The sequence below is a fragment of the Leptosomus discolor genome, chromosome 9, assembly GCF_034619465.1.
Source record: "Leptosomus discolor isolate bLepDis1 chromosome 9, bLepDis1.hap2, whole genome shotgun sequence".
In the NCBI taxonomy this organism is placed as follows: Eukaryota; Metazoa; Chordata; class Aves; order Leptosomiformes; family Leptosomidae; genus Leptosomus; species Leptosomus discolor.
Genome location: NC_141399.1, coordinates 22016368 through 22274997, shown reverse-complemented (window position 1 = coordinate 22274997; position 258630 = coordinate 22016368). Strand labels below are relative to the sequence as shown.

Here is a 258630-nt window from a genome sequence, read left to right as displayed (position 1 = left end):
ACGCTGAGGGCTAGCTTGTAAAGGTTTGGAAGGTGCTGCTTTGGTGTGTGTGTGCACATGCACAAGCATATTCTCATCCACTGGTTTCTCTCAGTCATCAGAATGTGATCATTAAAGTGGGACCTGTACACATTGAAGCAAGAGACTAACTTTAGGTGTCTTGTTCTGTTTGAAAATTCAAAATCCTAACAAAAAACAAGCATCATTGTGACTTTCTTCCCAGAAGTACTCTAGTTCTTAGCTAACAACAGACGACTCCTGGATGACTGAGTGTAAATACCTGCCAGCCTCGTCAATCAGTTTGCATCCAAACTTTGTGTTTAATTTCTAAATTTGTAGCTCCATTCTTCAACGCTGACAAAACTCAACTCCTCATTAAGCAGGCTGATACAAACATAGCCAAGACTGTCTTCCCACCACAGAATTGTAGCTAGTTTCCAGTTTACTTCTACAGACAACAGTATGAACAGAGAAAATTAAATGTATAAGTCTATAAAATTATAAAATTATTGGGTTTTAAAATTACAGCAGCTAAACTAAGTGAAATAGGGGAAACACTTCAGTCATTCAAGACAGAATGCCTACAGAGATACTCCGAGAAACATATAAAATACTGTTTACTAAGATGCTCTAGTAAAAAAATAAGCATTTAAAAATCTAACACAATAAAATTGTAATTAGTCAAGCATTTCTGAATTAAAAGGCTGTTATAAAGGAGATGGAGACAGATGGAACAAAACCATTCTCCAACATTTGCTAAAGGAAAGGATACACAAATCCTACTCACTCCATGCTCTCTAGACTTGTCCTATCCTTGCTTGGTGAACTAAAAACTGCCTCAGTTCCAGCATACTTTTACAGCTGTTTCATGCCTAAAACAGAAGAAACATCGATAGGATTTAACTGACACTTCCATTTAAACAATCATTTTACCTTGCTTTCTCAGAGTTCATGGATTATATGTAGAAAAAACCCTGCAGTTTTATAATACATCCGTTTTTGCCCTTCATTCACAGCTCAATCAACCTTGTGCCTGCACATCTTGTGCATGAAGAGGCCATTTCCACAAAAGAGCAGAATATTTTGTTAAAAGTTTTGCCTGATTTTTTCTCATTATTTAATTGCTACTGACATGTTAAACAGGCTAACTTACTGGATTTGAACTAAAGTCTTCACAGGTTTCTCCAGTCACACAACTGAACTTGTGGAAGAAACACATTAAAATCTGCTCCAATTTGCTTCATTAGTACGAAAGCATGTGTGGGTCCTGTGACAATGGTTCCATATGTATGAAAGAGAATTGAAGAGATAATGAAATAAAACATGCTGGGTAGAAACACGCAGACTGACAGAATGGTACTAGGCCAGTCACAGGGGTTTAGTAGCAGTTAATGAAATAAAAAAAAAAGCCTCAATGTTGCAGCAGAGTCTTACTGTAATTAAGCTGCGCATTATGAAAGCAAATCCCTGCAAAACAGTAGCTTGTCCCAAGACAGATTTAACTTAAGATGTTGATGAATGAACGTATTTGAAAGCAGAACATTTCTGAAATGTTGCAGAACTGTGCTGGACACTGCTATTTGTGTGAATACATCATGAGATTTGCTACTGTGTCTGCTCTACATCTTACTTGCTCCCATTTGCTGGTCTTGATTGCCTGTTATGTGTTAGCATTAGGAAAGCAAAATATCTGGGAAAATTATTAGTTCTGAAATCCCTTTAATTGTAGCCTGCAGATACTAGCATAATAAAAGTCATCAAATAGACTATTGGTATAACCAGTTACAGTAACCTTGTCAAAACCACAGATAAGCTACTTTTAAAAAAATATATATTTTATAAGAAAATTAGTTTTCATAATTTCAATGACCAGAAGATTCCAGAAGATAAATTTTCAAGCAAAAAATAGAAACAAAAGAAGTTCAACTTAAATACAAAGAATGAATTTTACATAGAAAATCTAATCAAGAGAGGAAAAAAGGCACTTCCTAGTTTCCCTAGGAAACTCACTATTACACTTGGTCCAAATCTTCCAGCTTCTGTTCTCAACCTACCAGTCCTGCTGAAAACCTTGTTCTGGCAATATATTCCATTAGCAAATCTCAGTCTGAAGGCAGACTGTAAAGTTCTACAAGGTTCCAGTGCTGTTTATCTTTTGATGCTGCAGAAATGTGTCTTCAGATAAGATTTGGGATTGCAATCCCTGCCAGCTGTTACAGACAGCAGAACAAAAAAATGTATTATTAGAAATCACATTAATAAGAAAGACAGCAGGATTTCATGGACACGTGAAGTTGATTTAGGCTGAAGAGATTCAGTTCAAAGGAAAATTCTAATATTTCATAAATGAAGCGTGAAGTACTCAGTGGAGTATTTTAACATACCAACAACAGTTACTTGGCCCTGAATAACAAGCTGATAGGTGATGTGAATGCGATGCCTCTGGTTGCACTGCAGTATGAGTCACTAGATGAGATAAAGGAACGGAAGAGAACCCCAGCAATACTGCTAAAAGCTGTAATGTACTTAAAGGATGCCTACTCCAGTGATGCAGCGAGAATGATACTTTCCTCCTCAGCTGAATTTTCAGTGAACTGAATCTTCAGCCATGTAGTCAGTGCCTAGTCTGTTTTCTTTCTGAAAAGCCAAAGGAGCTACATCATAAAATTACTATAAAAGCTATATTCCATGCCTTTGTCTGTCATTTTCAGACACATTTATGAAATTCCACATCAGCTTTTCTACAGGAAAACCATTAGAAGACACTGGGCTTGTACAGACATATCTAAATAATGCATAGGCATAATTATAAAACAATTAAATAGGTGAAAGTCTTAAATTGCATTGCACAGCAGGTAAAAGTGCACATTGTGGAAAGAAGTACCACAATAAATGCAACTGTCAGACTGTCTTAAACCTTACACCTTAATTGTAAGCTGTGGGTATTGCATACATCTTGGGCAAATGCAATCTCAAGATGGGTGAGGAGCGGAAAGCAGTCAGAAGACAACAGGACTGTTCCTTGCCCCAGTGTTTCAAGCTCTGTGTGAGGGTGTGTGTATAACAGAAGGTTTCACAGAGAGAGGGCTCTTCACTTCCTAACTCTGCGCAGCACCAAAACTGATGGGTAGTTTCCCACACCTTGGGCATGCAGTCAGGGAGGGCTGAGAGAAGCTGGAACAGAGTGGAGGGTAAACAAAAACCCTTGCTGATGGAGGGATAGCAAAGGCGGCACCATAACGCCACATGGCCCGTGTTTTTTCAGTAACTGTATTTGAAGGCATGGTGATGGTGCTATTTGTTCACCAGGTTGTCCCATCTTTATGACAGACGGTTATGAGATTGCATACCAAGTTACGGCTACTCCAAATACTGAAGGGTTTTTCAAGGTGTGGGTGCCTGAGTCAGTGAGACTCGTGACTTTATCCTTAACGTGAAAACTTCTGTAAAGATTTTGCTAAGTCAGTCATTCCTCTCCATATCTTCTACGACACGTCCAAAATAATTAAATGGCCATATTATTTCTGTTGAATGTATCTTATGCTGCAAGACAAGTCACTGAAAGAAATAAGGCAGAGACCCCAACTAAGGCTAGATCTCGTAAATTAACATTCACTTTTGGTACGTAACCTTTGTTAAAATAGTTCATGGAAATAGTTTTCAAAGAAATGGATGTTTTTAATGTCATTAAATACTTTGTGGTTCACTTTATATTTTCATTTGATCTTTCAAAGATCATTGTTTTAATTATTTTAAGGTCCTGTATTCTTCCATGCCAAGTTAATTCTAGCCTTTCGGAGATTTTTATTCTGATTTTTCTTGTCATAATCTTGTCCCAGTGCAAATAAGCATTGAAACATTAAAGACCAACTTTTTAATATCTATCCTGTTTATTTGTGTCCCATCTCTATTTTCAATATTTTATGGCTGCAGAAATGATCCTCTCAATCAAAAAAAATAAAAAAGTGCTGACAATTTTACTTGCATATATAATGGAAGCAGTCCATACTCAAGGCTTAAATGCAGCTACATCCTACAGGTATTTCACTCGAGTCACTTAGCTGAGGATGGTTTAAAACAATTTATTTTAAGCTTTAGTAATATAAATTAAAAGTTTTGTAATGACCACTGAGTAAACCTGCACACTGCCTGTAGTCACGTCCTTCTTTCCCTGCCATCAAGAGAAACAAAATTACGTATCTCTAAAAATTTTACAATTTTTTTTCAACTCTGCCATTATAAGAGGAAACTGTAAAGAATGCAAAACTGAATTAAGCCAATCAGGCAACAACTTCACTTTAGACACAAGAAACCATTCAGGCTGACATTGAGTTCTTATCTTCTTACAGTCAGCTTTTTTTTTTTTTTTATATTTAAGCTTTGATTCAAAATGAGCTTCAGTACTAATGCTTGTCTAAGAGCATCCTTCAACTCAGGCTAGCCAGAAAGGGGTAAAAAAAATAAAATTAAATCAAAAATCGCCACCCACGAAAGATCTCCAGTCCCTAATATAACTTGTACAACCTCCACCTTTTTCATAACCCTGGGATGTCCAGAGAATCACAGAACAGTTTCGGTTGGAAGAGACCTTCAAGATCATTGAGTTCAACCTTTGTCCTAGCTCTATCAACACCACTAAACCGTGTACCTAAGTATAACACCTACACATCATCAGCTATCCATCAAAGCATAAAACATTTGTGACCTCAGCAGTCAGTCTTCCCACCCCCCCCATCAATTTACACCCAAAAGGGATTAATTCTCTCTTTTCAGAACTTCTTAGAACTCTCCTTAGAGAAATTCTAGTCTAATTGCATTATTATTTCACTCCCTTTTTAAAGCTCACCTATTAGAACTCTAATGTGACTGCTTCATTAAACAAACTGATTTTAACACAGGTGGTCTAAAGCAGGTATAAAATATTTATCCAGGACTTAAGCAATGAAGGAAGGCTTTGCTCCGCTGAAGATCTGTAAAGTTAGAATTAAAACAGTTTGGAAAGTTTTGTCAATAAGACATTTCCTGATTCCATCAGCTGACATTACTGCCAGGGGAGAAAAACCCAGGGGAGTTACTGACACTCAGATTGTTCAATATTATGAAATACAAAAGTAAGACTTAGTAATACGGACATATGTAAGGGAAAAAAAAAAAAAGACATTTGAACACGTTTAAGTGTTCTGAAAAACATGTAGGTTTCCTTCAGTTTCAAACAAAATCCCCCCAAAAACCCAACCAAACAAGCAAAACCCCTCCCCAAACCACTCAAACCCAAAAAATCCACAATTCTCCCTTACGAGATTCTGCCGATAAAATATATAGTATACCAGAAATACTGCCTGGGAAATATATAGTGATGGACAGACTCTATTTCTGTAAAAGAATTATCTGAACTGCATTCTGTATTCAGGCCAGAAGGTAGTGAGGCAAATACAGTGTCAGCAGGTGCGTTATCAGTGGAATGCCTTACGCTATTCCTCATGTTGTAAAAATAAATACACAAGACAGGTTTGAACAATGGAAACGCAGACAGACTATTCTTGCCAGAGTACCAAACACAAACCACAAAATGCTGTCTTCAAGGCAAAAACATTCTGGATTGATTCCATTGGGGCTTTTCTCCCATTTTAAGTGAAGGAAAACTTGATGTAAGTTTATCTCAGGAAAACAGAAACAGCCACTTATTGCTATGCATGTGTTTGGTCTCACTAAATGGATTTTATACTTATTTATTATCCTTATTGTAATAAGTAACATGTTGTGCTTTGTTCATTAAACCTGTATGGGAGGGTATGGATGAAAGATTTATGTGCTCACAAGAAGGCTTGATAGCTCAACCGAAGGACATTCGGCAAAGTAAACAAGACCCGTGGCTGAAGGGGTTGAATAATCACATTCTTGCATAAGTTCACCCACAGGGCAACGAGGAAGACCCTCAGCCTTCATCCTTACGACCACCAGGAGGTAGAAAAAGACCCCCTAGCAACAGAAGGAGTATGCGCAGAGTATTGCCCTGATTGCGACATCACCCTGATTGTGACGTCGCGAATACAGAAAATGAGACTGTATATAATGTGCTTACACGAGGCGGGAAGTTGCGAGCCGTTGGCGGAGCGCAGACTCCCCGGCCGCCCAGCGCTGCCTTTGCTCTTGTTCGCTTGCTAATATAATAAAATTCGCATTGGATTTTGACACTTTAAATTGTCCGTGTCTCTACCTATCACAATTTGGTGCCGTGACTCGGATCGCGACTAGATTGTGGCCTGCAGCTGCACTGGGGAGGCGCCCCGCCATCTGGAGGCCCCTGTAGCCCTCAGGTCGCTTCTGTCTCGACCGACGAACCTAAATTGAACACTGAGCAAAGGAGAACTGGTAACCCTGTAATCTTTGTGCACGAAGCTCCGAACGAAGACGCAGGACGCGTGAGTATAGGCCGGGAATCCGTTCGGTTTGGGTTGGGTATCCTGGGGCACGGTGTATGAGACGTCCTGCCAGGGCGAAGTGAGTGCGGACCCTCTAGTAGTGCGTTTCTCGTAGCCCGCGAGGGAGCGAGCCACAAACGAGGGGAGCAGTTGGTGTGTGTGTGTGAGTGCCTCAGAAGATGGGACAAAGGAAAAGCAAGCCCTTTGAGCCCATGGGAGAGGGGCCCCATGTGAAACTGCCCCAAATACCGCCCGATAGTCCCCTAGGGCTGATGTTGAAACACTGGGATAACTTTCCCTCTAGGCAGGGAAAGGATAAGGTGAAAATGATCCATTATTGCATGGAAGTCTGGGGCGGACAACAGATTCGAGGAGACCATCTGTATTGGCCTGTTTTTGGATCATTTGAGGACTGGATATGTCAGGCGCTAAACATTTATGTTAACTCAAAGGAACCATTTAATTTGGAGGAAAGTGAATATGCCAGTCTGTGGATGGTAGCCGACACTAGGGTAAATTTATACCCTTTAAAAGAAAAGGGGGGTGGCTACCGAGGGAGGAAGAATAGAGAGGAAGACGCGGTCCCTGTAATACCACCACCATACATTCCCCCTCCACCGCCTCCCCCTCCCATTTCACCACCACCCGCACCGCTTCAACCCTTGCCCTCGGCCCTTCACCGCTCGAACCCTGATTCGCCCCCCCGTTCCCCTGAAACTTACAGACGTAGAACCAGGAGCCAAACACGACGTACACATGAGGGTGGCGGTTTGTACCCCTTGAGGGAAGTGCCAATGGGGGGTCCACAGCCAGGAATAGGGTTCGTATCCATCCCTATTAACTCAGGGGACGTAAGACAATTTAAAGATAAAATGGGGGATATCCTGGAAGACCCGCTGGGGGTAGCGGAAAGAGTGGATCAATTTTTAGGACCCAATACTTATACATGGGATGAGATTCAGGCTATTTTAGGGATTTTATTCACCACAGAGGAGAAAAACATGATCAGGAGGGCAGGGATGCGAATTTGGGACGCACAGCATGCCCAGGGGCCAGCGGCAGATGTGAAATGGCCCCTACAGAGGCCCAATTGGGATCACCAGGACCTGGTACATAGGGGCCACATGCAAGATCTTAGAAATATCATCATCCAGGGTATCAGGGAGGCAGTCCCTAGAGGACAGAACATTAATAAAGCTTTCAAAGAACATCAAGAAGCAGATGAGTCGCCCACTAAATGGTTAGAGAGACTACGAAAGAGTCTCCAAATGTATTCCAGTCTGAATGTAGACACTCAGGAGGGGCAGGCTCTGCTGAAAATGCAATTTGTAGCAAATGCATGGGAAGATATTAGAAGAAAAATTGAGAAGATAGATGACTGGCAAAACAGAGGCTTGGATGAGTTATTGAGGGAGGCACAGAAGGTGTTTGTCAGAAGGGAGGACGAGAGGTTTAAGAAGCAGGCAAGATTGATGGTGGCAGTGGCTCGGGAAGGACAGTGTGGGGGTGGGATTAGATCGACTCACAAGACGGACCCAAGGCCTGGGGTGGAAGGAACAAGGAGAAAGGATGTGGAGTGTTATTATTGTGGGAGGAAGGGTCATATGAGAAGGGAATGCAGAAAACGGCTGCAGGATGAGAAAATATTCAAGGAGGATTAGGGGTGTCAGGGGCTCTATTTGCTGGGGGCTAGACATAAAACCGAGCCCTTGATAAAAATTAAAATAGGTCCCCAGCAACAGGAAATCGAGTTCCTTGTGGACTCAGGGGCCGAGAGGTCCACAGTACAAGAGTTACCCCAGGGATGTCACTTGTCCCCGGAGACAATGCAAGTAATTGGAGCAAAAGGAGAGCCTTTCGGGGTTCCAGTAATAAAAGACGTTCTTTTTGAAACAGAATCTAAGTTTGGGGTGGGATCCCTATTGTTGGTCCCAGAAGCAGATTATAACCTACTGGGACGAGATATGATCATCACACTAGGCATTAATTTGGAAGTTAAAAATAATGAGTTACAAGTAAAATTATGTCCCCTTAGGAGTGAGGATGAAGTAAAAATTAACCCCGAGGTTTGGTACACTCCGGAGACAGTGGGCAAATTGAATATCCCACCCTTCACTGTAACTATCAGGGATCCGGAAATTCCAGTAAAAATAAAACAATACCCAATCTCACGAGAAGGCAGGATGGGGTTGAAACCAGAGATTGAAAGATTAATTAAACAAGGGCTACTGGAACCATGCATGTCTCCCTTCAATACACCCATCTTACCCATAAAGAAAACTGATGGGTCTTATAGATTGGTCCATGACCTACGGGAAATTAATAAAAGAACACTTGCAAGATTCCCAGTTGTGGCAAATCCGTATACTTTACTGAGCCAGCTGGGACCTGAAAGTCGATGGTACAGTGTGATTGATCTCAAAGACGCATTTTGGGCTTGCCCACTAGATAAGGACAATAGGGATTATTTTGCCTTTGAATGGGAGGATCCTGAAACCCACAGAAAACAACAGTTAAGATGGACAGTGTTGCCCCAAGGGTTCACGGAATCTCCCAATCTATTCGGACAGGCCCTGGAGCACATTCTCCAAGAGTACTAGCAGGGAGAAGGAGTACAGCTGATTCAGTATGTAGATGACCTCCTGATAGCTGGACAAGAAGAGGAAAAAGTCCGCGTGGAGAGTATCAAATTGTTAAATTTCCTAAGCCTAAAGGGATTGAAGGTTTCCCGATCAAAATTACAGTTTGTAGAACCAGAGGTCAAATATTTGGGACATTGGCTGAGCGAAGGGAAAAAGAAGGTAGATCCCGAGCGAGTAAATGGGATACTATCAATGCCCCCTCCGGCAAACAAAAGACAGGTTCGTCAGCTGTTGGGATTAATGGGGTATTGCAGACAATGGATTGAAGATTATAGTAACAAAGTCAAGTTTCTATATGCCAAATTAAGCCAAGAGGGACTGTTAAAGTGGTCTAAGGAGGATGAAAAGCAATTAGAAAGCTTAAAAGAGGATTTAATTAATGCACCAGTATTAAGCTTACGAGACTTAAAAAGACCATTTTACTTGTTTCTGAATATCGATGGGGGTACGGCATTTGGAGTATTGGCACAGGAGTGGGCTGGGAAAAAGAAACCTATAGGATACCTGTCCAAACTTTTGGATCCAGTGAGCCGTGGGTGGCCAACCTGCCTGCAAGCGATAGTGGCAGCAGCTCTGCTTGTGGAAGAGGCACACAAAATAACATTCGGGAGCGAATTGAAAGTTCTATCACCTCACAACATCCGGGGAATTTTACAACAAAAAGCCGAAAAATGGATCACCGATTCTAGGTTGTTAAAATACGAAGGGATTTTAATCTCCTCACCAAAACTAACTTTAGAAAGCACTACTTTACAAAATCCGGCCCAGTTTTTGTACGGGGAACCTGAAGGGGAAAGGTTGACACATAATTGTCTACATACCATTGAGGAACAAACAAAGATAAGGCCAGACTTGGAGGAGGAGGAACTGGAAGGTGGAGAAAAGCTGTTTGTGGACGGGTCCTCTCGAGTGGTAGGAGGGAAGAGAAGATCAGGGTATGCGGTAATCGGGGGAAGAAATCTTAATGTAATAGAATCAGGACCCTTGAACGCAGCATGGTCAGCTCAAGCGTGCGAACTTTATGCAGTACTCCGAGCATTATGTTTACTAAAGGGAAAGGCAGGAACAATATATACAGATTCAAAGTATGCATATGGGGTAGTCCATACCTTTGGAAAAATTTGGGAAGAGCGGGGCCTCATAAATTCCCAGGGAAGGGATTTAATACACCAGGGCCTAATAACCCAAGTCCTTCATGCCCTAAGAGGTCCTAACCGAATTGCAGTGGTACACGTGAGAGGCCACCAGAAAGGCCTAGATTTCCGACAGCGGGGTAATAATGCTGCGGATCAGGAGGCTAGAAAAGCTGCTCTAATGGTTCTAAGGGCTCAGGATCCCTTCAAACAGAGAGAAGAATGTATCAACTGTGGAGGTAATCTCTATAAGGAACCTTGTTATGCTTGCTGGGAGGATTGGGGCATGGATGGGATAGCATGTGCCTGTGAGAATCCGAGAGCAAAGCATTGTTTGCATCATGGAAAGGTGGTCCACCTCCTCAGTTTCACCACTCAAGAAGAGGAGAAATTACATAAAATGGGGGTAAAAAAGGATGAAATGGGAAAATGGGTGTTACCTGATGGGAGACAGGTACTTCCAAAATCCTTGGCTATGGGGGTATTACAAAGAATCCACGATACCACACATTGGGGAACCCAAGCTTTGATAGACCAATTCGCTAATAAATACATGTGTATGGGTATTTATAGTCTGGCCAAGCAAATAACAAACAGTTGCTTAGTGTGTCAAAAGGTCAACAGGAGTCAAGTAAGAGAAAGACCTTTAGGGGGAAGAGAGCTGGCACATAGGCCTTTTGCGAGGGTTCAAATAGATTTTACTGAACTCCCAAAGGTGGGTAGGTACAAATATTTACTGGTAATCGTGGATCACCTTACGCACTTTGTGGAAGCATACCCGACTGCACGAACAACGGCCCAAACTGTAGTAAAGGTGCTGTTAGAAGAAGTTATCCCAAGATATGGGGTAATAGAAGCCATTGATTCCGACAGGGGACCTCATTTTGTGTCTAAAATAGTTAAGGATACCTTGGAGGCCTTGGGAATAAATTGGGAATATCATACCCCTTGGCATCCCCAAAGTTCAGGAAGAGTAGAAAGAATGAACGGGGAGATAAAGAAACAGCTCACCAAATTGATGATTGAGACCAAACTATCATGGGTCAAGTGTCTGCCCCTCGCACTTTTAAATATAAGGACCCAACCCCGTACAGATGTAGGGATTTCCCCATTCGAGATGTTATATGGGATGCCCTATGACCTAGAAGTTCCACATAATCACCCTCAATTAAAAGAATCACATGTACTGTGGTACATCACTCAAATAATGAGTCGTAGGGAACAGTTGAAGAAAAAAGGATTGCTTGTCCAACGACCCCCATTAAACATGGCAATCCATAAAGTGAAACCCGGGGACTGGGTGTTGGTTAAATCATGGAAAGAGACCTCATTAACTCCACAGTGGGAAGGGCCTTATCTTGTTTTACTTACTACAGAAACCTCCATACGAACAGCTGAAAGAGGGTGGACTCACGCCAGCCGAATCAAAGGACCCATAAAGAATCAACAGTGGCAAGTGACCAGTGTACCTGGGGACCTAAAAATAAAATTTCAAAAGACCTGAATGAATACTTTTGAAATTGAATATATTGAAAATCCAATTCTGACTAAAGATGGGCATGTAAGATTGCAGATATTAAGTTGTAACTGTTACTCATTCGTGTGCTTTGTGTGTAAGGTGTGGCGGGAACGGTGGTGGGCCCATTGCCGAGACGGAAGACCCCAAGGGGCGTCTGCTGAATCTGTTGGGAGTGGGAAAGAGAACTTACAAAATTGGCACTAAAATTAAAAGAATCACAGGGAGAGACTATTCCCGAATCAAGGGAATGGTGGGGGATATTTGCTAAGGGAATCCGGCCCGAAAATTATTGTTACCATTCGAAAGAACCGATTCCTTTTGTTGCTGAAATAGTAAGAGGGCAGTGCCGGAAGTTCCTGAAAGGGGTGAAATGCAACGCACCTCAAGTTAAAGATACCAACTGGAATTCGTACATCCTGAGGCAAGCTGCTAAAGTAAGCACTAGCCCTCCTGAAGAATACCCCTGCTGCCGAGAAGATGGTACCCCTCGTGGCTCGAAGCAACCGAGTCGACGAGCAAGGCAGAGGAGTAAAAAACTGTGGAGGAACGAACCCAATGATTGGGACCGCAAAGCAGTGCTTGAGATCTTGCCTCAAGGATGGTAGCAAAAAGGCGAAGCCCCGGAGTGCAAACGACAAGAATCGGGTATGGGTATTAAATTGGGGTGAAAATAAGCAATTGGTATATTGCAACCACCACTTTTTCCGATACATACTTATAGGGGTAATCTGGGTAGGATCATGCGTCCCTGTCTGTGAGCCGTATGCACATCAACCTTTTAAATGGACCTTGTATAGATGGGAAGACCAAACTACAGTGCAAACAAAAACAGTCTCTGAATCCCCCAGTTTTACCCCCACATTGTGTCAACTGGTACCGATTCGACCTTGTTTGAACCTGAGTTATTATATGTGCCCTAGCTCGAATCCAGGGCGAGGATACTGCAATTCGCCTGGACATTACTATTGTTCATATTGGGGCTGTGAAACAATTGCGTCCGATTGGGATCCCCATAATCGGGATAGATACCTTACCACGGGATGGGGGCCTACAGGGTGCAAGCCCCCAAGAGGGGAAGACTCTGTGCAACTAGGATACCGAGGATCCCCCTCTGCATCTGGAGGAAATTGTAAGTTCATTTTTATAAATATCACACAGCCCAATGACCCAGGGTGGATGACTGGAAAAACTTGGGGGGTTCGTTATTGGGAATCAGGAACGGATAGAGGGCGACTAATACTTATTAAAAAGGAAGCCGTTCCAAACGATCCTGAACCGATTGGACCGAATCCCGTGCTTATGTATAAGCAAATTCCGAGACCCGCTAATGATACCACTGAAACTGGCGATAATACCCAATTTACCAGTAACAATACCCACCCCAATATAAGTATTCCGGAAGCAAATTTGGAAGGAAATACCCTATGGAAAGTAATGCAAGCTAGCTTCCAAATACTAAATAAAACTAACCCACAAATGACCAGCTCCTGTTGGTTGTGTTACGGCATTAGACTACCCTTTTACGAGGCTGTGGGAATTACATCTAAGGCCAAGCGTGTAAATGGGACGAACCCTGCACAATGTTTATGGAAAAAAGGAAAAGATCAGGTTCAAGGTCTTACGCTAGAACAAGTAACAGGAAAAGGACGGTGCGTAGGGACAATTCCACTCATAAAACAACATCTGTGTAATGTAAGTATTTCACTCACCAAGGAAGCCCCCGCGGATTGGTTAATACCAGCGCCAAACACAAAATGGGTGTGCTCAAGTATCGGAGTAACACCCTGCTTGAGCCTACAAAATTTTAATAAAAACAAAGATTATTGCATACAAGTAGCAATAACTCCAAAAATTGTATATCACTCAAATGAGTTTGTCTACAATTATCAAACCACCCCCGAGCACCATCTTGCTAGGAGAGAACCGTTTACAGCTCTGACCATAGCCGCCCTCCTTACAATTGGAGGAACCGGAGCGGCCACAGGGATAACCTCTCTGATTAATCAACAAGCTGAATTTAAGTCACTTAGAGTAGCAGTGGATGAGGATTTGAGCAGAATAGAAAAATCAATAGACGCATTGGAAAAATCACTAAGATCACTATCAGAAGTGGTGCTTCAGAATAGACGTGGCTTGGATTTATTATTCTTGCAGCAAGGGGGATTGTGTGCAGCTTTAAAGGAAGAGTGCTGTGTGTATGCAGATCATACCGGAATAGTACGGGACACAATGGCAGAGCTAAGAAAGGGGTTGGAACAACGAAGGAAAGAACGAGAATCCCAACAAAGTTGGTACGAATCATGGTTTAATCATTCTCCTTGGCTTACTACTTTATTGTCAACATTGGCGGGACCATTAATACTGCTCACTTTAACGCTTGCGTTCGGACCTCGTATTTTTAATAAAGTTATTGCGATAGTTAAGAACCGTTTAGAAGCCGCTCACCTGATGCTTGTTCGAGCGAAATACGAATTGGTACCCGATGAGCCTGATTTAGCAGAAACCCTTGTCTTGAGTGCTCAAGAGCTACAACGGTTCAATGAACAAAATAATGGACAAAAGAAAAAGGGGGGATTGTAATAAGTAACATGTTGTGCTTTGCTCATTAAACCTGTATGGGAGGGTATGGATGAAAGATTTATGTGCTCACAAGAAGGCTTGATAGCTCAACCGAAGGACATTCGGCAAAGTAAACAAGACCCGTGGCTGAAGGGGTTGAATAATCACATTCTTGCATAAGTTCACCCACAGGGCAACGAGGAAGACCCTCAGCCTTCATCCTTACGACCACCAGGAGGTAGAAAAAGACCCCCTAGCAACAGAAGGAGTATGCGCAGAGTATCGCCCTGATTGCGACATCACCCTGATTATGACGTCGCGAATACAGAAAATGAGACTGTATATAATGTGCTTACACGAGGCGGGAAGTTGCGAGCCGTTGGCGGAGCGCAGACTCCCCGGCCGCCCAGCGCTGCCTTTGCTCTTGTTCGCTTGCTAATATAATAAAATTCGCATTGGATTTTGACACTTTAAATTGTCCGTGTCTCTACCTATCACACTTATCATCAAGGTTTCATGACTGTAAATGTTATCCTTCTGTGCACTGTCTCATGATCTTATGCTATCCAAATCTTTTGTAACACACTGACTTTCATACTACTGTGTGGAGGTGTTTTGGTGGTGTGTTGTTTGGTTGTTTTTAAAATCAAATTAACATTTTCAGCAGTTCAATTAATTGTGTAAATTAATCATTCATATTTTGGTCATTTAGTTGAAATAAAAGATTAATTTAATGATATTTTTACTAAGGGTAATTGTATTGATCCAATTAGACTTTAATAGAGAAAGACTTAGTATTGATCAGTATTTTGAAATACTGAATTACTCTCTTTTCCAAAGGGGCTAAACCCCAAGAAACTCTATTTTAAAGTCACATCCGAGCACGGACTGGGGAGTGGATGATACAAACATACTTTATTCACATCCCACGCCTTTTGTCTTGTAAGTAGTCATTTAAATAAAATAGCATGTCTCAGAAATAATTTCCCCTTGAGGCAGTGTCTTGGTTTGAAAAGACAGGTGTCTGTGGAGGAAGGCAGGAGCCTCCCTTGAAATGGAAAGTGCAACCCCCTTCCCTCCAAATTATTATAATTTTGAAATTAACGGGCCTTCAGGCAAAGATATGGGGAATACGAATAACAGTTCTTTACTAATATATATATATAACACAAGGCAGGGAAAAACAAACAACCCACTGGTTTACACTGACAGAGTCAGGAATACAACCTGACACCCTGTTAGGGTGGCAGTAGCAGTCCGATAAGATGCTGGCTGCAGTCCTCCTGAAGTGATGGATATAGTTCTGTGGAAGCAGCAATCAGGTAAAAGAGTCTGGTCTTCCTCCGAAGGTCCAGTGGTAGGTAGGTAGCTCTTGTCCTCTGGAACTCCAGTGGGGGGGAAAAAAGCTCCTCTGGGAATCCAGTGGAAGAAAGGCTGCTAGGGTGTTCAAAATCTCTGTTTTTATTTGGCATGGACTGCTTGGCTCCTTCCCCCCCTTCCCCGGGCGGAGCATCTCACAATGGGATGGGGAGTCGTGAGGCAGTTCCTTGATGGGCCATTAACAGGAGATAGCCCAGGAGCAAGTTATCGATGGGTCATGCGATAAGGCATTGTTGTGCCCATTGACAGGAGATAGTCCAGAGGGGGGAGGCAGGGAGCACCGCCCCACCTGGTCTCAACAGCTCCTGAAGATGGTAATAGAATATTTTTTTTTCCTTTTGGCACATTTTACACTGTAACCCAGGACAGGCAGATCTATGAACTCAAGTAGCTGAAAGTGAATGAGGTAAGCCTTCAAAGTCTGTTTTGTTTTGGTTTTTTCATAAAGCTGATCATCAGAGAACAAAACATACTAGCTCACATCAGCCCAAAAGTATATTTGCTGTTGTAAGTAATTTATTACAAATGGAACAGGTTTAGTATCTCTTAAGAATAGTTATTAAATATGTATTTTTTTTAAAAAAACAGCCTTCATTTCAATTTGTAGGCATTGGTTGATGCCTACAGATTCATATTGTCTCTTGCTGTTGTCATAATATAAGGCAATGAACCATTCATAAAAATAAAAACTGAAAATCAAATTTAAATGAAAGCATAGTGTTTTCAAGGCTGGAGGCCAGCAAAGCACTTAAACACACATACATATTCCCAATTAACTGAATGAAACTGCCCCTGTGCCTTAAGCACTTCGCTGGATCAAGGCCATCTAGAAGATGATTTCTGCCCCTAGGATTGTTCAGAAAAGTCTTGTACAGCTCTCGAGTCTCTGCTCTGTCAATATATAATTTCCACTATACACTATTCAGTACCTGCCAATCTCACTCCCAGTCTATTCCACCACAGTTTTCCTCTCAAGAGGTGTTCAACATGTAAAGTTTATTTATAAAAAGTGAATGAAAGAAGAAATACTCTGACAATCCCTAGCCAACTGGTATAATCCAGCGAAGGGGTCCAGCACTGCAGGTCCAGCTCTGTCCCGAGAGCTGTGAGCCCAGCACCTGCCAGAGCTGGAGGAGAGGCTGCACACGGGAGAGTCGGGCGTTAAAACACGGCAGGAGGAAGACTGGGAACAACTTTAGAATGTGAAAGCATCGACACACCAACACAGTCCTATCCTTTATTTCTTCAGAGACAGAGATGAAAGCATGACTTCAGAGGAATTAGAAATACTGCCTGTTTCCCCTTTATCTGCCCAAGCAGTAGGTACTCTTACCACAGCGATCTGGGCAGTGTGAGCTCGGGGCACTTTGTGGAGAAGCCATTGATGGTTGGGATGGCCAGTCAAAGAGGGACAGGCAGATGCTGAAATCTGATTATTCAATATGTAGCAGAAGAGCCAGGAAATGTCTCCATGTTTTCTCAAGCTGGATGACTTCGCTGTTCTTACTCTGATCCCTGAATAAGCCGGGTGGGCTGGAGGCTCCCAGTGCAGCCACGTCAGATCAATTAGAGAAGGGATGATTCAGTTGAAAGTGCTGTTCTGTCAGTGAAGGGGCTCTGGTGGGTAGGTTGCTGCCTTAAAGGCAACAGAAAATGGGGGGAGATGTGGATTCCCGGGTGATCAGCAAGATAAGCATGTAAAATAACACTTAGGTCTTGCTTCAAACTCCTTTCTCAAGTAATCTCAGGGGAGCCCCGCATGAACCTGTAACAAGGACAGCCATTTGTATGACAGTAGATTGCGAGGGCAGGCTAATAAATCCCACAAGCAGTTTTAGCAATTATCTGGAACTGTCTTGAGACAAGTTAGAAAGTATTCAGAATCCTTTAAAGACAACAAGTTAGAAAATAAATACAGGACATGAAAACTGAGGTCTCTGTTGAGCTTGTAAAACATACAATCACAAAAGCTTCAGAATATTTACATGACGTGCTGCATTTGAAAGTAATTCAGTTTACTCTGAGAAAACACAAACTATATGAACGACCTCTCTGTGAGTGAAAGCCCTCAAAAATACTTTATTTTTGTGGGGGAAAGGGAAAATACTTGAGAGCTGTGATAAAGGTCCTCATCTGTCCTTCCCTCACATCTCTACACAATGAATTTACGAAATGGAAAAGAAATATGGAGAGTTTGCCATAGGGAAACAACAAATACCATTGCCTTTCCTTTCTAAAATTCTCTTAAACTTGAGAACTACGAATTGTGTCAAGTTACTAGAAAGAATGTTTTTCAGTTAGTTTCAGTAAAGCAATCAAATTCTTAGTGGAAAGCAAAGAAAGAGATCTTGAGAGCTTCTTCAGTTGCACAACACAGAAAAGGAGAGCTTAACTAGGGAATCAGGGCAGTGCAGTCAGAGCATTGTGAAAGTATGGAAAAAGAACAATTTTGAAAAAACAGTAATGTTTCAAGGGCAACATTAATAATAAATTCATACTTTTGTAATTGCATAACAAGCCTACCCAAATCACTCAGTGCTTCAAGTATTGTTAAGCAGTACAGTATCCCTGGGAGGAGAAACTGATACCCATTTCACTGAGGCACCAAGAGGTTAAAGCATGATTACGTTCCGGATTTTCATTTTGCTGTCTTCCTGGTAGTCTGCAAAATTGTACTTTAACAACTTCTAACGACTTTGCAAGGACTCGTTCGAAATTGATAGAGACAATAATTTTAAAACACAGCATACTACAAATTCAGTGGCTTATTGATGTAGTAACTCAGCTAAACTTTAACTATTTGCTTCCATCCTAATGAGTCCAATTCAGTTTCTTATTGCTCCCAAGGTTTTGAATTGCCATAATGCAGCAAGATTCTGCAGTTCTTCTCAAATAAAAGGATACAGTGGAAGTACTTTGGCTAGGAATAGACCCACACGTGCATGTCACATGACATATAAAAAGGACAAACTGAAACAAAACACCCACAGAAGGAAGTTATAAATCACAAAACTATTAGACTCAATGAGAGGGACTGGACTAAGAGAGTTAATCTCTCTCTGTCGTCTATATTCAGCTTCCATCATCCATCACCCTGCTCCCATGTCCTGCTCTCAGACCCTGCTCATGGTGTCCCAGCCATGGGTTTCTTTGCTGGGCTGAGCACCTTGCCCTCCTTCCCTCTTCTCATTAACATCAGCCACTGCAGTGCAACATAGCGAATAGAATAGTTTGGTTAAGATCTCCTTCTCCGTACAACTTTTCCTGCAACTCCTACTTCTTTGTTGCTATTTTAATCCTGTCCAAATCTGATGCCAGTTTAATCCTGTCCAAGCATGCGTGCACACTAAACACAGTACACTCTCCCTCAGGTATGCATATGCAGCTCACCATTCAGTTGTGTTACTGCACTAGATCTTCTCTCGTTCCTTGTGTTTAGGACCTTCCTCATTTGTAATTTATTCCTCAACTTCTCTGTCCTAATCCCCCAGATACTGTGAAATGTGAACAACTCTGGTTCCATACTGATGGTCACCTCTGCCTCCAATTGCTCTGTGCAATGTCTGGTTTCAGATCCTTTCCCTTCCTTCAGCTATTTGCCAGACTAGTCTGTTAAGCATATCCTCTCACTTTGTACAGGGTTTTTTTGTCATCTTCTCTTTCATTCTTAATATTGTTTAGTTTCTTCAGTGCTAATTTCCAGAACCATTAGTGTCTACTTATTTGACAACCTTCCCTCCATATCAGAATACACAGCTTCTTTACCCCATCCTTTCAATATTAGTGTACTACTGTATTCACAATGTCAGATTTCTCAGTCTGTAATATTGGTAAACAGTCCACACCTGAAGGTGTGCGTTCTGAAGCCAAGGAACCAACACATTGCCAAACTTTGCATCCATGCTCCTAACCCCGAGAGAAAGCAAAGGCTGTATCATAATTCAGCATGGGCTTGTTGACTTTCTATTCAGCCTGCCATTGCTTTCCGTGACCATAACTAGTCCCCTCCCCTGCTTATGCCTGGCATCCACATCCCCCACTGTGTGTTGCCTCAAAGCTCTCTGCTCACCTTGCTTCTCTAAGAAAATGGCACTTGACAAAGCTTCCTTCCACCTCTACACTGTTAACCCTAATCTTCACTGTGTTACGCAACGTATGTTGTACAAAATTTTCCAAATATTACTAGGTAGAAGCTCCATGACGTACATGGTTTTGTGCCAGTAAACTATTTGCTGCCTCCCACTTTCACTAACAATGCTACAAGGGAGTAGGATAGAAAAAGGGAGTTTTAGGGCTTTGACCGTAAATCTATCTTGCAGACAAATTAAGTAGGTCCAAACCTGACAACTAGGACTTTCTTCATCTTCTTTCAATTTTCAACCATCCCCTTAAGCTTATTCTCACAACATCTGTGAAACACAATTTTGTAACTGTTTTTCGAACAAAGTATATTTAACAGAAATTGAAAGGACTTAAAAACTAACCTGAAAAGTCTACATTGAAATAAGTCTGAAAACATTTCATCCTCTAGAGTTGATAAAGTCCAGTTCACCATTCACTGTCCCTAAAAAGCCCATGGTTCAAGATTTGACCACAAAACTCCCACCTTTTTTTTAATGGTATTTTTAAACTTAATTCCTTTATCATATATATTGCACTTTGCTGCATAAGAAAGTATAATTATGCTTGTGTCTCCCAATATGCTATTTCAAACTGTATTCTGTGTGTGGATAATCATATTAAGCTCTATCAGAGCTCTTGGCTTATTAAAAACCCCTGCCTGGAGATGATCCCAGCTCCGATCTGGAGAGGGGGGGTTGATGCTGGGCCCACACTGGGCCTGAAAGCAGACTCAGGCCCTCGTCACTGCAAAGCAGGGAGGGAGGAGCGAGATTCCACTGACCTATGTAGTGCCTGTGATGCCTGGAACTATGGGAGGCTCTGCAGTGGCCTGGGATGGGAATGGGATTGTTTCCCTCATTTTCTGTGTTCTTTACATAAGCCATGCCATCATTAGGGCCCTGGAGAACAGTTTTTCCAGGTAACTCCTGGAGCCTGAACACAACGTCCCAACCAGCAAAGCACTGCTGTCACCACGCTGCAGGCTTGGCAGGCAGGCAAAAAGCCTGCACAGTCACACAGCCTGCACAGTCACACAGGGACACCTCAGTAAATGCCAGGTAAAGCCACCACGGAAACCCTCTTCACATTCATATCCAGGCCCCCAGTCACCAGGGGCTGGATTCACTTCAGCAGCAAGCGCACCAGGCAGGAAGGTCACAGCACAGTCCCCAGCCCCCATGTACCACTCTGTCCAGAGATGAGGGGATACAGCTTACAGTTTAGTTGAGGCATCAGCAAACCTCAGGTTAAAACTTCACATTAAGTCTTTAAATGGTAGCACTTGTATGTTATTGACAAGTCTGAATTAACGGAAAAAAATTCTACTTAAACAGAAAGTTTAGTGCCTTGATCCTGTATTCTAATTTATGCATCCAGATAAACATGCCAAGAGAGCATCCTGGTGAAGACAGCAGCATTTTGTTGGAAGTCATGTGGGTCAGGGTACGGACCTGGACCATAGCTTCTCTCTACACAAAAATAATGTTTAAAAACATTTTGAGCATTAGTCAAATAATGTAATGAGAATAAGAAGGCTGAAATGTACTTATTCACATTGAAATTTTCACTGTTTAATTCTTGGAAGTGTTGGTATTAGTATCCTAACTATTGTAAAGCAATTTTGTTCAGGGCAAGAATGATTTTTGTTGCTTAGGTACCCTACTTTTGATTCTGAAAGAGAAGACTCATTGCATTCTTACATAAGCAGCAGTGTTACATCCATCCTGAGAAAAACACGATAAAAACCTGCCTTACTAACAGGAGAGGCTCACTGAGTAGATTTACATAAAGAGCACAGAGTTTGTTTCGTTTTTTTCTTCTGCACACAGCTTTGCTCCAGATGGTCTAAAAATGCTCTAGATGTAAATGCTACAGCAAAATGCACTAGCAATAGAAAAGACGATGGAACCTCAGAAAATTCTTTGGTCTCTTCTGCAAACATAAAATAGATTAAAATGCACAGATTTAGGTATGTACTATCCCAAACGCTACCTGCATGCCAGGAGCAACTTTCTTTCAGTCCCATTGTTGCCTATTAAGAAAAATAATAGAACAAAACAACAACAAAAGAACCCAACAGTGAGACAGTGTCATTAACAAAACAAGTCTTTTGTCACTGTCTTTTCTGGTAAGACAGACCACTCATTGCAAATTAAATGGCTGCTTAATTATCAATTTAGAAGTTTTGTACAGAAAACAACATCTAAAACTTGGTTTATATCTTTGTCATTAAATGCAGGGAATTAAATGCACATGAACTTTGAAGGAAGAGGAGAGCAAGGACCAATAAATGGATTTGGAAGCTTGGTGTCCTTCCTGCCAGATACTAGATCAGCATAAAGCCTGTTGCGCAGTACTATCGTGGTACAATCCATTCACTTCTTAGCACACTTTTACTTTCAGAATCATCTCCGTAAACTTCCCGACTTTGAAGAAGAAACAAAGAGCTACGCAACGCCAAGAAAGTTTGTTCTGGTATTTCCAACATGGTCATGAAGGCGTACCAGAAATATATAAAGGAAAATAAAATCCAAAGATACTACTTGAATGAAAATAATAACAAAGGGAAGGGAATTCTGCTTTACCATGTGACCACTAGAGATCTATTGCAGTCCCAACTTGGGAGATGATGCATATTCAGAGTTGAATCTACATTCAGCCTGAATAGTGGCATGAAATTCAAGCGGTAGCAGATTTCAATAGGTACAGATTTCTTCCAAAGTCTGAGAAGTTAATTTCCTGTATGACACATTTTACTTTATTTAGGTACAAGTAGAGTAAAATAAAGTAACATCAAAATGAAGTGAAATCCTGACTAATTTTAGGAGTGATAAGAAGTGAAACCTGTAAAACACAAACACCACATTTTTCTGTTCTATTATATTCTTCTCTAAAATTGAGTTAATGACTTCTTCAGATCATTAGTGAAACTTCAAAAATTAGCATCTTAGCAATGAAATGTCATAACAGTTTTAATATTAAGAGTCAGACTAGCACATCTAGTACAGTAATTATCTTACATTAAAGTTCTGTTACAATTTTTTAAATATGTGATTAAAAATCAGTTTATTATACATTAGACAAAAAACATCCTTTCTAAACCGGAGTAGGGTTTTTTGTCTTCAAAGGTAATGTGACAGCAGATAAAGTGAAATTCCAGATAAAGGAAGGGTCAGAGCAGCAGAAATTATTTAAGAATTGCTAAGGAAATACTGTCAGTAAATCTTTATTAGAATACTGTCTTTTTTGTTACCTATGCAGAACACTTCTAAAACAACATCTGTCAGATATGATGAAATATACAATGATATAGTTTTGCCAACTATTCTACAGAAAAGATCTTCTAACCCAGAAGACGTCAAATTATCAGAAGTAAAACTTGATTTTGCTAGGGATCACCTCTCTACATAGGCATTCAGTTTGCTAATCTGTGCACATTATTTGCCAGATTTTGTTTTTACTGCTTTCCAACCTGCTCTGTATTTATTGAGGGAACTTCAATTGCATGTTTTACTTCTCTACATTGAATATGGCATTATTAACACAAATGGGATTTGTGTTGGTAGAAAAGCAAAGTAAGAAACTGGCATCTTAGTAACAGCAGTGAACGGGTACCAAATCCAAAACAGGTGAGCTCTCTACCCGTGACTTCTAATTTTAACCTGTTCTTAAAAGGTTAAATGAACCTCAAAGATGCACGTACTTACCTAACTATAAATAAATGCTGTGATTACTACAAATTAATGTTGCACAGTATCAGTATTATCAAAGGCTAACCACACAAGAATCACACTTCTGGTCAATCTATATTTTAGAAGTGATTACTATTTAGTAATAATAGGGAGAAAAAACAGACATTCGATCTGGCTGATTCTGCAAGCCTTTCACACACGGCTTCCCAGGATGAAAACCAAGCACAGCACAGTAAAGAAGGCAAGACAGTTAAGATATCTGAATATTTACTCTTAGTTCTTAATGCCTGTGTCAGACAGGAAGCAAATACCCTCAACAGGAACAATGCACAAACTGCTCTAGCATTCTCTTGATAGCTAATAACGGTACGTTCATTTTCTCTAAGCTAGAGGCAATTTGACTTTGGTAAATATTGCATTAAGCAAAAAGCTCACTACTGCTGTTCTGGTTTTCCTTGTAGGTGTGTTCTGTGAGCACTGCTCATTACTGTTCGGTACATATCTCAGTCAGTTTAGCATTGCACTTTAAGGACCACAGCTTCCATTTATTGTTTTGAACATTCCTCACATTCATTAGTAAAAGATGATCTAGCAGAATATTGTTTCGTATGGAATTAGAAAGACTGAGTCATGACAGGTCTTACAAAGAGAAGGTCCTGATGGACAACAGTCATGTAACAGTAGCATGGAGCATGTTGTACAGGTGTACTTTTTCTCACAACAGGGAAAAAAAGTAAAATATCTGGAGTTTGGCCAGTGAAATAAAGAATAATAGCTATTAATAATGTTGGCACCATGGTCACTGGCACCTTGTACTCTGAAGGTGAAAAAACAAAGTAAGTTATGTCCAAAAGTTACTCATGTACTTGATTGCAATAGTCATGTATGAAACTACCTCTGTTAAGTGATACCACATTTGTTTTTTCACAGTGCTTGTCACCCCAGGGTTCTTACCTGAGTCAGATTATTGCAACAGAAAGTCTCTAAAAAGATGAAGGCTATGCTAGTGTATCAGTGCTGGGAGGGGAAAAGCGTATCACTGCAGGAAGTTCCAAACAATGATAGACTCTGAGTAAGATAGAGAATAATCTTTAAACATCGCTGTCAGTGCTACAAAATTAGATGATAGATTCCATTTTACGTGCTACCAGTTATCAAGATTTATTCTGATGAACCTTTCTGTCATCAAAGCAAATATATGCCTCACTGCTCTGCTCTGTTTTCAATAGTGCAGTGAGGAAAGCAGCAAAATGTATTTGAACACCCTCCACTGTTTGTACTGAATAGCGTGAACTAACGCCGTCACACACAGCTTATTTCCTCTCATACCCTGTCCACAGTCACGTCACATGCGGATGTCTGGTAACACCAGTGTGTACTCACACACATAAGAGTTGTACTTCATACTTGGCATAGAAGGTAACAAGGTGTGTGATAGTCCTTTTACTGGAATTCTTTCTGCTCTCAAAGTGGGAGATTTAAATAATTTTAAAAAAGAAAAGCTACAGAGTGATATGTTAGGAGCATGTATCATGACTGGTAAGTTTTACGCGCTATAGATTGATCACACCGGTCATCCAAACACCTAAAATAAAATTGAACTAATTATGAAAATCACAGGCTAAGCATTTCAGACTGATCAGCCAAAGTGTCCCACCTTTTCTGTTTCTAGAAGTGCCTCATACATGCCACTGACAATCTTACAGAGGAAAATATGTACGTATTTGACTAAGTATGTTAAAGCTGTTCCTTTCATTCTCCCGCATAATTTCAGACTATCTCTGTAAAACCTAACTGTTTCCTCTTAATTCAGTAAAAAAAAAAAAAAAAAAAAGACCTGGTAAGCAAAAGATACACAGGTTGGTAAGAATGTTTCATATGATAGAAATTAGTGAAAGACAAGAGACTCAGTAACAGCAGGAATTAAAACAGCATAATGTGGGTAATCTCAGAGCAGAGCACCTATTGCGCAGAACAGGGTTAAGATAGACTTACAGAAAAACCTGAAAGAAAGTCAAAAGAAAGAGGTGTATTATTACTTGCAGAAATACTTCTGGTTTTAGTTTATTTTCATAAGACTTGTTCAAAATGAACCCACATAAAACATACATCAGAATGAGCAGATTTAAATTATCTTCAACAGATGTCTCTAAGACAAACAGCCACAAAACTCCTCCAGAATGTTTCTGGGCACCTGTGACTTGTGGCTGAACACTAATGAAGCCCGAGTTACTGCCATATGCTGCCTGCTCTCCCTAGCACTGCAAGCCCGGTAGCATTTACAGCTTTAATCCACTGTTCAAATATAGCAAAGAAAAGAGTCCTCAGGCCAGTATCAATATGTCTGTTCCTAGTGACAACTGCAAAAATACTGGCTACCAACTCCTGTCTCCAAAACTGCCAGTTGAAGACACAGGCCTTTTAAAAAGGATGGCTTGTACTGTACGTAGCGGATTCAGCTGGTACTGAGTCTTTCATACTGGGTGTGGTCCAACCCATGAAATTAGGTCCTGACTTGCAATCAGATAATTTAGAGGTAAGGAACTGAGTCAGTATTTCCCATTACAAATGGAAAGCCAAAGCATAAGCAGTAAATGGATTTCCCACAGGCATAGCTGTTATTCAATGGAAATGCAGAATTCCAGACTGTTGTCAATAACAAGATTTCCTTTCCTCTCTTAGAAATTATCAATTAAATGCGTTTCAATGTTTAATTGATCTGGAAAGTTCTGTTAAGCTGATCCATGACTACAAATGCCTTAACTGCAGAAAGCATCTCCCACCGATTCACGGCAAATTAGTAGATTATTAAAATCAGATGCTACATAAGTAGTTTTCAAATCTGTTTCTAAACTTACAGACTGCTTTGCAAACAATGCTTTTAGCTGAAATATAGTATCTATACTGTAAAAATAGATTTGTATTTGCTTTTTCCTTGAAGCCCAAGTATACAAACGACACCAGGCATAAGACTGAATGCTTGCCACAGTCACCGCCAAAGAGAAGACCGTACCTCGCACAGGACAGAGGTCTGGTTGTGCTCTGATGGGTGTTCAGTGCGGTTTGGGGTACAGGCGTAACATGTGTCTTGCATCAATGTATTGCAAGGAACTGTCTAAAAGAGAGAGGACCTGTCTAAGTGTCACTCGCTTTCAGTTTTAGCCTCTCTGCATTACACAGGTTCCATAAGCACTGTTTTCAGTAATATCTTCAAAACTACCCTTGAAAATGGTATCTAAGCATATATTAATGCTTAGATAAATTGAGGAAATTAAGTTATCCTAAAAGCTTAACCTAATACAGAATAATTCTAACTTCTACAGGTGCCAATGCAACCTCCCAAGTAGGAGGGAAGACTGAAGAAAAAAAAAAAGGTGAGGGAGTTGCGTAGTTTTTATCAGCATTCATCTGTGAGGCTTGCTCTGCTAATAGACCTCTTGTCCTTTTCAAGCTATAGCTTGCTGAATCACCCTTATCTTCACTTTGTATTTTCTTAGAGTTTTGCAAGGCTGCAAGTACAACTCCATGTGGAACTATACTTAAATCCCTCTGTGAAAAAATGAAGATACACTAGGGTATGGTGTAAGGAAGAATAAAGCAATTTCTTAGTAAATATTAGGACTTAGTACATATTAGCGCATATTACACATTTGAAACTACCTTGTATCATTAAACGCTGTGATATATTATTTTTCTGCTTATTTTCTCACAGTGGAAAATTAAAAGTGGTAAAACCAGCAGGTCTGGTTTGTAAGCCCAGGTAGCCAAGCTAACTTGTTAGACACTCTTTTTGGGAACTGCTGTCAAGACCAGAGGCAACTGTTCATGAATTCTGGTCACAGAATTAATAATCTAATCTATGTTTATGCCTAAGCAACCCTCAAGACAAATAAGGAATTATGGCACAGTGCAGAACATCAACTAAAACTTCACAAACTGTCACGTGCAATCAAAAAAAAAAAAAATTTAGAGGCCTAAGAGATCCCACAGGAAGGAGGATTTTGAAACAATAGATAATATAGTAATAAAAATCTAAAGAAAAAAAACCAAAGACATACTTGCCAAAATACTTTGCATGTTTTCTAAAAATTTAAGCGAAATATTTTGACTTTTCATTTTAAAAACATTATTTCTTACAATTATGAATTGACTGACTTCATTACATTCATCAGATTAAGTCCTTAGATCGTGATTTGTAGCTCTTGCTGTCAGTGAAAATTGGAGAAAGATGACTGAAATAATGTATTTAGTAATGAACCTTTTAGAAGGATTTTACTCTTACTTTACAGCTGAAGCAGTGGGACATAAACCATTATTTACCAGAAACCATTTTGCTTTTATTGCTGTTACTGATTATTAACCAGATCACACACTTTGTGAAGGACTGTGTAAAACAGCAAAAATGTATCCTTGATGGCAATAAGGGAGGTTAATCTAAAAATCTTTCTAGAAATTTTAACTGATGAAGGTAGTTGGGATAAGTAGGACAAAACCAACCTAGCATACAGGTGTACAAGCCTCTCTTTTTTGAGCTATATTCCCTGACCTTTATTAGCTGGTGTAACAAATAGTCTCACCACTTTGCATAACGCTAAGCTCTTTTTATATTAAATAAAAAATAAAAAAAATCAGAAAAGTGACAGTTAGCTTTCTGGTCCTACTTACATAAAAACAAAAGATAATTTTAATCTTGGCATTATTAATAATTTTATTGCTAGAAATTTTCTTAACAAACTGATTTGTGTTTTTGTTTTGGTTTTGGTTTTCTTAAAATGAAGGCCACTTGCCATTTTTGTTTAATACAACCATATTATCTTGGAAGATCCATCTGAGGTCTGACTTGGTATGAATCCCAAACAGCATCAATGAACCACTGGCTTCTCTTGGAATTTTCAGGAATTCTCCAACAGAAGTTCTCAAAAAAACCCCCAACAAAACCAACCCCAAAACAACCCACCTGCTGATTTTATAGGACCTTTGGAAGTGCTGCTTAACTTAAATACACCTTCTGTATACTGCAGACTGTTACTAGCTACAAGGGTACAGATGTATGGGTACTAGATGTTCAGAAGCAGCCCTTCCCTGTGCAGACTGTATGTTACCTCATGTTATCTGCATTAAACTGAATCGTAAAATGGATTTAGTTAGAGCTGCTGACACTACTCTTCAGATCATGTGCACACACAGTTCTTTCAGGCATTCTTTCATTTTCCTGGTTTGAGTTTAACACCTAAAACTACTGAAGTATCTCCAACTTGCAGGCTGTTTATGGAACTCCTACCTACTTGGAAAATAAATAATCCAACTGACCCTAATTACTGCAGCAGCGATCTTGGTTTTAAACTGGCCTTCTGTGCCCAAGAAACAACAGGAAAGAAGTACATCAGTAATTCCCCCCCCCCCCCGACCCCAATTCAAAGCCTCTTCCTGTGGGAAAGTACCTGAACACATGCAGTCCTGAATTAGAAATTAACGGGCTTTTAAGATGGTGACAATACCTGTGGATGCTATATCAGACTACACCAGGAAATAGAAGTTATTAATAAGGAGGCATTTTAAAAAAAGCAGCATGCAAGAATTCTGTCAAGTCAATATTAAATGCAAATATTTTTAATACAGCTTCCTGGAACTGCAGCTCATGCAATCACCTGGTGCCCGTATGCGTACGCCTCCTGTTCCTCTCCTAGCTTTGGGGACTCTTGGCCAATCTCAGCCAAATGTGACAGAGCTGCTGACGGTACATGACAACACGTGGCCAGGCTGCAGCATAGATGTTCCAGCGCAGATGACATGGTCTGCAGCCACAGACATTTTCAAACCAGAACCACCCCACCCCCTGAGATACCAGAGGCACTTATATACTTCTGTGGAGCACCAGACTGAAAATTAAAATATAAGAGAAGAAAACCCCGTCAGTTGTTCATGTGCTCCACATGCCCTGGGACTTTCACATCTAGCGACCTGTCTGTAAACCAGGTAGCATGTGAGACTATTTGTACTAACAGTCCCCCTAGTTATTGCCATGGTCTTCTGCTGGCATGGCATTAGCTAGATGGCACATTTTCTTGGTTTATTTAACCATCCCATAGTTGCAGGACGGTCATCCAGGTGCCAAACTGCTTATTAGTCAAATTAACACAGCACCCAGTCTATGAGATCTGGTAAATTGATGCTGATACCAGGAGTTTGTGTAAAACGCTTTCCCCAGCAAAATTCTAACAGAAATACATAGCTTGTTTTGGAAAATGCTTCTGCACTTTAGCAGAGCTATAGATCTCTTTTCCACCTACTCCAAAACAATATCACTGAAGACCAGCAGTGCTTAGAAAGGGATTTACAAAAATAGTAGGTGTTTTCATTTCCTTTCATCACATTAAAAGATGACTTAATGGATGTCAAGAAGTTTGAAAGAGAAAGTAAATTGGATTTTTACTTCTATCCTACTGAATTTCTGCAGAAGTCAGCATAAGAAACATGGAAAAATCAAGATATCCAAAGGTGGAGAGAGAACACATTCCCTGGTTTGCTGGAGGATTCAAAACTCAGATAAAACTTAAGTGAGAGCAGGCTGCTTAACAAGTATTTGTCAGTATTGCTGCATCCTTAATAAGCTTTCATGAATGAGAGAGAAAAACAAGTATCTTTCCTTCTCAAGTATTTGCATACTACCCCTTGACTTGCCTAAGGCTATTTCTACCCAAAAGCCTTAAATAATTAGCATTAGTTAGACATAGCATACCAGGAAAATTCAATGATCTCTTGATAAAAATTGGATTGTACAATTCAGTTTCCCAGTCACCTTATTTCTTCAGTTTCTCTCCATTTGTATTAATGAGATCAGTATCCTACACAAGCTTTCTTCTCCCTATCCAAATTTTCCTATTAGAGAAAGTATTTGTTTTCTTTTAAAAATTATTATTTAAATTGTGTAACACAGGTCATCCTATCAGGAAAAGCTATGATACTTTAAATATTTTTAGTTACAAAACAAAAGCACATGTAATTGGTTACAAAATCCCATGATGTAAATAAAAACATATAGGGAAAAACCTTAATAGCTAACCCATTTTTAAACAAAACCAGTTTTGAAGAGTAATTAAGTCCACTTTTCAAAAAAAAGGAGGTGGATTTTACTAAAAATGAAGGTGGCTGGTTTTATTTCTTTAAAAGGAGAAATGTATTCTTCCTGATACCACTGTCATTTCACAGAAGCTAGGCACATAGTAAGATACAACAAAACACGAGACAGATTCCGTTCTTATTAAAGAAAGCGTCATGGAACCACCACTATTCACTTCACATAATTACAGCTATTTTAGTACCACACAAAATAATAAAGCGCTAGCCAAGAGAAACCCAGTATCCAGCTAATACCATGCAAACACACTTGCTCTGCAGTCAGGCTTATTTAAGAGACAAGCAGGTATTCCAATTGCTGGGTGGATATTGCAATACGGCCGAGTACAGCAACAGACACCCAAGCTGTTTCATGGGGGAATCTCAAAGTGCAACCTTGGAATTTGATCTGGATCTTTGACTACAAAACAGGAATAGTTTTTAACTGTCCTGCTTGAGCACAGCTCCAGTGATAAGCCCTGCAGAACAGGTGGTTAAAGAGGGGAAGGCAGCAAACTGTGCTTGTGTTTAAACTCTCATTATTCAATTCCTTAGACAAAAAAAAAAAAAAAAACAAAAACAACCCGGTAGCAAGATCAGAAACATAATATTTTGTAAAATTAAAGATCTATGACAGCCACTTCACATGGCAAGGTCTGCAACAGGTCTGTGTGATTTCCTGATGAGAAATACACAGATATATGCAGACTTGATCCGTTACATTAATAAACCCGATATGTCAAAGGAAAAAAAAAAAAGCAACTGCACGACCCAGGTTGTGAAACGATGCACTGCACACAGACCCCAGCCACAGTTCCCTGGGTGTGATGAGCTGATCGTGCTCATGCTGTTCTGCCTGGCTGTGGGAAGGACTGTGACCATCTCATGACCCCTAAGCTACTAAGCAACAGTGCTGTCCAGAAGTGCAGGGGAGTGCAGTCTCCTGCATAGTACATTTGCCTGTAAAGCAAGGATTTGTACTGGAAATTCAGGGTTTAGGTGGGCCCAGTTCCAGTGCCTCCACAGGAGTGTGTGTGGGGGCAGGATGGACACAGACTGATAAAAATAAACTTTACATTTATATTCCTTATTTCAGAGAAACTGATCAGTCTTTAAAGAAGAGTGGGTTTGGTTTGACAAAAATTGGCGTTCAACCCAAATCAATATACTTTTGTATTAGTTTTGGATTTTTTTCAGCAACAAGTTCCAACTCTTACATAGTTGTGTCTATATCTATGTCTCTATTAGTTTAGTCAAAAAAAAAATAATTAAAAGTTCAAAGTCAACCTTAAATTCCTCTTAGACTTTCTTAATGGAAATCGTATACCAACCCTCAAACAGGTTTATAGAGTACATCTGAAGACTTCGATTATTAAAACAAATTAAAGAATGTGTTTTACTAAAGATAAAAATGTATTAGAGAAAAATCAATTCTATTTACCTTTTTCAATGAAAGAGATTCAACATAACCACCGGTTATGTGCAAAAAAAGAAAAAACGATACAAGCAAAACATAGAAATTGCTGATTGTTTTACACTAAATAGGCATAAGAATCCCCCTCCACCCCAAAACAAAACCAAAGCCCCAGAAACAGCCAAACCCAAATCTTACCTGCCAGTTCTATGTATCCTGTTATAAAGCCTGTTGCAACAAACCAGATAATAGAAAATTGCTGGGGCAAGGTAACTCCATGACCCAAGAGCATGCTGTCCTCAAGGAGATGGAGGTGGTAGATGCTTGTCCATGAGACGAGGCGAGCCATGTCGACAGTGTCCCTGGAGGCAGGACATGCTGCTCCCAACTTCAAGTTGCTCCTTCACCTGTCCTACACTCTGTCTTCTACTGGATGAAGAAAAAAAATTATATATTCCAGCTTAACAGAAACATTCCCTATAAATCAGCTCTACAGTCACTTTGGAATTTTTTTAAGTTTTGGGGTTTTTTTAAAAGCAATTACCATATATAGAAGGTAGCAGGAACTATGTCTGTCTCAATAACAGATCTCAATTTTTTATTCCATGCTGCTGTTTTCCCTCAAAGCAGCCACCGAGTCATCTTATCCAAGTTCCCTGTTGAAAAGAACAGACTGCCCCTACATAACAGCATTGTGTAGCTATTAATGGGAGACAGTCAAGCTCATAGCTAGTTAAACTTTTATATTAGACCATCTCTTTTAACCAAGGCCCATGTCTTCAGGGGGCAGTAAACTGGAATCAAACTCTACAATGAGACCGCTGGTATTCAAAGAAACAGAACCTGAATTTTAAAACAACTAAAAGGTGAACGACTATACAACAGTAGCAATGTAAGGAATCTGGGTCACTTAAACAGCTTAAGGTATAAATTTTGGGGGAGGGTTGGCAGGTAGGACCAAAGGGACACTTACTTGAACCTGTGGGAAAAGCAGGTTATGGTGCACCTTATAATTAAAAGCTCTCCATGTTGCAATACAACGCACCAACTCACTACTTTGTACTTGCTGCCTATTTTCCAAGGTATCCTTTTGCCATGAAGACAGCTAACAAGGTTTTCATTTGTAAGTTTCTCTTAATAGGTATGAGTACTAGACTTTTTTTTTTTTTTTTTTTTTTTTTTTTTTTTTTTAAACAGCTTAAAGACTAGAGTGCAGCTCTACTGAAAAAGCTGAGAAACCTCACAGAAGAAATCCTCAACCTATAGGGCTCCAGTGACATTTAAAGTTTTTGGAGTATTTTGCCATCATCACATTCTGATTCACCTTACATCGCTAGCTTCCCTCCCACACTGCATGCCACTTGAAGAGACAGTGATTTGTAAGAACAAAGCCTAGTAAAAAACCCAATATTTAGGAACCTGTCAGTTACAGAGATTATGCACTATAAGTGGCACCTATTTATAAATCAAGTTTCTGCTGTCTACATCTGGCAAATCCATCAGGGATTGCTAATTTAGAGACTACTGATCCAAATCTGTCTTTTAGTAAAAAAAAAAATTCACTTGAAATTAAAAACATTTAGAAGATGTTACTGTGCATAACCACTACACTCAGCGCAGAGAGGTTATTTTTATCAACTGGGATGTGCAGTCCTGCTTTACAGCTGCTGGAGGCAAGTGCCTGGCATCCAACAACAGCCTGCTTCCCTATACATATAGGTTATCAGTGTGTGAGTTCTTTCTTGCCTTTTGTATCCACGGTTTATTAAACTTCCTCACAGTTCCCTTGTTGTAACACATACTTCTACTGAACAGTATCTAATGTATTTGGAGAAAAATAAAAGCAGGGGTTATGCACAAAACTGAGCACCACAACAGGTTTTTTCCATGTTGGTCAGCAGTGCTTTGACAATTGTAATGGATCAAAAATAAGAGTCAATGCAATAAATGCCCTACCTCCAAGGCTGTGGGGACTTACAATGATCAGGCAAATGCTGGGTTTGCCTTGGGAAACATGGTCCTTACCTCTCAGGTTTTGGAAGGAAAATATAGAGGTTAACATTAGAAAGAATGTCCTTCCTTTTGTAGCTCCTGCTACCCTTTTTATGCGGGCATTTGTGTCACCACTGAAGTCAGGGGTTTGTGTCTTTTCTCTAGGAGGATTTTCACTTTCACAGTTCCAGTAGCAGTCAACCTGCGTCACAAGGGCCACGCCAACAACTGGCAAGACCACACCTTTGGAGTGGCTCCGAAAACTCCATTCACTTAGATCGGAAAATTCTCTACAGTGACTGACCCTTTCATTGTTCTCCTGTGAAAATCCCCCACAGTGACACACCAAATCATGTAACAATCCCTGTCCGCCAAGAGCAAAAGCCAATCAAAGCAGCAGCAAGCAGCTACAAAGGACAGAAGAGATGTGTCTATGAAAACCCACCACCTGATCTGTAAGATTACATATGTACAGTATATAGACATACTCAGAGAATTTAATGCTTCAATTTAATCAGTCAGACCTAAACCAGACTTTCTGCTGCTTTCAATTTCAGTCAATTTCTGCAAGAATTTCAGATCTTGTTTTGGGAGCTCAATTTATTAATTGGCTTCTCTTCAAAAACTGCAGTGACAGCTCTTCTATTTCAACCATTTAGCTCATCCTGTGCATTCTGTGTCTTCTTAAAATCAGGTATACCAGACCCAAAGCAAGTGGAAAAAACCAAAACCAGATGAGGACACATACTTCAGAGGAGCAGAAAATTCTTTGGAAAATGTTTGTAAGTTCAAGCAAAAAGCGCAATAGGTTAAATTTAAACAGGCTCACACTCCTTTTATTTACTCAGGGAAAACACAGCCATTAGAGAAAAGCTAAGTGAAATCTTCTATAGTTCCTTACAGAAATCAGTCACTGTATTTGTTAAAATTACTGTGTGATTCAAGGTGTGCTATAATGGGAATTATCAAACCTCTGACATCTCTCCAAAGGCTCTTCGTGAAATCAAGTTCTCGTAGAATTAAAAAAAAAAAAAAAGTCTTCACATGGACTAATACTTTCAATAAATAAAAATGTTAGGGATAAGTGGACAGTTTTCACAAAGGAGGAATATTAATAGTGATGTCACTAAACATGTTTTGTGGGACTGGTGCTGTTCAACACTTGCAGAAGTGTTTTGTAAGAAAGGGTGAAAACACACTGTTTTCCAGCATACTAACGTCTAAAGCAGACCTCAAGGATCTCACCGAGCAATGGGGAAGAAATGAAAGACACAATGTCAAGAAGCGCAAAGCAATGCATAGTCATGAAAAATCATTTTGCTTACCCAATTACACTTTTAAAATTAACTGTTGCCTCTCAGATAACATAGGGAAGATATTCTGATAGTCCTCTAAGAATGTAAGATCAACATGAAAAGGCACTCAAAAATGTAAGAATGTATTAGGAAAAGAATTGAGAAGCAACTAGAAGATTAAAAGATGTTCTACTTAATAACACACTTATGATGAATACTTTGGGGAACTGACTTCCCATTATGCCACCTTGAAACACACAGATGGATTGGAAAGGATAAACCGAAGTGAAAAAAACCCAAACAATAAGGAGTATGGAAAAGTTTTCGTGTGGAAAGGACTGAGAAGCTGGGGATTCTTCAACCAGGAATAGCAATGATAAGAGACAGGAAATTTGAGAGAGTTCTGTAATGTACTGAGAAGCAGTTATATTCAAAACCAAAAGGAAATACTTGCTGTGGAAGACAAAGTAAAAATGCAATTTTTTTTTTTAATTAGATTGAGGAGGAACAAGGAGAGAAGGGACAGAAAGAGTTAACAGGATTCAGGCAGCTCCTGCCCTGAGCCTTGAACAAGAGTAAAGGAAGATAACAGGGAAGTAAACAGGTGCAAACTATTAGACACAAGAGGAACTCAAGCCTGCAGGATAGCAGCCAATGGGGTTAGCGGTAGTGGTGCATGAACGATGCTTGTACACCAATCACAGCTTACTTAGTGGCGCACGTACTAGTAGAGAAAAGTATATAATGATGCTGTATCAAACAATAAAGGTCTTTGGTTTATCCCCAATTGGAGTCCATCCCCTTAATCCGCCACATTAGTTGACTTAATAGAAGATGTATTAGTTGGTGGCTGTGAAATACAATGCTCCACCTCGCAAATAGGAGGCTGTGGTGGCATTAGATACATGCTTACAACTGTATGTAGGGCCACTTAAAACACAATTAGCCAAAACCATTAGGATGGCAAAAAAAGGGGGAGCAGCCACACCTTCAGGCTTGGGACCTTCATACTGGACATTAACAGAAATGTCTTCACTAGGTAGTGCAGCACTGGAACAGGTACCCAGAGAGACGGTGCATTCTCTGACCTGGGGCCAGCTAGAAAAAGTGAAAGCTGAGCTCACCTGGGACCTCACCTAGCACCAGGAACGATGTTGCTTTGCACAGGAGCTTAGACTAGGCAATCTCCAGAGAGCCTTTCCTGTGATTACTTACTCTATAAAAATTCTTTTTTATTGGTCTTTGCCTAGACGATCACTACAGGTCATTATCTGAAACTATTTTTTTGTATTACTTATGTGCATGTTCTCATGTTTTCTTTAAGTTGGGAAAAATATCTCAAATGAAGTTTGCATTGAAAGCCTTTGTGCCAGTCCCTTTCCCTGGCAAGAAGGCCTGCTTTAATCATGCAAGGTTTCATGTGACTTGCTAGAACTGCTTATGCTGCTTTTGGTTCTGATACTATTTTTTTTGCACTTTGCTTCTGTATGCTGTGTTGCACCTGGACAAGCATAAAGCTCAAACAAATTGAAGTGACACTCAGAGGAGTGACTGTGGGCATTTGGTCTTATGAATTACAGTTACCAGCTAGCAAATTGTAATGTGAACACACCATGGTCCTTCCACTCTGTAATTCTGCCAGTGAATTGACAAACTGAAGTGTTGTGTCAAGAATTTCTTTTGAGAACATTAAAATATTTTCTTTCCATATAAAAATCTGGAACAAAACTGGAAAACTAATTTTGTTTCAATTAGAACAACTATCCATATGTCAAATTAGTCCATGAGAGAAAGATTCTGATTTTTTGCTCATCCAAAATACCATCATTACTAGAGAACATAAGAAATCTTTCATTGTTTACCCTGTCTCAGGATAAGAAGTAAACTATGATATTTTTATGTCAGGATTCTCTCATTAAAAGATTCCTACTTCTACCAGATAGTTATGAAATAAACTCTGTTCTCTACAGTCTTATGCAGGGAAAGTGGGAGAAGGTTCCAACTCACAAACTATCATAAATTTCATCATCCCTCCTTCTGGAAAACAGTCAGATAAGTGGGTTGTTTCTCCTTTAATTAGAATATAAAGGGCAGAACTGAGAAACTGTGGCACACCTACAGCTCCATATGCCAGTGTAAAAGAATGCCAGAGACTCAAACACTTTAAAATATAAATGTCATATAAGTGTTTAGACTAAGCTAAACAAATATTTTCATCCTGTTTTAAGTCAAAACACCTAAACGCCTATGATCAGAAAAAGGTAGTTTTCTCCCTGTTGCTTTTCAACATCATTTACTTCAACAACTATATTTTAAATTTTAGTCTGATTTTTTCTACCCATAAAACCACAACTGTGTCTTAACAATATTCCGTAGATGTTTTATGTTTTTTTAATTAATGGCCTGTATGACTCACCATCTTTCTAATGTTTTCATCAGTCTGTCCAAGCCGTCTTCTCTTTTTTTAACCTCTCCATGTTTTCCAGCAACTGATCTATTACAGCAGGTTTAAGATCCTCTTGAAAACCACTTCTACAATTTCCAAAAGATGTCTGTTTAGACATAGGTGATATAACCTTTTTTAGTACAGAAAGGGAAATTTAACCATCTCTGTTTACTGAACAGCTCTGACTCATCTTGTACAAGCTGTCTGTGCTCTCGGCGAGGTGGAGGCATTCTGGACGGGAAGAGGAGAAAAAAAAAATAGAGTATGCGAGAGTGCAAGAGAAAGCAAATGTGATCATGTTGTTAGAGACTGTATTCCAAATTATCACAACAGGGAATCAAATTAAGATCTTAAATCCCCAGTGTTATGTGTTATATTTTCCACGTTCAAAAGAGCAAAACCATGTGCTGACATCCTAATTGGTACTTTTTAAAGGAAATACGCAAAGGAAAAACAGCATCACTGAGACAGGAGGCAAAATACTTGCTCTGCATCTCCTACAGGCGTGTCTCCAAGCAGCATATTTGTGTCTCAAGATGTGGCATACAAAAATCACAGCTACCACACTATTTTTTTGTTTGTTTAGCTTGAAATTTTGATAGAATTTAATTTGATTATACCTAGCAGGTAAAAGATTAAATGTATGCTTCATTCTGTTGCTCTAAATACATTTAAATCCAAGTACATCGTTTACTGTATACCCACATCCTTTGCAGAAGTCAGTACATCCACATAGGAACTCGTCTAAAAAAGTGATTTGTAATACTTTCTTTCAGAAGTGTGGCTGGTCCCCTTTAAAAAATAACAGCGATTTGTCTTCTAAGGTTTAACTATTATAAGAAAATCTAAGCTCTTGCAAATATCTCAGCCCTGCATCCAGTGGTGTCTCAGTCTGCAGAATGAACTTTCCATTGTCAGTCATACGGCCTGTCAGGTGAAGTAAGTGTTTCTATCCTGTCTTGTCCAGTGCACTGCAAAAGGCTGCATTTAGCTCTCCTTTCACTACTGATGGACGGGCAGAAGATTATTCAGATCACAGAACAGCTGAGTGCTGAATATACACTGAAGAAAATCTTCCATACTTCATCTCAGACAAATCATCGGTGAAGCCAGGTTAGCAGCCCAGGTCCCAAGTAACAATCTTCCTAATTTTAGAATTAGGTAAATCTCAATTTACAATTCCCATCTTATCTTTTTACTGGAGTATGCTAACTTTGAGCCACAAACAAATTATGGCTAATGAACTAATATTAGCACTTCAATTAAATAACCCTCTAATTTCAAACAGCTGTGATAAGGATTTCTGGAAAAGGTCATACAGCCTTGTGATTTACTGTATTTATCCAGTACTTTTCAAAAACACCCTGTGGGACTGCTTTGAATTTTTTCGCTTTTACAGATTTGGAAAAATGCTGTAGTTTGGCACAACACTCTGCTATTCCTGTGCTACTCATGGGAATGGTGGAGTAGCAAAGCCTGTGTTTCTGACTCCAGTTTAATCTTTTGCCTAGATACCTCAGTATTGGAGCTAAAAGGTGATCTCTGCCTGCACTCAAGCTGGTGGATTCTGTCAAATTGCAGTTTGCATAGTGCCAAGCCCAAGGTAAATTCTCCAAAAGCATGCAAACAACAGTCTTGTCTCCTGCCAATGCAGAGGGATTCCCACAGGTGGAAAGTCTCTTAGGCCTTCCTTGGGAAATACGTGCCAATGTGAGTCAGCCCAAACAACAAATGTTTTTTAAAGCCTCTGCTTACTCTCAGGCAGAAGAGTCCTTCAATTAGAGACATCCCCTCCACCCAGGGGAGAATCAGCCTTTCTTGAAGAGTGTCCCATTTAAAATGCACGTTCATTTTCCTCATTCTAGGCGGGAAAAATTTCAGTTTGTGGATTAAGATCTGGGCAAAACAGCTGCATTAATTCATTATAAAGTGGATTTGTTTGTTCGCCATCTAAGGTGCCCATACACTTTGCTAAACAGGGTCTGACTCAGCATGGTGGGATGCACCTTCCCAGTTCCAGCTCAAGATGCCAGCAGTGTATAAGGGTGTCCTTAAATATCCATTTCAGAAGGACAAAAAGGCCAACAGTAACTTGGCAAAAATAAGAATCATGCCCAAGAGAATGAGTTTGAAGCTCATTTAGAACCATTGTTTAACAGTTTTCTCACCTTTCTTGCTGTTCTTCACTATCCTACTCCCTGAGGTAAGAGAGTAATGAACCCCCAGCCAAGATGCCTAAGTAATGCCAGAGTATCAGAACTTTCCACGATGCGACGAAGGGACTGCTGGCACAGCACTGCATCCCACCTCTTTGCAAGAGCCACCCCTGATAACAACTACCTTCAGAGCTGTCGCAAAATATCCATCTCGCATAACTACATTTTCTCTCTAAGAATGTGGAATATATTCTCGAAAATGTTGTGTCTTATTAGAGCTAAGCTATAAATAATTATGTAAGTGATCAATGAATCTAGGAAGATCATTTTAATATGCACAAAGTTTCTCTGTTGTATCATCTTAGTGAAAAGACACTCTTTCAGAAGTAATATAATGAAATTGTCAAAACTGATTTGTTGCAAGTCCTGCTGTATTAGCTGCACCCAGTTCTTTGTTCTTTCCCCTTATACACATATCCTCTTCTCTCCAAAATATATTTAGTTGTAGGAAAAGAAAATAAGCACTGTAGGACTGCTGGGAAAACCCCAGCTGATCTTCAGCTATCAAATGACAAACAAAAGCTTTCCAAATATTTTTATGAATACATTATTAGAAGTTATTTCCACATCTAACTTCAGAATGAACTAGCGGGTTTTTAGAGTGTGCTGTAAGGGAGGCTGATTTTGAAATTAATGATCCAATATCTTGTTAGATGCATTTAGTTTTTCACAGAGCACCAGAAAGACCTGGAGTTCTGCATTTTCCTCCTTCTCTTGATGAGTCACTGTTTGTGACACCGAGACATTGTGCAGACTTAGTGTCTTTATGAAGATTAAGTAGTCTTATGAAATACAATTAGAATGAGTTTGTACTTGTCAATTGGTAATTACATTCAGAACAAACTTTACATTAACAGCAAAATTAGAATCCAGCAACAGAGAAATGCAGCCTGCCAGGTTACCATTCATCCAGTTCCTTTCCCTACAGCAGTGGGCAGAGGTTCAGAAGACAGCATTCCTTTCCAATTTCAGCAGTAATCAATTTGTGCCCTGAGGAAAAATATGTTAGCATGCAGCCAGGTACTAAGGCTGTCTCCAAAAATACAGGAAGATCTGGCTCATATGGCTACTCAACCAGTGCCTCTCAGTGGCTCCACTGAAGTGCTTCTGGAGAGCCCAGCAAGCAAAATTGGTTTGCGCAGGAAGAGCTCTGGGAAGAGCAAAATAAACTCCCATTTACTCTTCATTAGATGAGAAAACGAACATGTCAATAGAGGAGTTTGGGTACTAACCCACAGAGTGCACTGCTCAGGTGAGGTCAGGCATGCAGTCCACCTAGCCCTCCACCCCTTGCTTTCTTATAAATTGATCTTAAATATCTAGACTAAGATTTACTGTTGCTATCTGATAGTACTTCTTCTACCTCAGTCAAGTAACTCTTAGCATTCATCTTATCTAATTTTCTTTGGGAGGCAGAGCTGAATAACGCCACTATTTAGAGTCACTATGAGGTACTGCTACTGTTACTGCCACTTCCTCTGCTTTTGACTTGATTATATCCACCACTTGGGCAAAAATCCACACCGATTTCTTTAGACTTTGCTTCAAGGAGTTCTCACCAGAAAGCTCTAGCTTGGCTGTTCTGCAGCATTCTAGATGTTTCTACAGGATTGCAAAGACTTACAACCATGTCTCTAGCACAGATTAGACATTAAGGCTAAAGACCATACTTAAGTTCTCTAAAATACAGGACTCAATACTAAAAGCAGCATTCAAAATACTGTTCTGTCTGAGATTTTTAACCATATAGAAATAATGAATGCTGATTACTATGCCCAGTACACTGTGTTTTAAGGGAAACTATCTAATTACAAAATTTCCTCAGGAGCTCTGCACTCCACCTTAATTCAACAGTGAAATGCACATGTATGCAGTAAAACACAAGGCATTTTGCACATCAAAGTTTCAGTCATTTCACATATAGAGAAAAATACTCAATGTCTCCACATGGGCTTGTTCAGTTTTACTGCCAGTTATATGTAAAAAAGTGCATGTGAAATGAGCTACCCATGCTGGAGATGCACAAAATGGAAGCAGAGGCTGCAGGCAGGGAGCTCACTCAAGAGGAGCCGAAACTCTGAGCAGCCCTTTTGAGACAAAAATTTGGTGTTGTCACTCTTGCCAGTCAGTGACCCAGCAGATGCTGCATCCATGATCCGAAACAAGAAGAGGGCAATCAGTCACTTGGAAACATGTATGAGGAAACTTTTTAAACTGTTTATACTGCTACAGACAGTATTAAGTAAGAATACAGACCGTATTAAATAAGAATGAAAGATACTCCTGAATATATCTAAACAAAACTGATCATATTATATGAACTAATCTTCAATTGTAATGCCTCAAAATCTTTGGATCTAATCCAAGTTCTTTCCCACACAGACAACGCAACATTTCAACTCTGGAAGGAGTTGATAGAGATATCAGTCTCTTATTTCACCCAGAAAAAGCTAAGGCAAACAAACCTTCGTTTTCTTCATTACCTTGCAGTAGTTTGTAGTCTGTTCTGATCATCCCCAAAGAAACTATAATATTTACCTGAAGCTTGTACCAAGTATGCAAAACATTATTTCTATTAAATTGCCTCTTTTACTAACAGAAACTTACAGTGTGCCCATCTTTAAACACTCAGTTTTACATTCATATCCATTACATTGTGTCTCTACACTCTGTTCCAACAGTTTGTGATTCAGGTTGACCAGGTACAGTTTTTATGGTCTTTTTCCTTGGATTTTATAAAGTGGCTGGAGTTCTGCTTTAATTTCTACAGCACTGGGTTTTGTTTCCCACTAGTTATAAGCTGTTGAATATCACCTGAATACCAAAGTATTTATTGTTGTCTACTGATCTGTGCGGTCTGGGATAGAAGTTTGCAAACCTGTATAGGAACACACAACACAATTCCTTCAGAGAAGAGGAGTGCAAGTTACTTGAAACATTTCAAGAGAACATTCTTTTTTCTATTTTGCCTTACAGGACTCTCTTGTCACAGCATACTTGGAAAAATAATGAAAGCATTGCACAATTAAAAAAACGTTTACTCTAGCATGCAAGGCATTTTAATGCTTTTACTGTCTTGACACATCAAATGAGATAAATTAAATATATGCCAGGCATCAGCAGCAAAAAGCACAAGTGACAAACATATAAGAGGAGGATGGAAAAAGCACTGGGGTTTCAAGGACGTGGTGGTGGGTTTTCAGACACGATGCTACTTTGACAAATTTATTAAGCCAAGAACTCTGTTCATACTAAGGAGTTTGTAAGTACCAATCCCTCTGCTGAATCTTGCACAGGGTAACTTGTCTCTGGTCAAACCTTTCAGTGCCATACCATGCAAAATAAAGCATGGTTCCAGGCCAGTCCCATTCACATCAGGGGTTAGAGAAGGCGTTCCCTAACAAAAGAGCATTTCACTGCACACCTTGCTTGGAGCAATGACACTGGTCAGTCAAGCTATTGGTTCCGCTGCCCTTCATAGCTGAGGCAGACCAAAGCCGGGAGTTAGGACATTGCCTCGCATTCTCCTTCAGAAATGGAAAACCAATATCTTGTTCAAGGTCATATATAAAGGGCAGTTTTACAAACCGAGTTCTAACACCTACACAGAACTAGGCACATCATCCTGCTGTGTGCAGCACAACTCCTACTCAGTAATGGCTGTGGGAAAATGGCCTTCTCCAGAGAGACACATACTTCTGCCTTAGTTAAAACCCATTTACCCACTCTTAAAAAGGAATAAACACTTTCAAATGATAGGTGAGCACATTTACCAACACATTTTGGTAACCAGCATGCCTCTGCATGTTGGTGCAGCATTTAGTATTGTCTGAAGCTTATACACAGAAGGCAAGGAGAAAGCAAACTTCTGGTTTCTGATACACACGAATATTTGTCCTATTTACAGGAACTTACATGCTAGTAACTTAATGTTGTAGATAAATTAATACAGTAAAATTGAAATTTCCTAAGCCAAGCGGTTTTCTAACCTAACCCTGAGATGTGTTCTGTAACAGGTACATGTTTCTAGTTGTTAAAACTAGAAATGTTTCTAGTTGTTAAACTTTACAGTTTGACTTTGTGTTTAGTCTTTCCTGGAAAGTTCTAGTGTGGACAAAGAAGTCTTTATACCCATATAAGCTGGATATGATACCAGGATGAATTAGCAGAAAGCACTCTCCAAATATTTTTAAGAAGAAATTATAATAGAGTCTTACCTGTTAATAACATAATTATAATAAGATTAAAATACAAATAGAAGAATGAAAATTTCATTTTGAATAAAAAAAAATCTGCCTCCATTTCCACATTCTAAGGAGAAAAGAAAGAGACAGAAAACCAGAACTTCTAGATTACCCAACACGGGACAGATAATTTCCCCCAATTTAAACACACAATTTTAAAGTTGCACCATAATTTCTAAATTGCATTTTTAAAATTTTAAATTCCAAATTAAGTTGTGAAGACAGGGAGCACTAATTTTATTTTCCAAGTACTGAATTAGCTTAAACCATTTTAAGTCCATTAAAACGCAGATGGTTGTCCAGTTGGTGAAAGCAAGATATACGAGGTAATGGAAGTAAAATGGAGGCAGAAGAAGAGCTGCACTATAAGAAATAGGATTTTATACTTCTATTATCCAAAGTACTCAATCCTCACCACTCATAAATAGTAAGGAGAAGCAAAATAAAGTCTGTTTTAGCACTAACATATGTTATCAAGCTACTGCAGGCAGTCGTAAATTATGGTCCTTATAAATGCTATACACAAGCATAGAATTTAACTGTCAGGAACACATTACAAGCAGTCATGAACACATCTCAAACTCTGAGGAACTCTGCGTGACTTAAGACTATTCAAGAGCTAGGCAAGATCTCAGAAGAAAACTAGCAGATTTTTGTTCAGTTTTACTTATTTATAAGTTTCCTTTTAAAATTGTAAATAAGAAATTAGCTATGCATTTATTTGTAAACATGAGCGTCTTTATAAGATCAAGACGGTTACAGACATAAATAAAACCCTACACTGATTTGGAATTCACTTCTCCCAGAATAAGCAAAAATCTCCTTGCTGCCCTGAAAGAGCAAGACTCTGTTGTTCTCTCCCATCTCTGCTGCTTTCCCCGCTCACCCCACTGTCACTCTCCTGAGGGCTGGCTGGTGCTAGTCTGCGACAGGAGCAGCAGCAGCCAAACCCAGAGCTCAGCGGCTGTCGGGGATGGACCTGACTGGGCCTGCCCTGCCTTCAGGCTGCCCCAAGAGTGGGTCTGGAGAGGGCAAGGGAGGTGTGGGTTCATGAGGAGGAACGAAGGAGAACCAGCAAGTCACAAGCCCTTCTTCCTTCAATAAGCAGAGAACTGCTAATCCAGTTGCATCACCATCATCAAATTACAGCCTTGATTAGTATCAAACTTCAACTTTTTCCTCTTACATGTTGATGAAACTTGTATTCTATTGTATGTAATTTATACCATGTGTATTTATCAAACTGGAGATTAACAAATGCTAAAAACCTTGTCTCCTCTCAGTTTTGGAAATGTTCACCATACATTATTTTTCTCCTCTTGGACATAGTTACTGCTGAAGTTTTTAATACGGACTTTCAACACAAGCTGTAATTTTGGCAACTGTGAATTGCACTGCAGGATTTATATTAAACTTTAGAGATGGTATTAACACAAAACGATCATTCTTCACTTATCAGAGATGCCTGTGTTTCCACTTATTCCTATTTGAAGTTCTGGCTTTGTGCTTTTTTCAAGTAAGAGCCCTTCAACCCTTTGCCTTTTGGCTTCCTCAGATTCATTCTCCATTGGTGCTGCTCTACAAAGATGCACATGAGAAAGGACTGAGGTTTTCCTTGCGTGTTTTGTTGTATCGAGACTGGCAGACACACAACTTTGTTCACCAGAGAAGCCTACTACTCATAAACACTTTGAGTTCATCTTTCAACGTGGATTAGTTTCTTCCCTCAATGAAAAAGTGTAAGAAAACAAAGTGACCACTTCACTCTCCTTTGGACTTCAAGGCTTAGTATATAACAAATAAACGGAAAGAGTAAGTCTGACTTATTAAAAAACAAAACAAAACAAAACAAAAAACAACAACCAAAACCCAAACAACCAAATGGTCCTTTTCTAATTCTCTACAAAAAACCTCTTGCCAACACCTCACAATTTAAATATATGATGCTGTGGCCTCGCCTAGTCAGACACACTGCCGTGACCTCAGCTGCTTGGCCAACACAGCTGTGAGGTCAGACAAGCTTTGAAATTCCAGGAGCTTTTGCCAAGAAACAAGCAAGGGCACTTGAACAAACCACATTCTAATGCCCTTGACAGGAGGCGTGTCCTCTCACTGCTTATCTATGGTCTGTCTCAGAACACACATTCTTCACATCCATTCTTTAACTTTTTTAAACTTAACTCTTCTTTTTAACTTGTGTTTGTGTTTAAGGATTCGATACAATCTCTACACCATGGAAGCTATTCCAGACTCTGTATGTTGCTACAGGAACTGATTAGTTCACTTACAGAGCTCTCTTAAATGGTCAAATCGGGTAAATGCAGAAATCAACAACTGCAGAACTGAACTGATTACTTTTTTCAAGCTCATTTTGAGCATTCCAAATTTTAAGAGAACTGAATCAGCAAGACATTTGACAACCAAAGGCAGTAATCAGATCTGAAAGCAACTTTACTGGGCATCTTAAATAGTATCTTTAAATAAGCTACTTAACATATTCACGTGATATTGAAATCTGCTTGTTACTCCGTAAACTATAATTTCTGGAGTGATTTCTCACTAGAAAATGATCTTACAGGACAAGGTTATGTTTTGCACATATTGAAGCAAAATTAACAGTGTTTCAGTAACAACACATAACATATAAGCATGAGAAGAAATAGTCTGAACTCCTGGCTGTAAAGCCACTTCCACACACACAAGTGTCACACATATCTATGAAGAATATATTCTTATGCAGTAAAAATAAAGTTTTAATGAAGTTAGACAATATCCTTTTGACTCAAAGGAAACAGATGAGATTCAGAATATCAGATTCTAAATTTTAACAGTTTGAGGTTTCTTAGTTGTTTTATTTTTAAAAAACAAAGGATAGGACTGTTTGTATAAAGCTAGACTGAGAGAATATATATTTCTCGCAACTTCTTAGCACTCAATATATTTGATCACCACCAATTTCCTGTTAAAATTAAGTGAAGAAAGGAAACTTCAGGAGGAGAACCATTGCAATTATTAAATCATGTACTATAATAAGTGTTACATGGACTGACCACAAGGAAAAAGGCCAAAAACATATTTCTGTTGTAGTTAACAAAAAAACCCTCCAGGTGGTCTTCATATGTGATATTGTTCAAACACAGTAAATACAGTATTGACATTTAAACCGGGAAGGGAGGGAGAATTACTGTTATTATTCCATGGCCAGAAAATTACAACAATCTAGAATTCCACGGAAAACTTCACCATTTACAAGTGAATAACTTTTTGGATTTTTGTGATGCTGAAGGTTATAGACATTGTTTCATGGGTAAGGTCTATAAAGTCAGGATGAAAACCTGTAACTGAAAAGCACCCAAAAATAAAAAGGCTATGTTTTTGTAAGATAACACATGGACAACAACCCCTTAACTGCCCTCATACATTTGAAATAGCTTATGTTACTTATGGTGTATCTAGATAACACTGCAGTATATTTTTGGCTAAAAACTTTGGATTTCTCAGGTATTTTTCATAGTGCAAGTGTTATTCACATATTCATGAGCAGCTCAGGAGGAACCTTATGTAAAATGGCTTCCTATTGCCATTTTCCAGCCCGACTCCTGCCAATCAGCGTGAGTGAAGGCATGAGAAAACTCAAGAACGTTCCACCAGGACTTTGTACCTCACCTTTCTGAAAGCACCCACAGCTACTAGAAAGAAGTGTGGAATATTCCCTTCAGACCAAAGAGAAGGTGGAGAATAGCCAATAATTGCTTTCATGCACCGAACTGCAGCTGACCATCTCTTTTGCCTTCCCTTCTATGCTAGCAACCCGACTGGTGGGGATGGGGCCTGGAAAACCAGGGCCCACAGCTGGAGCGGTGATGCTTCATCCCAGGGAAGGCCCAGCTTTCCCCCAGCACCCCGCAGGGAGCTCTGGGCTGCCCCATACTGGGCATGACACCCTCATGGCAACCAGGGCAGCTCAAGATGGGCATTGCCAAAACCTGCAGTGCCAGGTGTGGGAGCAGGAGGTCAGGCTGGATTTATCAGAGCTTAGAGAAAATGGAAGGAAAAAAATATAGTGTTATATTCTGAAGGGCAAACTGAAGTTTGCAATGAGCTAGAGAGAAGAAGGGTGGGTGATACTGCACTGAAGGAAGAGGGTGAGAAAGAAAGGGGAAAAAAAATTAAAGGAAGGTGCCAAAATAAAACACAAGCAGCCTGATGTAATGAAAAGTTTCCCAAGAAAAATATGTACATGAACAATCTCGGACATTTGATTGAATTAAAGATTGACGTTTCTCCATGAGCAAATTTTTGATGGGAATAGTGTTTATGTCTGAATCCAAAATCAGTTTTTGTTACCTGCAGAATATACAAGACTTGAATTTTTGATGCTTGAATAAAAAGTGAATCTGTGACTGCATTTTCAATTCTAGTTATGCTGCAGATGCTTATGTTCTTCTGCAGCACTTTGACTAATTCACTTTCACTTCAGTATACTATAAGTATTCTTTCTTACATATTAATTTAGTATTCTTCATCCTAGAGCTGCATTAAGGATATGACTCACTTAATAATGAGCTATTTCTCACATTTAGTAATTTTCTAGCAGGTTAGATTTTAAGTGTATGTCCACAGGGTACATCACAGGCAGAAAAAAATTTTGTTTTGCACAACCAGAGGCAGTGTAAGCACTTGAACTCTCACAACCTGCTCCTTGGCAGAGATCATTACTGCAGGCAGGACAAGCTCTGGGCTATGCAGAACCGATGGCATCTGTTCCAGTTAAGACTGCGAGAGAAGCCAGGCTGTGGGCCAGCAGAAATTTCCACAACACATTAAGAGCCTTCTGCTGAACAACACCCTAATATTCTTTCCTCTATTTCTCTTGTGGGAAACATCTTTTGGCATTTTGCAGCTCTACTTTTCTCCAGTACTCTGTAAATGAAAAAAAATAATTTGCTTCATGATTCATTTTTGTCTGAGAATCTCTGCACATGTCACCATGTAAAAAAAAAAAAAAAGCAGTCAGCACTAAGCTGTGAAGTATCCTGCCTTACCAATGTGCTTTTTTTATTTGGTTACTTAAGCTACAAACTATTTTTTAAACCAGAAAATGAAATCTTTGCAAGTCACAGAAGGCTTTAAAACCCAACCCTAAGATAGTCATAAGTATCAGTCTATTGCTATTAGTGAAGGAAATAGGGTGGTGGGTTTTGTTTTGTTTTGGTTTTGTTTTGTTTTTTTTTAATAGTTCCCAGAAAGTCAACAGGAACACTTGACATTGATTCTAGCTCTGGAATGGAGGAGTCTTAAAAAAGGGAGATCTGAGCCAGCTTAATTGGCTTGAATTCTTTACAACTCTGGCTTAAAGTGGGTAAACTACTCAGTCAATACAGTATTTTGGGAGGCTGTGCATTTTATTCTGAAAACATGAGTTCTGAGTGATGACATTTCAATTCCCTTGGAAGACAGCAGAAAAATAGATCTGAGAATTATGCCTCCTACATGGCCAGAGACCAGCAGCAGAATGCACCAAGTAGCTGTACAGACTTCTGCTGGGCTTCTACCAACAACTGTAGCACTCACCTTGGGAAACGCCTCCCAAGATGGCTTGTGATCAGGCAATTTTAATTATTCAGGCTGATAACAATAGTAAAAATTTACACACTTTGTAAGAATACTCTTCCTGTGGATATATACAAACATCAAGAACTAGTGATGAGCTGGACATGTTTCTCATAGCCAAACCTCGTCACCTCCCGTGTGACACGTATTCCAGTCACTGGTCAAAAAGTGCCAGTGTCAGTTCCCTATAATGATCCAGTATACACGTATGTGCAGGGTTTGTCTTGTTCTGCTTTTTAAACTCAGGGTATCTGTAAAGATGAAAGATGTCTTTTACTTAATTAACACAGGAATCTTTTTCTCCTTAGTAATACGTAATTAAGTCTGCCAAAAATAGGTACACTATAGACTTGTTAGCAGCATATTGAAAGACAAATCTTAAACAATGCACTAGCCCCTAAGCAGCCTGAAATAAGTAAAGTATAGAGAAAGGAATCTAGTCATGACCAAATCTTTAAAAATTGTTCTCCAACATTCAAGAAGAGTATCAGAATACAACACCAAATTTGGGCATATGTCGGCTATATAATCACTTATACTGAAAAAAGGGTTAACAGCAACTTCCCATAGGTTGAACTCAAAATGAAGTATCAAAGGTTTGTGGTCCATGTATGCATGGAATAATTAGGTCACATAATGTTAATGAAGCCCCATGCAGTTGAATTCTCTAGTAAAGAGTGAGAGAGCTGTACATCCCTTCCCAAAGGCCACAGAAGCAGCCCCTGTTTCCTCAAAGATCAATACACACCTAAACCCTGACATCATCAGAGCACAGCATGACCATCTTGAGAACTGCCATCATAAATCCTTTTAGCTTTCAGAAGCTGACCTGCATTAGGAGAACAGACTGTTTCTAACAGAAAAGTCAAATATATCCATTTTTCTGCTAAAAAATACTTGTTATTCTCACTTACTATGAAGGTAAGATAAACAGCTAGTTCAGGAATCATCTGAATTCTGTTTTAAGACATCACTAATTAGAACCCAAAAAAAGCACTAAAAATACTCAGACATGCAACTGACACATCTCCCCAATTCAACATAGGAACCTTCTGTGCTAACTTGGAAGCTGCGACTAACACCACCGTTTTCAATGCGTGCTCTTCCACGAACACCATCACGTACAAGAACTGTCTTTTCCTAAATAAGGTGGATAATTAAGATGAGCAGATTATTTTTTCCCCCTCCTGAAAACAAATAATTGCTAGGTCATTCAGGAATTCACTGAACAGAGTAAACATCCAAAACTTAATATATCCAGAAAGCAGTAGTTTCAATTTTTCAAGTTGCAACAACTCTTCTGATCTGTATTCCAGGTCCATCACAGCAAATTTTTTTTTTTTTTTTAAGCAAAAGCTTTTTTGCATTTCCAAGCTTCTGGTAAAAGCCTGTGTTTTGGCTCTGACAGAACAGAAAACGGAAGATGCAGTAGTTCAAGAAGTAAATCAAAAGGGAAAATGTTAGGAACACTACCAGGTCAGAAAGAATTGAACTTTTTGCTCTGTGCATCACACAACACTTCAATACTACTGTCACTTCAGATCAACCTGAAATAGGATCTCAACACTGAGGAGGTTTTACTGGACACAGCATCCATGTGCCTGTATTGTTCCACTACTCTTCAGCTCTCTCTAGTTCTACAACTACCTGTACTCACAGGCAAGAGCTAAAACATGTCCATCTAGAGAAAACTCCAGAGGGATCAAAATATGCTACAAGTAAACTATCCCTTTTAATTCCTGGCAGTGAGATTTGGTATGATGTTATTTTACAATTTTTATTAATACATGAAAGAAGGTAACCAGAAGAACACACCAACCCATTGAACAACTTTCAGACACTCAAATATGTAGCTAGAGCAAAGAGATGCTTTAGAAGCAGAGAATTAAATACAGATTACTGGGGAAAACTATAAAACAAAGCAAGGTACCACTCTAGTAGGAGAAGGTGTCTATTAATCTTGTGAAAAATTTGCTTCGAAAACTGTTATTTGTTTTAGCCAAGAGTTGCCTTCAAAAAGAACCAAACAGGAACAGATTATATAAAGTATATGTAGGACAAAGTCTAAATAATCCCGTTTATAGTTTTTAAAAATTATAATTTTTTAACAACCTGCATATAAGTAAACATGAATTATGTTACAGAAAATGTCAGAAAGAACATTTTATATGCATCTGAATAGACCACAGTGACATGCATCCTGATCCTTCACACGGCTTTCAAGATTTCTGATTCTCTGATGACAAGCATAGTTAGTTTCCCACTAATCCTAAACATCAGGGCAAGTAGAGCATCATGCCAGCAGTATTCAAGTTCAAGTGATCAAGTTCAAGAGCTATCGCTTTAGAGCTGAGAAAAGTTTTAAAAAACACTTCAAGTTCCTTCAGTAATCTTTGATTTAGCTTTTGAGATGAATTGCTTATCCACCGTTTGTTTCCCTTTACTGGATTTCATCATGAAGTTCTCAGCGTTTGGAACACAGGATTTTTGCAAAACACACAAGTGTTTAAGAACTAGAAGCTAAACTTCACCAACAGCAGACTGTTCAGCTGCATGTGCCTCCACCTGGACAGCAGCTCCATGGGGTTTGCACATGAACCACAGTCACATCATGGCCAGAAGAGAATGACCATATCCCTTCAATTTAGAGAAACTCTGACCATTAGGAAACACTTCTCTCAGTTTTAGTACCTGAAAAAGGATATATTTAAAGTTGCTTTCTCCACAGCTGGATATTTGCATTCAGGCAACTTAACTTGAGAAAACTGGCTGCTGCTTCACCCTCCCTGGTCACACCCAAGGGCTATGCTATCAGGTCAAGTTTCAGACTCTATTGTAGAAGGTGTATTTCTTGTATTTCTCTCCCGCGAAACTTTGCTCCCCACTATGCATCACCCACTGCCTTGTCCAAGATCATTCCAAATGTGCCAGGCAATATCCCTTTTATCATTTTCTTGAGGAAGCTAGGACACCTGTAATTAAATAATTTATCCTGAAATGCATATTTAACTCTTCCTTTTTTAATTTCATCATTGCTAAAACAGCCAATCACCTACTTTCATTAAACCATAGCTGTCCATACCTTTTGATACTATTTCCTTCATAAGCACTAACGAGATTTCGTGAAACATTCTGATTTTAAAACACTACCAGATAACTTAACACTCCCATCTAGAGCATCTCAAAGGTGAGGGACGAATTCTTAAAATCAACATTCCTAGGGAATTATAATTTTTAATGTAATGAAGAGGTTTCTCCAGATTTAAGAATCTGTTATTACTACTACATTGGCTAGGACACTAATGTTTAAGAAGAAAGATTTTACAGTTTACATTATTAATTTCTTGCTTTAGCATTTCACGTATGTGCAGTTTAGTTTTATCAGCTCATCACAAATTCTTCAAGGAAATTCAACAGTAATGACCTGCTTTGTTTTGAGATATAAGAAAGACTCAAAATCCAAAGGATATTTTACACAAAACATTACATATAAACAAAGAGAGACAGCAAAGTAATTGTGGAGAATCTCAAAGTGATTGTGCAGAATCTCAAAGTGCCAACAAGGCCAAAACTAAGAACATCTAATAGTTTATCTTCTGACAACAACAAATCTTATACATATATCAAACCAAAACTGTTTTATTAGCCACATTGGGAGGTTCAGTGGTCTATATCCAGAAACTATTGTTTCAGCACTGAGATATTTTAACAGGTAACTAAATTCCAGTAATTCATAGGAACATCAATACTCTAAGAAAAATGGCAATAGTCCAATTCAACTCTTGTAACCATGAGCAAATGCTGACATGGGTGACTGCTCCAGCACTGAACTGTCACCTACACACAGAGTCAACCATCTACATTGAACCATGAGCAAACCCCAGCACAGACACCAATGCACCTGGAGAAAAGTGGCTGTGTATTACACATAAGCCAAGGAGAGGGTGTGTCTACACAGCAGTCGGACTCTGTGGTCTTACATGCACCTAGCTTTAAAAGAATAAGAACTCCACCCAGTGAAGAGGAGTGCTTTCAAAGAGTTTCAGATAGATTCTGTCTGGGGCTTGGAACCTGCCAACAATTTGATCATAGAAAAGCTGAGGTTGGGAGAGGCCCCTGGGGATCACTGTGTACAACTTTTGATGGAGAGCAGGGCCTTCAGTTATGTTTTGTGAGGCCCCGACAAGACAAGTCTTAAATATTCCTAGCAAGGGAGATTCCACCATTTCTCTGAACAATGTATTCCAGTGTTTTATAGCTCTTATGGTGAAGGGGTTTTTTTCCTATATCCAGAAAATGATGCTGATTGTGTCTGTTGCCTCTTGTTCTGTCACCTTATGGAGGGACAGCATCTCCATCTTCTCTACAACTTTTAGCTATTAGAAGACTATAATCAGATCCCCTCTCTTCTCTAGGCTGAGTAAACCAAATTCTTCATTTTCTTCAACCTTTCCTCATATGCCATGTTCTCTAGCCCTCCAGCTCTCTTGGTTGCCTTCTGGTAGACTCTCTCCAGTTTTTCAATGCATCTTGGGAGCTGAGGAACGAGAACTGGACACAATATCCCAGATGTGTTTTAACAAGCACCAGGCAGGGTGGAATAATAACATCCCTGATTTGCTGGTGAAACACCTGCTGGCCCAGTCCGAGGCACAGCCTGCCCACACTGCGGCAAGGGCATGCTGCTGTTTACTTTGGCTTGTGATCCACCATGACACCCAGGGACTTGGCAGCAGAGTGATGCCCAGCCAGGCAGAACCTCCCTGCACTGCTGCCTTGGAGTCCTCTGTCCCAGGGTAGAGCTTTATCTCTGCTGAACTCCACACACTTCTTGTTGGACCCTTCTTCCAATTCATTGGGATCTCTCTCAGTGATCAATTTCCCTTCTGACACATCCATCCCTTGTCCAGTCTGGAGTTATCTGTACACTGCATGATGATGCATTCCATCCAGTCATCTGAATTGTTTATAAAGCTGTTGAACGATACTGGACTCAATTTTGTCCCCTGAAGCACTGTACTTGTGACCAGCTGCCAGTTCAGCTTTGAGCCACCAACTACAGCCCTTGGAGCTGGGCAGGTTGGACAGTTCCATCTCTGCTCCTGCCCAGCTTTTACCAGTTCATCAGCAAGGACGTTGGGAGAGCCAAAGGGAACGTGTCCATTCATGACATACACGAAATACACAAAATATTCACAAGTGACTAATTAAGTTCATCCTATATCATGCATTTTATGTTAAAATAGTTTGAAGTTTTGAACCTTTAAGCAAAAGGAAAGAGAAACACCTTTTTAACAGAAACTGAAATTCAGATGTTTCTCTTTATCTAGTTATGAGTGCACTGAAGTTTGAAGAAGTTCACAGATCATAGTATCTTAAAGATTTTGTAACTATAAGGGAGACCGAAAGAAAAATATTCGTCACAAAAAAGATCTAGCTTATCATTGCTGCTCTACAAAGTAGTTCAAATCCTCTGAGGTTCTTCTAAATGTGGAAAACAAAGCCTTATGGAATTAAATGCAGAATGAGAAGGTGAATATAACGACCAGTCAGGTGAACTGCAGGTGTGGACTGCCAACATTTCAGGCAGGTCTACTTGACGCGGAAGTCACGGACTCAACATGTACGACCAATGTGATCAAGTTAATGCCACTTTATTAAGGGATACACAGCAATTTATACACTAGCACAAGGTACACGCATTACGTCCTGATTGCTAATAGGTTAATGCTGCTTGTCCATTCGCCTTCTGCCTTCTTATGATTGGTCCTGGTGTGGTGTCCACCCGCCTTGCTCTGTTTTCTAGTTTTTGCAGATCAACTTCCTTATCTCTTTGTGAGGTATGCAGTTTCTTAATCTCCCTGACCTTGCTTATGTCTGCAACAACAGCTGCAGCCTGTTGTTACAGTGAGGCCCCTCGGTCTGGATCGCTCATAATATGTCCATTTTCTTTTCAGCCACTCCACAAATCCCCCTTTTTTGTTTTTGAGCGATCCAGACCCTGTTTTGCATTTGTGCTAAGAATATTGCACTGACAGTCTCCTGCAGGGCCCTTTGCAGGAGACTGATAGTAACATTAAAAGCACAATTGTTACAACCAAGAAAGCCACGCCTGTAGTTTTGATCCGTGAGATTAACCATCCCGACAATCCCCATCCTTTAAATATTTTCATCAACCAATCCAGGTCATCACTTTCTGTTAATCGTTTAACTCCATCCTTTAACTGTTGAGGGCTTTCAAAAATGGACTCCGAATGATCAGATAGATTCATACAGCACATCCCTTCAAACTCATCACAACCATGTCCTTGTGCTAGAAGCAAAAAATCAATAGCAGTCCTATTCTGCAATGTAGCATGCCTAACGCTAGCAATATCAGTTAAAAGACCGCTTAGAGCTAAAGAAGCTGCTTTCCTGCTATCAAAATATCATCCATATAATGATAACAATAACACTGCGTCTCACTCACTCACGCATTCAAATACTGATAATCAGTTTTTACACTACCACACAAGGAGCTCCCCTACAGCATTCACACAAAAGACACAAGAGGACACCTACAACCATGTTTACCACAATAGCAACCATAGCATCAGACAGACCAAAATCCGACATCACACACACGCCAGACGAGTTCCAACCCATGCAGTCAAACACCAATGCCAGCGGTCAAAATACGTATCAACATCAATGCTGACCAGTGCAGAGTGCGAGCACTGAGCAAATTACAGAACCAGACCAGAAAGAATACCTTTTTCCCTAGATGGTCCTTGTCTGCCCCTGCAGCGAGCCAGGTGAGTCAGGGAGTCCCTCCAAGAAAAGGTCCCGGGGCGTGCCCAGGGAGTCCTGGTCCTCATTGGCTCCTGCAGCCAGACAGATTGTTGCATCTGGGTCGTCAACTGAATTTGAGAAAACTCAATAACAATCAAGTGTTACCAGGCAGGTATTTTCCATTGCACTTCAAGAACTTTTGCATTCTGTTTTTTCTTTGCGGGGGGTGGTGGTGGTGAGGGTTAGGGTGACCCCAGGAGTGACGCCAGGGGTCCCTTGTCCCCTCCCTACCAAAACCTTGCCACACACACACAAACCTGTTACATTCCACCCCTCGGCTCTTCACCATAATTAAAACACTTCTTATCTCATTTTCCTCTACTGCTTTTCCCTTGCACAATTGGCCTCACCACCGCTTCTACTGCAGCAGCCATAAAGGCATCCTTTTCTTGGTTGAGCATTCGCTTGGCTGCTTCCAACAGCTGACCATCTCTGGATCCTCGCGGCAAGAGACTTAAGGCTTTTTTTTTTGTTTTCTCATTAGTATTATCATAAGCTAACATATCAAGAAATTTAACTTTCATTTCCGCACTCAAATCTGGGTTACTGTTAATAACAGCATGCAACCTATCAATAAACTTTGAATAAGATTCTGTGGGACCTTGCTTTATTCCTGTAAATGCCGGTGCCGTTTTCTCATCGTGCACGGCTAAGATTGTTTTCAATGCTAGTTCCTGGGCCAAACACAACACCTCTGGTCGAAAACCTGCTTGCCAGTCAAGGTTGGCAAACGGACCTGACCCCAGCAGCATCTAGGACTGTACCCCATATAGGGGATCTCCTTGCTGACGGGGCGAAGCCACCGCAGCTTCACAGGCCGCTTGCCAACGTTGAAAAAATTGTAATTGTTGAGATGCCATTAACAGCATCTGTACAATCATGTGTACGTCATACGGGGTTAGTAAGTTTGCTGTAAAGATATGCTGAATCAAAGAATTAGTATACGGTAACTTCAAACGGCATACTGGGTTGTCACAGTAGGGACTGATGCCGACAAAAATATATGTAAAAAAGAAGGCAGCCTTTATTAAGTTACAAAAGGCCAAGATGGCCAAGATGGCACAGCAGAAAAAACATACCCTTTTATAACCTTTTTTATCTGTCCACCGGTTCATGCACTAAGGCTGCTAAAATGATTCGCTCAATACCTCTGTCCATTCACCTCTATTCACATACTGATTGGCTGGAGCTCCTACTGTATTTCCCACTTCATTCTCTTGCCAAATTTCTGCTCTGTAGTATTCACTTGTTTAGTCTCTCCTTGCTCAGTCTCTAATCACCTTCTCAAGCCTGTTTACAACATTCTTCATCCATTTCTTTCATCTTCTCACAGGTATACTGGGATGCTGTCAAAGGCCAACTTCATCTTCCTCAGTCAGGCTATTCCCGACACTGGGTAACCACTAATTTTACTTCCTTTATCATTTTCCAATCCAAGGCTTCCCATGCATTGGTCTGTGGAGTCACTACCATCGGGAACGCCATTGGCCCAAGGCGATTAAATTGCCCCTCAATTATTGCATCCCGAATAACTCCCCGCCGTCGATGTGCTGGATTGTCATTACCACCCGCACCTCCCACTGCCCCCCCGGTGGCGGCGGCCCGATCGCAAATGTTTCCCCTTGACACCACCCCCCCACCCCCCTCCGGTACCGCTTTGTAAGATAGGGTTAATAGGAAAAGGAGGAGGCGGCGCCGTAGGAACAGGCTGAGCCAGTTCATGTATTTGCACTTCAAGCCGCGCCAGCCTTTTCGTCAGTTCTCTCAGCTGTGGGTCTCCCAAGCCAGGACGGTGTTCTTCATGCAGCGATCGGGGTGACGGCGGGGAAGACGGGGCGGCGGAGGGGGGGGAGGCGGCGGCGGGGCGGCGGAGGGGGGGAGGCGGCAGCGGCGGGCGGGGAGGGGGGCGGATAGATTCGTTCTGGCGACCGGTTCCTTGGGCTTGGTACCGGGGATTCGGGTGGTGCCGAATTCAGCGGGGGTGTGGGCGGTGACGGGTCTGCTGCGGACGCCTGTTCCCGGTCCTCCCTTCGGGACGAAGGTGACAGCACTGGCGCTGCACGCAGAACGGCCCCGCTCCCTTTTTTGGGGGCTGCTTTTGGAAATATGGGTCCCGCAAACATCATCGATGTGGCGGATTCTTTAAAACTTTCTGCCTCTTCTGACAAGGCGGCAAAAACGGAGGCAGTAGCTTGCAGCTCTGCTTTCATTTCTTTCAAGGCTTCTAGTACCAACCTCCACACTGTGGAGAATTTCACACTCTCCTTGGAGCCCGAGCCAATGTCCTCCCACAGTGCGCTCACTGAGGGGATTAATCCACGCTGCCGAGCCCATGACAGCAACTTCCTCAGGCTTCCCTCATCATAGGATAACCCTCTCTTAGAGAGGATAAGTTGGAGTAGCTTAACCACTACCGCCTCTTCTTTGCTTAGTGTGGACCCCATCTCCTCCCCAGCCGCTCACCTGATCAGGGCGAGATTCCGACAAGGCTCTGACGACTGCGCTAGCGTCTTCCAAGCACCGGAGCAGTGCCTGCTACGGCAGGCTTCCGCCCCCTCTGTTCCGTCTCTTCTGCCCCTGCGAGCGTCGACGAGAGGGTCCCTGTTCAGGCGCCACTTGACGCGGAAGTCACGGACACAACATGTACGACCAATGTGATCAATTTAATGCCACTTTATTAAGGGATACACAGCAATTTATACACTAGCACAAGGTACACGCGTTACGTCCTGATTGCTAATAGGTTAATGCTGCTTGTCCATTCGCCTTCTGCCTTCTTATGATTGGTCCTGGTGTGGTGTCCACCCGCCTTGCTCTGTTTTCTAGTTTTTGCAGATCAACTTCCTTATCTCTTTGTGAGGTATGCAGTTTCTTAATCTCCCTGACCTTGCTTATGTCTGCAACAACAGCTGCAGCCTGTTGTTACAGTGAGGCCCCTCGGTCTGGATCGCTCATAATATGTCCATTTTCTTTTCAGCCACTCCACATACTTGGGCACTTTGAGAAGCAGAATTTACAGTAAAAATTAAAGAAACATTAGCCCTATAGGACAGACTAGCTACATGAAAATGCCTTTTAAAATGTTTTTCATTTCCACTACAGATATCCAAGTCTGTGGTCATTTCTAAATTAGTATACAAAAAATCAAAGAATTCACATTCCCAGTTTTCATGAACATGATGCATTATTGCCATGGCAGTATAAACTATAGTCAATATTAAAAGTTCCAATTTTCACAGAATATGAATTCCCTTGATCGTATCTCCCACAACAATTTCAAATAAATCACCTTAAGCAATGCAAGAAAAGCCAGCGTTCTACTGATCGCAACAATATAATACATGTGAATATTTTCATAAACAAGGAACTACAATGACAATTTGCCCTTTCATATGTGGAATGAAGAACAACAGCCTAGAGCCTCCTCTTGGACTGGAGCCATGAAAGGACAAAGAGCATAAATTAAGACTGAGGGACAAAAAATCCTCCTGATTAAGATCAACTTTTATGAAAAATCAAATAATTCGTCTTAAAATGACATTTTGAAGACATGGTCATTAATGTGTGCCCATTGTTTGCTAGGTCAACACCTTTGCTCAGCTGTACCTTGTTTTGCAGCCCTGTCCCTGGGATCCCCTCTTGGAACATGCAGGGCCAGACTCACCCTGGCCAGGCGAGGGGAATCAGCCCCACAAACTGCTTGCTCAATAGCAGAATTGCAAAAAGGAGCATAGGAGACATACTTTTTGTGCTTTCACACAGCCCACACAAGCATTAGCTTAAAATACCACTGTAATGTATTTTTCAGCGTCACTCGCTGTTTATTCTGCTTAATGATCCTTTTCGGTGTTTTTTTGCGCGCACAGAATTTCGATACTGCTTTAGTAACAGATGATGATGAGAATATGAAGTTTAGCATCTACAGTTATTAGGCTAATAAATAATATACTGTATTGAAGCTATAACTGCCTTGCTTATGAACAGATTCAAATATATTAGTATATTAATAATAATTTAGGCAGTTAAAACCACTCTAATTCAAGCCGTTGTACAATAAAGTTCCTCCAAAACATGAATTGTACAAGCAAAGAACAAAATAACACTCACTTTCATAAACTACTATGTAATGAACTGCAGCTAAGCTATCGTTAACAGTTGATCAACTAAAATACATAGAGATAGCAAAGAACCACTCCAGAATACATGGTGGGTATTCAGAACCTCAAATCATCGCACCCTCAGCCTGACACACTTGCCACTGCTCATTACCATCTACACATGGTGTGGCAAAAAACCAAGTCCTTGATAAATGTTACAGTTCGTCACGCAATTACAATTAGCAATAATCACAAAATGGAATTAAAGATAAGGATGATAAGAAAATATCCTATGACAGCCATCGCCCCTGACAGCTTCATTGCCACAGACATTACTCGGTTGTGAAGTCACCTTTGGGTGGTATGTCATCGCTCGCCACAACGCTTCTGATGAAGCGAGTTGTTGGCGAGCCAGTGCCAGGTCCTGCCCAAAGTCAATGCCACTGAGCACAGCCAAGGCTCTGTTACCTTCCAGAGCTGGGCTATTTACAGTTTGGGAAAGCAGAGATGAAACAGGAGGTACCAGCCTGGGGATGACTGACAGCCCCTCTTTGTTCCATCTGGTAATGGCACCAGGGAGCAGCCCAAATCACTGGGGGGAAAACTCATAAAAAGTAGCATTTTTTTATCACTCCTATCCAAATAGAAAGCAAGATGCAACTTCCCTAAAAGCTTTGAGGTGGGATGCCAGTTTAAAACATTTGGTGAGAAGAATGACACAAGGCCATTGATCCCTTCTGCAAACAGTGGGTCCCAGTTCCCACAGGATCCCAGCCAGCAACCTGGGGTGCTTGGGCTGATGCAGAGGTGAACTCCCAGGGCTCAGGGGCTGCTGGGGACAAAAATAACTGCTCGGCCTGGGGTGAGACAGCCTAAGCACAGCACCCGCTGAGTACATAGCGATTTTTATCTCACAGGGTTTCTCTGCATCCCACAGAATGATCTGTGTTGCTGTGTGAAAATACGTTCTCTTTCACACTGCCGGTCTGTCACAGAAATCCCCTCCCAACTAGCATGAGCAAGCAGACAGAACCAGGGCGAGAAGAAAAGCCACAAATTTCAATATTTAACCAACTTTTATACTCATTTTTATTTCTATTACCTTGACTATTATTATTGCCTGGTAAAAATCCCCTTGCTGATGGATGGTGACTGTTCCCTGGCAATAATCCTTCAGCAAGTGCAGGGCAAGCATTTGCGTGGTGGTGACCGAGCTGGTTTCAGCAACAGGTCTGGAAGAGACTCCCAGCAACGCCCAGCCATTCCTCTGTCCTTGGTGGGAAACAAACTCTTGGATATCGACAGGTCGCAGGGTCATAAATGAGCTGGGGCAGGGGGGAGCTTTGCTAATGAAACCTAACACAGAGCGCACATTCCCTGGACACTTCCAAGGGGCTTCACACCCCAACCTCTTCAAAATTCAGCAAAAACGTTTGTGTGTCACCTCCCCTCCCAGCTTCAGTTTGTTTAAAATCAGTATTTTCATTTAGAATGCAGAGGGGGATCTTCAGGACACGATTCAGAGCTGATACAGAAGTAGAGGAATTCAGATCCAATACAAAAGCAGGGGGCACTGGTGCTGTTTGTTGTTGGTGCGCACAGACAATTCACATGTGCATGCAGCTGCACCAGCAGCAATTAACCTAATCCACACTTTGAATGAAAAAAAATTTAGTTATGGAGAATTTAAAATAACGTAATTGCAGAAGCACACTAAAGAAATTTAAAACAGTATGATACGAGTTTCTGATTCTGGATGCTGCCACTACTTCATGAAAATTATTCTATATATGGTTATAATGGTTACACATACAAGACGCAGCAACTCCATGATCACAGGAGGCTGCCACCTCCACCAGATACATGCTGTGGAGAAGTAGGACAGGTTCCCACTACTGAAAAAGGACCCAAAGCTGTCATTGTTGCTAGAGGAACATCCATGGAGGTGAGAGCTGAGGAAGCACCGAACAAGCCTACCCCTGGGAAGCTGCAGCACCACAGGCAAGGGGCTCACCACCACCCACACCACGACATGGCTGACCCTGGGGAGAAGAGCCACTGGTCTGTATGAGAGTGCACTGGGTGGGAGGGCTGAGGCCAGCGCCAAACTGACAGATCAGCCAGTGGACCAACAGACTGTAAGTATTCAGATTCCTATGTTAAGTCAGTGAAAACCATTATTTTTAGCTGAAGATGCTAGTATTAACATCACTCTGTGAAGACCCAACACCAAAACTTTCTATACTGTGATGCTGAGCACACGTGTTGGGCTACAGATACTGCCTGGAATGCAGACACTGAGCAAAGCCCACATCCGTGGGACCCCCCAGCCCCAGCAGCACAAGACCTACACCTCTAGATGAACATTCCTGTTAGGCAGGGGCTAGGTGAGGTGTGCATTGTATTGCTGGGGGGAGGGGGAGCAGGGGGGAAGCCAAAATAAAGGCTCAAGGTCAGACTTTGGTCGTGCTCTCCCATGAGACATACACTGCAGTGTTGGAACTTGCTTGACTGAAAAAGAAGGCATAAATGTGAAACACGACTGTGCATCATCCAGTGTTGTACCCTGCCTTACATGGCTTTAATGCAGGGAATCAATCACAGCCAAGATTCTCAGCGAGAATGTTTTATAAAAAACCCAAGTACTTGTCTCTTTTGAACAAGCACTGTCAACAGAAGAAGGAATCTTGTCATCTCTCCTGCTTGTACCAGCACAAACACGTATGGTGAGCACACTGGTGACCTGCTCAAAACTAGACTGGTTTAGAAAAACAAAAAACACCAAACCCCAGTTGGTTTTAAGCCACCTTGGTTCCCCAATCCATGCTGACACACTAACACAAGTGGGGGAGACACCTGTGAGAACAGGGCATCCAACCTGTGTGTGTCTGTGGGTTTCCTTGCCCAAGGAGTCAGAGCGAGTCAGGCTTAATCACAGATCAGAGACCAGGTGCAAAGCAGGACAAGACGTGAGGTAACTTTACGTAAACTTGCAGATAAGCTCTTTATAGACTCTCACAATTTTGTCCCAGATCACAAGCTGTTAGTCTCAAAACTAACTGTGCTGTTGCAAAAAACAAAAAACAACAAAAAAAAAAGTAAGTCAGTAATGGGTGCTAGTAACAAACTAGATTTAGCTCAAAATGCATAACAGGCAGTTCAGGACTGTACGAGAGTTGGAAAACAAGGGCTTTAGGTGACATGAACAAAACCTACCTCAGAGCCCCACAGGAGAGGTTCTGAGCTCGTCAGATAGAGATGGACAGTTCTACAACATTGCAGCAACCTTGTTCTCCAGCTTTTCTTTAATACACAGATATTCAAGCAAAAACACCCCGCTTATCTTATTCCCCTTCAAGAGTTGGCTTTAAATACCAGCCAACAGTATAACAACTCCCAAATAGTCTGTTTCTTTTCAAATAAGCTTTCCCTTTTAAAATTATTTATTCAAATAAACGCATTCCAAGTCAATACCACCTGTAAAAATACATTTAATGATGTTTTGCTTTTATTGTGATTTCAGGAAATTAACCTTACCCTAAAAAGATAAAATAGAAGCTCTCTATTTCTCAGGGCTGCAGATTTCAAACATTCCAGCAAACAGACAGCATAAATCCAGCACAAGTTGCTCACAGAAGCACAGAAATTCTCATCCCTCAACTTCAAGCTACTTTGGGTTTAATTAAGCTCCTGAGGGCCCTGAAATGCACAGCTGATACAGGCTCAGCCTCGTTAGCTCATCATTTCTATCCCTGACCTCAGTTAAACATTTTCATACCTTCTCTTTGCTCATGCTTCCCTTCAGGTAACACTGATGGTAAGCTACTGCTGTCCTGCTGCCTTCTGGTCATCTGATTGATAAAATGAAGGATAGGGAACTGGCTCCGTCGGGGGGCTCAGGGGTGCTCCCCGAGGCGCAGCCGGGGCCGGGCGGCTTCGCATCCTTGAGGTTTTACCTCCCACCGGAGTTGCCGGCTGGGCGAGGGGACCCACCAACAGGGCCAGCCCCGGCCCGGCCCCACCTCCGCCGTCAGCCCAGGCCGGGCGCTTGGGCGGGAAGCGCAAGATATCTCCTGCGGGAGAGAGGCCGCGGTCTGCCCCGCTGGTCACCTCTGCCACCACCAAGGATAAAACGACGAGGAGACGAGTCACGCTCCGGTCTCGCCCGCCGCTTCTGCAGACTTACGGTCCCCGTTTGGTTCAGGTAAGTTTATTAAGCAGGACTTGAAAATTAACACCTGGCCGGGCTCGGTGAGACGAGAAGGCGGGACAGCCGTGAGCGCAGTCGCCGTGGCTACACGGCCGCGGGGTGTGCGCGGCAGCGCCTGAGGGAGCCCGGAATCGATGCAAAACACGAAAATAAAAAACGAGGAAAAATAACGTCGGGTCCGCCAAGCCCGCGCAGGCCGGCAGGGGGCGCTGTGCGCCGGCGTCGCCCTCCCGCGGCCGCTCTTCCCGCGCGCCGCCGCCTCGGCCGGGAGGGCGGCGCGGCCCGGCCCGGGCCATGGCGCTGCCGGCGCTGTCGAGCTCGGGGGTGAAATTCCGGCGGGTCCTAGCGCACTTCCCCCAGGAGCTCAGCCTGGCCTTCGCCTACGGCTCCGGCGTCTTCCGGCAGGCGGGGGCCCTGGCCGGGCACGGTGAGGTGAGGGCGGCGGCTGCTCTGGCCCGGGACGGACCCGCCGGTCCGGTCCGGTGCGGTGCGGGTGGGGGGGTGGGGAGCGTGCCGCCGGGGCGCGGCGGGGGCCTTACCGGGGCAGCCGCGCTGGCAGCCGCCCTGTGGCGGTGCGGGTGCGGGACCAGTTGTCCTCGGTGCCTCGCGCCCGCCGGCGGGGGGTCAGGGCGCGGATGCCGCTGGCCTTAAGAGTTATGGCCCGTACGAGCGGTCCCTTCTCGGTACAGCGTGTGAGGGTGATTCGGGCGAAACGCGTCCCACACCTGGGTGGCGTTCCTGGTGCTTCCTCGACGTTTGGAGATCGGGCTGCTTGGAAATAGTGTTTCCATATGTATTTACGTTTTTCCGGGTATGTGTTCGACCTTTTCAAAATTGTTACTAGGCAGCGTTGCTCGCTGTGGCTTGCCGATTGAGCACTCGCCACAAATGCGACTTTAAATGTGTCTCATTTTCATTTCTGAAAAGAGAAAAACAGAGGATAATTAGAATTTCGGAGCTCTACCAGCACCTCATCCTTATGCAGAAGAATGGGGAAAAAAGGTAGCCAGCAGATGGTCTTTTCATTGACCTAACATTGACTGATTCGCTGCAATGCCACCTGGAACTAGGAAGCCACAGAGAGGCAGGGCTAATGGGTTTGAAGCAATGTCACCCCCAACGTTGGTTTGCTGCAGGTCTGAGTTGTTTGTGCGCAGGGAACACGTGGGCCAGTCTCTTCTGAAGAGCCAGGTGCATGTCACACCGTCAGGACTGGGGTGGCTCTGCTGACCAAAGCAGGTGAATGCACCAGAAGTGCAGTTTCTTGCTGCTGGCTCTCTGCTGGCTTCACCTGCCCATATCCCCTGTCTGTAGCCCTGAGTGTCAGCAAGAGCCTGCCTGGCTTGTGAGTGGGTCAGGCTGTGAGCCGGGGTGATGGAGATCTCACTGCCTGCTCCTGGGGGGTGAAGGTCAGTCCCATGACCAGGAGGGCAGGAGAATCTTGGACCATCTCTGCTAGTTGGACTAGAAAACAGACAACTTCATTGGAACCTTTAAACTATATGTGATGTTAATGCTTGTGGTTTGGGTTTGTTTGTTTTTTACTCATGTGAAAAATAATTAGCTCAATACTATGTATCCCTTAGATTAATAGGATTAGCACTGGTTGCTTCCTGACACGTAAACCTCGATGCTGTTCTCCTTATCTGCAGAGCAATATGCTGGATTTCGTGTTTGCTGTTGACGATCCTGTGACCTGGCACATGATGAACTTGTTAAAGAACAGGAGTCATTATTCCTTCCTCAAAGTGTTTGGGCCCAAACAGATCAGCAGTGTACAGAGCTATGGAGCAGGAATTTACTACAATACTTTAGTGCCGTGTAATGGTAGGGTAAGTACAAGTAGTTTGAGTAAATAAAGTCAGAGGCTTATGTGTGAACTGTTGAAATGATTTGCCTAAAGCAAATTTCTGTACAGGAAGCAAATCCTGTAGATCTTAACTGGACCTGAACTAACAGTATCTTCAATGTTTATGTCACAAAACCATTACACAAACAGCACATTAACTGAAAAGCAAACAGAGCAGCTGCTCTTGCGCTTTGAAAGTGTGAACTATGTTTGGAATTTACAACTGAAGTGCTTCAGAAACTGGAGTTTTTTCCCTACTACTTGCTGTCTGCCAGTTCCAGTGATTGCACAGTGTATTGTGGGGAAATGAGGCCTTTGCTTCGGCAGTTGGCTGTGTGGTGATGGCAAAGGGGGTTCTGGATGTTTGCTTGACGTAAAATGTGAATATTTAACCTGGGGAGCTGGAGTGGACACCAATGGTTGTTAGTGGCTGACACCCTGCCCTGCTAAGCTTGCGTGTAATTGAGGGTATAATTACTAATTGTTGGTAAGTGGTACCTGTCCAGCCAGCCCTACTCCCAGCTCTTGGTGCAGGCGGTGGGTGCTGAGGGGGAGTGGGGATGGGTTCGGGGAGGGAAGCACCATCTCTGTGTCCCGGTGCTGGCTTGCGGTCACTTTTGTCACGTGGTAACAAACTGCATGTAGGACAAGCGAGCTCTGTTAAGGGAAATGGGAAGTAAAGTGAGACGAAGGACAGTTGTGGAGAAACGCGGCATGTGCAGTAGGCACTTGACAGCCGTTTCTCAGAGCAGGCGTGGCTGCAGTAATGTCGCGTTTGTCGGAACTCTTCACAGAGAGTTGGAGAGGCAGATGAAGCAGTCTGTTATGTACTTGCCGTTTTGTTTCAAGGTGTCTGTATGAGGCAAGAATTCAGGGTCTAAACCTTGTTTACTTTATGTAAAAAGGGATTTTTGCGTTTTATTTAAAGAATCGGTGATCTTTGCTATGAAATTCTGTTGCTGTTGACTCTTCATGGCCTTGCCTCGCACTGCAGTGATGCAGCTGTGTCACAGCGTGTGGCCTGTTGTTACCCAGAAGCCCTGGCGTTATCTGCTTCACTGTGGTGGTAGTAATCTCTGGAAACTTGGGAAGTGCAAATTGGTAACAAACTGCTGAAAGCTCAGTTTTTTTCCACTTGCATAAAATGAACTACAAAATCACAATGTGTTTCCTAACATCAAAGAGCAAAGGAGAAAGCTCCCTGGTACCCCCCCGCCCCCATTAAGGGTGCACAGAGGTGTCCAGGGTTTTTTTTTATTTTACATCTCTGACAAGCTATTTCTTGAGTGGTTTCAGCGTCACAAAGGATACTGTGGATTATTACAACTATTGTAACGTTTGTCTGGTGCAAAACTGATCATAACCTTTCCAAAATCTTTTTGTGAGCAGTGTGCTTTAATGTTCACAACTCTGCAGTGTCAGTGTCTCTCTAGACTCAAGTACTTGAGGCTTTAAAGCCTTTTGCTTTAGTGATTGATCCTTGTGTGACTTAGTTGTAGCCTTGATTCTAGGAAGGATCTTAGTTCTGTGCATTCTACTTATTTCTTTTCCCAGAAGTCTGCATGTGAATAAGAATTATTATTTTTTTAACCTCCTGTGTTCATTAAAACATTCAAATGTTTTGATGTTATCCATCCATTTTTCTTACCAGAGGTGCGTGTTCCTTAGAATTAACGACAGTTATGGTAAGTAAGTGAGTAGTAAGTTTCATGTAGTGAAAATGGTGCAGGTATATGGTTTTTCAAGAGCCTTTATTTTGCTTTTTTCCAGATGATAAAATACGGCGTAATTAGTACTGATACCCTGATTGATGATTTACTTCACTGGAAAACCCTCTATGTTGCTGGACGCCTACAAAAACCGGTAACTATTGGTCTGTTAAGTTTTCTGTCTTGAAATGCAGGAAATTCAGGGCTGGAAAATGATCAGTTGTAGTTTTTACTTTGACTGTTAAGGACCTGTGTGTCAGTGTTGAACAAATAACCTGCCCTGACATGGGGGGCTGGTCCTGGAGGGGAAATCTCTCAGAAAGGAAGGGAAATGTGGTCCTTAACGATACTCTGTGTCGTGTGGAAAAAAAACCCCAAACTACTACAGGTAAGTGTAGTAATTGCAGTTTTCTGCCTATAGTAAATCTTGAATAACTGGACTCTAACTTGAAGTCCCTTTCATGGTAAATGTAATAGTTACCTTTTATAACAAATTATAGGAGTCACCACAATTTAACCCAGTTAAATAGTTGAGATCTTTAGAGGTGAAAGCTGCTTTGCTGAGCGGTGACTGCCTAGTTCACGGTATTGTGGCAGTGTCTCTAATTAATGCATGTTAGACGTGTTGGTTTTTCTCCTCCGTGTTTGCGTGACAAAACATACGAGGCTGGTGGTTCCTGCTGGTTCCTGATGCAGGGCATGGCTCGGTGTTGAGCTCTCCATGGGCAGCAGCGGCACCGAGTTAGAGCTTCTTGAGAGGGGATGGGGAAGGAGAGGAGAATCTCTCTGTGCAGGTCTGGGAACAGAAGTTAATTATGCTTTTAACTAAAAATTTGGGGTGAAAGTTTGACTAGATTGTCTCAGAGGCTTTTCTCGGTCCCTGGAGAGGTGTTACAGCATGATACAGGTTAGAACAACTTCGTTATCTTTAAAAAGAAAGAAACTTGACATGTTGAGGAAAAATAACTAAAGGAAGAATTACGAATTTTACATTAACAATGAATAGTGAATATTTGTTTTCAGTGTAACTGCATGTGCTACTGCTTTGATTTATTTTAGAATTTTTCATCATCTTAGTATATATAAATTGTATGTTTTTTTCATTTGGTGGGAGTAGGTACTTACACCAGAAGGGAGAATTTGGTATTTTGTTTGGTTACTAATAAGACAGCAGAGACATCTTGACACACATTTGTTTAGTAGCTAAAAGAAGAAATCGGTCCAAGTTATTCTCATAAAGCTCACAGGAATTTGTGTTGAGTAAAGACTGCAGGACTTAAACTAGGATTTGACTGAAAAATTACTTGGTGGATGTTTGAACTGTCTCTTCGTGTGGAATCTGTAAAATCACTAACTGGGGTTTTGAATGTTACACAACTAAAAATTACTAATTTTTTTAGATATGCTGTACATGTTTCAGATGTCTGCTGGTTCTGGCTTCACAACTGTTTTGATGTCTTGATATATATGTTGTAAGTGGTAGTGATAGAAAGCTGCCTTTACCTCCTTAAAAATGTGTAACAAGCCTCTTCTGGAGTTTGTGTTCTTGTACGCTGCTATCTCTGTCATCCCATTTGCCATTTGTGCTGGCTCTGGGCATGGTGGACTGAAGCTGGATTATTGTTGTTTAACTGTTTGGGAATTTTCTCCTTACACTCACACAGAGGAGGAAGAGCTCAGCACCTTTCTGGTGCTCCATCACAAAGCTGTCGCTCTGCCTGACAGCCGTCCCAGCTATTCTCGCACATGAGCAAAAACACTTGCTCTGGCTTGAAAATCCTGCCTTAATTTTCCCTGAAGACTTTGTTTCTGTTATAGACTGGTTGCCTTGACCAGGTAATCTTTCCAGAATGTTTGGCTGAATAGATGGAGTTTGGAATTGCCACTTACAAATGCGAACTTTTCTTCCCAGGCTTCTTTGTTTATATTGAAAGTTTATTGGGTTTTCATCCATGTGAAATTTATAGTGCTGATTAGCTAAATTCCCATTAACTGTATTGAAAAGCTGAATAAACTGAGTTGTAATTTATCTGTAACTGAGAGGTTTCCTGAAAAAAAAAAAAAGCTGCAGTACCTAAAAAGTAGAATAAGCACAAGTGATGCATAGTTTTTGTTTTCAGAGGAATAAAATTTTAAAAAGCATCTGAAATGTTACTGAATTTTTGTTAAACATAGATTGTAAGTAGTTGCTTTAGTGTATTTACTGTTGTCCTGCAGAAACTATGAAGAGAAGGAAGGGTTTCATAAATGGAAGTGGGGTGAGAGAGAGAGGAGTATGGATAGTGTACAGAAATATCTTCTACTTTTTAAAGAGATCTTGGAAGTTTTAGGTTTTTTATTTTATAAAAATTCCCATGAAAAAGTGACAGAGCACATATTTGATTACAGAATTTTTCCATTGTCCAAATCTGTAAAATCATTTTTTGAAAGAGAATGGAAAACTTCTCTTATCGTGATATTTGGCAGAGTATGGAGGACACTAAATGGTAAACTGAAATAGCGCTTTTGGCATCTTCTGTTCTATAATGAGATTTTCTTTGTGCATTTTGTTTATCTGTAAGTATCTCTGTTTACATGCGCCTGCAGTTCCTTGTCTATGGATTTCCTAGCAGCGAAGGTAACATGCTTCCTGCTTTAAACTGTTGTGATGACTGAGGGTCATGCTTATTTATAAAATTGAATATATCCCTCATTTAAAATATTTAATAATCCTAACATCTCTACCATTGTCTAACTGAATTCTCTGTATGCTGTAAAACCAGAATGAACTGGTTTCTTTCTTCCCCCTGATGTGCTGTGGTACAGTGAATAGTTCTGCTGATGTTCTCTGTGCTGTGCAAAAGCTTTCCTTAACTTGGTGGTCTGTCAGATTTACCCCAAGAATCGACATTTGTCCCTGTTGTACTGGGGTGTTGACTATTGCCCCCCATCTTCCTGGGGGATTTCTAGCTCTGAACTGTTTAAAATTTGTTCATAAATGGTATCACTACTGTGGTGTTTCAGGCATTCTACTTTTGAAGCCTAGTGTATTATTTCCCTTTGAAAAAGTCCTGGTTTATGTTAGGGTATTTTTAGCGAAGGAGCAGATTATTGCTTTTACTTGACTAAAGCAAGTCTGTGGTCTTCGATGAGGAGGGACAGCATCTCTGCTGAGTTTCACATTTTAAAAGGCTGTAACTGTGATGTTCTTAAAATGTGTCTGTAACTTGCTGTGGTTTCCAGGGCTAGCCTAAGGTCTAAGTGGTTTGTGTGACTGCTTGAGGTGCCACGGACTTCTCTCTTCTGTCTTCCCTTAGAGTTTCCCTGTAGCAGCAAGTTATGAAAGCACATATAAGTCAATTACTTGATGAGATTTTAAATATTGGTTTATCCTCATGACCAGCCTGTCTTGTTTATTGGATCTTATTTGAGCAAGTCTGTGTGCACTCAGTAAACTTCTCCCATGGTTTGCAAGGCAATAGAATTTACTCTGGGCAGATGAATGTGTAGTATTTTAATGTGTTTTGTCGTTGTCTTCCGTTCTAATGCTAAACAATACAGAGCAATTTGCAGGAGAAGCTAGAAGGAATTCTGAAATGTTTGCTTATATAGTGAACTCTTAATTTTTAAAATTAAAATCAAAGAAGGGAAAACGTCCTTCAAAAATCCACCCTGGTGCAATTCCAGACTATTGTATAGATTAGATGTTAGGCAAACTCATGCTTTAGTGCAGAATGATTGAAACAAGCAGCCTGTATAGTGTTGCTTCTACCATCATATTAAAATGAGATATTGTTCTAGTTTTATCCCTCTCAAAGATTTCAGAATAATTAAAAGTATGTTCTGAATATAGTATTGGCCAGCCATGACATTGCTTTGTCAATGTCTGTCCTGTAAGAAGAATGTTGTGTAGCAGGTATCTCTGATTCTCATACTTTCTTTACTGAATCTGTGTTTGGTTTGGTTCTTTTCATTAATGGAGTATTTACATTCCTAAAGGAAAATATTTACTTGAAAGGATGCCTTAGCTGTTTCAGGTTATTTGTGGGAGCAGAATTCCAAGTAATACTGTGTAACGGGTCTGCGTGGCAAGGTTTTGGTAGCGGGGAGGTTACAGGGGTGGCTTCTGTACGAAGCTGCTAGAAGTTTCCCCTATGTCAGATATAGCCAATGCCAGCCGGCTTTAAGACGGACCTGCCACTGGCCAAGGCCGAGCCAATCAGCGACAGCGTTTTTTGCCTCTGTGATAACGTATTTAAGAGAGTGAAAAAGTTGTTGTGCAGCAGTAATTGCTGCGAGTGAGAGGAGTGAGAATATGTGAGAGAAACATCCTGCAGACACCAAGGTCAGTAAAGAAGGAGGGGGAGGAGATGCTTCAGGCACTGGAGCAGCGATTCCCCTGCGGCCTGTGGTGAAGACCTTGGTGAGGCAGGCTGTCCCCTTGCAGTCCATGGGCGGTGGAGCAGATGACTGCCTACATCCCGTGGAGGGCCCCCACGCCGGAGTAGGTGGATACCTGAAGGAAGCTGTGACCCCGTGGGAAGCCTGCACCGGAGCAGGTTCCTGGCAGGACCTGTGGCCCGTGGAGAGAGAGAAGCCCACGCTGGAGCAGGTTTGCTGCTAGAGACCCCGTGAGGGGGGCTCACGCTGGAGCAGTCGGTTCCTGAAGGACTGCACCCCATGAAGGAGACCCACGTTGGAGCAGTTCATGAAGAACTGAACCCATGGGAAGACTCATGCTGGAGAAGTCATGGAGGACTTTCTTCCGTGAGGAGGACCCCACCTTGGAGCAGGGGAAGTGTGTGAGGTATCCTCCCCCTGAGGAGGAAGGAGCAGCAGAAAACAACAGTGTGATGAACTGACCCTAACCCCCATTCCCTGTTTTCTTCCCTGTGCCGCTGGGGAGGAGGGAGGAGGGAGAAAAATCGGGATCAAAGTTAAGCCCGGGAAAGGAGGGAGGGGTGGGGGGAAGGTTTTTTAAGATTTGGCTTTATTTCTCATTACTCTTCTCTGAGTTAATCGATAATAAATTACATTTCCCTTCAGTTGAGTGTGTTTTGCCCGTGACAGTAAATGCTGAGTGATCTCCCTGTCCTTATCTCAACCCCACAAGCCTGTTGTTATTTTTTTTCCTTTCCCCTGTCCAGTTAAGGAGGGGAGTGATAAAGTGGCTTTGGTGGGCACCTGGCGTTTTGGCCAGGGTCAACCCACCACATACTGCAACTTATTTGTATGTGAATGGGCTTTTGGGGAGAAAAAGCAAGTTGGATACATTTGTTCATAACTGCCAGCAGGTTTGCATTTTAAGGTATTCTAGAGTAAACAGATATTAAGAAGCCACCCTTTATAAGCAAAGCAGTATTGCTTAACCAGAACACTTGAAAAAGACAGAAACTCACAAGAAGTGGATGTTCTTGGGAGAGTTGTTTCTGAAAGAGCATAGTTAGCATCTTGTAAAGCAGGCTGACTTCATCTGCCAAATGTTCTGTAATACGTTTCTGTATTCAGTTCTTACTGAAGATCTACTTTTTATTCCAGTATATTTCCATATCCTAGGTGACTGGAGTCTGTAGTTGGTCTTGAACAGTTTGAATGTTTCCTAAAAATAAACTTTTCTTTGTGGCATGTAGAAGCACTCAGCTTCAGTGAGTGAAGTTCATGTGTTGCTCGCGCAAAGTGCAAAATAAAGCCCTGCTTCTTCTAGAAGAATAACTAATGTCTGAGAAACTACTTGAAGTATATGTTAGGGGAGTTCTCTAATTACATAAGAATAATAATAAAAGTAGAGTGAAGATGTGTAGGGAAACCTACCTCTTTTTCTGGTATTCCATTCTCTTTCAGTGTGACAGTGGTCTTTTTCTTATTGCATAATTGCATATGAAGTATTTCTGTTGATACATTCATATTTACTGTTTTGGTTAATCCTACACTCATGAATACAAAAAGGTGAATAGCTCTTCAGAGATTACTTAATGGCTGTTGCTTATAGCAGTTCTGAATGTGTTTTTACAAACAGCCTTTTGTTAGGAGGCTGTTAATTCTTGAAGAAATGTTCCTGTCTGGCACACTGTGTAAACAAAAGGGGACACTCTAGTCTTTATTGTACTATAATAATAGGATCTAATCTTAAATAAATTTCTTATTTGTTTTTCATGCTGGATTGAGTAACATTTCTAGCTCTATCTGCAGTAGCACTTCCCTGAAGTCTGGCTCCCGATGACTCTGATTTTCAGGTGAAGATACTGACGCAGAGCGAGAACAGCAGGCTGCAGGCAGCCCTGGGCAGCAACCTGCGGAGTGCAGTCACAGCAGCCTTCCTCATGCTGCCAGAGAGTTTCTCCGAGGAGGAGCTCTATGTGCAGATCACAGGACTCTCCTACTCCGGTTAGTCTCTGGTGGCTGGGGTCGCTGAGGGGAAAAGCTGCAGCTATAGCTGCTATGCCACAGCCAGCAGTCTGACAGGCAGCAAGTCGTCTGTTCCCTTGCCTGGGGCCTGCGCTGTGTTCCATTTCAGTGCTGTGCTACGTAACTGCTTGGCAAGGTGAATTGTGCTTGTTCGTGGGAAACAGGTGTAGGTATGTAAGCAAAACTCCTCATTGCTGCTTGATTTATGAACAGCCAAGTATGGTGATTGAATGTGGTGAAATAATGTGGGTTTTTTTCTGTTTGTGTGGATTGTATTTTGGTTTTAATGGTTCAAAACCTTGGAAAGAAATTTTTCTTTCTTCTCCCAGTGTAATGTTGATACATCTGATAGTCTGACTCGTACTTTTTGAATGTGCTGTGTTTAGGTTCTTGTTTAGTTAACTTAAAGATCCAGATTATGATTCTTCAATGCACATTTAACACTCACCTCCTGGTTGTTTTTTTTTTGTTTTTTTTTTTTTTTTGCTAAGAGAATTTCCCCCTTTCTTTAGTTACGAAATTGATATGAAAAATTGGTATGGAAAAAAAATTTAAGAAATTACTCCAAATGACTCTTCAATTCAAGATTTAATTGTTACAATTTAGTTCAGCATTGCTCTTTAAATATTGATATCCTTAATAAAATCACTATGAACAAGTGTGGCTGGAGTGGTACTTCTCACAGCACTTTCTTTGTTCATATAGAAATGTGAGTGTGGCTTTTAAAGCAAAGTGCAGGCAGATGGGCAGGCACGGTTTATCAGCTGCATCTCGGCTCTGCTGAGGCGCATTACTGTGCTTTACGTAGCACTAATCTGGTTGATTTAGGTGGCAGCTTGCTCAGCTATTCCTTAGCATTTTTTTTCCTGACTTGTTCCCTGTTTGGCAGTGGCAGCATCGAGGGCGCTGATGTGGGTGGCCAGGGCCAGTCACTGGGGTGTATGCCACAGGGCTGCCTGCACGCCCACCTGAGACCTGCCTGGTAATGTCACCAGGCTCTTGGTGAGCACCAGTGACCGCAGTACTTCATCATCTATCCTTGGAAACAGTGCCATTAGCCAAAAATGTGGGAGATCCATTACTATGCTGTAAGATGTTGAAATTGGCTCCGCTGTGTGAGCAGAGCCAAAGCAATAAGACTTGCAGCTTGGAAAAAGTCTGTCAGTTACACCTGTAGGGATATTTTATTTTGCTGACATCTTGTTAAGACTTAAACTTTTCAAGGGGAATGCTAGTAGACAAAATTGACTTTATATGTTGTTCTAATCAGTCTCTTGGAGACTCTGAAAAGAATTGTTCATGCTTTAATATGGAAAATGTTTATCCTTTTGGGTTTTTACGCATTTTTCTGAGAGCAGGGAGTCAGTACCATTTTTCTGAGAGCAGGGAGTCAGTACCATTTATCTGGGAAGTGTTTGTTTTGTGGCTTGACATAAATTGGAATAACCCGAGTCATGCCAGCCAAGGTACCACCTTGCAGCAACATTAATCCCCTGAAGATGATCAGAGATGATGAGGGGACTGGAGCACCTCTTTTACAAGGAAAGGCTGAGAGACCTTTCTCCTGGACAAGAGAAGACTGAGAGGGGACCTTATCAACACTTATAAATATCTAAAGGGTGGGTGTCAAGAGGGCAGGGCCAGGCTCTTCTCAGTGGTGCCCAGTGACAGGACAAGGGACAATGGGCACAAACTGGAGCACAGGAAGTTCCATCTCAACATGAGGAAAAACTTCTTTACTTTGAGGGTGGCAGAGCCCTGGGACAGGCTGCCCAGGGAGGCTGTGGAGTCTTCTTCCCTGGAGATACTCAAACCCTGCCTGGATGCAGTCCTGGGTGACCTGCTGTAGGTGAACCTGCTCTAGCAGGGGGGGTGGGCTAGAAGATCTCCAGAGGTCCCTTCCAACCCCTGCCACTCTGTGATTCTGTGAATGTGGGTTCAGGATTTGGTTTGTTGCTGTGTGCTGCGTTGAGCCCCCAGCTCCTGGTCGATCACACTGGGGGATGCCAGGGCAGCACCTGATGGAGGGGGGTGATTGCTCTGCTACAGACTGACTGTCTTTCTGCTTGTTCACTTTGAAACTTTTTGGTTGCATACTGTAAAAGAAAGTGCAAAGGTCAGTAACATAACAGGGGTATGAAAAGGAGTTGCTTTTTGAAAGGACTAACAAAATATGTGGCTGAGAGAAAAAGGTGATGTGGTGGTCTGACCTTGACTGCCATCAGCTGTGCTTCAGGTGCTGCCCTTGAGGTGCAAAGGCAATGCAAACTGTTTTCTGTCAATACTGGAAAATGGAAGGTTATTTGTTTCTGGACAGAAAATATGGGGACTGGCCACTTTGTTCGGTAATCTGTTCCTCCTCAAAGTGTGGTGTCAAAGAAGAGAGCTGTGTCACTGCTACTTTTGAGGCTGAACTTGGCAGCTGGATATTTTTTTTTGTTATCCAAGTGAAAATGTGGACACGTGAGTTGATGGCGTTACAGGGTATGAGAGGCCACATAACAATTCTGAATCTTGTTCTCTGTGCTTGAAGGTATTTGAGTAGTATTTTTTGACTATTAGAAGGTGATCCTCACTGTGGATTATTTGGGCATTGATAGAATTGGAGAATAAAGTTTTAGATGACAGCTTTGTACTATGCTGGTTTCTGTTACGTTCTTTTAGTTGCCAATTTTTTCCTAAAGAATTAACTGTTTCTCTTTTCTTGACTAGGTGATTTCAGAATGGTGATAGGAGAAGACAGATGGAAAGTGCAGAACATAGTGAAATCTAATGTTCCCCACTTTCAGAAGCTGTACAGTAGCATCTTAGAGGACTGCCCTCAGGTGGTGTACAAGCACCATCTGGGGAGGTTGGAGGCAAGTACTGTTCTTCATAAACGTTTTTAAAACAAGCAAGTGTCACACTGACAGAGGGCAAGATTATGCCATATGCTAGGGACAGCAGTTGCAGTCACTGTACTTACTATTTGTGCTGTTTCACCTGAATGCCATTGTCTCCCCATAGACGAAAGGGAGCGTGTAGGGCAGCTAGGCTCCTGGCTGACCTCTTCGTGAACTGTCTGAAAAGTCATGTGCGAGGAATCGAGCTCTTCATGTTTTCCTCCAGTTTGGGAGAGATCTGCTCCATTATGCATTTTGCAGTGTTTGTGCTTACATTTTGTATAAATGCATACAGGCCTGCATGTTGGTATTGCTGTAGTCAAAAAAGGGTCATTGACTTTCTGATTTAGGTTGGGAAATGTGGAATAAATGTTTCCTTCAAATTATAGAAACCAGATGTGCTTTGAGTTTAAAGCCAGGAAAATGTTTTTCTCTAAACTAAAAGTTGTTTGCAGGAGCAGCAAGATTATGTGTGTACATCAGTCTTCCCTTGGATAAAAATTAACATCTTTGCATTGAGTTATTCTTCAGGTTCAGAAGATTCTGATATTTGAGATATTTATTGGAGGTCAAAGGTGGCCAAAAGACTTTTCTGACTGCTTTGAAAAAGACAACTTTCTTAACACTGAATGTTTTTACTGTCTTTTTTTTTTTTTTAATTTTATTAACACTTAGATTGATAAAAGCCCAGAAGGCCAATTTGCACAACTAATGGCTTTGCCAAGGACCCTGCAGCAAAAGATAACTTCTCTGGTAGACCCCCCTGGAAAAAACAGAGATGTGGAAGAAATTTTACTGCAAGTTGCCCATGATCCTGACTGTGGATTTGTGGTGCATCAAGGTAGGCCTAGATCAGTGTCTGTAATCTCCTGTAAGACGTGGTAGATACACAGATTTATTGTGTATGTTCTTCTGATTCAGAAGGATGGTTTAGAGAGAACGATGAAGAAAACAAGAGATTAATCGTGAGAGACATTCCTAAAAGCATGGTTTTGGATTTGTTTGGTTGCAAACTGAAATCCTAGCAAATAGCATTCCTACTGACAGAGAAAGATCTGTTTTGGTTTGGGTCCTGTAAGAAGTAGTCTTTAAGAAGTAGTGTGGCTTGCTTAGACCATCTCTATTTGGAATGCTTATATCTTCAGGGTTTCGTTGGCTGGCATACCTTCATCTAAATACTGAGCTTTATATCCTGCCAGTTGGACATTGCAGTGCTAAGTTGATTTTTCTGGCTTGCTGACATTACCCTTCCCAGTCATCACAGTCAGTCCAGATACTTGAGCTCTGGCCAATAACTCAAGGTTTGAGGAAGAAGGTTGAGGTGCTTATCACTCATCATGGCTTTTCTGAGGCAAGATTATGTCATACGAGCAAGTTAAAGCTAATGCTGCAGACATCAACGTACTGCAGAAAAATGAAAACATTTAGTGCTTGAAGAGTCCTTTATATCTTTAAGGAACATGACACATCTTAGTTCTAGGTTGCCAATTTTGCATGCTCCTTGAACATAGCAAGAGCTCCCTGGATGCTCGAGATGTCCAGCCAGTTGCTGATACTGGTTTCTGTCAGGGGAAATGAAGCTGCTGAGAGCTGCAGTTCTCCATTAGCAGTGTGAGGTGAATTGCACCAGGACACTGGGATGGGGGGCTGCTCTCATGTTGGTCTCTGGCAGCTGCTGTGCTACCATGGCTGGGCTGCAGCAGTCCTGTGGTGACAGCTAGATCTGGGAGCAGGAGCTGCAGCATTGTGGATGGTTGTAGAGCTCTGGGCTGTCCACCCCGAGCTGGCTGTCCTTGCGATGGTGTTTGTACAGGGTGTGCAGGCACGGCTGTGGTGCATGGTGATGCAGCGGTTCAGTGTCAAATGTTGGGTAGATCCAGTGTTCTCAAGCCAAGCAGTTTGTACGCTATGGGGGGAATAAATCAAAAACCTCTCTCTCGCTTCTGTGGCCAAAAGATCTTCCTAATCCAAGAAGCCAGGTAAAGGACAGGACAAGCCATTTGTTAATCCTTCACAACAAAGCTGATTACTCCAGTTGCGTTGCGTTGTCCTGAGGTATTTTACTAGCTTGACATGATTTGTTCCCTTCCCTGCCCTACCCCTCCAAATTTTGTGGTGCAATATTGTATCCCTTGCACTTATTCATGGGTTTCCCAAAGCTTTGTTCTTTGTTATAGAAGTGGCTTTGAAAGAAGAATTTAAAAAGAATATTTCAAATTATATTCCGCACTGTGATTAATGCAGAAGAATAACTTTCAGTTTAGAAGACTTAACTCTGGGACTGCTGCATTTCTACATTTTTAAGTATTTAGTAATGTACCATAGTTTTGTCCTGCACATATCGGTATGCTTTTATATATGTGTGTTACAGCAGATAAAACTTAATACTTTGCAAAAAAAGTTCTAACGTTTTTTGTGACATTCCATTGATACCTAAGAACTACTCGCCAATGAGACCCGAATGTGCCACAGTGCAATGTGGTAAACGAGCCTTATGTCCCACAGCCTGATAACTTAAAAAAGCTGGACAAGCATTGGACAAGCATTGCACAGTAGGGGTGTTGCTACTGGATCAGAGAAGTGCAAAATCCCAATTTCATATTGAAGTAAACAATGAATACAATTTGTTCTGCTCTAGAAAGTTAATGTACTAACACTTAGATAACATAAATCTGAATCCTTTGTGACTAATTGTCTTAGTAGAGAAATAATGGGAACACTAAGTAAATGAATTTGTTCAGCTCCTACTGGTTGTCTGTTCTAACATTGGTTTGTTTTTTTTTTTTTCTGTGCATTATATCTAAAATAAGTTAAAATAGCTTAGAGTATATTTACAATTAGTATGACAAAGTAGAATAGAAACAAACTTTCTCAGCCTAAGTGTATGTTTTACTTTCAGGCTGACTTGTGTAACTGGAAAAATGTTTAACTTTGTGTATGTTGGAGGATAAAACAATCCCCCCAAAACTACTAAGATGGGTAACATCTGTGTGCTTTTCTCTGCAGGCATCTCAGGAATTGTGAGACCTTCCAGTATAGTGCAGAGTGCTAAAACCATACTAACAGCTGGTAAGATTGTGTGTGATTTCTATCAACATAAGCCTTCTTGTTTCACAAAGTAAAAATCACAGGGCCCCTACACTGTCTTGTTACAAGAGTTTAAAGAATATACTTTTTGGATGTCTAATTGAAAGCCCCTGGAAAATAAAAGTAATATTTAAAGCAGAAGCTTTATAGAACTATCAAGAAATTGTAACATACCAAGAAGAATTGGAATCTATATGACTTAACACCCCGCAACAACCCAAAAGTAACAAAAAGCAACTTCTGATTTCAGTTTCATCTTATATGTGGGCCAGATTTGGCTGATGTGTGCTAATTCTGCTCTTTTTGAATTAAAAAATGAAAAAACCCTAAACTTTATAATTCACTCTGGCTTCTACGTGTGAGTGGATCCCTCCACGATCAGTATGTGGTACTGGTGCGTATGTAGACAATAAGATTATTTCATCACAAAATATGGAAGAGGATGAGTTTTGAGGAAGAGAGCATTGGCACGACCTGACGGTTTTTATCAGGCGTGGAAGGCAGGTGTGTGTTTGAAAGACATTGTGTAGTCCAAACTGAGCCTCTACTTGGTGTACTTGGGTATTACTGTAACTATCATACTTCAAAATTAATTACCTTAAAAAAAAAGAGGTGAGTATTACAGAGTTAATGTGAGAGAAGGTGTAGAAGGGAAAAAAAGGACTGTCTTTGTATGGAAACATGGGAAACAGGTATCGGAGTCTTCCTGACTGAGTGAAGTTGGAGCTTCAGACAGTTTTCTGAGTTCTGGAATAAATCTAATGTTAAGGCGACCTGATTTTTACATTTTAAAAAAGCTGAAAGCATTGCTGCTTGATTTAAAAGAAAGGCTTAAGACCTGAGCCTTCATTTACTTCAAACTGATCAGGAGATAGTCTTAATGCCTGCAAAGTGAAAAATCCTTGTTTCTTGCATGAAGTTGCTCAAATAATTTTCAGAACTCATTCATTCCCATTTTTAATTCTTCCACAAGAGCAATTGTATACAAACGATGCCATTATTGGATTTAAAAGTAGCTGTGTAGTTTCCTACTGAGCAGTCCTTGTCCAGTTTTCTACAGCTCCTGCTCTTTAGTTGGTGACTCCATGTTACACTTCCCACCTCCTTGTAAAGAAACACCAGTTGCTGTGTTCAGGACCATTAGCGGTCTGCTGAGTGAAATAAGCAGCCAGTTTCACTTTTTATGTGCTTGTGTTAATAGTCTTGTCCTAGTAACTGGAAGAAGTCTGACAAAACTATTGCCTCACTTTGTTTAGCAGCTGGAGGAGACCAAGGGCACAATACCATGTGAGGAAAGCAAATTTTTGTTTTGTACGAGTTAAGCTTATTGCAGGTATTAGTTTCTAACATAAGATTTCCAGCCAAAAGTGTGACGTTTTACTTCTGGGGCTTTTTGTCAAAATGACCCACTAGTGGTCAAGACTTCTTGCATTGTAACCTGCGTCTCTTAGAAGTTCCAGGTTGTCACCTGTCTGTTCCTAAATCCATGGAGAGTGTGTTTTGTAGAGCGAAGTAATTGGAGGGGAGGGATCCAAGACAGTGGTGTTGCGTTGAATTCACTGCTGGTGGAAGCTGGCACCCTGACTGTCCTGCGGGCAAAGCTCTTTGTGTGTGACTGCAAGAGTGTGAACAGAAGTAATTTGGCTTTGTTAGGTTTTTTTATGCTCCCCATCTGCCTGTTCTGATGAACAGGAAATCACCACTGGGAAGGGCCAGCTCCTTTTGGGTGTCATGCAGTCAATCACTTGCAGCCTGTGGTGTTACTAGGACTTTTGGGGGGTTCTCATGCATCTTTTAGTAGGACTTGTAATTTTTACTGTGTCTTCTGTTTTTTGCACCTGAAACTAGGTATTTGTGAAATGCCTTTTCTTTCCTTTTTCTTAACTGCTTTTTGGTTTATATATAGTGGCTTTTTTTCCCCTTTAAAACAAGCTTGAGTTATCTTCTAACCAGCCAGCTACATAGTGACATTTATATCTAAAACCATGTATTTTCTACTGGTGCTCTTAATATTGAAAATGCTCTCTTTTTTTTTTTTTTTTTCTGGTTTGATTCACATAGAGCAAAGCAATTGTGATCACAAGCCAAATTTGAGCCAGGAGGATTGGGAGAGTTTGGTTTTCCTGAGTTTTAGCATAATTTAGTTTGTTTTAGTTTAGCCTTATTTATGCACTTGTAGGCATAAATACACTTCCAGGATCTGGCCAAACCCATGAGCAAGAGAACTCACGATTGGTCGTTTAGGGTTACTTGCAGATTATGAGCAGAGAGAAACAAATTAGATGTGGAAAAGGACTTTTTCTGACATTCCCTAACCCCCGGTTGTAGTTTACCGGGTGGGCGGCGTGCCTGTGGAGCTGACCTCCTCGGGCATAGCAGTGAAGCCACTGTGGCCAGGGAAAGGGGAGAGTCCCCCTGCTCTGGTCCATGGGGCTGCCTGGGATGGGAGCGAAGCCCTCCTCACTCGTGTGGGCACAGCCTGCCCTCCTGACAAGCCTCTACCTGAGCCCTGCCGGAGCAACACCGGCTTTGCTTGCTACAGGTGGGCAGAAGCACAGAAATAGTATTTTTCGTAATAAAACCCTAAATTGTGATGTGCATGAAAGAAGAAATTAGATTTGACAGCCCAGGGGTGTGACCTCAGTCTTTTGGATGTGATGTTTGCATGATCATCTGAGATCTTCTCTGGAATTTAGGAGGGATGGCTTTCTGTGGGTTGAGGAGTGAGGTAGGAGAAGCCTTTTGCCTGTGTTTGGTTTGTTGTGTTTTTTTTTTTTTTTTAAATACTTTTCTCCAAACATTTACGATTGAGTTTATGTTAAAATTTGCTGTATCTTCTAATGAAGATTTTTCTCCCCGTCACATTTTCTTAATTTAAGAACTCGTCACTAGGGGTCAGGCATGAACGCTGTTCCTGGCCATTCCTGAGGGCTCCCACCAGCCCACCTCTGTACAGATGGGTACTGTGCCCAGACAAGACACTTGGCTCCTGTGCTGAAAGTATGTTCTTGGCTCGTGCGAGGAGAGAGCTTTTAAATGTAATCCCTAAGGATTCTGTGCTTCTTTCTTCATTCTTTAGCCAAATCCTGTCTAATGATCTGCTCTCCTAAGGCCTGTTTTCACACTTAGTAGAGACTTTGGGAAAGGTGTTATGGCTCTGTCTTTCTGCAATACTTATGTTAAGAATAGTAGCTAAAATGAGAGAATTATGAAAGATTAATTAAATCAGTGGCTCCATCAAAAAAGCCCTGCCTACTTTTTTTCTTGCTGTGCCCAGAAACTTTACAAGTACTTTTGTCCCATGTCTGCTTGCAAAAGAATTCGTTTTCATTACATGGCCATCATTCTTTTTGAAATGTAATAGGGGAGACAAAATAATTTCCTTAGCTGATTGTTTTATCTTAACAACAACAAAAAGTGACATGCCTGCTCTCTGGTCTGTAGCATGGTAGTCTGACATACAGCATGTTTCTAAATTAAATGTTACATCAGGAATAGTTGTTGCTGAGATGGCATGCTGTGTGTTAATGCTGTTGGCAAGGAGTACAAGCAAAATAAAGAATTCCAACCCGTTCAAGAAAACTTTTTTCATTTTTCTCTGCCAATGCGGTTTTAGAGTTGAGCTCAAGCTCTATGTTGTTGTTTGTTGTTAAATGCCCTATTTAGTTTTTGAAAATGTGCCTATGTATTTCTCTTAGTCTGTGGTGAGGTTGATGCTCTGTTTCCCATTAGGGATGGCACCATCACTTGATTTATTTTCCCACATAGCCCAAGTCTGTGTGGTGCTTGGGAACTGACTCTGAAGTTCTTACATTTAGCTCCTCTGAAGATGTTGACACTTCTTCAGCTTAGATTTCTTCTTTGTATCTTTACCAGAGAAATGTGACAAGCCTTGGAAACTTCTTGTAGATAAAATACTCTGAGTTAAATCATCAGTTGAAGTAATTGTTCAGAGTGCTTTTAAGTTAGCACAAATGCCTGTTGCTGCTCTGGATAACATTTGTTCTCTTAGAATTGGCATAAAAATATACTGTGTCTTCAAGGATTTTTTTTCTAACTGTAAGGAACAGCTTTACATGTAAAATCTGTAGATTAGTGATAACTGCAGTCTTCATCAGCTGCTTGAGCAGATAATGCATACCACTGAACATTAGTGTTGTCACGGTTTGAGGCTGGGCTGGCCACTAACGAATGACAGACGCTCTCTACTAACCCCTCTCCCCTCCCAAAAGGGAAAAGGAGAGAGAACAAGGGAGAGAGACTTTACGGTTTGGAAAAGAAAACTAAAACAGCTTTAATGGAACAATAACAATAAAAGAAAAGATAATAATAAGAATAAGGAAAAAAAATGAAATATTTACCATCCCACTTACTCAGGGATGCACGGATCAGTCCTCCTCAGATGTCGGCCATCGAAGAAGAGCGAAGGGGCGAGACCCTCGTGATCTCTCAGCTTTATACTGAATATGACGTCTATGGGATGGAATACTCTGTTGGTCAGGTTTGGGTCACCTGTCCAGTTCGCTTCTCCCTGTAGGTGCGACTCTTTTCACTCCTGGCACCCCAACACGGAGTACAAGATTTAGCAGTGACCTTGGTCGCCATAAGAACAAGTATAAGCAAGGGCCTCTCTGCATACCATTCCTCGGTACGAACTATAAACATCAGGCCTTATCACTGCTAGGAGCAGTCACTGTCTGGAAAAACAGGCTGCTGTTTCAGAAAGTGCTGGTAGTTAGAGGATACTTAACTGAAAAGTTAAAGCACTAAAACAGAATTAGTTCTGATTTAGCCCAAACCAGGACAAGTGTAAATTTGTGAAAAGCTTGCATGCGTCTGTGTGTGATACACAGATGATATAGATCTGTTTGCCTCCGTGTGACAGCTCTTCAGAAGTACATGCATTAGACTTTCTTTTTGAAAGGAAATAAAGAATACTACAGCCAGGCATATTTGCTGGGAAACTTTAGGGGACTTCTAGCCAAATCACTATCTTACAACACTAATGCTTCCAAAAAACTGAATATGGATCCTTAAGTAAAACCAGATACAACTGAAGTTTACACTGAGATTTTGTGGTCTTGATTCCATGTGTGTTAGGCCTTTGTTCTGTATCATAGAGTGGAAACATCCAAAGAGGAGGTGGAACCACCAAGTCATAGGCCCATAACTAAAGTAGACATTTTCATGTGGTCCAACTGCTTCAGCTTCTGAGGCTGAGCCATAATTACAGCCATTAACTTTTACGACAGATATGAATCATCACCCCGAGGGCTGCTCAAAGAAACCAGCTGTATGTACAAACCTGCATGTTGCCTTGCAGCAGGGTGTGCTGGGGCAGAGAGGTGAGCGTCTCAGCACAAGGCCCTGGTGGGTGGGGTTCTGCAGAGTGCTCCCCGTGGGGGGGGGGGAATGAGTGCTGGGCTGCTGCCAGGGTCAGCGTGGACTGGCGATGGGCAGAGCGAGCTGCAGCCCAGTGCAAGTAATGGCCACCCTGCAAGGCCACGGCTGTGGGTCTGCCATGTGCTGTCCTGCCCCTCCAGAAGTATGCTGACCTCACAGGGAAGTCGATTCTGGCAGAGTGATCCTAGTATCTGAGGGGCAGTGTCCTGGAAGTACTGCACCTGGGAGACTGGGCAGTGATTTGCAAAGTTGCACAGTTTCAGAGTCTTAACTGTGGAGCCTGGACCCATGGCTCTCATTCGTGTGCTCTGCCTTTGCTCAGCCTGGCCTTGTTCTGCAGCTGGGATTCCTATGCTGTCTGCCATTTTAATGCAGATGTGTGAGGCACTTCAGAATTTACATGATTATTTACTTGTTATTTGAGATGCTGCAAAGAAAAACCCATCCTGAGTTTATTAGTGTGCTTGCTTTTAGCAAAAACCTATTAAATACAGAAAAATTTGAGCTTACGTATGGAATGCATGTGGTTTTGTAAGTTGAAAATATATGTATGGGTGATTCCTTACAGAAGGTAAATTGAGTGTATTTAAATTGCAATTAGAGACACAAGAAGCACAGAACTGATTATACACAGCCTGTTTGTTATGACAGGCTTTTTACTGTCCATCACATCCCTTCAGAAACAGAGCGTGTGCTTTTCCTCATTCCTGCATACTCATTTGACTTCTTGTGGCTCTAGGCTGCTAACACGGAACGCGTTTTTCAGTTGAAGTATTTTATCTTCATTTGATGACTTTCTAAGGTCTCTTTAAAATCAAGTATTATCATACTCCTTTTTTTCCCCCAAAGAAGTCCAGTGCAGGAGATGGCAAAACCTGGGTCTAAGAGGCTTGTATGGTCCAGAAGACCTTTCCTTGTGTTCTGGTGTCACATGGTGTGACTTTTGTCTAAATTGCTTCTGTGTACTACTCTTAGTCAGTCTAGTCAGGTAAAAAGTGTTCTGTTAACTAAACATAAGGAAGATGGTAGTAAGTGTAAGGTACCATACTTTTTAATCTCTGCATGTAAGTGTCAAAATCAAAGCTTTTTGTGCAGCATTAAAAACTTGCTTTTTCAGTTTTGAATTTGTAAGGGTGTGATTAGACTGTGGTGTAATCTGAAAAGTCGCTCTGTGTTTTGTTTTTTTTTTTTGTTTGTTTTGGAGTGGGTTTTTAATTAAAAAAAAAAGCTGGAAGGAGGAAAAAATAAGTAGCTCCACTGACTAGGATCTCAGAACCCTGCTGAAATGCCAAGACTAACAATATTTTATTTTTAAGTTTCCAAGTACTAGATGACTAAACGCAGGAAAACCCAGTCTGGTTTTTTACTCTAGATCTGCAGGAGAAAGCTCATCTCTGGTAAAACGTCAGGAAGTGTTAAACACTCAGGCTAGGCTTTACAAAGTGTGTGGGAGTCTTCCTTGACTCTTTCCTATCTAAAACTGGTAAAAGCTTGGAGGTGATGACTGCTGCAAAATCCTTCTGTATCTTTATGAAAACTGAGAAATGTCTGCCTTCGTGGCAGGCCTAGTGTAATGAAATGGGCTTTCCGAAGTTCACTGCTTGTGGGCTGCTGCAGGATGATGTCATAGCTGGAGTGTGACAGCTATTTTGACTTCATGTGAGGTTTGTTATAAAGAAGGGATAGGCATGTTACTCTGAAGGCAAATTGGTCCAGACAACATCCCTGTGACGGTGTATCCACACTGGTGTCCCTGGTGCACTCCTGATGTTGGCAGTGCTGCTGTCATAGCTGTTTGTCATAATCTCGTCAGGTTTGCTGCTTTCTCTTTGCCTGGGTACATGTCTTCTTAATCTGGTGTTCCGTACCCATCATCATTTCAGCATTATCCTTTTTTCCCTAAGGACACAGATGCTAGTTGAGCAGTTTTATTCCCCTGCAGCTGTGCTGCTATCTCAGTGGTGAGATGGCAGCTGCCGTTAGTTAGGGGGCAATAACAAAATATTCAAGGAGGTTATAATGTACTCTACAACTTGTTGAAACCAGGACAGATTTCCACCTCAACAGTCAGCAGCACATTTCCTATGAAAAAAAAAACCCAAACAATTCTGTCTTCAATTTTAATTCACAAGCCTTTGCACAGCTGTGCTCCATGTGTGTTTGTCCTGCAAAGCCGCTGGTGGAGTGCGGTGTTTGATTGCTTTTAATCAAGGTGGGCGTCAGTGCGATGCTTCTCAACTCCAACTGTAGGCAACCAGGTGCCTGATGCCTAGCATCGAGCAAGGCTAACTAAAATCGGATGAGCGGAGGAAACTGGCAAAGTAGGGTTTGGAAGCTGAAACTTTTTGTCCAGCGGTCAGATGGAGTTTCCTTGTTGTGCTCGAGTGGGCTGTTCTGTTATCCCAGGTCACCCCTCTGTCTCCTTCCCATTCATCCCCACAGTTAAGCGTTGCCTGCGCAGCTTGGGGCATAGCTGTGGCTCTTGATGATGAGGCCTCATCTGGCCAGCAGAGTGGTGGGCTGCTGTCCCAAGAGGTGCCGTTCTTCAACAACAGGATTCTTCTCGCAGATGTGGCCAGCTAACGAACTCAATGGCCTGGACTTCTTGGTGGTCCTGCCTGGGTGTTCTGCTGCAGAGCATGGTCTGTTGGGTTGTTGACATCCATGACCAGGCCAGAGTGCAGTCCTGACCAGCTGGACACGCTAACTAGCAGCAGATCAGAAATGTGGGGCTTTGGTGAGGGTCTGCAGCAGGCACAGATGGTGTAAAAGCTTTCCTATATTCACATTTAGGAATAATGATGTAAATTAGAAGTTTCCCTCTGTACTAGTTAAGAGTTTTATCATGAATCTCTACCTTTGCTATGACTTGGTCATAGTCTACACCATGTGCTTGTATGCAACATCATTGGGCCTTTGGAATGAACCTATTCTGTTTTGCATGCTTTGATACTTTTAAAAGCATTTAAGGATTTTTTTGAGTCATTATTTACTGTGTTATGAATGTGACAGGAAGGTTATTTGAATGTCTGCCCGATGGTTTGGGTTGTCATTCTTCCAGGGAAATACTTTTCTGAATGTAGTAAGAACCAAGTGTTTGAGTTAGCCTTCCTAAAAGTTGCTATTTTCTGACTTTCATGTCCTCTTTTTTTTTTTTTTTTTTTTTAGGGGCGAAGAAATCTGTAACTTATAGTACGAAGAAATTATATAAAATGATGAAAGGATGGTTGAGGAAGACACCTTGAGTCTTGACGTACTGTGTATGGGTAAATAAATGGTACTTTTTCTCTAAATATTTTGCAGATGTTCCTTTGTCTACTTGAGAAGATTAAAGTGCATTTAAGAAGTCTGTTCTAATAATTTACATGCCCAATTTTACTACTAAAATAGGAACTTTTGTAAGTGGGGGAAGGTTTGATGGCAAAAGTATTATGCTCTGTAAATACTGAAATGAATTTTCCTGTATACTCTAGCTTGGATTTTCAGAAACCCTGAGTAAAATGGATTGATTGTACATATAAATTAAGAACCAAAGCCATTCATTTTCTGTGTATTGCTAGCTTTATTTTCCAAAATACCTTCAGGCTTTTTCAAAATACTCTGTCCCAATTTTAATTTTGTCAGGGACTTGTGGAACTGGAGAGTCCATTTGAGTTTTAAATAGATATAAACTGTTCTGTCAAAATGCATATTTCTGCACTTACAAGTTCATCCTTGGAATTCTTCTGAGGGTGCTTCGGCAGAATGGGCTTCATGAAAAGTAATTTTTTTTTCTCAGATGTGAGGCATTCTGAATCCAAAAACATCAACAATGACTTTCAGTGCGGGAAGGAGCATTTGAAATGAGAAGCTTGTTGGGTGTTGGATCCTCTCATAAAAACCGTGTGCTCCTGTCATGAGGCTGAGGTGATGGCTGGGCAGCTCATGGCCAAGTGCTGTCAGGAGTGTACTAGTTGGAAGGAAAGCCATGCTTTCACCGACCTTGTGAGGGTCCTGCTTGTGCAGATTCGAAATGTGTGGTGCTTGGCAAAAGACTCTAAGTGCTTTAAAGTTGGGAATTTTATGAACAAAAGTACCTATTGTTTGATTCTTTGATTATAATTTTTTCCTGAAAATACTGTCCACAGAGATAAAACTTCTCCCTTGCTTAATTAATTAGGTGAGCTAGAGTAAACAGGACTTTTACATAACATGTTACATTAATCATGCCATTAAAGAATGGACATTTCTGGCAGTATTCATGTGCGACACAAAAAAATTGGAGCATCTGTTGTAAACAGAATATTTTTCGCACTGAGTCAGGTGAGTTTGCTAATTATGGATGTTTTTCTTAATAGAAATTGAGAGAACACATAATTTTATTTGTGAGAGTGTCAATGATAAAAACAATTTAAAGGTGGAGAATGGAAATAAAATATATCTTTCCTGATTAGCATGTGTGTTCTTCCATGTGTATTATGTGATCAGTAGGGCCATCTCTCAAGCCACATTTGCTTTAGTGACCACACTTAAAAAAAAAATTATTAGAATGAAATTGGTTGCTAATCGTTTCCAGGGAGCAGTTCAAAGCACAAATTTAAGAAAGAAAACAGAAAATGTATTATTGTATGTAATATGACTCATTCAGGCTTTCTTTAATCACAGGTAAACTTTTAAATATTGATTATTTTAAAGTATTTGAGTTTAAAGTGGCAGAATTTGAATCCAGAGTCAGGAAATAAGTGTGATGGTTTGGTGGTGGTGTTTTTTTGGTGTGGTTTTTTTTTTTTTTTTGGTAATTGTCTTGGAAAATATCATTGCCGTGAAGTAGTAACTTTCTAAGGTCATAGGCAGATTCACTTTGCATTATGCATTGATGATAGATGTAGAGTTTGTAAGACAAATCCCTTCAAATGTTGCTTTTCTGACATGAGGAGGCTGACTGCCCTTTTTGTGGTGGCACATTCTGCAAAAGAAGTGACCGTAACTGGAGAGCGTGTGTACGTGTGCTACCAGCATTTCCTGTCCCTACTGGTAAGAGGCCAGAGTATCCAGTTAGGAAAGTTTGTTATAAGAAATGGAGCTGGGGAATTTAAGCCCCTGCTTAAATTAAATTAGCCTTGGTTTTTGGCTGCATTTTTTTGTTTGCATGAAGAGGTTCCTTTCTGGATAATCTAGAAGTCTTTTATACAAAATATATGCTATCCACCTTAAAATTAACTTCATATGTAGTGAAGACTTGAAATAACCATGCAAGTTTTTACATTTCAGCATAAGCTCTAGTAAAAAGAAATCTGAAATCAGAGTTGGCTTACTTGGTGGTGCTCAGTGGCAAATTAAGAGCAGAGAATACTGGCCGCAGAGGTAGAGGCAGACCCTGTCAGACGCAGAGCTTGTGGACGAGTGAACAGCAGGAGCAGAGATTGGGGATGGAGCCCCAGTGCACCAAGTGATGTGACTCTGGGTGAGGGGTGCAGAGCTGCCCAGTTTAGTCACTACACAGAGTGATAGCTCCTGGGTTTTGTCCCAAGTGACGTGTTGTGGGGGAAATCACGTGTGGGCAGTTACACAGAGAAAAGACTGATCTTTACACCAGCAATCTGGTGTTCGCAAACTTTTAGTAGGGTCCTCTGTATTGTTTGGTGTGTGAGGAAGTCCTGGTCTGTGAAAGTCTTGGGATATGAAAACAATTTGGGAACTGAAAATGATGGCACATAATGTATCAGCTTCTCATAGGAAACGGAACCTTTTCAAAAATAACCTGCTTATGAATAGTTAGCAGAATGATTGGTTTATTTATGTCTGATGTAACTGAACTTTATATGTTCTGGGCTTTCTCTTGTAGTTGTTTCTTTTCTTTGAAGGCTGTGTGGGGAAAGTGTCCAAGTGAGCCTCAACTCCTTCTCAAGGGGGGTGGTACTCACCACTGGAGAGAGGGTTTATCCTTGACGGATTCATTGGGGTCACTCTTAGAGAAATGGTGCTTTTCCTTCTGTGTGTGAATTCTGTTCCTTTAGTCAACTTTTGGAAAATCAATGCTGTAAGCAGAAAAATATAGTTGTTTTTAAAAGGGCCAATAGCTGCAAACTAGATTGTTAGAAATCTATTCTATGTACTGCATACATAATCAGATAATTAAGGCTAACAACTGAAATATTATTCCAAATTTTGCCTCATTTATCTCCTCTTTATGTCTGTAAATGAAAATGTAACCATTGCATTTTTGTAACTCCTGTAACTCCCTCAAGGATGCAGGCCTTCCTATGTGCTGTATAGAATGTGTGAGCTGAAAGGAGGGGGGGGAAAAAGGGACATCTGTGGTGTACAGATGGAGCAAACACTTCTCCACAGAATAAGCAATATTACCAAATTAAAAAAATAAAGTAGGCAGTAGCAGAACTAGACATTTACCTTTTAAGGGGCTCATTCCTTTCTCCTGTAATAGTGCAGTTAAGTAATGTTGTACGTCAGGAGCTGTACTGGGAAGTGGCACTGTTGAACAAAACCATCCTCTACTTTTTTTTTTTTACGAAAAGGTGAGAATGGTGGTTGCTAAACCTGGTCGAAGAACAGCACCACAGGAAGTGAAACTACTGGCTCCTGCGTTACAGCTGCTTCAGGCAATGGCTGAGCAAGATCCCATGCTGTAAGATTGCCCAGTCTCTGCTTGAGAACTCTTATTAGCAGAGCATTCGATTGCATGCTTGACTTGAAATGCATACTACTGTTGTTGATCAGGTATGTAGTTCCTTGTTGAGACTAATGGCAACATGTGTCTTGAGCTTGAGTCTACAGAAGTAAAAGAATTAAGGAAACCTGTGTGATGTCTCAGTACAGCTGGTCACTGCTGAGCCCTGCCTGGGCTGCAGCTGTGGTGTCAGTGTGGGCTGATTCCAACAGCTCTTCCCTTTGGTGGTTCTTACATGTTACCTCAAAGTCTTGGCTGTTTTCCCTTGTATGGAGCAGGGGTACCTTGGGGGCAGTGTGTGTGCCAGAACTGTAAGTAGACCATCCTGTGAGGATACCTTGCATCCTGAGGGGCTCAGCGTTTCTGCTTCTCTGCAGTTCCTTGCTACTGTCAAGTTTGGGGGTGAGCAGCCATTAAATCTAGAATCTTTTAAATGATTAAATGCTATTATAACTCTAGGAAAGCATTTAAAAGAGCAGCTTTCTTTTAAAAGCCATTAACGATACAGTTAATGTTCTGAAGATTAAAGTTAAGACACGTTTAAAAGGGGTTTTGGTGTTTCAGAAGGTGCTAGCTACCCAAACGGTGGTTCAAAACCTTAGAAGTCAATCACAAGTCAATCTGGTGTGTGAGAACAAGTTGGCCTCAGCTCCCACAGTGAGACAGCCATCTTCATTCTGAACCTTGCTGGCTAAGCAAGGGCATTTATTCAAGAAATAGTTTTCTCATAGAAAAAAAGCCAGGAACGTACTGCTTGCTGTTTAGCAGCTAATTAACCATTTTTACATGCAACAGATGCTGTGTGGCGTCAAACCCTCCTGGCGTTTAAACTGTTCGTTGTGCAGCTGGGGGATCAACCGTTCCCCCATGGGTGTCACCTTGCTGCAGAGCTCACCCATGGCCTGAGCCGGCCGCGTGAGTCTGGCATGGCTAAGACACCCGCTGTGGGTCTTGGTTTGGCTCCATGGGCTTCCTTTGTCTATTGTGGTATAATGGGTCAGTTCTTGCTCTTTGGAGAGAGTTTTGCAAATCCCAGTTTGATAGTTCCTGGTTTACTCCATCTGTTGATACGTTGCCAGTATTCCAGTCTTTGTGAGATGTAGGAAAGTCCTTCCCCATCACTCTTATAGGCTGGAATCTTCAACTGTGTTCTGTTCTGTAAATCACTTATCTCTGTGCTTTTTAAGAAGTGGCCTACCTTTCCCCTTGAGGCCACTGGACTTGAGTGCATTTTTTTTTGGCAGAGGGCCATGAATGAATCACGGTCCAGAGCAGCTCACAGCCTGAACTCCTCTCTATTGTTACTGTGAGATACTTTATGCAATTGTTACGGTGTTTTGCTATGCAGAACTTTTAAGAGAAGAGACCTTGATTTCAGACTTGTTCATTGCTTTTGAAGTTCCTCATCAGTATGTGGAAATGATTTCTTACAGTTGTACAGCTGTAATCCGCTAAAATAACTAGTGATTGTTGCACGAGAACTTAGGATGTGAGAATATGTTACTAACTCTTTGTCATAACGAGGTGTGTTTTGTTCCTTTACGAAAAATAGTTTCTTCAGCTTTTTATTCCATTTGTAACTTTCCTGTTCATACCTTCGTGTGCCGTTTCCATACTGTTTTATTGGTGTGCTGCTTCTCTTGACTCAATTCTCAGCCTTTCATTCTGTTCTTCAGACAACCCTCTTTTCTGGTTTGGCCATTAGACCATGGACATTGTTTCATGCTCCATCCCCTTTTTCCCTGTGTAACAGTGCTTTCTCTAAAGGCAGCCAGGCAGATGATTTATTTCTTGATGTCTTAAAAGGTTCCTTTTGTAACAAAAAGCCTGGACCAAATCAAACTGCTGAGGATTTCTGAAGGTGAGTCACTGGTGTGGGCCTGGGATTGGTAGCGCCAGTGGAGTGTGTAACTGTCTCCTACCTCAGGGAATAAACTAGATGATGCAAGATGAAAGGGAAACCAAAATTTGACTGAATACATAACCATAGGTTCTGGTTTCCATTTCTCTTTGCAGTCTTTAGTCTCAGTATTGTGTCTGTTTACTAACTCGCCTGCCATTGTGAGCAGCCCACCTGGCTGGCGGCATGGTGTTTGACTGCTCCTAAACATAAGATTTGGGGAGTGCCTAAAACTGTACCTGTACGCAGGGTGCTGACTTACTCTGTCAGCACGGGTAAGGTGTATTCTTTATTGCTTGCTTGTTTCCCCTTTTTCCAAGTACTTAAGCAGCGTGTTCCCCCAGGTGGCTGGCTGGGTGTGACCCTCCAAATGCTGTCTGCAGTGAGCACACCCGACTGTCTCCGCTGCAGAGGCTGGATTTCTTACCTGTACTTCAGTGAGGCTTCGCTTTAGGTTCGGTTGACCTTCGGTGTCAATGAAGGTGGCTAACAGAGGGAGAGTAGCAGCCACAGCCTTATCACGAACAAGGTGCCTCAGGGTAGCAAACAACCAGTCACGTGCAAGTCCTTTCTGTTGGAGAGCTGGGCTTTGTTGTATCCCAGAGCTTCCTGACACTTGCAGCAAGCGTCTCTGCCCAATGGGGAAGATAAATGGATGTGGAGGCCAGTGTTCCTGGGTGGCTGAGGGAACCGAACCCCAAGGTCCATGTCATTTAAATTGATTGCAGAGGTCATGCTGGAGCCTGCTCCGACTTGGGAAACCTTAGACTAAACATTGCACGTGGTGAGTGCCCAGCTGAGAGGGATCTAAGCAGGGCTGTGACTCATGCCTTTTTCCTGGTAATTAATTTAAAAATAGAATTGAAATTGAAATATGCTTTGAAGGTCAGAATGTCAGGTCAGTGTGCGGCAGATAGTTTTTTCATGGGTAGGGTGTTGACAGAGAACAAAGCATTCTTCACTTGCAAATCCACTTCTGCTGGCCATGTATTCTGAATGTGTAGGAAATGAGTTTTCTTTGTGTTATCTACTGCAGGAAGAGACGTTACCTTTGTGTAGCTATTTTCTGGTATGTTTTTTGTTTGAGTGAACAGCTGCTCTGTCACTTTTGATACTGTGGCTTCATAAAATTTTGCAGTTGACATTATTTACTTTTTCTAGATAAAAATCTACAGCACAGCTGATAACTGATCCTGAACTTAATGACTGCTTTAGGGAGTGGCTGTAATCATTTTACTCTTGCATGTTTTAAACCTCTTACTCAGACTTGTTAAATCAGAAATATTAAAAAATGGATTAAGTTTAAGTACATGAACAAGAAGCTTCAGACTATACATTCTGAAATTATTCACAGAAACTCCAGATATTTCAGTTACATTTTTGTTGTAAGAACTTACATGTCATTGTTGCTTTCAGAATCCAGTGCTCTGCCAAAACCTTTTCATTAATGGTGGATGACTATTTGGCACATGTTTTTCTGAGAAAATGAAGGTCATGCAGCTGCCAAGACCAAGATTCTGACTGAAACGTCATGCAAGTGTAATGGCTACAGAGGGTTCTTCCTGGTTTTAAATTTGAATAGAATTTGATTCTTAGGAGTCTGGAACCAAAAGGGACTATTTTTTTTTTTTTTTAAAAAAAAAAGAAGGTCGTAACACTTATGTCTATTGGTTCCTTCACTTCTTGACTTTGTTGTACTGATGTTTAAGATATCCCCCCTACTCAGTTGAAGAAGCTAAGTAAATAGTTGAGTTAAATATCTTATTTTGGCTTTTTGGAATTAATTCGTATTACTTCTCTTACATGGGATCTCTTGAGCTGTATGGTATATTTGGTAAACTTGAAAGGGTATGTTCCCACACAGTGGATTAGTTTTTTAATCTCTGCCTCCTGCCAAAGTTTCTCCAAACCTCTTGTTTTAAAATCAGTAGTGAAGCATGAAAGGGGAGCATTCAGTGTTTTCCTGGTTTTGTTTGTGGTTTTGGTGTTTTCTTTTAATGTTGCCATCTTCAAGTTGTCTTGCTGTTAGGCAGTGATGAAATGTCTGGCTCACCCCCTGCACAAGACAACAGTGAGAGCCAAGCAGTCAGTAGCTGCTTAGAATGATTCCAGAGGTGGTTCAGGAGAGGAAGGAGAGCTGATACGAAGCTGCTCACCAATGTCTGTCTCATGATGCTGCCGCAGTGCTTCATTCAGCATTGCAACCTAGGACAAGGCTTTTTAAAAACAAATGATTTGCACAATAAAGTCCAGCCATTTTTTTTTTTTTTAATTTTCCCCTTGCCTCCCAAGCCTGGTATGGGGACATACATCCTGGATGATGAGGTAGTGCACATTCTGCATGCACGTGGCTAAGTCTGACCCTGCATCTTTGGGTTAGAAAATTGCCCAGTAGAAGACTGAGTCAGTAGCAATTTGACATTTTGAAGGTGAGATTGTACAGACAACAGTAGGTGATGAAATGACATTACTGTGCTTTAAATTCTTACAACATTTTAAAGTGGATTATATTTGAAGGTTGTACTTGCATAGGTGCTTTTGAAGCAAGGTAACTGTTTTCTTCTGCTTTACTTTTTGTTGTTTAAAGAGTGTGTGTCCTCTCTTCCTTGTCTAGTTTGCTTGTGACTAATTTCAGCAGATTCTCTCTCCAGAATAAAATTGCAAAGTAAGGTGTTATTAAAAACAACAGGAGAAACCCCAGAACTCCAAACCCTTCTACCTTACCAGGTCCATGATTGCAGTGATCGGATGGTGGCTGGTATCCGTGCTGTGTAAGCACAGCTGCACGAGGGGTGGGTGCTGACCAGCCCTGATTCTGTCCCCTATATGCCTGGGGGCTGCGGGCAGCGAGGCTGGGCTGGGCCGGGGTTGCCTACAGCCTTCTGCAAGCCCTGCCGAAGTCACTGTGGTCAGGGCACGCCTGGAAGCCTGAGGAGCAAGCCCCCTTGCTCTGGTGAGATAACCAACCTCTGTCTGGGAATGGCTGGTCAGTGAGAGTTTAGAGTCCTCAGTAAGTACCACGGTCAGACTGTAAGAGCCATGGAGTTGGCACATGGACACAGTATTACAGTTGATGTGGGTATCCTCATCCAACGAGTGTGACTGAACTTGGCTCTTCCAGCATGGTTGATCTGACGGGTGGGGATGTCCAAAGGCCTTTGGGTGGTCTTTGGTTTCTGGTTCCTTGAGGTAGGCATGTGACTTGTCCAGGGACCTGCTGCTGGTGCCTTCGGTCTAGAAGAAATTCTGGTGATGAAATAATCCTCTTCTTTCAGCCTTGAAATGTAAATGATGTAGCTTACAATGAGTTAGTATGTAAACTCTTAAAATAATTTTGGATCTAATCATGAACTGCAACCTGTTCATGATTTTAATGATCCTAGTTGCACTAAAGTTTCTCTTCTCCTGTGTGAGAGTCAGGATACGAATCTAATAGGGAGTTAAAGCTATTGTGTATGTGTTTACTGCACAAGAAGAGAGGCAGAATCAGGAGAAAAAAAATGTATAATAAATAATTACTCTGAATATTTACCTACATATGTGTGTCACTGATGATACTGACCTTTCTTTTGCACAGTTTGCCATTCAGAGTTTTGCTGTGAACCAGTTGTGGTCATTTTATTGGTGTTTAACAAAACTTTAACAAATTAAAACCAGTGGGTTATGGCCAAAGGGTGCTTTTAATCTGACACTCCTTTTTTTTTTTTTTTTTTTTTTTTTTTTTTTTTTTTTTTTTTTTGCTTAGCTATCTTCCTCTTTTCCTCTACTCTAGAACAAAGCAAGCAAAAAGTACTTGTGGTTAAGGTTCTGACAGAACAGAGTTAGTGGTGTTCGTATTTCTGTTTGAAAGTATCTCATTGTTTGCTGGAAGGTTCTGCTGCTGCTGTGACCCTGCTCCAACTGAAATTTTCCCACTGCTTTTAATCTTCCTTTGGATGATGGGGCAGGCAATTACGAAGAGGGCAAGCTTTGTCTTGAAGTAGGTAATAAATAACCATCTCCATCAGCTTATGGTTGGGATCAACTTGTCTGTCTGGAATTACGGCAATTTAACACATCATGGTCTAATGAAATAATAAACAATCTTCCAAAAAAAATTTAAAGCACTTTAAGTCTCATGTGCTACTGTGTTTTGAATTTGGGTGTGTTTTTATATAAGATAGCTTTGAGGTGCAGTGCAAATGAGTCTAGATTTTTGCAGGGAAGGGTTTTAGATTCAGTTTAGCAGAGTTAACATTAAAGAAAAGATGTTTGCTTGTGAGGCTACATAGTTTGTGATTAAGTATTTTGAGATATGATTTTAAACACTGCTGTCATTTGGTGTAACGTTAACCTATTTTATTAAAAGATGTGTATAGATGGAGGGACGCGTTGTACTTACACTGACACATACTGTGAGGCAATGACATACCTTATTAAGCCTGTGACAAATAATGGTGTTTTGTAATAGCTTTGGAAAAAGTGTTTGCTTTTGGCATGAACTTCATCTTTGTGCAGTTCAGTGTATCTTGGGCTTCTCTTCAGGATTCAGGTAACTTCATGTATTTCTGTCTGTGGTAAGAGAATTATCTGTGCTGCTGCTGTGAGATCGCGGTAAGAACTGGGAGGAACTCAGATAAATTCCTCTTTTGCATGCAGTGCCTGCCAGCTGGGCAATTGCTTTCCAAGATGGGCGCCTAAAGAACTAAGAGCCATCTCTTGGCAGCTTTGCACTGGTATTGTTGGCTGAAGCAATACACACAGTGTGCCACCTGTTGCCAGTCTTACAGGCTGAAATCACTTGGAAATAGTCTGACAAAACAGGTATGTGCCCCTTTCCACACACAGTGTCCCTGTCTAGTTAGCACTGGAGTCTTCCACAACAGCTGGGCCGGTCACTGTGGTGGCCCGCATGTAGGGAGATGCTTGCCCCAGGCAATTTTAACCATTGTTATTATAGTGGAAATGTTTTATTTTCTTAATTGGTCATGGAACAGATGTCAGGCTTAATTTCAATAATAATTACAAGATTAATGATTGAGTAGGGTGAGTCAAACTAGGCTGTCAGATCTCCTTATAGACTGCAACTGCACTTCATGTAATACCTTTTTTTACCCCTCTGCTTTCAAGTCCTTTCCTTCCTCTGTATTTAAAGAAGAAGAAAAAAAAACCCACAGGGAGAGAAAAAAAAAAGAAAAAAAAACCCAAAACCCACAAACCTTAAAACAAGTTGTGAAGCAGTGGTAGCTGTTCAAAGAGATTTCTCGAAACGTACCCAGACGTGGCCTAGCAGCATTTGTTGCTGGCAAAATGTTGGTGTCTTCCCACAAAACTGTGCTCGTGCTCACACCTTGTTCCACAATGCGTTTGGCAGGCCTGGGGGGACGTGGGCTGTCGCACAAACTCATGTCTGTGCTTGACAAGCGTCCTCCACAGCAGAAAAGCTGGGAGATGCTGCTGACCCTGCTGCAGCTGAGGCCCATGGGTGTTAACAGCCCTGGCTTCCTCACGCTGTGGTTACATCTTTTGCATTGGTGTGCTGTGCAGAGAGTGTCACTAATTTTTCAGCGATTAATAGACCTACAGAACAGGGGCCTGTCCCAGGAGTTGGATCATACCTGAGGTGCCCTGCCTGGGTGCCTGTGTTTGGGCTGCAGCACTGCTTTTGTTTTAGCTGCAGTAAAAAATCCGCACTGATCTCGGTCAGGTTTTGTGTTTGGGTTTGAGAAGAGCCTTTGATATTACTCCATTGTACTGTACATGCAAAATGGAAAACAAGTGTTAATACCCAAGCAACCCAAAATATGGTTCATCAAACAAAATTGCTTTTGCTTTCCTAATTTGTGAATTTGCCTTTAGAACAGCTTGGCCAAGCATTAGTGTGTGTGGAGTTCAGTGAGGCATTCGTGGGTGCATTGGCTGTTAAAATTTGTTTTCAAAGATTTCCAACGTTTGACAACTTGCACTCCATCTGTGTGTTTTACTACAGGTTGACACCTGGCTGTGGTGGGGAAGTTGGTCTGTCCTGGCAGTGCCCAGGGTCACCCTTCCCAGAGAGCTCTTACCTCAGACTCTAGGTGTTTCATAAATAAGCTGTTCTACAGCTGATGCTGGGAGATGTCACAGCCTATCCAGAGGTCCAAAAGCTGTTCTGACCTCTCCTTGCTCAAGCTCCCCCTCATCCCAGGCGCTCTGTCTCTTCAAACTCAGAAACCCTTCCTACCTCTTTCCCCTCCAGTAGCTATGGGCAAAAGTCACACTGTTGTCTTGAAGGTACACATTAAAAAGGTTTGTGATTAGTCTGCAGCAATCCGTTCTCATGATCTGTACCAATGTCTACTGCAGATCCTCTCTTAGTGTCTGTGGTTTTGTTTTCCATACTTGATAGTGTTTTTCTTGTCCAGTATTCTTGTTTTTTTTTCTCAAATCATTTTTACATTACTATTTTGACTACCATTTTTTTCCAAATATTAGATCGTCAAACTCCTGTTCTACTTGCTGGTAATGAAAATACTTTCAAGTAGTCTGTTAATACAGTATCAACTTGAAAAAATAATTACTGTATATTGTGACAAATGTCATAGATGAAGTGTTTAAGAAATATGTAAAATAATGTTTATGCCTGTTATCAGACTTCCAGTTTTTTAGCAACTGAAATCTTTCTGGTAGAGATACTAAGTGTGATGAGCCCGAATCTGGTTTTCATGTAGTGTTTGGAATGCATTTTTGGCTAGCTTTTGGTGGCCCTGAGATCTCATGACCTGTCCTCACAAGGATATGAAAATACTTCGATATCCGTTATTCTTGCATGATTTTGATAGATTTTTAAATGGGAATGGGACAGAACAAGCCCTTCATGGCCTCTGAATCTCTCCCAGACTCAAAACGTGGGGTGTGTGGATTTGTGCCCGGCCGCTCCTGTCTGTGCAGCCCCTGGCACGGCTGGGCTGGGCTGGGCTGAGTGCTGCTTGGGCTGCACCTCGAGCTGAGTAAATGCGGGAGCTGTGTTCCCTGCACTACTTCATACAGAAGTCCCAGCTTCAGGATTTAAAATAAACCCTGCTGCATCTTGGAACTTTTTTCCTTGAGAAAACATAGCTAGTTGTGCTGCCATTTATCTGCTTGTGTGTTTACAGTATCAACATATATGCCTGTCCTGCAGGGAGGAGGAGCAGCTGAAAAGGAGATGTACCATGAGCAGAATTGTACTGGGACATGTTGTGTCCCTCTTGCCCTGTGCTCTTTCCTGGTTCCACCACAAATCTGTAGCCCCAAGGGTTTTTGTGGTGGGGCTCAGTGCATTGTCCCTTTGTGGTGGACTCCAGGAGCCACGTGGAGTGACCTCAGTGCCTTGTGGCATTTGTAAAGGTAAACGTGGCATTATGAGACCATTTCTTTAGAAGACAGCTGGTGTTCTGTATGGACAACAGGACAAGACCATCTTTTCCACATCTCCTCCTGCTCTGTAACTTATTTATGCAAGCTGAAATGCCTGCTGCAGAAAATGGCATTACCAGGTTCTTCAGAGGGCGGTGGTAAAGTCCTGGCTTGGGTCCTGAGAAGGGGTTATTTCCTGTGTCCAAGCTGTTGGACAGTTTCGTATCATGAAATTACTCAAAACAAGGCACAGTGTTATAGTGCAACATGCTCCTAAATGGCTTGAGCCTTGACAATGTCCATCTCTGCATGAGCAGTGCTGCAGGGCCACAGGATGGCCGAGGGTGTGTTGGTGTCCCAGTGCAGGGCAGTGCTGGGGTCGTGAGGGTGGGAGGGCGGGGACCTGGCTTTTCCCAGTGATCCCGTTTTGATCCCCTTTGTTACTGATGGGGGTCATGCTCTGGAAGCACAGGAGAGCTTGCCATTGGCCATGGTCATGGCAGGGCTTTGGTTGCACATGAGTGTGACTTGGGCTGGTTTGCCCAGACATGGGTCATGTCGTGTGCAAGGAGGGACCCTCTGAAAACAGGCTTCAGGCATAGGGGCAGCGAACAAAAAAATGCTAGACCCGTTCAGACCCTGCATCTTCAAGTCATGTCAAACGTGTGGATGTGATCTCCCTTGTCCTTCAGCCTGGTCGTAGCCCGTTACTTCACAGTCTCAACAGCGTGCTTTTCACCACTAGAGTGTATTTTAACGGTGTGTGGGGCCGTTAAGCCAGTTTCTCAGGTGCTGACTGGTAGTGCATTGTAACGTGAAATGCGCGTGGTGTACTTTTGCCTTTAAAAATTGCTTCTCTTTTTCTTCAGAGCAACTCTTGTAGTTTTCCTTCAGCTCAGTAGGCTTACACAGCACGGAGCAGTGAGCCGAGCGACGGACAGAAGCCTTGCCCCGCCCACTCCCCTGTCCCGGGCGGGGCGCTCCCTCGTGTGTTTCCCTACAGTGCTGCCGCCCCTTTCCCCTCCCCGCTGCCCTCGGTCCCGGCAGCCGGCGGGGCCACCCCTCCTGCCGCTCGGAGCTGCGCCAGCCCTGCCCCGCTGCCGCCTCGACTCCATCGGGACGGGCCGCTCTGGGCGGCGGGGGGGGGGGGCCGGCCCTCCGGTGGGGGCGGGGCCCCGCTTGGCACGGCTGTCCCTTCCTCCGCGCCGCCAGTGCCGCGCTCGCCCTACCTGCGAGGATATGATGTCAGCTCCTCATTACCCTAATTATGCTGACCTCATAGCGGGGCCTAGCCAATGGGGCCGCCCTGCTCTCCCCACCTGCTAGGAGGAGAATTCTATCATTCCTGGGATTCCTCCCCGGGCCCGTACAGCGAGCGGCGCCGGGGCCAGCGGCGCCCGGGGCTCGCCGCTCCTGCTACGCTCCGGTCCACCGCCGGGCTCGCCGCCCAGGCCCTGCCCCAGCTGTAAACAAGCCGTCCTCCGTCCCGGCCCTCCCGCCCTCCGCCGCTGCGGCTGGGGACCTCAGCCACCACGCCGCCACCCGGGAGCACGCTGGTGAGTGAGCCCGCGGGCGGGGAGTGGCCCCGGGGTTTGGCCGTGGAACCGAGCCCGGCCGCGGAACCGAGCCCGGCCTCGGCCGCAGCGTCGGGTTCGGAGAGTTGGCGGCGGGAGGAAGGAGACAGGTGCCCCGCGGGTGCAGTGCGATGGGCCCTGGGCAGGGGTGACCGGTCCCGCTGCCCTGGCGCTCGGCCCGGGGGAGCGCGTCTCTCGGGCGGCCGCGGGCGCTGAGGGGAGTGTCGGTGGGGCGGGGGAAGCGTTGCCCGCAGGCGCTGACGGCCGGGCCGGGGCGGACCCCGCCTCGTTCCCCTCCCTGCGGGGTTTTCCCCGGGCTGGGCAGCGGGCTGGTCACGGGAGCGGGCGGCGCGGCCGAGCCTCCCCGGTGCATCGTGAGGGAGCTGCGGGGGCCGGGGGAGCCGGCCCAGAGGCAGCTGCGGGGCTGTGAAGAGGGGCAGGCACGGCGGGCATTCCCGGGCTGTCCTACGACTTCCTGCCGCGGCCGCGGCCCGCCCTCCCGGCGCTGGGCAGCGGGGGAGGCTTCCCGCGGGCGGCAGGGCCGGCTACCGCCGCGGGCCCGGTGTTCCCCTGGGCGAGGGTCGGCGGCCGGTGGCCGGGCCGCTGCCGCCCGGGGCCTGGGGGTGCCGCTGGCCGGGCCCCCGCGGCCCGAGGGGCTGCGCAGGGAAAGGTGCGAAAGTTGGGCTGCAGGAAAACGTCCAGCTTGCCGGGAAAGTTATTTCGGGGCAGTAGGGCCGAGTAGGGGGCGCCGTGACTGCCATCTTAAATTCACACCTTGGCTTCAATGGAGGGTGTTTTTCTTACAGGGAAAATCCCTAGAATTTCACCAGTAGTGGAGGGTACAGTAGTGAAATCTTCTAGAGTGGGTCTGATGGGCACTGTTAAGGCTTTTGGCTCTGCATCTGGTATATTCCATTTGTCGAGATTTTTTTATTTAATCTTTAGCAGTGCAGTTTCAGCCTGTTCAGTCAAGCTGGCTTTATGCTTCCCAGATGTAATCAGAAGTATTTAATTTTCTGAGTCAAGCTGAGTGCACATAACACCCATGCACCCCTTTTCTGAAAGTATGGTGGAAAGGGGACTTAACAACCATTTCCACTGACGTTAGACAAGCCATGAAGCCAGCTCACTTGGTTGGTGCTTCAGGATTATCAGGAACAAGGAATAATAGGCACTAATCTAGGATTTTTCCTGCAGGGTAATTTTCCTGATTAGGTTTTCCCTAACTTTAGAATAGGGACTTGTTTAAAGAGTATTCTTCATAGAGGAACAAACTGTAGGTTGTGAAACCTGAGTGAAATTCTTTTTGCAGGCAGGGATATTAAGGACTCTGAGATCCAGAACTGTATAAAATCTGGCAGCAATTTGCCTCTTCTGCCATAATAATACATAAACTTTTCTTTTAAGGCTCTTCTCCAAACTTCTTGGCCTTTATTTGTATTTTCCTATCTGCCTACTTGTGAGGGTGTTTCTAATGTAGAGTGTGCTTTGCTTAAATTTCCTCCATCTCTCTCTCTCCTCATTGATGACCCAGTTATAATCTCAATGTTTGGGATCAGGCTGTGAGGCTTTTTGGGATCCGTTACAAGAACTGCTTTCAGTCACAAATAAAACACAGATCTGGCCTGTTAGACTCCTGGTAGAATTTGGGTGCACCTATGCATTTTTGAAGCGAACTACTGGGCTGGAACAGTTGTTGCCGAACCACCAGCCCCTCCAGTGCAGGCTGTGGGGAGTGGGAAAGGGGCACTGGGCACGGGGTGCTGGGTCCCTTCCTTGCCTCTGTGTGGTGACGGCTTGGGGAGACAAATGCTAGCACACAGCTCCTGCACCCACCCGAGAGTAGGAGTTGGGGCAGTGCCAAAGTGACAAGCCCCCAGAAGTGGGGCTAGAAGGGGCAGGTCCAACAGCCCAGTGGTACAAAATATGGCGAGTGGAAAAACAGGGCAGAAAATGATTGATATAGATGTTTGGGGCATGTTAACTGAAGAAGCACATTCACACTATAAAGCGTCAGGAGGTTCTTGTGTAAATGTATGTAATTTTGGTAACTAATATAACGTGGAGACACTGAGAAGGTTTATTTATTTTCAGATACACTTGAAAGTTTTCTATTATGAAAGGTAGTTTTGGTTCAGTTGTTTTTACTATTGTCAGTGTTTTTGCAGCAGAATGTATGACATATAGGATGAACTGAGTGATCTTGTAGATACAAGACATGATCAGGTTAGACTTTTTCCACCTTTATTTTCTCGTGTTTGTTAGCTTTTAATTCAGATGCTATTGCCAGTAGCTTTCTTTTTAGAATGTTACCTTGTTAAGGAGGATTTATGCAACAAGAAAACTGAAAGCACAAGGTAAAATGCCAAAGCTTTGCTTTTAACTTATCACGCAGAAAAATATAAGGTTAATCACAGAATGGTTTGGGTTGGAAGGGATCTTAAAGACCGTTTAGCCCAACCCCGCTGCCATGCACAGGGACACCTTCCACTAGACCATTAAAGCCCCATCCAACCAGGCCTTCAACATTTCCAGGGAGGGGACATCCACAGCTTTTCTGGGCAACCTGTCCCAGTGCCTCACCACCCTCACAGTGAAGAATTTCTTCCTAATATGTCATCTAAATCTCGCCTCTTTCAGTTTGAAACCATTACCCCTCATCCTGTTGCTACATGCCCTTGTAAAAAGTCCCTTCCCTCCTTTCCTGTAGCCCCCTTTAAGCACTGGAAGGCTGCTATAAGGTCTCTCTGGAGCCTTCTCTACTCCAGGCTGAACAACCCCAACTCTCTCAGCTTGTCCTCACAGGGGAGATGCCGTTGTTTCTGTTTAGATTTGCCTGTTCAAACACATTTTCCACATGCAAAACAAGCATGGTAAAAAAAAAAACACAAAAAACCCCCCCAAAAACCCCCAACAAACCCAAAGTAATGAATAAATACATTGGGGGAAAAAAAAGTGTTAAAAAAGTGTTATTTCAATGATTCCTTTGGCTGAGTCGCCTGACTCACCCTGAAGACTGAGATGTGAATGCAGAAGGGTGATCAGTGTGAAGTGGCAATCACAGTCTAAAGTGAGCACTCACAGCTAATGTTTCGCACAGGTGCCTCGGCACAGGATTTGTGTACCTGCAAGTAGGAGCTCTGATCTAAAGGCAGTTGAAGGAATTTAAAGGTATTTTGGCTACTGAGGGCACATACTGAATACAATGTGCTTATTGTTATTCTCATTTGCAGTACAAATATGCTTTACTCTCCTATCTTTAAACACAAAAGGTGTTTGCATCAACCTGCTGCTTTATCTTCCTTTCCTCTGTAGACTTATCGATTGTGCCTGTAAGTTATGTCTGGGTTTCCTCTCTAGTTTAGCTTTCTTCCACTGCAATCAGCTGGAATCTCTCTCTCTGGGTACTGTTGGTTGTGGATATGGCTGGGAACTGTGCCTGTGTCTTCCTAGACTGAGTGGCTTGTGCCCAATTTGACCATGCCCTTCAGTTAATCTTGTTTTCCCTATACCTGTGTTTGTCTACACTTCCTTCGCTTTAGTCCCCGCTCTTGTTCCTCGAGCATCTTGTCATTCTTGTCTCACTTTTTCATTCTTGTAATGGGACTTGTTTATTAATCTGCTGCTTCTCCCTCCAGCCTTATCTCTGTAATTTCGTCAGACACATGAATTCAAGTACCAGACGTTTCTCTACGTCATTGAAAGGTTCAGCGCTCTCTCTCTTCGGCAGCGTGCGGATGTCTGTCTCTAGTTCACACTCAACAAGTTTAAGAGATACCTCTTACCAGGGTCTGCCTTCAGATGGTTCTTACTGATGTCCCTGCAATGGCTGTTGGCTGTGCTGCTGTTCTGTGTGTCAGTCAGACCTGTGATCCAAGTCACTTTATGGCTCTGACCTGTCTTTAGATCTTCATGTCCAAACTAGGTCTGAATTCTTCTGACTTTTCTTACCTTCTCAGCTCATCTTTGGTACACGCCTTTTGTTCTCACCACCCAGCTTTTTCCTTGCTTCTGTTGTCTGACTTTTACTTCATTGACTGGTTAAGATCCATTCTAGAAAGGAGCCATTGTATCTCCAAAATGGCGATTACTGCCGCAAACATCATCCTTCATTTTTTCTTTCCTTTCTGTCTCTTTGCTATTCCCCCCCCCCCTTTTTTTTTAAAAAAATCAAATATAAAGTTCTTCTCTTTATTTCAAATCTTTCGTGGTGCACTCCGCTGTGAATAACAGCTTTCGTGGGATTGAATAAATGTCGTCTTGTTCAGTCAGCAGTTGGTCTCTGGTGCCGGTTTCCCTACTGCCAGTTTCCTGAAGCTTCAAACAAGCAACTGTAGGGTTTTTCCATGCCTGCTTTTCCTGATGCTGTGTAAATCCATGAAATCACTTAACTGTTCATTTTCAAAAGCTTTAATTTCTCTATAGTCTTAAAAAAAAACCCTTAACACTTAGGCATTTGCAGAGCTGAGAGTACTCTGTGTGCACACGGAATTTGCAAAAGCTTGAAAAGGAGAGGGAAAGCTGTGCGCTGTTTATGACGCCAGTGGGTGTCCTTTTCTTCAAGCGTTGCATAAAAACCTTGCTGGTAGATCAGTGTTTAGTAACTGTTTTGTCTTTCAGACATTGATTCTTTATGATTTTACGTTCTATGGCTACTGTTTTCAGAGTGTTTCTTTGCTGCAGTGTAGGTGAGGTGACAGACTAGGGGAACGTTGAGTGGAAGCAGTAACTGATAAATAAAAGGATTAAGACATTAAACTAATATTTGAAATTATGGTAGATAAAAATATCTTAAACACTTGTAAAAGTGCTTTTGGCTTGCGTCTCTTAAGATTTTGTAACAAGTAAGATACTTATGAAACTGTTCCATGGTGTTTAAATCAGCTCTGTCCAGAGGAAGCTCCGTTTGTGTGCTTGTATTTCACTGGTCACTCGTCTTCCCTTGCGAGATCCGGGTGTAGGATGACACTTGCACATGGACTAGAGGGCTGGTTTTTGATGGGAATACTTACAAAAATCCGGCTTTGGTTCGGGTTTGTTTCTGCTGCATGGACAGGTTTCTGTGTCACACAGAGAATTAGCTGGCTTTTATCAGAAGTCTGCTTTTTAACTGTTGGGGTTTTTTTGTTTGTGTTTTTTTTTTTTTTTGTCAGAACCTTGGAAATTGAACTATTCTTTCATATCTGAAACATGACTCCCTCTGAGGATGACTAGGCGGTTCTCTGCAGCCTGGAGTAGCTGCAGCCGTTGCCGTCCTTGCCAAGATGGAATTAGGCTTTTAAGCTTTGAACTGTCTGAGAGAAGATTCCTACTCTTGTTTTTGTAGGCAACCTTTATTTCTTTCCTGAACTGTTATCCCCAACTTGTTAGTTTAATTTAGAGGGATATTTCATATTCTTTGAAAAATAATCTGGAAGTTTATAGCTCCTTGAAGGTAATTTTCATAACTGTACATGTGTTCAGCATGTTACAGAATTGCAGCATATATGGTATTGCACCCTGGAGCATGCGGCTCTCTGTAGGAACAACATCCCTTCAAAGAAGCTCTGGAGTGGACATAGTGTTCTTCAGAAGGCCTTAAGTGCAGAGAAACACTTCTGCAGCACTGTCATGATACGACCTTTAATAATACGCAAAGCTAGAAAACTGTATTGAGGCCAGTTTTATTGAAGTTGTTTTTAAAGTGTCAAATTTCCTGAATAGAATTAGGACTTGATTCCTGTTTCCTTCTCTCAGTGTGGACTTCCGTCACCGGCCAATTCTCTTACTAGGAGTGTGTTCCGGAAAGGGGTTGGGCGTCTGCTGCTCCCATTATTCTAAAATTACTGAAAAACTTAAAACAGCAATTTGTTTTCAATAAGAGACATCATAATATCCTCTGCAGTGCTCTTTCTTGAAAGGATTTTTCTGAAGAGTTGACCAAAAAGCTTTGTATTGCTGTCTTTGAAATTTGTGACACAGCTGGTTAGTATGAAATCATGAATTAGCCATTGGCTTGGTGTAGCTGTGTCACCTGATCAGATGTATTTTAATCTTTTTTTTCCAACTGAATTTTCACTGTTAGAGGAGTTTGTGTGAGAGGGTGAGTAACCAACAGTCTGGGGAGAAATAAAGTGGTGCTGTTTTAAACTGCAAGAAAAGAAAAAGCAAGAAAGAAGCCCTGAGCATCAAGGTCTGAGGGATCAAAGTGGAATGGTCCTGAAGGCTTCTCTAGTGAACACTCCCTTCCAAATCTTGGCTTTGGTTTGGAAGAGCTTGTGGCCAAACATGATATGAGGAAGTATTTAGTGAAGACAGACTTATATTTTTTTATATATATATTTATATATGTTATATATAATAAGAATCTAATATCTTATTTTCTAAAAGCTCTTGCCTACATGTACTGTCTTTAAATGGAAGAGTCAACTGGTTTTGTAAGTTTAGTTAAAATACTGTTCTTGAGCCAAAGCTGATACTGATGGGGCAGGAGATGCATGCTTTAGTCCTCTTGCGCTATACTTTGTTATTTCAAGTATGTCCCTTCTCTTTGCACAGTTTTATGGAAGCAAGACTGGATTTAATTCTTTATTGAAAAAATATTTTTAAACTTAAAAATACTTTAAACATACTTTCTCTTATGCTTTAAAATCTTTGACTAGTTTTAAAGTCTTTGACGTTATTAGGAAGAGGGAGGGAGGGTAGTGAGGTTTATGATTTACAGTGCAAATTCAAGGAAATTGCTTCCCAAACATATGCTTGTCGTTAAGTCTATCTACATGTGTTTGAGATTTTGATAGTTGCCACTACCTACAGTTCTTAGGACAGAATAGCATGCTAGTTTTGCAAGGGGAAAAAACCAAACCAAAACAAAATTGTTAGCAGTCCTGGGTTTTCTCTCTTTCTCCATTTGTTTTCTTAGCAGTTTTGTCTATGCTGTTGCCTTCTTTAAAAATACTTATAAGTTGTTGGCCTTTTAACAAAAGTATCTTGACAACATGTTATTCTCTTCCTTCCTTTCCTTTCATATCTTTTGGAATTTCATCTTGGAACTTAGTTAGTTTTGAAGCCATTCATGTGAAACTTTTGAGAGGCTTACATAAGCTGAAATACAAATTTTTTTTTTTAATGGGAGAGTCTGTTGCTTAGTGTAGTGCTGAAATGTGGGGTTTTATGTGATGGGGTTAATTTTTCAGGTATGGGAATTATGTGTTGTAAGAGGAGAAAAATGGGGAAAAATAGCTACTGAGGTGCGATTGTGAGTTTTCTGCCTGGGTCGCTATGTACGCCCATGCCCCGCATTTGACTATGTGTTCATGAGTAAAGAAAAAGTCTTAATGGCTTCTATGCTTTGGATGATTCTGCTTTGGGTGTAGGGGAGTGTGGATCACAAGTGCATTGAGTACTGTGGATCTAAAGCAGTCTTGGGCTCATGCAGGCTGCTAGGCCAGCCATCGTCTTCGCTTCAGTGGGGTTGTGTCTTTGGGTATTGTCTTGAGTAGCTGTTTGTTGGGTGGAAGGCCAGCATGTGGGAGGCAAAAGTGCTTACAACGTATAGCAGATAACCCTGTTGCAACATGCATGAGCAGCAGTCATCAGCTTCAGCCAAGTACTTGAGAATTTGGTCTTCTGATTTGTTTTGGATAAGTGGTTGGTGAGAAAGCTGATTACAGTGTTTCCTTGTTTTCAGTAATGGCTTGGTTTTAACAACCCTTGTGCTGGTATAACATGAACGAAACAGCAGAAACCTGGATTTTTGATTCTTTCTGCTGTCATGCTCTTGCTGTTCGTTACTGCTTCCTTCTGTAAAACCTGATGTGTGTGTGCCATGAACAGGTGGCACACCACCTGATACGTTGTGTAAGGACTCTGTGAGTTTACTCTTTGAAACTTTGACTCTGAATTTTCTAGGATCCAGAGAGGAATGGAGACTCCACTGGATGTCTTGTCGAGAGCAGCATCTCTAGTACATGCTGACGATGAGAAACGTAAGTCTGAAATTTAGTTCTCTGCTTTGTTGGATCCAGATGCTTGATGTTTGCACTGTATATCAGCCCAGATGCTGGCTTTATTGATCTTTGCAGTTCACTGAATCGAAAACATGTAGAAAAATGTCTTCAGAAGCCCTTCACTGGCTATCTTCCTCAGGTGCCAAACCAATATGTTGCATTTAAATTGATTAGCATACAAGAGAGAATCGTTCCTGTCATTCTGAAAAGCTATGGGGCCTTCTTTTCCCAATTGCATTTGCATTGTTAGTAGGCAAAGCGCTGCAATGGCACTGCTGTCAAACGAAGGACGGTGTGAGAATGTGTGCTCCCTAATAGCATCAGTCAGACCTGTTCTCCTGTGAGAACATGTAACTGGGTGGGCAGGATTTGGTTTGCAAAGATTCTTTTTCAGCTCATAAAAATGAAGAGGTAGGCTGTTACCGTTGGTAAAGAGCACTTCATTTTCCTTGCACTGCTATGGGAAGGTGAGTGCAGGGTGTTAATGCAGTCAGTGACATTGGTTGTGGCTGCAGAGGCTCACCTTGCCAAGCATTTGGTTAAAGTTTTTGCTTTTGACGTTCACGATAAGCGTTTTAAGATGGGTTAACTAATGTTAGAACAGTATTTTCAGTTCTGCCAAACTGCAGTGCTACTTTATAGGTCAGATTGTTACCTGCATGCTTAGTAGTAAGTGGCTTTGTCAGTTTTTTTTCTGAGTAGTGTAAGTGTTGAGGAAGTTTGTGTGTCTTGGGTATCAACCTGAGTAGATATCTGCTAACTAGAAAAATGGTATTTTGGGTTTCCAGTGGCTTTTGTGTGTAGCTTCTGGGCATAAAAATCACCTTTTAAGATGAATTCAGCTTTTCTTCTTTTGGTCTTGGTTCCTTTATTCTGTATGTATTTTTTTTGAAAAGTGATTGTCTTGAATGTTGAATAAAAGAATTGGTCTACTGCTGTTACTAATCAACTTACTAAAGTAATTACCAAGTCAACAAACACAGTGTATTTGGATAACAGGTCCCAGAATTTTTGTGTGTGTTCAAATAGTCAAGATAACAGTAGCTTGCTCTTTCAGAAGTTTGTAAAATGAAGGTTTCATGCCCTGGTGAGCTCTTCTGTATTACTGGCTCTTAGCTTTATAATGAACATTGGGTTTGCTGTTTTTTCATGTTCCCCATGCTCCTGGATAAGAACCAAGTTTTGCTGATCCTGCTGCAGCAGGATAATTTGTTTGATTGCTACAGTTGTTAACTGTTACTGGTAAAATGAACAGCAGTGGAAATCCTTGAGGAAATAATTTCAACTGTGAGTTTGGCCTGGGGGATTTCTCTTGTAAACTAACATGTATTTGTAGAAAAGGCAAAAGCTTAACCTGTTCTCTTTTGACTATGTGTTGGGGTTTTTTTTAAATATATTTTGAATATGTATTTTCAATTTTCTTAAGCTTAAATGTATTCTTTTGATTAACTATTGCCTAAGACTCTAGTTTTGTTTTGAGTTCCACAGGGTGGGAATGTTGGACTGGATTTAAGAGAATCCAGAGGAAGTCTGATTTGGTGCAACTGACATGTGAGGAAGCTGATGTGTCTGGTTCTAATTTACATTCTTTTAGTCTTACCACTCAGACTTAATTAGATTTATGCCACTCCACAGCTTCCAACATCTACTGTCTGAGTTTGTCCTGTTGTTGTGTATGTGGCCGTAGTATGAAAAGCTGCTAAGAGGAAGAAATGAGTAGTCCAGACCAGTCGCTGAACTTGTACTTTTTGTGTCAGCTTTGGTGGAAACAGCACAAGCCAGACTTCACTTGGTATTACAGAGTGGATACTAACAGCTTGAAGTTAGTCTTAATCCTGAATTTAGCAATTATCTTTGAGGTTTCACGTGAAGTGCCTATCATGCTGCTCCCAGGTTCTGGTAGTGGTCCCATCTGTGTTTCTGTATCCCCTAACACGCAGAATACTACATAGAGTTTCTAATATTCCAGTCATGACCTAGAGTACAATAATGTCTTTGTTTGATGGTTTGTTTGTTTTCTTTATTTCCCCCCACAAACCTTGAAATCAGATTACTTTCAGATATCCAGTATCTGAATAAACTATTAAATTTATTTCAGTGATGTTTCTTGTATTTAAGTAATACATACAGGTAATTTTATTGTTGATTCATTTGAAAAAAATCCAGTGGGTTCTTTTTGACATTTCTAGTGATCTCATGAAGTTTCCTGCTTCCAAAGTTTTGAATAAGGATTTCAGATTGATTTAGTTTTTGAAACATTTCTGCCTTACACTGAGTCTTTTATTTTTGTGCTGGAATAGGAATTTGTGTAACAGGTGATGCCCTTTGCACATTTCATGCTAGGGATTTTATCTGGTATTTGGAATGGAGAGCAAAGGAAATGTAGCTATGTGCTATCCTGACATGACAGTACTACTGCGTAATAAATCTATGTGTTAGACAATTCAACTCACCTCAGATTTTCTCATCTAAGCTATATGCCATGTAAGAGTTGAAAACTGCTCATTTGCCGCTTTTTGAAGATCACTTAAATGATCTTTAAAAGATCTGGGAGAGGGCATGTTTAGACTAGGAAGGATTAAGTTCTTCACCCTGAGGGCAGTGAGACACTGGAACAGGTTGCCTAAGGAAGCTGTGGATGTTCCATCCCTGGAAGTGTTCAAGGCCAGGTTGGATGGAGCCTTGAGCAACCTGGTCTGGTGGGAGGTGTCCCTGTCATGGCAGGGGGTTGGACCTAGATGATCTTTGAGTTCCCTTCCAACCCAAACCATTCTATGATTCTATGATTTTATGATTTTTAGGTAATTAAGATAACCATTTTAAGTATAATATCTCAAAATCATTCCTCTTGAAAGTAGTTTACTATTACAGTTTTTATAAGAAAAATAAAGGTAGTCTTAACACGTCTCTGTCATCTAGTGTGAGAAGTATGTGCATAATGCATATAAAACATTTTTGAAGTTAGACTGCATGTGCTCCTACAGGAGGTATAAAGCTAGCTGAAGTTGTTGGCCATCTCTTGTTTGTACATACCAATAATTTTCACTACTTCTTTTCTTGAAAGCGTTAGTGCTGTTTGTACACAAACCCTTGATCCTCTTGCAGACATCTTACATCACAAGCTTCACACCCTGATATGCTTTAATCCCATCTCACCCTCAGCTTCAAACTTATTTATGTAGACCAGCAGCCTTCAAGTGCATTTACTGAATCTAAGCAATGAAAATACACATTCTTGTTAAAAAACAATGTTTATTTCCTGAAGCTGGTAGGTGTTTGATTTTATTCTTGTTTGTCTGTGTGTATTCAGAAGAGGAATATTACCAGTATTTATGAATTTAATTCTTTCTCTGTGGGCACTCACTGCAGTGCCAAGTAATATCAAAGTGTCTTGGTGTGTACTCAAACCACCTCTTGTTTAAAACAAATACATTTAAACTTAACAGCACTGAAAGAAATGACTGAGATGTGTGCCTGTGTAGATTCCCCAGAATGGCTATTGGTTTTTTAAACATTTATGACCTTGAGTTTTTCGGTTTGGTTTGATTTTTTTGCAGCTGCACCTCTGTCAGTGAGGTTGACCTTTAGTGATGTGTTTGCCCTGTTACGTTGCTTTCAATCACAGTTCTGTTTTATTTCATGACTATACTGTACACTATGTTTCAACAGCTTCCGGTTTATGTCATTCTGCACTTGTTATCAAAGAAAATCTATGAAACACATTTGATTAGCTACTGTTTCATGGAATGATTAATTATGGAGAAGAAATGGTTACTGTAATGTTGTATCTGTAACTATTACTGCTGTGATGTGAGCAATTATTTAAGCTTATGGTATAGTAGAGCTGTACTTAAAAAACCCCAATAAACCAAAACAAAAAAAGCTGCACAAAAGATGACTGACACTCCTTGAGAGGTGGTGACAGTTAAAGGAGGGGATAAAGATATTTCCTAATGGACTTCCTTGTTTACTTATTGTCCAGACTTGGTCCTCCATTTCAGTTGGAAGGAAAGTGTACAGTAATGTAATTATTAGTCAATCATCCTGAAGGCTTGTCTCTAATTACTTACCTGTCAACAGTGAGGGGAAGGCTGTAGGATGTCTGTGCTGCTCGTGAGCAGCCGTTCTGTTCCAGAGCAGGGGATGTGCAACTATTTTGTCTGTACGTGACACCTGTGAGGTTTTACTGGGTTTTGTCCAGTGCTCCGGAAGTGGCCTTTATGTGATGTGGACACCTGTAAGACCTGTGTATGTGTGCTGGCTTTTTAGTGTTACTGTGGCTGCAAACCCTGTGGAATGTGGGTTGGTTTACAGCTGCAAAAATCAAGTTTGCAATGAGATGCTTTCTGATGACAGATGATACTCTTCTGTTCCTCTTCATTTACGATATTGTTCTTGCTGGGGTTGTACTGATTTCTCATACTTTCAGGATTCAAGTTGGCTGTTTTTAGAAGACCACAGCATAAGCTGGTAGTATTTAATTAAAGTCAAAGAATTACTGCAAGTACGGTTTTTCTTCCCATAATTGTTGAACAGCAAGTGTTGAATATTGAGGAGGATTACCATTTTGTATTCGTCTCATATAATAGTAAGGGTTTGGCGAACTGCTCTTTCAGTTATAAACAGTGTTTTAAAAGCACAATCTTGTTGAGAAAATAGCGGAGGAAAATGCTAATAAGAACTGGCACTTACATAATGTGTTGAAAGCACTGAGTGATCAGCCTGTGCTGATTTGGTAGTAACGCTTTACTTATGCTTCCCTCCAATATGCAAATCCAGATTAAGAATATGGGAATGAATGAGAAAAAACGTGTTGTCTCTCACTCTCTCAGGGTACTATAGTGAAAAGTCTGTTGCTGGCAAACAGAAGAAAATACACTTCCACAAGGAAATTAAACATTTGGAAACAGATAATAAGTGGCACAATAAAGTCCTGGGTAGTAGCTTTGCATTCTAACACATCATACAGAATCAGTACCTGTTGAGTCTTGATTTATGTTTTGAAAAACTGGTACAGGACTACATTTAAAAAAAAAAAAAAGTCATCTTTGATCAAGCCGTGGTTCTCTCACATGTAGTATCGGTCACATGCGTCTTCCTTGTGTGCATGGAAGCCTGGAATTGCCGTTCCACACTTCTTGCCTGTGAACACTGTTATTGTTTGGCAAGTTTCTTTTATGTGGTTTAGTTTAATCCACTTCAAATAATTAAGCTGGGCCATACAGTTGATATTTCTACTACAGAAGAATTATTGTGCTTTAAAATCCCTGCCTTAATCCACTTCATAAAATTCTCGTGTAGACAAGACCTAAAAATCGGTTTTTACTGTTCTTCATTCTTATCAGTCAGTTCAGTTAGGAGAGTGAATTTTGTGCTGGCTGCCATCTCATAACTAATAAATATGCAGCAATTAGTTGTTTTGAATAGCTGATCCTAAAAAAGGTATTACTTTAAGGCTGAGTTGAGAACAATTTATTATTTTTTACCACTCTTGAAGAGGATGACGACCTTGCAAGCTTATTGTCTTTGCATACAAAACAAGCAATACTTTATGGTAGAATTAGACTTGTGTGGAAGATATTAATGATGAAATACTTCTAGCATCAACAGCTCTTTCCACCTACACTACTGTTTTGTAAATGTATAGCAAATGATTGCCAGTGAGCCTAAGGCAGGTTTTAATATCAATGTTTGCAGTAGTTTAAACGGCTTCCATCCCACTGTGTGAACACCTAAGTCAGCACTGAAAACGTGTAAGATCCTGAAGAGTTTTGACTGACTAAAAGCGAGGAATTGCATGGAACTTGCTGTATGAATGCAGTTAGTATGAGAGTCTTAAGGATCAGCGTCCTGGAGGAGTAGTTTTTGATCTTAACGTCATACTTTTTGTTTTGTAGGACAATACTTGCTGAAATCCTGCTTGGCTAGGTTGAAGGCGACACAACCACATTAACTCAGATGTTTCTTTTGCATTCTGTAAATAAATTTAACAGTATTTTGTATGCATGGTGTTCTTCAGTGCTTTCAAAGTTGGGGATTTTTAATCAGGATTTGGCAACTCTGGGATGTCTGTTGTTAACCAGCCCAGCGCAACCATTCATTTAGAGCTTGAATTCTTCAGAAGACTTTTCCCTTACTGGGTTGAAAAGAGGGTAAGAAGTGTTTCATGATGACTTCTTGTATGAAAATAAGTGGACTCTCCATATGGATGTTTGTTTCTTCTTTTATGGTAAATTCAAATATTGATTTGATAGTCTTTCTACCAGATTGGTGATTGGATGAATATGTCTGTTGGTTCCGAGGCAGATATTTGACATAGACAAAGAGTTAGGTCTTGAAAATTAGAGGTGGTTAGACATTGGTGTTATGCAACTCAGTTAAATATACTGAATTCTTTAACTACAGAAATTAATGCACAGTTAAGTAATTGAATAGCGTTTATGAGTTACAACTGTGCTTGTGGTCAGAGTTTATCTGTGATATCTAGGAAAAGAGAAACTGAAGTTTTCTGGAGGAAAAGCTAATTTCTAAGAAGCAATATCAGCAAAAATCTATGTTTGTAATCCTCCAACAGCTATGAAAGCTGTTAAAAGTAGCTTTAACAGCTAGTCATTTATGTGATGTTTGATCAATGGTAGGGGAAGAGAGAGGGTCCTGTTAGTTTTGGAGTGGAATTTGTGGCATAAATCATGTTGTTGTTGTTTTTTTATTTTTTTTTTTTACTGAAAGGGAGAAAAGTGTGGAAGTGTGATATTTTAGTTTAGTAATAATGTCATGGAAAAATATACATGGTTTGATCATTGAGATGCAGTCTGAATCATCTGTTGTTGCTGTATGAATACTGAAAGCTTTAAATAATTAAACTGTGAGTAATAACATGCATAGTGTTCTGCTTTCAAATTTATGAACCATACGGACCAGAAAATACTAATATCCTCTCTGTTTTAAATATTTGTTAATCTGTTTTTTAGTAAAACACTTGAATGGCTGAATTCCTGACCTCCTGCTTTGTCTTTCAAAAACTTCTAGCTGTTTGTATTACTCTGCGTTTCACAGGGTAGCTTCCTGTAAATGGTGTTGAGGCCGTTTCATCATTTTTAGGGGTTTCTTGAAAGTAGGAATGTTAAATAGGATAACTGGTTGCTTTGTGGGTTTGTTTTTTTTTTTTTAAAAAAAAAAAAAATTATTCATACCTCCAGAAAGCTTCCCTCCCCCCCCCCCCCCCCCTTTTTTTTCCTCAGAGTTTGTTGTAGCAAAGAAATAAAGAATGAGTAGAGTTATGTTTTCAACTTGTTAAATAGGCTGGAAAATGGGGCAATTGTCTGCTTGGTGCCTAGATGTATTTTAATAGCAGTAAACACTATTAGCATAATCAGTGGAGTGATGGTAATGTCTTCAGGAACAAAAGTGTCCAAACCTTTTTTTTAATTAATTTTAAAAATCATTTGCAAGAGGTTGAGCTGCCTACAGTTCATAGACATGTTGTAGCATCCTTCAGCGTGCCAGATGTTTCTAGCCAGGCCGCACTAGCTCAGGAAATGGGCTGCTTGCAGTTCCTGAGCCCTATCAGCCAGACAGCACGTCTTGTCTTTCTGAATCCCTTTTAACTAACTGCTGATAAAATGTTTGCAGTGGTTGGTGGCACTATCTCCAAGTGAATGATGTTTAGAGAAACACTATCTCTTTAAATGTTGTTTGGCAAGTGGAGGGGAAGGAATCTTCTTACTACAGTGGAATTTGTCATCAGATACCAACCATTGCACTGAAAGTTGCAGCTGGCTGAGCACTGTGCTGTGAAGCATGCTAGCTCCTACAGAACCATATGGAACTTGTCAGTGCAGATGGTTCTACATGGTTGTAGTTTCTGAAATGCTATACTTGGAACTTTGGGCTCCATTTGTCTATTTTGCAATAATATACATTTGTTATATCCTGAATTGTGAAACAATGCAGGAAAATTATTCAGTCATTAGATTTTGTCTGTTAAGTTTTCTGGTGGTGACTGAAATACCTAAATGGACTGGTTTCTACAGCCAGGCAGAATGTACTAGCATGTCAGGATCTGGGCATTCTTTATGAGGAAAATAGGATTCGGCTTAGTTCTTCCTTAATTAGACCTACCGCAGGCTGACTTGTGAAGTGCAGGGTGCTTTCCCAGGGTGCTCTTTCCCAGGGTGCTCTTTCCCTGTCTTTAAGAGCACAGAGAATCAGGAGAAGCTTGGAAAGGCCAGTGTTGCATGTGAAGCCAGTGTTCTCATGAGGCAGAATTACCTAAAGGAAAGGAGCTAAAATATTTCAGAAATATTTTGGATTTGGTCTATTTACTGTTGTTTATCCACTTTTCTGTATTTAATTGGTTTTGTAGGTACTTATTTCCACCCTTATCCCTGTGTGTGTGGAGGTGACTGAGTACCTCACAGCTTCTGGCTGTCCCCCCCAGCTCAGGCCCTGCCAGGTGCTGGGAGCGACTGGGACTCATTTGCTGGGGGGCAAAACAGGGCTTTTGGGGAAAGAGAGTGCCTTTGGCGCAATGAAGCAAGTCTTAGGGTTTTTTGTGCAGGCAAGCAGTTTTTCTGGAAGCAATGAAAAGTTTACTCAGTCCTCCTTTCTTAAATATCAACTTTGTGTTCAGTTAGTGTTTTAAAAACCCTGTGCTGAAAAAAGGGTGACTTTAGTTAGATACATAGTTTTTGTGCACACAGAGTATGTTAAAACACTAATAATGTTGTAAAGTCAGTTCTTTTAGAAGCAGTGCAGTGTTAAAATTGAGGTGGTCCTACACAATCTTTACTCCTTTTTCAGTTATGCAGTCTTTAGTGGAATGGTCATAGAATATTTACAGTTCTGTTGTAAATAGAAATATGGAAATTCTTCCTTAACGAGCATATATTTGGTAATTTCTTTTCCCGTGCTGGGAAATCCATCGTTATTTATGGCATGCCATTCAAATTCTGACTTGAAGGAGGAGGGATCTGAACATGGGTTTTCCAGTCCAAGATTAGTGTCCTAATTAATGGCTTATGAAATAAGAGGAGGATTCAGTCAATTATCACACTCTTGTTTTACTAACTCGTGCCTTTTGTTCAGTTGTTTGAGGGGTGGGGGGGGTGGGGGGGGGAAGGTAGCTGTACTTTGTTTCAGGCTAAAGAGAATATTTTTCTTCCCTAAGAAGCAAACACCAAAACTACATGCTTTTAATTTTTCCCCTCTTTTGCTGCTGAACCAGAAATCAGTTACTTGTGTAGGCTTAATTCTGGCTACAAATCTGCTGTGCAGCTGTAAACAATACCACTACAGAAACTGCTCTCATCCATAAGCTGAAAAGGAGAAATGCTTCTTATTTAGCAAATTGAAGAGTGAAGAGTGATTTATTACTTTCCTCTGATTTCCCCCCCCCTTCTGTTCTGATTTTAAATTTCATGACACATTCATTGAAAGGTCCCCAAAAAACATGAGGCCGTATTACAAGAGTATTTTTGTCCAGCCACTGTACAACAGTATTGTATTAGATTGATAATAGTTTCGTAACACTGGAATTAAGTTCGCTTTAGATATATATTTATTGCTTTGTAAAAGAGAGAAATTACAAACAGTAGTTGGACAGAAGTAGTCTTTTGTCTGTTCTTCTTTCAAATTGAATAATTTTAGTATATGCACTGGGCTTAATTTTCCTGAAATTGTGGCAATAGCAGTAACTGCTTTTATGTTCTGGGCTGTGCCCACATTGTCCATTTGGCTCATGTGAAAACATCTGCGTATTACAGTTGCAAGTTTATTGCTGTAAATCTCTGGCCTTTATTCACTCTCTTTAGAGCCAGCTATCTCTGGTCCATAACCGCAAGACAGCGGCAGTTCATCCGTGGCTCCTCCTGTCCCTCTCTCCAGTGTTTGTCCCTTCATGCACCTCTCGGTTAGCCTGGCCTGGAAATTATTTGATTGTAGACACATGCAAAAATGTTACTTTCCCCTCTGACCTTGCCTCCAAATTATAAGATAAACTGAGGTCCTCTTTCAGTAGTTTTTATCCTCAGAGTTCTCTCATCAGTAGACGATATGGTGGTTTTCACGTGGTGGTCTGGATTTCACATACACTGCAGTTCAGTGGTGTTGGCCTCCCATTGAAATCCATGGTCTTGCTGTGCAGGGGCCTCAGCGTTTGTGAGAATTTCAGAATATATTTATTGTATAATGCTGGCACTTACTGTAATTGTATTGGTTTATGTGTTGTTGTATTTACTGGCCTAAACTAGTCTTTTATTTCAAAATGATGAGCTCTATTTTTAGAAGTATAGTTGAACAGTTAAGTAGCTTTAAATGTATTAACATTTATAGTAGTCCTTAATAAAATTGTTATAAATTGATAATATTATTGTTCTCTTAAATAAAAGTGTGTGAGAAACTCAGGCTAAGAATGTCATTTTTCAGTGTTTGACTGTGAAGGAAAGTAATGGGCTTTCCGCTGTCTTTTTCTGTGGAAAGGAAAAAGAATTTGGAAATTTTCAGTCTACCCTTTTCACAACAATCTAGGTGGGTGAGTTGGCTTTTTTTAGTAGAATAGTGGTTAACTAATCTCGATGGCACCCACTGAGCTGTCTGACTCCCCTTGACTAAAGTGGGCAGTGGATGTCACCCAAGGTGGCGGCAGCAGCAGGTGACACGAGTGTCTCGCGATGCCCGGGGCTGGCGTTCCTGCTCCCCTGGGCCCAAACCCTCGTGCCTCTCGGCAGCAGTTGTGCCCATGAAGGGTGGTTTGACTTGCCAAGTGGAGCCGCTCCTTGCTCCAGAGCACAGGGAGCAGAGCTGGGGGCTGGAGTGTAGCTTGGTATCAGGAATGGAATGTCTTCAATTTCTCTTTTGCTTCCTCAGCTATTCAACCAAACCTCACAATACCCACTGTGTCAGAACAACTCCATGAGCATGTTTTAAGAGGATAATACAATGTCAGATGAAACAGATTATATGGCTAGTTAGAAATTGTTGCTCTTCTGAAGAGTTTAAGGCAGAATCATTGAAGTCCTAAGTAGTGTATTTTTGTAATGTTTATGTGTAGTATAATAGTATATAGAAGCATGGCTGTGCTATGCATTGAAAAATATACCTAACTAAATTCCTGTCCAAGATGTATGGTATGCGTATCTGTGGTGTTAAAAACAGGTACAGAACATTGGTCAATTAATGTAATCAAACACTATTCTTGAAAATGGAAGCGGCAATAAAAAATTGCCCCTCGGAAGGCTGGAGAAAGGCCTGAAGTTTTAGCAAATTGTAAACTCTCAACAGGAAGCTGTTAGCTGTTAAAATCAGAAACGTTTGTATTGTGTTGATGTGTTTTCAGAGAGAGTCATAATGTGCTTCTTGATTGGGATGTGAGATATGTTTTACTGCAGCGGGATGATGCATCTCACAGCTGGCCCAGCCTGCGGCGGCTTTCGGAGAAGGTTTTTCTGAACCAGGGACAGTCCCTTCCTGACTTGTGCCCAAAGCAGGGGCTGGTCCAGCCTGCCTGGCGTGGCTGGGCTGGAGCGTCGTCCTGATGGTGGAGCTCTTCAGGGCTGCGTGCAAGTATCTTCTGACTTTGCTTTGTAGATCAATTGTGGATGATGTGGAAGAACATGCAGTATCTTGCCTGTGCGAATTACGGTGCTCAATAACAGGAGTATTTACTCCATGATGCAATTTACAACATCATTTGACATATGTGTATACATTTTGTCAATCTACTGTACTTTACAATTACTGTACTTTAGCTCCACTGATAAAGTAATCATTAATAGAGTAATCCTGCACAGTATTGGTTTCTCAACCAGCAGCTTTGCTGAAGGGTTGAAGAACTCTATTGCATTCAGGAGAGGCAAAATTTACCATGTTTCTTCATTTAATTTTCCCTTCAAAACTTCATATCTCCATTTCTGTAAGTAGAGAAGGAGCAAACAAATATGTACACCCGCATGACAACTACAGTGTCATGCTGAATGACAACTTCAATCTTATTTAGCTGCCTTTATTCTTATGTGCTTCCAGTACAGATCTCCCTAACTAGACCGTATGTTTGTGGCGATCTGTTCAGATTTGCATGCATCTGTCTGATCTTTTGATAATCTGGCTGATCTATTTTAATTTTTTTTTCTTTTTATTTCTCAGAAATAGGGCATAGTGGTATTAAGAGCTGTTCCACTGACCTTAATGCAGTCCCATTAATGCTGCTGTCTTTCTGCTTTCAGTCGGACCTAAATATTAATTAGTAATAAGAGGAAGATTGTGACAGTAGAAAAATGTATGTCTTCACTACTGCTTCTGGTTGTTCACTCCTAACCATCGCTGATCTGTTCAAATGTTTGTGCTTATGCTTTCCTTACCTATTTTGGTTTATTAATAATAGTAGATTTGTACTTTCTGGTAGCCCTTGAGTTATTTCAAGTCACTTTTAAAACAGGGATAGATACACGCTGTCTGCCTTGCAGTGTTGTACTAGAAAGAAAATTATGAGAGCAAGGGTCCAGTGTGGGATGAATGTGACAAGGCTCAAGAACATTTCATGGACTGGCAGAGATGGACTTTGTGGTCGAACACGGCAGTGACTGCTCCAGCAGTCTCCAGCAGAGCGGTAGTGCTGGTGGGGCTGTGTTGGGAAATGCCTGTGTGCTGCTTGCAGGGGGGGTCCGGGTGGGCTCTTCCAGCTGAGAGGTGAGGGAGGCATCCTGGGGGCCAGGCTTGGCTTTGCAGTGGTTGCAAAAAGCTGAAAGGTGATGTGCTGGCAGGTGGATGGCAGTAAAGTGGCCACTTCAGTAGACTTTTCTTCCTCGTGTGATGTGATTTCTCAGTTTGGATTCTAAATGTATTTTTACATACTCTTCACTTCTTCTTTGGATGCCTGCTCTCCATTAAGTTGCAAAGAGGTTATAGTTTTCATTTTCTGGCTGAAATGACATGTTCATTGAAGTAACTGGAAAATACACGAATGATGCTACTTTGTGACTTCCTTTCCTTTGACTGTTGTTCACCAAAAAGATAATTAATTTCTCCAGTAGGTGTAGAATACTTGTTGTTTCCTGTGAAGAACAGAAGCTGTGGTATAAGTGAGGATTTTTTTTTTAAGTCTCTTTCATTTACTTACTAATTTTTATTACTTGTTGCGAGCTGTGGATGCTGATTGGTGACTGTGAGACTCCAGCAATACCTGGCCTCGGTTTGTAACCTGTCACGTGCCGCGGTTGCCAACTCCTCATGGCCAGGACATTTGTTGTTGCCAGTGCCTGAAGCGCTTGATGCAACGCCATGATAACTGCTTTGGAGTTCTACCGGAGCAGAAGTAGCCACGGGTACCTTTCTGACAAAACGATAAATCCTTTTGATCTTTTTCTGAACAATACCCTTTGTGTTTGTAGCTCACCCAGTCACTCATTCTTGAATGTCTAAAAAAAAGGATAGGCTTATGTCACTAACGTGTCCATTCCTTCTTGGCCGATTTTCTTACCATTGTATGAGTTACTAAGGTAATAAAGATTATTCTTTTGTTCTTTGTGCGTGTGGGTAACAGATTGCAGGCTGAAAATGAATATACAACTTACTGTTAAAATTAAGTTCCATGGGCTAACTTTTTAATTAAATGTTCAACGTGAATTGATGTCCTTACGCTTTTGGTGTTTGTATGGCTGCAAGGAAATCCACTTAATGTCATTTGTGAAGTAACTTGACACTGTTTTAATTTCAAGAAATTGCACTGAAATTAATTATATTAATGTAATTAAATATTTAAAATATTTAATGCTTTTATCCAATAATTAATTTTTTAACATGTTTCTTTTGTGTTTTGCTGAAATAGCAGGAAATAATTTGAAGATACTTTGTTCCAGCTGAGAAGGCATTGCTAGAACAGTGGAACCAGAGGTTTGCGTTGTGAGCTTTAACTGAAACATGCCTTGCTGCAATTTGATAGTTGCCCTTTCAGAGGTATATTGCTAACAGTGAGTGAAAAGTGTGGTGAGAAATTAGTAAAATAGGGGTGGAGGAATTGTAAGGCTGTCCTGTGTTAGTACATCCTTAGCACATGTAGCACTATTTCTTTGCAGTGGTGGGAATTGTTGTTTCAGCCTGTAATTCTTAAGAGTTTAGGTATATAAAGATTTTATAAGGCATAATATCCAGGTTGTTCTGAAGTAAATGTGTGAGAAGAAAACTGGAAAAGTGTAGGGAATTCTGTAAGGAATTGTGAGGGAGAAAGGAATTGACAACTTAAAAGATCCTTTAAGAGCTGCAACATTATTTCTTAAAGTCTGCTACAGCCATACTTTAGCTGACAACCCGTTTTTCAGACTGTAGGGTTTGGTTTTGTGACTATACTGTGAAGTAGGTATTGAATCTGTTATGATTTAAATCAATGACAACAGTCTTTGACTTTACTGGTGCAACATTGGACAAATACGAGGAATAATACAATGCAACACTGTAACTGCTTGGTTTCTGCTGCATTTGAGATAGACAGCGATTTCCTTGCTTTATAGATACCCAGGCTGCAAAACTATCAGATAGTTTTGATCTGATAGCTCACTGTATTTAAGAATGACTGTTTTCTTGAAGCCACTTTATATGGTGCATGTAGTGCACCCATAATTAGAATGTCAAGCTTCATTCCTAACTTAGTTTACAACTGTGCAGAAGAACTTTTAACTGAAATATCATTGTGCTTTTCACAAGAACTATGTGAGTGGCCATAGGCTTTAGGCTAAACTTCAAGCAAGTATTAGTCACTGTTTGCATCCCCAATCAGTGTATTTCTCCACTAAAATGTGTTTTGATGGAAAGCAATGGGTGGGTTGTGCCTCCCTCCTCGGCTGGCATGGGGGTCACTGCCTGGCCCGAGGCTCGGTTGGCTCTTTCCCCAGCGTGGGTCAGAGGTGCGTGCCTCCCAAAAACATCACTGAGTTGTTTTCAGCAATTTATTCTCTGAGGCCAAGTCAGCAGTTCTGCTGAGGATGTTATTTTTTTTCTGAGTCCTTTCTACCATGCACATGGAGGAAAGCAGGATTCTCCACAACTACAAAGGAATCAGAATTTATTTATTTAAACTGTCAGATACTGGTGTCATATCCCCTCCCAGTTTGTTCTCAGTTTTAGGCTGTGTACAGACGTGATATCAATTTTATTGGAAACCAATACAAAAAACCAACTGTGTGGAACCTGGTGCAGACCTTTATAATAGCAAAGTAGCATCAGTTTATAGTCTATTCAAACGATCAACACACGCTACATCAATACACAACCATTTTAATTGATTCAAGTCTTCATAGGGCTTACTGCAGCTGAATGACATCAGATCAAGAATTAAGTTTTTAATTGGAATATTAAAGGAGTATATACATACAAGTGTGTGAAGACAAGAACTTGATGTTTCTATTTGGTTTTGTGTGGGCCTATTTCATTTGGGAGGCCTTGCTGTCATCTACTGACATTATGCACCCTGAGCTGCTGATCTTGAATCATGTCTTGATGAGTTTGTGGTAAGTGATATTACACAAGTTCTTGCACTGGCATCCAAAGATACATAATTTATTCTGAATGTTTGTTATGCAACACAGTTAACTGAGTGTAGTACTTTTTTCTGATAGTAATTTTTTCCCTCAAGACTTTGAAAATTATTGGATATATAATTATCTCTGACAGTGCTCAGGTGGGATTCCTGATATTTAATTCCAAGCCAACTGCTGTGCAGGCTGGTGTGGCTAATTGGTTTCTTTGGGATTGTCTTCACTGTGCAGACATTCCTGACACAAATTCCATCTTTGAGCAAGCAAAGGAAACCTAAATCAAGTGGGCTTTAACCTGAGTTGATTGGCCTGTCTGGGAGTATGGAATAAAGCCTAAATTAGCACAACTACTGTAGTACAGGAACCATGCTCAAATACTGTTCGATAATGTGATGGCTGTCTCTTGTGTTAGTCTGACTGGAGAGAAGTTTCAGCACAGACAGTTTCCCAGCTCTTCAGAAGCTGTGAGAGCTTTGAGTGTTCAATAGTTGTTAAGTATGGGGAAAACCTCAGGAGAAAGTGGTGTGTAAAAATAAGTCTGTTACTGCCTGTCTGTAAATAAGAACGATCTGAGAATCTTGACTGCAATGTAAATAGAGTGTAACTATGAGTTTGTGAAAATGCTGTTAAACTTTGAAAATTCATGTTGCATGTACACAGACGTTTGTGTTCAGAGAAAAATGGAGGAATGCAGAGACAGTATATAGCTCGTCAGAGATGGATTTTCTTGGTGGTATAAAATCTAATAGAAGTAAAGATCAGACAGCAGTTTTGATGGGGAATGGTGTGTTAGTGTGTTGTTTTACGCCGGCAGCTCAGTTGGTCTGCTATTTTATAATATTAATGACATGAATTTGCTTGTGGCATATCTGCTGCAGTCTGAGAAAATACAAAGCACTTACTGGCTTTTGAGTTGGAAGGATTATTCCTTTAGGAAAATCAACAGACGTGGCATCAGCACTCTGTGTTTTTCGGGCTACTCCATGGAGATGCTTTTCCTTGAGGAAGTGGTGTGTATGCATGGAGAGCTACGTCGGTGTGGATATGTGATGTAACTCCCATGGTTTCCCTTTGTAGTTGAATCCTGCTGATAAGTCTGTAAGGTGAACTTTGATCTCAGGATCATCTGTACTGCAGATTTTTTACCCAGGCTGCAGTCTTGCCAGTGCTTATTCCCGTGAACAGTATTGTGAAATTCTAATTCATGTGATGCATGTGGATATGGAGCCCTCATTTGGACTAGCTTTCTTAAATTTGATCTTCGCAGAGTCAGACGTGTCCCAATTTAAATGCAAAGAAACTGTGGAAGGACATCTTTATGACAGCGAAGCCAGACTATGGTTTTTCTAGTTAAAGTTCAGAACCAGATTGGACTCACTGAGATGGGTAAAAGTTAACAAGAAGCCGCCAAGCATGTCAGAAGGTGTGCAATTCAACCACCTTCCCAAGAGCTGCCCACAACAATGTTTCAGTTGATGCAATGCCAGGTTTGCAAACCGGGACTTACCAGCAAGAATTAGCTGCTTTCACTCACTTTTATGAATCCAGTTGACTTTGCAGAGGGTAAATGCATGCTGCGCTTCCTCATGAGGAGATGAAATCTTCTCCCTCATGGTCCCTGGAAGAATCTGGACTCTTACCAGTATTTTTTCTGGGAATTTCTACCACTTTGCAGTTTCTTTATGTGCGTTTCATTCTACCTTGATCAGAGAAAGAAATAATATGGTCCTATATCTATTTGTTTGTTTCCTGATGGCCTCATTTCTTTGTCTTCTTGTGAGCAATGTTTAGAGAAGGCTGTCCCTCCTTAGAACAGGAGTGTGGTGCAATTTTTATCCCACATCACCCAGAGCTAGATAGAGTGGTTTGCAGAATGAATGCGGTCCGGAGTAAGGAAAAAGAGGTGGGTGTTCTACAGGGAACGTGCAGCACCAGGAGCCTTTTAATAAAGGTTCTCCACTGTCTGTCTGTCTCGTGACTTTTTAAATACATTGTCAGTAAATTAACAGGTCAGACAGGTTCTGCCTGAAAATAATATACAGACCAAGAATTCTTTTATTTTTAATTATAGCAGTGGGTGAAAGCAAGGTGTGGTCTTTGGCCCAGCACAGGCTGTCAGGAACTGGCTAGCTTCTGTGCCTTTGGGAAAATCTCATCTTCCTGCCTTGATTTCTCCAGCTGCGTCAGAGGCGTGATACTTGCCTCAGGAGGAAACTGAATATATTCCTTTGCAAGGTTCCTTGGAGATAGAAATTCTATGCACATAATGTTTCTAATATGTTGTCTGTATTAGATGTTAGAAAAGGAACCTTTTTAATAAAAATTTTAAAATCAAAATACTGATCACATGGTTTCAGTTTAGTTTAGTTGCATTCTTCCATCTCTTTGTGGGAAGTAACTGGACAATGCCCTCTTAGGACCTCTATCGTAAATATTGCCATATGATAATTTATTCAATTTTGTGTTATGAATGTCTGAATATCTGACTTCAGAGAAAACTTAAGATAGCGTTTATCTTCTGTCTCAGCACAAATTCAAGTGATTGAGTGCATTTGATAAGACACCTAAGAAGAAAATGTATTTAAATTTAGTTTAAATTTACAGTATTTATCCATCTGCACTGTTTGTAAAATTTTTGTGTTCTGCCAAACCCAAACATTTTAGCATTTCAAGACTAGCCTTCAAAATTGTTCAATTAAAAAGTTTTCACTGCTTTCTAGTTTTGAGCTTTTGGACTCACTTTGAGGCATGGGGACATGATTTAGTGGGCGTGGTGGTGTTGGGTTGATGGTTGGATTTGATGATCTTAGAGGTCTTTTTCAACCTTAATGATTCTGTGATTCTACAATTTACATAATTCTTTGTTTATCTGTTAGAATTAAAAGCTTGAAAAAAAATAAATTGTGCACAATATCTTCAGATGCCCTTGGGAGAAATGGGGCTTTAAGAAAAACATCAGTATTGCAAAACTTTGCAATAATGTGGAGTTGCAACATAAAGAACATGGTGGGGGAGGGGAGGCAGGGAAGGGGCCAAGTCACTTCTAGGTCCTAGTTTTTCAGTAGTGGAGTCTTCTTATTTCACTTAATTTATGCATTCTATTGTCATATGTGGAAATATGAAATTTAAATACTGTTCTGGGCACATCAGGATTTTGTTCTGTTCACCCCAGCACTGTTGTATCTCTGCTATACTTGATTTTTTTGTAAGACATATGTATGAAATACTCGGAAATCTTCTTCGGTTCCAGTGCCGTGGGTTTAAATTGTTAGTCCTCCATTCCTGTATCTTGTGATGTGCATTTGATGTGAGCCCAAGTGTGGGCAGGAGCATGTGCTACTGCTCCGGGGGAGCCGGCTTTAGCTACGGAGGAGCTCTCACCCTGCCCGGGCACTGGCCGGGATGTGGGCACTGTTGATGGGCTTTGGCAGAGCAGCGCTCGGACCAAGGGGAACGTGTTGGGGGCTGGAGCTGGTTCCCCAGCGCAGCAGAGGACAGCTGGAACACTGTGTGGAGAGTGCTCTTTGGGTTGCTTTTTTTGTCTAGGTACAGCTTCACCACTTAGATGCTTAAATCCATAACCAAAATGACTAGCAGAGGAAGGGTTCAAAGAGATGAAACAGTGGGAAATGGAGACTCTTCACTGGTTTTGTTGCATTTCTCTTTTCCTTGCAAAGAGTTGTCACTTACTTTATAGGCTGCAACATGGGCATCACAGGGGTTTATTACTTGGTGTGACAAATATATCCTGATTTACAGGAGATGCAGTGAATTGTTTCACTAATCCGCCTCCACTATATCCTCTAGGGTTAATTTTTGTGGGGATTTTTGATTTGCTTTCTTAGATACAGGATCTTAACATTGTTTTATGGAGGATTTGATTTATGCATATGTAGATTGAAAATTGGAAAAGAGGAATAATTTGAATTTTTCTTATTTTAAACAGTTTTCATGTTTCTTGTTCTTGTTCCACTGAGTAGCATTGTTGAAAGTGTATTTTAAAATTCTTTTGAGAACATGGAATGATTTAGTAGATTAAAGTGTGTGATAAATAAAATTAAGCATTTCCAAAAAACCAAGGGAAATAGGTCATCAGCACTCTTTAATTAAGCTGTATCTTGCTAAGGTTTTATTTATTTGTTTATTTTTAAGCCAATAACATGCATATGGAAATGTATTTCACATCAGCTCTGTTTTAATAAATGTAGGCAATGATGATATGGCGAAAAATGGGCCTGTTTTTTAGAAGGTATTATAGATACATGTGTACATGTACATATACATGTATGTACATATCCTGCAACTTCATTCAGAAAGAGTTATCTATTTCCAAAAATAAGTTAAGATGGGAAATAATGCAGGAAATAGTAAGAAAAAAGGAGCAGTTTTCTCCATATTTTAAAAAAATCCCCACATTAATTCTGGTGACCTCCTGCTCTGGAGGAGGGGTTTGATGTCTGACCTTAGTGTACTTTCTCCTGCCCATGTAAGATCTATTTAAGTTAACAAAAAAATCTGTTTAAGTTAACAAGAAACAGTGAGGTGTTGGCCCCTATGTGTGATATGTTTCTGCCAGAGTGAGAACAGCCACATTAAGCATGGCCCAGGCCTGGCTGTGCAGGAGCTGCCTGGCATGGGTGTCTTCAGTAGCGAACGCATCGAGGTGAGTCCAGAGCAGAGAGGAGAGCGGACCCAGGAGAGGAGTCTGGGCGGAGGGCGTGCTGTGGAAGGCGGGAAGGGATGTTGGCAGGAGAACATGGGAACTAGGACTGGTTGGGCAAGAGTTTGGGACAAGTAGGTACTAGCAAAAGAGCATTGGAAAATGGACGTGGGAGTCCGAGACCCGGACAGGAGGAGCAACTACAGGAGGGGAGTGTGGCTGGCAGCAGGTCAGCAGGCAGAGGGGCAGTGGGGTCAGCTGACGAGGGGACAGGAGGGGCTGGAGACCATTCTGCCTGTTTGGTGTATAGAAGTGGCTCAGGCTCGCTATTAGTTCTTGCAGGTATTGGGTTTGTGAAGTAGTGAGGATAGTGCTGGGGGAGGGCCTTTTCTTTTTAACTTGTCCTGTTGGGAAAATTATGTGTACTGAAATACTGTGTTGAAAAGAAATTTGGAAGATGGCCATTAAATTCAGCTTCTATGTTAGAAACGCATGGTATAGAGCACTCCTTATCTTAAGCTGTTTTTTACATAAGGCCTTGGACTTGTTTAGTGAGAGGGACAGTGCCTGCTGAGAGAACTGTTTGATATTTGGGTGGCTTTTTCCGCATTGCTTAGTGTGGAACCTAAACTTTATTTTCTGCCCACTATTCAAAGCTCAACAGGCAGGTTTTTGTATGGCACTTACGAAGCTTTGTGGCAGTACAGTGATAAGCCTTTAATTAATCTTTCCAACACCTCTTTGATATGATTAAATTCAGTCATTATTCAAGACCAGAGCCAGTAAATCTTTCCTTACACAAAATGAGGTGAGGTCCTGCAGGAACATAGCCTGCAAGGTTGTCAAACATGATTATGCAGTACAACTGTCTAAGGGTGGAAAATCAGGGTTACCCCAAAAAATCCTTTTCCTGGCATTTTGTAACTTGTGAGTGTTTGATTTTTATGATTGTTGTGATACTCTTTAAACATTTTTGTATGTTAAAAATCATATGTAACATTATTTATCCTGAAAACAGTTTCCTTACTTCCTTAGGTACGTAAAGGAAAGAGGAGAACATCTGTAGCTTAGGATTTTTGTGGTTTTGATTTATTGTGTTTTGTAACCTTTTTGCTACTTCTCCTTTTAAAACAAAACCAGAGAAAACCAACTCAGCTAAGAATACTAGCAAAGCCAGACTTCATGCTGGGACGTGCGTGTGTGTTTCCGTGCCATGTAGCTCACAGAGCGGTTTGGTCGGGGCTGCTCACGCGTGTTGGAGTCTTGCTTCTAGGCTGGTTACCAAGACTGACAGAAACTCAGTTATGCTGATTATTAAGGTTGTGAACTGAGAGCCTTTGATTTTAAGGATACAGCATCATACCTTCGTGCATGGTTTAAATGCTTGTTGGTGCATGTTGTGTCTATTTGTCTCTTCATTTATCATCATTTCAACAAACCAGCAATTCAGACCAATGATATGACTCCTTATTTAATTGTCCTGACCCAGCCTGAGCAATCATTTTCATATGACAGTTCAATTTCTCTAACTTCTGGAAACAGCAAGCCCAGCATTTTTGGCAATAATACAACTTATGTAATTCGGCTTTTGCCCTACTATTGCCCTCCAAAAAAAATACTTCTGAATGACCGAAAGTGTAGTGCATCTTGAAAGCATAGGAGCCGTGCTTAGATGGGGTTCTCTGTCCTGCCTCATAAGAATCACTTCAAGAACAGACTCCGGTTCCTCTTCTAAATGTAAAAATAATTTTTAATGGTTTTCTTGTTATTATTTATGGGTAAGTAAATTATATTCTCAAGTTTGCTGGAGAATTATAATACTGACAATCTTAAAACAAGAGTTGATAAAGTATATATGTTTTCTTTTTCTGAGAACTGTCTGTAGGTAAGTAGTAATATTTTGTGTAGTAAATTGCTTTACATCTTGTACTGTTACGTATGCTTGCTGTATTGAATGGTGTCATACTGACAGGATGTTTCTGCAAAATAAGGTCTAGGAAATGTTTAGTCTTATTGTAAAACTTAGTAATTCTCTACTGCCTTATTTCACAATGGGATGGGATTGTTTTCATTTCTAACCATGTCCCAAAGTGGAATTTGATGCAGTAAAGTGTGAGCCATAATTTTCTGTTGTGGGTGGAAGGCAAAACTGAAGAGTTGAGTACAACATCTTTTCCATCCTGCCAAGTTCTAGGTTTGTGAAAGGGCAGTGCGCAGTAAATTCCGTGCAGCGGATATCTGGACAATTGAATTCCAGTTTCACACTGGCGATGGTCATTACCTAAGTCTTAATTAATAAATTCATATTCTTAGTTAGATTTTACTAACAAGGTTTGCATTATAGCAGTGTCAGTGATATTAGGATCCTCCTTTAGGGTTTGTGTGTTGTAATTAGGAAAAAAAAGAATCTACTTTGTTTGTTATGGAAATGAATCTTTTTCCAAAAGAATGTGCTAACTGCAAATGTCTTTATTGTTCTTTGTTTTTTTTCTTTTTAAAGGTGATTTTTCTTAAGTTTCTGAATGCAGGCCTGAGAGATAGATGAGTATTCACCTTGTATAAATACCATCAGCAGTAAGATAGTGTTTTCGTTCAAGATGGATACTGTTGTCTCTGCACAATCTATTCATTGCTTTATGGAAAATAAGGGAACCACTGGGACCAGTCCTAATCACCACAACCTTCCAGCGTGCTGTGTTTGTACATAGTCTTCAAATTTACAAGCCATGTGTGGAAAATGTGTGGTTAATGTTTTTTGCCTATACGCTTGTTTTGCTGTAAGGCACACTGATGACCCTTGCATGTATAAGTTACCCTGTGACATTAATAAATTTCATATTCTGCATCTCTGAAAGAAAACGTTTGTTTCAGTAATGCGTCGTCTTTCACGTGCGTTATATGCATAAAGGGAGAAGGAATGGTTGCAGACTTCTCCAGACAGGTGAAATTCAGTATTGTATGATGAATGCTTTGTAGCATGCCCATCTAAAGCGCTATCAGCCCAGACTGATGACCTGTATTATGTCAATTGAGAGAGATTTAGGCAGCATTTTAAAAGCAAATGAGATTTATGCAACATCTCATTATGTTTTTGTAGGATAGTGAATTCTAGATGTTTGTTTCCATGAGACTAGTGCTTTTGAACTTTACATTTAGCTTTTTGCAAAGGTATAAGTGAAGACAGTCTGTTCTCTGTCAGTAACCCTGTCCACGTGGGGGTGATGCATTGTATGCTGTGGACTTTTTTTTTTTCTTCAGTTATTTCCCTGCTCTCAAGGTCCATGTCCATGCAGATTTTTGATAAACATGGTTTATGCTATATTTTTTAAAATCCCTAAGAGGGTGTCCACAACAGATTACACGAGTGACCCACACACCAGCAGCCTGATGGGTGAGAGTTGAGAAGAGTGAACGGAATAGCAGCAGTAACTGTAGGAAGTGACTGGATTCTCTCATGATGCCAAACCCAAAAATCTACATTCTTCAGTCTATTGAGCAAGAGATGTGTGAGGGCTAGAGGGGCTTAGACAGTAAGTCTCTGTTCCACTCAGCTCACCTCCTGCAGCTGATTTTTTTTTTTTTTTATTGCCTGGGAGCTGGGATCTGTATATAGGGGAATTTTATCTACAGTGGAGTCTTTATTGGAAGGAGATGCTGGGACTGTTAGGACCCCTTCTTGAAGGAGAGTGTGTAGACTCCATTACACCCAGCATGACTCTGCCTTTCTCCAGCTCTTTGGGAAGAAGATGGTGTATTACCAGGTTAGTAGAAGCAAATGTTGCTTATCTTGAGTCTGTTCCTGTAGCTGAGAGGACCTGTAGCTCAGAGAAAGGAAATACAGGGTCAAGAGGTAAAGGGCCAAAACACAGAGGGATAAGATTGTATAAAGCTGAAGGTGTGATCTGCCATTTCATTTTTAGGGTATCAGTGCCTCATGATTGTGTAGCTTTTGGTGTGGTGTGTGCTGAGGCCTGTCTACAGGTGAAAAGTCAGAGTGGATTTTAAGGCTTGGATTATGAAGTGTGGCACTTTGATTGGGAAGGGCTAGGCAGTTACTGTGTGAGAGAGGATGAGAGGTTCTAGGGTGATTGGTCAGTTGAGGTTGATGAGAAAAGTCAGTGCTTAGTGCAGGAAGAGAGCAATGGAATTTAGGGCAGCTAGAGAATGTATCTTGAGTAAGGGTGTTGAGTGTTGGTAGGAGAGAGAGAGGCTTATAGGTAAATGAAAGGGGATGGTAAGATGGGAAGCACTTTGAAAGGCTGAGGACATTGGGGGCATGGTGGAATAGTTGTCTTGTTTGGGAAGCACCGAATGTCAGGAATTGAAGGGGTGGTGGATATGAGTCTAGGGAGAAGACCTGACACGTGCCCATATGCCTGCATGCCCCAGTCCTTTCACCCCTTTGGGGTAAAAAACCACAAAAGCGCAGTAAGAAAAGCTAGTGCTGTTTCTATTGAAAAATTGTTTTGACAGAGAATTTTTAGCAGTCTCTAGTTTCAATTTTGAGACTAAAAATGGCGTTTCTGGAAGGAACAATGTCTTACCTTGTGTATCTGTAGGACTGGAAATTATAACTTTGATCCATTGGAAAAAGTAGGGTTTCAGCACTCCCTGTCAGCACCTGCTAAGGCTGGAGAGCACGAACTTCAGAAGCTGATGTTTGTCTTTTGGAGCAGGGAGAACTGGCTGCTTTTGAAAGGTTTTCCCTTACAGAGGGGTTGATGGGGGTGTTACTTCTCCGTTTCTAAGACCTGTGAAGTTGTACTTGTGGGCAGTGAGGGCATTGTCTATAGTAGCTAGTGGAATTAATACAACTTTTAACATTCCACGTGTGCATCCCAGAATACTACACACATGCACGTGTGTGTGTGTGTGTATACATCATACACAGTTCAAACATATTCTTTCCTGTATCATTACTTTAAACAATGCAAGGGCAACAATTTGATAACTGAATGTGGTGGTCCTTTTTTTCTTGTTTTCTTCTACTCAATCCAGAGGACAACAGATCCATCAGCATCTCCAGCAAAGGCACTGTTCTCAGTGGGGCTGGGGTTTTATGAGCACTATAATTTGGGATAAGTGAGTGTGTGTTTAGGTTGGGGTTTTTTGTGTGTGTGGTAAAATAATTTATTAAGGTCAAATACTTATTAAATAATAGACAGCAAGACCCTCAATTGGAAAAGAATAGTCTTAGAACTTGAATGAAATGTCATTGTAATTTAATGAAGTAGCAAGTTGCAAGTTATATAATTGGGTTTGGTAATAGGTGCTTACTAACATTTTCATCTTAAAAAGGGTAATTAATGTTTAAAAGCCAAAATTAATTTGTTTTGTAACAAGTTGTAATTGATTTTACTATATTACTGAATGGTTCTTAGCAAGATAGCATTTGGATTCATGGTTTTATCTCCTTTGTAAGGTTGTCACCTGTGTTGCCTATAATACTCAGCATTTGTGCAAGCAAGGTCAGCTGCACACACTGAAGTAGATTTACATATGTTATATACATTGACATTAAGTTGAATTAGGCCCTGTGAGTGTATCTTATGTCTCGCCAAGCTAGCTATAAAGGGGAAATCTGTTCAAAGTCTTTGGCAACCTTAGAGCTCTTTGCTTTATTTCTAAGCCCTGTAATTAGTGGTTTCTTGAAGCTGGATTTGCTTCTTCTTTTGCTGGATTTGCTGAGGGATACGCAGAGTAATTTTGAACTCTAGCCTCTAAATGTGGTCTGGCTTCTAATTTTTAGATGCCTGAACATCAAGCTGACTTAGAATTGGCTTTTTTTCTGTAATACACTCTTTCTCTTTTTTTTCTTTCTTGTTTTTCTTCTCATTTCTCATACTGGAAAAACATAAAGCATTTTCTTTGCCCTGTTGACACAATATTAGGGCATGGCAAAGTTAACACGTCGTTTTGCCTCTGGAGGCTCTGATGATGTTCAAGACTCTTTGTAGTTCAAGATAAATTATGTTCGTGATTATCATCAGCTCTTCAGAAATTTAAATTAGTATGCAAATAACATGAAAGATTATCAAGATTTCAATTAGCAAATAACAATTTTTCAACCTAGATAAACTAGATTTGTCTGTTATGTATTCTAGCTGCATTTTTAAAGTGTTTTCAGCCCAGCTTAGGAGAATAAAAAGAGAAAAACACCAGTAAATTGTGAATGGCAAGGAACTATTGAGAAATGAAAAATACTCTTGGTAAACCTGATCTTCCTAGCCTGCTGTTCAGTTTGAGTAAGCAGTCAGAGAATGAGGTCAAGATAAATCAGGTGCTGTTGAACACTTTTCTCATTGGTATTTCACTTCATTGAACTTGGAAGCGATCGCTTGGTTCATTGCCTCTGCTGCCCTGCAGGCTTCAGCAATTGTCAAACAGTTACCGAGTTTTAGAATGATCAGCAGAATGTGTACTCTGTGTGCCCCTGCTCACTATTCATTAAAAAGCTTTTAAAAACTGTTTTAAGCTTTGAAACAACCAGGAGTTGCAGCTCTGGTGTCACAGTAAGAGAACAGAAAGTGACCAAAGGCGTAGCTGAGTCCTGGCTCAGTGTGAACCAACCAATGGAAGCGAAGCGGGCTGCTTCCCAAAGTGCCAGCTGTGGCTTTCTGGGGACAAGAAGTACCTGCCGGAGCACCAACTGCTGTTGGAGGCATCAGGTGCAATCTTCTGTGCCTGCTTTATATTTTCACCTAGAGAGCTAAATGTGTTTATTGCCAAAAAAACCTCAATGGACTCCCAAAACCGAGTGAGAGTTGCAGTGAAGGCTCCTCTGTGCCCTGCCTTTGCCCCTGCCTTTTCTGTCCTCTGACCCTTCCCTCGCTTCCTTCTGGAAAATGGTCTGTGGAACAACAGAAGGGTGCATTCAGTTTGGAGTAGGAGACAAAATGCTTTCTGGATGTGGTGGAGGGAAAACTGGAAAACAGAGGGGGAGAGGGTTCTTGCTGACAAGGGCAGGCTTTAATTAACCAGAAGCCTTTTGAGTTGTTAAATGTCTGAGTTTTTTGATCTGATAGGAAATGTCTGATTCCAAATTGCTACATAATAAGTGATCTGAATTTTTTTATTTACACTCGCAGTGATACGCTTTTTAAAATTTTATGTCTTTGAAAAAGTGAGTAATACAGAATAAAAACTGCAGTTCAGCTAAACATTTAAAAAAATAAGTAAAAAAATCCAGCTCCCAGTCCAGACAAGCCATTACCATCCATTCCTGGGTCTTAGAAGAGCTTGCAACTCTAGATATTCTTGGGCATCACTGGTTTCCCTGGCAGTTCCATTCTTATAAGGCCAGTTGGGAACTGAAGGCAGATGCCTCCTGGCATGGTCCTTCAGGGGAGGGACAGCTTCGAGACCGGAGTTGCTGAGCAGTTTGTGAGCATGGGGGCAGTCCAGTGCACGTGCATGATGATCAGCAGCTTTCCTTACTAGGTATCACTATGTTTGTTTTTTAAGCAGGATTGCATAAGTTAGACTATGATAAGAACGAAAAAGAATATACAAATTATTTTGCTACAACCTAATATTGTGTGTAAGTCTAATATTTCAATCTTGAGGAACTCCACTGATAATAACAAAAACATCTTTTGTGTTCTGTAATGTCTGGCATATTGGTGAAACCTTTGGCTAGCAAAGGACAGGTAAAACAAGAAGGCATGCACTAGCTTGATTTTAGAGATGTTCTTACCTGGTGGGGCTTTTTTCTTTTTTCCTTTTTTTTTTAAGGCTGAAAGGGAGAAGATAGTTTGATGTGATTAAAACTTACTTGCAGTGTACCTTTATGGTTTGGGTTTTTTTTTTTTTTTTTTTAAAAAAAGTGATTTGGAAGAATGTGTGCTTTGTCCTCTGTTCACTGGTGCAATCGTCATTACTTAATGCTTTATAAAAAGTATCTCAGGTTGGTACGCTTTGTGGGATGTGACTCACTGAGCAAAGGGCTTGGTTATATGTTGTTCTGCGTGGCTCTCAGAGGCACAGCTGGCGAGATAGCTGCTTGCAAGAAACTTTAAATACCATTTTCCTTACCGTGCATCTCTGAACATCCTGTGTGTTTAATACATTTTAACTGTATTTCCTTCTCATATTTGAATGTATTTAAAAGCAAACAACCCATCTTGCTTAAGCGAGAATTTTTGTTTCCTTTTTTCTGTGAAATGTATTCTAACTGAAATAATAAAAATGGAGGTGGCAAGTGCAGCAATTCTGCAGCTGAGTGTGTGGAAAAGGAAAAGCAGCATTTTCCTTCAGGCACATCGCCACCTAGCAGCTGTTAACTAAAATTTGCTCATTTTTTAGTTAAAGAAAAAAGGTAAAACCTGTGCCTTAATTACTCTTGTTTTATTCCTTCACCTCATTCTTTGAGCATGTTGAGTTATCTGCATCGTCAGTGCCTGTCTGACCTCAGGAGCTGCAACAGGTATTTTTGTCCACTCAAAAATGGAATTATACTGAGCAATACTGTATGGTGTTTTATATCAGAGTGTGTCTCACCTCTATAACAACTGTATTTTTTCTCTCGGTTGCAAAATTGGTAGCTGTAGAAATAGTTCCTCTTTGCTGGAGATCATCAAGGGTGATTCAGTTGTGTCCAGGCGAGTGGCTTGCACATTGTTCTTCTATAGCGTTGATTCCAGGCCAGCGTCACGCGTTTTCCCACTGAAAGACGTGGTGTGGCAGGGAGTGCAGACCAAGCTAGTAAAACTGCACCAGAACCATTTTCTCAGGCTCTTCAGTGCTACTGCCCAAAGCAGTGGCAGGCATGGGAGAGAAGAGCATAAGGAGGGACGATGGGAGGGCGGTGGTGGTGGAGAGGCTGAGGACAGGCCGGGATGGGGACTGGCCAGGCTGAGGACAACCTGGGGAAAAGGCAGGAAGGAGTTGCTCCATGGCAGCTTGCTTGGAAAAGATTGTTCTAAAGCAGCTCAATGTATGTTTAGGTGCTATAAGAAACCATATAAACTCTTACTGTCAAATATGATATTATGGACTTGATATATTAAGGAATTGCTATTTTTTCCTACAAAAATTCAGGTTAACAAATAATACGCAATTGTAAGGATTTGTTTTTGTATTAGGTCCTATTATTGCTCAAATAAGCCAGGACTATATATTTTTATAGTGGAAAAGTTTTCTCAGCACATAGGAACCCATGACACAATAACCTACTGCATTCATAACATGCCCTGTAACTCTTTGAAAAGGTGAGTTTCTCAAGCTCTTTTTTAAATCTGAAAAATACTCTGTTCTCATCAGCTGCGGTGTGTCTGCATCAGTGCTTTAGTTGGGGTAGATGTTCGCTTTCAGAGCAGATCTCCCGATTGCCCCTTCGGTCAGTGTCACAGAGTGGTCTCAGCCCTGGACCCGATGCTGCTCAGCTGAGCAGGAGCTGCGGGAAGTGCAGCAGCAGTGCCCCGATGTGCTCTAGCTGCTGCCAAGGGACAGGGTCCCTCCGACTGGACATCAGCCGCTTCAGAGAAAAACATGCGGCCTGCGGATGGTTGAGGCCCCTGCACCAGTAGCTTCACTCTGTTTTCGTAGGTGTACCACTGTGTTCTCCAAGAGGGAGAGTTGTGATGTTTTCTTACTGTGAGAACTGCAGAAGAGTGGCACAGAAATCTTATCAAACTCCACCACAATGCAGGGACTAGCTGTCAAAATACGTATTTGGCCTCCTGGTTTTGACAATGGTGGTTTACCTATGCATTAGAACCACCTTTTTTTTTTTCTTGTTTGCTTTCCTTGCTTCAGAATTTTTCTGTGATCAGACATTCTGGTGTGAAGACTAAATTCCATACTAAAGTGAATCAGAAGATTGCTAAGAGGTTGAACTATCTCATCTGCTATGTGGGCTAATTAGAATCACATCTGATGTGCTATTTTTAGTTACCTCTAGGGGATGCTGTTGTGTTAAAAGTTCCAGCATTTTAAGCATTTTATATATAGTGGGGGTATTTATCTACCTTACAGAAGTGTGTGCAGCCCTAAAGGAAGTACTCCAGCCAATGTGAGGCAGAGATGCCACAGCACGTAATTGAGTTTGCAAATACCAGTGTGTAGAACAGAATGAACTGGCAAAGGTCCTGGGATGATGTTAATCGCTTGTTTTTCTGTGTGTGTCGCATCTAACCTGCTGATGCATTGATTATTGATGTCAGTTCAGTGGAAGGCACCTCAGGGGACGTGTTTGATGAACAGCAGCTTGAATCAAGTGGTTGGGAATTCTTTGTCAGCAACAGAGTACTTTACAGTGACCCTGTCAGTATTTAATGTCTGCTGGACTTGAGTTTGTTGAGCTGTTAAGTTTTCTTTCAAAGAAAGGTTTCCTATGAATGGATTTTGGTTTTAGAATGCTTGAGATTACATTTACATTGATAATTTCCCCCCCTATTCTTTCACTAGGTAGTGCCTTACTTTCAGTATAGATATTTTAATTTAGAAATTCATAAAGCTCCCAGCATTTGGTACCAATTTATTATTATTTAATGTGAAGCATCTAAGTTGTTCATTATACAACACTTGACAAGCGTTAGTCCTAGTGTATACCATGCTGTTGAAAGCCATTCACATAACAAAGTGATCATTACTGTCTAGAAACCTCTAGCTCAGTGACTACTGGTCTAACAAAGAAGACTTAACTCCTTTAGTAGTGTCTGGACAGCACTACTGAGCAGGCAGTGTAGACAATACCCAACCTCGCTTTTCCAAACAACTTGAAGAAATATGTATCTTTGAGTACAGAGGGGAATTTATATTGGACTTTGAACTATAATGCCCTTGTGTAGCTAACACACTATGTGCAAACCTTGTCTTGTAGGCCTCTGCTCTGAAGTTCAGAATGTTGCTTTCTTTTCTTCCCCATCACCTGCACTTCCCACAAAAACATCAGTATTTTAAATTGGAAAAATTAAATACTTATCTCTTCTTATCCTTCCCAAGCATCCATAAAACATCTTGTATTAATGTAAATTCATGGATGCTCTCTATGTTAAAAACTGTACATATTGGGAATGTTTTCCCCAAAAGCTTTGGCATATTTACACAAGAAACTTGCATTTCATGCTGAAGAAACATGCCTCTCTTGTTAATGTTCTAGGTATGTATTTTTGTTGCAGTTTATATCTTAAAGAGTTAAGACTTCTTGATGCCTTTATTAAATGGCTGGTTTAATCTGAAGCATTGGCATAGAATATCTTTGAATTTGAGTATGCACAACATAATCTGATACATAAAACTTCTAGTCCCGCTGCTTAAAAATCATAATGTTCTTCTCTGTGTCAAAACCATTTCTCTTTCTAGGAAACAGCAAGCAGTACTTTGGTCTGGAGATGTGTGGTTGCAACTCTTGCGGTAGCAAGTCCTGTGAGGCAAAAAAACAACTGTGCAACCTGTTTATTAGGTACCATCCAAGAAAGATACTGTTAGCTCAGCGTTAAGTACCTGTAAATTTTTACACCACATTAAAGTCTTAAAGATTAATACCACTTCCAATTAGGAGAGTGCCTTTGTTGCATATAAATAATCAAAGGCTTCTTGACCTTCGTCTTCCCAGCAATGCAGAATTCCTTTCAAGTGACCAGCGTTGGCAGTGCACGTTCTCCTTCAGTTGAAGCACTGGGTAGGTAATGCACAGGACTGCTTTTTGTATCGGAAGTGAGGAAGAACCTTATTTGGGTTCTAGGGAATCTTTCTTGGAGATAAATTTCTTATTCCTATTCATCATAGTAAATTTAACTAAATTACCTATTATTGCTGAAATACGCAGAGCGTTTGAGCAGTACTTTTCAAAATGCCTTGACAAAATGTCACTCTGTGAGTTGCCTCTGTGATGTAGTATCTTCCCTTTCTCTAACAGAGGGGAGAAAATCTCTAAGTGGAAACAAAAGTTTGTAATTAATTCTCCCTGACTGTCTGCTCTTGAGTGTACCATCAAAGTTCTCCATCCTGGAAGGGCAGGGATGAGTGATGTTCCAAGCCAAGCAGGGCAGAGGGAGGATTAGGACTCCATTAGCCTTTGCTGTTTGTCTTGGACCAGACTTCCCCAGTATTTCTTTCCCTTTTTTCTGTCAAATCAGACTTCAGGTGCTGATCAGTGGCAAGAGATGCAAACTGATGCCCATGAGGTTAGCCCAGGCTCACCCCCATAGAGATGTCTTGACCTCTTGTGATGACTCGCACACGTCTGTCTGAGCAGCTTGTGCTGGAGGTCGGGGCTGCAGGACAAGGCCACGTCCTGAGATGGGAGTGACTGCTCTGAAAGTCTCGTCACTGGTGTCCTCTAAACTGGGGGTAAGCAGGTGTTAAAGTCCAGAGCACTGTTTAACTGCTGATAGCCCTTTAGAAAATCCGGTACACTTTGACTGAGTTGTAGCTGCGTGTGTGCGAGCGGTGGTACCTGTGTGCAGGCAGGTATCCCCGCTGTACCTCATTTCTTTAATTATCTTAATCGTTCCAGAGAAGGAATTAAACAGACGATCTGGCTCAGCGCTCCCGCTCAGCAGCCCGACCAAAAACTTGCTCTCGGAGGGCTCCCGCCCGTGCCTACAGCAGGCCCCACTGCTCCCCGGGCCCCGCTGCCTCCCCGCCGCGTCCTTCCCTGGGCAGGGCCGGCGCTGCTCCCCGCCAGGAGCGGCCCCGCCTCCCCGGCGCGTCCGGGTGCCGCCGTCGTGCGGAGCCCTCCCCGCCGGGCCGGGCGCCGCGGGACGCACCGGGCATGCGCGGGGAGGCGGGCCCGTGCGGCACCAGCCCAGGCCCCGCCGGCATGTCAGCGCGGGGCGCTGCAGCGGGCGGCGAGCGCTGCCGGCCGCCTTTGTCTGGGAGCTGTCCCCCGCCCCGCCCCGCTCCGTTCTCGGTTTCTTCATCCGTGTGGGCTTTTTGGGTTTTTTAAGTTGCAAAAAGACTTGAACAGTTTTTAGCCGGTCTTGTTTGCATTGAAGGGCGCGATAAACTTTGGCTTTCGGAAGTTTGGACGGGAGAGCGTGTGTGGTTCCGTCCCTCCAGCGTCCCCGCCGCACTGTTCCGATCGCCGAAGGCCGGGCCTGGTGCTGGTGAGGCCCGGACGACGGGAGCGCGCTCGGCTTCCTTCTCTGTCCCCCGCCTCCCTCCTCCTCCTCCGCGGGCCCGGGCGAGGGCGAACGCGTTGGGCTTCTCTGCCAGCCCGATAAATGCTGTTGATGAAGATGGACCTGTTGAACTACCAGTACCTGGACAAGATGAACAACAACATCGGCATCCTGTGCTATGACGGTAATGGGCCCGTTCCACGGGGCGGCGGCCGGCGGGAAGGGGCGCGTTACTCCCCGTTTTCCGGCGCGCTCTTCACAAAGAGCGGTTTAAGTGTTAGATCAGCGTGAAGGCCCGTGCCGCTTCTGCGGCAGGCGGGGTTTTTGTGGGTGACTTCTGCCGAAGCGGCGCTCCGTGAGAGCGGGCGAGAGCCCGTGTTCATTTCCGCCCGCAGCTCGCCCCACAGCAGCTGGGCACCGCCGCACTCACACCCGTGACCTGGCTGCGGACAGCCGGCCGGGAGGCCCTTCCCGCTCGGGCCCGCCGGCTCCCCCTCCCCGTGAGACCCGGGGCGGCCATTGTTCGTCCGCCCCCCTCCCCGCAGGGCGCGGGGAGCCCCGGCCGGGGAACGCCCCCCGCCTCCGCCGCCCTGCGCCCCCCTGCCCAGGGACCGCCCCGCGCCGTCCCCTGGGGAAAGGATTACATAACTGGCTGGAAAACGGACGTGCCTTGCAGTTCTGTTGGTGTGGCCCGCATCTAACGCCGGCCCGCCTTGTCGGCGTTGCTAGGCCCGGCTGGCGGCTGCCCAAGGCGGCCGGGTGAAACCGGTCCCTGGGCCCGGCGGAGCCTTGCCGCCGCGCAGGGGCGGCCGGGCCCAGGCCACAGCACGCACAGACCCTTCTTCGGGGCCAGCGGGAGCGGCTTCCGCGCTCGTCTGGAAAATAAACCTGCTGCAATTGTCGGGGAAGAAACAACGACGGGGTGGGCAGGGCCGGGAGCTGCCGGTTTGCACCCTTCGGGGAAGGAGCAGGCCAGGAGGCCGGGCGCTGAACCTCTCTTCGGGCAACACCGCCCTGGAACCGGCACGGCCGCGTCTCTTCCCTTCAGGGAGTGGAGAGGCTCCCCGGGGAACTGTTGATGTTTCTGTTCCATTGTTTTTCTTTACTTTCTCTTTCCTGCACAAACGTGGATATTTGCTTGACTAAATCTCTTTTACAGAAGATTGAGTTTGCCCATCAGTACTAAATAACACAGAGCTGGGATTCAAGAGTTGAATTTTCAAGCTCACTCTTATACCGTGCTTTCTTCGTTACAGCAAGAAAACTAGTGAGGAAAAAAAAAAAAAAGGGAAAACCAGCCTGCAGATCCTTTAACTTTTTCATTGCTTCCTGTAGTAACGAGTGCTTCCTTTGGAAGCAGTTAACAACTTCTAATTTTGCATAAAATTCTACTTATGTGGTACATGTTCCTGAGTGTTTGTTGACTAAGGCAGAGAAACTAGTTTTGGCTCATTAGTTCAATTCATTATAAGTATGCCTGATATTTATGGAAGATTCTTTCCAGCCCCCCCCTTTTTTTCCCCCCACCCTTTTCTCCAATAATTGTTATTTAACCAGATCTTAGCTTTAATAGTTCTAGAGCAAAAGGATGGCTTAAGGAATATGCCTTACTGTCACAGCCTTTGTTTAGTTTAAACATCTGTTGCCGTTTTCCTTATTCTGGAAGTTAACATTTTAACGCTAAAATAAACACACACACAAAATGAAGAAAAGAAAAGCAAGACTCCAGTGGTGTTTATAGTGAGGTGTTTATATCCCAGTGGTTTAAAAAGTATAAACACTGGCAACATCTGCACTGAACTCAAAGGGTGTTTCAAAGATACTTACAGATCTTCCATGCCTCTGCCTCAGTATTTGTTTTATAAGCGAGTTGTGTCAGCAGTGATGGATCTTGTCTTCTTGAAGACACTGCTGCAGTAGTAATTATATTGACAACAAAGTGCCCTTTCAAACTCAATTAATTAGGATTTATTCAAAGTCATACTTGAATTACTTATAAGTAGATATCTTCCTGAAAAGTACTTTTGCAGAGACAGGATGAGATACAAATACATGGTATGATGTGAAAATCAGTTTGAAACTTCAGAGGAAGGAATTATGGACCTCTGTGCCACAGGAAATAAATGAGATGGATTCCATATTCCTTTAGAGTCTCTCTTGAAGCACTTGCTTTTGCTTATTGAGATAACTGGTGTGCTGTGAAATGTGTCATTATCGTTTTATGAGGTTTGCTGATGGTTTTAATCTTTCCCCTTTGGCACTAGCCCCTGGAACTATGTGCCACTGGTTTGTAGCTGCAGCTTATGGTAAGAGATGTATTGGTACAGAGGAAATGGGAAAAGCTCTGCCACCATGTGCATCTGGCGGCCCTTTAGCTCAACATGAAGGAGAAGAATATAATTTGCACCCCAAGAGGAGTCCTGCTTTTTCTTGCCCAGCCAGAGTTACAGATAGCACTTTATCTGTGAGCCTCAGCTGCTGAGTTAATGCTGACACTTGGTTAGTCTTCCTTGGTGGGCAGGTGCAAGAAACCTCAGCCATGTATGAATCTCATTCTGTTCCTGAGTAGTGCCAGTCATGATCAAAGGTCTTTTCCAGCCTGAATGATTCTATGCTCCAATGAGTATGGGAACATTTGTTGAGTGCTGTTCAGTTCATAAAACATATTTCTGATTTTGGCGCTGTCTGTGGAGGTCTGGAGGAAGAGAGTGGAATGGTGATGGATATAGATGGGATCTGCTTTATGGGCAGAAAAGTGTCCTTTTGTTGAGCTTGGGAGGGAAATGGAAGATCTAGAAGTTCTTCCATTAACCCTTAAGAAGTAATGGTGTGTTGCTATGGCTAAGCAGGCTTAGCTGACTGCTTTGTAGTGTGGAACTGTAACTGAAGTTGACTGTTTTCTCAAACATAAGAATTTTTCAGGTTTGTGATTTTTTTTTTGGTGGTGGTTTTTTTGTTGGGTGGTGGGTTTTTTTGTTTTTTTTTGTTTTTTTTACTGTGAGGTTGGTCTAACATTGGTACAGGTTGCCCAGAGAGGTTGTGGAGTCTCTGTCTTTGGAGATGCTCAAAACCCGACTGGACACGGCCCTGTGCAACCTGCCCTAGCTGAGCCTGAGCCTGATTTTGAGCAGGAGGTTTGGACTAGGTGATCTCCAGAGGAGCCTTCCAGCCTGAGCACTTCTGTGATTCTGTTACGTGATGGAAAGTTCTGCATGCTCATGCAATTCAGACAGCCACAGCCAGCAAAAGGGTTATAACTGGAGGTGAGGTGAGAGGGTTTTTGAAAGGGGGCCCATGACTGAACCACAGAATAAAGTAATTTCCTTTCGTCAGGGTTGTTTGTTTTATACTGGTAATTTGTGTCCTTTGGAGTGTTTTCTTAATATTATTACTAGCTTTGAGGTCCTCGTGATGCCCCGTGGTAATGTCAACTCTGATTGATACTTTTGTAGGAAAATCTTAATTTTGACAACATGGTGGTTTTTTAAACAAGTTGCATGACAAAGAACGTTTGAGTTTTGTCTCCCTCTCCAGTGAAAAAAAACTTTTAAATTGTTCAAATGAGAATGTTTAATCTTCAGCAATGGGAAAGTGACAGTTAGATTAGCAATGGTCAACCATTTCAAGGAGGTCATTGTAACATATTTGGTACAATAAGAAAGAAAAGAAGAGATAACTAGGGAATTGTTGACTCAGCATCTGGATGCTGATTTTTAGCATGAACACATCTGATATCCTCCTACTAAAATTTTCTGCCAGTTATCAACAATGGCCAGTTTAATATGAGTAGTGTGCTCATACCATTGTTTTCTTCCTAATGAGCTCAGAGACATCAGAAAACTCTTGGGAGATAGTTGTCCTCGGTGAGGTGCAAAGGCTGTGAGGCAGAACTATTCTGCACCACTCTGGCATCCCCAGTACTTCATATCCAATGACAAGTGCTTGATCCAGGCATACATTCAGAGGTAGAACATCTGCATCTTGTTTTGCAATGGAAACTCCTGTAACTTCAACTGAATATTCTTTCTCCAGGGGCCTTGTGTGTGAGGCAATGGTAGGAGGGCTCAGCATTAAACAAATCACAGGTGACCCCACTCTTTGACTAGAGCAGGGGCAGCCTGGCACGTTTGGCTCCTTGTTTCCAATAGAAGACGTATGAGTAGGTTCAGGCTCCAATTAGAAGGTTTGTTTCATTTGGTTGTTTATCTGCAGGAGTGTACAGATGGTTGTTCATTGGAAGGCAGATTTCTGTCTTCCTTCCTCTCTTTCCCATGTTCACATGCTTTGTGTTATTACTACATTCTCAGGGCTTGAACTGCTGTGCAGGGAAAGGTATAAAGAAATGCAATAAGATGCAGTAAGAAATCCCTCAGGCATGTTATGAGACTTGGAAAGCTCAGGATAGTTATACAAAGTTCTCTGGACAGTCCAGAAGACTGGATTTTTTTAATGAAGAAAATTGGATCCAGATTTGTAGAAAAACACCCCTTTCTGGTTTCAGGACAGCTTACATTAGTTAGTGGCACATTACATAATTATTTCTCTGACTTCCTGTAACAATGAAGCATTACTTGGCCACAGCACTGATCTTGCATAGCTATAGATCTTCCTGGGGCACTGCGAGGCACGTTGAATATATCTACATCTTCCCCAACAGGCCAGTTTAGATGTTTGATGTTGAACGAGGAGCTTGAAACAGATTCTGCTAACTTCATTTGCTTTTTGATGAAATGCAACTTGTCTTCTTAAGTTCTAAAGAATAGTTTCCATCAGTTTTCTTTGCTGACCTTGCATTTTACTCTGGGTTTGTAACATCAGTTTCTCTTATTAACTCCAAAGTTTAGTTTAGTTTCTAAATATATAAAATGACTTTAACACTATTCTTCTATTAAGAATTAGTGGAATAATAAATGGGATAAAAATCTCCATGGTGAATTAAGTATTCTTATTTGTAATGCAGTGTAAAATTTCTGTTCAAAGTCATGTAAATTAAGATGCACCTACAGAATGTTCCCCATTTTTATAGACCATTCTGTGCATTTTGCTTTTTCAGTGTCTTTTATCTTCAGGAAAAAAACTTCACAGTTGGGCTTTTCTTACTCATTTCCTTCTAACATGAAGTTAGGAATATTCTTTTCAGTGCTGACATCAAAATTCAGTTTATTTTCCTCATTCATCAAAGGCAAGATAGATTTAGGTCATACGTACGCTTTTTTTTTTCCCTGGAGTTCTGTTGTTCTCTTCACCCTTGATGCTAGTTCAGCATTTGTACTGAGAACTCAAAACAAAGAAATTTAAAAAAATAAATAGAATTGTGGGTTATCCCACAACTTTCAATAGACAAGATAGGCAGCACATTTTTTTTCTGAGGTAAAAGGTAGTGAGGTTTGTAGCAGTAAGTTGAATTCTGTGTTAACGAGAGCAATTTGCTTGAAGGCTGTAACTTGTTACTCACAAGTCAAATTTGTTACAGTGCTGGGTCTCTTTGGATATAAATCCAGGGATTTTAGGAGACATTGAAAAAACTTAAATTGCTCCAGAATTTGAACAATGCACTGTATTGTATGGAGAACTGTTAGGGAAAAAATAAAGCTTAAACAACAGTCTTCATTGTGTGGCATCTAAAATTATGAATTAAGAAGTTCATCCATATGTATTGGTTTCGCCTTTTTTAAATATCTGCTTTGCATGAAAATAGTTGTCTGTTAATTTCTTCTGGAGGATTAATACAGATTGGCCTTTATATTTGATTTTGGCTGAACAGACTACAGAGTTTTAACATGCTGCATGCAGACAGTGTGCCAAGCAATTTAGCAAAGTTGTTTACACTAACAATAATCCAACGGGACAGAGCCTATAATTTTTCACTGATAATAGGATGAGGTAGTGATGAATACAAGTTTCTGGAGAAGTGTTTACAAAAATGGTATTATACTTTTTCAGTCTTAAAAAAAGAAATTAAAACTGAAACCAGTCGTGATTCTTTTAAGGCCAGCCAATTTTTTCTTCATCATGCAGTCTGTGTCATCTCCCTGAAAATCGCTTTACAAATCAGCGTGGAAGGGTTGTGGGACACACAGAGCCATTGTCCCTTCCCCTTCCGTCAGAGCCCTGCGCTCATGAGGATGATTGACAGGCAGTGTATCACTGCTTGGTGTGTTCTGTGCACACCATGCTAGGAGTGCGGGTGCAGTACTGCACACACTGCCAGTGCCACGGTGCAGTTCTCGTTTCCTGGCGGCAGATTTCCCTTGGTGCTTCCTCTAAAGCCTTTTCTAAGGGTGAGCTGGCGTACCCGTGCCTGTCTCTGCGAGTTGATGTAATGGCGTGTGTAGCTTGGAGAGTTCCTAGCGGGTGTCTGGGGGCTCACGGTGGGACGGAAAGAGAGGCCATGGGCCACCCAGGACAAGCACAGTTTTGAGCAGGTGATAGAGGTCTTAATTAGGGTTATCTCTGTCAACTTGTAAGCCTCATGTTACAGATGGGTGGCATTGGAAGAGTTTTGTTCTTCATACCAGTAGTAGTTTGACACTGATTCTAAGGCAAGGCAAGCTTGGAGCATTTGAGTTGTTAGGAAGGAGCTCCATACCGCTTTTTCTTGTATAACCTTGGCGAAGGAAGTGATGGTGTTCCTGGGACCACGACAGCGTTTTGGTTCTAGCCAAAGAAGTAATCCAGGAACCTCAGTGAGGTGGTGAGCCTTCGTCACAGATCTTTAGATCCCTAGTTTCAGTAGGAATGCAAGTCCTGAAAATCTCGGGCAAAAAGTAATACCAGTGTGGGGGACAAAAGGATGAAACAGATTTTGGAATCTTTCCTTTACGGAAGAAGTTTTATGGCACTATTTGGTATCTGTTTTTTTTTAAAGCAACGCTTTCCTTTTTTCTTCAGTTTTTAACTTTGTTGCTGCTGGTGTTAAAAACAAGAACTTGTTAAACATAGTAGTGCATGGTGCGGTCCAGCTGTTCCCTCCAAGAGTGCTGGATGACACTTGGTGCCTTATTCCGCCTTTGGAGGAAAAGGCCATCCCCATTGTGGTGGGCATGGATGGAGGCAGAGAATGCTGGGGACGACAGGGAAAGTTACAGCCGTTGTGGCACAGGAGGAGGAAAGCAAGCGTGCCTTCAGCAGACAGGTGCTGACTTAGTTCCTGCCCAGAAAATGTGGCTCCTGCCTTCTCATAATACACAGTGTTAAAAGAATCTATCTCCAATTATTTTAAGGCATGTTCTTTTTCACTCCTCATGGTTTTGGAGTGTTCCTTGTCAACTGTGAGAATCGAGCATTGCAGTTTATAACTTTCCTTCTATTCTTCCAAACGTTGGTAACAGGTTCCAGGAAATATATTTGCGCTCCCAGGAAAAGTTTAGAACCAGTTGTATTTAAAAAGCAGTAGTTTTTCCTGGAAACCCATTTGACAGGGCAGACATGGAAACCACTCGGCATTACACCTCCCTGGTGTGCAAGATTTAATATTTATTCCTCCGCGTGCAGAAAATAGGTTTTTTGCCTTTAAACATGGGTTGTAGTTAGAAACAAGAGCGGTTTAGGAGATGAGCCTCTCTTTTTTTTTTTTTTTTTTTAAAATTTATTTTCTTTCTTTTTTTTTTTTTTTTCCCCAGGATAGGAATGGCACTGCGGTATAGGAATATAAGCTGATATTAAAATATTTATTATGTTTTATTTTAACAAAAAAAAAGTTCACAGAACAGCAGACTGGCGAGAGCCTTTGTAGTGACCATCCACACAGTGCCCAGCCCAGCAATCTTTTGCATGAGAAGAGTGAAAAACAAAGTTGCTAAGTGGATCTTTTGGAATAGCTGTTTCTTTTTGGGAATGAGTATTTACTTGATTTACAAATGGCATTAGTGCGCTCTGGTTGCACTTAGAGATGGTATTGTGACTTCCAATTTTGTTGTTTAATTGTTAATGTTTAGTATGTTTCACTTCTGAAAGTAAATTTAGATATTTGTAAAATTAGCAGGTTTTGACACTTTCAGAGCAGAACCTTTCAGAAAATTACTGTTTCTCGGCTCGAGATCACTAAATTGGAGTAGTTGTCTCTGTGATACTTTGCTAATTGTAGTTAAATGGCTGTATGAAGAAAATCAAAGTTGTCCAGTCAAAAGGAAACTGTTTTTACGAATCTAAAATATCTGGGAAGACCAGTAAATGCCACACAGGAGCTAGCCAAGCAAAATAAGACTATTTAGTCGTTCTGTTTATATTCTTTGAAAAATAATCTGTCTAAGGCAGGAGCTCTATTAAAAATACTCTTAGCATATAGAGAAAAAGTTGACATAACTATGGCACCTCCTTTGTGGTGGTTTTATACAGAACACATTAAATGAAGATAGGGTGAGGGAAGTGCTGTATGATTCATATAGGAAAAGTTTGAACTCGGGCAGTTTCTTGGATTTAGTATAAATATTTATGGCATTGAAGGGTTTTGGTTATGGTTTTTTTTTTAGTATGCTTCGTTGTGCTCTGGATCTCTCAGATGTCCTCCTCAGACATCTGGTGTGCATTGATGTTTGTTCAACCCCCACCCTTCAGTTTTCATGCTGTGGCATCTCGGAGAGCTATCACAGTCACTCTGTGGTTGGCGTAAATTAAATCTCATCAAGTCAGCTGGGAGAATGCTGACATGCACACTTTTCCTGCTGAATACTATGAAACCAGTGGCTGCAGTTAAAAAGGTCAACACTTTACTCTTGTCTTGCTGTAGGCATCGTACTGAGCTCTTTACCGAAAGTGTCAAAAATCGGAATTCCAGCGTTAGCAGTGATGTTTACAGATTCTTGACTAGTTTCCGTCTCTTAGAAAAAGCTTCCCTTATCAACATTACGTAGTCAATGTCTCTAACTTAATCTCGTCAGCGAAACAAATTAAGTTATTTTCCTTTAAAAATCCTTAGAAGTCCTAAATTTTAACACTGTAACTGCTTTGAGGTACATTATGCTTGCCTTAACAGCTAATCTGTGGGTGTACTGGGTTTTTCTTTGCAGTACAGTGAACTGAACACTACCCTGTTTGGTTTCAAGTGTTTCTCAATCCATTTGAAGCAAGTATGATAGCAAACATTTTAATACTCATTTTAATGTACTTATATTTTTAATCCACTCTGCAGAATCCTAGTCCTCACAGAACCCTGGTTAATTCAACCTTCAACTACCCCCATGAAATAAATAGTGAATGTTATCCTTATTTACAGAGGGGAAAAAGGAGCTGTGGTTGGTTAAATTCACATACGTGCAGGGTAAAGCTGACAGCAACATTCTGAGTGCCTTGATTGTAATACTTTGCTGTAGCTGCTAAACCTTACTGTGGTCTGTTCATAAACACAGAGAGCTTTTACCTGTTTGTTTTGAGATGGGCAAATAAAAATAGTAATTAATCAGCTAAGCAGGTAAAAACTGATCTTTGAAACTTGTGCTGGTGTTATATGGGCTAGATGCTTGCTTTCTGGTCAGCGGTCATGGAGGGAACAGGGGCTTTTGGACTAAAATACCCTGTGACTGTGGTTTGTCTGTAGTGGATCCCTTCTAAACTGGGATGATGAAATCCATTTCGTGGAAATAGTTGGGTGTTTTCAGCTGATCCAAGGAATGGGCATTCACAAAGAATGGTGGGATGGAAGAAGTTTAAGTTCCCCTATTTGAGCCACAGGACCTCTGCAGGTCTGTTGTTTTGTATTTGAGGCCTGTTGAGTTGCGTGAAAGGAATGTGCCCGCTGATGCTGGCAGTTAATTTTATATTCTTTTCAGAAGATGGATTTGGATAAGAAACTTCAACCAAGTAGCAGTCTGACTGTGGTCATGCAATGCATGGCTTGGCAAGAGGCAAGCTCGTAGCCCATTTACGACCTAAAGCAGTGCTTCCAAAGCTTTTTAATTAACGCAGTGTCTTACTGCCCCTAAAGTGGTTGTTTGGTTCCATTAAAAACTTCCCAGTGGAAGTGCCTGCTTAATTGTGGGGCGGAACATCATTAATGTGTGGTGGGGGGTGGAGATCTGCAGAAATGTTTAGGATGTACTTTGGTCAAGTAAAAGGGAGAAGGATTTAGCAGATAATTAACTGCGGAGTGATATCCCAGTAATGTAGTGAGAGACATAACTGCTGGATCCTGTGGAGGTAGTGACATGTGAATGGTGGGTCACAGACACACAACTGACATTTTTTGTTACCTTCATTTTATCAACCCACCTGCACTTTCCTGTCTTTTCTGTGTTTTGGCAGGAATGAGTTGCTTCTGCAGCTTTGAAATAAACAAGGAGCCTGGAGTTAAGTTAATCAAAAGGGAGATTCACGTAAAGACTAGTAGGTATAGGGGGAGGAATACAAAGCCCTAATTAAAGGTCTTGGAGAAGCAGCGTATAACTTTGGTTCTGCTCACCTGTTCCGATCCCATGACTGTCAAGATAACTTCAAAACTATGAATTTCTGCTTGTTCCTTGCTTTTCCAAGAGTTCTGGAAAACCTGCCCTGAGTGCCCAGAAAACTGTGAGAAAAGTTGTCCAGGCAGCACGTAATTTCTTGGTAGCAAACACACTCCTTCCCTCTGTCTTTCCTGCCTTAGCTTCCCCTTGGAGAGAACATTTATTTCAAGTGACCCTGCAACTTGGCCCCATAAACCACCCTCCCTCTTGTGAAATAAACAGTCCAGCTATGATTTAGGCAGTGCTCCTGTAGGGTTGTCTCCCTTTTATCTCTCTGAATCTGGCAACCTCTAACAATCCCAGTCACTGCACAGTGGTGCTGACTGTTGAGTGGGTAGGAGCATTAGTTCAGATCCAGTATCTTCAGTCCTTTCGAGGAGGAATTGATAATGTTCTCTAGTACCAGGTTTTTCACAACTGAAACTTCTAGTGGAACAATGATTTTCAAGCTCTTGTACTCTGTGGTCACCTAAAACTTTTCTGCGGGTCTCTTCATAGTGAGGTTTTTTTCCCCCAATAAAATTACTTACCTTAGTTGCATGTCATGATTAAAAACTGCTGTGTCAGAGGACCAAATGAATGTTATCTTTTTCTTTAATGGTGGTGTGTGCCTGTTTGTCTCTCTGTTTCAGGAACAATGGTAATGTTTTGGAATTTTTATGTATGTGTCTTTGTACCAGCACCTGTACCCCTGGAGAAATTATAATGGCATCCTTTCCTCTTCATCCCATGAGCCACACTGTTCTCTGGGCTTTTTTAGAAGATTAAGCCTTCACAAATTTTTGGTTATTAAAATAGTACATGTGAGCAGCATCGGAGGATGACTGTTGGGTTGTGTCTCAGAATAATACAAAGCCAGTAGGTTGAAGGATCTGTATTATCCAACCTTGTCGTGCTTCTGATGAGCTTGAATTCAAGCTCTCTTCTACTGGCCAAGGCACTGGCTGGGCTGTATCTCAGCCGACTGCCATCAGTTACAGTAAAATCCTACACGTAGGGAACTGGCAAGCTGACACATCCTCCTCATTTTCCATGTAAATAGTATGATCAAAAGACTATCTTGTTTTCATCTGAATGGCTTGTGTAGTTTGCTGTTGGATTCAGGGTGCTTGACTGCCCTGCACAGTTGCCGTTGCTCTCTTGCTTTCCCTCTGTAGAAGGGATTTTGGAGCCCATTTTGAAGGACAAAGGGATTTTGTTCTTTACAATGTATTCTTTGTGGGAGATGGGTTGGAATTGTTCTGACACTGCATCGATTAGTCTTCAATATTCAGTCCAGCTTGGTTGAAGGGGCTCTGTGTTCCTTAAATACATGAGTGCATTTCAGACAGGCTGCCATCAGGTAGCAGAAAACCAAAACTGAAGTGGAAGTTTTTCCAGTGTTCATTAGGCCAAATGTAATTTGCTCAGTTCCCTTCAGTTTAGGAAGAGGTTGTTGTGTTGGTGACGGTGAAGGTGGCAGCAGCTCCTTGTTGTCCATGTGCGTGTGATGATGAAGGCTGGCTCCAGCCTCGTCTCCTTCTGCCCTGTGGCAGCCGCTTCTGTGCTTCGACTGCTTGGCGACGTGCCATATGGGGAAGATGCAGTAGCCAAGACTTCTTTGCTTTTTATGGCTGCCTTTTTTTTTTTTTTTTTTTTTAATTTATCATTTTGAGGTCAGTTGTAAGCTATTAATAGGAGTCTAGTCAGGGAGCTTAGCCCTAAGCTTTGCAGGACTTGCACTCAGTACAGTGGTCTAAGCAGTGACCCTGCTTTTGTCCAAATCTATTCCAAGGGGAGCCACCCATGTGTGCATGTCTTTTACTAACTTTTTGAATATATTTGCTTTGCGTTTGCATTTTAAAAATAACAGCATTTATATCCTCTCTTGAGGGCCTTCTGCCTTTCAGGTAGGAAATCTGGGAAAAAATAAAATGGAAATAGAAGAAACATTGTTTGAAAGTGCAATATCTGATTTTGCGACTCTTTTAGAAAGCTCATTTTTATTGGTGCTCTGAATTTTTCCACATGGAACAAAGGAGAATGATGTGAGAAAAGGTGTTCAGAGCGTGTTGATAGTAAACTATGATAAAACCTTGCAGTTTGTCTAAAAATAGCTCCGATTTAAATACGTAGAATATGTGGTTTTACTTTTGCATAGCACCTTTTGCTTCAAATCCTTATGAAAGAAACAGTCCACAACTTATTTGGTTTAATTTTAATATGACACCACTACAAGTAAACATCTCAAAATTAATATTTTAAGTGTGGTTGTCATAGAACCCTCTGACTGTGCTGATATCCCTGAGGGGCACTGATTACCCAGTGCAATAGTCTAGAGTTTAATTTATGTCACAGGATCGTGACATGAAATACCAGCCGTTGGAGCAGAAGGTGGTGTTTCAGACCTGAGTATCTACATTGCTGTCCACTGACAGAAACAGTCTCTAAAAAAACAGAGGGAGGGCAGCAAATGTTTTCTGTCTAGTTAGGAGGAATAAATTTGAGCTTTCAGAGATTGACTTTCCTATTTGTCTCTCTTTGCCATTACCTGAAAATACAGTTACAAGGTATCATTTAGTACATTGAACTACTGCTTAGGCAGCCAATCTAACAATTTTTTTCCGTTGTGACCATGCTGTGACTTTGGTTTACTGTTGAAACATATGGCAGGTCTTCTAGCTGTGATTGTTTCTGCTAGAAGACAGGCTGGTCTTTGATCAGACCAGCTTTGCCGTCCTTTGTGTAACACAGCAAGTCATTTAGTGGGGTGACAAAAGAAAGAACACCTAGGGCTGGAAACCACCATCGCTTCGGAAAGCAACATCAGCAACACATTGACTTAGTTATATTTCATTCATGGCTTTTTTTTGGTGTAGTGTCTTTACATTTTTGATAAAATCACATTATCACCCTAATGAAAGTAAATGTTTTTATCTGGCAACTTTTAAAATCTGCTTGTCAGAAGTGTGAGAGGATGCTGTATAATCATTTTGCAGATAAATTAAAGGAAGCTGAATTCTGATGATATGTTTATTATTTAAACTTTGCATGGTGGTAGTTCTAATTACATATTCCAGAATTATTTTCTGCGTTAGGAATTACTGTAACAATCAGCATGGTGTTTGTTTCCCACTTTCTCAAGCATCTGTGTCCCATAAGCGTTCCAGCCAGGTTACAAGGTGGCAACGACAGCGTATTGTCTTGAGGCCCTGAGACTGGTGGGACTTTGCCTCTCTTCTTGGGTTTAGCCCACAGACATTTGCCTAGAATCTTTGGAAATTGCAACTGCACAGAGGAGAAAACATTGCCTAGCACTGAAGACATATGACTGAATTTCAGTGTTACTATACCTGGAGTATGGTCTAGGAATACACGAACTACTTACAGTGCTTACATTACAGTATGTTTTATTAGGGAATTAAATGGATCGTAGATCTTTCGCTTCCCAATAAATATGAATGTCATGTTTTCTAAGCAAATACAAGAATGTGAAATTTACTGGGTTTGTGCAGAATGCTTCTGCACAAATGATGCTTCTCCCTTTGTCTTCCTTTCTCTTTTATCCCCTCCCTTGTTTGGGATGCTTTTGTTGGGTCACGCTGTTCTGCACCAAATAATAGTAATCAATAGCCTTCTGCGTAGAAAGTACAACGTGTCTGAGGAGTTTGGCAGTCGTACCTTCGTCAGCTTATTCAGCAAGGTCATAGTGTCAGTTTTGAAGTGTCTGACACACGGCTATGAGCTGGTGCGCTTTGACAGTTTCTGTGATGTACCAGCGTATTGACTGTCATGGCTTTTAACTGACCAAGGATTGTGCGTGTCTGAGTTGTTACCGTTATTTAAACTTAACGTGGTGGGAGTATGTTCACAGGGCAGGGGTAACCAGAGAGTGGTGGCGATGTTTCTGTGAGGAACATCCACTCTTCTGTAATTCCTTGGGGCCTGGCATAGGTGCCAGGGGCCATGCTACTCAGCAGGACTGAGTGGCCCAAGCTCGGCGCCATGTCCGGACATGTGCTGCTTTCTGAACGGAGTCCTACTTGGTAACTCTGCTGAGCTTGGCAGCTCACCTTTCTTTTATACGAGCCTCAGTACTGTGTTGAGCAAACATAAAATGATGACTTGTGTTAATTTTTAGACCCTCTTAACTGACTTTAAACATTTGATAGAGGTTTTTGCTGAGAGAGCTGGCAAAAAGGCTCAGGAAGGAAGGAGTGCTCTCTCGGAGCAACCCTGCTTCCTGAGCAAAAAATCTATCCTCTGTCTCGAACCAAGGGAAACTCTTCTTTGACGTTGATGTTAACAAGTGTTGTAGACATCCCTGGTGCTATTTGTCTGTAGATTAGTGTAGTTTCTCATTGATTGCTTTTAAATGTTGTCTGCCAGATAATTGGAATCTCTTTTAGCCATAGTTTACATGAGTACAGGTACTTTAAGCAGAAGAAAGGAACATTTTTCAGACTTTCAGCTCAGACAGGTGCTGCAAGAGTTAGCTAAATGGGACATTATCGTAAAGGGAGATCTGCGCGTTTGTGAAGTAGTCTCATGCTTTACAAGTAGACCTAAGCCTGAAGTTCATTGTTGGATTGGAAGTGAACAGAGTCCCACAGTCACAACTGTTGAGGTGGGAAAACTGAAATTTGACAGAGAAGTGTTAAGGAGCTCTGCCAGACCAAAGCATTAGAATTTATTCTGTCCTGCTTTCTTTGTGGCATATCTGCTGCCCTTCTTCTTTCCAAGCCATCGATTTCTTGCCTGCTTACCGAGGAGACTTTTTCTGTTGGTACCTGGTTAGCAGAGTGAAGAGAACTTTTTTCAGTTGTAGTTTAGCTGGTCAGCAGAGATTTTTTTACTTCTCTCGTGTTTATGAAGTAGTTTGTAGAACTGAAACGGTTATCCATATAAGTCAATTTCTGTAACAGAGGGTATGCATATGCTGCTTTGTACAGCTGTGCTTTTACAATATGGTGAGAGAGACTATAAGATGATGTCATCAGTTATTCACAGTACATTTGAAGGAGCAAATACAGTTACAGTTAGGTTTGGGGAGGAAGTTTTGCCATTTTCTGCCTATCGCAATTTGGTGTTTTGTATATAATAGAGCATTTTCAAGGCATATTAAGCCAAAATCTGCTTTAGCCCATGCTGCTCGGCTCTGATTTAACAGCATGTGTTTTTTGAAAGGATCCTCAAGCAAGCGTGCTCACACTCTGCGAGCAGTATCACTGTAGCTAAATGCCGGCTCCTTTCTCGGTGCAGTATGTTGAACGAAAGAGGAGGAAAAAGTAGGTGGAGATGATTGAACACAGAGGTCACTATTTTCTGTTCTTGCTTGCGATGTCAAGTGTAACGTGTCCCTCATTGGCAGGCATGATCAGCTGAAGAAGCCAGAACAGAACAGTCGATTTAATCACTGTATTTTGGTTTTGGCCATGGGTTTTCTGGCATGCATATCTGAACAGTGGTAGCTGGAGCTTGGTGCCAGGAGTAAGTGCTTTTCATATGTTTTGTAAACGGTGGAGAGGAGGCTTTTGCCAATTTTTCTGTATACGTATATGTGATTTTTTTGATTTGTGCTAAATTATCTTTTTGTTGTATTCCAAATATCCAAGAAAGTCAGGAAAATATGTGTCAGAAAAGTGAATCAGTAGGTTGGCTGCTGAAAGAAATCTATCAATAATAATAAAAAATATTTCCAAGATCTAATTTTGTAGCAGTGTTTTATGATTAGGCTGTTCTCATTAATACTTAATTTTTTTGTGTTCCTGGAGTTTGCTGTTTTATTATACTCTCCAGGTAGGCCTGTTTTATGTACTCTACAGGAAATACAGACTACTGTGACTTTGTTTACAGTATTTGGCAGACTGTTACCCAGAATTAAATCTTAATTAAGCTCATCTTAAATTGTATCTTCTATAGAAACTGCAATCCAGAAATAAATAGTGGTACAAAATTATGTTCTTACGTAAGTGATTACTTTGATTGTTTGAGTGGAGGTTATAGAAATACTCAGCAATTACATAAATAATATAATTTGCAACTGCTTCTTAGGATATCTTTTTCATGAACCAAAGATTTACTGTTGAGGAGTCTGAATAGATTAATTCATTTTCTTTGGTCAAGCAAGTAAAGTAAATCTGCCTTAAATTACATACTTTTAGATTGTCTGTAGTCTAACAATTTCACATAGATTTAATTTCTGGGGAATTTCCCAATATCAAGGATATCAGTCCTTTTACAATGTACAGTGTGCTGTGAAGTAATACCCAAACTAGGCAGCTGACAACTTCTGCAGATTAATTCTGCGGTGCTGTATTGTGATTCTTCATTTTGAGCACTTGTTGAATTGAGTAATTTGCAGTGACTTCCTGATGTCTCAAATCGTGTGATTTTTGTGCATGAATTTGAATCTTTATATGCCATTTATCCCAATTTATGTTGGCACAGACTGACTTCTGTGTTTGAGGTAGTGGAAGAAAGCATGCAGTAGTTTATAAATTCATTCCAATCTACTTGCAATTTAATTTCCTCATGATTGTTAGAATATAGGAATAAAAAAGACATTTCATTTTATAGTATTCTTTTCCCATATATATATATATATATGGGTTTTGTGAATGTCTTGGGCTTTTCAACAGAAAAGTCACGAGGGCTGAATTTTGATCTTGAATCAGTGGAGAAAACTGCTGTTGAAGATTTTCATGTGCTCTTGATTCCTGGGAATGTGTGGCCCTAAGAACACGAGGCAACTCCTTTTACTAACGAGAGTTTGTCTGCATAGAGGTGTATTGGAAAAGGTAAATAAAGGCATCATGCACGTTAATTAAAGTCTGTTAAATGCTCGTGCCCATGATTTTGTTAACTGAGTTGCCTCAGGTCATGGTAATTCAATCCAAGACATTAAAGGTAAGGACCCTGTTGACAGACACCATGACCGAGGATTTTTTTTTTTTTTTTTTCTTATTCCAAAGTTGATAAATGTGTCAGGAGTTTACTCTTGTGGGCAAATCCATTTGTCAGATGCAGAACGGAAAAGAAAATGGGCAAGGGCAGTGCTGGAATTTTCTTTCAAGGAGTTTTATTTCGGTCTGTTGTAACGTCTGTGTCATGTCAGTCTTCAGCTGGAAAGATGAAACCTTTGATTTCTAGTTTGTAATTAATGCTTAGAGTTTATGCATTAATAGCCAGCTGGGGAGAGGGAACTGGGAGGGGAGCAGGCTATGGTAGCCATGGCTTGGTGTAGCCCACACTGAGTTGCTCAGTCAGAGAGGAAGGAAGCTAGCTGCCAAAATAGTGTATTATTTTTTTTTTCCAGTCTTTGGTAACTCCGGGAGTTCTCAGACATATTTTGAGACTTCTCTGCTGTCCTGCTATCAAATCCACACTTGTAAAAACATAACTTCTGCTGTTGTGGTGTTTGTATTGCCTGGACGTTGCAGTAGGGACGCAGATCCTGCTGATGGAGCTGTAAGAGAAGGCCGAACAGTGCTGAAGGTCCTGTGTTGACCGGGAACAGCCTGGTGGTGTCTGAAAAGAGCCATGCTGGTTTTACAGACGTTGAGTTTGCATATGTTAATTTGAATCACTTTCAGTTTAGGCTCAAAAGTGGTTAAAAGAAGGAACAATCTTGCTGACTGCGTGGACTCCTGTCAACTGTGTGCACTGCTGCAGCACTGCTATATAGGCAGACACTACGTCACATTGTTATCTCTGTTTAGCTTGTCTGTGCTTTATTGTGTTGCCTAACAGTTTTAATAAAATTAAAAAAAAAAAAAGAAAAAAGGAAAAAAAGACACTGGTATGAATAGTTGTAAGTAGAACTATTTGAAAGCAGTAGATCTGGAATGCCTTACACCAGCTGCATACTGAAACAAAGAGAAGTATTATGAGGGGCACAATAAATGTGTTTGCTGTCTCTGCTTTCAGTTGCAGTGCAGACACAAGCCGTCACAATAATGAATTTTGAAGACTGGCGTTTGGACTTGGGGAATTTTATAAAACACAGTTGTTTTATCAGAGTGTTGTCTTGCCAGCTGTCTGATGCGAGTCTGTTTACCGTGGAGTGTGGTCAGCTCGGGGAGACAAGTCAAGTCAGTAAAGCAGCATTTTGTGTGGTAGGCTCTGCTGTGGTTTCTCCCTCACTGGTTTAAATTCAGGTTTGGTAAGGAGGAAAGTAGTGGGGAAAGAAGTTGCCTTTTTATTTAAATAAAAAGCAGTTTTAGCCCTAATCCAACTTGCAGGCCACATGACAACTTCTCATGCAGTATAAATACAGTATGTGAATATGCAATTTCTCCCCATAAACAATGTAGAGATATTTTTCCTCCTGCTCTTACCCTGTTACCTGGCCTCTTTGGTTTGGTGGTGGTCTCTGCTTGCTCTGTGTCTGCAGGGTGGGCTGTGCACCAGCCACTTGTATCTCCTCACGAGGAGGTCTTTGGTGTCTTCCAGCCTCTCCTGCCAGAGGCAGAGGATATGAGAACTCTGGCTGTTCCTGCTCACTCACCTCTGCCGCCTGCCTGGAGTTCTGTTAATTTGGGCCAAATGGCCCTGTGGTGCTGCAGATATAGTGGTCAGTTCTGGTGTCTTTATCTGAAGGCCTTGGTGCCCCCTGCATAATTACCACGTTACTTTACGATTAGGAAATGCAATACCACATTTGACAGATTTTACTTAAAGCCATTCCTTTCTTTGCTGTATTTCTTTCAAATGGGTTTCTTCATTTCCAATCTGGATATTAATATATAAATGGTGCTGTTAGCATACTTATTATAGGATTAATTTATTTTTTTTTTTTTTTAAGAAAAAAACCCATTGAGGTAGTTGTATAGCATCAGGCTCCTAGCTGCTGTTTGGGAAAAAGGAAAAGTTTCTAGCTTAGTAAATTGGACAATGTCTAGAGATTTCTGTCTTGTAAAGACCAGAGCTAACTTTACATGGATATTGAAGTTGCCCATGTTCTGTCAGGAGTTGCTCAGGAGAGGTCAGTAGGAGTTAGGTGCCTACATGGAATTTGTAATTCCTGTGGCAGAATTTTGTATTTGAGTTTTCAGAAGTGATCTGAGATACTACAGAGAGAAGAGTGATTGCATACGGGTGGGATGAAAGTATCACAAACCTTAGTTGATAAAAGTTTATTTTTTGACATTAGTATTAACTTATTTTTTTTCAAAGGTAGACAGGAGGGAGGTTCCTCACTGAGAGAAACTGGTATGATGTGGTTTGCTTATAAAGTTAAGTGTGTTTAGGGTATGAACACTATGTAGGTGGAGGTTTCTACTGGCAAAGTGTAAAGGCTGAAAAATAAATGCAGAAATTTTACTGATACGAAGATTATTTCATCTGAGAGGTCTTTTCAATAAAAGCTTCTCTTGTGACTTTGGAGTGGTTGCGGAGGGCTTCCCAGTTAGCACTTTGCTTGTTGCAAACAGGAGCAGGTCTGGATGTCTGTCGTGGAGTATTTGCAGTAAAGCACAGCTCTTGCTATTTAGAGCTGAGATGGAAAGTTCCTACATAGATCTGGTGCCAGAGTCTTTAATAGAAATCATGGCTTGTGGTGTATTATAGGTCAGTGTATATTTGCGAGTTTATATTATGCTGACTAAATTGGCAAAATGCTTATTTTTACTGGTAAACCTTCAGGAGGTTTTCTCCTCACTCGTTCTTTTTCCAACAAAATAGTATTTGTCGTGTGTGGAATTAGGGCAGCATTTTATAAATCATCTGCCTCAGCGATGATGTGAAAATGTGTGGTGGCATACAAAGAGTTCCATTGTTGGGTACCTCAGGGCTGTAGATGAAGTTAACTTTATCCTAATTTTAGGCAAATGGAAATTATGGCCACGTAGAAAACAAAATGCTTCTGGCAGTGTAGGAAAAATACAAATTTTAAACTCCAGCAAATGCCATTATTTCAGGATACTACCGGAACAGGTAACCCTGGTTAATTTAGCTCCTCTCCAAGCCCCTTATGAAGCCCCAAAAGCATTTTTTAACATCTTTAAATCCCTATGAGGTCTAAATATGACCTGTGGCTGTCAGGATGTGAGTTCCAGTAAAGTCCACCACTGCGGGTGCAATGCAGCACTGTGCTTTAGGTGATGCATTTAGTGAGACATTGAATTGAGACGGGAAAAGGACTGTGGTCACACTTCAGTGTGTGTTTAGTAACAATACATGCATATGTTTATGCACAAACTAATTGTAGCGTTTCTGGAATTATTTGTACGTAGCTCCCACATGATATGAATGGCATTTTCTGATAAGTGTTAGATTTGTATAAAATTTATAACCTATTCAGTACCCTACCACCACTCTGCCTCATTGAAAATTAGCGTTCTTAAAATTGAAATTTTGTGATCCTTGTGATGAAGAACTGTGCTATTTTGTTCATTGCTCCAAACGTAGTTTAAAAGTGTAGAGAAGGACATTTAAGGACAAACTTAAAACTTGATTCAGCAAGTTCCAATTTTTTCCCTGATTTTTACCTTGCATAGTTACATGCCAGACAAAGCTTGGTTTGGACAGCTTTTTGTAAAAGGAATCATTTGAGAATTTGAACGTTTATTCAGTTTTAGATCTTGAATATTTGGCATAAATGTGAACTGTAGCCCTGGAATTTATAACCACAACCATAAGAAAAGGAACAAAGCGTATTTCATTGTGGATAGTCATGCTTTGCAGAATGAGGTAATGAAAGTTCAGTGTTGGAATGGCAGCTTATGAGAAGGAATGCTTCTGAATGAAAATGCTGTTGGAAAGACTTGTTAGCTGAACCTTTCAGATCATCTGGGGTGAGTTGACCCCTCTCGAATTACCTTTTTTCAACTGTTTATTCTGGCATAAAGCACTAAAGTATGGTTTGTGATGCCTTGTTTATCTTACAGCCATGTTAAATGTGCCTATGTGGACCTGACATCTGGTTGGGAAATTTTTCTGCAAGAACGCTTTCAAAAAGCATGCCATTTTACCTCTGTCTTCCGTGTCGTGTTCATTCTCACTTGTCTTCTTGCTGCAGGCGAAGCAGCTCTGAGAGGGGAGCCCAGAATGCAGTCTCTCCCAGTATCCCCCGCCCTGACCAACCATCGGACAGGCCCTCCTCCCATCAGTCCCAGCAAGAGAAGGCTCAGCATGGACCAAGGGGAGGACGAGCTGGACTGTGAAAATGACCACGTGGCTAAAATGAGTCGAATGTTTAATCCGCATCTGTAAGTGTCTTGCTTCTGTCACCTCTGGTTCGTAGAATTTAGTACTGCCCTCCTCATCTCTGTGTGTGCTAAAATCATACTGTGTCTGCAACTTTGTGCTGGATTTTTCCTTTGTTCCAGTTTGTATGGAAAATCTGCACAAAGGCTAGTGTGATTAGATGGACAACTTCTTGTTTTCTTCTGTTTTCATACAGCCTGAAGTAAAAGGAATTAGCCTAACTTCACTATTTATGGTGAAACATACATATTTGCCTTGCAGTTTCTGAAGTATTGTTTGTTTGTTCTTTGTACCCTGCTCATTTCGCATCCCCTGTGCTCTCTGCCAGGGGGGTGGGGAGGCCGGAGGAGGGAAAGCAAGAGTGCTTTGCATTTCTCTGAGCCCAGGGGATGATGAGCCAGCTGCTTGGTAGTCTGTCTTGACAGCTGAGCGAGCTGCAGTTGTTGCTAAGCCATACTGAAAGCCATACTGAAAGGACTGCTCCACAGCTCTGACAGCCAGCGGTGGAATTTTTCAGACAGGTAAGATGTTGGTACATTAGGTGCCTGTGTTAGGCAATCATCAAATGCCATTCTTGGTGTGTGCTCATTCCTGGGAATGCATGCCTGGCTGGCATGGAGCAGAGGCCTAGAGAATTCCTGTCATTCTTGCCTGGAGGCAGCGGCCTAGAGAATTCCTGTCATTCTTGCCTGGAGGCAGCGGCCCAGGGCCCAGCACCTGTCCTGTCTGGTGTCCGATGGCCACGTGCCTGTCCAGTGGCTGCCTGCATGCCTGTCCTGTCCGATGGCTGCCTCCGCTCCTGCAGCCGCTGCGTTCCCCACATGCTGTGCTGCTCTAGGCTTCTGTGTGCAGTCATGAGATGGGAGAGAGGTATTTATCCTCAAATAAATCACCAGAGTGTTAGTCAGAGGCTGGGCCTGTAGCCTGCAGTCTTGGCATTTGTTACAGATCAGGAATCCGGCACTGAAGTAATGCAACACAATAAAAGCTCACAAGCAGAGGGAGACTTCTTGGTTACAACATACCTTGTTCTTTCTCCTAAAAACTATTTATAGCTTTTCTTCCTAGCTGAGAGTGCCGGCGTTGGAAAGAGTCTATGCTGCATTTCTGTGGCGTACATACATGACACAATTGAAGAAATTTATGGCATTTTTGAATTGTTATGTAACTTTGTGGGAAAAGGTGTGATTTTTTTCTTTTTTTTTTTTTAAAAAAAAAAACCCACAACTTATTTGCTAGTGATGAAATAAGAGCTGGCAGTTACGTACATTATAACACTTTACACTGTGGAGGCCATAAAAATAATGAAGTCTGAAGCAACAGACTCATATACAACCAAGGTTCAAAACTAAAAGACACAGGCAGCTATGCCATGTGATCCCTTAGGTATAGTTTAAAGCTATCTGATCTTTTCCAGTATTTTTACTCATCCAGTATGGTACATTTTTACTCGATAGGTCCTTTCTGTGATTTTGTCTATGAAATCTGCATCTTTTCTTTTTATGATAAAAAGCACTGGTTGTCTGCCTAGTGTCCATGTGATGGGACTTAATATATTTCAATTAAACCATCTACTGCAGATGAATCATAATTTAAAACAGCATATGTGAGGACATCTTTTTTCTACTTTATTTTTAAGTTTGATCTGGCCATATGAAAAATATGCTTTCAACTGGATATTACAGAAACTCAAAACTGCAATATATCTGAAATACTTGAATATCTATATATTTCAGCTATATCAGAAAAGTTCACAAACAGTCTCTGAATTTGACTCCCGTTTGCCTGCCACCACCACCAATGAAGTTATTTTTTCAAACATTTTCCATATTTTACCTCTTTTTTAGTTAATGACATTCTGGTTTAACAATAGAAATGGATTGCTCAACTTTGTGGAACTGTCCTAGAAATTTTGTTTTGGAGATGGGAAGTATGTTGTAGAAGATTAACTTGCTTGCACTAAAGACAAGACAAGTAGATTTGAGGAAAGACAGATTTTAGGGAACACGGTCACATTGTAGAAGTTTGACAACATTCAGTTTAGAAAACCAAATCTATAAGAAATGTGGAGCGTAACATGGAGACTAGGTGGCACAGTATCTTTGGTGATAGCAAAGACTTTTTTGTGATTTGGACTATAAAGGTGAAGTTTAGAGTCTACATATTTTGAACTTTTCTGGACAAAGTCCCCTGAAAGCATGGGGCGAAAGGGTTGCTGATAGGAAAACTGGGCAGAGCTGCCCCGGCCGATATTAGGGCTACAGTCTCTGCTACAGAGTGGTGTTGAGATCCACACTCCCAGCCGGATGGCTTCAGGTGTTCTAAATGTCGAGATGGGCAGGTCTTTCTCCTTTGGAAGTCATTGCTGGGGGGACAGAAGTCTCTATAACCACAAGCAGCTCTTGTTCAGGCATTTGGGTCTTTGTGATTGCATTGGTAGAGCTGTGAAGCAGCTGTGTATTCATCCTCTCAACACCAGCATATTGTGCTTGGAAACATTAAATAGAAGAATTGTGTGCTGTGGTTCATTATAAATGGTAGAACCTTCTGTGAGCAGCTGGATGTTAACCCTAGCAGCGCCCTGGCATCCCAGTCACTGCGCTTCAGTGGGAATGAATCCATTTAAATGCTTTGGATATTGTAATAGGAATCCAGTGATGCCAGCCTTTTGTTTGGAAACAGAATGCTTTGAGATACTGCCTGCTCAGGAGTAACTCCCTGATGTATCTTCTTTGATTAGGCTCTTTGAGTTGTGCTTGGGTATGTTTACTTTTATCATGGAAAAACACAACTATTGGAGTACGGTCTCTGGAGCAGAATGAATCAAATGCCCTGGCAATCCTGCTGTGTTTCTGAATTGTGTAATGGAATTCCTGTGCAAAGAACAATTTATCAAAGGCTCTGTTTTTCAGAGGAGATAATTCTTAGCTTTAGGATAATAAAATATGCATGAGACCTTGTGGATTCATTTTTAAAAATCAATACGCGAAACTGCTTACCTTAGTTCGGGTAGTGTATTGGAGCATATTTGTACAGCTTCTGTGTTTTTGTGGTCATAGAGATTACACCCATAGGCTCCTCACTTTGGAAAAACGAGTACTTCCACCCCACATTAAAACCTAGGCACTGTAATATGAAATTCCTTTATTTGCATTTCACAATTTTTTGTGCATCCCTCAAATGTTTTACTTAAAATGCATTTGCTAAAATATAACCTTGCTGAAGTAAAATGTACTTTCTGTACCACACTTACTTTCTGGTGCTTTGTAAAGGAGAAACAAGCTTATTTTAAGCCTCAAGTTGAAACAGGTCTTTGTTGTCATATGACTTTACTGAAATCACCTTGATTTACAGAAGAATAATGAGGAACTTGATTTATATAAGAATAATGGGTGCTTTACGTATGGGTGAAATGGCTGGAGAGCTGTACCAGTCTTTCTTAACAAATGAAGCTGCTTTGTTACATTTCCAAGGTGTGTTTAGCGTTTCATGGCAGGTCCCGTGTAAAGGACCTCTCTGCAGGCAGCGTGGTGCAAGGGGGTGTGACTGCAGTGTGTTGTAACTTTAAGCGAGGGTCTCAGGCCTGACCTGCGTTCTGTGGGTTCCTTGTTTGTCAGACTGGAGGCATTTTCTCATTTTCACAGTTCAGCTGAGAACAAAGGCCCCCTTCTCCCGGCCAAAGTGCCGGGGAGCTGACATCAGCCCTTCCGGGCGGGCAGCTCTGCCCAGAGAGGCCTCGCCAGGACAGAGGGCTGCCAGCAGCTGCTTCTTGGGGCGTCTTGTCTGCCGAGCAGCTCGGAGAACGAGGAAAGGAGTAGAAGAGCACAACACTTTATTTTTTATTTTTTTTTCCAGAAGAAATTACACTGGACTGGCTTTGCTTGTCTGATTGTTAATAGGAACTAGCAAATACGTAGCTCGAGTGCTTTTTGGTAAGGGGCTGTTATGGCTAACACTTGGGTAGCAATTTTGAAAATAGTTTGTATGCTAGCAAATTATAGGACCAAATCACTATATTTAAGGTTAAAGTGAATTGATGTCACTGACATCTTCAAAAGAATTTGTGTTACCAGTAACACTGTATGTGAAACCAGCCATTTGAATTTGTATTGGAAGGGACTCTTACTTTTGTTTGCTTGTCGAATACACCACGCTGAAAGTTAGCGGTTTTGGTTTGGGACAAGCAGGCTTGCGAAGGGAATATTTTCCCCTCAATCTCTGTCACAGTTCCCATTTGGTTTGGTGGCATTCGGATCGCAATGACAACTAATTTCTATATAATAGTCATCTTAGGGCAAAAGTTGGCAGCTATTAGGCAGGTGTCTGAGGAATAATTATCTGTTGATTTGTGTAATATATAATTTGGCTTTTTCTTGTCATAAGAGAAGGGTCTACACATGAATAAGGTAGTTCAATGTGTATCGTGTAAGACGATGTTTAGTTTTGGACATAAACATCCAGACCCAGACACTTCTGCTTCAGATACTGGGTTGTATCCTCAGTTCTGTTAGAGTGAAGGACCATGGCAAATCTGATCCATAAAGCCAGACTAGATTCCTGGAAGCTGCTGTGTATCACAAGTTTCTCACTATGAATATCCAATGGAGTTTGCTTACTTCAGCAACACTGTAATAGGAATTACCCTGGCATACTTTAAAAAAAAAATCTGTCCTGAAAGTTACCTGGATTTGAAGGACCATATAACAACTCAGGTTAGAACACGCTTTAGGAGGTCATTTCATCCACCTCCTGCTCAAAGCAGGGTCAGCTGTGTTCTCTTCAAGCTTGTAGTAGCCCAAATCAAAGAATTTTGAGTAAGATCTGAAGTACTCAATAAAAGACACTACTTACTAGAGGAGGACTCAGTCGCTTTCCTCCTTGCCTTTCCCTGAGCCCAGCTAAGAGTGCCGGGTGGAAGTGTTCTGTAGAAAGTCAGGTCCCTGTTGTCGTGAAGGCTGGCTCCAGCTCCAAGCAGCCTTGAAAAGATTTAGAATTGGGTTGGAGAGGTAGCGTGGGAGTTTTCTGAAAAGTTCTCTGCTGCTAACTATGACTGGTTTGGTTCCAAACTTCATGTGGTATTAAGAAATAATGTTTGCACTGTCATTTTATTGTGACAAATTGGAATTGGAAAAAAAAAAAAAAAAAAGAAAAACCCAACGCGCACAGAACTCAGAACACCCGAAATGTTTCTTGTTTGCTTGCAGGCATCTTTGCTCAGTTCTCTTGGCATGGATGTGCCTTTGAAGTATTTTAGGGTTAACCTGGTGTTACCAAAGCAGTCTTGTTGAAGCTGAAATCCTCTGTATTGCCAGTGGGACTGGTAGTGTGGCTCTTGTGGATCACAGTGGACAATGGATTACAGAGCAGTTCCGAACTGCTTTTCCTGATTTATTTTACTTTTTCTTGTATGCATTGCTTGAATGAGGGACCAAATCAGTCAGATATATTTTCTTATTTATTAATGGAGATCACGCACTACACAAAATTATTCTTAAATTGTTTCTAACAAATGTACATTAAATTGAACCTTCAGAGGTAGACTTGAAAGAGCCAGTATATCTGAGTTAATATTTAACACTGAGTTTTGCAGAAGTTCTCATCAAGGGGGAATTTCAGAAAGTACTCTAGTCCCTCTCTCGGCTCAGGAGGGTGTAGCCAAGCACATGTGAAACGGTTGTTATGAACAGCTTCATGTTGATTGATAGCTTATCAGCCCTTCGCAAAAAAGACCTGATCTGTCAAAATTTGGGTATATGTTTAAGCACTTGGAAAATCAGGCAATGTTAGCTCAGTGTCTCCACTTGCAAACAGAAAGGTTTTGTTAGCTGCCCCCAGTATTCTGCTTTGATGCAATGTTTTACACTTTAATTTTCCTTCTTTTGTAAAGGGGCATAAAACCGTGGGATACTGGGCTCCACGCTGCCTTGTGCAGCACAAAGATGTGCCATCTCCGTGCAGGGGTGCCAGCACCAGACAAGGGGAGACCCGTGCACATGCAGGAGCAGGACAGCAGTCCCCTCAGCCCTGCTCTGGGGGTTTTGACCCAAGAAGGGTCAATCTTCATTTTCATGAAAGTGAAATTTTACATTGCAGCAGTTACCATGTATTTACACTGGGGTGACATTCAACACCAACCCAAAAGTCTGTGATAGCTAGGCAGGAGGCAAGAAAAGAAGCAGGAACTCTTACAAACTTATCTAGTGTTATATCCTAACTGTGTTGAAACAAAGGTTTAATCTCACTTCTTATTTAACTGTTTTCCCAGATGTTTCCTGCAGTTTGACAGAGGTACCGTTTACTAGAAAGTTGTGCTCTGGAGAGTTAGAATGTTATGGACACGGTTGCTATAGACAAGGACTCTGTAAGGGTGAGATTTGGAATAAAATGTTACATTAATTTCTAGTTGAATAAGTGATTTTTTTTTATTTTTTTTTCTCCCAGACTGAACACGCTGGACGGGGCAGTCTCATTTTCTCTCCTGCTGCACTGCCTACAAAAACAGGAGGGCTGGCTTTAACTCATTCCTGCAGCGCTGTTGAGCGCCGGCTCCCGCTGCACGGCGTCACTTCGTGGTGCTGGGAGGTGGGAAGCGCTCCCCTGGCTGTTCCTAACCATCCGTGGCCATCTTCGCGTTCCCCTGCGGGGCCCTGGCGGCAGCTAGCCCCTCGCCGCGGTCGTGGTACCCGGTTCGAACGGGACGCAGGGGAGGGAACGATGCGGGGGGGGGAGGAAGCTGGTGGATCCCGTTGTTGCACCTCGCCACTCCTCCGCAGCCCGGGCCGCCTCCCGCCGAGCATGGGCGCCCCGCCGGGGCCAGCCGGGCTGGGCGACTTTTATCTTGACGAGGCGGTAGGGCTACGCTCCGCGCCTCAGCCGAGCTGGGGAGGCCGAGGCCCCGGCCCCGGGCGGGCAGCGGGGAGCGGCAGCCGACCTGCGCCCGGGCCGCGATCGCCCCGCGGTGAGGGCTCGGCCCGGGGCTGCTGCCCCGGTCCAGCCGGCGCTGGGACGGGACGGGAGCCCCTGTCCCGGGGCTGCGAAGGGGGGTGCGGTTTCCGTTGGGGATTTGTCCCGAAAGGAAATGAGGGGGAAATAAAGGGCCTTTGCCGCCATGCGAGTCTGGAGATTTCGAGCTGGGCGGTTTGACCGCTCTCGCCAGCGGAGACTCTCCGCTATGCTCGACAGCTGCCGTGGTGTTGGCTGAAGTAGGTACCCGCGTCCGATGGCTCGACTGAAATCTAGTCATCCCTCGGATTCCTTGCGTAACTGCTAGCACTGTGAATAGTCCCTGCCACTCGGCAGCGCTCCGGGATTTCTCATCCACAACGTCAGTGTTGTCCCCAAAAGGCTGCGGAATGTGGACGTGGAGAGTGGAGGCCCTGCTCAGCTGAGGGCACCTGCAGGCCCACGTGTGCATGCGAAGGGCTTCCCTCTGCTCACGCAGACTACCTGGTTAGGGAGAAAAAGGGGTGGGATGAGTTTGGCAAGCCAGGAGAAAAACTTCCCAAAGATCTGGGGAGGGGGCTCGGCGCCCTCCAGTCACTGCTTCGTGTAGTCTTTCACATGGCACAGATGGATGCTGCTGTGAATAATGGAGGAATCACACGTTGCAGTCAAGTCTAGGCCGAGTCTAGGTCGATTCACGTGGTCTTGTCGAAGCCCTGTCCTTAAAGCCCTTGTCTGTCAAAGCTGTAGCCTACAGGCTCGGCTGAATTCTTGTTATCTGAATGATAAGGAATGGTGCTTCCTGAACTTTTTGTCATGTTTTTAATCAGTAACTTTTAGTATTCATAAGTCGTTCAAAAAAAGGGAGAAGTAAAAACCTCAAACGTTTTTGCTTGTGATTTGCTTTTCTAACTAAAGCCTCCCTTAAGCCAGAAGTTGCTGTGAGAGGATGCTGTGGATTGTAGAATTGTGTGGTTAACTGACTGCAGAAGCACCCTTCCAGACACTCAGCTGCTGCTGCTGTGGTTGGTTCGGTTATCAGCTTGTCAAAGGAGTTATTTTACTGTATTGCTATGAGTAGTTATGCAAAATATAATGAAGCTGTTACTGTATTTATAGTGCTTCTAGAGGTTTCAGTAATTCAGATTTTATTAGCAATTATGAACCGTTTCAGTAAACTTTTAATGAAATGTTTATTCCTTTTATAAAACAACCCGTGAAAAAAATCTCATTTCTTAAAACCAGTTAAACACCGTACTCAGTCTAAAGGTGTAAAGCCTGGGGGTTTTTTGTGAATTTTTGAAATTTCTGTCTGAAAGTTAATTGATGTACTTTCTCAGCTTTTCCTGCTTCACATCAGCTCATGTTACATTGCATAGCTGGATGGACAGAGACCATAATTTGTAAGCTTTAATGATCCAGGCCCTTTTCCCTCTTTCTCATAAGAACTGTTGAAGTTGGAAAAGAAAGCTTTATAATCCTATCTCCTGACAATTTGACACAGGTAATTCCAGCACTGTGACCTTATTTTCAAAGACTGCCTTGTGTTGTTAAAGCCGTTACTAAATAAACTTGCCCTTCTCATGTTGGTGATACTTTTTACTTCCCACATCATCTGTTTGAAGAAAATGAGTAATCTGCTTGTCTACCGTAAGATTCTACCTGATGCAGTCATTAAATAAAATCCCATAAACTTTTCAGAATTTGGGGTTCACAGATTGACTTAAACTGGTACCCACCTTTACAAAACCAGTTGCATGACAGGCACTGAGCGGTGAGTGAAAGTATTTTTTCCAAATAAAAAAAGCAGAAAATATTGTAAGGAAAAACCCAGAAAATACTATAAGAAAACATAACTGCCAGTTTTTACTACTTCTGGCAGTTCTGCCTCGTTTCACCACTGAGTTTGAACAGCACCAAGCTTTCCCAGAGCCTGCAGAACAGCCTGATGTACCCTGGCAATATTGGGCACCCGTGTATGTGGCTAATCTTGTTGCGCTGGGACACGATCCACTGCTGCGTCTGTTTTATCTGCAAGCTTTCTCCTGACATTGGCCCCTAGTTTTCTCTCTGTGTTTTTTACAGTATTTTCCAGTGACTCAGTGTAAAGGGTTTGTTGCATGTGCTAAGTTTGACTTCAAAAGGATGTTAACATGGCTGAATTACACAAACGGCACATGACCCAGCACAGGAATTGGTGGAACGTAAGAGGAGATGTCTGCCAGAGGTGACTGGATGGGCATTGCAGTTGGGTACAGAGCGGTCATTTTATCACTGCCTCTGAATCTTTCCAGTAACCCCTCTGACCTTCTAGCTGTTTTCATGGAAGCCTCTTTGCTCTTTGCTTACGCTGTCAGATTTTCCTTCCTGCGTGGTAGAAATTTTAGGGCAAGTTTGGAGTGTCCCTTTAACCTCATCTTTTATTGTTTGCTTTTCTGGATGTTTTTCCCCTCCAAGCAATTCGAAGTGCCGTAAGACTCGAGACAGTTCAGACTTCTGCACAGATACTTCTCGTTTCCATTCTAGCGGTGACTTGCTGTCCTAGGTCATGTTCTGTTTGTCCCAAGACGTGCAGTAGCCTGACTTGCTCTCTAGAGGTGAGCATCGTCAGGCTCCGCTCGAGTTCACCGGCTTCGTTTGACTTTCTCCGCATAAGATTATTGTGCCTCCAAGCACCCAGATACTGTGTTGACTTCTGTATAGTTTACTTTTGAGCTAGAAATGAAACCCTAGTTCTGGGTCCTGATGGGCAACCCTAGGATTGAGCTTCTGGTGTGCACTGATAACATCCGAGTTTTGCAGTTTTACTGAAACTGCCTTCCAAAACCAGTGCTCTCTGTAACTGTAGTAGCAGCATCTTCTAGAGGCAGACTGCATCCTCTGCGGAGCCTTTTCCAGCTTCTGGAACGTTCACATCTTCTGTCTTTTGGTCTTCCCAGTCAGCAGAAATAGTTCTTCACTTACATGTTTTTCTAGTGTGTTGTGCGGGTTTCTTGAAGGCAATGGGAGCTCGGGTTGCTCTGTGAGAAGAGAGTGATGGGGAGGTGGCTGAATCAGATAGATCTTAAAGGTTTGGTTACTTCTGTCTCCTTCCCAGGTTCTTGCTGCTCCTCTGATGGGCGGTGAGGCAGCACCGAGAGCAGGGAAGCCAGTGATGCCCTGGTGCGGGTCAGAGGACCGGGAAGTTTCTCCTCTTTGGCCAATGCAATTGGCAGGAGGCTGGAGATTTTTTGCCTCAATCCATGCGAAGTGAGAGCTGATGGGAGTTGTACTCGGCTATTGGTTTCCACCTAGATTTAGTTAAACAAAACCTTGAAGAGATGAAATGGGCTTATGTTTATGCTCCAGAAATAGTAGTCCATTTTAGCAAACATTTTATAATTACTGCAATGTCCAGTTATACCCAGACATTTGTTATTGTGGTAACACTGAAATGCTGGAAGTTTCTATTGTTCTAGCTCCACTTTTTGAGCCATTAAGTGATTTTTATTTTTTTTAAATTTAATTTTCCAAACAGGGTAATTCATATTTACCGTTACTTCAGTAGAATTATTGACGTCACGTACCATTTCAGAATATTTCCAGATATTTATTATATGTTAAAATTTTGTCGTTTACATGTCAGGTATGGTTTTACATAACGCCTCTTCAAAGAATTATGGTACAGCCATCAGGTGTGCCAGCAAAATGAGGACCTAAACGTAGGAGGTTTGGAGTTGAGCAAGCAGGCGTTAGAAGTGCCAAGCAGAGCAATCAGTGGGTAAGAAGAGGTTCTGAGGTAAAATTGCCCCCCACGCCCTTTTTTTTTTTAAAAAAAAAAGTTGAATTGCAGGTTGTGTGTTATACAGGTAACCTGCAGTCTGTACCTAGTGCAGTAAGGTAATGGTTATCATTTCTGGATTTTGTATGTGTGCATGTGTTCCTGCAGTGACTTAATTTTTCATTTACTAAATCCCAGAGTTTTACTTATGGATGGAATGAGCGATCGCCGTTTTAAGTGCTATCTTCTAAAACAGTCCTCTGAGAGTTGGAGCGAAGATGGCCAAACATTAAAAAAAGATTCTTGCAAGAAAATTAAGTAGGATCTGAGATTGTGCTAATTGATTTTACTGTTCATGAGATTTAGAGTTCAGTTTTGTGGGTTTGGCTTCTGACTAAGGTCTTGCATCATGCGGTTCTCTTGCATTCTTTCACAGTTGTGAATGCTAAAAGCCTTCAGGAAGGGGGAGCTCATCTGTACCTGAGTGGTTTTGCTTGGTGCAGGCAGGCAGTAATGGGACACTCCTTTATGTGTTTCACAGCTTGTTATTAATTTCTTTTTCTGTGAAGTCTCTTCTGGTTGATTACATTTGCAAGTAACTGTCTGGTCCAGGATTTTATCTCTGAAAATCTTGTTTTGTTGATGACAATACAGAAAGTCTGACCTATGTTTGTTTATATGTAAGATTATCCTGTTTCTGAGTATGTTTTCAATGGTTTTAACTTCTCGCCTCAAAGGTCCTTTCATGGGCTGTAGCACTAAGCTGTAAAAAAAAAAAATCATGAATTGGAGTTTTTTAAGGGAAGGAACTGCAGAATTCTGATTAGAGAGGACTGGAGAGAGCAGGGAAAATAGGGAGGGTTGGTGCATGTGTCCTTGTGATGCTGAAGGAACTTGCGTAAATATGATGCTCAATTCTCCAAACTGGGCCTGATGTGCGAGTTGAAAAATTCAAAAGCAAGCTCTTTTCTGGGAAGAGTTCAGTTTAATTATTGGTGGCTGGAGAAGTTTTGAGGCCATACTTAAAAATCCTGGATGCCTTTGCTGAGTGGTTTCTAGCCTGAGGCAGAAAGTGGAGACGTGGCCACCTGCTTCTTTCCTTGTTAACCCCCCTGGAATGGGGGAAGAAAGGGAGGATTTGCCAGCTACAGACCGGGATTGAAGGACCCATTGGTAGCCAGCGGGCTAGCAAAGGGCTGTGCAGGACCCTCCGGAACCCTGGTGGGAGGCGTGGTGGTCGTCCTGCTGCTTGGAGAAGGGCAATAATGGAAGACTGGTCGTCAGTTTTAGCTGTGTGTTGGTCTGAATGTGATCTTCAGTTTGTTCAAAAAAGATTTCCTGTGTGGGTGGGGAATATACTGTGCAAATCATGTTCAAGTAGGAGCAGTGGCTGAAGGGGAGGGCATCCTTTACACTCCTCAGGAAACCACACCAGCTGCTGCGGTGCTGTGGCAGAGGTAATTCTTGCAAAGACAATAATCTCATGCAAGCTGCCTTCTGGAAAGCTTTTGGGGATGGAGCACTAAGCCATAAAAGGAAAAGGCTACTCAGAGTAACAGGGAAGCATAAAGCTCATAAAATGGGTTGGAAAAGGATTATGTATTTAGGTGGCAGCCATTCAGAGTAGATATGAAGAGTGTATTGGGCTGTTTGGAGTATTTTTTTGTGTTGTGAATACTTCAGATAATTGGCTGACGCTCAAAGAGCAAACTGCTAATACTTTCAGGTTTTGTTTGGGGTTTTTTGTTTGTTTGTTTGTTTGTTTTTTAGTGAATTTGTATTGCTTAAAAAATTCCGAGTAAAGAACACTTAGGATTTTTTCCTCTGGATATATATCATTGTATTTTGCAATATCAACTTAAATTCTTGTTTGCCCACCTCACACTGACAGAATTAATGTATGCAAGTAGATGCTTGTGCAGGAAATGGATCCCCATCATGTGGAGAAGATACTTTATATCAGGAGGTTATAAATCCTTAAATGATCTTTAACGAAAGCAGTTGTCCTCTTTCAGTCTTGGGAGTTGGTGAATAAATGCAGTAAAAGAAGTTAGAAAACGAATATTATAAAGATGCTGAAAATATTAAAATTGTATTTGAATTAAGTTACACAAGCGAAAGCTTATTCTTAAGCAATATTATGCATTGTGTTTGCATAAAGAAAAACATCTTCCATGATAATGAAAAAGCACAAATGTAAGTGGATACTTGTCCTTTCTGCAAGTGAAACACACTCCTGTGGTACAACCATTTCACATTAGAGCTCTGCTTCTGCCAAAGGGAGTGTGAAACGCCTGTGATTTCTTCACTAGGAGGTACAGTAATACTTTTGGCATCTGTTCCTTAAGGATCTGCAGGCTGGAAGTGAGCGCAAGCAAAACTGTCCCCTTCGGTGGGCCTCATTTTTTGCCTTTTCCTTAAGCAGCTGGCAGAGTTAGCGTGTTCTGCAGGATGAGAGTGAATGGCTGCTGCGCTGTGCCAGTGAACAGAACAGCCGAACAGAACAGCCGCATTTAAAGGTACAACAACAAAAAAAATCTTAGGAACAATGCATTTTGGCTATCTTTGAACTGGTTCCCGAGGAGGACTGGAATGTTGCTTTCAAGGACCAGATGTTCTTGAGAACCAACATGCAGCAGGCTTCCAGCGCGCAGGCAGGATGTGTGGGGTTTGGTGTGACATCCCCCTGAGCACATGACGCTGGGTGAGCGCTGGAGCCTCGCTTATGATTCCTGGGGCAGAAACATGGAAAATGCCATCTGTTTTTCAAGGCTTGGAGAAACGGATTTAAGGTTGGAATTGTGTCTTAATTTTGCTGAAATAAACCTGCCAGTAGCTTGAGTACTTGTTAGAAGTGAAGTAAGGGAGATGAGTATGGCTGTGTAATGGCGTCCCACTGCCTGGTGCTTGCTCAGGCTCTTGCCGGTGCTAATTGCTCGCTTTTCTGCAAGCCAGGGGAGTTGGGCTGGCATCCTCACCGCTGAGAGAGAGTCCAGAGTTACATGTGCTAATTGTCAAGGCACGGGGGAGTTGGGGGATGGTAAAAGTTGGGGGGATGGTAAAGCTATTTGGACAGCTAGATTTATTTGTAGCATATATTTTTAAGTTATTTTTCAAACATGGTCAGAAATCCTTCTTTGTAATTTTCTGCCCTTACATTTGAACTAAGAGATGCATCTCTGTACTTGTTCAGTGTGCGTGGAATTTTTAATCTAATTGACTTCAGTAAAATATAATTATCTTCAAACATAGGCAATTTTGATTGCCCCTTCAGACAAAGCATCTAATATCGAAGCAGGAATGACTTCTCTCAGTAATTAAAAAAAAAAAGTAACAAAATTTCAGTTTCTATTAGAAAATTATTTTTAGAGGTATATTTTAAACTAAAATTATTTATTAATGTGAAATGGTTGAATACTCTAGAACTAATTTTATGTACAGTTGTTTTACAAGTGGAGTCAGATATCTGTAGGTTTTGCTATTTATATTTAAATAGGAGGGACTCAGAAGTGCTAGTGTCTTTTCACAAGGGCAGAGCTGTCACATTACTGTTCTACACGGTGCTGTAAAATTTTCAGCTGGGCTCAGAAAAAATACTGTCTGATGTGGAAGTAGAAGCTTAAGGTATTTTTCATTTTTGCCAAGACTATCTAGTGAAGGTAGATGAATTGAGGAGAGAATTTTTGAGGAGTGAGGTATAAACTGTTCCCTGCCCAGAAGAAGAGTTGTTCTAATTTGGGAAGAGAGAATTACTTGCCTACAGAAAGGGCTAGGGTGTGGTCTGTGGAGATTACTGAGGGTGCCCAATAGTTTGGGCTATCCTTAGGGGAGGTCTGTCTACTGTGCTGTGGTTCCTGCCATCAGGCTGATCCTGTTTCCCAGTTCCTTGGTCCCTTCTTCCAGAAATCTTTGCAGAAAAGTTTTGCTGTTTTGTTGGGTTTTTTGTTTTGTTTTGTGTTTGGTTTTTTTTGGCAGCAAAACTACCAGTTCACCAATATTTAGGACTGTGACTTTTTGTGGAAAGTGAGGATGAGTGAAATAGGCGCTGTTGTGTAAAATGGAAAATTTCTTTGCTTGGGCATTCAGTAGGTTTGTTTCATCACAGGTCACTTAAGACCTCTCCGCCCCCCCTGCCCCATCCCCAGTAAATGCAGCACTAAGTTGTAGAAATCCCAGTTCTAAGGAAAAATTCCCAAACAACTGGTGTAGCTACATTTTTTTGTTTCATTTTACAAGTATTTTTGGTGGAGGAGACAAAGTTTTTCCTTTGAAAATCAGCTTGTGCTTATTAAAGCAGAATATAACCATTCTGAACAGGGACTATTTTTTTCTCTTTGAGGCAGTGAAAAGCAGGACTCTGCTGGAGCCTCATGTGGTTTTGCAGCCTCCAAACGGTTATTTCAGTTGTAGTAGACCAGATAATATTTAGTTGAAAAGTAAGATTTTGGCTTGCAGCCACCAAAGATACTGCATTGCAGCGAGAAGAGCGAGCCATCCCTACGCAGCATTGCCTTTACCACTCGAGCACTGATTTTAGCCATGTCTTCCCTGTATTGTTTCCCAGGCTATCTAGTGGCCGCGCTCCAGGTACAAAAACAGCCTGCAAAGGCACACTTTTTATGGAGTCTGATACTTTGCTGCCTCAGGGGTGGTGAAGGATTACTTAGTGTGTTCAGTAGCTGTTTCAGTGCTGTAATTCAAGATGAGGCTACTGTACTTTAAATATAGAGTCTGTTGCGCTGCCATTAAGTCACACATTTGCATCGGTCATTAGCTCAATAGCGATGCAATTCTAAACTTCTTTCTTCTGAATGCCAATACTGCAGAGAAATCTTTGAATTGAAACAGTACCAAAGCTGGCAAAAGAGGGAAATGCAGCACTGTGAGAATGCCTTTCCTGGTGGTTTGTGTGCTGCTTTAGACTGTCCAAATCTGGCCTATAAAGGAGGATTCAAGAAACACATGATTTTTAGAGAACATCTTGAGCACCAGCTGTGTAACCTTAAAGGCTAGATTTTATGGTCAATTCGCTAATGTGCATCTACTAATTTGTAATTAGTTAAAAGGGACAAGCAATAGGCGGGGGGATCCAAACAGTTACAAATTGTATTGTTCGTCTGCTGGCTTTTCCCTCCTAAGTGTGTCGGGGAATCTGGCATAGAGAACAGGCTGTGTCCTGAGGTTCTAAAGTCACTGGTTGCCTGGCATCATATTAACCCTAACTTAAATGATAAATGAGTTGATTCAGGCAGCAATACAGATTTCTGTACAACCAAGTGGCTCTTGAGCAAGCTGAGGAGTAGCACTGAAGACTTGTGATGAGTTCAGCAAAGGTCCTGTTCCTGAATACAGCAGAGATCCGGACTCTCATCTCAAGAAAGATTATAGATGAGAGGGGCCACAAGGATGACAAAGGTACAGGAACAGTTCTTATATGAAGAAAATAGGACCTGGAGAAAAAAGGTTGTTGAACAGAGATGAACTCAGGAGTGGCATGAAGATGATGAGCGATGGCTTTCTCTCTCCCCTAATACAAGAACTAGGGCAGTAGCAGACCAAGCCATTAGATTTTAGGTTGGAAAGAAACAAAGAGCTTGTGCAGAAAAGGTACTTAACAGAGCATGTAGTTTAAGCTGTGGAATCCGTGGCCACAGGATGCTATCAAGGCTGACAGTTTACATGGTCTCAGCTGGCACTTACAGAAGTGCCATGCAGCACAGCGACTGCCCCGACTCCCGGGACAGGGGTTCAGCAGAGCAGCCTCGCACTGCACCCCCGTTGGTGTGTCCAGCTCCCCACGGGGCAGCAAGGGCTGCAGCATGGCTGCATGGCCATGCTAGGTCAAGGGTGCTTAGCTGGCTTGAACCTGCAGGTTTTTTCTATAGCGTTTTTGTTGTACCTTTGGGGTTCCTTACTTCCCTCTGTTGGCAGAGTGCTTTTTTTTTTTTCCCCTCAGCTGTTAGCCTTCCCTTTTGAGTGACTTTCTCAGACATTGAAATAGCTTCTTGGAGTTGTAAACTACTTCAATATTGAATACTCTTCATACATCTTAATTTCCAGTACTACAGAAAACCTTTTTCTGTCTCTGCCTGATATTCGAGCATTTTTAAAGATAGCTCCTGCATATCACTTTGCTATGATATGCTTTAAAAACTGGGGAGGGGAAACCCCTTGTAAATGGATTTTGCCCACTTACACAGAGGACACTTCACTATCACTTCGAGAGCCTTCTGAAGCGAGAATGTGTTTTCCACGGAACAGGTTTCTCCTCTGGTGCTCTCCCGTGTGACAGAGGGACAGAGTTTGCTGTTTCGTGCTGCAGCACTGGGTACTGCAGCACATTAGCTGCTGTCGTACTGGTGCATCTGAGACTGCCCACGGTACCCATGCGTACCTAGATCAGTGGTCATGAATGACTGCCTTCGCCAGTGTGAGTGAAGGGCCTTTCCTTTGGTACACTGGTTTGCCTTTAATGACGATTCTGTTGCTGTGTGGAAACTGAAATATCTCATCCGTAAGTACAAAATCAGTGCTATTTTAGTTGCAGTGAATGATAGGCTAATTATGTGAGTACATCTACTGAGAGTTACTGTTCAGTAGAAGTTTGAAATTAAAGAACAGTTGTAATTAAATGGTTCTGAGACAAGTGCACTGTGGTTTGCTTTTGCTTCATTTTCTGCTCTGAAAACTCTGCTTCCTGCCTTGACTCACCGTATTTTGCTGTGGGATTAATAGTATGTTAAATGAGGAGGTGTCTGACCTTAACGAAGCATGATCAGTTGTGACTTTAAGTCACTGCGTTTAAGTAAGTATCTGAAAAAATTCTAGGCTGAAGAAAAAACATTGGTTGCCAGAGCTTGTGAAGGTAAATCACTGGCTTATCCTTGCAGGGAGGTGGCTGGATAGACCAGGGGAGCCTCACTGAGGTATTCTGTACCCCTCCTCACAACCAAGCAAAATGCATTGCCTCACGTTTCTGAAAGGGATTTAATGTTGCTCATCTCATTATAGCTTGTAACAACAGTAAGTCCTTTGACCTTTTCTTCTGTCTCGTGTTAGGAACAAGACTGCCAATGGAGATTATCGTAAGGAGCACAGAGAGAGGAGTCGCAGCCCAATAGAGAGGGCTGCTGCCCCAACAATGAGCCTTCATGCCAATCACATGTATGCCTCAATCCCAAGCTTGACCGTGGATCAACCTCTAGCACTGACCAAAAACAGCATGGATGCAACCCGGACAGTTGGCATCACACCTACACTGACTTCTGTGGAACGGCAGCAGGTACGGGCTTCTAGGTTGACGAGAAGCTCTGGGTGGTTCTAGGAATCCTTGCTGTAGATGCAAGAAGGACTCCCCAGTGCAAGCAGAACGTACTGTGAGTTACAATTGGCAGGCAATACTACTCTTCAGGCAAAACGTATTTTAAAAATGCACAAAGAATGTCACAGTTTGGGTTTAATGGGTATGTATCTGTCACAGATTTCTTGGCCTTCCTGCTTTTTCTGATGCTTTGCTAAGTTGGTGGAGGCATGTGTTTTAATTTGGAATACAGCCTGTGCTTGGGCGAAGCTCCAGTACCTGCTAGGCAATAACTGATGCAGTTTGCAGGTAAAGAGGGTCTTCACCCGGGCTGCGTGCGTCCCTCCCCTCTGTCCTGGTGCTCTGCTGCCGCCACTGCTGAAGAACTGGTGAGAGGCAGAAAGAAGGGCATAAAGCAGAATTTCGCACTGAACTTCCCAGGTGAAAGAAGCTTAGCCAGCCAAAAGCATTCATTGTGTTGTTCAGAGCAATGTTGTATCACTATTTCATAATGACTTTTCCTAAAGGAAAGTAATGATTTTTGATTATTTTATACTTTATTTCCATATGCTGGAGTGGGTTGGGTTGGTTTTGGCTGGTTGGTTGGTTTTTGGCTTGCCATCTTGCACATGGTATTTGTTTCCCTTAAGAACTGCTGAAGATGAGCCATCTCTATGCAGGTTATACAGTAATAGTTTTCTTACATGTGAGACTCACTTTTATCCCGCTCACAAGTGGAGAGACAAAGCGAGAGAATTGAGTTGTGATGAGCTGCAGTGTTGAGAAATTAAACTGGCCCATGTACCCAAGCTCTTCCTTCCTTCCTTCCTTCCATCCATCCTTCCTCCCCTGCTGCGATGCCACTGCTTCAAGTGGGTGACATTTCAGAGGTTGGAATTTTTCATGTGCAGTTTATGAAAGCTTCTTTTCGCTGGAGCCGTATACTTTACATCTACTGTGTATATTTTCACGGTGGTTGGCCACGTATGCGAGTCTCTTAAACTGTGCTATGCCAACCCACCTAGCTGTGCACTAGTGCTGCTGGTACCTTGCATCATTTGGCATGCAGACTGCAGCATTATTGTCCTGTGCAGAACGGCTCTGCTTTGCTCTAGGCGTTGAGGAAGGGATGGGCTCCTGCTGACGACACTGGTGCCCTTTGATAGCATCACCGCTGCGACTCAGCTGAGCAGCCAACTCCACTGACACTGCTGCTCTGGCGTGTTTGACTGAGGACGATTCCTGTTGCCTGTAACCACATTCCTCTCTCTTTTGCTGTCTTGGATGTTTTGAGCTAGATTACAATCTGGTTTCTTGAGAAAATAGGATGTTGAGGTAAGACCTTGCTAAGAGCACAGAGTAGAAATCATACAAAATACAAAGTGTATTGAAAATAAGAATGAAGATTTGTTATTTGGGTTTGGGGTCTTTTTTAACCTTAACATGTTGAATGGGATTTCATCTTACTCTGTTTCTAATGAAGTGGTGGGAAAAAATACCTTCCTATTTTAGGCAGTGTAAGGTTAGTCAGCTGCTGTAGTTATTGTTACTAAATTCCCAGCTTAACTCAGTATTTTCATATAAATATGTGTAGTCTGCTCAGTGCACCTGTACACAGAACCGTAGCAGGGGATTCTGTAAGATGCCTTCCCCTGCCTCTCAGACCCTTTGTGGTATTTGGTACACGCTTCTTGAGACAACCTTTTTTATTACCTGCCCCCCCCCCCCACCTCTTGCATATCTGAAATAGGCTTCTGAAGAGATACGCAGATACGCACTTCTCAAAAAGTACGTCATAGATGCACAAAACCTTGGCCCCTATAAAAAACAAATACTTCCACATGTGAACTGCTTACAGAAAAATCAAATCTCTTTTTTCTTTTTCATTTACTCTTTTAAATTTGCTGTCAGTGCAGTAAGATTTAAGTAGCATCATTCCCGTTGCATCTAGACCAATAGTGTTAAGCCTCCCCATGAAAGCTCATCTCTTTCGTTGATCTTGCTCTTACTCTGGCTATAAAGTACCACTAAACAATGAAACCCCTTTCCTTCCTCATTGACTCTGTGTAGTGTAGGTGAAGTAGTGATTTTGTGGGTTTGCTGCACAGATTTGTAAAATGGACAAGAAATTAAAACTGTGGTAATTACATCAATTCTGTTAGTCTAGTGGATGCTTAATTAACTAGCATTGAGTATAGCAAAATGGACTCCTTGCAGCAGAAAATATCCTGAAGACGTAGAGCCAAATACTCCAATATGGACGTTATTTCCCTTCAGCGACCAGGAGAAACTGGAATGTTTCTTTTCCTAAGGCCTTCTTTCCATGTCACATCTACACAGACAGCAACTACAGGAAGCATATTTTATGTTTACACTTTGTGCAAAATATACATTGTGGAAGTGAGAGCTTGTGAATAGACGTTTTGAGGACTTTGCATGTGTTGCGAATGAAAATGGACGATGTTTATTAAGTAAGTACTGCTTGAAAGGCAGCTTGATGACAACAGGAATGTACGTGTGTTCAAGACTTCCTCAGGAGCTCTTTCTGTTTTACATCTTCTAGGTTCTTGTTTTGTGGCTGAAGGGTGGCATACAGAATCAGTCAGGCTAGGAATGCCTAACTTCTGAATGACAAAACATTAAAATTTGATTAACACTGGGAAGACAAATACCTGCTTTTTAAAGCCCTTCTGAGTCCTGAAATCCCAAGGATCTGTGGCCATAGAGTGAAACAAGTATTTATTATGTTGACATTTAATTCTGCATATGTGATGTCTGTGAAGCTGGAACCATCACTGTAAAATCACTTAAATGCTTTTAATGATTTGCTTTTATGCTGCCCTTTTTCTATAGGGCTGTTTGTCACGTAAATAAGTAAGAACCATTGTGGAAGTGCAATGTGTTGGGGTTTTTTTTAATCGGACAAAGAAACAATAGCTGAATATTTTGGGGTTTAATATGCTTTACTGAATTGGACAGTTTATGGATTATTTCGGTGCTGGGATTCTGTTTGGTGTTTGCACATCTCAAATGATTATGCAATGAGCTGCTGGTAATAGGGCTTTGGCTGATTGCCCTAGTGAGTGACTGTTTTCTTTTTTTCTTCCCTATGAGAACCGTCCATCTGTCATCACCTGTGCATCTGCCAGTGCCCGGAACTGTAACCTCTCCCACTGCCCTGTTGCCCATAGCAGCTGTGGCTCGGCCGTGCCTGCCTACCGGAGACCCTCCAGCAGTAAGTGACACGTCTGCAGCCCTAGCTGCCCGCTCAGAGCTCGAGGAGAGCAAAATCAGCTCACTGACCTTAACCATGTGGGCACCGACCAGAATAAAAGGCAGGGAAGCAACAGACACATGGGTATCCTGGCTGCCCAGTCTCCCGCCACATTCTTTCTGGCCACAGTAGAAAGTACCAAGTCAAAATTAAGGAGAGAGAGAGGTGTTCCTTCTTTTTTTCTTGTTTCCAAAAACCTTCTTTAAAGAAAACAAACACCCCACACAGACAAATAACTCATTATGTTTATTTTGGTCTAACTGACAAACAGCAGCCAGGGCCAGCAGGTCCAACCATGCTCATATTTTAGGAGCTGTAGTTTCCCCAGCCTTTGGGTAGTCGGTAGACTTTTATGATTCAGCTGCAGTCACAAATACTCTTCCAAAGCACACACCCTCCACCATTCTCTGCAGAGAAAAAACAAAAAGCTTAGGAGGGCAGTTGCTGTAGCATCCCAAGCAGGGAGCTTTAGCTTTCTACCTTCTGTGCCATTAGTGCTTTTCATGAAATCTTTTCCTGCACCACTTGCTAGGAAAGCTTGGGATGTTTCCTCTTCCCTTTCTCTTCCTGTGCGACTCGTTTCAACTCCTGTACCTGCTGATGCATAGCTTTAACACCCAGCATTTCCAAAAGTCCCAGGCAGTAAGGCATCATCAGCCACAATGTGTCAGTGTGACAGGACCACTGTTGTGTAGGTAGGAACCTAAAACTCCATAGTAGGGTAATAATAATACTACTACTTATTTAAGAAAAAAAAAATAATAAAAAAAAAATCAGTGTGTTGTTGAAAACTAGAATTAGAAGCTAAAGCAAGCCCCTGGAGGATATACTACACTCTTAGAGAAATCAGTAGGTAGGGATCTAAGCATTAGAAGTTTTCTGAAAAACTTGTCTAAGGAGAGCTTCTTCGCTGAGACCTCGGCTGTACTTACCTGGGCTTTGGAAGAGGGTTAACGGTTTCAGAAAACGCTTCTCTTGGCACTTGAAGAGGCTTTTGTGCGTGACACTCACATTTGTTTTAGGATCAATGAAGCCTTTCTGTAGCATGAAGGACAATGCCATGAACCCCAACAGTTTTAAGGGTTTTTTGAAAGATAAATCTTGTTTAGACACACAGATGGTGTTTCTAAATTGTGAAACTGCAATGCTCTTGTATTTCACCTGAGGAATTATTAGTATTATTGTTCCAAACCTGTCTTTTAAGGTTCTTTGTTGCTCTTGTATTGGTATTACACCATTTTAATGCTCATAGTACCTAATGCAGAGGTAACAGTTCGTTTAGTTTCCTGACTGGCTCCTAGCACAGTATGTGAAGTTGTGGTGTGCTGTAATTTAGAGTGAGGTCTCCTCGCATCTGGCTGGTATCAGCAGGCCGGGGAGCTGATTTTAAAGACCTGTTGCCATCCTTCATGCTATTTGAGCCTAAACGTAAGTTCTACATGATTGCTTTGGGAGAGGGTTTCCATAGAATCACAGCTGGAGCTGTTCCAAGCCCGAGGGAGAACTATAACAGTATCTAAAATGCTTACCTGTTGCAGGTCACAGAAACACAAAAATACTTAACTCCATTAATTTTTTCATGTTAACCCCTTCCATCTTCTGCCCCACCCCATTCACTGCCAGTTCTATAATGATGCAAAGAAGTCTTGTTTTATGCTGAGATGATAGGGGAGTGGGAGAAAACAGGGGTTCTGAATCCAGGCCTTGGTGCCAGGGTTCTGCACTGAACTAATGTGTCTTCTGCCTCCTCTCCCCGTCCAGCTACCGCTGCCTGCGACCCCGTGGTGGAAGAGCACTTCCGCCGAAGTCTTGGCAAGAATTACAAGGAGCCTGAGCCAGTGGCAAACTCTGTGTCCATCACAGGATCGGTGGACGACCACTTCGCCAAAGCACTTGGGGATACGTGGCTGCAGCTTAAAGCTGCAAAGGACGGAGTCTCGGGCAGTCCAGAGTCTGCTTCGCGGCGGGGACAGTCTTCCCCTTCTTCCCACATGGTCAATCACAATCACTCGCCCTCTGTAGTCTCATGAAGAGAGGATTTTGGGGATTTGCATGGTTTGACTGAGCTTTGAGCAGTGCTTAAAATAGTGTTGGGGGAGGGGAGGTTAGTTTTCAACACGTTTTTGTGTACTCACTTTTTATGTGTAAAAGGGTGCCCTTAAAGACAACAGCAGGAACTATTTCATAAAGATTCATCTGATGTAGCATCCTTTTTTCCTGCCTCAATTACCAAAGAAACCTCTGATGCAAATCTGCTGCCCCTTAAAAAAAAAAAAAAAATAATGCACGCTAATCCACAAAAGCCATTACAAAATTACACTTAGTTGGTTGACCCAAATGCCTTTTGCTTTTACTAGCGTCTTGAGACTAGATTTTGTCTGGTTTGCTTACATTGCTTTTGTTTTCTCTCTCTGTGAAGTAATTTTGTATGTATATACTTGAAAAGAATTGTCATGTCTGATTTGCACTATTGGAGGAGGAGGGAAGTTGCGTAGCAACTTTCTGGAAGATGCTAATACTTTGAGGGCAAACTGCTGAAAAAAGGGTTTAAGGATGACATTTCTATCAGTTTGATTTTTCTTAAAGCAAAACAGCTTTGGAAGGGGAAGTCTCATACAGGTTATAGGTCTTTCTCTCTTTAGATTTCAGGTGCTTAGTGCTTGCAACTGGACTGCATAATTTACAGAACACGGGCATTTTTTCCTAAACACTGCAGTTTGTTAGAATAGAGCTGAGGTTGGAGGGTTCAATAGTGCTTAACAATGCATGTTTTATGAAAAATAGCTGGTATCTATTAATGTATAGAAGTAAGAATCATAATACTTATTAGCTTTTCTTCAGAATTAGTTTATTTTTGTCAGTAACAATCCTAGATATACTTACTGCTGGTACAGTTGTACTCTGATATTTGTATTTGATACTCACTTTAGTAGCAGCCAGCAAAAGAGGACCGCCTCAGGACAGGCCCAAGTGACGCCGTTTAGCAATAGGTGGTGTGGTACAGGATGCTATAGCTTTGTGCAGGACTGAGTAATTGTTTCTTTCTGCAGCACTGTCTGCTTAACGGGAATTTGCTTCCTCAACTAAGTCTGTGTAATCCACCCTTAACTAGCTGCAGAAACTGCTCCCGTTCCATAGCTTGGCTGGACAACAGATTGCTACAGTTTGTGAAATACGATCTTTGGTTTGTCTAAGCTTATTCATAAAGCTATGCCAAGTTGCAGGATACATTCCTCCATTAGAAGACTTTATACAGGTATTACTGCATTTATTACCATTTGCTATATTAATAGCTACTCACTAGAAATTAGGCAGTAGAGGCAGGTGTAAAACCACAGCTGTGCTAGTGCTAAGAGCTTCTCTTCTTCCTGCTACGTGTAACTGCTCTCCCCCATACATTCCATCTTCCCAGTACAGTTGCAGCTAGGGCTTTTTTTATACGGGGTTACCTGAAATGATTGGTTCAGTGTAGAAAGTTAGAACTAGTTGGAAGATGAGCTACACATGATGTATTATGGACTATGTTACAGTATTGGGTCCATTGTGGCTTTGATTTTATGTTGTGGTTTTTTTTTTTTTTTAAAGTTAAGCTATTTAATTTGGAAAAGGTGCAGGGTAGAAAGAGGTTGGGAGACTGGCTCTTACTCTCATTGAGAAGGTGGCTGCTCAGTTTTCTTGAAAAAAAAAAAAAAAAGAAAAAACCCCCACACCTAAGCCCCCAGTTTTACACATTTCACTACCATCATACTGGGTAGTCAACACTTACCTGCTTTGGCATTCAGTACCCTACTCTCTGTAGGAAGATTGTTAAAAGAACACTTTTTTATATAGGTAACTTTAAGACCATCGTTACGCTGTGCGTAAAGAATGTACAGAGAAATTTGTAGGTATTTTTTGAGGAACAATTAATTTGTTAATGATATGTAGCTATTTAATTTTTCCCTTTCCTTTATTGTAATCATTCATTTTTTTTTGTTTGGAGAAAAAAGTTGATCTTTTTTTTTTTGTTGTAGATGTGTCTGTAATACAGTAAAAGTGCAGGAACACAGTTACTCTATGAGAACACTGCATTAGCATTAATAGCCACTAGTTTGTTATTGCTACAGGCTACTGAGCATTATAACAGTAAAGTACTAATACTGTAGATGGACTCTGTGGAAAATGTGACTCCTGTATTTCTTTGTAAACACAAATAAGATAATGTCTTTAAAGCTAGTATTTTCAATAATAGCTGTTTTACAAGGTTACATTTACTTATCTGAGATAGGTAAATGGATTTGAGGGCAATAAAGATGTAATGTGATATGTCCAGTAAAACGTGTATTAGACACACTTATGTCCTGAAAGCCAAAGGGGTTGGGGGGAGGTGGCAGGAAACTAAACCGAACTCACCATCATGAGACATGGTGAAGTTTCTTCATAGAGCCGGGTTATCTACAGTCCAGTTGGAAAGATTCTCTCTGTGTTTGTAAATCTGTAATATACCATTCTTTTGTGGCCTTGTTTCACCTGGGAAAAAAAAAGGTTTGGCAGGCCATCTTTTTTTTTGTACTTAAAAGTAGCCTTAAAGAACAATAAAGTGCTCTTAAATCACAGGTGTGCACACACTCGTCTGTACTGCTAGGTGAGGGAGGAAACTGGTTTCTGTACTCCTCGAGCTGGAAGCAGAAGCAAACACCTGCTCGTGCCATGTTCTCCTTCTGAGGAAACGCATCTCATTCAGGACGGTCAGCCCCTGAAGGGGCCGGCGTAGCTGTAGTCTAGGTTCTGGGGGGTTTTCCCCTACAGGTTTGGGATTTTGTCAAGGAACAGTCTTAACAGCTACAGAGAGAACCTGTTGCTGCCACAGCAGCCACAGGCAGAACTAGCCCTGGCTTTCAGAGGACAGGACAGCACTGGCCCCTGAGCAGGTGCTGGCAGCAGTCCCACTGGCTGGGGCTTTGGGCATTTGCCCAGATCGCTCCATCCAGGTCAACACGGCTGTGCCTGCTCCCAGCAGAGCTCATGAGCAGCAGCTCCTCGACAGTTACCACTTTGGAAAAACACCAGCGTGTCTTTCATTTCATTTTGTCCCTCAACTTCTTGAAGTTTTACCTGGAGAACTGAAATGATTCCCTGAAGAAGACAGCTGCATTTCAGATGTAGAGATCCCTGGTCCTGTGTTTTGGGTGAGCAGCATTTCAACAGATCGTTCATTCATTTGGTTGGAGATGTTTGATGTTTAAAAAACAAGTGCTCCAATTACCAGAGTCTGAGAAAATTCAGTGATCCAGGCAAGAGCCTTCAGAGGAATTTCAACACTAAATGCAGTTGAGGTGGCTCCAAAATTGAAAAAGGAACCCCTAAAAATGATGAGATCCAAAGTTACTATTGGACAAGAAGGGCTTAAGTGGTTTGAAAAAACAAAGCAGGCACAACACACGTGTACGTTGTTAAATGGCTGGGTTTGGGGGGTGAGAGATTCCATGAGAACACATCAAGAATGATTAGTTTAGCACATCTGAAAAACATCCCTCTCTAAATACCCGTGGAAAGAAGCCTAAATACATGCTGTAAGAGCTTTTGGGAGAGAGGCCAATTACAACAAGCCTCACAGGCCCCTCAGTCTGCTTTCTGAAGGGAACTGGTTTCCTTTTAGGAAAAAGTCACCTCTACAGCAACATTTTGGGGACTACATGAAACAGGACTAGTAGCATTGCTATCTTTCAGGTCAGTAATTGGAGAGTGTTCTATTTTCTACATGGTAAGAGGAAAAATACAGTATTTTTTTTCCTACTGCATGAGTTTTCTAATTAGCAGCAAGCAGCAATTTTGCACAAAAGGGTAGCACCATGGCCTAGAAAAACATGGACCATACACACACATTTGAGATTTAAGTCCCATGCTGTTTGTAATGGCTTATCTTTTTCTGAGAGCTAAATGAAAGGCAGCTTCCAGCTCTGTATGTGTAATCTCACCCCTCCATGCACACTTAATTTTTTTCTAATTTAATTCAAACCAGAATCTTAGTTGTAGAAAACAGACCTGACATCACAAATACACCAGGGCTTGAGTTTGGCACATTGCACATCGTTCAGTGAGCGACCTCTCCTGAATACAGTTTCTACCTACACTTCAAGCTTCTGTAGCTGTGAAAATGAACTTTACGTACAAGTACACACACGCCAGACAGACAGAGATGGTTTGACATAGCATAGGCAGCGTGCATGCGTGCCTGCTAAACCTGCACTGGCAGCGCTGCTGGTAAGTGACCACTGGATGATCCGGCAGATTGTGCTCACCCCATAGGGCTGAAGCAACCTCGCATGATGTTCAGTTTCTTTCAAACTAAAACCACATGAGGCAACACAGGGGGGTTTACAGTGGCCCCACGCTCAGGATTGATCCCGCCAGGGTCCATGCTACACGCTGGCGTGTTGCCGTCAGATGACTGCAGAGCTTCTGCCACTGCTGCAGGGAACTCCTGCAGCTGCTCATAAAGCAGCAACGCTACTACGCTGTGTAACCGAACTGTAGGCTTTAAAACTGGCACATGCACAAAACTCAAAATTGTAACCAGTTCACCATCATAGACTGGAGCTGTGACTGCAGCAGTTTGGAAGCAGCAGCTGAACTGTCACTGCAGCCGGGCTGAAGCTCCCAAAGGGGCACGGGGGCTGCCGGGGGTGGAACACAGCCAGCTGTTCCTAGGAGGCCAAACCAGGCAATGGAGAAAAGATCTTTCAGCCTCGTTCAGAAGCCTTTGGGCAGCAGCAGCAGTGCTGGGAGCACTCCCTGCTCAGGCTGTACCAGCTACTCTACACTACAGCAGCGGTGAGCTGCAGCGGCTGTGTGAACGAAGGCTCCTCCAGTACCCAACCACCATGCCAGTGGGGCCCTTGCTTAATGTGATACCCCAGCAAAACACATCAGAAGTATTTTAAGTGTTATTTGAGAGAGAGCTCTACTCACCAGAGCTGGCACACTTGTGCTTGGCTGAGGGGAACGTTCACCACTATCTTTAGATCCTTCTTGAGGAACAGAGAAGGCAGAAACCAGGCTGCGTCTTCCTGGTGCACAGAACCTTCCATTTCATCTGGCGGGGATACAGATCCAAGCCTGTTACACACAGTGTCTCCAGCTACCTTCCCTGAGCAGCCAGTTACTACACAGCTGGGCTATGTTGTGTGCTGAAGCACACTTTATCCCTGAGGGGCCCATGACAGAAAATATACCAATTTAATAACTAAAATATACCAATTTAATCATTATTTAACCTCTCCAGCAGGAACATTCTGCCTCTCCCTGTGGAACAGCAATCATCTCAAGTGCTTTTCTTGGGTGTAAGACAGCCGAGATGACAGATAATTTAATTGCTTGGTTTTAAACTGCAGTTACATACAGCTCCACAGCAGCTGCCTTGTTCTTCAGCCAAAGCTCTCTGACTTTTCCTTGGTGCTTTCCCGTCATAGTGCACAAGGCAACAGCACTATGTCTCTCCAGAGGTGCACGAGGGAGAGCTCCTCCCAGCGTGCGCTCTGTCTCAGGACTACAGTCACCTCCTGTGTCAGAGGCTTTGCTATGGCTTTTACACCCAAGAGAGGTGCTAGGAGGCTCACGGGCAGCACTGCTCACCAACAGGGCCATTTAATACACATACCTTTACCTTCTCCATCAGCAGGGCATGAGCCTCGAAAGAGACCAGCAGACCTGGGTAGACATGACTTACCTCTGCATGTGTGCCAAAACCAGGAACAGAACCACTGCAGTACGTGGCCTTCCCACTCCCAGGTGCTCAACCTTCAGTCTTAAAACCTTCTTGACTGTAGCGAAGTTCCTCAGTGAATTCACGACTAACCCTGCCCAACCATTGTCCCAGGAGACACTGGCACTAACCAGTCATTTCTGTAGAAAAGGTGAGAGCAAGCCATTTCATCCTTGACCTAGAGGCACAGATGCCCCTTCTTTCTCCAGTTCTCTGATTTTGGATGTTCTCTGAGGCTTTTAATAGTTTACAGCAAACTCAGGTGTCTTAATAATACCCTCAGCACAGGCTGAAAGCAAGCTGCAGAAGACTTAAGTCCAGTATGGAACAGCCAAACAGTGCAAAAACAGTGGTTAAATTGCAAGAAAATAAACTAAACTTCATTTTTAATTAAAACTGGCTTTGGTACACTTTATCTGACATAACAATGGTAGGAGTACCACTTGCAGCAGCTGGGAACCTTCCAGGGAGCTCTGGAGCTTTTAGTTCCAAACTACAGTCTGAATTCCCAAGTCTTCAGTCTTCCGTAAAACAATTCTAACCAGGTGCTGCACTCCCTCAGTGTTTGTCCAGGTTCACTCTGGACTAACTAGTGAGTTGGCATCATGTTTGGTTTTTATTCACAGAAAAGTTTCAAATTTTCCTGCTTAATTCTGCTTGGCAAATCTGATCGCCACATTTACAGGAACACAGCTACACAAAGACATTTTCCCCTGAGCAGAGCAGCACAAACAACTCTACAAGTGGGACCCCTCTGCCCACATGCCCAGGGCTGGGACAGGGAAACATCACCCTCCCGGGCCAAGCACTCAGCCTTTGCTGACACGCTCAGTATTCCTGAACCTCACTCACAGAGGGTTTTCCCTCTCCTTGGACACTTCCACACTAGTAAATACTGACTGAAGGGAGAGAGCTCTCACTGGACCAGCACGGTAGCATTCATGAAGGGAACCGGGTGCTCCACTAAGACTATCATTAAAGTTACATGGTTTAATGCTTGACACGGACAACACTCATCTAAGAGAAACGGAAGCAGCAGCTTTCCAGATACGCCCCTTTGAATGAGACAGCGTACCCGCCCTGAAGACAGGCACAGTAGGACAGGTGCCAGAATGCCAGACTATTCCCAGCACAAGCTCCTCCTGTGCTGCTCCTTCCTCTGGTACGAAAGCAGACAATGCCATACTGAAGGTAGCCTCCATCCTCATCTGAGACAGCATCCCTAAGGGACATCAACTAGGAACGTCTCATATTTTCCTTTGAGACACAATCAGGAGCCCAGTCCATCAGACAACAACGCGCTGACTTGGGGGGGGAGGTCATATTTGCTAGTTGCTGTACTGCTTGGGCATTTGTACCCACTTGACATGCCTCTCAAGAATGGTTGGCATGGAGCTAGTCATACATGGATATTCAGATGGATGTGCATTTGTATTTTAACAGAGTTGGAAAAAACAGATTTTCTTTTTCTATAGGCTACTTTTAAATAATGACAAAGCAGTTTCTGACTTCCAGTAAGAATACACTTCATTACTTTCACATGAGGCTGTTTCAGTCTTTTTTTGCTTGTAGGCTAGCCTGTTACACTGTTCACTGTTCGTTCTAATTTTACATGTTATTTTGCTAAGCAGCAGCTTTCTTAAATGCCAAGGAGAACATCTGTCTTCTCTCCATCACAGAGACAGACACGAAGGCATCTGTCAACATGAAGCTCTGTCAGCCACATGCCTGCTACATTTAATAGTCCAAAAGCTGCTTATCTTTTAAACTGTTTACTCAGTTTGGGCAAATCCCATGCACACAGAAGACTTCTGACAGCGTCCTGTTATGCAGGGTGGAATCGATGTTACTTTTTTAATCGAGGAAAACACAAAGCTCAAATCTCATGCTTCCTGGAATATTAAAATAATGTTGGTCTAGTTGCATTAATGACACGTGGCTTGTGTGTTAAAATATACATGATATACCACTGCAATTATATGAGTTCTAGTTAGTTATAAAGAAGTATAAAAAAAAAACAGGATTTTTTTTTTTGCTTTCAGAGAAAGTTCTCGGCCTAAACCCAAACATTTGCTCTTCACAGATCCACTGTGGTATTGTAAACTTCGTTGGGATTTTTTTTTTTTGGAGGAGGAAGAGGGGATGAAAATAATGGAAAGAACTACAATACTTGCACATTAAAGCAAGGGCTTTTCCTTTTCCTTCCAAGTGACAAGTTCTTAGGCTCCTGCTAAGGCTACAGAAAATCTCAGACTATTAACTTCTTCATAAGGCAATGCATGTGCTCAAATAGTACCCCAGGTCCTACAGCATTGTTATGGGGTTCACATCACCAGCAAAGTCCGTTTCTCTTTCACTGACATACCTTTATTTAACTTGATGTTACTTGTATTCATCAAACATTTGCTCATGGTAGCAATAGTTACTGGCATTATCCTGGCTGCCAGAGTTTGTTCTGTTTTATATACTGATATAAACACATCTGTTTAGAAAACAAACCCAAAGTAACAGAACCACAGAGTTAAGAAAACTTTCCATCAGGTCTTACCTCTTGACACCCCTGACGTACAAGCAGCCGTCGACACCACTGCAGCTTCCCGTCTCACACTGGGACCAGGAGCCGCCACAGCTCCCATTGCTCTTGGGCAGTTGTCCCCGTGGAGCCAAGGCTGCCTGGGGAGAGGCCACCTCCGAGGGACACACATCTCACCAGTGCCCCAGGAAAGCCCCTGCTCCCTCCCAGCAGGGGCCAGCCAGCTTCACCAGCGATCTTTCCACAGGGCAAACAACCTGAGGGAAGCAAGCTGCTTTCAGAAACGTTTTCAAAGTAGGACATGACTCAAATAGGCCAGAAAGACCCCAGGTGAAAACCTTCTGCCACCCATCTGACTTCCCCTACCAGTGAAAATTCTGGGAAGGAATAAACAGGAGTAGGTATTGAATTGAAAATGATGATCATTTCTTCTTATTATTCAGAGTTGCTAAAAATGAAGAAAAGTCATTGTCTGCTGTGAAGGTGTTTTTTATCTTACTGGTAACCTTTCGTCACTTGCCTGCAAGTCTCTCCTTCCCAATGGCTCTCATACCTCCCCCAGGAATTTGAAAATCAGGATGAAAAAAGTAATTTCTTAACCTGCAGGGCCAACTACGTAAAGTAACAACTGAAACCTGTAAACCTATTTCTGCAAAATTAAGCAATATTCTCATTTTGTCCCCTGAAATGCAGGCATACATCTGTATGTAACTTACTTTCTGCTTCGAGAAAGCCTTGATGTCATCTCAGGAAAGCAGAATTAGCTAGTCCAGAGGAAAACAAAATCAAAGACCATGCAAGACATTTTCTTTACTGTAATAAGGACGTAGTTGTCTGAATATAGGCTAAGAAGAGGTCTCAGAACCATCAACCATATAAGTGTAAAATGCACTTCAGCTTTTAAAGACTGCACTATAGACATTGCCTAAAATGTAGTATTTCGGAGATCTTTGTTTTGAACCACTCCTCTGTCACTTCATGCATTTGCTAACTTAGTTGTCAGCTTGCCTAGTCTATACAACATAATGCCCTTCGCTCAAATGCTGTGTTTTCAAGTGAGGAAAGAACAACCCAAGTCCTGCAAAGCCACCACCACGCAGAACATGGTGGCACATTCTAGGGCTCTTGTGTTAAAGATTTTTCATGGCAAGAACAGATTTCCTCACAACAAAAAAAAATAAAATAATGCTTTTGCAGTTGCCAGGCTTACAAATGCAGTCTGTAATGTGAGTCAAGCTATGGCCTTTCAGGATGATGCAAAATCAGCAGTAATAAATCAAACTGACTTTGCTGACACATCTGTAACTTCAATGATTAATCCAAATAAATAAACCATTTCTGCTGGGATATACAGGAGAGAGGAGTGTGGGATTCTCCTCCTGCTCTGCCCTGTCATAGCTGAACTCTGGATGCAGTTTTGGTCCTACCAGTTCTCACAGGAAATGTGAAAAGTGCCTGGGCAAAGGCTGAGGATTAAAGTCAATAGCAGATCCACCCATAATACATCGTCAAAGAAAGAGCAGCTAACGAAGGCAAGAAGAAATATTCTCCTATATATATGAAAAGTTTGTTCCTTTTAACAGTTGCCCCAAGACAGATCCCACCTTCTCTCCATTCCATCCTCCTGAGGCATACTCCCCGAGCAAATTATATGCATTTTCCCCTAACAGAAGCATTAATTTTACCAGCACAGCTAAACCTAGCTCACACACCAATCCACTGCCTTCCTCTGTGATTCACCTGCTCTCCTTCCCTCTCCCTGACCCACAGGGAATGCCCAGCACTCAGGTGGGCACAGCAGCCTCACACCACCCTCGCTGCTGTGGCGGGCATCAAACCAGAGTGACCTGCCAGCAACTATAAAAAGGGAAATCTGCCCAAGGCTCCAAAACCTGCAACTGTGCAGACAGTTCTTTGAACTGACTTTTTCTAAATTGTAAGTTCTTCCCTTGAGCTATTAATAGCACAGAAATCTATACCCAGAATGCTGATTTCCAGAGCTCAACAAAAAGATAACTGTGAGCGTACTCAGTCTGATCAGCTGCCCAGAACGTAAGACCTAACGCTGGTATACAGAGGAACAGAGCATCATAGCTGCCAAATGTGTGATCTTGCTACTGGAGAATCACCAGGGTTGGGACTTCAGGACTTCTTTACACTACTCCATAGCCATTCAAAAATCAGTTTTCTACCTTTATGATATTGAGGAAAGGGCACAGATCACTGCTTTTCTACTGCTTTGTCAGCTGTTTGTCCTGCACAGATACCAAGGCATAACAAACAGAACAACATCAAAGTGTTTCAGTGACTAGAAAACTTTGCTGCCATGCAGTTATTTTGGTTATAACTTACATGAACAATTGGAGATAAGGTGGTACCACTGACAGCTCACCATGACCGTGTTACGTATTCACAGATCGCACTGAAACCACCGTATGAGAAAATATTTCACTTGAATTTTTCAGAAGCAAAATTAACATCAGGTTATTATAAGTAATTACATTTGGAATGAATTCTGTTCTTGAGCCATTTAGCTTCACATTTTCAAGTCTTTCTACACAGCTACAAAAAAGATGTGTTCATTTTTAAATTAAATTAAAAAAAGAAAACAGATTCTTGGGAACTGAAGGAACACAAAACAAAAAAACCCCAGTGCTGGGAGACGAGCAACAACATTTTCAGAGTTGAGAAAGCTATAATCTACCCAATTTGTCAGACCGACAAAAAGTAAAGATTCTCTCCTCAGGAAACCTCCATTGCCTGGCTTTGCAGCCCTGATGTGGGAATCAGCTACATTCAACCTCAAAGCAAAACACTTCAAGAATTTCCACATAGGGTGGTGTTCAGGGAGCATGGGGAACGTTCACTAAGGTACAGGATCACATCATGAAGCTTCTAGACAGATTTTTTTTTTTTTTTTTTTTGGCTTGTGGGCAAGAAGTCTGCTTAAGCAAGCATATTGCTCTAATTCTTCTGCAGGTACAAATTAAGAATGTTCCTCTCCTTCCTGAGAGTGTTAGAAAAGTTGGGTGACAAAAGAGAAGTAACACTTCATTTCTGCAAGATTGAAAGGGAGACTTGGAAAGCTGGCTGGCTAACCTATATTCCCTGTGATCCTCTGAAACCTTATAGCTAGAGCAACCCAAGAGGAAGCTCCAAAATAGAAGAAAATTGGTGCTAAGCCTCAGGAGAACTTCCCACAGATAGACAGGCCCTGACCAGGAAAAGGGATGTGCTAAGACCTGTGAATAGCCAAGGAAATGAACTGAAGCTCTTAGGAGGAATGTGGAGCCAATGACAACACCTCTGATGGGAAAGCTCCCAAACCAGGGCATCCTTGATCCACTGCTCCTGAAGCCTCAAACAGGAAGCCAGTCTCTTTATAGCTGTCTTTCCTGGCTCTCTTCCAGGCTCCTCCTCTTCTGGCACTTCTGCTTTTCTCCTGCCCATTCATATCTCCCATCTAGAATGGAAACAGGGGAGGAAAAGAAAACATCAGCATGGCAGGACAAAAGAATCACAGGAGCTTCATTACAGCAAAGATTTGGGGCAGTGGGCAATGATTTCAAAGGATTTCAAGGATTTATTTGCTCTTCTCTCATAACTGAAGTTTTGCACTATTTTTGTGAAAGGTTTAACTGGGGGAAACAGCCAGTGACTACACTGTGAAGGTTTAGTTAAACACAAAAATGTCACTAACACCATTATATAGTCCAACAAATTACAGGTCATGGCAACTTATTCCCACCTTGTACTTAGTTCATGAGCAGTTCTCTGTATCTCACTCAGGAAACAGACAAAAGTAGGGTTTTTTTCTCCTCTGGAATATATTTATAATATAGGGTCAGAACTAATCCAGAAATATTGGTTAATTAGGAAAAAATAATTTTAAAAAAGTCCAATTCTTACTTGCTTCTGCTTCTTAGTCCTTCTGTTCCATTACCAAAGTCAAGGCACACCTTCCTTTTGCTCATGAATCCAAACTTTTAATTCCGGGGACAGAAACTTTAAATGGCAGTGCAGGCCTTGTTGAACACAACCGATGTAATTTCTAGTCACACTCAGACTGGACTGCTAAGTTATAGTACCCTGATTTCTAGGTGCTGTGCCAACCACCGAAGCTTCATGTGGATTTGAAACCTTTGGGAGTAGCATGCACTTACTGTGAGACAAACAGCTAAGCTTCTAGCAGTCAGATGCAACAAACAACACAAGCCTCAAAACCAGAAACTTGATTTTAAAAAGTGCACTCAACTAACTTTTTCCTTTTCTGTATTTCTTTCACACCAGAATAACAAAGCTCTCCTGTGACTCCTCACTATTTTAGCTGACTTGTTACACAAAACCTAATGCTCATCCTGGTAAGCATATTTTCCAGTACGTACACGCACGAAACAGCAAAACTGAAACAGAAAGCATTTAAAAGTTAACAACAGATTTATTTAATCTTCTTTTACACACATAAAGTTTTTAAAATACATGCTTAATGCAGGATTGTCTTTACATTTGAAATCAGACTCCTTTGGGAATTCCGAAACCCAGTTTAAGACATCATCGAAATCTGGCTTAGAGCATCCAAGGCTGGGCATCCAAAAATTGAGGCAAATGAATTTCACTAAACATTTCTGAACTCCTTGTCCAAACTGATTAAAAGACATTAAGAGACAACGTTAGAGATGAGATATACCTGTATCATCTCTAATACTCGTACTGTTCTATTGCCTAGCAGACTCCATCAGGATTGGTCTGGCTGTACTAGGCACTTACACAGCAAGAGAGACTCTACCAACCACAGCTCAACGGATGGGAAGTGGAGATGATGCACCTTTCTTCTGCTTCACTGGAGGTCTGTAGTACAGCCCATGTGTTCTGCCCCAACCCATCTTCCCAAGTCTATGACTATTATGGAGAGGACAACATCACTTTAAATAAGCAGTGTTCTTAAAAATCACAACAATGAATTACATTCATTTCCAAACTGTGAAAGCTGGAACATTTTGGCTTAGAAAAGCTTCTGAAGCCACAATCACCTACTACTATAGCAACAAAATAATTTAAACTCAGTAATTTGGTCATATTCTGAAACAACGTTGTGCTGAATGTCCTCGTGGCATGAGTGCCAGCCCTCTCCCGGCACTCAAGTGACATTTAGATTACGTTCTTTTCCAGTATCTCAGATCAACAGGTATGTTGTTTCTCTCTGTTCCTAGCTGATTTTTAAGCATTGGATATCTTGATGTTATCTGTCGGAATCTCTTAATGACACTTCCAAAGACTAACAACAGGAAGCAGAATTAAGTAACAGATACTGTCGTTGCTGGAAATGAACCTAGAGTGTCTCCAGCAACAGGGAGACGCTGTACACGCACCAGTTGAGTCGCTCCCTGTTTCTCCTGCGCAAATCTGAGTGTGGTTACAAAAATGCCTATCTTAAGTTTGTAATATTTGACTGCCAAACACTACCAAATGCCTATTCAACAAAACAGAGTTAATGAGTAACTGAAATGTCTTACCCCAGGATTTCTGAGAGCACTAGCCACCTAAGCGTACCAGGCTGTTGGTGAGACCGATCTAGCAACACGCCACACATCAGCTGCCGCCCTGCAGAGCTTGTGGGGCAGAGACGGACAGCTCGCTCATTCCTACCCAGTGCCGCAGAGAAAATCACAAATACTGTCTAACTGCATGCAAGAGGCATACAATAGCAAACATTTTAATTAGAGGAATATCATCTCTGTATCTGTGTGACCGAATAATTGTAATGTTATAACATTCACATCATCTATCATCTCAAAGCTTTCCTAACTTTGTACCAATAACAATATACAACTACTGCTCTAATAGCCATTGGGTGGAACTTGAGCAAGAGTTTTTCCACTAAAAAGCATGCACGACCCCTGCACAGGGGTGGTTTAGAAAATGAAGGATCCAAAGGAAGCTGAACAGCAACTTCAGGAAGGTAGAATGAAATAAATTAAAAAAAAAAAAAGAGAAAAGAAAAAAGAAAAAAGTTATTAGAAAGAAAGCAATACAGAACCTTTTTTTAGGACCTTGGTTTAGTGTGTCATCTGAAAATTAACTTTAATTACATGGTTCTTAATAGTGCCAAAGTTTGACATGGATTGACACAACTGGAAGAAAGATGATTACCTGTGGTAGTCACTGACACCACCTCCCTGAATACCTGGGCTTTCTTTGAGTTTTCCCTTAAAGTGCAACCCCAATGGCACTGCCTGCTCAGTGAGAACCCGTGCAATCAAAGCACAATCACAAGGACCTATCTAAGGTCTCTGCTGCACGAACTGTAACAGAGTTCCAACACTGCTACTATTTAAACAAAAGGACAGTCATCCTTCGCTCATGACAATAGTAAGTAAACAAATGCAACACTGACAGCCTGTCCATGAAGGCTAAGAGTGAACGACCTAGACAGACATCCAACTTGTCACATTCCTGCAATGACAAGCATTCCTGACATTACTTCTACCAACAGTTTAGCAGCCAGCTCCTGCAGTGACATCACTGGCGGGTCTGTCCAAAACAGAGAGGCAGATGCAGCTGCTGCCTGGCCCTGCACTGTACCCACCTCACCATGCCCACCTGCTGCCACCGCTGCTCCTGCGGCCCTGGGAGACACTCTGCAAAGCAGTAAACTCTACTCTGGCTCCTCCTATTTCAACCATGTATTTATACAGCCATTACCACTGAAAAGTATCAGCTGCAGGAAAGGGAACACTGAAATCTCCTGCAATGCACACACACACTATTGCGAGCAGCAAGGGAGAGCCGTTAAAACTGTCCAGTAGTATGAAAACACATTTCTTTTGTTTTCACTACTTTCAACCTAATAATGGAAAATTATGCTCAAACCTTCCCCCCCCCGCCGTCCTCCTCCCTACACAGATCAGGAGTGAATTAAGAATGCTTTATAACAACAGAACCTCTACTAAGGCCTAATCACAATTATTTCATTCATAAATAGCTTGTATAGAAATGTGGATCTCCTGTTTTAAGTAAACTTCAATACTGGTGATTTCAGAGATTCAAAAGGGTAAAACACATGCAGTGTGATTACTCATAATGGCAAGGCTGCCGTAGATAATTAAAACCCCTCATCCCCTCCCCCCTCACTAAAAAAACAAAACAAAGCTGCAAGTATTAAAAGAAAAACCAACAGTCCCTATTTAAGAAACAGGCAATTCAAACAAGAGCAGCTGGTGATGTAATTTCATTTATACTTTGCCTGAGTCACAGGTTCCTGAGGAAGTGGTAACACCTACAGAATTACTGTATAAAAGTCAGACTTTAAAGCATGAAATAAAAATAAAGACACTTAAAGCCAAAGCAACACCTCCAAGCAAAATCATACCTACTTTATAGATTTCCTCACCTCTCACACTAATTTGAAAGAAATCTGGAAATTAATTTGCTTGTTCATCCACACTCCTCCCTTACCTGTGAGGCACTGAGCACTGGGCGGGGGGGAGAAGACAGTCAGGGGGAGAGAAAAAACAGGTGGTGGGGGAGAAGGACACCAATTTACAAGCTGTTAAAAACTAGAGTTCAAATGCATTCAGACTGGGCCAGACTTGGAACCTCCACCACCTTCGCCTTTCTTCCAAACCTATTGACATGATGTGGAAACAATTTTAGCAGCATTTCTTTGTGCAGTTTTAGCCCATGCTGGTTTTGATTTAGAAAGTAAAATCATTCCAGAAATGGGACGCCAGCTTGCATTTCAAATGCACCTGACTCCTGCAGCACTGCCTCTCAGGGTAGCATTGACTACAGTTGCTTAAGAGATGCACACATTAGACCAAAAGTGAAATTGAGGAAAACAACCGACCTCCTCCATGAGAACAGAATCAGCATAATCTCTCTCCTTTCTTATTTATATAGTGCATAATAGTATTTCACTAATAAATCAAACAATGAATCATTCTGCTGCAATCTTACAAAAATCAAATGTCCTGGTGCCAAAATGCACACTGAAGTTACGCACAAGCCTGAATTTTTGAATGCTCAAAGACTACTGAAGCAGCAATCCACAGCCAAAGAATGTAAGAACAGAAAGCAACAGTATGGGAAAGAAGTTGCAAAGAAATTTTTTTTTTTAATTTGTACTTCTGATTTGCAGCAGTACAACATTAAATGTATGCTTCTGTCTTTTCCTGTTAGCTTACTAAAGTATTTTGTTAAGAAGTAATTTGAAGTTTTTAGCATTTAAAAAGAAGTGCACGTGTGCATGTGACCTTCAGTTCCAGAGGCAAAGTCCATTGTTCTTTATATCAATGTCCTACATAAACACCTATTCAAAGAAAAGAGGAAACAGGCATTTAGACTGCTATAGTAGATGGAAAGACAGCATGTACTCCATGCCAGCCAGGAAACAGATCACATTTGTTTTTAGAACTCCTGACTGCCCCTTTTTATCTCCAAGCCCAGAGAAGTGCCTGCAAGAGGCTACAATGGCAAGGGCGTATCAGCCTGATCAAGCAGAACGAAACCATGGTATTTCATTTGCAAAGTTCAGGCAAACAGCTAATGGGTTCTGAAGATCTTTTCGGGGAATGCCCTAAATAATTCCACCGGATCTGAAAAAATGCTATGGTTAAGTTGCAATAGGCATATAATACTGTCAATTACTGAGGGCAAAAACTGAGACTTGAAATTATATATGGTTGGAGCACTCATCTTCATCCTTATCCTGGGGCAACATCATCTGAACTGGGAAATTAGGTGAAAAAAATGCTGCCCTAAGATACACAATACCTTAAGGTACTTAACATCATTGCTACTCAAGCTTACTGCCATTAATTCTTTTGTAGCTTCAGTTCCTCTTCTGCAGTGCCACTTTCCTTGGCCTGGTTAAAATAATTCTCAAGTGACTCACTCCAAAGACTTCACTACAACTCAGATAAAACACCAATCATTGGCTGGTGGAAGAATACGGATTGCTGAATTTCAGCTACTGCACTTAAGAGAAAAGAGTGTACAAATTAGCCCAAGCCACAGCCTATTTTGGTTAACACTACATGACTTCAAACAATAGTCAAAAATACTTCAACAAAGCAATGGGTCAGAGCAGCAGACCAGTTTCTTTAACCCAGGATAACTGAGAATAAAAACCATAGATATTCTTTGCCAAGTACATATATCCAATTTCCATACATTTCACATTTGAGGAATCAAATAAAAGATTAAGAAAAAAAGCAGGGACAATTAACCTCTGTGTCAACCTAAGAGCAGTGCTACCACAAAGCGAGGAGCCCTGTGGTCTGTCCATTTGTCAATCATTGCTCACGATGAAAAGTCACTATTGTCAGAGGTAGTGGATGAAAAGGTATCAATAAAAGTAAAATAAGAAAGATTGTCAACAGATTGTTAGGGTTTTTTATTTCCAAACCTGTTGAGTGCTGCACAGATAAGAAAATGATCTCTTAAAAATTAGGGCACTGGATATCTGAAATGGTAATAAAAGAGGGAAAGTCTGTCTTAATTTCAAACCTGAAGCATTAACTGTGTGGTGCCACAGTATTTTTAAACACCGTTAGGGTTCTAGAGAAGGTCCTGGCAGTTGCAAGGGAAAGAGTGCTAGAACTGAAAAGGGACAGGTAGGTAGGATTTTCATGGGCTAGGAGTTTACACGTTGCCAGACTGGAACAGTCCAAAGTCCTTCTAGTGTGTTTTTCGTGTCTTCTAAAACAGTTAATCCAGGTGCTCTAAAAAGATAAAAGGTACACAACACGCTCCTGAAGGAAAGTTTCATTTTGGCAGGATATGCATGAGCACATCATCTGTACTGAATATCTAAAAAAAGAAGAAAAGGAATTAATGAAGCCATGTCAAAAGATTCAGCAGAAAAAGTGTTAACAGGCTCGGGACATCTTCCAGACTGTTTTTTAGGAAGTCTGCTAAAGTTTACTATGTTGCAAACATTTCTTTAATGGCTCTCTTTGGAGTATAAATGCTTATTTGCTTCTAAGGAAAGCATTGCATTATTATTAAAAAAAAACCCTAAAAAATTTGGTACAAAAATTTGGAAAAGTAGCAAGGAAAAACCCCACCACCTAGCTTGTTCATGCTCTCTTCAGCTTTTTTGTACTCTTAATGCAAAGTTACAATACAGCACAGATTGAACCTATGGACAGCAGGGGAACAGCAGTTTGCACTGTTAGAGCCCCACCTGGACCTGCACTGCCAAACAGCTGGCAGAGCGACAAGAAAGGCTGACTATCTGTTAGCTTGCCACATATTTATCTTTGAAAGAATGTGAGCTAGCCTTCCTATTCCCTTAAAGACAGAGTTAGGACTCTCCTTGAACTCTTAAGATATGGTTAAACTCTGAAGAGAAACTATATAAAAATATCCTCATGGATTCTGTCATGGCTCTTAATGATTTGGTAACAAACAGGCAGAGTTGTTCTTGATCAACAGCACAAAAGCTGGTGTCAGAAGCTGAGTGATCTTTTCACACAATACTGGCATTAATGAGAATCCTGCATACCAAATTCTATTCTCAGTCACATCTCCGCAATCTCACTGTTTTCATGATTTGGCTTGAAAAAGAGGAAGAAAACTCAAAAGAAAGCTCGGAGCTGGGTGAACCCTTCATGGTCCAACACTGTCCCAGAGTTGTACCATGACTAAGTAGCGAGCAGTGGACTTGGCCATGTTAGGTTAACAGTTGGACTCAATGATCTTAAGGGTCTTTACCAAGTGAAATGATTCTATGATTCTATTAGCAATTTGAACTAGACTAGTTAACATATATTTAGAAGGAATTTGTTCAGTAAGAAGGAGAAACAAATGCTATGATATGATTCTACAGTGCAGAGCTAGAAGTTCAGAAATATATAAAACCCATTTCAGTAAGTTTTCTATGAGAACACAAGTGAGAAATTAAAAGAAAATGCTTATATAGCAAAAAATTATTCAATTTTGCTAATACTTCTGCTGCATATATGTAAGGTGAGCAGCCAAATCTTATACAAAAAAATAGAATTAGAAAGAACATTATACAGGAAGTGGAATGAGAATATCAAAGTCGACAAAAATGAAATTTTAGTTTATGTCACTGAACTCCTCTAAGGACACAATACCAAAGCCATACAGAACACAGAGAAGAGGAAAGTATTCTTCCAGGATCAAGCTCAATGATTTTAAGGGCCGGAGCAATCACTGTAGTTTCCCTTGATGTGCCAAAATAACTATTGCGTGACTTCTACTGAAGCGGAATCTCCCTTTAGTTATTGGGAGTCATTAACTTCCTAAGAACACAAATCCCATGGTTCTACTCCTTGGTGATTTTCTCAGCCAACTTGTCTGGGCCATCATGAACCTTTATTCACAGATCTAAATGTAATTTTCAAATTTGTGCCCTTTCTACCTTACAGAGCCCAATGTTGAAAGCTTAAGACTCAAAACTAGCCTCATACTGCACGGAATAGATTCTCATGTGGGCTGAATGACTTACTGGCTATGATTCTGCTGGCTTTAATGGCGCTGAGACAATTTACATGTGATACAAAGGGCATACACTAAGTGAAATTTATTCCCAATCGACAGACTACAACAGAGATGAAGAGGACTTAACAGTAGACCATGAAAGCAAGGATGAGAGGAAGTGAGGGCTTTAAAGAAGAAAACACTCATACAGAACCTCAGGTTCATCACTTTCATGAAGGTGGTGGAACAACGTAATAAATTCTAGACTTAGGCCAACACACTGAAGGGATGACACTGAAGAAAAATTCTAGTCAATAGAAGTATGAAAGCAAAACAGAGGCTATCATTCCATGGGTTTCTGTAACTCAAGCATAAAAATGACGCCAACATTGAGATCTGTGGTCTTCTAACACTATTAGATGTCTGCAGATGTGATATGTAGGTGTCAGTTGCCTCCTGTGAGATATGGTCCCATGCACATTACCATGTAATGCCATTACATTTCTGTTAGATAGTTTAGCAAGATGTGTAGGTTCTTCTGAGGCTTTTCATTCCCTCTTCCCAACAGATTTGTTTTATACCTGAAAAGCCATGGTAGCTGTTGGGTTGTACAACAAAAGTATGAGTTTGGGCTCTTCATCACCGATGCTTAGGAGGTCATGGCAGCACAAATAGAATTGAAATCATACCTCCTTCATAAAGAAAGGTAAAGTTTAGCTTCTTCCATTAAACAGCAATAACTGGAGCTGAGGACTGTGCGGAAATCCTGCCATTAACTGCATACAAGCCAGTAAATGCATGTATTTATCTGTTAATAGTATTTGAATATGCATTCATTCATTTGAATGATTTCTCACTCAGTAAATGCCTAGAAATTAGGTAAAAGCAAAATAAGAACAATTCTGGTCTGCAAGGAGAAAGAAAACAACATTATAGTTAGACAACAGAAGTTATTCCAAGTCAAACTGAAGTGTTTCTGAACATCAGAGACATCTGGGAAGCATATGTACAGGAAACAGCTCAGCCTGAGAGCGTTGTATGTTACTGAAATTACAGAGGTAAGGAAACATTGTATTAACCCTGAGTTTTGACCCTTTCGATCTTGTTCACTTTTGCAGTTAAATGGGTACTTCCCACGTACAGCTCCAACATAACTTTAACGGGATCAGCAGTTTCAGATATTTAAAATCATTATTCATGTTTATCAGATTTCAGATAGATGTCTAGTTTTCTAGTTTTAGATAACTAAAAACGGCAGGGACTTTTACTCTCCACGGTCAGCAACTCCTAAAGATAAAACCACTTCCACTTAAACTACCGATTCATGATTCCAGATGGACTATGGCATAGCTAACAAAATGGAAGTCATGTGAGCTCACAGCTAATTATGTACGTTAACAATAGCTTTAAAATGGACACAGCATGTTATCAGTCTCATTGTTCATTGCCTGACCACCAAAAGATCAGTTTCCTATGATTACTCACCCTCAAAAAAATATATTTAATTCATATATATCTTTATATTACAATGAAGTTAGCTAAATAAGACATTCCCTTAAGGCTACTGAAGAAATCATGTAAATATAATTAATACGATAGTTAAAATAAATAGAAATAATAGCTGTTTTAAGCACTTGATGCAAACCTCAGCACGTTTCAATAAATTTGATTCAATAAATTCTTTGATGATCGGAATATGGTAGTTGCATTGCAGATATCCTTGGGTTTAGGCAAACTTGACCTGACAGAACTTCTTCTGATGTGGCATAAGACAGAAGATGTGAAATATCTACACCAAATATTCAGAGCTTATGTTCAGGAAAGAACTAAAATAATTGGATCAACCAACTAGTTTTCATAATATATATGGGAAATAAAGCCTGATTGGCAGATAAAGTAGTTTTCATTTTTTACTGAGTTAGTCCATAATCCCTACAATATAAAGCTATAAAAGGGATTTCAAATATATTTCTAAAACCTATTCCAAGATAAAAACCAACAGATTCACTTTCAATCTTGTAGTAATGTACTTTGTATCTTACAACCCCTTTTTTCTCAAGTTATCTTTTCAACTCAAGGAATCTCAAACTACTGTTTGTGCTCAGCCACAATCTCTGAAGCCATTCCTGATGCTGCAAAAACTGAACAATTTACAATCCAACCAAAATGAAAATCAAAATTGCTCTTTTTTAACACCTGTAAAGTGCTGCATGACAGCATCCAGGAATAGCAAAGCTAGATAACCGATTTCTTATTTCAGTTAAGCATTTCTCTACAATTGTTGACTGAATCAATGATCCACACCTTCAAAGCAATTTTTACTATATAACTCTGAACTTCAGGGGAGACTAATCATGACACTAATGCATTCCAGTCTTTCCTATGCAAAAGCAAGTCAAACTATAGTTTTTCCATAGCATGAAATTATGGGATCTTTACAGAGAATAACACATCTATTGACACAACCAATTGTACTATAAAGATGTACTTCGAAACAGCAAGTAACGTGGTGTAGGCAGTAGGTGTAGGTTCTTACCTACTCCTGCTCTCCTTTAAAGAGGCAGTTTAACTCCCAATAGCAGAATGTTCTCAATCTTAACAATGAATTCCAACTAAAGGGGCACAAATCTGGGAAAGATGAAAAAAGACATTTAGACATGCTGCTTGGAAATGTCCATTGATAAGCAAAATAAAGTTTACTTAAGTGGCATATTTTATATGTAAGCCATATTTAGAAACTGAAAGAAAAAAGAAAAAACAAACCCAAAAAGACAAGGTTTAAACATAACCACGTTGCTTCAGTTATTTACATAAAAAAATGAAAATGTAGAGAGTTATATCCATAACAGACTGCTTTTAAAGTGAAGATACTAATGTCAAAATGTAGATTATATTTGCTTGTATTTTTAGCAGTCAGAATGGGTAAGCAGTCATCAACTTGTCAAATAACAGATAAAAGGCAGTCCTGCAGTCCAAAGTAGGCCATCTTCCACCTTATTCAGTTGATTTTCAGACTGTTTCATCATCACTCATGTCCCAGATCTGCAAGAAAAAAAGGAAGTGTAATTTTAGTTTGTAGAGTGCAAATATGCTTTCAAAATACCTTTATAAAATCAGTATTACTATTTAAAAGTAAGAATAAACAATATTTTATGGACTGTTGACTAGCGCCAATGAGGCTTTACATAAAATTCAGTATTCTTCTCTTCTGCTAACAAGCTACACACCATTCATTATTGGTAATCTTGGAGGTATTTTTTAACACATAATTTTCAGCATTTGTTCCTGAACTATCAGCTTGTTTATTTGCTATTTATTACCATTTACAGTAAGCTGTAGGCCAAAAAGTAGACATTTTGGTCACTGGCACATACTTAATGTGGATATTGACTTACAATAAATAGCATGGTTTCCTAAACATTGCAGAAAATTTTCAAGACATTCATGAAGAATTAATTGTTCTTGCATACTTCATTTTGCAGTCAAATATTAGATCTCAAATAGCAGCATAAAGACAAGAAGTTATATGGAAATTCGTACTTTCCTATTGTTTAAAGAAATATAATAACTACATAGATTCTTTGTGAAGTGCAAGATAATTGTACTTTTACTTTGCTACTTGCCCTTGTCTAGTAAGCAGTTATAGACTGGGGGCAAAAAAGTGAATGTTTTCACAGAACATCAAGGAACCTGGTATCCTTGTGAACATCCTAAGTTGAGTGTTTTAAATCCATACAGTCACCAGGGAGCAGAACACATGATCTGAGGAAGAATACAGTGACTCACAAGCAGAACTATTTGGGGGGCAGGGGGAGAACATATTCTGAATATATAAACTTTTATTTCCAGAGAAACATGGGTGCTCTTAAAAGATTATTTTTACCTTTTTTTTTTTTTTTTTTTTTTGAGGTTTAGCTCATGAAAATACCCTCTTTCCACTTGGCAGGGCTTGCAGTAGCTTGGGATCAGGACTAACATGGGTACTCAGCTTTGAGTTGGATTTAATAAAACCATATCAATTTTATAACATATAAAACTTCATCTCTGACTAGAACATTTCAAGCTTGCCTAAATTAGCAGCAACACTGCTGAAGTACCATGACAAGTCTTTTTTATTACAAGAACAAGAATGCCATAATTTCTATGGCATACAGCACTCAAAACAGAGTCCCTCACTGGAAGTGACCTAACAAAAAAGAAGCAGCATCAGTCCTTTGTCCCTGAGGAAAACGAAATTCAGTTCCTTTGTTCCAAAACATAATTTCTGTGTTGGCATAAAGTGAACCGCTAAATTATTCTCTCATTTTACATCCTCACCACTAAACATATCCAAAGAAATACGGGATGCAAACAGTCATTTACAGTCTAAACTCTTCAGGGCACAAAGCAGTATTTCACATGTACACAGTGTCTAGAACAATGGGGCACTGTTCACAGTGGCATTGTCTAACACACATGCATTAGTGTTAGACAAATCAAAAATATAAACAAACTCATTTCTAGACAGGCAACAATGAATATTGACCTATAGCTTTAATATACCCCTTCTAGACAAAATGTAGTATTTCTGGAATTTGAAAACATTCTGACAAAAAGCTCTTCAAATCCTATCTCAGAAAACTTATAAAATCAAACATTTCTGTGCAGTGCTACAAGCTGTGTAAAATGAAAACTCTGAATGGCAGGATTTTCTCAATTCCTAGAAGCGTTGCAAAATGGTGGTGTAAATCCTTACAGAAAATACTGAAGGAACAGTTTGTTTACAAAAGGAAAAAAGAGTTTTCATCCTGCCCTAGATGAGCAGCTTGAGGCTTGCCAAGGCAAACACAAATGTCCAGCTCACCAGTCAGGGTCAAGGATGTGGAAAATAAATACAAACCCCAAAATCTTTAAATAGAGTTTATGGTATGATTCAAGCTGTCAAAAAGCAAGAAATCCAAAGTTCAGATTGATAGTCCATCTTTGTCTAGCCCACTCTAATTTTTGAAAACAAAGCTCAAAGATTGTAAATCCTTACAAGCACACCTCTCTGTCAAAGCAGCACAATAAATACTTTTTAAAATATACCATGAGGTGATTCAAAGGCAAAAGTGAAAGAAGCCAAGTGACAGCACTAAAAAAAAAAAAGTGTTCTTTATCTACTAAACAGATACACCGGGAACATAGCCAGCTTCTCTGCTCTGTGCTTTCCCATCAGCCATTCTGATCTGAACAGTGTGGGTGAGAAGGCAAGTGCGCTCTTCGTTTTGTTTGTTTTTTACAGAGAAAGGCTGGCAAGGGTGCCAGTTACTTCAGTAATTTTGTGGTACGGAAATACTTTCATTCAGGACCTGGCTGTTCTGTGCAATGTTTCTGTGCAAAAACGCCTAATGTACAATGCTTGCATTACTCTAATACCCCATGCAATACGAACAGAAGCTCCGACAGCACTGTAATTTCCTTTTGCTTTTGCAGAAAGGAAATGGAAGAAAGAAGTTCCCTGTCTTTGGCCTTAATAGTCGAGGACAGGCAACCCATAGAGGGCCCCAAGGAACCTGAGGACTAACAGCCCAAGCACATTGCATAGCCAGCAGCAGCACCTACTAGGTTATTTAGGAAACAGTATCATTAACACGAGGATGAAAGCAAAGAGAAAAGAATGACAATTAAATTCTCCCTTATCTAGAGCACAGCTCTTTTCTAGGAGGCTTATATTTGCAAAAAGACTGAAACTGAGGTTCGCAGGTATTTAACCACTATGTAAACATCCTGGATTGAGGAGAATTATTTTTAAACGTTAGAAAAGTATGCTATTATTTTACTTCCAGAAGAACTGACAGTTTTGTAAGACAGTTTACACTTTACCTAGCTATCAGAGCAGTCACAGCCATAGAATCACAGAATGGTTTGGGCTGGAAGGGACCTTAAAGATCACCCAGCTCCAATCCCCCATCGTTGGCAGGGACACCTTCCACTAGACTAGGTTGCCCAAAGGCCCATCCAACCTGGCCTTGAACACTTCCAGGGAGGGGGCATAGCATGGTGTGTTGAATCTTACTAAGGTTTATAAAGAACAAAGAAGTAGTACCTTAATAAATGACATGCAGAGGGGAGAGGAGAACATGAAACAAAAGGGAAAAATTCAATACAGAAGTTAACAATTGCATGTTAACCTAAAGGAAACAAACTACACGGTATTGTGCAAAAAAAGTTGTGTTAAATGTCAATACCGACAGCTAAATTATAATGTATCATAGGCTCTTAGTTAAGACCAATACACATTATCATGAAAAGACATTTAAACTGCATAGACTATGACTATGCAAACTTTGGATATTACTTTAAAAGAGCGAAACTTATAAGAGGAGAAATCACAATATACAGAAAGCCATAAAAGACAATGTCTAAAATGACTATAACGACAAGAATCTGATATCCAAACCAAGCTGTGAATTTAGATTTTGTTTCTACTTCTCTCCCGTCCTGCAGCACACCTGGGTGAGTCAAACCTAAATGCAGCTACAGGCAATGACATGAGAAGTCATAAAAAAGGAAGACAATAAAACAGCTGTCAAAACCAACCCAGTTTGTACAAATCCGGACAGATTTTCTGAATGCACCTGTTTCTTGAAATACGTGCTTTTATATTTAAACTTCTTTGTCGAGGTTCTTAAATTTCAGATGCAAGTTATGTCTATTCAGGATCAGAGAATAATTCCCACACTTGTTTTCATGAAATTACAAGTATTATTTTCTTACATAATAGGAGAAATGGGGGAAAAAAACCCCTGTGTATTAACTTAACTGTTCACAAGTTCCCACTGATTGATTTTACACAGTTCCAAATTGCATGTTCAATAAATCCTACTGAATAGAGAATTTTGCATTTCCTTTCTTGCAACAATAACACCCAGTACCTGAAATTTAACTTCCACGACAATGGTTCCAAAATTGGCGTTCACCTACTGAAGCAGGTTGTGGCTTTGCATCTTAGAATGAAGATATATGTAATTCAAATAGATAACTACTGATTATCTTATAAATAAACTTGCAGGAATATCAATATTCCCTTAGGGGATTCTTGAGTTTCTTGCCAGGATCTAGCAGGATTTGCCTCAAAAATGGCTACCTCATTAAGAGAGACAAAACAAACAAACAAACAACCCCCACACATACTATTTTCTACACCCAACTGAGATAAATTTACATACACACGTACAAAAACACTCTGCTTAGGAAAATCTGGAATAGTTTTATTATGCAAACCACAGTATTTACTATGTTATAAATGCTCCAAATACAGTGAAGAGTAAGTAAAGAATAAAATTCCACAGGCAGAGGCAAGGGCTGAAAATTAGACATCAAAGAGCACAGCTGAGCATCACATGAGAACACATGGCTTCCCAGCTCAATTAAGGCTTATCGTATCTTAGTCTTTGATTTAGAAATGTACACTTACTCAGGAAACCTACACAACTGAAAAAACAAATATATTCAAGAATATGTTTAAATTTAAAGCAACAAAATTATTTTATAGCTATAAAATGTGAGCTTTTTGATAGACAGAAGGTTAAACATGGTTCTATGCTTTATCAGAGAGACAATACATCAGAACTTTTGGCAGCCTAAATTACTTTACAAAATATGTGTGCATGTGTGTCTAAATGTACTTGTACTAGAAATGAACCAGGCATAGCAGGCTGCACGAACACGCCTTGTGTGACTCGTTCAGTATTCTTTTTGGTCCGCTGGCTGTATCTTTCAGGAATGGCAACAGAAATTAAATTACAACTTGAAATTCATTAAATGCCTGCAAGTTCTAACATGAAACCTTTTCAGACTTCATGGTATAGACTGAGGGATAATTATAAAGTTCAGCACTCTCCTTTCATCTTGGGTACTTAATGCACAGTAAGCACTACCCTTCATCTGACTGAAACTGAAAACACTTCAAGCGCTTTGCATATTCAACAATTCCTTCCCCATTCCCCTTTCCCACAGGAAAAAAAGCCATAAATGAACAACCGACATGAACAGTATTCTACACTAACATGAGCACTTAGCTTTGTTCAGAATTTACATCTAGATACATGTCAGAGCCTGCATAGTGCACTCTACAATATTTTCTCTGCTATCTAAGAAACCGAGGTAATGCACTTAAACAAGGATCCACAACTGCTCCCAGTGGCAAAAGCTTATCCTACAACAATCACAGTGGTTCCCCCACAACTGTTCATCCAGTCCACACCTAACTGCTCATCTACAACAGATTTCGACTTCTGCAGCAGGATATAGCTAATCTTTTTTTTTCCAGCAGTGGCTGTCTATCGTTAAACTATAGCTAAAGTCAGTTTGGCTATAATCTGATGAATTAACTATCAGATATCTCTTACTTCAGTTGACACAGAAATTATGTACTTCAACACACACAAAAAGAAATTAACCTTAAAAAAAAAATCAAAGCCAAGGATTATATAAACTGCATTTCATTCTTCAAGTTGCTTTATTTAAATAGCGGGATGAGAAAATTGTAGATAATTTTTCCAGATACCTGTACAGAATGGTCCTACCCTAGCTAGTTGACACAGCTGACAAATCCCTGGCATCTCTAGTACCTCAACAAGTCCTTTTTTTCTCTCTCTGCCTTCACAGCCTTTCCTGTCTGAATGGTTTACTATGTTGTGATAAAAATCTAGTCTATCAACTTTGTACTTTTTTTTTTTTTTGATGGTGTCCCTGAATGATACTTGTTTTCCCTTTATAGCCCTTCCAAAATTCTGTATTTTCATCCTGTAACCACAGCTTAAAAGGTCAAGGTCAGGAGGCATTCTCATTTTGATCTCAACCAACAGCAACCATTATTCTTCAAGTTCCTCTTCCATGCAATGCTTTTGAATATATGTATATTACTTCTCAAGAGTGGCCTCACTTTTCATACAGAATATATACATACAATACAAACATTACCCCTCTCGAAATCACCCTCCTGATTTCCACCTTGCCAGCTGCAGTATGTTTAAGAATCCTGTCACCACCTTTCAGGACATCTCTTCTTTCCTCCTCTGATGCCCTCCGTTCTATCGAGTTACAGTTGTCCTGAATTTGACTTTCTGTCCATTTACCGTTTACTCAACTTTTGTACCCTTTTTGTCTAGCACCTGGTGTTCTGGGAGATCGAGACAGAGGGATCACTGTCCTTTTCTGAAAAAGTCCTCTTCCATAAAAAGTCAGACAGGCTTTATGCTTTGACTGACTACCTACATTTGAGCTATTATAGTAATGGTTGGTCAGTACACAAATTCAGCAAGCTCCTTAGCAGAGGGGCTTAGTCAGCTCATACACTTGAAACCAGACCAGTCTTTAAATATCTTGTAGAACTGGCATCTGAAGATTCTGAATACTTTGAATGATGTAGTTCAGAACAAGACAGCAAAAGGCAAGTAAACAGTACAGAAAGTGTTTACAGTGCAAACTTGTAGCTGGAAAGCCTTTTGAACATCCTTTAATAATACATTCCAAACAGATATACAAATAGTAGCACTGGACAGTAACTAGTCCCTTCTGTTTTTATACCAGTTTTCCTAGGTATTCATCAGAATATTATATGAAAACTTTTTTTTTTTTTTTTTTTTTTTTTACACGACCAACAGTTACTGAAACAATACAATAAAAGAAACAAGCTCAAAAAAAGCATACTAGGTTTTTTGGTATAAGAATGCCTCAGACACATTTCCTTCCATTGTTTCCTGTTTTACGAGGAAAAAAAAAAAGGCAGAGAAGCAAGCAAATAGAAACCAAATTTCTCTCCCGATCTAAAAGTGCTTTGGAGCTGAAAAGGCCATTTTTCCAGGCACAGCACTTGAGTTGCTGGAATAAGATATACCTAAGAGGATAGTTTCTAGTATTAAGTCTTTTCCTCAGGCTCTTCAAAACTGAAAACAAACACCCCCCACAAGCAGGTTTGATGATTGCCATTATCCTATTTCATACAGGATTTTAAACTTCATTTTACTACCACCAAAAGGCAACTATCCAAACAGAATGAGTGTCTGAATGAAGGCACAATTAATGTAGATACTGTTATAGTAGTGATTAGATGTGACATAAACCCTTTGACTCAAATTAAAATGAAAACATTATAGTATATAAAAGCATACACTCAAATTCTTCTATCATCTTCCTCCTTTGATGTGCCCAGATTTTACACTACAAATAAAAATATGTGCAAGTCTATATTTATTACATTTCTAAATCCTGTAAGAGATTCACAATGTAGATGTAAATGCACATTCACTTTCAAAGGTTTCACAGACTTGTACAGGAAATCTGGATCATAGACATAAATGGATCTCAGAATAATAAACACCATTTATACATCTGAGTCTATGCCATTCCAACTACACAGAATTATTTGTTTTGCCGTAAATCAATAGTTTGCCATGTCGCACCACATCTTTTTAATTCACAGGTGATGCATAACTGCTGTTTAAGACCTGTTAATAAATTAGTTTTCAGGTCATATAGAATCAAACATTTGATAGTTACTGATTAAAAAAGAGCAGCGGTTAAACTACACAAGCTATTCAACCGAATTTCGGAAATAAATAATTCAGAAACAATAAAGAGATTATAAAACATGGTGCTTAAAGAACACTCAGTGTTCTAATACGGGGACACAGAATCACAGACTGAGCTCGACTGGAGGATACCTCTGGAGATCGTTTTGTCTACTCCTTCACTCAAAGCAGGGCCAACCAGATCAGGTTGCTCAGGGTCTCGTCCAGCTGAGTTTTAAGTATTTCTGAGATTTCACAGCCTCTCTAAGAATCCTGCTCCAATGTTTTACTTTACCTCCAAACATAAGGTTAAATCACCTCTTGAAACAAGGATCATCTCTGTCAGATTGGCCCATACCCATCACACATCCATAAATACACCCTCTATCATTATCACCCTCACATTATTCATTGCACCTGCGCATGGTTGACAGAGCCAACACCTTCCTGGCAGGAACAGAAGACCCATTTACTTCCAATCTTTTCAACAGCTTAAAAATGCTAAGCTGTAAAGGTACACTTCTATTCACCTAATACACCAGATAACCCTTATATTCAAAAGAAAATCAGACTGTAACTAGATGGCTGGTCAGACAGAGGACACATTCCTGGGTGTGTGTTCTTACAGCTTGTGTAAATCGATCATCTCACCACTCTTCATGGAGACAGAGATTTGGGGTGGAAAAAGGAACCAAGATCGATATTTGGAAATCATGTCATACCACAAAGAGAGACTGCCAAATGTTATGAAGACCTTTCAGAACTGGAAAAATCCCCCTCTTAAAAAAAGCTCTTCAACTTCTACAAGTAAAAAAAGGTTCACATAAATCCTTGAAGTATATTGACTGATTAAAGTGCATAGACCACTTTCAGATGAGACAGAGTCCTGTAACAATGAAAAGTGTTACTGGAAGGTCACCTAACTCAGATATAAGTCATTATTTCAATCCTATGCCTACGGTATTTTCTTGTTTAATCAATGACACCTCATCTTCACAAAGTGTAGCTGGCAGAGACGACCAAAACATGCATTACTCTAAATAATTCTGAAATTAATAATTTGGATCCTTTTCAGCTCAAATCCCATTATCAGAAAATAATATTTGGCAGAAAAAAACTAACACAGACTTCCCACATGCAGTCTGGTCATCTTACATGAACATTTTGTACACATCCCTAGTATTAACATATTTCCTCTAGTGCACTGTATATAACACATAAGTAACAGAAAACTACAAGAGCCATCAAAACATTAATTCATTAAAATTTTTATTTATCCAGTGACCTTACTAATCTCATCATTGCTTCCATGGAGATAGATGCGGTGTATACACAACATTTCTATCTTATAGAGGAGGCATCAAGAAGTTATGGAAAACTTTCTTCTCTTTCCTCTTATACAGAAAGAACGCTCTTCATGTAGTTAGAAACTAAAATAACTTCTGAAGACACCAGCTGAAACTAAATGAATACAGGAAGATGGTTTCCAGTATTAAATGCATAAATGATATTGCAATAATCAGATCTATTTCACATTATATAGTTCAAATACTTAGAGAAGATAAATGCATTTTTATTAAAATCTTACATGCCATGTTCCCCCATGATTATTATTGAAACCCTACATGTCACTTTTCCCATTATGTTTATTAAATACGGTAAAAATAATTATCACCCAGAAAACTGCAAGCCTTGGTATAAAAGCCCAACTATAAAAATATTTAGATATTAAAGGTAGAGATGTTCTAGAAATACAACAGGCAGATCAGCTTTATGGTTCAGTTCTATGAAACCCCTATTGTTTCAAATGGAGAGAAAACTAAAATGGAAAAGCACAAGGCGCACCAGCAATAACAGACCTTTACAAGTACACTGCCTCACTCCTACAGGATTTGCTATCCCCATACATTACCCAAAGTTCTAAATTGAACAGAGGCAGCCTCAAGTTCACTTGAAAACCTACGTAGTGACTCAGGAAACTGTTCTGAAACCACATGTCCAACTCAGATTCAGCTGAAAACTTGTACAAGTGTCAGATTTAGTTTTCTAACAGTTCCATTAATATGGAAATAACTGATCAAACAAGAATTTTGACAACATTGTGCAGAGATTTTGTGCTAGGAGGGTCTGGCATGACTCTGGGGATTCTGTAACCCTTTTCAAAATTGCTTTTGACTTTCTGACCACATAATTTCAACATCTGTTGCACTAACAGATCGTTTGCAAACACTTGGATGTGTCCTAGCTATCAAATATCCTTATTCAATTCTCTCATTTTCCCTTTTTTTATCTCTCCTGTTAGACCTGCCTTAACAAAGTGGAAACCCACTTGCTCTCCTGTTGGCTTTTGTATCCCCACAATGCAGTAAGAAAGCACTCTCCTGATGGCAGGTGAGCCTTACTTCAGCGTGACAGCACAAAACTCTTGGAAGATGGCATTGAGCATGCCAAACGATTTATTTTTTTGAGTGCAGCTAATTGCTCACCAATTCAAAAATCAAACCCACTCTGCTGCACTTCATTATTTGTAACTCAATGCTCTGAAAAACAAGAGAATTAAACACAGCCCCTCCAGTGTAATCTGGTAAAATCCAATCTTTTCATTCCAAGCCCATTTAGCCTAGTCAAGCTTAGCAAAGTGCTGTTACAGCAATTGTATAGCATCCCAGGACCACGGCATACACAGCATGCCATGCTGCGGAGCTCTGTAGCGCAGAGTACACTGCAGATGTGCTATAGTACAGGCTTCCAGTTGCTTACAAGCCAAACAGCTTGTTTTGGCTCCGAATGCTCTGTCCCCCCCACATGGGATTACTTTGATCTTTTTGCCTATTATATGATTGCAATTACACTGAGTTTATGGGATCAACGGGGCCCACAGAAAGAACACGTTAATCCAACTGTGAACGATGATGTGAGAAGCTACTTTTAAAAGTCTGATTGCAGGGCAGAAAATACAGTTACTATGTTTTCAAAATGGAAATATAAACCAAGGCTTGTTAAATGAGTTTTCCATAAAATTAATTTTAAAACAAGCAACGGGCGTCCTGCACTATGAAAACAGACTTTGCTTCTTTGTGGCACTAAATTTACATTATCTTAAATATCCTATTTTTTTCACTTCACCCCCTCCTCCTCTTCTCCCCACAGAAAGAACTGGAATATACTTATGAGGTTGTTCCACATAATTGTGAACAATCAAGTGTTTTAATTCAAACAGAAAACTGTAAGATATGGCAGGACCTACAGGGATATCCTCTCACGCTGTGACTCCCAGCAGGCTGCATGACCCCAGCCATGCCAGACCACAGCGGCATTTGGCTGAGACACATCCCCAGAGATGCAGCAGAAAGCCATGCTGCCATTTCATCAGGCTGTGCCGCTCCTTCTGTGCCAAGAGGAGCAGACTCAAGCAGCAGTTTGACAATATGCTGACAGTGACACCTTTTCAGACAATATTCAAAACAGAGGTCATACTCATTTACAGACATTTAAGATCATATTACACTTCAAAAAAGGTTTTTCTTTTCAGTCACGAATAAAATGGTTAATTTACTGTTTATAAAGCTCTTCAGCTCCTTACAGAACTGATAATAAGCAGAAACTAAAAAACCCAGGTGATTATGGATATTGCATAGGGGAAAACTGAAGACTCAATGTAAACCAAAGCACAAAAGGAACTCTATAAATAACTGAAACATTAAGCTATTGTTTGCGGTGAGTCTTTTTAAACTGAAAAAAAAAAAATTTCTGAGGAGCACTCTCATAATGTTAATTTAAGTGTTTGGGTCTAAATTTGAGAAACATAAAATTGTGTTGAATAGCTACAATGGGGGACTGAGGCAGGCAAATGATTTTATCCAAAATAAACACCTTACAAGAACTATTTTGATCACCTCTTTACTTCAGCAACATATGATCCCGCTCCCTAAATATGGATCTTGTTGTGTGCAGACTGACAGACTTTTGTTGCACAGTGCTCACTGACAAGCTGCATTCTGGCTTGCAACTCCATATATAATCATCTTAACTGTTCTAACTTAACACCAGATTTTCGTAAACTTTTTTTGGCTCAGTGGAATATTCTTACAAAATACCAGAGCTACATTCACCTATTGTGTAATGCAGAAGACTTAAAACCAAAAAAAAACCCAAACAACGCCACAACAAACATCTAACAAAGTACAGCTTTCCTGGGAGTAGTATTCTTCCAAAACATCCTCACTGGGAGCTCAGCAAAGTACTACAATTTTGTATTTTCTGTAGAGCTGACCGCTTCTCTTCGATTAACCTTTCAAATGCCTGCTACTTTATCACAAAAATTTATTTAAAAGCTCTTATTTCATGCTAATATTTCTCTTCTACTGTGATAAACAACTGAATTACTATCCTATTGAAACAGTTCTTTCTCCTTGTGTAACAGGATTAAAAAAAGCTATGTGGTAACTAAGAACTAAGGTTTTGATTTCCTCCACATAAGAGATGGATCCTGATTTTGGTTTCTTTTTATTATGGGCAACAGAAAATAATTTTTAAGGAGCTAAGTCATATCATACCCAGGTTGTTGTCTGAGACACCTCAAAAACAACAACTTTAGAGAAGTTTCAAAAGACACAAATGACATTTGGTTTCTTCGTAACTGTAAGCAAGGAAGCGTTAGCTAAGCACCAGTCATTTCTGCCCTTGAAATCCTCTCCTTTTTTTTTGCCTCTCAGTAATTCAAATCATCCTGGATATTAGAGTCTGCCTTTCTTTGAGCCACACACCATGACAATTTTAAACCATATCATAAACATTTTTCACAGAGTTCTATTTGCCCAGAGGTCTTTTTAAAGCCCACATCACCTTACACCTTACTTTTCCCCGGTTTTCTCATTGTTCTGAGAGTTATGCTGATTGCATTAATCCCATCCAAAGCACAGACCTACCATTTAGGTCTGTTATTCCAGCTACAAGTCTTTTTGTGTGTGACTGTGTCTGTCTGTCTGTCGGCAATACATCTCTTTTCACAAACTCTTTTGTCTTTAACTGTATGCTATTTAACCGTATTGCTCGAGCCAGCTCCTATCTTCAATTACAGACTGCGTGTCACTGAGCCATTAAGGAAAGATTCCGTTGTCCACTCATCTATTTTATCCGTTACTGTGGGGCTTTCTCCCACACTGACCTATCCACAGGGGATAAATTCTCAGCCAAAATTGTATAACAAGTTGATAACTCATCCTTTGATATTCCTGAAAGCTAAATTAATTACACTCAGGAATCAAAGAAAAAAAATGATGGGCCACTATAAAATTTCGCAGTTGAAGTAGAATTTGTGAGTACAGATTCAAACTACTAAAGACAGCAATTTTATTTTGGGGGAGGAATTAAAACAGGATATTAAAAGCAGAAACTGTTTTCTTTGTTGCCCCTCTGCACAACATTTAATGTAATGATCCACAGCCTAGTTTCATTGTGAAGATGAAGCAAAGTTTTCCTTAGTCTTCAAAGTCATGAGCTGTTTCTTCCACTGATAAAACTATGCAGTCAACAAAACTTGGCATAGCCAACCTTTATAAATTATTCCAGATACGGACAGCTGTAACTGAGAGAATAAGCTGGTTTAGAATTGTGACTTTTATAAATCAGTGCTCTATCGGTGCACTCTTCAGATAAGACAAGCTTTGAAGAAATAGGAAGAATCTTCTTAGTCACACATATTTCACCTAAATGAACAATCATCTTTAAAAAAAAGCAACTCCTTTCTCTAAGATAAAATATCAATTCAGTAACTCCCTTCAGTTACCGTATCCAACAGCAAAGTACAGATGAAAGCCCTTTATGAAAATGTATTTTTAAAATTTATTTTGCTCAACTTTGATTAAAACTATTTTTTAGCACTGAAACTAAAGATTTACCAAGAAATTCAGGGAGTAAACAGCATATAAAATTCACTGTTAGATACTTCTCTAACTTCTTAGTAAGGCGTTTCCTCTCTCTGTTCCAGCAAATAATCAGCTGTGGAATCAGATAACAGGCTCCTTGGTGTAGCACGTATAGAAAGAAGAAAAGGCGATTGGCACAACTTGCAACAAAAGAAATTCTGTCTGGACAGAAGGAAAAATAGGCAAGTGACAGTGGTTAAGCAGTGGAACAAGCTGCCCACAGATTCAGCCCTGCACTGAGGAGGAAGCTGGATATGATGATCTCCAGAGCTCCCTTCCAGTCTCCATTGTCTACATTCTGGAATATATTGAATAACTAGCAGTCTGGTGTTACAATGTAAGTCGTATCAACATTATGATGTTACTCAGATGACTTAGCTATATTCATCATGAATGATTAAATCCTCTAATGGGTTTAGCATCTTAACTGAATCTTATTTATTTTAAGCTCTGCTTTGTTAGTGGGGGAGTGGGGGATTGCTAGAGAAAAGAGGGGATGGCATTTCTTTTTCATGTGTTGCTTAGCATGCACCATGGTAAAGCTCCGTTTCCAGCTGAAAAACCTAGATAGCAAAAGTTTTAACCAAATACTGTCTAGTTATTTTAATACAGAACAAATAATCTATACTTATCACAAATACAAGCTTCATAATTCTTCTTTTGAAAGTCATGGAACTGCTTTCTAGTTTAAAAGGTTTCCGAAATACTCAATGTTTAGCTGCCATAGTCCAAGGTAGTTATTTCCTACTAATCCGATATCTAAATATTGTTGCTCTGGGAGACTTTGGTGATGTAAGGAAGTAGCTGCTCATGGAAACTTTTGTATTCCTTCGTAATAATACAGCTCAATTAAAACTTCAACAACAAAAAAAGTTCCATAACATTAACCAACAATACTGCCAGATTAAAAAAAAAAAACCAACCTACTAACAATCATATCTCAGGTTTGGATCTGTATGCTTCATTTTCTGTGACTGTTTCTTTGAAGAGTGTTCAATACTTTAAACTCATTAGCTTCAGAAAATTTCTCTAATTACCAAATAGACATAAGACAGATATAAGAGTAGGAAGCCTAAAAGAAACAGGTCTGCCTCAAAGAAAAGACTATGTGTATCCGGTCTGTCAGCCTACCTCAGCAGATAAATGACTCTCCAGCTGCTCTCAAGACAGCACAGTTTTCTCCCACTGGAAGCCACACCTTCAGAGGTGGCAGATAGTCCTATCACACACCTCTAGTAACTTATCACTGGGCCAATGCCCTCTGTGATCGCCCTATTCAGCATGATAAACCTAATCTTATTTCTCTCAGAGCTTTTATCAGTGACTTCCCTGTTCCTTGTCTTATTTATTTCTTGTTCCCCCTGACATCAGTTACACAGCATCAGTCCTCAGCTCCATTTGCATCCTGGGGATATCACTCGAGAGCTCTAAACTTACATTCAAGAGCCTGCACATTAAAGCAATATTCTGAGCAGAGATTCCCAGACTCTTCTTGTGAGTCATGATGACAGGAAAACTGTTGTGGTCATGAATAAACATCACTGGGTTTTCTTTGTTTTCATATAAAGCATGGTTTGCTTTTTTGTCTGTGTTAACTACTGCTTCCAGGGAATTAGAAAAACCAGAAAAATCTGAAGACTGGAAGTGTTTTTATTTACGCAAAGACCAAGGTGTTCCTTGAAAAGTTGAAGTTCTTGAGTAAACTGTAAAATGAAGAGAACGTGAACAAATTGAAAAACTCTTCTACCAGTTGGGAACAAGCTGAAACTTGCATGGGGCCCCGCACAAACTGGCAAACATCTTAACTGTTCAGAGCAGACAAAGTCTGTTTAGTCATGTCTGCTGAAGTGGGAAGGATATTACAACACATCTGTGCAGTCTGTTTCCTCATAGATCAATCAATTCTTGAAGCTTGTTTTCAAATCACTTTCCTCCAGCCAGAATACCACACATACGGACACCATCACACAGGTTGGCCATACACCTGACTAACAGACAAGTGATCTTTTAATAGAAGCTCACAAACTAGCAATCAAAGGAACAATCTGAGAGTCCTAGTAGACATGCAGTGCCAACACACTTACACTGATGTCTGGGAAGGATTTTGTAAGAGTCTAAGTATGCCTCAGTGAAACTTCAAAACAAGCACATTCAAAGTTTCAGTGCCCACTGAGGACAGCAACAATATATTTAAAACACACATGGAACCACAGCATGGCAAAAAGAACAGGCAGCAGCTGAAACTGGTAGATGAATCCAAATTGGTTTCTCCATTTTTAAAATAATGGGGTGGGTAACACAGGATTCTTTCTAAGATATTTTAGCAAGTTTTTTAATCCATGTTCCAAACCAGCCAAGAGCTATTCACCTACAGAATATGTTGCATGACTCAAAAAGATATGTAGAAATAGCATTGAGGTGGATCTCGTGCAAATGAACTATACAAGGAGTAAGTACGGTTTTGTGCTCCACGAACAGCCAAACATTGTTTTCCTGCTTTGGCAGCGATACCTCAATTTTCAACACACACCCTCTCTTTTACCTATATTGCATTACTGGAAGGAAGAGTTTTAAGCTGCATCTATACACTGATTATGACATGATATGTCGAGTGCCAACTCTATAAAGAGCCGCTTCATGACCTTTTCAATGTGGGCCAATCTTGCTCCACAAGACTGTGTTAAGGTCTAAACAACCAGCAAAATATTAAACAAAACCATATACAAATTAGCAAACAAATATTATCGTGTTTGGATCTCTGTGTCTCATCTAGGGTACGGTATGGCCCATAGAGCCAAAAGGTACATTGATTCTGTACCAAAAGGTACAGAGAAGGGCCAGTGTGGAACCATAAGGAAATGTTCTATTTGTATAGAAATATATACTCTTCCTTTCAGCTTAATTTTGCATTCTGGAGAATCTTCAGCCTTGCAGGTGAAAAAGACACAATATCCGGTGGCAGCTTAAGTTACTTGTACATATTTTAACAAATTCTGAATTAATATACACAAATAAATTTAATAAATAGTTTAAACTTATTTTAAATTCCAACCCTTCAGAACAGAAAACTGTATCTAGGTTTCATGTCCCATTAAATAACCGAGTAGGATTTGGTTTTCACAAGAAAAACAACCTAAAAGATCAGGTTCAATAAAAGGAATGATGGATCTCCATTGATGTATCTCCACTGATGTCTCCAAGCTGCAGTCAAGTTCCAATCTGGGGCAGTGATAACATCAGTGACATTAGCTTACAAACAATTGCTGTTTGCTTTATTTAGAGCAGCCAATCAAAAAGGGATTTATCTCTAGACTAGTATTTTTCCCACATCAAGGAAAAAAGAAATTCATATGGAGACCAAATACAACGCTGGCCAGCCACATCACATTATTCATTTAAGGGATTTATATTTTTTTTTTAATTATGGCATTGCTGCTAACAAGAGGAAAGTAGTCAAAAAACAACAAATTATTCAAAAGGCAGAACAAGTTCCAAGATATTCCAATTATAAAAGTTCATGCATAAAGATTAAAAGTACCATAAAATAGCACATTATGGAAAATCATGCAGTGAGTCAAGGTTTATTAAAAGAAAATGGGGAATGGGATAATTATTGCATTTCTTCATACTTGTGAACTCAACTCAAAGAACATTAGATGAGCAGGAGAATGTAGCAAAGGTGATACAGTTATGTTCCTTGACTTACACAGTATGGTATGCTTACATTAATAAAGGCAATCTTTGTCACTTTGAGAAAATGGTGGTGTCACCTTGATTCATAATCCACACAATAAAGGCAAATTAGATGCACCTCAAGAAAGGTCATCACCTAAACTGATGAAATGAAGGAGCAATGATATCGAAGAATAAACATATTTAGGTTGTCTGACTATTGAAGATGGTTCTATGAAAAATGAATTAAAGAAGATCTATTAGAAGTGTTTCATAGAAATTAAGATGAAAAACGTATTAACTGGGGTTCTAATATCACTACAGACTGGAAGCATTTTGCAGTAAAATGAAGGTGTCAGAAAGCTGACAGCAGTGGCGATAAGAGTTCCAAAGAAGACAGATATAAAGTAAAATGGTTTTTAAGACAAGCTGAAAGTTAGGTCACAAGATGCATGGATGAGTAGACATCAAAAAGCCTACGGGGACTGACAACATAAAGAACAAAGAGGTGCCAGAATAAAAAAAAATTTGAGACAAAACATAGGTGAAACACTGGACAAAGCAGACGCACTCTGTAGGGACAGTGCCATATGGGACTTCATAAAGGAGAGAACCCTGTGCATGAAAATATATTAGTGCCACACAGAGATACTCCCCGATAGAAAGTAGGTGTCAGTATTGATGTTACATACCCTGAAGAATTAGGTTTTTCTTTGGAAGTGTCCAAACAATGATCCAGCCCAACTTCTTTAAGGAAGATGGAATAAAATTCATTTTGACATTTAAGAACCAGATTAAACAATATAGCTATCTCCATTAAACAGTGTAGAACTCAGCTGACTAATATGGGCAGACCAACAGTTGTCATTATGATAAATAACTGCTTCAGAACTGGTTACTGAAGTCATATTCCCAAGGGCTGTTCAATGGGAATTCCAGCCTCCTTCTGAACCTAGTGCTTTAAAATTGCTTTGTCTGTTTTGGCCCTAGGCTGCATATCAGAAATGATAAAAGTACTTCTTTCATACCCAAAGCAAGACAGTTCGATTGCCAGTGTCAACATGACGAAGTGTTTATGGCTACAGGAGTGGGGGGAGGAAGCAAAAAGGCGGGGGGGGCGGCGGCATGAGAGAATGCTCTGCAGTTAACACCAGGCAAGTAAGAACAGAATTTTTCTTTCCAGTGGAAGCCCAGACTTATCCCACCATATTTTTTACCTTCTGTAGGTTGACTAGACTCAGAATTGTTGCTCTGGTAGTAACTGCAAATCAAATTAATTATAATTATTCTTACAACACAAAGATGATGAAATGTCCCTGGAAACAATTCGGTCTTTGATATATATATAGATATATATATATAGATATATATATATAGATATATATATAGATAGATAGATAGATATAATGCCAATTTAATCAGTGTTTCCTTTATTCAGAAACAGTGAAAAGAAACAACCAATAAGGAAATAAAGTAAGGTAATTTCTTGAGATAAAACCAAAATGCTATGGTTTATCCTGACCTACACATATAAGGTAAGGAAATTTTTTTCTCCCATAAAGTTAGAGTGAACATATGTTCTGTTTCAGCAGTAGAATACTGGTTTTTTTGACAGCATATAAATTTGAATTAGGGACAGACAGGCATACAACCCCAACAGACTCCAGTGGCTTATCACCGTACCTAAGAATATCCAATTATGCCCAATTAAGACTTTTCAAATATAATAATTAAAATCATGATCAAGATCATAGAATCATTTAGGTTGGAAAAGATCTTTAAGATCATCAAGTCCAACCATTAACCTAACACTGCCAAGATGCACGTAAGTGTTCACCAAGAGCCAGAAAGTCTAAACAGTAACTTATTTCATCTTGAAGAATTATTCCACTACCTAAGAAGAAATATTTATAATTGGAGACACTCTTAAGATCTGTAGAGAGTGTGTTTCAGGAATTTTCAAAATTCAAAGGGAGTTCACAACACTGCAATGTCAATTTGAATTTTTAAACACTTTGACTCATGCTGTCATTAATTTTTTATGAACAGAAAATGCTTTAGCAAATATAGTCAAAATATCCTCAAGAAAAACCCAGGTAACATTCAATTTAAACTTATATACTTTATATTTACATGTTCTGTGTACACTTACAGAACATGGCAAAAATTTTCTCTTATAGTATAAAGCCTGAAACAAGACTGTGGATGCAAAACCTGTAAGTTAGCTTAATGATCCCTTTACGATGCTACACAGCATGCAGTAATCTTAATTTGATTTTGGCTTACAGTAAGCTTTCACATACTTTATTTATAAACTCTTATTTGGCAGTTTCAATTATTTTGTTCCTTAGTGCTTCTCCTTTTTTGGACACGTGTTTCTTCACACATTTTGCCCCAGAACAAATCAGCTGTCTTCACAGCTGAATGAAATTCCCGTCTGTGGCTCAAAAAAACATTTTTGTTTGTTTGTTTAAGTAGAAAGAAGCCAGTTATCAAAGAGCAGAAACCCTTACCTATAATTTGGGTCTTTGGATGCTAAGAACATTTTCCCTACAAATATCTGTACACTCTGACTTTGAAATGCAAGAAAATACGCATGTTATTGAGTCCGTCTTAACTATCTTTACTAACATTAGGCCTTCTGCTAAACATTTTGTAATAAAAAGAGGTAACTACTGGAGCCAAGTTCTGTTACGCAATAGTTGTCAATTAACCACACCAAGGTTTCTGAAAGAAAACACTGAAACACCAAAAAAATTTAAAAGAACCCCAACCCAGGAATGTTCTTATATCCTGACTATCACCACAGTAACATGTTACAATCCATTAGCCGAGTCGCAGTAGCCAAGTTTGAGTGCAATCTTCATTAGCACCTCATAACAGTAAACTGCCATTTCATGTTACATGTTACTGCACATATTGGACTGTTTCCAAAAGGCACTGTCCTACTCCCTTATTCTGCACTACACCTAGCAATCAAACGACTACACATTAACTGTCAGAAGGAAGCAAAATCATTAAAATTGGCTTTACTTGTAACTATTTTTCTTCAGTGCTCATTGGTATTAAATAACTACATTATAGTAGCACTCCAGGATGCCTGTCATGACGTCATCATTTGCTACGACATGTTCAAACTAATCAGAAATCTGTTTCTTGAGTTCATGCTGTAGTCTAAGGCCTGTGTACTGCCCATGGATGGAATCAGCGCACCTTATAAAGCCTCACTGTTGTTATCAGCTGTCCTGGCCACCCATCTTGGTGCAAACAGAGTATTTTGGCCTATTTATCACTACATCTCTACATTCATTATCAACTCTAGAATCACTATCAATGAATAAAGTGTCAGCTGTCTGTGATTTTATTTTCAAGCCGTGATTCTTTAATGGATAATTTCTTACAGATATCATATATTCATAGAATCATAGAACAGTTTAGGTTGGAAAGGACCTTAAAGATCATCCAGTCCAACCCCCTGCTATGGACAGGGACACCTTCCACCAGACCAGGTTGCTCAAAGCCCCATCCAACCTGGCCTTGAACACTTCCAGGGAGGAGAGCGCCACGGCTTCTCTGGGCAACCTGTGCCAGTGTCTCACCACACTCACAGTGAAGAATCTCTTACTAATATCCAATCTAAATCTCCCCTCTTTCAGTTCAAAACCATTACCTCTAGTCTTATCACCACAATCCCTGATAAAGAGTCCCTCCCCACCTTTCCTGTAGCCCCCTTTAAGTACTGGAAGGCCGCTATAAGGTCTCCCTGGAGCCTCCTCTTCTCCAGGCTGAACAACCCCAAGTCTCTCAGCCTGTCCTCACAGGAGAGGTGCCCCAGCCCCTGATCATCTTTGTGGCCCTACTCTGGACCTGCTCAAGCAGGTCCATGTCTTTCTTATGGTGAGGGCCCCAGAGCTGGACACAGTACTGCTCGTGGGGTCTCACCAGAGCAGAGTAGAGGGGGAGAATCACCTCCCTCGACCTACTGGCCACACTGCTTTTGATGCAGCCCAGGATGCAATTGGCTTTCTGGGCTGCGAGCGCACACTGCTGGCTCATATTTAGCTTTTCATCTACCAGCACCCCCAAGTCCTTTTCTGCAGGGCTGCTCTTGATCCACTCATTGCCCAGCCTGTATCTGTGCTTGGGATACAGCCCAGATACAGGACCTTGCCCTTGGCCTTGTTGAACTTCATGAGGCTTGCACAGCCCCACTTCTCCAGTCTGTCAAGGTCCCTCTGGATGGCCTCCCTTCCCTCCAGTGTGTCAAACACACCACACAGCTTGGTGTCATCAGCAAACTTGCTGAGGGTGCACTCAATCCCACTGTCCATGTCGCCGACAAAGATGTTTACAGCACTGGTCCCAGTATCGATCCTTGAGGAACACCACTTGTCACTGGTCTCCACTCAGACATTGAGCCATTAATCATGACTCTTTGGGTGCGACCATCTAGTCTATTCCTGATCCACCAAGTGGTCCATCCATTGAATCCATGTCTTTCCAGTTTAGAGACAAGGATGTCATGTGGGACACTGTCAAAAGCCTTGCACAAGTTGAGGTAGATTATGTCGGTTGCTTTTCCCTTATCCACCATTGCTGTAACCAAATTTGTCAAACAGGATTTGCCCTTGGTGAAGCCATGTTGGCTGTCACCAATCACCTTGTCTTCCATTTGCCCTAACGTATTTTCCAGGAGTTGTGAACGATAACATGAAGCAGCAAAAATAATGATCTTCTAAACCAGTGCAACTGAAAACCCTGGTGCATGGCTCGGAATAATGCAAGAAAATTATGTTTAAACTCGAAAAGTATAAATGGGTATGGCTATGGCTGCCATCATTGATTTAGGAGAGAAAGTTGAGACACAGGAAGGGATAGAAGATGCGGAGAATTTGGAAGAAGGAAGTTAATAAAGAGCTCTATTTAGGCAAGTTTTTTCATCTAAAATTTTCCAGAAAATGTGTTACAGCAAATAATCTTAAGACAAATGAAAAGCACACAAAGCTGTCTGGAATGTGACAAGCATTCAGTTATCAACAATTAAACAGTTTGCATAAAATCATCCATCTCTTCCATCAAATCAAACCATCTCTGAGTTCACATTCCTCATTTAGACCTGACCACTTAATTCTCTCCAATCATCTGATAAATTTAAACTCTGGCTGTAGCCTGGGTGAGACACAGGCTTTGGCAGAGAAATCAGCCTAACAAGCTCTCTGCTTGCTCACTCTTGCCTACTGCTGCAGATTATCATGCTTTCAGTGATGGCCAATATAACTGTTCATGAATTTGCGCAGCAAAACAACTTTGGAAAGTGACCTACCTTTGAAGAACAAAACCCCAACAGAATCTAAAAGCAGTTTCCAACAGAAAATATGGGAAATGGAAATGACTGGATGACAGTGAAGCCAAGGAGAAACTACTATTCAGTCAATCTCAGAGCACATGATTCAGCTTCAGCCAGCCTAAATTTTGCAGCTTTTCCTTTGCATGTAAATGTTCTATGTCAAATATTTTTTGCTTTTCCAACCGTGTCAGTTGGAAAAGCAAAAACAACACTTCTCAACAAACCATGCTGTGCTTATACCTTAGACTGTCTCAGCTGCATGACCACTAGCTATTCCACATCGCAAACTCCAGATTGAGAATCACCACAATGATTTAAAAAGATAAAAGCAATCAATAATTTGGACAACTGGAACACTGAAGGAAGCTTGCTTGTTAAGTGCAAGCTGCTAGTACTTGATAGCTTAACAACATGTCTAATGAGAGACAACATCTTTAACATGAGGCTGCCTTCCCTGAGCAAACTAATGTGTGCCCTTGGTGCTGATTCAAATGAAGACGACTCATTTACCCAATTGCCACTTCCCTTCAGGTACTTGTTTCTGTCTTTCTAATAAACTAGCACGCATGACCCTCCTGTTTATAAGATAAAAATCAGAATGTGTCTTTTGGTGACTAAGATCTTAACTCTGCTTCTTTGAAGTCGATTGGAATTTTGGCATTTATTTCAACAATGAAGGATCAGATCCCACAGTGTTTGTGCAGCAGTTTTGGAAGAATGCCACACTTAATAAAATCAATTAAACACATATTAAAGACATGACCAATCAGAATACTTATTTTCAGACTCAGACTCATCTCAGTATTTGGCATATGTTTTCAGCTGAACTGCACAATGATGCTCCTTGGCAGAAGTAATACAGTGCTGCAACATGTTCTACAGATTTCATTATGCAATATTCTTGTTAATGCAAGCATTGGAATCAGAAACTTGTAAAGACTTAGCAGTACTGAAATACTATTCACCTTTTCTTTCTCATCTTCACTAATGGAATAATGTCTTTGATAAATCTGGCACATCAAGATCTTAATCCTACTCTTGGAAGAAGTTCATGAACTTACCAAGGTTTTCCCCTTAAGAAAAGAATCCTTTTCAAGATAAGCTATAATACTTATTTTTCATAAATTAATTCTATTGCTTCAATGAAAAACAAGGAGAAAAAAAATGCCAAGGGTATTATCACTAGTTTCTAAATGTAATAATTAAAGTGGAAAATAAGACTTTTTTCCACTGTGGCTTGTTATCACCATGTTCTTACATTTTCAGTACACAATGCACTATGATAACTTGCTATTTTCAAAGTTTTTTAGGATCACTGATAGAATTAAAGTTGAGGTGTAAGGATATCTGAAGGCTTCCAGGAAGACAAAAGGCAGCAACCATTTCTCATATATACACAATTTCATACACTTGCAGAGCGCATATGTGAAAAGATCAACTGAAAGAGATCCTTAGTGCAACCATTTCATAGGTCTTAGAAGTCTTGCATGGACATGTTTTTAAAATATTAATAAAAGTCCAGCATTCCTTGTAATCTTGTTTATTTCTTGCTGGATTATTTACATGCATGAATTAACCAGAATTTCAATTTCTACAGTCTTTTGAAAGCTCGAAGTATTCTATAAATATCCATTTCCACATCTTGCTGTCTCCATTACAGGCACAAAGACCAGCACATACTATCTACTCTTAATATTTAATTTATCCCATTCCACTATTACAAGGCTTTTAATTGAGAACTAACCAAATCCAGTTTTTTACTTAAAACGCAAAATTAAAAACAAGTTGTCATAGGTGTAAACTGCTCTGAAAAAAAAAAAATTACCATCTGTAATCTGATGATTAGTGAGAAATCAGTGAATAATATTCAACATTCTGAAAAGCTGCATGGATGGCTCTGTTAATAAGGAATTGCTAACTTTAACAACTGTGCATTTATCCTGTCTAAGAATACTTCTCAGTCAGTCACACCGCCAGAAGAATCAAATATTCTGTGTTGAGATATCAACAATATCGGCATGTTAAAATGTCTGTGCAAGTTTTAAACATATTTTTGTGTCTGCTTCTAGCAATGCTATAGATATTAATAGTTTAATTGGTTTTAAAAAGTGAATATACATTATAAAAAGCATAATACAGTTTTTGTGGGGAGCAAAAGAACTTCTGGTTTGAATTACTATATCACAATTTAATTACCTAATGTACATAAGATCTGCAAAGTCTTGAAAACAATAGTGGGTGGTGTTTCCCGGAACAGGGTGATGTGTCTTATGACTGGGAAATAGCACACATATCCCCATTTTAATGTTAAGTCTCACAGTTCAATCCACACAGTCACGCAAGAATTCAGAACAGGAAACAGAGGGACTTCTTGTCACAGTAACTATTCAGAGAATGGAAAAGTTAATTTAGTAGCCCCAGGCAAATGTAAAAGTACTGAAGTCAATTATATTTCTTTCTACAAAACAGTGTATCTATCGCTAGATTAAGCACGACCACAGAAAAAATGACTGGTTTTAACACTGGTTTTAAGATTTATATGTTTCAATACTACACAACAGAATACAGCAACACATTCTGAAAGTTAGTTCAGAAAATTAAGAATCTTTTACTATTTTACTTGATTATTAAAGAGTTTCAGTACTTAATGTACGTGTACCTACTGCATTTAGATACACAAACTGAACATCGAAAACAAGTCTTCCAAGTAAACTGAAAGCCATTTCATACTGAAACACAAAACCCTAATGCACTAGCACACATTATCCATGCTTTTTTTACTGTTTTGTGTATGATTTAAAAAAGTACAGCTTAAACAAGTCTTGCATAGTTCACATCAAATTATGGTTTTTTTTTTATAGCTTCACTCGCAGTTAATCTAGAAAACAATCTAAATTATACTCTTGTTTCCAGCAGGCGTAGCTAGAACCTATTTTTAATTTTTCACCTTGTGAGACTTTGAAAGGGAAACTCAAAAATGTTCCCAAATCGTTCATAAATTAATTGACTGCTCAATGCTGCATAACATCATACTAAACTTCCAAATAATGTTGTACATTAATCACTTAGAGGATAAATGTAAATTGACTCATTTTTCAAACAGTGCACCAACTAGCACTGTTAATTCAAAAATGTTTGAAATTTACTCTACAAGACACAATGCATTAGAACAGTCCACTTTCACAAAATAGTCAGAAGTTTATAATATAAATTGCTGAAGTTTTTATTGTAGCTGTAGACATTAAATTATGAACTTTTTATGTTTCTCAACACAGCTTAATATTCATTTGTTTTGAAGTACATGACTTCTCTTGCCCATCATTTGTATGAAAAACAGCTCACATAGATCACAATGGAGCTTGTGAAATTACACAACTAGAGTTCACCAAAAATTACCACCATTCAGTCAAGATACTCCCCTTAGTTAAAAAAAAAAAAAATCACAGAAATTGAGTCAGTTTTCAAACTGATCAAGGAAGGCTTGAACCTTATTACTCTATACCCAAGTCAACAGCAAAACTTCCTTTCGCTTCCTTGTAAGATTTGCAAACTGTTCAAAACTGTTTTTTACTAAACATGGTTTCAACAAAGTTCAGGCTTGTTCAACAGTGTCTAATGACAGAAAGCAGCAACATGCGAACAAGCTGTTTAAATCCAACAATAATGTGGTGTAGCACAATTATTTTTAAGGCAAATTTTTGCAAAACCTTTGTTAACTTACATAACAATTGATGGCAAGCATGATCAGAAAGGTTATGGTCAGCTCTGCTTCCAGAGATTTAAGTACTGGGCAGTCCTATCATGCCCAAACAGATACCAGTCTGATACATAATATATTCCCTTAATGAATAAATGCAGGAATTATAAAAATTCTTGGTCTCTTCCCAGCAGTAGAAACCACTAGAATGGTAAGCATAAATTGCTACTTCCAAAAGGAAGACAGAGATGAAAACAACATGGTCCAGTAGGACCTTTTTTTTTTAAATTGGGAACAGCAATTATTTTCCCAAACTGTTTGTCCTGACAAAACTTAAACAGCAGCTTTGCTACAGGGGAAAACAGTACATCTGTCAGACTAGAGATAGCTCTAATAATTATCAAGCTGAAGGTTAGCAAAAAGTAGATTTCCGCCCCCCCATGTGTCACAGTCCCCAGTTTCAGTAGTATTCATGAATAATTGATGTGGATGATATTTGCCTTCTAGTATCACGTCCTATATTTGAAACCAACAAAGTTAGAAAGTTTCTGAATGTTTAGCCATCTGCAAAATCAGCTCATTTCTACTGTAGCAAAACCATTTACTCTTCTGTGCCATCAACTCCATTCAAATCCATTAATTAAAATGTTTAAAAATTATTTTTATAAAAATTATATTAAAAAATTTACTTAAGCAATACAATGAAGGGCAACTCATTTCTGCTAAGAAGCATGGCAAAACACGCTCAGTATGAGATTTCAGTGTAGTTCAAATGTTGTAAGTGATTAAAACTTTCAGAAGTGCAGACTTAGCAAAATACAAGAACTAAGCACACACAATGACAGATTCATGGATGATAGGTGTTCTTCTCCAAGAATTATTACACTTTTGCTTAGAATTATAGAAAAAATATTAGGGACATCTGGAGGTTATTTACTGTAACTCTCCCATCAAGCAGGTCAAAGAGACACTGGGCTCAGGTCAAAGAGACACTGGGCTCAGGTCAAAGAGACACTGGGCTCAGGCCAAAGAGACACTGGGCTCAGGCCAAAGAGACACTGGGCTCAGGCCAAAGAGACACTGGGCTCAGGCCAAAGAGACACTGGGCTCAGGCCAAAGAGACACTGGGCTCAGGCCTTGCCCAGTTAAACTCTGAGTATCTCTAAGAATGAAGATCCCACAACTTCTTTCTGTCCCTGGTCCAGTATTTGACCACCCTCATGATAAAAAAAAAACCAACAAAAACCCAACCAAACAAAAAACCCCACACCACACCCAAAAATGCACACAACCTTTTTTCTTAAATCAAATCAGAATTTCCCACGCTACAACTGTCCTGTCACCATGTGCTTCCAGGAACAAGATGGCTCTGTTTTCTCTGCACACTCTTCTCGGGTCCTTGAAGAGGGCAGGAAGATCTTGAGAACTCTTCCCCCCACCCCAAATGAGGACCAATACACTGAGACGGGAAAAGATGGCTACTGAAGCACTGCAACGCCTGACAGTAAGACAGGCAGATCTGCTACAGTAACAGAGCAGATAAAACTGGCTCTCTACTCATCAGTCCCTAACAGCTCTAAGTCCCCTGAACAGTCTGTTGGTGTTTGCTAAAGTGTAAGATTCTCTCTTGGGGTCTCATTTACTCAAGTGTTGCAAAAAATAATTTGCACACAGCTGTAAAGGAAACTCATTCCATTTCAAGCCTTCTCCTCAGCTTGGACTAATGTCACTGTCTTCACTCACTAAAGAATTACTCACAATTAAAACAAACCAGTTGCAAGCTCTGCAACTTCTTCTGACACGTCAAGAAACAAATCAAAGCTAAAAGCCTGAACACTTACCTCTTGCACCTAAGTATCCAGTACCTCCTACATGTTAGCTGTAAATTCAGAAGCCCTTGGGAGGCACGTCAGATCGACTCCTTTACTACTGTGCAATTAAATAGTGTATGTGTAAACTAACAGTAAGGAACTAACAACTTTGTGTCCCACTGCTTAAATTCACCCTTTTGCTTTCCCGCATCTGACAGCATTGCATGCTTAGAAAGACAGAAATATTGTCTTCCAAGTGCAGTGCCCTTATCAGGTTTGAGGGGTTATTTTTAAAAAAACAAAACAAACAACTTTCAAACAAGATACAAGTGTGAAAGTGTGGAATGTAATCACTTTTAAAACCAAACCTACTCCTCATGATTCTATGAAAAGTTCTTTCAGAATGAAGACCTCGCTGTTTGCATTGGTAATTTAATACAAAAATCTTAACCACCACACTCCTGTTGAACAGATGGCAAACCTATTGCTTTGTAAAATTGCAAATGTGCAATTTTTTATGGCTAAATGTTTTTTCTTCACAACAGCAGAATCATTTTTGTTCAGCTTCATACAAATAAAGCCTGTATTGCTTATAATCAGAGCTGTTTTGCTAATTGTCCCCTTTTTTTGAAGTTAACCTTGATCTTAATTAGAAACCAGGTGTCAATACCTATTCAAAGGTGTGACTTCCCTATAAACAGTACCATAACAAATACTACGGTAAATGAAACAATGGACAGGTATAATCTTATTTTTTTGAATACAAGGAAAAATTTGGTCAAAACAAACAGTTAAGAGGTTGTTTTCCTTAGTTAATACTAACAAGTCCAAACAAAGACACACTCTGAATTTAAGACTATTTTCCTCCAAGCAGGAAAAAGAAAGTCAAATGACATTTGGTTTTTTTGCTCTAAATATTAAGATATCCAACAATTTTGAGTAGGAAAATCCCCCAAGAAAACAACTTGCACAGTAGAGAACTATTCCCTGATTGTTAAATATTTTTCTATTTAAGACAACTAAAACAAAGACAGCATGAAAGCATAAATACTTCCGAAATCCAGCACTTCCTGAACCTTTTCAAAGAAGGTTTTACCTCTTAATTTTTAAAACACCACATACAATAGAGTCCTGACTTTCTATTTGCAAATATATTCTAATAAGCCAGATTTTGGTCAGCATCTCCTGTAACTCAGAGGTTTGCTTCTGCACGCAGCCAGAGAAGTATCACTCCAGCTGTCTGGATGCAAAACCAAAACAACCCCTGCAACAACGAATTCCATCTTTACACCACATTCACAAGCACCATACTGCCACAGCTACCTAGCCAATTAACTAAAAAGCCAAAATGAACTAGACCAAGGCTTGATCATGTCCTGGCAGTCTGGAATTGCACACCTAGAAACACACTGTGGAAAAGAAAGTGGAGGTAGGGTGGGAAGCATTAGTTTCATGTCAGCTTGGATGCCTGTTCAACACCATGGCTTCTCTGGGAACACCAGTTAGACAAAGCTACGAAAATTTTTCATAACTTAATTGCAAGTCTTGCAAGTAAGTTTACATTCCAGTTGTATGTCTGTACTTGGATGACTTTTTTAAAATTGCTTTCTCATGACTTATGTACCCATGGAAACAAAGACAAGCAGGACTACTGTTCCGTTGAAGAGCTGGAAGACCTCTGTGAAGGCAAGCCAAATCCTTCCTCTTTTTTCTCACATTCAAATATTTGATGAATAATAACATCAGCACTCAGAAAGTGCTAAGTCCCTTGTATCAACTAACCACTCAGAGAGCAAGACAACGTGCTTCCTTCAGGTTTAGTTTATTTGCCTAATATTTCTAAAGACTCACAATACATTGTTTAAATCATGATACAACACTCTACAAACATGAAGGCCTACCAGTTTGGCTGAAGTATTAACAACAAAACCCCCCTTCAAATAACAGCAGCAAAAAATGTCAGATGCTGCCCTACATGTTACCACAGTTTAAGAGCTAAGTGCATACAAAAGCCACTGTCCAAATTTGCACTTAGTGTTATTTTTATCCCATAGTTCAAATATCCGAATATGAGTATTTTAATACATTGGAAAGAAATTTGACTGTTGAACAGAGAAAAAACAGATTTAAGCCTCCTCCAATACAATTTTTATATTTTGATGTTTTAAATCTCTTCCTTAGCAACAAAACACAACAAAGCATAAATATAAAGTTAATTTATTACCTACATCTTCATTGTTTAAGTTTCTTCTTTTCTCTACTAGTCAGCTAAATGTGACAGAGCTCCAGAAAAAACAGCATTAGTCAGTGGCCTAAAGGAGAACTGGCAATATAGGGGTCCCATTTAATGAAGGTACGATGTTTTAATTTATTTAATTCTTCCTCTGTATAAAGATGGGAATGTGAGAACACTGTGAAACCAATTACACTTGAGACACAATAACTCATGAAGTGCCAAGTGTAAGACATTGAAATTAGGAATCAACTTTTGTAATACCTGCATACTTGTTTATTAAGTTTGAATTTCTCTTACTTTCCCAAGAGACGTTACTGAGGATATCTGGGAGAAGTCTGCTACACAAGCAAGAGCTTTCAAGAAGTGAATATGTGAATTTCTGTCAAAATTCAATTATGTTAATTATGATCTAATTTATAACCCAAAGATGTTGACTGACACTGAGTAACTTCAAGGATTTTAAGATCTCAGAGACGATCACTTCATATGAAAATTCTGATAGATACTGAGAAATATCCCAGAGGCTTCAATTCTCAAAATAATCCTTCATCTCCAAAAACACACAATAGTAATGTAAGCATCATATAAATACTTCAGATGTCATCTACTCTAATTCTGTTCCCATTTCAATAGAGCAAATCATATGGAGCTGTATTTTGTAAAGATATCTGAAAAAAAAAAGCATATTCTTTTAAATTATTAAAAACACAGCCCTTAATATGAGACAACAACTGCTCAGTAACTATACCAGCTGTAACTTACTACTGAATATTGTTAAATTCTAAATTTAGCGTTTAAATGTTAATACAAATACCTAAATTAAATAGAAATAACAGGAACAGGGAAACTCTGCCTACACTATGGAAAGAACTGCAGGAATAAATTAGCATTACGGTGATAATCATGAAAAGACCATGCCTAAAAACCTGACTTTATTAATAATCAATGCACCACAACAGTAAAGCTTCAATGAACATTTTTCAAATAGCCATAGTCCCTCAGTAATTCTTTATAAGAGAAAAGGGCTTGTGGCAGAAGGCTTTGTGCGAAAGACCCTCCAATAACACACAATATTTGCATAGGAGTGACCTTAATATAATTGTTTAGCAATAAGATTGTGTACGCTAGTAGGAAAACATTTCTACTATTTGCTAAAATTATAGTTTGACATATGCATTGCAGAACTGTAATGAACCAAAATATCACTAAATTCACCATGAATATTTTATTATGTCATTATCAGAATGTAACCACCCATGTCAAATCAAGTACATATGCACTTATAATTAGGCACAGAAAACAGCAATGCTGAAATAGATGGCAAATAAGCTCATTGGAAAAATACATCCTTTTGCTGGACTATAGAAATGTAAAAGAATGCACTCCCAGTTAAGAATATGCCATTTCAGTGTCAGAAGTTTTCTGTTTTGTAAGTAAAACTATCACAGCACTTAGTTTTGCCTTGCTTTTCAAAATAGAAAAGAGTTTAGCTTGCTTTCTAGCCTTCCCCCTTCCCTCCTGCAATTATCACATTATCTGGTAACATTAGCTATCTAAATCAACTTTAATGTCTTAGCGTGTGTCTGTGAAAGCAGTTAGGCAAATACATGACTAAAATATCTTTAACTGTATCCTCTAGTTATAATTGGAAAAAAAGGAGTAGGTGATTTAAGCTTTGCAGCAGTAGAGTGGTATCCTAGGAAACCACAGTACAGAATCAAAGCACACTCTGCATGACAGCAAAGAATCAGATAAACAACATGCAAACAGGCTGAAGAGGTACAAGCTGTAGGTTACTTTTTCACTTCAAATTGCACTTCAATTATGTCATAATGCATCTATTAATTAGTAAGAACCCACTTTTAGTACATGCTCTATTAAAATTACTTGTAATGCAAAAATCCACCCACAGACACAGCACAGAGAATCTTGATGTAGCTTTAATGAAAATTAGGACAGGAGAGCACTGCAGTTGCATTTAAACCAGATGTTGCTGGTCAACAGTACATTATACCTGTACCTACTACAACATGTATCACCTGAGAATGTCTCTGGGTGTCAGATAAATACTCTGGGGACACTCACAATTTGATTCCATCTGTATTCAACATAATAGGAAAATAATAATGAATTTTCAGATGTGGGGTCAAATTCTTAACAAGGTTTAAAAAGATAAAACTCAGCACCCCAGTGAAGTTTACATGTATGTCCCTCAATCACACTAGTTAACTAGGTGAGACAAGGGAAACATAATTTCAACGATTACACAAATCGTCATCTTCTGAAGAAAAGCTGAGCAGTATAAAAAGACAGAAAACAAGTTTGAATAATACACAGTGAACACTGAAGAACAACCAGAATACATGCATATCAAAGACATGAAACCATATACACTAAGAGCGCAACGTCCCACCAGCAAAGCAAATGGAAATGATGAAATAAATCACATTGTAGAAAATACTCAAGGAAAAGCAAAGGCACAGATTTAAATAATTTCTTTTATGTTCGCTTATTGCCTACAAGTACTTCCTATGTAATAATCTGTACACATAGAAAATAAAACAAAAAATCAAAAGAATGTGATCTAAATTTAATTTTGTATAATTCACAAAAATTTCATAAATTAATAATTATATAAAATAAGTGTTAAAATTATTAAATATTACAACTGTTTAAAAAAATATATATTAGGATGTGATAGCTGAGTTTTAGTGCCTTTATATTTATGAATAACATTCAATTATATCTCATGAGCTATAAATAAGGTTAGGTAGATACAGCACTTAATAACAACAGATATTTGCAGATAAAGCAGAGTCAATTGAAGTAATGCTTGTTCAGCTGGGTACAAGAACTTGCATTGACAAAACATTTTGGCTGAGATGACTGGCTGGATGGCTTGGGGAAGCATTAATACAGTATTGCAAGCTAAAGATTTTGTTCCCAAAGTCACTGCTTTTGCATGACCTTGTCAATTCAGCAGCCAAGAGTGATTCCCCCCCGCCCCAAGTCTGTGGTGGTGGTACCAGGTGGGTTTTTTTGTGAACAGCTTTCAGGACACCTAGCTTCATTACCTCCCTGTTAGGCAGAAGTGATTATGTATGACTAGAATATTTGGAAAAATTCAGCATAACACTGTAAGGTGGCTCACTTGTTTCTAATGCCTTCTTCAGCTTGCCTTGGGAATTGCTGTTGGCCGTTTTCCTCCCAGTTGTGTTGTGTATTTTTTAAATTTAAAAACTGTGGAAGCATTATGAAATGAATTTTCACTACCTATGCTGAGACAGTCTGTCACTCCAATTTAATCAATACCTACCTGCTTTAAACAGTGTATGCTTGAAAAAAAGCGCTCATTAAAGGCACTCCTCACAATGTGGACCCAAGAGCAATCCACATATCATACAGATGTGTTTTCAGAGTTGTGCCAGCTGAGGGTCCTGTCAGAACCTGGTTTCTTTCCTCAACAACTGTCCTTTTAACATAGATGCAGCAAGAGGCTTCCTTGTCATTCTCTGAGATCTTTCTCTTCTTTGAAGGTTTAACTCTAGGGAATATGTATTGAGAAGAGGTTTTGGGTTTTTGTTTTTAATCAGCTTGGATGCACCCTGTTTCAGAAAGACTAGAGTCCCTCTCGGCCTTTACAGAACAATAATGAACTGAAATAGAACATCTGCTACAAAGAGCTTAGCTAAGAGACATATAGACAAAAATTAGGAAGACATGAGAAACAGAGGTAACTTGCCCAATGTCATAGTACAGACATAACCACTGAGCCCACAGCCTGCACTCTTTTCTTCTTGGAAAAAATTCATTCAGATGTCTTTACTGTATATATTAACTACTATCTTAAACAAAAGGAACCTCCCTCTGTCCTCTACCCCTAATATCTCTTAAAAATACTGCTAAATGAAGAGAGGTAGGAAAGAGAAGAAGCCTTGTCACCATTACTCTAAATACCAAAAGTGCAGTAATTCTCAATTGACAAGAGCTAAAGAAGCCCTGCATGGGCCATGTCAACCAAAGCCATGCCAAATATTTACTGAAACAGAAATATCTCTAGCTAGTTTTTCTCACAGTTGTAACAGGTAATGCTCTGGTTATTGACTATGTAGTCAGGTAAGCATCTTGCTTTTGAAGAAAGTAAATCCTTTCTGGGTGATACACAAGCACTCAGTCACTCCGCACGCAAGCCTACTGTGAAGTTACACTGGAGTTCCACCCAACAAACTTTAAATAAGAACCTTTCTGCTCTCTCTTCCATAAGAATGAACTGATAAACATCTGGTCTTTGGAAATTACTTTGTGATGTTTGGATTTTCTACCAGCAAACTACTCTCACACCGTGGTGTATCATCATATGATACCGTACTTTTCCAAGAAAAACCTAGTAAAATGAAAACACTTCATTACCATGAACGCTTGTTTCTTAAAGTTACATAATTACTGTGCAATCTCTTATAAGGCCTTATTTATTTTAGCTTTAATTATTCACTTCAATAAAAGGATTCTTTCATTAAAAAATCTTTTCACTTTAAAAAATACAAGTCTTTCTTCATTGTATATATTTTGTTTACCACTTGCCAAACTGTTATCTCACATATGTGAAAAGAAAACTGGACTGAATACATACGAAATAAACTGTTGGCAAAGGAAGTGCAAGGGCTTGCCATTGGAAGATTAGACTCACAAGAAATGCCTTTTATTTTTTTCTAAAAATCAACAAACGTAAAAAAAAATAATGAAAAAACACAATACCAAAAACAATCTCATAAAAAGGAAAAGAAAATATTTGTTTGAAAGAAGACGGGATTTTTCAGGTAACTCTGAATTTCCAAGTTACTTACCCTTAAAAGACTTGCATGTTTCAATTGTATGTTCACTAGAACAGTGGGTTCGCTACACTGAGTAAAGACAGAAAATTATGGACTTTTTTATTCAACAGTCCATATTTGCCACTTGTTTAGCAAGGCTGAAAACTCCTGATTACATCATCAACAATTCTGATTAGATTTTGTGGAAAAAGCACTTAAATTCTGCAGCTTGCATTAACTTTCATTCCACCTTGCTTAGCCCATAGCCTCCAATATAATCTATTTCCGTCCACTGCTATTTCCTTAATTTGAGAGATCAAGAGAAAGAATGTATTAAAAAGCAAAGTTCTGACATACTGTATGTATGATTCACTGCAGACTGACAGTTAATTTCAAGACAGGAATTTGTATCACACAGTGTTTGCATCTCTCTAGCTCTCAGCTGTGGTAGAAAATCATTTTCATCCAAATACATGCTTGTAAAATTTTAAATGAAATTATTTCATTAAGCAGCTTCATCTCACCAAAGTTCCACAGATTCAGTTCCCAAAAAAGTTTTCTAGGTGCAGATTTTCTAAAAGGATTCTCAAAGATGGAGCGTTAGGAGACAGTGCAGTCCCAAGTTAGGGAAAAAACTATTGCAAAACTGCTACATAACTTCACTGTTCTAAAGAAATATTTTCTAAAGGTTATTATAGTTACGATGTATATACTTTAGATTATCAATAATGTACTGCTAAGAATCAGATTAAATTATACCATCAGCTATTTCATGCTATTCCTTGTCCGTAACAGTTCAGCTATGCAGCTAAGACAAGTTTACATTTCTTTCAGCTCTGCAACAGCCAAAATATGACACATGCACCTATGAAATACTCACTTTTAAAGTAACTTCAAAGCCAGTCATTTTCTCACAATTTTTCAAAACTTTACAGGTGAAAAAACAATGAAAGTGAGATTGAACTCCCAGACAAAAACCATACAAGAGCAGAAACAAAACTTGGATAAGACTAAAGGATCCCTGATTGCTCCTTTTCTGCTAGAAATGTAGGTTCCCTAAACCCAAAACAAGAATAAAACGTGAGAAGATTTACGACAAATGAAACTGTCCTTCTATCCCTGTCACAACCACAAATTTTGGTTCAAATGTAGTTATTATGCAGAAAATCATACTTCCACAATGTAGCACAAAATATTGTCACATTAGAATACTTAAAAGCCTTATTAGCAGAAATTGTTGCCTTTCAACTCCGGTTTTTCCTCACCCTTAGTAGCTCTCAGAAGATCCTAGCAGGTATAAACATGCTTTCTTTTAATTACAGAACTGGATTACTGTTGTAACTGATTCCCAGTTTCAGCAAATTATAATCAAGTACCCATTGTGCATAACAATCATTTAATGGCCGAAAAACCATAATAAAGAAAGCTTTAATGAAGAAAGCTGGAAACTTGCCAGAATTTTATGGCAGGACACTCAAAAAGAAAAGAGTTACAATCTGTATTTAAGATTAAGAGAACCTTTTAATCCAGATGGCCAGAATTAAACAAGGCAGCACAGAGAAATTTTGATCAAAAGCTAGCACAACATGAAAGTACCAAAATTCCCCCAGTAAACCACTGCTAATTATTTCAAAGAGAGGTTGCATGTTCATTTTGTATTATGAAGAACTTTGAGGAAAATATGTATGTGTTGCTTTCTCTGTGACAATTCACTTCGACAAAAGTATGGAAGGGTTTAGCAGCAAGAAATCTATTTGCCAGCATTTATTTGGGGAAATATTTGGAGAGTTACATAATAAAATTTTAAAGGCGTTTGCAAAATGAATTACAATTTATTTCATCTTAGTATACACATAGTTTCAAGATACAGCTGAGTGAACTACAGATGCTGCAACAGAAACTTGAAAAGGTCCTTAGTTTCAGTATTGTATCATTAATACAGATGATACCCAAGTTTCGAATTGCTCTCCTCTCCTGTAATTCACTAGGAACTGCTGACACACTAAGTAATATTAGCTTTCCCCGATTCACCTCCCAGTCAGCAGAGAGGGTGTGAGATTCCCTATTTTGCATAAGCCCCACTATAAAGGGACCATTCACCATCACGGACCTGTCACTGGATGTGTGTGAACAGGCCGCTTCCTCCATGGCTCCTGACAGCATTACATTTGATGAGTCGGAATAGGATCATCTGATAGCAAGGGCATTTATAGCCAGTAAATTGTGGAGTCTTTCGAAATCCCCCAAACTAAAATTATTCTTTAGCAACTAAAACGTAAACCCACCTTTCTTTAATAGAGCAATATAGCAGTAAGAGATTTTGGTTTTTAATGACCCTCTTTCTGCTTCTGTGAGTTTTATACAAACACCAGAGTGGAGAAGTACACATAGAAGAAGATTTCTCAGCTCCTCTATAATAAAAATTCTTATCTTTTGCAAAGGTTTTTTTTGTGTTGATGGAATAAAACCTCTGTAAAATTTGTAAATGAACTAGAAATCATGGAGTCAAATCAAGCCTGGACTTACCAGTAACATTTTACCCTCGTAGAAACATCTAACAAGAACCCACTTTGTACACCAACTTACTCTCACTCTGACGCTCACGTTCATTTCTTTGATCTTTTTGCTGAGGCCAAGCCACTGCTGAACCATGACATAAATCACTGCCACAGCTATGAGTTAGGAATACTGATTCAGATAAAATATAAGGAATTCTTGTGAGGATCTTTGTAACAGAGACAGCGGACAAATCCCAGTGTTTAGAGAGCAGTGTTGCTTCTCAGCATCTTGTTCCCTTCCTTAGCCCCAGGAACATCAGAGTATGATCTGTCATTTCTGCATTCTGACACTATCCCTGTGCTGTTCTGGAGAACCAAGAAGTGATCTGGTTTTTGACAGAGGACTTTTTGCTCTTGCTTAAGAACACGTTAGTGGAAGGAGATTACTCTATCTTTGATTTCTATTTTTCCATTTTATAATTTTCTGACAGCTGTAACCTTTCAAAGTCTGCTAGGCCCCCATAAATGAAGAAGAACCTGCAAAACCTGATCAGTCTATGTCTCTGTATTGATTGATGTCCACATTTATCCTTCATACTTCTGTTATGCATTTGCAGATACAGAAGGCGGCTTTAGTTATCTTTGTTAACCCATCTCCTGCTCCCAGCCACGGATCAAGGTCTGTTTTCATACCCAGGGCAGCACAGCACTGCAACATTTCTGTAGTTCTCAATTCTACCTAATAGGTTAAAGACATTGAGAAAAACCTGCTGAGAACAGAAGTGATATACATAGGTTTGACAGAAAAGTGGAAACTAGGGCTGAAATGTCTGTCTGAAACCCCAGACAACAGGTCCATACTGGCTGCATAACATTTTTCCATTTCTAAATGTTATCATTTTCCCTGTGAGCTCACTCAGTGTTAACGAAATATTATTGATGTGAACCAAAATCAGAAAAAATATTGCAGCAACTGAACATGGTCTGAATTAAAAATTATACTTCTGGTAATAACAGGATCTCCTGGATTATTTGCAGATTGAGCAGCAGAAAGTAAACCTTGTCCAAAAACAACAATGAGAGCTTTTATGGGCAATGCAACTGCTATCCCCTTGGGGCAGTGATGTTAATTTGCCCTTACCCTGAATTTTTCAAACAAAACTCTTTTGCAAGATCAACAACATTTAGGGTTTCTGCTGCACCAAGAGCTGCTGCTGTCATGTTAATGGTGCACTGGTTTATTGTGTCAGTAAAATATGAACTGTCACTTGCAATAGTTTACACACAGGGAAGGAAAAGCCAGTACCAATGTAACTATTATTATGGTCGACTATTCATCAAAAACAGCTCTGAAAGAAGCAAGAAAAACAAAACAAACCAAAATCACATGTGAGATTTATTAATGAAAAATACAGAAGGGAAAAACTAGTTGAGGAAAAAGAAAAAAGATCAAAATTGCTAAAATAATTGCAAAACACAAAAAGAGGCATAAAGACAGCAGTGGGCCTATGTAACTGAACTATTCTGGCTCTTCTTGAAGAACCCATGGAAACCAATGCCATATCATTTTACTAGTCCTGTATCTGGCACTTGCTAGTTGGAACCACATTGACTCATGCTCCAAAGCTCTACTCTCTCTGTTGCTACAAGAGAATTCTTAGCATAATGAAGTTAAAAATTACAAAGTACCATACTGAAATAGACACTGGAGAATAAATTATTATAAAATACTCATAAAAATGTCCCCCAAAATCAATGTATTGTTTATTTGTGGAATGCTTGCAATTGTTTTTTAAGGGAGTTATAAAAATTCCTCACGCACCAGCAGTCCATTCATAAGAGCAATGAATTTTCAGAGTACCTAATTTTTTATATAACTCAAGAGAAATATTTTTGGATACAAATTTAAAAGAAAATCTTTTTAAACTAGAAGTTTTATTCCTTAAAATTAGCAAAGACCTGTCTACAACGTAAATAATGAAAACTTAAAAAAAATAAAGAATACAAGTCTTGTAACCAAAACACAATACCCATTGTCTGGACTTCCCTATTTCCATGAAGAACATCTGATTTTCATTTTGGATTAGAACATTCTGCTAAAATTACTAATATACTGGGATTTAATTTAATTTAATTGCAAAATTTCAAGATGAACAACTTCAGCTATGATCTGATCAGTGTTCCATGACTGAGAACTCACATTTTAACTCTGGAAACAACAATTAAAATCTAATGTTGAATCCTAGTTGAATTAAGTTTCAATGATCTCAGAGCGAACAGTAGTTCTCACCAGAAAAAAACACCTCATAAAACTCAGGTCAGCTGGCAGCTTTTGTCACTGCTTAGCCAGGAAAATTTGGCTAGTGACTTAATATCTTTGTAATTCCAAGAACTTGCAGTATTTTTCTGTGAACAGATACTCAACTGCCAGAGATAAAAACTAGACTACTGTGCTTAAGTCAATGGTGAGAACAATAATGACAAACTTCTTTCTGGTATTTCACTTACTTGGCTGTTTTGTGTGTAGAGATGTAGAGAACTCCCAGTTAAACATAAGAACAAGTAACAGAAGGGGCTCCCCCTCCTTTTTGTTTACGTGTGTAAAAAACATATATGGTAATTGTTAGTAAGGTCAACATGCTCCAGCTTGTAACAAAAGAACAAAACATGTGACCTAATAAAACTGTTGTCAGCCTCTTACAAAAGCCTCCATAACTGCAATACAACAGATTTAGTCCAGCCTTTTCATGTGCTCCACTCTTTCCACGGAATTCTTGGAAAGTAATAGCATAATTTAGGAGACACAAAAATAAAACTAAAAAAACCTCTGATAAAAAGTATAGAAAGCCCCAATACTAAATCTTGACAGAAAATGTATGGGCCAGAAAGAGATGGAACTCACTACTAATGAGGGCAGACACCTGTTCTAGACAATGCAAATATAGCATTTAAAAAAAAGACAGAGGATGCTCTGCATCTAAGGCTGTAAGTGTCATTATACGGAGAGCCTTAATTTTCCTTAGGAACCCATGAAATTACATTAGATCAAATACTATTCTCAGGCAGGAAGAAGTAAGATGAGGAAAAGAAAAAAAAAAAAGAGAGAGAAAGCAAGCTTTTTCTATGTAAACGTTAAGTGTTTAAAATGTTACTTTTGGTGTTTAATTGTCAAACCTAGGAAGTAACAGGACTTGGCAACATATGTATACTGGAATAACACTCTAGGCACAGGCTGTCCTACAGGTGAGGAAGGTTGCTGACAAGGGGCAATGGACTGAAAGAGTATTTCCCCCAAACAACTGTTAAATTATGCCTGATATTTAACATTGAAGAAAAACAGGTACTGACAGTTTCTCATTGCTCAACAGGAATACAACTATTGGAAGATGCATGTTTGTACAACAAAAATGGGAAATCAACCAGATTACTAAATTGACTTTATAGGTAAAAAAGGATAAACACCGAGGCAAGGCAATTGTCCTGTGAACTGAGAAAACAGCATACAACCCAACTCACACACAGAGTAACTAAAGAAAACAAATGAAATGCCAATGCAGTACTTGATCCTAATCTTAAGTATTGGTCTTTGTATAAAAACAAATTTAAATATTTAAATATAAACCAAAACAAATTTAAATATAAACCAGTTAACAGCTTCACAGTAACTACTAATGTAATTCATTTAAATTGCCAAGTACTTCCTGAAAATGAAAGCGTTCGCAAGCATAAATAGAATAAATGCCACATTACTTATTTACCCAGATTATTATAAAGGAAAAAAAGATGGAAGAAAAATTCTGAACTTTAACAAGACAATCTGCTCAGAAAAAGTGGAAGAAAACCATTTATCAACAGTATTTTTGTAGGGCACTCTGATAGAAAACAAAGTCCATTATTGAAAAGCAAATTGTTTAGAAATATTCCTGTGTCAACTGTTACAACAAACTATTACAACAATAAATATAATACAAATATTCTAGAATCTAAAACTGTTCATTCAGAGAGTTTACCATTAAATAACAAGAATTAAGTTTGTAAATCTGGAAGTTGAAAAGATTAACATTTTTATTACAAACCATGCAGATGCACACTTATAAAATACACAGATGGAAGCAGACATTCAAAATGAACACAAACAGGTTTGAGTCTGAAATTATGGATGACACAGGACATGAGAGAAAATGTGTTATGATACAGTTAAACACAAAGTAAACTACAGATTGAAGTAAATGGATGAGACAGTAGAATTTCATCGCTAAAATGACAGTGATGATACATCTCAGAAAACTAAAGCAATATTGAGAAAATTTTAAAAATAACAGGAATAGAAGGTTTAAACAAAACTATATTAGAATAGTACTGGAGCATTTTATAGAAAACTGGAAAAACACAATGGAAGGATGAAATGTTTTGAATACTTAAAAGAAAACATTTGTGGCCCATGAATGAAATTGTTCCATCTCCCAACAACAATAAAAAATCATCACAGCAAAAGGGAAACCAGGAAAGTATTTAAGAGAAAAAAATAATAATAGGGGTTTGCATAGTAACAACATCTGTCAATATAAACACAAGAGAGACAATAAGAGGTGTCTTTGTCCAAACAGTTTTAAAAATACCTTTGGGTGGGATACAGTAAGAAAAATCAGCTGAAAGCTTACAAGACAAGATAAATTCCAGCTGTTGTCTTTTGTGGACTATCAGATTTTTCCTAATTGCCACTAAAATACAATATCGGTAGGAGATAATTTCCATTCTTCCCTTCTGTCCTCCATCTCTAAAGACACACAGAAGGAAGGGACTGTTAGCATTTTAAGGTTTTGATTCTGTGATGCCCTGTGTAGCATGGAACATGAAATGAATGCAATTTTTTCCAATGTTCCAATGCAATTTGGAACATCGGTTTTGCAAGTCAGCACGCAAAAAACACTTTTCACACAGTTGGCTCTGCAGAGACTCCTTTACCCACAAAGTGCTCAGGCGAGGCAGATGGGTTGCTTTATTTTTTAAATAGTGCTCATGCAGTTATGAATGATCCTCCTCTATGTCTCTCTCCCCACTCCCATTTACTGTGAGTCTGAACACACACACTGCACTACGGTGTCTCAAACGTATGACACCCCATAGCATATTAGACTTCTGAAAAAAACCAGTCATTTGGGCAGGCTGTGACAGAAACTACACTTGACCTTTCACTACATAAAAAATCAACCCAAATAGCATACTGTTAACAGGAGTTAATACATCACCTTCAAATACTCTGGCATATGTTAAGCGTGTCACCCCAAGAAACTACACATAATGCACCTGGATTTTTTTTTTCACTCTCTCTCTCTTTGCTCTATCTACCCAGTGATTTGCTCCACAGCTGTAAGAGCTATACTTCAAAAGGTACAAAAGACCACATATATGAAAAATTACAGGTTTTCTTCTGCAGGGGAATGATCTATTAATGCTGAGAGCTTAATTTAGTAATCAGACACTATTTGAAAAGAAAAAAAAACCCGCAAGATGTGATCATGGAATATTTAGATGAGTAACCCATTCCAGCTTTTGATGTAGTTTTGTCCCAAATTCAAAGTTAAAAAGACTAGGAAAGAACTCTTCCAAATTACTGAAATACAATTTCATACTGGATTTCATCAACGTCTATACTGCAAAGGCAAAAGGGACTTAGTCATGTTTTTACATAACTAAACTCCTGAGTCACATTACAGAGGGAGAGACAAATGAAACTCAAGAACCATTTCTGTCCTTACATATTTTCTTTTTACAGTATTGCTTGTAAGAAACAAATGTTGTAAGACTATTTCAAAACTAAAAAGCCTTTCACCATTGGCTATTGCTCATTTCTCATTTGCATTTACTAACACATTAATACACATTACACTAATGCTGCATCATGGTAACACAAGCAAATGATGACCGCTCAGCTAACTCTAACAACCCAATAAATAATTTGTAACTAACCAGCTGTTAAAATAATAATTGTTTCGAAACATGTTTGCAATACTACAGACTTCATATAATGGAATGGAATGCAGCTGTCTAGAGAAATTACTGGATGTCACACTAGACTCTGAGCTGGGTTAATGAAGCAATGTTAAAATGCTGCCAATTTTATACAGCTGAGATTAATGGAATGATCAAACTGACGTGATATGCATTCACTGAACTCTTAATTCACATAAAAAAAAAGACCTTCTTTGCAGCAGCCCAGCACACCGCAGTGCTGTTACAAGTTTGTATTTCATCATCCCTTCTAATTACACTAACCATGACTAAATTTTGGAGATGGTGCATAAAAAAGCCAAATTTAAGTCCTTTGTTTCTAAGGTCACATTTTCCTACTTCCTCTTTGCCTGAGGCTTGCAATCTCTGTTCTTCCCGACTCCTCTATATGACCCTCAAACTCAGAACACTTAAAACTAACTCAGCCTACCTAGGATTTCCACAAGATCCAGACGCCTTTCAAACTACAACAGTTGTCAACCCCTCTGTCCCCAGGACAGTACAGCTTTGATTTCTGTTGGTACTAGATTCTTGTCTTGGTCAGGCATACACGATCAGTGCATTGGCATTGCTCTCACTCATCCTTGTGCCTCCTCCTTACATCTTTGCAGATACTGACTGCTCTCACCACATTCTGTCTCCAAGATTCAGATCATAGACATCTCTTCCACAAACACAATAGACCATTTCCTCTCTTACATGCATATGAACAGTAAGTCATTTAAGAAATATGCTTACACTGATGTCTTGATCATGTCAATTCTGATGCATGTCACTCCAGTTATAAAGTGTATTAGCTTCATTTCTCTGTACAAATACTCAATTTATTACTTTCTGTAGATTATCTAGCAGTTTTGAGATGTAAAGAATTCTACAATAACATTAATCATTCGCTCAGTGTCAGTTAAAAGCTGTCAAACCTGCTGATTGATTTCATCAGCATTTACTGTGCTTCATTACTTTTAGATCTAAATGTTTTCAACAAAATAATGAAGTTATATATAACTCAAAGCAGCAGCACCTATAAATCCTTCAAGCCTCTGGCAACTTCTTTAATCCAAAGTAATCGTGTTTCCTTGTATAACAAATCTTGTTATGTCTGTAATAGCATCTCACTATAGTAACAAGAGTCTTAATGTTATAGCTCTCTTGCATGCCTAAAGTATTAATCACGTCCCATACTTAAATATGAAATTAAGAGTACTTCAGCATATCTGTTTCAGGAAGATTATCAAATCAGAGCTGCTCACAAAATTTTTAAAAAGTACAATAAAGATCAAGACTGTTGTCTTTGATACTGAAGACAAACATTGCAGATTTCTGGTTATTGCTTCACTCTATTACCTCATCCCTTCACACTAAAATAATGTTCCTAAATAGGTGGTCTATTCTATAAGCAATTTTCTCTGCCACAAGTTTCCCTTTAGCTTTTAAACAGAAGACAGTAAAGAAAAACCCCTCTTCATAATCAGAATGAAGGATAGCAGATTTTACACAAGAGCTGGGAATATCATTCTCCTTTGAATGCAAAAGGTTCAATGATCACAATATTAATTCTTCAATTTAGAAACTTCTTCATGTAAACAAAATTTCTCTCTTTCATAAGTGAGCTTAAATCCTAGCAGTTTTCCGAATACACTAACCTTTTTCTAGTATTGACCTGAAAACTCATGTAGCGTCCTCCACCAGCTATTACTTATGAGGTAAGGATGTTACTAATGCTACATTATTAAAAGTAATAATTTTTTTTAAGACTAATCTTGCTTGAGTTTAACCTCACTTAATGGAAAAATCATGTTTGTGGCCTTTACATTAAGTATAAATATGTTTAATAGGAAGTATTACCTCCTTTTCCCAAATCTCCCATAACCATCTCCAATTTCTACTATATAAAAAGAAAATTCACAGGCAGCTCCTTGAACTTTACCAACACATTTCAGCTATAACCAAGTTTTTACTTTGTTGAGTAACCCAAATATAATCTGCAAGCACAGATCTACATATTAAACACACATTAAACAATATTAAATTACGTATTTCATTCACTACACAATGTGATCCAAATTCTAAACTCTAGATGAAATCCAGAAAACAGAAAGATCAAAAAAGTATCCCCAGCCACCACAAAATCCATAATTCCAAGAAAGAGAGGATTTAAAGTATTTCATTACCCATCTAAAAGCATGAGCTTGTGTTTTACAGTTTGGACTTAGTCCAAATGCTGTCCCCAGTTAATCCAGCCCTCTCTTTAGGGAACCAAAGACAGCTGGAGAGGAGGATGACCATATCAATATCCATGCATGCTGCTGTCACACCAATGCATGCTAGCACAGCTAGACCAACCCACAGAGTATACATAATTCAGTATAGAATTCTCTCACAGGAGCTTGCCTGTTCCACTGTGCCATCAGAGAAAATGAGAAGTACAGTGAAAGCAGCAAGAAAGCCTACAACCGTAGCTGTG

General features: G+C 40.7%; 2 protein-coding genes across 7 annotated transcripts; both read left to right on the top strand.

The window, feature by feature from the left end:
* Positions 1-65237: 65237 nt before the first annotated feature.
* TAMM41 (TAM41 mitochondrial translocator assembly and maintenance homolog) lies at positions 65238-111663 on the top strand. Of its 5 annotated transcripts, none has more exons than XR_015183799.1 (10): positions 65238-65375; positions 66596-66775; positions 68563-68655; positions 74714-74864; positions 77598-77743; positions 78443-78608; positions 80774-80836; positions 89426-89523; positions 92773-92974; positions 111645-111663. XR_015183799.1 is itself a non-coding variant. In XM_086470604.1 (9 exons), exons 1-8 carry the CDS (start codon positions 65238-65240, stop codon positions 89500-89502), a joined length of 1014 nt encoding a protein of 337 aa, XP_086326730.1. In that variant the 3' UTR covers positions 89503-89523; positions 90036-90653. The 5 variants fall into 5 exon arrangements, 1 of the variants encoding a protein (XP_086326730.1); XR_015183797.1 differs by having other exon boundaries at positions 89426-89534; XR_015183798.1 differs by lacking the exon at positions 111645-111663 and adding an exon at positions 96241-96255 and having other exon boundaries at positions 89426-89534.
* On the top strand, positions 111658-192488 carry VGLL4 (vestigial like family member 4). Of its 2 annotated transcripts, none has more exons than XM_086470606.1 (5): positions 111658-111721; positions 166432-166621; positions 184381-184603; positions 187736-187856; positions 189657-192488. In XM_086470606.1, the coding sequence occupies exons 1-5, from the start codon at positions 111658-111660 to the stop codon at positions 189923-189925; spliced, it is 867 nt and encodes a 288-aa protein (XP_086326732.1). In that variant the 3' UTR covers positions 189926-192488. The 2 variants fall into 2 exon arrangements, with proteins under 2 accessions (XP_086326732.1, XP_086326731.1); XM_086470605.1 differs by lacking the exon at positions 111658-111721 and adding an exon at positions 145012-145177.
* The last annotated feature ends 66142 nt before the right edge of the window (positions 192489-258630 follow it).

Excerpts from the sequence above, each read along its gene's own strand:
- TAMM41 (XM_086470604.1), top strand. The coding sequence starts at position 65,238 with ATGGCGCTGCCGGCGCTGTCGAGCTCGGGGGTGAAATTCCGGCGGGTC. Across the intron at positions 66,776-68,562 it reads TAGTGCCGTGTAATGGTAGG|ATGATAAAATACGGCGTAAT; the intron begins GTAAGTACAAGT and ends GCTTTTTTCCAG. Across the intron at positions 78,609-80,773 it reads TGGATTTGTGGTGCATCAAG|GCATCTCAGGAATTGTGAGA; the intron begins GTAGGCCTAGAT and ends TTTTCTCTGCAG.
- VGLL4 (XM_086470605.1), top strand. The coding sequence starts at position 145,096 with ATGCTGTTGATGAAGATGGACCTGTTGAACTACCAGTACCTGGACAAG. Across the intron at positions 145,178-166,431 it reads CGGCATCCTGTGCTATGACG|GCGAAGCAGCTCTGAGAGGG; the intron begins GTAATGGGCCCG and ends TTCTTGCTGCAG. Across the intron at positions 184,604-187,735 it reads CTTCTGTGGAACGGCAGCAG|AACCGTCCATCTGTCATCAC; the intron begins GTACGGGCTTCT and ends CTTCCCTATGAG.